General features: G+C 46.0%; 3 protein-coding genes, 1 long non-coding RNA gene and 3 other non-coding genes across 56 annotated transcripts; all 7 read left to right on the plus strand.

Annotated features, from left to right (window-relative positions):
* The first annotated feature begins 11951 nt into the window (after nt 1-11951).
* Nucleotides 11952-135870, plus strand: PUM1 (pumilio RNA binding family member 1). Of its 50 annotated transcripts, none has more exons than XM_012150074.3 (22): nt 11952-12053; nt 16096-16469; nt 47681-47749; nt 66074-66182; nt 67150-67328; nt 77241-77407; nt 79386-79656; nt 89166-89259; nt 90633-90737; nt 94401-94552; nt 99217-99355; nt 100600-100743; nt 101658-101954; nt 103032-103268; nt 114258-114525; nt 116889-117018; nt 118855-118989; nt 122137-122274; nt 124956-125081; nt 126174-126295; nt 130716-130908; nt 134006-135870. In XM_012150074.3, the coding sequence occupies exons 2-22, from the start codon at nt 16107-16109 to the stop codon at nt 134135-134137; spliced, it is 3570 nt and encodes a 1189-aa protein (XP_012005464.2). In that variant the 5' UTR covers nt 11952-12053; nt 16096-16106; the 3' UTR covers nt 134138-135870. The 50 variants fall into 50 exon arrangements, with proteins under 50 accessions (XP_012005464.2, XP_012005483.2, XP_060266550.1 ...); XM_012150093.3 differs by having other exon boundaries at nt 118855-118983; XM_060410567.1 differs by having other exon boundaries at nt 101739-101954.
* On the plus strand, nt 99472-99548 carry LOC114113386 (small nucleolar RNA SNORD103/SNORD85). Its single transcript, XR_003588423.1, has one exon. It is a non-coding gene; the product is annotated as a small nucleolar RNA SNORD103/SNORD85 (small nucleolar RNA).
* LOC114113384 (small nucleolar RNA SNORD103/SNORD85) lies at nt 119883-119967 on the plus strand. Its single transcript, XR_003588421.1, has one exon. It is a non-coding gene; the product is annotated as a small nucleolar RNA SNORD103/SNORD85 (small nucleolar RNA).
* LOC114113385 (small nucleolar RNA SNORD103/SNORD85) lies at nt 131725-131809 on the plus strand. Its single transcript, XR_003588422.1, has one exon. It is a non-coding gene; the product is annotated as a small nucleolar RNA SNORD103/SNORD85 (small nucleolar RNA).
* Nucleotides 135871-148704: 12834 nt separating the features above from the next.
* Nucleotides 148705-187270, plus strand: SDC3 (syndecan 3). Its single transcript, XM_042242717.2, has 5 exons — nt 148705-148972; nt 177175-177292; nt 179081-179694; nt 181948-182239; nt 183186-187270. The coding sequence occupies exons 1-5, from the start codon at nt 148835-148837 to the stop codon at nt 183350-183352; spliced, it is 1329 nt and encodes a 442-aa protein (XP_042098651.1). The 5' UTR covers nt 148705-148834; the 3' UTR covers nt 183353-187270.
* Nucleotides 187271-250822: 63552 nt separating this feature from the next.
* Nucleotides 250823-259128, plus strand: LOC132659349 (uncharacterized). The gene is made up of 2 exons (XR_009599669.1): nt 250823-251108; nt 252112-259128. It is a non-coding gene; the product is annotated as an uncharacterized LOC132659349 (long non-coding RNA).
* A 25693-nt stretch (nt 259129-284821) lies between these two features.
* Nucleotides 284822-285449, plus strand: LOC101108033 (large ribosomal subunit protein eL20-like). Its single transcript, XM_042245045.2, has one exon. The coding sequence runs from the start codon at nt 284859-284861 to the stop codon at nt 285189-285191; it is 333 nt and encodes a 110-aa protein (XP_042100979.1). The 5' UTR covers nt 284822-284858; the 3' UTR covers nt 285192-285449.
* Nucleotides 285450-287025: the final 1576 nt, after the last annotated feature.

Raw genomic sequence — 287025 nt, forward strand, 5'->3', positions numbered from 1 at the left:
CCTCTCCAGCATTTATTATTTTTAGATTAAAAAAAATTACTTATCTATCTTTTTATTTGGCTGAGCCAGGTCTTAGTTGTAGCACAGGAGCTCTTGGTTGTGGCATGTAGGATCTAGTTTCCTGACCAGGGATCAAACCCAGGCCCTCTTCATTGGGAGTGTGGAGTCTTAACCACTGGACTACCAGGAAAGCTCCCACTTCTTGTAGATTTTTCCATAGCTCACATTTATAGATCAATTTTTTAATGACTTCAAGTTCTGGTACCCTCAGGCAATACATGGTTCCATAATCCTTGTCGAGCTCAAAGATTGTGCTATCAAAGATCTGGTAAAGGCAAAGAACCTGCAACTCCTTCCAGCCCTTTGAGCTCACCACTGATATCCCTGATTCTGATGACAAAATTGGGTTTCACAGGCAGATAGAGGTTGCCGACTTTCCTGTCACCGTAACCATTCAAGGCTCAGTCTATACATCTGCCTATATTCCTTGTAATAGTGATTAACTTTTTTGTAGGTAAGCTTCCTCTTTGCCTTTCAAAGCATTTTTTTTGGCAAACTTTGTTTAGATGCTTGATCTTTGAACTTCTTTCTTAGATGCAGCTCTGTAAAATTCCTTCACTCTTAAAGACTTGTGATACACCGGGAATCTTTTCTCCTTTTCTGCACCCTCCATGATTCCAGATGGAAAAGAGGAAGAAAAAAATGTTTTTCTTTTCCCAAAACTAACAGAGTGAGGTTTAATGAGAATAAAAAGTGAAGTGATAGTAAAGACACTCAGTTGTATCTGACTCTTTGCGACCCCATGGACTGTAGCCCACCAGGCTCCTCAATCCACGGAATTTTCCAGGCAAGAATATTGGAGTGGATTGCCATTTCCATCTCCAGAATGAGAATAAAAAGAAAAGCACAAGTAAATAATATAAATAATAAAGGGCTTCCTAGGTGGCTTAGTGGGTAAAGAATCCACCTGTAATTGCAGGAGACACAATTTCTACCCCTGGGTCACAAAGATCCCCTGAAGGAGGGCATGGCAACCCAGTCCAATATTCTTGCCTGGAGAATCCCATGGACAGAGGAGCCTGGTGGGCTACAGTCCATAAGGTTGCAAAGAGGGGACACAAATGAAGGGATGGAGCACGCACCAAGCAAAGATAATAAAGGGGCTATAACTACAGGGAAGACATAGATTTAAAAGATAATAAGAGGACTTCCATGGTAGCCCAGTGATTAGAAGCTACCTGCCAATGCAGGGGACACAGGTTTGATCCTCGATCAAAGAAGAGCCCACATGCCTCCAGGGCAATGAGGCCTGTGCCTCAGAGCCCGAGCTCCGCAACAAGAGAAGCATCACAGAGAGAAGCCTGTGCATCGCTTCCAGAGAGTAGCCCCTGCTTGCCACACCCAGAGAAAGCCTGTGGGCAGTAACAAAGACCTAGGGGAGCCAAAAACAAATAAATAAAATATTTTTTAAGAAAGGTGGTAAGAGAAAACTATTGTAAACTTATGCCAATAAATTTCCAAATCAACATGAAATGAACAACTTTCTAGAAAATGTAACATCTAAAATTGACTCAAGGGAAACCCAAAGACAAGTAACCTTGCAGTGCTTCAAATTGTACTCTGGAGCATTTATCTCAGAGAAATGAAAATCATGTTCAAAAAGACAAAACAAAACATCTGTACATGATGGTTTATAGCAGTTTGGCTTGTAATAGTGAAAAACTGGAGACAGGCAAAATGTCCTTCAAAGGTTGAAATCAATGGTTCAACTGTATCACTGAATACTACTTAATTCAGCAATGAAAAAAGAACATTGATACATGCAACAACATGAATAGAACTCAAGGGAATTATACTGAGTGAAAAAAGCGAGCCTTGAAAGGTTACGTACTGAAGGATCCCACTAATATAACATTCTTGAGATAAAATTATAGAGATGAAGAATAGATTAGTGGTAGCCTAAGTTAGAAATGGGGGATGGGTGGGCAGGGGATTTTCCTGGTGGTTCAGTGGCTAAGACTCCACACTCACAGTGCAGGGCTGCTGGGTTCGATCCCTGATCAGGGAACTAGATTCCACATGCCTCAGCTAAGAGTTCAAATGTCCCAACTACAGATCCCACATGCCACAGCTAGGACCTGATGCAGCCAAATAAATAAATAATTTTTAAAGAAGAAATGGAGGGGAGAGGAGTGGTTAATAAAGGGGGAGAAGAAGGATCCTTGTGGAGGTGAAATAACTGTGCCTCTTGACTATTAGGGTGGGTGGTGGTTATACCAATCCACACATGTGATCAAATTTCACAAAAGTATACACCACACATGCAGATGAGTGCGTGTAAAACTGGTGAAATCTGAGTAAGTCATGTGACTTGCTCCATGGTCAATTTTCTGATTTTGATACTGTACTATAGTTATGCAAGATGTTACCATTGGGGAAAACTGGGTGAAGGGTAAAGGGGATCTTCTAGAACATTTTTGTTTTTGCAGCTTTCTGTGAATCTATCAGTATTTCATAATGAAAGGTTGTTAAACTTTGGGGCAGTAAGAAGCTTCCAACAAAGAGATCACCAGGCCATGATGGTTTTACAGGCAAATTCTGCCAGTTTTCAAGCCACAGATTATTCTTATATACAGATCATCTTAAACAGCTTCTTCCAGAGCATAAAGAGGGAAACCCACCTTCTGTCAAATCCATGAGGCCAATATAAACTGATACTAATTTCAGATAAAGTTAAAATGGAAAAGGTATTACAAATCCATTTTACTTGTGAATATAGCTGCAAAGATTCTAAACAAAATATTAGTGAATAATATCCAATAATAAATAAAAGAAACATACAATGACTAGGTTGTAGTTATCACAGGAATAAATATATGTTAGACTATCTAGAGATGTCACTGTTACAACAGATTAAGGAGAAAAACATCCATATGAACATTTCAATAAATGCAGGAAAATTATTTGACAAAATTGAACATAGATTAGAAATAGAACAGTAATCAAAACAAAAAAAATCAGTCCTGAATATTCACTGGAAGGACTGATGCTGAAGCTGAAACTCCAATACTTTGGCCACCTGATGCAAAGAACTGACTCATTGGAAAAGACCCTGATGCTGGGAAAGATTGAAGGCAGGAGGAGAAGGGGACAACAGAGGATGAGATGGTTGGATGGCATCACCGATTCGATGGATATGAGTTTGAATAGGCTCTGGGAGTTGGTGATGGACAGGGAAGCCTGGCGTGCTGCAGTCCATGGGGTTGCAAAGAGTTGGACACGACTGAGCAACTGAACTGAACTGAACCAAAAGAAAGTACCTATTAAAAAACTCACAACAAATGTTATCATAAACGTAGAAACTTGGAAAGCATTCCTTTTAAAGTTATAAACCTGGTATGCATGCCAACTATCACTCTTTCTCCTCAATGATGTGATGGAAGCTCTAGCCAGTGCAGTAAAAAATAATAAGAAATTCATGGTGGACTTCCCTGGGGTTACAGTGGATGAGAAGCTACCTGTGAATGCAGAGGACATGGGTTTGATCCTCGGTTAGAGACAATTCCACATGCTGCAGAGCAACTAAGCCCATGTGCCACAAGTACTAAGCCCATGCTCCAGAGCCTGCCAGCCGCTACTACTGAGCCCAGAAGCAGAACTACTGAAGCTGGTAAGGCTAAAGCCTGTGCGCCGCAACAAGAGGATCCCGAACACCAAAATGAAGAGTAGCCCCCACTCATCACAACTAGAGAAACCCCTCAGGCAATAAAGAAGATCCAGTGCAGCCAAAAATAAATGAATACATACATAAATAAATTCAGGGCATAACTATTGAAAAGGAAGAAATAACATTGTCATTATCTTCAGATGGCATGATTATTTTAATTAAAAAAGGCAATAACCTATAGACAAGTTATAGGAGTAATAGAAGAATATTGCAAGGTAGTTGATTTTAGGGTCTGTATACAAAATAACCAAATAGTTTGCAGATCCAACCAGTCGATCCTAAAGGAAATCAATCCTAAATATTCATCAGAAGGACTAATGCTGAAGCTGAGGCTCCAATACTTTGGCTACCTGATGTGAAGAGCCAAATTCTTAGAAAAGATCCCGATGCTGGGAAAGATTGAAGGCAGGAGAAGGGGATGACGGAGGACGAGATGATTGGATGGCATCACTGACTCAATGGACATGAGTTTGAGCAAGCGCCAGGAGATGGTGAAGGACAGAGAAGCCTGGCGTGCTGCAGTCCCTGGGTTCACAAAGAGTGGGACACGATTGAGCGACTGAACACAAAACAAATATAAAGAAGGCATTCACTATTCTATAGATCAGCAAGTTTTTTTTTTTTAATTGTTGTACTTTTTTTTTTTTTTAGTTTTTTATTTTTTAAATTTTAAAATCTTTAATTCTTACATGCGTTCCCAAACATGAACCCCCCCTCCCACCTCCCTCCCCATAACATCTCTCTGGGTCATCCCCATGCACCAGCCCCAAGCATGCTGCATCCTGCGTCAGACATAGACTGGATCAGCAAGTTTATATGATGTAATTATACAAATAAAACATTAAAATAGCAACAAAACTATGACAGAGGAGTAAATCTAATGAAAAAGGTATAAGATCTTTATATACAAAATTATAAAACTGTACTAAAAAATACCAAGTGTGTATTAGTCGCTCAGTTCTGTCCGACTCTTTGCAACCCCATGGACTGTAGCCCACCAGGCTCCTCTGCCCGTGGGATTTCTCAGACAAGAATACTGGAGGGGGTTACCATTTCCTTTTCCAAGGGATCTTCCCGATCCAGCAATCGAACCCCGGTCTCCTTCATTGCAGGCAGACTCTTTACTCTGTGAGTCACCAGGGTAGGCCCTGCCAAATACCAAAGAAGACCTTGAAAAGTTAGACACATCCCATATTTAGAGTAGGAAGGCTTAGTATCAGAAAGACACTGCTCTATAAGTTGATCTATAAATTCAATATATTTTATTTATTTCTAATTTATTTTACTGTGCTCGGTCTTAGTGGTGTCACACAGGATCTTTTAGTTGAGCCATGTGGAATCTAGTTCCCTGACCAGGGGTCAAACCCAGGCCTCCTGCAACTGGGGGCACAAGGTTTTAACCACTGGACCTCCAGAGAAATTCCTCAATAGATTTTAAGTCCAAATCAAATAGTATTAGATTGACAAGCCGATTCTGAAATATATATATAAGAACAGAAGACCAAGAGTAGTTAAGACTAAATTTTATTTTTTAATTTATTGTATGTATTTGAAATTTTCTACAGTAAAGAAGATTTTAAAAAACCATGTCTGTTTTTGGTCTTTTATTCTTACTGTTATAAAACTCCCATATAGTCATCATTCAGTTCTAACAATGATCAATTCCTGTACTATCTTGCCTTATTTATACGCTCTTTTACTTCCCCCACTCCTGATTATTTTGAATCAGATCCCAGACATTACATCATTTCATCCTAAATGGGAAATGGGAACTCACTTTAAATGTTTTGACAACATAGCTGCAAGAGGAATTTTTTCCCTCTCCAGTTAAGTTACTCATACATTCCAACAAAATAAAACAGAAAAGGAAGTTAGATTGTGTTTCCCTTAAATATATTTCAAATTTCTTTTTAATTTTGACAGTTTAGTAATACATCTAAAATTTTCAAATAAATACAAAAAAAAAGATGGAGTTAGCTCCCTTTTCTTTCTAAGCAACTGTAAGAAAATGGTTAACTCAAATACATTAGGCTAGTGGACTGAGGAATTGATTTTTTAAAAAAAGGTTTCTTGATTTTTATTTTAATCAGTGAGAGATATAAAGGAGTGCATACGTATAACATATATATGAAGGGTACAGTCTGTTAAATTTGAACATCCCCGGTGGCTCAGAGGTTAAAGCATCTGCCTGCAATGTGGGAGACCTGGGTTCAATCCCTGGGTCGGGAAGTTCCCCTGGAGAAGGAAATGGCAACCCACTCCAGTATTCTTGCCTGGAGAATCCCAAGGACAGAGGAGCCTGGTGGGCTTCAGTTCACGGGGTCACAAAGAGTCCACACGACTGAGCGACTTTACTCACTCATAGAGCTCTGTGGGCTTCCCAGGTAGCTCCAGTGGTAAAGAGCTAGCCTGCCAATGCAGGCGATGTGGGTACCATCCTTGGGTCAGTCATAAAATCCATATGGTGTATACTTTACAGTTTACTGCCAGAATTATAAATCTTCCTTTTATCTTCTTGAACACAATAAACAACGTGATGACTACAGTATGAGGTACTTTGGCATGCCTTTCAACTGTGTCGCTGTTGTGCTGTTTTTTGGTCATGTTATCTTGTCTTCCAGTATACCTAATTATTTTCGTTTGTGAAATAAATATATTTGCATAATTGTTCATAGAAATAATTCAAGTTCCAGAGGATTCACGTTGTTTTCTGCCAAGTATTTGGGCATTGGCATGCTGGAATCATTCAGACAATTTCAGGGTTTCAGGTATTTTGAAGCTGAGTTTCAATCTGTAAGACCTTCTCTACTCTACGTACATTTGCTTTTAGAGTACAGTCCTTTAGGATCCCAGTCTCAAGCGAGAGCTGTTTGCTAGGTGCTTTCTCTCTTAGCAGGTTCTGAACTCTGATCTCTGTTCTGGGAAGCACCCAAGGTAGGCTCTTAGCTGTACCTCAGAAAGACTAGTAGTCCTATTTGTAAGGCTTACATTCCTCAGTTTCTGTCCTTTCTCAGATCCTGGCTCAGTTAATTCTTCACTAACATTAACTTTTTGATGATTTCAACAGGAGATTTTCAGATTTTTCCAGTTATACTAGTTTTCCTCAGTGGGAGAGTTGGTTGGAATTGCTTAGTCACCAATGCTGGAACAGCCCAAACCTTCCCTCCTACCTTCCTATGGGAAAAGCACTCTAATAACCAAGATTTGCTAAGAAACAAAATTACAATGGAAATGCTAACAGTGTAACAAATACCCAAGCACCAAAACAATGAGCGGAAGTGCCACCCAAGGGAAAGTCTACAAATACACAAAAACTCAAATGTAACACAGTTGAAAAAGCAACACAAATCAGCACTGATAACAAAACATCTTTCCAGAAAATTGGAGGTGTTCCCAGGTTGCTTGAGAGTGCTTTACATTCAGTGTACAAATAGCACATTACTGTAACATTTATCATCCAGTAGCATTGACTATAAGAAAGAATGAAAGTTTGTGGAACTGAACAGCATTTGTTCACTCCTGGGACAAGAGTTTTTCTCAGCTGTCATCATGGGCCAGTTTTGCTGACTCACCAGTGAACTTCAGATCACAGCTTGATAACCGCTTCCATATGAAAGAAGAGGTAACATTTGAAATTCTTGAACCAGGGGTTCTTGGGCCTTTACTAAACATTTCTGTCTGAGAGCTCTTTGTCTGATTAGGTTACAATGGACTGGATTAGGTTTTACTGATTAAATTAAAATACTTCTCAAACCCACCCTAATCCTCAACCAGGTCAGTTTGATTAGATTTTTGGTTTTTGAAAATTTTGGAAATTACATTATCTGTTATGCTTGGGTTTAATTGGCTGGATTGTAAAGATTTCAAGATCTAGGAATGATTAAGACAATCTTCTGGGCTTCCCTGATGGCTCAAATGGTAAGGAATCTGCCTGCAATGCAGGAGACCCAGATTCAATCCCTGGATAGAGAAGATCCCCTGGAGAAGAAAATGGCAACCCACTCCGGTATTCTTGCCTGGGAAATCCCATGGATGGAGGATCCTGGTCGGCTACAGTCCATGGGGGCACAAAAGAGTTGAACACAACTGAGCAACTAAATAACAAGAGCCTTCTGACCAGAAAACTCTCAGCTAATAACCTTAGATAACTTGCTTGGATAAATACTAATCTGTTTCCATAACATTCCAAGTCTCGGTTTTCTCATTTTTAAATGGGAATAATGTTGTCCATGTCATAGGTATGTGGAGACTTTTAAATGAAATACTGTATGTAAAAGTTTTGCAGTGCATGGCACATAGGTAAGCATTTGATAATAAGATATGAGTCTGCTGCAGGTGATGTTCTGATAAGAGTTATTTTTGGGACCTCAGGTTATATTGGGTAAGTCAGGTCCTTTGAAAACAGTTTCTTAAAGCAGGGAGGATGGCTGGTTTTCTGTTGGGAGTATAGCTTTTGATGGAGGAGAGGCCTGAAATGGGGTGTGGTTCCACATGACTGTGGCCAAACTGATAATGGAATCTCTGAGTAATGAAAGCTAAAGCTTAAAACTGAGTCAATCATGGATCTCAGAATATAATCACAGAGATCACAGCCTGGTAAAGTTCTGGAAATTTTGTAATTTTCTCATGTCACCTAAGTTTTCTCCTCTTAAAAGGTTTTTCTAGTTTGGCTACTCAGCACATTCCACTGTCCTGGCCCCATAGGGCTAAATGCTTTATCTGCTTTATTACACTTAAAAAAAAAAAAAAAAAAGACCCACTTAGTGATGTTTTATTAACCCTATGTTCCATGGGAGAAAAACAGAGGCTCAGAGAGTTAAGTAAGTAACTTCTGGCCTGGCTAAAGAGTTGGATCTCTGAATACAACATATTAGCTTTTAGGGTTGTTGGATTTGAGAGTCATCACTCTAAATGGCTGTTGAATTCATTCATTTAACAAATGCTTAATGAACAAAGTCCCTGTACTTTAAACTAAGTTGCTCTCTGGGGATTCAGAAATGAATCTATAACCGCAATAAAACAGCTACATTTAGTGAATGCTAATTCTATGTCAGCCACTTTATATATATTAGTTTATTTAACTCTTGTAATTGTCCTGTGTGTATCAGTTCAGTTCAGTTCAGTCACTCAGTCAGGTCAGACTCTTTGCGACCCCATGGACTGCAGCACACCATGCCTCCCTATCACCAGCTCCCTGAATTTACTCAAACTCTTGTCCATCGAATCGGTGATGCCATCCAACCATCTCATCCTCTGTGATCCCCTTCTCCTGTCTTCAATCTTTCCCAGCAACAGGCTCTTTTCCAATGAGTCAGTTTTTTGCATCAGGTGGCCAAGGTATTAGAGTTTCAGCTTCAGCATCAGTCCTTCCAATGAATATTCAGGACTGATTTCCTTTAGGATGGACTGATTGGATCTCCTTGTTGTCCAAAGTATGGAAACCCTTATTTTGCAAATGAGGGCACTGACACCAGGAATACATCCAAGGTCACACAGCTGCGGAGTAGCAGAGTTCTGATCTTTAACTTCCAAGTCTTATCTTCTTTTTCAGAAATAAAATTCTCACTCTTTTAGAGCTACCAGGGAAGCCCCTTTTAAATAAAAACAACATTAAAGTAATGTAAACAATTTGAGGGCTGATTTTCTCACAACCTGCGAAAACAGGATTTAGTGATTATTTAAATTTTTGCCAATTTAATAGATGAAATATTATATTTTAAAGTTGCATTTCTTTTCATTACTTATTCTCAATTTTATAGCTTTATTGAGATATATTTCACATACCATAAACTTTATCTTTTAATATACACACAGTTCAATGGTTTTCAGTGTATTCTCAGAGTTGTACAACCACCATTACAGTTTAATTTTAAACTTCTGTCAATACCCCCAAAAGAAACCCATACCTACTAGCAGTCCCCTCTCATCCCTACCCACCCCCCACTTGTCAGTCCCAGGTTATCTTTTCTGTGTTTATTAGCCATTAGTGAGTTCAGGTCTGTTTTGAATTGCTCCCCAATGGCACCCCACTCCGGTACTCTTGCCTGGAAAATCCCATGGACGGAGGAGCCCGGTAGGCTCCAGTCCATGGGGTCGCTGGGAGTCTGAGCGACTTCACTTTCGCTTTTCACTTTTATGCACTGGAAAAGGAAATGGCAACCCACTCCTGTGTTCTTGCCTGGAGAATCCCAGGGACAGAGGAGACTAGTGGGGGTCGCACAGAGTCGGACACGACTGAAGCGACTTAGCAGCAGCAGTAGCAGCTTTCTTTATTTTCTAAATTCAAGTATAGTTGATTTACAATGTTGTGTTACTTTCAGATGTGCAGTACAGTGATTCAGTTATATATATATATATATATTCTCTTTTAATATTTTTTCCCCATAGGTTATTACAAAATATTGAGCATAGTTCTTTGTGCTATACAGTAGGTCCTTGTTGATTATGTTTTATATATAATAATATCTATCTGTTAATCCCAAACTCCTAATTTATCCCTTTCCCAGTTCCCCTTTGGTAGCTCTAAGTTTGTTTTCTGTATCTGGATTGTGCTCTTTTTTCAAAATGCTCTTTTTTAATTGATTAGAGAATTTCAGTATTTATCATGAAGATTAACCATTGTGGCTCACCTGGTAAAGAATGTGCCTGCAATGTGGGAAACCTGGGTTCGATTCCTGGGTTGGGAAGATTCCCTGGAGAAGGGAAAGGCTACCCACTCCTGTATTCTGGTCTGGAGAGTTCCATGGACTACAGTCCACGGGGTCGCAAAGAGTCAGGCAGGACTGAGCGACTTTCACAACCATTTGTCTACCACTAGTTACAATACTTTAAAGCTATTTTCTCATTTATGCATTGATGGTGGCACTCTTACTATATAGACGTTTAAATTTCAATTTCTAAAGAGATTTATTTTGATTCATTACAAACATTCTTTCTATTTAAAAGCTTTCTCCGCTTATAATCTCTTCAGATCTTTTACAGGGTTGTGGTTTGCCTATGTTTTCGATTCATCTTGGGTTTAGTTTGAATTATAATAGCTATATCTTATCAAATACCTGGAGAAGGAAATCACAACTCACTCCAGTATTCTTGCCTGGAGAATCCCATGGAAAGAGGAGCCTGGCGAGTTACAGTGTATGGGGTTACAGAGTCAGACACCATTGAACGACTAACCCTTTATTAAATACTGATTTTGAAAAATCACTTTCATCAAATGCCCAAATTTCTATTTTCCGAACTGGACAGAACAACATCAGCTAACACTGAATCAGTGCTTACAAAGTCGGCTTTGCATCTTTGGTTTATGTTAATGTTCTGCTATCTCTGTCTTGAAATTCATTAACAATTTTGAACAAGGGGTCCTGCACTTCCACCTAGCGCTTGTTGTTGCTGTTCGGTGGCTGAGTCCGACTCTTTGAGATTCCATGGATTGTAGCACACTAGTACTCTGTCCTCCACTATCTCCGAGTTTGCTCAAATTGAGGTCCATTAAGTGGATGATGCTATCTAACCATCTCATCCTCTGCCGCCCTCTTCCCCTTTTGCCTTTAATCTTTCCTGGCATTAGGGTCTTTCCCAAACTCCTGCAAATTCTATATCAGGCCTGTTTACCAGTCTCAGGCACTGTACTAATCATTTCACATTATTAAAAGGACTACTAAACCACATTATTCACTAATCCTCAGGGCAATGCTGTTAAGTAGCAATTTTCATTTTCCTCTGAATTTTTCAAATGGGGCAACGTAGGCAGGAAGATTAAATAATGCTAGAGCCAGAAAGCTGCGGCAACGGAGTTTGAACCCAGCACCTCTCGGGCCAGTCTTGGAGTAAGCGTCCATTAACCCTGGAGGCCGTTATAATCTGGAGGCGAAGTTGGGAGGGCGCCGGGGCGGATGGCGCCGCGGCTGAGGTCACTGCTCTGACCCCTCGGGCCCAGGTCCGTGAGGTGCTGGACCAAGATCCGCGCACCCTGGGCGCTCCAGCGTCTGCCCGCGGGACTCCGCCTTCTGTCCGCGGCGGCGACGCACGTTTGCCTTGCGGTAGGGAACTCGCGCGCGCAGCGGTTGTGTTGCCAGCGAGTTTCCCAAGTTCACACAGGCCCCGGGTTGGCATGGCAACCAGGCAACCTGTTCCAGAGCAGCCTGCCTTCTCCGCACATGCAGCTGCCACCGCCAGAGCCGGGGCCCGAGCCTATCCCATGATGCACCGCGCCAGCCCAGTCCCCAGTGGGCCGCCATGTTGTCGGAGTGAAAGGTAAGGGGGAGCGAGAGCGCCGGAGAGAGAAGATCGGGGGGCTGAAATCCATCTTCATCCTACCGCTCCGCCCGTGAGTATCCGCACCCCGCTAGCCCCAAACGCTGCTCCGGACCCCCAGCGAGCAGATTGTCCCTTTGTATTGGTGTTTGAGAGCAGTTGCGGGGATGAGAAGGGCTTTGGAAAAGCCGCCGGGGCCCTGGCTGAGGCTTCTCACTCGCTGTTCCTCGTTCATGTTTTGGAGTCAGCAGCAAGGCCCCTATTGTTATCAAAGGAGGGAGGGGGTGGGGAGCGGGGTCGAAGCGAGGAAAATGCCGGGGGTTTAGGCCCGGGCCCTGGGCATAGACGTGCCTCTACATTTCTGCTTGGCCCTGTGGGGGCCCCTGAAGATTGATGTTGCCATTCGGGTTGCTTTTTTGATGGGTTTGCGAAGCCCGAGTCTTGTGTGTGGCCATGAAGTGTAATTCTGTACCACCCTGGATTTCTTCGACTTCTTGAGCTTCCGTGCCTGCGCCGAAGCAGGAGGAACAATAAATCGCTTTAGAAGCAGCCATGGCCCTTGTCTGCAGGCGAAATCCACCATGGGGGAACTTTGCGAGCCTTAAATGTGGAGAAGTAGGCGATCAGGAAGTTTCAGATCGCTTTTTAGGCTCCTGAGTACTTGTGGCCTTTTGTTTCCGTGAGAGCTTGTTTTTGGTGGGTTCTTCCTCTTTGAGCCTGTCTGTATTGGTGCGTGTCTGTCTTAACTCAAAGAGGGGTTCGTGCATCTGTAGTAGATAAACAGATACACAATAACTAGATAGTTTTAGTCCTCACGGACGTTCTTGGTAAACATAAATCGTTTGTTAATACTTGTCAGTACCACTCCCACGTCTAGTGAGGAATACGCTCGCGTAACTCTCCCCCACCCCCCGCCATATACCCCCCTCCCCCACAACATTACCAGGAAAGGTTTTATCCTTCCCATAACTTGATAGGTTGTTACTCTTCGTTGTCCACTTGAGAAAACACTGTTCTTGGTTGTCTGTAACAGTTCGTTCACTTCCTACTCTGCCAGAGATTAAGAATGGGGTTTTATGAAGCTTTTTTTGGGGGGGCGGGGGTTCTATTTTTAAAGTCTGTTACTTCTGAAACCGTACGTTTGTAGTTTTAGCCTTTTGTTTATGAAGAACACATCAAGACTCACCGAAACAGAGGTGGCTCCCAATGCAGTTTTAGTAAGCAAAATAAACATTTTGACCCATTGCTGGTTTTAACTTTACAAAATACACTTTTGGGGGCTCTGGATTCTTTATCTGGAGTTTTGGGAAGTACACACTGGATTTTGAACTCTTCCTTTTGTCTTAGCCCTAAATGGATTCGTTTTGTTCAAGGCCACAGCTTTTTGAAGTTGTGTTTGAAGTTTAGTTTGGGTTGAGATGAACTGCTTTAAAATAAATTTATGACCACAGATTTTTTTTTTTTCCAGTATGGTAAAAATAAACACCTTTTAAACCACAAAGCATTTTGTAAATAAAAGGTGAGCGGGGGATAGATTAGATCATGTTCCTTTGTTTGAAATAAAACCTGTTAGTGATATTAAAAACAAGACTAAAGAAAAATAACAACTTTGGTGAAAACAGTTTGAAAACTATGGAAGAGTAACTAGAATTCAGTACTTTTAAAAGTTGCTTAAAAATACTTATTTTTATAACGTATCATTTGGGGAAAAAAGTCACATTTCAAGTGCTTCACATAACTTTTTAGTGGATTTGAGAGTTCTTTAAAATGCATCAGCAATTTAAATGTTTTTTAGTATTTAAGTGACTGATTTCTTAATTTTTATGCTGATAGGTGCCAAGATATTTCAGAACTACCCAAGACACTTGTTAATTGCTTAGGTATTTGCTCAGTTTCAAAATGTCCCTTCTGCCAGGTTTTCTCTTGTTTGAGAAACTGCCTTGCCTCATTAGGTAAAGCAGGAAGTCTCAGGGCATACAGATAGCTTTACAAAAGCCAATTGTTTTGTTTGAACATTTTTCATAGGAACTCTCCCACTGCTCCCCCATACCATTGCCTTGATAGAATGAAGTTGTGGTCGGTGTATTTCAGTGGTGAATACCTTTTTCATATGTAAGTTCTTCGTTAGATAAGTATTATGGCAAATCTTATTTCAGAGAAGATTGTATTTGCTATTTTAGGAATCTTCTTAGGGGCTGGAGCTCCATTGCTTTAACTGGTGGTGACTAAATTCCCAAGGCCTCAGCATGTGACTTCACATTTACTAAAAACTTTTATATGTATTATTTTGATTAAAAAGCATTTGTAAGTCATGAAGGATTTCTTCCATTTTCTAGATGAGGAAACAGGCTCAGGGAAGTTGTAGTTTAGTGGTAAAATTTTAGTTTTGGGACTGCTGGTTAGCTCTACAACACAGACTACTAGATTATAGTCCCTTGTGGAATAGAATGGGACCGGCTACTGTTTACTAATGAGAGGGCAGGGAGTTCTTTTGAAAATCAAAGAGAAAGGCATTAGGCTGGTTAGGACTGTGCTAGTACCGATGGTAAACTATGACTTTCTGATTTTTGTGTTTAAGCGTAAACATGACTTGATAAAAGCAGAAAGTGCAGTCTAGAAAGCTGGATTACTCCAGTTAAGGTTCTGATGGATTGGAATTATTAACTGAAACTATGCATTTCCAAATTCGGCTTTGAAAAATATTAAAAATTCCTTTGTGTCTTTTAAAACATGAATTGTGAGAAGCAAATGCTTCTTTATCAAGATGTTTATCCTATAAAGAGAAATAATTTAAAAGATTTCTTATAAATCTTGTGAGTCTGTTTATGAATTGTCACAGAAGGGCTAAAGGGAGATATGCCATTTGTAATGGACTGTTAGGTTGATAGCCTTGAAATTAGATTCTAGTGGCTGTGGACAGGTGTGTTCTAGTTGGTAACATAATTATTTTGAAGCACTTTTTTTTTTTTTGAGCACGTGTAGGCTGACAACTTGTATGCTTTGTACAAGTGTAATTGTTGCTTTTAAGAAAACTTGAAAGTGGTGTTTTATAGTAACATTTTGGAGGTTTTTGTTTGATCCTTCTAGAGAAGAATAGCAGATGCAAGTGAGAAATAGTACCTGTTTTGGTTTACTGGGGTGTGGTAGCAAGGGGTTTATAGTTGTTTTGGATGTGTACAGATTTGGATTTGAATCCCTACAGCTCAGTAGATGAATGGCCTTGGGCACATCACATAACTTTTCCTCTATACCCTAGTGTTTTTATCTGTAAAACAGGAATGACTAGGAAATGTCTGCAGTATATTTGCCATACAGTTATTATTGTTTTGAAGCATTTTTTTTTTTTTTTTTACAATGAGACTTTCTACACAAGGGGAGTGAATTTAGTTTGTCTCTGTAGGAGTCACAATATTAGTAGAAAGATGATGTGATTACAGTTATAGTTGTAAGTTATTGGTAAAAAAATAGAGTTTATCTTTCCCATGTGCATTAACTGAAAAGTTTCAGGCTAAGAACATTGTTCTGTTGCAGTCCTTACTTAGTCAGGGGGTCTTATTGTTTCTTTTTCAGAGAGCATCCTACGAATACGTCGGACATTTTAAAGGATCCTTTCAAGTTTCGACATTCTGAGTCATTGCTAATTATATATGGGGTTTGGATTTTTGTTTGGTTTATTAGTGTATGTCTGCTCCAGCTGTAAAGGGATATTTTGTAAAACTCTTATTCATTTTAAAAAGTATCCACTACAGTTGGCTTAAGGTGTAAATAAGTTGGGTAGAAGAGTTGTTAATTAAAGTCTAATTCCATACTGTTAACCTTTGGTACCAACATAAGTTTCCCTGAAGTTGCCATGTTGAGTCCTGATCTCGATTTCTTGTCAGAGTGCCTGTCACCTACTACAGTTATTTCCATACACACACGCTCAGCAACTTCAAAACAGAGGTTTCAGTTTAGAGAATTGTGTATATGTCATGAAACATTTAGCTGCTTGGTAGAAATTATTTTAGATGATAGATCGCAAAAGCCAAGGGGCTCACATTTTTGTCTTGGTGCATATATCGAGTTATGTTTTAAGAAATGCAAATTGTAAACATTTGTAACCTGTTTGTCCTTAGGTGTTGGTGGAATGAGCGTTGCATGTGTCTTGAAGAGAAAAGCAGTGCTTTGGCAGGACTCTTTCAGCCCCCACCTGAAACATCACCCTCAAGAACCAGCTAATCCCAACATGCCTGTTGTTTTGACATCTGGAACAGGGTCGCAAGCGCAGCCACAACCAGCTGCAAATCAGGCTCTTGCAGCTGGGACACACTCCAGCCCTGTCCCAGGATCCATAGGAGTTGCAGGCCGTTCCCAGGACGACGCTATGGTGGACTACTTCTTTCAGAGGCAGCATGGTGAGCAGCTTGGGGGAGGAGGAAGTGGTGGAGGCGGCTATAATAATAGCAAACATCGATGGCCTACTGGGGATAACATTCATGCAGAACATCAGGTAAAAAAAAGTTCACTATTTCAGCTTTGAAACTCTTTTTATAATCACTGTCCACTTAGGATATCTGCTTTCAGTGAATGTCTTTAAAAAAGCCTAAATTGCTAATGATTTCATTTGGTCTAAACTAAGCAGTCACTTGTTTTAAAGGATGATTGTTGTAATGTTGTCACTGAGTCGTTTATCGTTCTGGTGGTACTAAACAGCAAATGACCAATTCATTAAAAAAGAAAAAAAGACTTAAGCTTGTTCTAATGTGCACATTCCTTTTCTAAGTATACTTTTTAAACAGAGAATACTTTTTTCATCTTAACATATAATCTTTTAAGATCTATTTGAGCTGTTTATAGGCTAAATACATACTTTAGAGCCATTCCTGTTGGGTATTGGTGACTTTTGTGTTTAAAATGTTATAGTTGAAAGTAGAAGGAAGTTGATAAAACAAAATCAGCTGCTTAAGTGAAATTTGACATGGAACTGATATATCTTATGTTTTGTGTTAGAAAGGAGTGGTTGCAGCGTTTAGGTTTTTACCATTTTTGTCCTCTTGTAAATGCTTGTTTCATTTGGTTAATTTTAACATTCTTACTAATCCAAAACTATAGCTGGAATCACAGCATATTTTACTGAGAAGAGAGTTTAGCCTGAAAGGTGTTTCCTAACTTGATAGTGATGAAAGGGTTAGAATGTTTTCATCTGGTTATTCTTTGGAATAGGGTATAGGTTGAATTTGCAGAAGTTTTATTTTATTTTGCCAATATCTGAGTACTGACTAGCAGAAAGAATTGATGTCTCTCATGAGGGGTTCTCGTGCTTCTGTTCTTCAGAAATAAATCAGGCACAAGCACACTCAGTCGTGCTTCCCCTTGACCTTTCCAGACAGCTGGTGTACCACACTTCTTTACCGTAGTAGAAATGAGGAGGTGGAATCTTGTTAGCTAACAAGTTATTAGCGTGTTGATTGCAGAGCTTTGAACAGTCATCAGTATCAGTGCCACTTCATTAACATCTATTATTTGTAGGTGAGCAACACTAAGAAATGTGAGGTGCAGGGAGCTGCTTCTTGGGCGCTTAGGGCATTCTTATTATGTATCTATTATTTAGAATACTTTGTTTCCGGTTTGCTTAAAGTCTCAGCGGTGGAGATCAAATTTTATTCATCTCAATATCCTAGTTCCTAGTTCCTAGAATTTGGCATATGATAGAGTTTCAGAAGAAAGTTATTGAGTGCATGAGGCCCTAATCCTATGGCCTTAAAGCTGGGGGAAAAAGGACATTGTCACAAAAATAAGGATGTTGAGTGCCAGGCTAAGATTTAATTCAGTAGGCAGCAGGGTTTTTAGCGTGTTTGTATGGAGTAGTTTTTGTTCAGTGGTGTTTTTGGAAGGTTGAGTTGGCAGTAAGAGATTGGAGTGGGTAAGAGCTGAGACTAGATTACTACTCTGATAGCCCTGGTGTGAGCAGTGGAAAGGTGGGATAGGACTGAGAAATGCATAGAATTTGGTGATTGAATTTGAAAGTTTAGGTCCTTGCGAAAATGGAGTAATAGAGGAAAAGGAATATAGAGGGGAATCTGGTTTGGGGACAAGGTAATTAAGTTCCGTAGAACACATGTTGAATTTGAGATGTAGGTAGCTTTGTGTGTAGGGTGAAACCAAGGTAGGAGGTAGTTAATTTGGATGGTATATGTCTAGGGATCTGTCTAGGGAGCAAAAGTGGAATGCCTGTAATTTTTGCCTTGTTTGGTTAAACATCATTTAAAAATCATGACCATTGGTTTTTAGAGTATATATTATAATTTATATTATAAATCTGTAAAATCTTGTGTTGGCTTTCCTCACGATGGATGGATAAAAACTGAAAGAAGAATCAAGGTGCTTGGTTTGTACTTTGCTAGGTGGGCAAGTCAAACTGTGGGTCAGCCCTTGGCAGAGTTTCAAGATCTAAAATCTGGCTGTGGCGGGGGAGGGGGAAACCCTACTTGTGCTATGCTGTGAAGACATACTCTGGAGTCTAGTGCTGAGCCCTATTTTATCCAGGTCAGTTAGCAAATCAGTGTTCATGTTAAATGGCAAAACCTGTTCCACACCTAGGGGGGCCTAAACCAGTGACTCAACTTGGACTTGGCATTTATCATCCACAGTTCTGTTGGTCTGGATATAATGAACAGCATCAGGGAACTGCATTAGGTAGCTGCTGTGTTGCGGTGTGGACCACCTACACATTACCTCTCCTGTAGTCAGAGTTATTATAACTTGGTGGTTTTGGTCTTGACTGAGTGAGGGAAGACCATAAAGTAAAGCAGTGAATTTCAGAGCTTAGCTGTTCCGCTAGAAATACATGGCAATAGATAGTGACCACTTGGACAAGAAGCAATGATGAGTGTAATATAATTGAAGAATTGAGGCGTAGCTCTATTTCAGAGAATTGCTGCCCTCCGTGTCTGATCTGTCAGGTGGAACTGCAAAAGAAGTTGAGAATCTTATGTTTTAGGCACTGGACTAAATATTTCCTGTATTTAATCCTCAGAACAATCTTATGAAGGAGGTAAAATCCTTTATTGAGAAGCTTAGTTCCCAGGTAGACTCTGGTTTTGAAATCAGGTGTTTGATCCTAATGCCCATGCTCTTTCTTTATTTCCGCCTTGCTGGGAATATTTCTAGTCCTAGAACCTAAACCAAACCAGAGGAACGCATTCTAAGATCAAAGAACTACTTGGCCATAATTTTTAGAGATAAATTTGATAACAAGGAGATGAATACAAATAATGTTGGCTTCCCTCCCCTTCCCCCATCGGTGATGCTAAAGTATTTTTTTTTTTTTAAATTACTTACATATGTATATTCTATGTAGAAATTGTAGGAACGTCTCTGTTGAGACAGAGTGACTCAATATAAAGTGATTCTGCTGCTAGCACATTCTGCAGTTCCAGTGGGCCATTACTGTTTGTGGGCCTATTTCCCCTTCTTTTTTTTTTTAAGACTTTTTGCATAACGGAACAAAGTTTAAGATCAGATTGGCAGAATGCTTTCATCAGTGAGCTGGTGAAGTAAAGAATATCACAGGCTCTGATGCCACCAGCAGTATTGGAGGGAAGTGCCAGCTATTGGGCCAGGTATTTTATATCCATTTCTCTTATTATTACTCCCATTTATGAGCAGTCATTTTTTTATACTTAATCTTTTTTTAACCTTTGAAATTAGGGGTTTCTTGCTTTATGTAGAAATTCTTTTAGTGTCTGGGTTCTATCTTTTTTTCTTTTTTTTTTGTCCACGCCACTTGGCATGTGGGATCTTAGTTCCCTGACCAGGGATCAAACCTGTGTCCCTTGGAGTAGAACCACAGAGTCCTAACCACTGGACCACCGGGGAATTGCCCTGAGTTCCATCTTTTAATGATGCCCTTTTTAACTTGTGCCTAAATACATGTTACTTTAAAAAAATAATTTAAGTTTTTTTTTCTAACTGTGAAACTTGGTTATTAGCATGATATCCCTTTAAATAAAAGTTTAAAACCATAGCAGCTTGAGAACTTGTGTTAAGGTAATATGGAGTACTTTAAAAATCTTGCAAGCTGAGATATTTAAAATTAAATTTAGGAACTATAATATTTTGAGGTGAAGAATGGTATTCAGATTTGTTTATATGTTTATTTTAAAAAGTTGTGTGTAAACTCTATTATGTTCTTTCTGTATTTATCTTTTTTCTTAAGAATATAAACATAGTAAATATCACTTTTTTTTTGATATTTATTTCTGATTTTTAAATTTTGGCTGCATTGGATCTTTGTGGTGCGTGGGCTCAGTTGCCCTATAGTATGTGGGATCGCAGTTACCCACACTGGTATCAACCTCGCCTTCCCCGCATTGCAGGGCAGATTCTTAACCATTGGATCATCAGGGCAGTCCCTAGTATCCTTTATTTTAATACATAATATTATTGTATTTGGTATAGTTAGAAACTTCAAAGCCCTCATTTTTGGGTCTTATTGAGGTCTTTGGTGGGGAGTGAGGGAAAGAAGTACCATGAATTTTTTTTTCTTTTTTGACCTATAAAGTTTACTCATAGTAAACAAGACAGTGGGTATGGATCAAGATGTTATAAAATACTAGAGAGAATTCCCTGATGGTCCAGTGGTTAGGACTCGGCACTTTTAGTGTCAGGGGCCAAAGTTCAGTTCCTGGTTGGGGAGCTAAGATCCTGCAAGCTGCCTGGGCATTGCCAACAAAACCAAAAAATCCCATGAAAACACATCTCGCTAAGTAAATAATACTATTTAAAAATGTTGCCTATAAAAATTTGCATACTTATTTTAATAATAATTTTTATAACCAGATCTGTCTTTCCTTAATAGTATTAAAGGTTTCATCATTCACAGCCCAGCCTTAAGTCTGACTTTTTGTAATTATTTTATTCTCTCATTGTGAAATCTGTTTTCTCTGTAAACTGTTGTGAGATAAAGTGGGTGATGAAATAGGGAAAAAATTTTTAAGGTCGATCAATTGAACTGTGGCCTCTGTACTGGATTTTAAGGGGGTAGAGATAGGTAGAAAGCTCTGCTTTTTGAGAAAGGAAATTTAGAGGACAACTCAAGTTTTCTTGCTTTTGTTAGTAATCTTTTGGCACTGGGATGTGTCAGTATCCACCCACCATAGATTGGCAGCTGTGGGAGATAATTCTAGATAGCCAAACAGAATTCAGTGGCTGAATCTTGTGGGAGATAATTCTAGGTAGCCAGGCAGAATTCAGTGGATAAATTTTCTCGTTGACTCTGTACCAACTCCCCCCACTTTTTTTTCACTTGGTATTGCCATTTTCTAGTTGTATCCTGACATCCATCCCATTAATCTCCAGTGGCTGTGAGCTAATCCTTACACTATATAATTAATAAATACTATGTTAAATTGGGAGGGGCCCAAATATTCTGATACTGGGAGCCTCCTCATTATCTGCATATCCTTTTCTGTTGTCCCTGCTCTTTGACTTTGTTAGACCATGTGTCTCTTGTCTTTCTGGGTAGATGGCTTAGATGCCTCAGCGTTTGGGCCATTGGCACTTAGTTAACATACGTTAAAGTTGCTTTCATATTTTTCAGTGTTTTCTTTTTCACTTGTACTCTTGGAGCCTTTTTCATTATATTTGGAGTTCACAGAGACTTAAAACATTTTATATTTGGTCGAAAGGCTCATCAGCGGGCTTTCTTTGACTGTAACTTCAAGAATTATTTTCCAGTGTTAAGGATTAGATTCCAGTGTACAAAAAGTATACATTCAGATTCCCTTCTCTAATGCCGTGTGGTACTTGATTGTATGTGCCTCCTAGGTGGCACCTTATAGAAGTTTGTATCTTTGTTTTGTTTCAAAAGATTTTTGTTGTGGAATTAGGGGGAAAAAATAGGTGGTAATGAAACGTTGTTGTTGTTTAATTGTTTAGTGGTATCTGACTCTTGCAATCCCATGGACTGCAGCACGCCAGGCCTCTGTCCTTCACTATCTCCTGGAGCTTGCTCAAACGCATGTCCATTGAGTCAATGATGCCATCCAACCATCTCATCCTCTGTCGTCCCCTTCTCCTGCCTTCAGTCTTTCCCAACATCAGGGGCTTTTCCAGTGAGTCAGCTCTTCGCATCAGGTGGCCTAAGTATTGGAGGTTCACTTTCATCATCAGTTCTTCCAGTGAATATTCAGGGTTGATTTCCTTTAAGATTGACTGGTTTGATCTCCTTGCAGTCCAGGGGACTCTCAAGAGTCTTCTCTAGCACCAGTTTGAAAGCATCAGTTAGTTGGCATTCAGCCTTTATGGTCCAACTCTCATATCTGTACTTGACTAGGTATATGAGATGTAGCAGTGGGAAAATAGGGCTATGTTAGGAAGATAAAGGAGGTAAATGTAGAATTTAGAAATACACAACAAAGCGGTGGGTTACAGAATTTGCTGTGGGTGCTGTTGTGGTCAAAGAAAAGAGGGAAATGGGATGAATCAGGAGAGAAAGACATAGTTACTTAGGAAGAGCTGTGTTTCAGATTTCAGTTTGGTTGTGGTTGAAGTGGTTTGTAAACCATGAAGTGATATAGTGATAAAGTTTTTCATTTTACCTCTCTGTATTTGGAGAAGATACACACATCTTTTGTGCAAGTATCCATTTTCTCTTGGGCAATAGCATTTGCTTAATACTTTGTATATAGGCTGAGCCTGAGTACAGAATTATGCTTCTGGTATTTTGGAAAGAATACTTAAAAAATTCTAGCTGTTGCATAGAATCTATTCACTTTTGCGAAATGGCTTAACACTCACAGAGGAACATAGGACAATGCCAATAAAGTAAGTGCTGAGAATAGGGTAAGAGGTTTCTTTTTTTGCCACTTTATTTTTTTAATTGAAGGATATTTGCTTTACAGAATTTTGTGGTTTTCTGTCATACCTCAACAGGAGTCAGCGATAGATATACCCATGTCCCCTCCCTCCGAGGGTGAGTTGTTGTTGTTGAGGGATTTCTGATCCCTTCTTCCCTAATTTTCACATTCATGTTCTGTCTCTTCTAGATGCAGTAAAGAGCTGTAAATGGGAGTGTGGTTTCAGCTTAGGAGAATGCCTCTCTACCTTTTTGCTCCCTACTGTGAATATTGTGAGAAGTGGTGGTCAGTGATTGGCAATAGGTTGGGTGAATTTAATATTTGGGAATTTGATTGAAGAACTTAGGCTGAAGGCTAAACATGGCATTGGCGATAAAACCTGAAGTTGAAGAGGAATGTTCACTTTTTTTTCTGTAATATTTTTTGAGAATTCTTTTTCAGTTGCCATATTAATAATTTCAGAAGATTCAGCAGATTCAAATTTGTCTTTTTTTTCCTTCTTCAGTAAGTGTTCTTTTATGGTTAAAGTATCTTGGTGTTTTTGAAAATCACATTAGGAAAACTTTTAGATTTGTGGAATTTGGGGGCCCTAACAATTTTTTATAATTGCTTTATTGGTATATAATTCATCCATTTAAACTGTGCAATTTGGTCGTTTTTAGTATATTCACAGAGTTGTGCAGCCATCGCCACAATCAGTTTTAGAACATTTTCATTATCCCTTGCGGTCTGTACCAGTAGCAGTCACTCTAGCCTTAAGCACCCACCGGTCTACTTTCTGTGTCTATGCATTTGTCTCTTCTGGACATTTCATATAGTAAATGGAGTCATCCGATATGTGGCCCTTTGTGACTGGCTTAGCATAATTTAGCACTTATGTAATTTCTAAGTGATTTTTTTTCTTAAATTTTTTTGTGGCTGCTCTGTGTGGCACTGAGGATCTTAGTTCCCTGAACAATGTTCGAACCTGTGGCCCCTGCATTGGGAGTGCAGAGCCTTAACCACTGGACTGCCCGCATAATGTTTTAAAGGTTCACCTATCTTGTAGCATGGATCAGTACCTCATTGCTTTTTACTGCTGAATAATAGTCTGTTACATATGGAGAAGGAAATGGCAGTCCACTCCAGCACTCTTGCCTGGAAAATCCCATGGACAGAGGAGCCTGATAGGCTATAGTCCGTGTGGTCGCAAAGAGTCGGACACGACTAAGCGACTTCACATTCACTTTCCCTCTTACCTCCAGAGCGGATGGGTAATCACCAATAAAGAAAAATCTCTATTTAAAAAAAAAGAAAATAGTCTGTTACATAATAGATATATATACCGTATTTTGTTGATCCGTTTATCAGTAGACAGACCTTTGGGTTTCTACGTTTTGGCTATTAGGACAGTCCTGCTTCTAACATTCGTGTACAAGTTTCTGTCGATACATGCTTTCGGTTCTTTTGGGTACCTAAAAAGTTCTAAAGGCACAAAAGTCTAATATACAGACAAGTGTCTTCACTGATGCCAGTGCTTTTTAGAAATAGAGTTTGGAGGTTAGTTTATCTACAACTTTATACCGTGAATTTGGAATTTTTCCAAGTGACAAGTTTTACTGGAGTTAACGACAACTTTCTTCTTTATCTATGAAGAAAGTATTTTCAGGTTAACAGCATAAATAAACTTGTTTACAACCCTGGGAAGCAGAATGCTTAAATTAGAAAGAGCAGGTGTTTTTAGGGAGCTCTGCTCTCTAGATGTTATTAATATACAGTTAATTGATCTGCTAATGACAAATAATTTTTCTCTATTAAAGAAAGTTACCCTAAGGTCTTTTATTAAGGGAATGGTTTATTGACTTAATTCTGGTTATTGTATGTATTTAAAAGCACTATATCTGTTGTTAATTTAAAAAATGATCTTTATAATTTGCTAAGAATTTATTGATTCAGGTTGTTCGTTTTCTCCACAATTGGACACATTAGGAAGATGCTACTTATACAGGTCAGAAGCCTTATAGTAAAATACAAAACAGTGAAATTAATATATCATTCTTTCTCTAGAGAAATTTATAGTTTCATGAAGGGAGGAAGGAATTTCTCTTTCTTCAGAGAAATTCATATTTTCATGAAGGGAGGAAGCACCATATCTGTTGTTAATTTAAAAAATGGTCTTTATAATTTACTAAGAATTTATTGATTCAGATTGTTCATTTTCTCCATAATTGGACACATGAGGAAGATACTACTTATATAGGTCAGAAGCCTTTTAGTAAAGTACAAAACAGTGAAATTAATATATCATTCTTTCTTCAGAGAATGAAGGGGAGGAAGGAAGGGAGGAAGGAATTGTTGGTTTCTGTATTGAAATGAGTGTTAAGATGGGGCTCTTGGGTGTTTGGGTGACAAAAACAAACCAAGTGAGAATAATTTTATAGTAGATACGGTTCCTTCACTTACTAACTTACTATCTAGAAAATAGGCCTTAAGTTGTATATATCCATTGAGAGTGACATAGGTGGAAAAAGGATTGGGAGGAAATATGGGAAAATACTAATTTTATTTATGTGGGTGGAAATTCTAGGTAATTTGGTTTCGTCTTGTACGTTTTTAATTTTCACAAAATTTCAAACTCTGAATTTTCTTTTTTGGCCTTGCTCTGTGGATTGTAGGATCTTAGTTCCCCAACCAAGGATTGAACCTAGGCCCACAGCTGTAAAAGTGCCTAGTCCTAACCACTGGGCTGCCAGGGAACTTAGACACTGAAATTTTTATATTTTAAAAAGAGGAAAAGGACAAATTTCAAACCTTCTGTTAAGAGTTTGGTTTACCATACTGACTGAAAACCGAATTGGTGAATTGGTACGTTTCCAGTGGAATTTTGGTGTTGGAAAAGATATTAGAAACCATTTAACTTTTTATCCCCATCAGTGCAGTGGTTTCCTTTACGTTAATTATCTCTGTTTTAATTAAAAAGAAGTTAGTGAGTGTGATGTGCTGAGGTTGTTAGGATAGATTGAGTGTATCCAGTGAGATCTAGAGATATTTTTATTTTGGTATTGAGTACCTTTCTGTACCATAAGTTTTATTGACATATCTCCATACGCTGTGTGCCAGAACCATTCTAGCCTTTTTACATATGATGTGAAGCCCCCGTAACCCTGTGTCGTTTATTATTATTTCTGTTTTATGGATGAGGAAAGTCAGGGTGAGAAAAACGAGATGCGATTTTTTAAGGTCTCATAGAAGACATATATTTAAGGTGATTAGCTCATATTCTTTCCACTAGATCAATGTGTTTGGAGACCCTACTGTTGTGCATCGTGGATTGAGTAGTCAGCTTATCCATCTCTCTCACATACACACATGCACACACGCCTTTTGGACACATTTTCACACATGTTAAGCCCTACTTGTTGCTCACATATAATTTAGGGACACCAGTACAAATTTAGTTTGCATGTTTAATTATCGGAGCCCAGTGCTTGATGCATAATAGGTGCTCAGTGGGCTTCCCTGATAGCTCTTTTGGTAAAGAATCCGCCTGCAATGCAGGAGGCCCCAGTCCGATTCCTGGGTCTGGAAGATCCCCTGGAGAAGGGATAGGGTACCCACTCCAGTATTCTTGGGCTTCCCTTGTGGCTCAGCTGGTAAAGGATCTGCCTGCAGTGCGGGAGACCTGGGTTTGATCCCTGGGTTGAGAAGATCCCCTGGAGAAGGGAACGGCTACCCGCTCTGGTTTTCTGGCCTGGAGAATTCCATGGACTATGCAGTCCATGGGGTTGCAAAGAATCAGGTGGGACTGTGCGACTTTCACTTTCACTTTTCACTTTGGGTGCTCAGTGAATGGCGTGTTCAAACAGATGAGGTTCAAAACTGAACTCAAGTGATTTCATTCCCTGTATCTTGTTTCTCTGTATGGTATCTCCATTACAGGCCACTTAAGAACCTTAGATTTTTGCTTCCTGCCTCAGACAATTCCAAGGTTATATTCATATTGCCGTGTTTGATCTCGTATTTCTTGCCGGGCCATTTATAGTAGTCTTCTGACTGGTTTTCTGCACCCTTCTCCCTTTTTTCTTCCTTCTGGCTATTTTCTTTGTTGCTGCCAAATTGTTATTTCTAAAGATGCAAATCTGATTTTGTCTCTTCCTTGCCAGGACTTCCCAGGTGGCGCTAGTGGTAAAGAACCCATCTGCTAATCCAGGAGACTGGGGATTGATCCCTGGGTCGGAAAGATACCTGGAGGAGGGCATGGCAGCCGACTCCAATGTTCTTGAGAATCCTATGGACAGAGGAGCTTGGCAGGCTACAATCCATGGGGTGGCAGAGTCAGACATGATTGAAGTGACTCAGCATGCACGCATGCTTCCTTACTTAAATTTTGTTTTTGGCTTTTCCAGTTGCTTTTAGGCTAATTAACTTTCAAGCTTCTCAGGATGGCACAGTGTACACCCTTTGTGTTTTGAGCTGATTTACCTCTCTAGGCTTTATTGGCACTCCAGCTTTACCGAAGTACTGTAACTTTCTGAACATACATGCTACTTTTATAGTTTGTGCAATTGCTCAACATAGTTGTGCTATTTTTATTGATGTGGTTTTCTCTGCTTGGAATCCCCTTCCTTCCTCATCCACCTAGCCACTTGTCTCATCTTCAACTGAAGTTTTTTTTATCTCTGATAAACCTTCCTCATCTCTTTTCTTATAGGCTGTGTCCCCTTTTGGTGCTCTCATTGTTTGGTACACGTCTTATTAAAGCATTCAGCTCCAAATATTCAATTGGAGTTGAATATTTACTTTTTCCTTCACCGTTGGGTGCTAGTAATCCGTTTCAGAACAGACGCTTGGGCTTAAGTCCAGACCCACTGAATCAAAATATCCAGTGATGAGATGGAGTTTCTATATTTTTAAAAAAGCACTCCCTGGTTATCTTTATGTACAGCTTGGTTAAAAACCACTGTGATGGTTCTTCTTGAAGAATCTTTCAGCCTTATATCTCCAGCCTCTGGCAAATAGCATGTATCTCATAAATGATGAGTAAATATATTATGTCATCAGGGCTTATTGAAGAGACTTAGACTGATGAGAGTTTTGTTTTGAAGAGTGTTACGATACCATTTTGAATTGATAAGGTGCAAGGTGTAACAGAATGTAGGGTCTTGAATACTTGAGAGGCTTTTTGGTGTGAAGCTAAGGAGTCAGTAAGCATTTATTGCAGAATTGCATTAAAGAGCTCTTAAAGTAATTCCTATCAACTCTGGTTTTATGCTTTTTTGGGGGGAGTGGAGGGGAGTTTTTAAAACCAGGTAAGAGCTAGGCAAACAGGAGGCTGTAGAAACAAGTTTTACTTTGCTTAATTTGTTAAACACTGAAACTTTTTGTTCATCATCAACATCACATATTGGGAAATGGTACCATACTGTTTCAACTGAATACATTTTCAAAGTTCATTCCTGTTCTCATAAGTGAATATTATCTATTATTGTTTAAGGAGGGTAATATCTTTATAAAGGTAGAATGAAGGTTGTAATTTATCCCTGTATTGTCAATGGTTAACTGCCCTTAACACTTTCTGTGTTGTTCAGTTGCTAAGTTGTATCCAATTGTTTTGCGAGCCCATAGACTAAAACTGTAGCCCTGCCAGGGTCCTCTGTCCCTAGGATTTCCTAGGCAAGAACACTGGAGCACACTGGAATGGGTTGCCATTTTCTTCTCAAGGGGATACAGGTTGGAACCTGTATCTCCTGCATTGCCAGGTGGATTCTTTTTCACGGAACCACCAGGGAAGCTAGTGACTCATTTTTCTTGTTTGAAGCTTTTTAAGAGTTGCTGTTTGGGTTTTTAAGGTTTCTATTGGCAATTAAGTATAAAGTGCAGTATGAATATTAAATTGCGAATTATTTTTTTATGTTTTGGTTATAAATTTTGTTCTGAAGTAGAATAGCTTTATTGAGATACAGTTCACATACTATACATTTCACCCATTTAAAATGTACTAATCAGTGGTTTTCAGTATATTCGGAGTTGTACAACTGTCACTACAATCGAAGTGAATATTTTCATCACCCGCAAAAGAAAACCTGTAACTGTTACCAGTCACTTTCCACCTTCCTCACCCACATACCTAGGCAATCACTAATCTACTTTGTCTAAAATGAAAACTTTGATAGTACATGTTTGTTTTAAAAAATGTCAGTAATCTGGTTTTCAGAGTTAACTACTTTTAACAGTTTGGTTATTTCCTTCCAAACTTTTTCTGCACATATATAAACAGATACGTGAATACATTGTGGTTTTAAACCAGATGGGATCAGTTGCTCTCTCTAAATATATTACATACTTTTGTGTGTCCCGGCATGCGTACACTGATGATAGTCTTTTCCCCTTAATACGTTGTAGTCCTCCTTTCAGGTCAGTAAACACCTCTATTTCTTTTTTAAGGGTCCCAAAGAGTCAAGACACGACTGTGCTCAAGAATACTAGAGTGGGTTGCCATTTCCTATCTTTTTGGCCCAGGGATTGAACCCCTGTCTCTTGTATCTCCTGAATTGGCAGGCAGATTCTTTATCTCTGTGTGTATTGAAGAACAGTAATTTGACTGTTTTATCCCAGTTTTGATTTTAGGTTCTTAACTTTTGACGTTCTAAATAATGCTATAGTAAACAATACTGCAGTTATGTTTTTGTATTCCAGAGTCACTTCTTTAGAATATATTCAGAGATGTGGAAGTGACAGGTCAAACAGAAGAATGCATTTAATATTTTGATACAAATATTTCTACACTGTTTTCCAGGTAGACTGTAGCAATTTAAAATTCTGCAAACACCTTATGAGTATTCTTTGTCCACTTTTTTTGCTAGTAATTTCTTAAATTTATAAAACTGTTTTTGTATGTCTTTCAACTGTGTTTTGGGACTTCCCTGGTGGCTCGGACAGAAAAAAAGTCTGCCTGCAGTGCAGAAGAGCTGGGTTGGATCCCTGGGTTGGGAGGATCCCCCCACTCCAGTATTCTCTCCTGTAGAATTCCATGGACAGAGGAGCCTGGTGGGCTACAGTCCATGGGGTTGCAAAGAATAGGATACAACTGAGCGACTAACACCAACTGTGTTTATTGTCCTTTTTGATTTCATTATCTGTATGTTCTTAGATCATCCCTCACCCAATCTCCTGTGTTTCTTGGAATATTTTAGTATAGTTTTATATTTTCATCTTTAATCTAGAGTTTCTGTGTATTGTGTAGGCAGGAAATAGTGATGTAATTTTACTTTGCCTCAAGTTGTTAATTACTAATTCTAGCACTATTTATTGGTTTGAAAGACGTCCTTTATAATAAATTCTCTTCCCATATATGCATCTGTTTTGATTCATTTGTTTTATTGATATGTTTATTCTTACTGCAGGGCTAGTTTTTGTTTTTTAAAAATAATCTTTATTGAGGTATAGCTGACATAAAATGCACACATTTGAAATGTATAATTTGTTAAGTTGTGACATGTCAAAGTATTGAGCTGTGAAACCTTCACTACAATTAAGATAATGACAGTTCCATCTTCTCCAAAAGTTTTGTTGGCCCTTTGTAGTTCATCTCAGCAGCAACCAATGATCTGCTTTTTGCTTAAGTCTAGGCTTCTATTTGTTGTATTTTAGTGGCATTTGGCTTGACATTAAAGCAATTTTTGTTATTTCTAGAATCACCCTCATAGCCCATCCCCCAGAGTTTTGACTTGCAGTTCCATTCGCTTGAGTGCCCCTGTCTCTAATGTCTATAGAAGTTGCTCATCTACCTTCTTCCAGTCCTTTGTTTAAGTTACCTTCTCAGTGAAGCTTTTTGTGAGTATTGTTTAAATTGTAACTGTCTCCCTCCCCTGCTTTCATTTTCTCTGTAGCCTTAATCCCCCATTTTGTAATTTGCTATCCCTACTTTCCAAAATGTTTACAGTGAGGATTTACTGTTTTTATAGTTCAAAATTTCCTAATAGCCATCATTTTTAGTATAGGAAACAAAACATGTGTTCTGATTTTTTAAAATCCAATTTCAAACGTTACTCTAGGGCACCCACAGTCTCCAAGTATAAAACCTAATAAATTTGTTATATCTAAAGTCCTTCTCGTGACTTCCCTGTTGGCTCAGATGGTAAAGCGTCTGCCTACAATTTGGGAGACCCAGGTTTGATCCCTGGGTTGGAAAAATCCTCTGGGGAAGGAAATGGCAACCCACTCCAGTACTCTTGCCTGGAAAATCCCACGGACAGAGAAGTGTGCTAGGCTACAACCATGGGGTCGCTAAGAGTAGGACACGACTGAGCGACTTCACTTTGACTTTCAAAGTCCCTCTCAACTCTTACAGGGAAAACTTCCATGGTTCATGACCTCAAAGTAATACAAATTACAGGGTAAGAAACAACAGGTAGTAGTTCTGAAAAAGGAGCAGATGAAGGTTTACTATTTGTATAACATTAGGAAGAATTCTGTAAACAAACAACCCATACAAAATACATACCAGTGTATGTGTTAAAAAGATTATTAAGTTCTGTCTCCTCCTTTGTATTCTGTCTCTTGGTTAAGAATCACTGATATTTTCATTTTCATATCCTACTTTTTTTTTATCCAGAGGAGGTAGAAGTCTATTAAAATATTTTCTCCCACAGATACAGTTTTGGATTTATGTATTACATTTTCCCTTAGGATCATGAAGTCCAGAATGAGCTGTTTGATGTGCTTGGTAGCTGCCCTCTTTAATTCTGTTGCTGTGAGGTATCTGGATAGACTTACTACTCATTGAGAATTTCTATTCCCTTACGTGCTACAAACAATAGAATGTTGAAACACAGGAGGAGTGAGGGTTAGCGACAAGACTGCTGAATGGAGGAAGACCTTTTAGATAGGGAGCTCTTATTTCCTGTGCCAACTATTTGTATTGTAACAGTAATAATGAACTGTTCAAACTTGAGAAACTGTTTCTCTGAGAAATGTTTGATTGCTAATATAGAATGCCTTTGTTATCGCACTGGAGTTTATTCCCCTTACATCTAAACATATATCCATCAACTGTGCAGATATGTTAAAACAAGTCATTTCTTTTGGTGATGATTGTAATTTTGTTTCTCAGTATTATAAGTGAACTAAGGACTCTTTCCGTGGCCTAATTTCATTCTCTGTATCCTAATGAACAGTGATTTAAAAATCAAAAATTTCCCGTCCCATTAAAAAGAATGACTTGTAGGTATTTTTGAGTTCTAAAAATCAATAAATGCTCATTGTAAATATTTCAGAAAGTATAGTTATAAAATCATAAAACTAAAAACACCCAAGTAACAAACCAAAAACCAACCAACCCCCATCTACAATTCAGCCCTGAGAATCTTCTGTAATATGTCCATCTAGTTGTTTTATTCAGAACTTAAAAAATGTTAATTATTTCTTTTGTCTGATAACAAGGATAATTGTTTCTTTTAAAAATTTTTTACTTATTTGACTGCGTCAGGTCTTCATTTTGGTATGCAGAGTCAGTCAGTAGTGCCAGCGCCTGGGCTTGGTTGCTGCACAGTAGGATCTTAGCCCTTGATCGGGGATCACATCTGTTCCCCAAGGTGGGTTCTTAACTGCTGGATCACCAAGGAAGCCCCTGATTGTCTGTTCCTTTTGGGTGCGCTGGATCTTTGTTGAGGTGCTCAGGCTTCTCATCTCGATGGCTTCTCTTGCTGCAGGTCTTGGGCTTTAGAGCTTGAAGGCTTTAGCAGTTGTGGCTCTCTGGTTCTAGGGCATGGGCTCAGGACTTGTGGTGCATGTGGAATATCCCTGGACTAGGGATTGAACCCGTGTTCCCTGCATTGGCAGTCAGATTTTAACCACTGGACTGCCAGGGAAGTCCCATCCTTGGGTTAATTCTGCTTGGTACTCTGAACTTCCTAGACTTGGTTAACTGTTTCCCTTCCCATGTTAGGGAAGGTTTCAGCTATTATGTCTTCAAATATTTTCTTGGGTCCTTTTTCTCCTCTTTCTGGGATCCCTATAATGAGAATGTTGGTGCATTTAATGTCGTCCCAGGGTTCTCTTAGGCTCTCTTCATTTCTTTTCCTCTGTTCAGTTCCACAACAGTGATTTCCACCATTCTGTCTTCCAGGTCATTTATCCGTTCTTCTGCCTCAGTTATTTGTTATTGATTCCTCCTAGTGTATTTTTCATTTTAGTTATTGTATTGTTCATCTCTGTTTGTTGTTTTGTTCTTCTAGGAAAGGAAAGGGAAGTCGCTCAGTCATGTCTGACTCTTTGCGACCCCATGCACTGTAGCCTACCAGGCTCCTCCATCCATGGGATTTTCCAGGCAAGAGTTCTGGAGTGGGTTGCCATTTCCTTCTCCAGGGGATCTTCCCGACCCAGGGATCGAACCCAGGTCTCCCTCATTGTAGGCAGACACTTTACCCACTGAACCACCAGGGAAGCCTAGTTCTCCTAGGTCCTTGGTAAACTTCTTGCATCTTCTCCATTCTTTTTTCAAGATCCTGGATCATCTTCACTATCATTATTCTGAAATTCTTTTTCTGGTATGTTGCCTATCTCTATTTAGCTGTTTTTCTGGGGCTTTATCTTGTTCCTTCATCTAGGGCATGATCCTCTGCCTTTTCATGTTAACTTTCTATGATTGTGGTTTTCATTTCCAAGGCTGCAGAGTTGTAATTCTTTTTCTGTTGTCTCCCTGGAGCCTCTTCATAGTCAGCTGGTACTTCCATTCCCAGCAACTGTTTTCTGTCCCTGTGGTTTTGCCTTTTCCAAAATGTCATCTATGTACTGTAAATGTATGTAGCTCTTGAATCTGGTTTCTTTCACTTAAAAAAAAGAAAGTTGCTCAGTTGTGTCTGACTCTTGTGACCCCATGGACTACACAGTCCATGGAATTCTTCAGGCCAGAATACTGGAGAGAGTAGCCATTCCCTTGTCCAGGGGATCTTCCCACCCCAGGGATTGGACCCAGGTCTCCTGCATGCAGGTGGGTTCTTTACCAGCTGAGCCACCAGGGAAGCCCAAGTAAACATCCTTTCACTTAGCATACTGCATTTGAGAACCTGTGTTGTGTTTAACAATAAATGGAGCCTTTTAACTAGTAGTGTTCCATTAAATAGGCTTCCATAGTAACTCAGTGGTCAAGAATCCACTTGCTCATGCAGGAGACGTGCGTTCCCCTGGGTTGGGAAGACCCCCTGCAGAAGGAAATCTCAACCCACTCCAGTATTCTTGCCTGGGAAAGCCCAGGGACAGAGGAGCCGAGCGGGGTACGGTTCATGAGGTTGCAAGAGTTGGACATGCTTTAGTGACTGAAACAAAAACAAACAACAGTATCATTAAACAGTTATATGGCAGCTTATCCATTTTATGTGCTCGGTTGACTGGAGTGCTTGGTGTAGTAATTGCTGAGGATGGCATGTGGGTGGCATATTTTATTACCTCTTTTGTATATTGTGTTCCTGTAGCCTTTATGCATGAAGGACAGTTGTGTCAAGACATAAAATCTTTGGACTATAAGTAGTAGATCTTACTGACTTTGGCAGGTAGTGTTTTAGAGAACCAAGAGTAAATTCTGTTTTTTCCCCTTGCTCTGATACTTACAGAATTCTCCAACTTTAGGATAGTTTGGTCAGGAGGTGATTTTTGTGTGCTCGGTGGGTGAGACCTTTTGATGTGCATAGTTTTATAGCTTGAGGAAGGTTCTTTGGTTATATGTTTGATTATTTTAGATTTTTCCTTGGGAATTATTTTAAGTTGTGTCTTCATTATTTCTTCATAGCAGTCATCTTTTTTTAATTTATAATTTTGACTTAGTTATTTGCTGATTTCTGTAGTTGTAAGAAATAATACAGAGAGATCGTTTGTATGCTTTTTTCTGTTTCCCCTAGTGGTATCATTTTACAGTATAACCTTTGCAGGTAACATTGTGTACTATAGCATCACACTAGTTTATTGACATTGATAAAATCCATCCAGTCCTAGTCACATTTCTCCAGGGTTACTTGTACTTATTTGGGTGCATGTGTATGTATGAAGTTCTGTATAATTTTACGATCTGCTAGGTTCATATACCTACCACCACAAAGTACTAAGTAGCTCTTAAACAAGGAACCCTTGAGTAGCCCTTTCTAAATACACCCACCTTCCCTTTGCAGGGGTGTAGGGGCCTCCCCCCAGCCACTAATGAATTCAGTCTTCCATTTCCACAATTTTGTCATTTCAGAAACATTGTAGAAATGGAGTCATGCTGTATGCAGCCTTTGAGGGCTCACCTTCCCTGCCCTGCATCCTTTGCTGGAGTCCCACCCAAGCGGCTGGAGGGGCCGTTCCTTTTTATTGCTGCGTAGTGTGCGTGGTGTAGATGCGCTGCAGGTGTAGTGCTTTCACCTGTGGAAAGACATGAGGGTTGATTCCATTTTCTAATTATTATAAATAAAGCTGTGAACATTCATGTACAAATTTTTGTGTGAACATGAGAATGAAGTCCAGTTGCTGGGTAATATGGTAGTTCATGTTTAGTCTTTTAAGAAGCTGCCAAATTGTTTTCTAGACCAGTAATGTTGGAATAATCCAATTTTTCTGCACCCTGCTAGCATTTGGTGGTATTACGGGTTTTTATTTTAGCCATTCTGATACATATGTAACGATCTTTCATTGTGATTTTAATCTGTGTTTACCTGATGACTAATGGTGTTCAGTGTATTTTCATGTGAGCAGCTATCTTTATTTTTTAATGTGGTGTTTAATTCTTAGTTTTATATGATCTTAATTTTTAATAAAAGTACTAAGTTCTGATTGCTAGTTTCTGTATGTTCTCTTTATCCAATAACTTGTGGAAGTTCCGTTTATAAATTTGATAAGAGATCTTTGCTTAGTTTGTGGATCATTTAACTTAGCACACATTACTTGTAAACATAAAAGGAATGACTTATTTTTAAACCAGATTTGGCAAACTATAGCCTCTGCCAAATCTAGCTTGCTGCCTTGAGCTAACAATGGTTTTTACATTTTCAAGTTTGTAGTTGAAAGTAAAAGGGCTTTCCAGGTGACGCTAATGGTAAAGAACCTGCTGCCAATGCAAGAGACATAAGAGACACGGATTCGATCCCTTGGTCGAAAGGATCCTCTGGAGGAGGGTGTGGCAACCCACTCGAGTGTTCTTGCCTGGAGAATCCCATGGACAGAAGAGCCTGGCAGGTTGCATTCCATAGGGTTGCACAGAGTCAGACATGACTGAAGCAACTTAGCATGCGTCCATGCGTGAAACTGAAAAGCATAGAATATATGACAAAAACCCTGTGTAGCCCGCAGTGTTATGTGCTCAGGTGCCTATTTGTGTCCAGCTCTTTGCAACCTTTGCGATTGTAGCCTGGCAGGCTCCTCTGTCCATGGGATTTTTCAGGCAAGAAATACTGGAATGGGTTGCCATTTCCTTCTCAAGGGAATTGTCCAGACCCAGGGATCTAACCTTGTGTCTCTTGTGTGTCCTGCACTGCAGATGGATTCTTTACTGCTGAGCCATCGGGGAAGCCATGTAGCCCAGAGAGCCTGTATTATTTATTTCTTGATCTGTTATAGAAACTGTTCGCCATCTCCTATTTTTTAGTAACAGTGTTATTGTTATAAGATATTCACATATCATAAAATTTATCCTTAAATTTACAGTTTGGTGGATTTTAGTATGTTACAGTACTAAGCAACCATCATGCTTCTAACACTAACACTTAGCACTCCCCAAACAACCCCTGTACTCATTAGTAGACATTGTTTATTTCCTCCTTTCCTAAGTCCCTGGCAAGCACAAACCTATTCTTGTCTCGTTTATTGTGGATATTTCCTGTTAGTGAGATCATATAATATGTGGCCTTTTGTGTCCGGCTTCTTTCATTTAGTATATTTTTAAGATTCATGGATATTGTATATCATGTATCAGTACTTCATTCTCTTCCTTCTTTTTGCTGTGCAAGCGTGGCTTGTGGGATCTTAGTCTCCAACCAGGGATGGAACTTGTGCCCTATGCAATGGAAATGTGGAGTCCTAACCACTGAACTGACAGGAAATTCCCTGTACTCCATTTCTTTTTTATGGCTGAATAATATTCCTTTGTACGATGTATATTATTTTTTGTTTATACATTCATCAGTTGATGGATGTTTGATGATTTTTTTTCAATTTTCTTCTTTTTTTTTTTTTCATTTTTTTTTCAATTGTCTTCTATTTGAATCTGTGTCCTTTTCCTCCAGATTCACTTCTCAGTTTTGTTTGCGTCATTAATTATTTGGCTTATTACTCTCTTTCCTGCTTTGTGAATGTTAAATTTGCTATGAATTTTTGTCTATATACCTGTTATTTATTCTCTCCTTTAACAGGTAGATCATTTTTAGTCTTCTCTTTTATATCTTGAGATTTCCTTTCCTTGGTTAAGTAGTTTTTTCTCTGGAGTCCCAATACTCCTTGTTTCCTTTTGATTATCCTTGTATTAACAAAGAGGAATCCTCGAGTTTTAGCCAGAGATGGGCTGTATGGGTTGTTATATTTTCAGATTTTGAGCTGAGTGACAGGGTGATCTAGTCATCTCTTTTTCCATTTTTGGGTTTCCAGCAGGCTTTCATCTAGTGCAACTTCATTGCCTAAACAATTGGAGTACCCCCAAAACATTTTGATCCCTAATACACCAGACACTGGTTCAGAGTCAAACTTTGGAATCAGCTTGTCTGTGTAACTCTGGAAAAGTTATTTAACCTTTTTCTGCCTCAGTTTCCTCCTATATTAAAAAAAGTGAGTAATGGAGGATAATTAGGAATTATTTCATAGTTTGAGAATGAAAGCACTTTGTGACCTAGTACACAGTCAATAAATACTAGCTGTGATAACAGTTATTTTGTATGGCATAGAAGGAGAATCCTGTCTCTGTAGAAACAGCTTCTGAGTACACCATACTGAGTATTGTTAAAAATAAGTGCACAATGAGCACCTTTGCTCACTGCTTATTTTTTTCCTCTCATTTCTTTTAGTTATTTAAGATGTTTTCTAGAATAGGATAATTACTTTGAAAGATATTAATATAAAAGACTTCATGAATGTTAAGTTTATTTTCAGAAGATTCTTTCTGAGTTGTTTCATTGGTATTACAGAAAATGTGGAAACTACTGAAGAAGTTACAAATTAACATTTGAATATATTACTTTCTTATTTTCTGCATGTCTCTGTGGAAATACATACTCTTTTTTTATATGTACAGATTTGTAGCCTATTATAGAATCTTTACACATAAACATATTCTAAGAATGTCAAAACTGTTTTAAGTAGCTGCATGCTGCTGCTGCTAAGTTGCTTCAGTCGTGTCTGACTGTCGACCCCATAGACGGCAGCCCACCAGGCTCCCCCGTCCCTGGGATTCTCCAGGCAAGAACACTGGAGTGGGTTGCCATTTCATTCTCCAGTGCATGAGAGTAAAAAGTGAAAGTGAAGTCGTTCAGTCGTGACCGACTTTTAGCGACCCCACGGACTGCAGCCTAGCAGGCTCCTCCAGCCGTGGGATTTTCCAGGCAAGAGTACTGGAGTGAGGTGCCATTGTTTTCTCTGAAGTAGCTGCATAAAATTCTGTAAATGAATATCTGTGGAATTTAATAATTCCTGTTGTATTTAAACTTTTTATTTTAAACCACTTTCCCCAACACAAAGCCATGTTGAAGGTTCTTTGTTAACAAATCTTTGCCCATATTTCTGGTTGTATGCTTCAGATGAATTCCCAGAAGTAGAACTACTGGGACAAAGGGCGTGAACATTTATAAAACCTGATGCATGCTGTCAAATTTATTTCTTTTGGAAGCCAGCTGTATACCATTCAGATAGATCACTATGGGTGGTAGTTGCCAGACACGCAGAGATAAAGATATATCATTGTCTTTAGTTTTATACTTTTTTGGGTTCTTTCATCATATTAATTAGTTTCTCTCTTTAGTTAAGGTGGCCTGCTCTCATTACTGATTTCAACTTGATCATGATTGGTAAAATTAAGAAAAAGAACCAGAAATTGTGAGTTTTTTTTTTTTTTTTGAGGTTTTTGTATTTAAAGGTCACTAGTATCATAGGGTTCATTAACTGCTTCTGAAATATTTATTCTTTTCAATTTGTAAATCATTTTATGTTTAGGAAGTGCTGACATTTGCATGAGGTATATATTATGATATAGTACAGTAGCAAATCAGTTTTGATAACTGATTTGCTTTGATAAATGGATAGTTTATCTTTTTGGTTGGTTAACCATCCAGTCTGAATGCCATCAACACATTAGATGATCTAAAACTTCAATGGTATTTAATTGCCAAAGGTAGTAGCAGTTTTGAAATGATAAATAATAATAGAAAACCAGAACTTTGACCTAATTCTGGCTGCTGTGGTGACTTCATTTCTGTCCTACCCTGCTGTGTATCATGGAAGGGACTGTAAAAATAGTGTAGTGATCAGTTTCTGGAACAACAGTTGTTTAAGCCAGGTGTTCTGTGTCCTTTGTGCTTGTCTTTAATGAGAAAAGATAGAAGTGGTAGTAAAAGAGTTAGAGATCTGAATTTGAATTCCACTTTTGATCTTTCTGCTCTGTGACTTTGGACAGATTATACCTCATCTATAAACTGGAATAATTTTGCAGTTCAGTGCCTTGAAAACTCAGTAAATATACTGGTATTTAGTGTTGTTATTGACAGTGAATAAATAGCATCACGTAGTAGGGTTTGCATTCTCCCGAGCTAAAAGAGTTTTTTGTTTCTGGTTTTTCCCAGTAATCAAGAATACTGTTGATTTATTTATGTATTACTAGAGGAATGTAATAACTTTTTGTTTTTCTTAACAAAGTTGGGATAAAAGTACTTGCATTTTCAGATTGTTAGGACTATTAAAGAGATCATACAGCATAAAAGGATTTTTATAGGACAGGGCCTGTCACAACGTAAGTTTCAGTAAATATTTATTGTTTTATTGTTTATAATACAGATATAATAGACCAGAAGATGGTGTAGAACAGACTTATTAAGTGTTTTCCCTTAATGTGCTTTGTGCTTAGTTGCTCAGTCATGTCTGACTCTTTGTGACCCATGGACTGTAGCCTGCCAGGCTCCTCTGTCCATGGGGATTCTCCAAGGCGAGAATAGTGGAGTAAATTGCCATTTCCTTCTACAGGGGTCTTCCCAGCCCAGGGATTGAACCCAGGTCTCCTGAATTGCAGGCAGATTCTTTACTGTCTGAGCCACCAGCAAAGCCCTTTTCCCTTAATGATTAAATTCAAATTAGGTTAATTCTCACATTCCATTTCTTCTCATTGCTCAAGTTTCTCCTGCATTTGCTTGGCCCTTTCTCACTGGTATGTCCTTCCCGTAATGATTTTTGGCACCAGATCTTCTGCTTGTATTGTTCTGGATCTGTGTTAGTGAAACTGAGCCGTTGTCATCTAGGCTTGCCTTTGCAAAAATCCTTAGGGGAACAAAGGTAGGTGTGGAGGAGAAAAGTGCCTGTAAACGGAGATTCAGTGATTGAGGAAATAAATATTCTAGTAAGGGCAGTTTTAGTCTCAAGTTATAGATGTCTGTTCTAGGTAGCAAAATTTCAGGGTGTTAAATGAAAGAACACCAGGGATTCTCTTCGAATCCCAGAGTAGGAAGTGTATACATGGGCCTCAGGGGCACCAGGAGGCTGTTTCCATAGGGGTTCTATAGTCTCTTGTCTCTGATATATTTTTTTTCCCTGCACATTCTTTCTCTTTATGTTGACCATCTGCTTATTCACCAGGTTATACTTGACCTAAAGTGACAGCTGCAACTGCCAGATCTTTAGCGAATTTCACTTTATCCGTAGCTTTCTGGCCCAAATGCTAAGAGGAATCTGATTAGCTTATGATTTCTCTTCAGATTGATACTAGGAGTTTGGCCGTTTAGAAGAATACTTTTGATATAGTTATTTGTGGCCAGAGGTGGTAGGAATCATGAAGTTGCCCTTTCTAGGCAGGTGTCTTAAAACATGTCTGTTACAGAAAATATTTTGACAAGTGATTTGTTGGGAACTTAATTTTTCCAAGTGCAGTACATAGCTCTGTTTTAAAATATAAACTTCCAGTGTGATTTCATTAATAACCAACTCAACGATAACTATTGTGTTAGAGTTTGGTTCTTGTTTGAAAGCAGCTGAGAACTGGTCAAACTGGCTCAAGTAAAGGGTCATTCATTGTAAAGACACCCCGAGCAATTAAGGGACAGTAATCCAAGGAAAGAAGTGCTAGTAAATAAATAAGGCCAGTAAATAAATAAATGCTAGTAAATAAGAAAGACAATGCCAAAGAATGCTCAAACTACCACACAATTGTACTCATCTCACACGCTAGTAAAGTAATGCTCAAAATTCTCCAAGCCAGGCTTTAGCAATACTTGAACTATAACCTTCTAGATGTTCCAGCTGGTTTTAGAAAAGGCAGAGGAACCAGAGATCAAATTGCCAACATCCGCTGGATCATTGAAAAAGCAAGAGAGTTCCAGAAAAACATCTATTTCTGCTTTATAGACTATGCCAAAGCCTTTGACTGTGTGGATCACAATAAACTGTGGAAAATTCTGAAAAAGATGGGAATACAGACCACCTGACCTGCCTCTTGAGAAACCTCTATGCAGGTCAGGAAGCAACAGTTAGAACTGGACATGGAACAACAGACTGGTTCCAAATAGGAAAAGGAGTACGTCAAGGCTGTATATTGTCACCCTGCTTATTTAACTTACCTGCAAAGTACAGCACGAGAAACCCTGGGCTGGAGGAAGCACAAGCTGGAATCAGGATTGCCGGGAGAAATATTAATAACCTCAGATATGCAGATGACACCACCCTTATGGCAGAAAGTGAAGAGGATCTAAAAAGCCTCTTGATGAAAGTGAGAGAGCAGAGTGAAAAAGTTGGCTTAAAGCTCAACATTCAGAAAACAAAGATCATGGCATCTGGTCCCATCACTTCATGGGAAGTAGATGGGGAAACAGTGGAAACAGTGTCAGACTTCATTTTTTTGGGCTCCAGAATCACTGCAGATGGTGACTGCAGCCATGAAATTAAAAGACGCTTACTCCTTGGAAGAAAAGTTATGACCAACCTAGACAGCATATTCAAAAGCAGAGACAGTACTTTGCCAACAAAGGTCCGTCTAGTCAAGGCTGTGGTTTTTCCTGTGGTCATGTATGGATGTGAGAGTTGGACTGTGAAGAAGGCTGAGTGCCGAAGAGTTGATGCTTTTGAACTGTGCTGTTGGAAAAGACTCTTGAGAGTCCCTTGGACTGCAAGGAGATCCAACCAGTCCTTTCTAACGGAGATCAGTCCTGGGTATTCATTGGAAGGACTGATGCTAAAGCTGAATCTCCAATACTTAGGCCACCTCATGCGAATAATTGACTCATTGGAAAAGACCCTGATGCTGGGAGGGATTGGGGGCAGGAGGAGAAGGGGACGACCCAGGATGAGATGGCTGGATGGCATTACTGACTCGATGGACATGAGTTTGGGTGAACTCCGGGAGTTGGTGATGGACAGGGAGGCTTGGCATGCTGCGATTCATGGGGTCGCAGAGTCAGACATGACTGAGTGACTGAACTGAACTGAATACAGATCTGCTTAAAAATCTTATAAACTAATTTGTTACATATTTGGATCATTAATTTCTTACATTTGGATTACTTTGTACCCAAGTCTAAGTTTCAGGTTTTGTTTTCTTTGACTGTAATCTTGGCTGGCCAAAAGAAAGACAGAAATCAGAAATCTAAACAGAGAGGCAGAGAAGTAGGAGGAGAACCATGAGATCATAGTGGTATGGAAATCAAGGAATGAAGGAATTTGAGAAGGTTGTTTTTTTTTTTTTTTTTAAATGAAAACAGAAAGAACCTGAGGTTTAACTCGTGGTGATTTTTACTTTTATATTTTAGAAGTTTCTGTGCTGATTAGAATGGAGAATGGAAATTTCTCTGATGATTTGGTTGAGAATCAAGAAGAGAAAAATTAGTTTTACTTTGAAATGCTAGGTTTTAGAAAGTAAGTTAGATAAGTGTGTGTGATCTAGGTGCTTCTAATATTGATTATGACAATGCTGACCTGTAGAGAGAGAGGCTCCCCTCCCTGGAATGCCCAAAATTGAGGATAGGGAAAAAAAAAGATGGATGTGTGGAGACATTCCAGTAACTTAAAGAGAAGAAACGGTGAAGTGGATGTAGTTGAATACATGCCTAGTAAGTATTGGACATGTTGTTTCATTTAATATTTATAGCAAGTGTGTCAAGTAGTCAGTGCTACCTCAGTTTTACAGTTGGAAATAGTGAAGTGTGTATCATTCATTGATTCTGATAAGGGTATGAGATGTTGGGTATGATAAGTAGGGCTTCTCAAGAAATGCAGTTTTGAATATCATTCTTAAAGATTTATAAAGTGATGCATTTGCTTAGTTTTTCATTTTTCAAATGTGATGTTTTGGGTTATCTATTTCGATTTTATAACTTGCTATGTACTCTTGCCTGGAAAATCCCATAGATGGAGGAGCCTGGTAGGCTGCAGTCCGTGGGGTTGTGAAGAGTTGGACACAACTGAGTGACTTCACTTTTGCTTTTTACTTTCATGCATAGGAGAAGGAAATGGCAACCCATTCCAGTGTTCTTGCCTAGAGAATCCCAGGGACGGGGGAACCTGCTGGGCTGCCGTATATGGGGTCGCACAGAGTTGAACACGACTGAAGTGACTTAGCAGCAGCATGTTCGTAAAACACCAACTTAATTTTTGAAATTATGATTTTGGTTAGGACAAGATCCTTGTTAGAAACAGAAGGCTTACAAAAGAAAGTTGTGGGATCTGGGAAATGGAAAGGAAACTCAGAAGCTTGGTCGTTTATACAGATGACCCTTCTTGGGTGGGATGAGGGATAGGTCAGACCCTAAGGTCTTACTTTGTGGCTTTAGTAAAAGGGAGTAAGAGATGCCTTTATAGGGAGGGGCAGCAGTAGAAAAACTGGATGGGTGTAAGATGAATAACTGGCCAGTAGTCCAAAGACAAAAATAGGAAGTAGTTTTGGGAAACCAAAGGGAATAAATTATTTAGGAAGTCTTATAGACTTTCAGCGGAGAAGGAAATGGCAACCCACTCCAGTGTTCTTGCCTGGAGAATCCCAGGGACAGGGGAGCCTGGTGGGCTGCCGTCTGTGGGGTTGCACAGAGTCGGACACGACTGAAGCGACTTAGCAGCAGCAGCATAGACATTCAGCAAAAGTGAAGATTGACAGTGAAAGTCTCTCAGTTGTGTCCGACTCTTCATGACCCCATGGGCTGTAAAGTCCATGGAATTCTCCAGGCCAGAATACTGGAGTAGATAGCCTTTCCCTTCTCCAGGGGATCTTCCCATCCCAGGGATCAAACCCAGGTCTCTCGCATTGCAGTCGGATTCTTTACCAGCTGAGCCACAAAGTAGTAAACTTTTAATTAAAGAAACCCTAACATTAACTCATTACTCAGATTGAATACTAGAGAAAGGGGGGAAGTATAGCTGTACAAGAACTTGTAGATAGTTCTGTCCTGATGGGAGCATTTTCTCTGATTATAATTTACAGCTAGCTTTTCTCCTTCATAATAGAATAAGTTTCTTAGTTTCTTTGTTAACCTGCCCATGAAGTTTCTTACAGTAATCTGAGTTTTCATCACTTGGTTTCTCTTGATTCCTGAGCATCTTCTGATTATTCGTTCTGTTTTCTGGGAAGAGTTATGTGGCGTCTGCCTCATGCTGATGGTCATACCAAGTACAGCTCCCATTATAAGCAAGAAATACCTGACTTGTTAAAACGCCTGTGAGAGTGGCTTGGTTTATCTTGTCCACCTAACCGTGGGCACATGGTTTCTGTACTAGCAAAGCAGACTTGAGAAAGTGAGCTCCATTCTCATTGTCTAAAGGAGGTAGGAGGAGGGGTGGTTTACCTTGTAGGGGAGACAGAGACAGACGCTCCAAAAGAGGAAGAGCTTGAGGTGAACAGAGAGCTAAATAGAGGGAGACAGGAGAGGCGAGAGAGTGAGTGAGCCAGCAAATAAAATGTGGTAGGTGAAGAGTGGGTTGAAGGCAGTATGGAAAGTGATGGAAATTGCTGTGAGGGCAGGATGGGCAAATTTTGAAGGTAGGGGGAAGAGACAGTTGGAAAGGAAAGGCAAGAATACTGAGAGAACACACTTGTCAAAGCCTTTAGCAGAAACTCTGAAGGCATTTCTCTCTGGGGGTGGCATCTTCCTGTGGCTGCCCTGGCTGTAGCGTGGTGACATAGAAAGGACAGTGCACAGAAATTGGAACACCTGGATTTAGATCCTGGAAATGCCATCTAAGTGCACTTCCCTGCTTAACAATGGGTGACAGAGAAACTGTTCTTGGGAGGAGAAGGGGACGACAGAGGATGAGATGGCTGGATGGCATCACCAACTCGATGGACATGAGTTTGAGTAAGCTCCGGGAGTTGGTGATGGACAGGGAAGCCTGTCATGCTGCAGTCCATGGGGTCGCAAAGAGTCGGACATGACTGAGCGACTGAACTGACTGAACAGTTTCTCTGAGGCTCAGTTCTAATCTCTTAAATAGGAATAATTACTGTGAGATTGTTGTGATGATAACATCAATATGCACGTTGCATGTTCTCTACCTTCCTTACCATTCCCACTTTCTTTTTTCATTTTTTAGTTAATTAAAAATTTTTTTTGACTGTGCTGAGTCTTCATTGCTGCACTCAGGCTTTCTCTCGTTTTCTAGTTGCAGCGACTGGGGGCTCCTCTCTAGCTGCACTCAGGCTTTCTCTCGTTTTCTCGTTGCAGCGGCTGGGGGCTCCTCTAGCTACAGCGCAAGGGCATTTCATTGCGGTGGCTTCTCCTGTTGCAGAGCACAGGCTCTAGGTGCGTGGGCTTCAGTAGTTGTGATGCACAGGCTCGGTTGCCCCGCAGCTTTTGGGATCTTCTTGGACTAGGGATTGAACCCATGTCCCTGCGTTGGCAGGTGGATTTTTAACTACTGGACCGCCAGGGAAGCCCTTTTTTTTCATTTTTGTAGCCAGTCCTACTTTTTTCTTGGGAAACATAAATAGAATTCCAACATTCTTGGTTAAAACTATTTGTAGGTTTTTGGATTTTCGGGAAACTCCTAGCATCTAGTTAAAAGCATGTTTATAGATTCCATAGGAAGAGCTACTAATAATATAGAACTTTATACGTGTTTAAATTACATGCTTTGTAAATGTTAATTTGTCCTGAAGGTTCAAATTGATTTTATCTATTGTTTGTAGAGTTTATAGCTAAGATGCTGTCCTCATCTCCTCTCTTATTTTTACCACCTGAAGTTTAGGAGCTTATTCAGTGTGTGCTTACCTGAATAATGTAAATGGCTTGTATTGTGACCCTAGCTTCTGTTTCAAGGCCCTTTGAAACTGTTTACTACAGTAACAAGTCTTATCTCTATGTCTCTTTGTTCTTACATGGCTTAAATTGAGCCTATTTTGAATTTTATAAATTTACATTTTTGACAAGCATCCCAAAGCTGTTACATCTTAGTGACACAGTGTATCATTTGTAGCATTGAGTCTTGAAAATGTATAATTCAGAACAATGTGAATGTATTTTTATGTGCTGTCACCTTGGTAGAATTAGGATTATTGGGTGGTTTACAGGCAGCATACTAACAAGATTCTTAAATTGATCCCTCCAGCTTATTCCAGTTCATGTTCCATACTCTACTCTCTCCCTGCCTGGCTCTAGTTTGGCTCTTTGCATTCACCCAGTGCTAGACATTGTACACATACATTTGGAGGTAGTGATGATTAGATGAGGGGGTTTGGGAAAGTTCCACTTCAGGCAGTCAGCCATCTTTCTTAGATAGGCTGGAAAGCCTTCCTTTTTAATAAACGAGGGACTGTACTCTAGCCTTAGCAAAGGTGGCTTCTTGCTTATAATTGAGAGGTCCAGTAGACTGTTGGACAAGAAAGGGTTTTTGAATTATGACTGTTTTGTGTAATCTATTCCACACTTCATTCTTGCTCTTAAATATTACCTTCTAGTAGTGACTCGATGGACGTGAGTCTAAGTAAACTCCGGGAGTTGGTGATGGACAGGGAGGCCTGGCGTGCTGCGATTCATGGGGTCGCAAAGAGTCAGACATGACTGAGCGTCTGAACTGAACTGAATGACTTTGAAGATGAGTTAGTTGAAGTCTAGAAAGATTGTTATGATGTGGGTAGTACATTTAATTAGGTAAAGTTTGAAGGGATTCTTGTGATACTTGCTGTTTTTTCCTCCTGGTTTTGAGATTCTAGGCGCTCCCAGAGATCTTCCAATTTGGAGAAATGTCGAGGGCACTCAGTTATGTAGTCTGTAGTGCCTTTCCCTGATGTATGTCAAAGACACACTAGCTTGGATCAGATGAGTCCCGTAATTTGTATTTAACTGTTCACAGTTGTGGACAAGCACTGTGGTCTTTGAGCTAGTAGCAAGGTTTAGATCACATAATCATCTACATTTATTATTGCCCTTCAACATGTTGATCTTTACTTATTAAGTTAAAATGTATGAACAGTAGCTATCGTAATTCTCGTGTGATGCCGTTTCCTTTTTCTTTTTCTGGATTCTGTGTTTTTCATGTTTGAAAGCAAGAGGGATTGGGAGGGGAGAAAGCGCAGGGGTCATTGCTGAACCTGATGGTTAAAGGTAAGTGAATGTTTAATCTTAGTCACTTGATTATTGTTATTTTCCTTGTAAATATGTGAAAGTAAACATCGAAAAGCTTTTCAGTTGTACTTAATGTGTATGTAAAATTCAAGGTGCTAATGTGAAACTTTTCCCTCTATTCTAAACATTAGGTACGTTCTATGGATGAACTGAATCATGATTTTCAAGCACTTGCTCTGGAGGGAAGAGCGATGGGAGAGGTAAGTAAATTGGTGTGTCAGAAATGTGGGTCTGTTTTTAAGGGAAGGTTGAAGCTGTCTCTCATCAAATGTGTCCGAATCTAGTCTCCAGAAGTATGTGCTTGCTTTTCCTTGTTGCCATCCTCATGATAGGAGTGGGATATTGCAGAATTTTGCCAAAACAATCTCATTATAAGGAGAATGTTAACTTTAGCCTAATATGTTAAAAATAAAACCAAAATATAAGCACAAATTAATCAGTATTTGTCTTAACCAGTCAGTTGGAAATTGAGGTGTTAAAATTTTACAAAATAACTTAGTTTTATATGCATCAAATGTCCTTACCTTTGCTTCATTTTTCAGTCATTAGGTTCTTTTGCAGTGAAAGAGTTTTCAGATTGGCTGCTAGTCAGTATGTTGATAACCTGTTTTTAGAGGATGTTGCAGCATTTGAGGATGTTGTTTGCAGTTCCATTGTGAAGAAGGAATTGAGTATTTTGGTAAATAATTCCAGAAGATTGAGGCCTGAGCTAGTCACCCATTACATAGATAGAATTTAGAAAAAAGGATTTTGGTTTGTGTGTAATGTTTAAAATTTGCAGAAAATAATATTTACTATCATCCGTTATATTGATAGTGAAGATTGCCATAATTCTAAAAGAGGAATATAGATCAAGGACAGCTGATTTCTGGTGCTTCTGTATGTTGACAATAAGTGTTTTAGTGATAGGCAGTTTTTTTCTGGAGAGTTTTTCCTGGAGAGTTTTTTTCTGGAGAGTTTCTGGAGAGTTTCTTTTTCCCCTGTTTTATTTTTTGTATATCTAATATTTAAAACCTCCCATGTCTATTTTAATGCTTTAAAGGAGGGAAAATAGGTATATGCTGGATTCTCTTTTATACCATTCATTAAATACATTTGTTATTAATGATTTAGCCAGTATTCTTTGATTCAGGCACTGTGCTAGGTTCTGAGGACTCAAACTTAAGATAATTTTCTTTCCTGGTTTATAACAAATACTCATTGACTGCCGTTGTGACTGGGCATTAGTTAAAGTCTTGGTGCTTTGATCCTAAGAATCTTGCTGCCGTGGCTCTTCCGAGTCACCTTGTGGTCACAGTCCTGTCACCTTGTGGCCTGTTTTTGTTTTCCTCTAGAGTTTGCAGGTTGGATTGGCAGGTGTTCTTATGTTTTCCGGTGCTTGCCTAATATTATTCAAACAGTGCACATTAATAAACCCTGTTTGGTTATTAAGTAAAAGATTTTCTCACTGTATTTCTGGAGCAGAATTTGAACAGAAAGTTAACAGATGTATCTGATACTAAGTGTAAGTGGGGAAACTGCATTTATCTGCTTCCCCATTCCTGTGATGGTAACCTGGTTCACTCTACCAAAAATCTAATCCCAGTCTTAAAATTAGTTACACAAAATAAAAATAATACCTGTTACTGTTTGTAAGCAACACTTCAAAATCTCTAAAGACTTAACTTTAATCAAAGAACAATGAACAAAAAGTGAATTTTATTTAAATGAACAACAAAAATATTTTAAAAAATCTTTTTTTTTTCTTCTCAAAATGTCCCTTCCTCCCAAGGTCTCCAGACCACACCCTCCTTACTTTTGTTAAAAATGTCATTTTTTTGATGTTTGTATGTAATTCCTCAGACCTCTGTGTAGGCTTATGTAAGTAACTAAACAAAATATACATTCCAACAGTAATGCAGTGTCACTCTTCTTTCTTCTTTCCTCGTTATTAACAAAGTAGTAATAACTAGTATTTGTTGACCACCTATTAGGCAGATGTTAAGAGGTTTGCATGCATTATCTCATCAATAACTCAGGACAGTTCTTTTATTCAGATAAAGAAAAAGGCTGAGATGAATTAAGTTGCTCAGGGTCATAAATCTAGAAAGTGATGGAGCTGGAACTCTGGCCTGGCTTCCTCTCCAAAGCATGAGAGTGAATAAAGCCAGTACTTAGAATTGATGGCAAAAATCTCATTTTAGAAAGCTTTATAACAATAGATATTTGGGGGAGGATTTTTAAAAATGTTTAATATACTTCCCTCCCAAAATACGGATACTTAACTGAAGTTAGTGTTTGAAAGCATAACCCAGTGTCCAGGCACAAAGGGAACAAACTAAGTATGGAGTGAAGTTTTTGAATTCGAGGAACTCTTTGTTTAGCTGGTTGAGCATGGAATGAATATACATGATGACGGGAAGTGTGCACTGTTTTTGTGTGTGTGTGTGTGTGTGTGTGTGTGTGTGTGTGGTTCGTGTTCTGAGGAGGTTAGTGATCAGTATTGGCAAGACTAGTTTGTGATTACTTGAACGGAGGAGGTATAGGACTTGAGAAATATCCTATAGTTTAGTTAGGATTCATATAGGGGTAGGTTGGGAGAATGTTTTTGTAGAGATAAAAGGGAGATGGACACAAAAGAGAAAGGAAGAAAATAAGTTTTTGTAATAAATAAGTTTCTAATTGGTTTAAAGTGATTGAATTTCCTTCTCTTTAAACAATAAAGCATCTCTGGGAGGGGATGTGTGTAAATGTAGTCTTTACCCACATAAACACTAAAATTTCAAGTAAATTGCCTAAGCCAAGCACAGTAATTTTTTGCTGCAGTTATTTTATTTGTATGTGTCTGTATGCTTGTGTGAGAGTCCTCCTTAGGGCAAATAATACCTATGTTCAAGAATGTATGAATCTTTGAAATTCAGAGAATTGGCTTCTTTCAAAGTAATTGATTTCTGGTAAAGTTAGTGCTGCCTGGCTCTTGTTATTTTTTTTTCCCTCATCAAAGCCAGTGTTCGATAGACTCCTAGAGTCACTTTGCTGTATTTAGAGTGGTTCTTAGAAATCTTGCTCAGAAGTGACTATTTAAAACTTTACCTTCAAACCTTGCTGGTTGTTCTGAAATACAGCTGTTCATAGCTGAAGGACACAGTACGAATGCTTTACTTGCCTCCTGTTCTAAAAAGTACACATAAAAAGGAAGGTAAGAAAATCTGTTAGGCTTAGGGCTACAAATTATTTTCAGAAATTTCATGTACTATCCTTGTTAGCAGCCCCTTTCATTCAACTTTAAGTTCAGTTCTGAAAAGTTTAAAGGCATAGATTATTTCTGGTAGTTGAGTATTCAAGAGTGTATCTTTGTAGTACTGAGGAAGGCTCATTGCCCTGATGTTTCTGGGCTCCTGATGTTTCTGAGCTCTGTTTCTCCCATGGTTATTTGGCTTATGATCTTGCATGACTTATTTACTCTGCATATAGGAGGACAGCATTATTACTCTCTATGTCCTGAAAGGGATGGATTTGCAGAGGTTAGTGTTCTCATTGGAAAGTGCTTCAAGTCTTTGACAGAAAAGACACTTTATCCTGAATGATTGGTTTTCTCCCTTTTGAAAACCAAGGAACCCTTTTCAAGTTTCCTTAATGTTTTACATATTGTTTACTTGACAGTGTTCAGGGACATTAATAATAGTGATTATTTCTGGAATAAATAGAATGTATTTAGATATGTGGCCCTTCATCTTTGTTTTAGAAAACTGAAGCATAAAAAAACTTACCCTTGGTAATAGACAAGTTTGTAAACAAGAGGAATGAAATCTGGAAAGTGCTTTTGTATGTGGAGTAATAATGAATCCTACCACGTTTCCTGGAAGTAGAATAAGGTGAGATATACTTAAAACATAGATGTAGGTTCTCATTAGGCATTACTTAGGAATTGCCCGTAAATGTGAGAAAGCGGAATGGGTTGTAGAGTAAGGAGTTTGGCAGTGATTTGAAGAGCTCTAAACCCAAGGAAAGGTAGAGCTTTGTGGGATGGCAGCTCACTGGACAAGAAGAACCCTTATATCACCACTTTCGGCCTTGCCTCAGACACTCGTATTCTTTGGACTTTGCTCTTTTTCCATGGGTAAGACAGATATTGGACTAGATAGTTTTCCAGGACCCTTTTAAGTCTTAAGATTCTTGAAGTTTGTCCTGATTTCTATCTTTAAAAAGACAGAACATAGGAATAGTTTTGCTTTTTCTAGGATATGCCAGAGAGTATCCTAAAGATGTGTTTAGACTGTGATGTAGTGATTTGTAACTTTTCTTTGGGGTCTCTGACTCATTCACCATCTGCAGCTGCATAAGATACTTAAGTGTTTGTCCATCAGGGCTCACAGGGTGGTAATTCGGGAACTGGGACAGGTAGGAGCCTAATTTGGACACCAGGTCCACATCTTTCATCATGGCCTGATAGCTCACAGAATTGGGAGGCTTTGGGGTAGCTAAAAGTACTTTTATGATCCACAGCCCCAGAGGGGCTAACCTCATACTGTAAATTCCTTGCAGGTAGAGTCCCATAAAAGTAACTCAGTTGACTCTAAACTGGATTGAATTTTGGAAAGGAATATGTTATCTGCTAGCAAGATCCTTTTTTGCAGCAGGGAGGGAAAAATAAATATAGCCTGTGGGGCCTTAAGATAAAAATATCAACCCAGCAGTGTAACACACCTTTCCCCCACAAAACGCAGCTTTTGAGTATGCAGAGGAATGGTAAAAGGTTCCTAGTTCTGTTCACTTTGTATTAATACCATTTGATTGTTGGGCATTTTTGACATCTTGTTATTAAAATGAAATGGTTACTGTTGAGAAAACATAGCCAGGCAGGCCAAGTGACCTGGAGGAAGTAAATAACTATCTTGTATTCTGTTAATGATTGTGTAGAGGAGAAGTGACCTTTATATGAGTATTGTTTCTGAAGTTTCTGGGATCTCTTAATAGTTTTGGGATGAGGATTGGGCATTTTGAGAAAGAAGATTGATTAAGAAGGTGTCTTCTAACCTTGTGAATGTGGGTGCATGTGACATTTGAAACCTGGTGCCCAGTCTGTCCTGTGACTTTGAGACATGTGTGGAACTCCACTCATTCCAGTATCTTCCTTCTGTCCTGCACTGGGAGGAATGTGCAGACCTATCACTGTATGTGTTGAGCTGTCTTGGAATGTTTGAATACAGTAAAACATGCTCCTTTGAAGCAGGAGATAACTGATCCACATGTTGCTTAGTTTGTCTTCATTAAATTTCTCTTCTTTTACCCTCCTTTTTCTCAGTTTTTATTTTTTTCATCCACATCAGTATGTTTTATTTGAAAGCAAGCTAACTGCAGTAACACATTCAGACTTTTCAAGACACTTTGGCACTGATATCATTTCTTGTGTGAATCTTCCAACAAATTTCTGAGAGCTATTAGTACCATTTTTACATGAGGGAAGTGAGTTCTAAGGTCAAGTGACTCCAGCTAAGATCAGAAATATCAAAATGTGGATTGACTTCAAGTTATGTTTCATTAGGCTCAGAAATATTAATAGCTGCAATCTACATATACCATTTCTAGGTACTTTATTAATCACTTCATACACATTAACAGTTTTCACAGTGGTCCTACAGTACGATGATGTCTGGACAAACATGGATTACAGAGGTTAACATGATCACAGGCCAGCTGTTTAAACCTAGCTTCTATTACTGTAGATCCTGAGCTTTCCCACTGTTACTTTGCGTGTCCAGAGCCTACCCAGTACTAAAAAATCCGGCTTTGCTTAGCAGCTCTCCTATGAAAGGTTCTTGCTTCCACCAACCAGAAGCTACAGAGGAAATTCAAGTAGCAAGTCATTTGTTTATATCGTTTCTATGGCCCTAATTTATTTTATATATGTGATTTGTGTAAATATTTTCTGTTTCCTTGCACATAAGTTTGTTGAGGGCAGAGGCTTCAGCTAATATGCACTTAGCTAACAGTGGCTGCCTAATATTGTGTTGAATGAATTGTTTACCAGTAAATATTTTTTTCAAAGTATCAATTCCTCTTTATTTTCCCTTTTACTTCAGAAATTCCCCCAGGGAACCTCAGGAGACCTCAATTCAATTCAGTAAATATTGATTGTATTCTGTATTCATATTACTTTTCCATCCTCTGGGGTGTGGGGTTCTGAAGAGGGGAAGGATGAGGAACAGATAAAACTGAAAACTATTTGTTCAGTCTGTTCTGCAAATCTTTATATTTTCAAACTATTCAATAATTATTTTACCAGAGTACACAGGGTGAATAGCATATCAGCAATGCTGTTATATTCCAAGTTGAATCTTATATATAAAAGGCTTTTATTATAAAGGATCTTTTGTTTAATGTAGCTGTAAGCATAGGACACATTCTTTGGGCCATCTGCTGGGGCGTGGAAATACCCTCATTATACAACCAGACGTAATGGTGTTCAGAAAATTGGAATTGCTCTCGTTATATTTCTTGTTCAAACTTGTATTAAACTATGTTGTGTGTAATTCTTTCTTGTTTACTTTTATTTTGCTGATGAGGACCCAAAAGACGAAAATTAATTCATTGTCACTTAGTTGATTAATGGGTTCTGTAATCCTCATTTTAGCAAAATGAATAGAAGAAATAGTTTATTTTCTGTGTTACATGCACATCTATGACATTTTCCACTCTAGGAACATATAAAAGAGGGAACTTGTCCATAACTGGCATACTGAGACATTTCTCTTGTCAATTTAATAGTTAAAATTAGCCCGAGGATGACTGGTTGTGTGATTCCCATCTTAGTTGTGGGTCCCAAACTGAGTGTTTGGTCCCATCTTGAGGAAGAGGACTCTATCCTGTTTTAATTGAGCTGTTTGCTTCCTGCTTGTGGAATACGAGGGGAATAGGTCATGAAGCAAACTAGATGTTTTCATGGTTTTATTCATGCACATTACAGATTTCCTAAGTGACCTGGTAGCTTATCTTTTGCGTGCTGGACTCCCAGGTACTATTGCAAGTAATCATTGATATAATTATTTAAAGTCTAGACCTAGTATAACTTTAATATGATTATGTTGTAGATCAAACCATGTAATTTATACTTAGATAAAAACAAATGACCTTATTAATAGGTAACTTAAAGGTGGCCAAGATAATAACGTCGTTTCCTTACATGCTTTTCCTTATATTGTGCAGAAAAACCTGGTTCAATTCAGTTCAGTCGCTCAGCTGTGTCTGACTCTGTGACCCTATGCACTGCAGCACACCAGCTTCCCTGTCCAGCACTAACTCCCAGAACTTGCTCAGACTCATGTCCATCGAGTCAGTGATGCCATCCAACCATCTCATCCTCTGTCGTCCCCTTCTCCTCTTGCCCTCAGTCTTTCCCAGCATCAGGGTCTTTTCCAGTGAGTCAGTTCTTCGCATCAGGTGGCCAAAGTATTGGAGCTTCAGCTTCAGCATCAGTCCTTCCAATGAATATTCAGGGCGGATTTCCTTTAAGATTGATTTAGGTTTGATCTCCTTGCTGTCCAAGGGACCCCCAAGAGTCTTCTCTCACACCACAGTTCAAAAGCATCAATTCTTTGGCGCTCAGCTTTCTTTATGGTCCACCTCTTAACATCCATACATGACTACGGAAAAACCATAGCTTTGATTAGACAGACCTTTGTTAGCAAAGTAATGTTTTTGTTTTTTAATATGCTGTCTAGGTTTGTCATAGCTTTTCTTCCAAGGAGCAAGTGTCTTTTAATTTCATGGCTGCAGTCACCATCTGCAGTGGTTTTGGAGCCCAGGAGGATAAAGTCTCTCACTGTTTCCATTGTTTCCCCATGTATTTGCCATGAAGTGATGGGACCAGATTCCATGTTCTTCATTTTGTGAATGTTGTCTTAAGCCAGCCTTTTCACTCTCCTTTCAGTTTCATCAAGATGCTCTTTAGTTTCTCTTTGCTTTCTGCCATAAGGGTGGTGTCGTCTGCATATCTAAGGTTATTGATATTTCTTTCAGCTTTTGCTTCATCCAGCCCGGCATTTCGCATGATATACTCTGCATATAAGTTAAATAAGCAGGGTGACAATATACAGCCTTGACATACTTCTTTCCCAATGTGGAACCAGTCTTTTGTTCCATGTCTGGTTCTAACTGTAGCTTCTTGACTTGCATACAGATTTCTCAGGAGGCAGGTCAGGTGGTCTGGTATTCCCATCTCTTTCAGAATTTTCCAGTTTGTTGTGATCCACACAGTCAAAGGCTCTGTCATAGTCAATAAAGCAGAAGTAGATGTTTTTCTGGAACTCTCTTGCTTTTTCTGTGATCCAGTAGATGTTGGCAATTTGATCTGTGGTTTCTCTGCCTTTTCTAAATCCAGCTTGAACATCTGGAAGTTTTTGTTCACCTTGGGCATTTCTTCATTTTCTGAACATAATTTACTGTTTATGAAGTTAATCAGAGGAAAGAAGTTTCTTTTGGCTCTATTCCAATAACTTGAAGTGGGACGGTATAAAGAAAACTTTATTTTCAGTAGCTTCAGGAAGGGATGTGCAGTGGAGAAAGAATTAGTGTGGAACTTTCCCCAGGTTAATTTACCACAAAATATTATGGAGCTAGAGGTACTAACAGTATCTCTGATTTTTTTTTTTTTTTTTTAAAGAGCATGCTTTATGAGAGCAGCCAATGTCTTTAGTGTGTTTAGTTTCAAGGATAAAGTTGTTAACAGTGGTTGTATTTTTTGTGTGGTAAAGAACATTGGGAAAGCTTTGTGCTTCCTTGAAGAATGTATTTTTTTTTTTCTTTGACCCAGCTGTGCGGTGTTCCCTGAGTCTTAACTCCTGGACAGCCCGGGAAGCCCCCAAGTACATTTTTAAGTTAAGAGTTGTCCTCAGTTGAAGAACTGTTTGCACCTCATTCTATTTTGTGGTGGTCCTAAAATTTCAAAGCTACCAAATTCTTATTATCTTTAGTTTAGTTCACTGGCAGTGAATCCTGAGGACAGCCTTAAAACTTTACACTTTGGAGTTGTAGATTTAAACTTGTGACACCATATTCTTACATAGTTGGATCCTGTTGTCTTCTGGTCTTTGCACTCAACTGACTCTGTGGAATAGGTTCCTGATTAAGACAACTTCAGTGGTAGACTGGCTTATTTATGTATACTTAGTGACTTCATTCTTGATCATCATAATGGGCTATGAATCTTCCATTTGAAATTAAATAATTTAAAATGCCTTGAAAGCTGAGCGAGGCATTTAAGCAGCAGTTTGTATTACCTTCCCTGCTCCTATTTCCACAGATCCCTTCTTTTATCATTTTATGGCTAGATTACTGAAGTCACCTTTTTGCTTGACTTCCCAGCATCTGTTTGCTTTCCCTCACTCCACTTAATAAAGGGATGTTAAGTTAATCTTTTAAAGTGAATTTTTATGATTTTATTTTCTGTTGCTGCCTGTTGGATTAGAGCCCAGCTCTTCAGTGCTCCACTAAGCCTCACTGGCAGCTAGCTCATTGTTCTTTTGTCCCCTTCTCCTTACTGCCCCTCTAGTTGGTGGCCAGGTTTCTTTTTTATTGGTGGGCACCAGGACAGAGAAGCCTGACGTCTATGATTCATAGGGTTGCACAGAGTCAGACACAGCTTAGCTACTGAACGACAGCAACCTGCCCCACTTGCTTTCAATTCTGCCTTTGCTCTTCCGCTTTCTACTCCTCCCTCCTTTAAGGCGTTCCTTGACCATCCTGTGCCAGGTACTGTTCTTTCTTCATCTCTGTAGGTTGTGAAGTTTAACAGTCTGCATCACACTAGTTAGTGTGCTTACTTTGAAATGCTTTGTAACTGTATCACTTTGATTCCTGGTAGGTTTGTAATCTTTCCTTCAAGGCAAAGACTTTTTGTTATTTATTTTACTATTTTTGTTACTTCCAGTAGTGGCTTCTGTGGTTTGTGCATTTCAGTGTAAGTTCAAGTAATAGTTTACTTTTTGAAATCTGTAAGTACTTCAGATGCTAAACCTTTTATTTTTTTCAGTAGTCAGAAAAGCAGTACTGGTTTTCTAGATAGGAGAGAGAAGATCAAATTACCACATATTGGCCAGGCCTAAGTGATTTGTGTAACTTCATCATTAGTTGTGGAAGTGTTATTAAAGGACATTAGATACAACTATTAGCAGTGCTTATTATGATGAGTTTAATAACCCCAGAAAAATATTTTTTAAAAATCTGTTAATTTTATATACTGCAGTTATAATTATGCAAAAAAATTAAACTTTTTTTCTTTTCTTAAAAGGACTATATTAGATTGGTTAAACAAAGATGTTTAGTTATGAGACCATTAATATGGAAATTTGTTTTCACTAGTAGTCATCTTGCCATATAGGCTAAAAATTTTAAGTAGGAATTGCTAGATGTCAGATTATGATCGGAGAAGGCAGTGGCACCCCACTTCAGTACTCTTGCCTGGAAAATCCCATGGACAGAGGAGCATGGTAGGCTGCAGCCCATGGAGTCATGAAGAGTCCGACACGACTGAGCGACTTCCCTTTCATGCATTGGAGAAAGAAATGGCAACCACTCTAGTGTTCTTGGCTGGAGAATCCCAGGGATGACGGAGCCTGGTGGGCTGCCATCTATGGGGTCGCACAAAGTCCGACACGACTGAAGTGGATTAACAGCAGCAGATTATGATGCTGCCTCGTAGTGAAATGTGGGAAAAAGTTATAGCAAACATTGATTTTTTTTCAATAATTTTTTATGACTTGAATAAAATGAAACTTCAAAAATGTTTATAAACATTTAAAAATAATCTTTGCATAGAAGTATTGAGTAACTGATGGCAGAACACTTCCTTAATTAGTATATATATAAGTGAGAAGTGAGAATTTAGAGGATCATATTCCTTAAACTTGAAAGCAAAACCACCATATTCTTTGGTTTTTTTAAACCAAAGATTAAGCCTGTGATTAACCATTGAACATTTTCAACTTTCTGTATTTAAGCTAGTTTTCAAAGTGGACTGGAAGTTACTGTCTGCTTGCTTAAAAATATTTGAAGCATGTGGTCTGAGCTTTCTTAAAATTCCCACTAACTTTGGTCACATTGAAATTATGTTGTAGCGAAATGTATCTGCTAAGAGAAAGTGTCTTATTTATTTGTAGTGAATTCTGTACCACTATCTCAGTTTTCATTAAAAATCAGTTCTAAATCATAATAAAAATGTATATTATAGCAAGTCATCCATAATCCCACTACATCAACAAACATCTATTTCAGCTTTTATTTTTCTTTCCAATCTTGATCCAAAAGGGAAGGGTCCATGAAGAGAAGCAATCTTTACATGTATGATTTTGTATTTTGCTTTTAAAATTTAATGTTATTTTATAAATACTACATACAGTCATGATAGCTATTTTGGGTGAGCTTACATTACATTGTTGCATACAGCTGTACCTTATTGAACATTTAATTTGCTCCCACCTGTTTTGCTTTTATTCTTTGAATGTGAAGCTTCCCCACGCCCCTTTGAATTATTTAGTGTTGATAAACTCAGGAATGAACATGACTTTTTTTTAACCTAGCTTTAAAATTTTTTATTATTTAAAAAAATTTATTGAAGTGTAGTTGATTTACAGTGTTGTGTGTTAATTTCTGCTGAACAGCAAACTGGTTCAGTCTCACATGTACCCATACTCTTTTTCGTGTTCTTTTCCATTATGGTTTATCACAGGATATTGAATATAGTTCCCTGTGCTATACAGTAGGACCTTGTTGTTTATCCATCCTATGTGTGTAACAGTTTGCATCTGCCGATCCCAAACTCCCAACCCTTCTCTTTCCCACCTTCGCCTCAATTTTTGGCAACCACACAGCTGTTCTCTGTATCAGTAAGTCTATAGTTTGATAGGTATGTTCATTTTTACCGTATTTAGATTCCACATATAAATGATAACATATATGGTATTTATCTTTCTTTTTCTGACTTCATTTGTTATGGTTATCTCTAGGCCCATCGATGTTGCTGCAGATAGTATGATTTTACTCTTTTAATTGAATGTATATATCACAGCTTCTTTATGGACATTTAGGTTGTTTCCATGACTTGGCTGTTTCCATGATAGTGGTGCTTATGAATATAGGGGTGTATGTGTCTTTTTGGATTATGCCCCGTTTTGTTTGGATATATGCCCAGGAGTGGAATTGCTGGGTCATATGACAACTCTAGTTTTTAAAGAAAGCTCCATATTGTTTTCCATCGTGGCTGCATCAATTTACATTTCCACCAACAATGTAGGAGATGAACATGACTCCTAATGTACAATCCTTTCCAAAAGAATTGTCCTAACAGTGAATGGATATATGTACAAGGCTTTTTCTTTATGCCTTGTAAAGGATATTGATTTATTCTTTTATATGTAAGCGGTTTTGTGTTAAAACTTCAGTAATAAAGCTTTATGTGTATAATATAAAGTATTATGAACTATCTCACTACATTTCCCAACAACCGTCTGTGGTATGGAGGGCCAGGAAACCCCTTAGGGCATTAATAGTTTTGAGAATGGTTTTCTGAAAATTACGCAGTTATCACAGTCAGAGCTATTGGTTTACCAGTAGTACTTCTTTACTGCCATTAGTGCTGAGTGGCCCTTTCTCTGAGTTGATGTCAGATTCTTTTAATGTAATGAGGATATTTACCAAGAGATTAAAAATTTTGGAGGGGGCTATATCTTACCAGCTAGTTAAAATGTCAGGTATTTGATTCCTGTATTGGCCACACTCCAGTGAAACTAAGCTTGTGTGGGAAGTTTGCATTGCCACATGAGATGGTCAAACCTGGTCATGCCTTTGGGGCTATAGCATCCCTGTACTCTTTAAGAAGCTAAATTTTTGCTTTGAGAGATAGCTCTGTGTACCTTATGTTGAGTGTGTAAGTAGTTACCTATTTTATTCCTCTTGAGTACGGCATACTTAATGGAGTTTCTATCTGTTCAGGTATTAGTGGTGGTATGGTCGAACACATCCAGTCCTTAATAATTGGCTTGCCTCTTAGTTTCTGCAAAGCTGTGATCATGGTTCTTCTCGCAGTGTTTTTGTTAGGGCTCTTAATTTTATGGGATTCACACTGAAGTGGGCTGGGTGATGTGCTCACTTTTGTGAGTTGTATACACAGGAGCATCTCACTGGCTTTGCCATTAGTAGTGTGAAGTCTGTTGGTTACTATTTTGTTATTAAATAATATTAACAGCTAACTCTGACTGGTTACTCTTGAGTTTTGCGTTGTTACATGCTATAACATTCAGTGTTTGTAATAGTTCATTTTATCAGTGAGAAAACTGAGACCTAGATGAATAAATTCAACACAGTTGGAACATGAAGACAGTTTTATTTGTCTGGTTTTAAAAACGATTTCAGAGTAGTTGTGTGTGCTTTACCCATGATATTACTTCTTAAAATAAGAAGCCTGAAGGTTTTTGATGTTCTTAGCCTTTTAGAACACTTTTGTTTAAAGGGGTGTTGGTAGGGGTTAATGTGATGGTCGATTGTGCAAGTGTAGCTTTGTGTGTTGTCTTCTTTTTTTTTTTTTTAAAGTGTTTCCAAACAAAATTTATAGAGGTTTCCCAAGTAGCTGACATTGCTTATAAACCAGTGGTGCTTGGTTTCTACTTTCTTCTTGAGAAGCTTCATGGATAAGCTTACTTGATTTCTTCACTCTTCTTAAGTCTTTTCTTTTACAAACCTGTAATTCAAGCTGGTATTAAATAGTGTATGAGTTTTTCTTCTTAAGACTGAAGAACAGATACTATTGGAGGGGCAGTTAGAAATCCCACATAATGAGACCGTACAAGGAAGAGTACAAGGCCTGTTGCATTGCTGTTGTCAGATGGTAGGGCCTCCCAAACCCTGGTTCTCAATTTGTATGTCTTAAAGGGGATGCACTAATTTAGAGCTGATTGGATTATAGAACTGACCTGTACTAACTAGAACTGCAAGAGATGAGTGTATGAAAACTAAAATGCTGTTTACTAATTTATAAAGAGAGAGAGCAGTTCTCAAGTGGATCAGCATGTTTGGCTGTAGGCGGAAACAAAGTTCTCTTAAGAAGTTTGCTTGGTAAGCAGAGTCTGAGCCAGGGAACTTGGATGTTTTTAGTGGCTACTGTACCCACACTGCTGTCTAGTCTGATGCGGTAATTGCTTTTATAAGGACAGACTTGTTTGTGCATCCTATTGGCTCTCCCTAAACTTGGGTACTGGACAATACTGCCTTCTTCATCTGACTCCCTGGCTCTCCTTTTCTTTTGTTGGACCAATTCCGAATTCCCTTATCTTCCTTTAGAATTGTCAAATCTTTTAATCCTCTTACTGCTTAATCTTTCTTTAAATTGAATTCTGTAAACTTTTGCTGTGATCTGTTCTTTGTTCCTGTCAGAGAGCAGTCTTGATGGGGTAAGCAGTAACCATCTTTTTCATAAACAAGTTGCATTTGAATGTTTGGTGATTGAATTTAGGTGTGGCTTATGTGAAGTTTTAATGGACAGGAATTAATGGATATAAATCTGAGCAAACTGGGAGATAGTGGAGGACAGCCTGGCATGCTTCAATCCATGTGGTCTCAAAGGATACAACTTAGTGACTGAATGATGGCAGCAAGAAGGGAAGGTCTGCAGGTTGGTGAACCTGGATGCTTTAGCCTGTGCTATGGATGATGTTGGGGATTCCCTGGTGGCTCAGACAGCGTCTGCCTGCAATGCAGAAGACCTGGGTTTGATCCCTGGGTCGGGAAGATCCCCTGGAGAAGGAGATGGCAACCCACTCCAGTACTCTTGCCTAGAAAATTCCTTGGATGGAGGAGCCTGGTGGGCTGCAGTCCATGGGGTCGCAAAGAGTCGGTCACAACTGAGCGACCTCACTTACTTATGGATGATGTTAATCTTTAGAGGGCTTGAATCTTAATTTGAAATAATTGGATACTCATTATCACTTTGTTTTATATTCAGTAGATTACAGCTCCTTTTAGTATGATCAGGTTCAAACAGTATCTTAGATGACTCCTGGTTTTGTGATTGCTACTAATTCTCAGTAAGCTTAATGTATCTAAATCCATTTAATTTTGCAGAATTTAAGAAAACTAGTAATTTTTTCTTTTTATTACAGAAGGGCTATAAGACAAAGTGAAACAGATGAAATTTTTTCAAAATTAACAAATATTAGAAGTAGAACAAGACTTGCTTCTTGAAAACAAAATCTTAAAGATATTTTAAATGTAAGAAAACCCTTGTGTATATTCACGGCTATATTAGTTATCTATTGCTGCGTACTAAATTCCCCCAAAATTTAGTGGCTCAAAACAGGATCCCAGTCATGACTTTGCAAGATTCTCTATTTCAGGGTCCCTGACAAGCTGCAGTCAAGATTTCAGCCCCAGCTGGGGCTACAGTCATCTCAAAGTCCCAACTGGGGAAGGAACTGCTTCCAGGCTCACTCACGTGATTGATATTAGGATCAAGTTTCTTGCAGATTGTTAGACTGAGGACCTCAGTCCCTAACAAATTAATGTCCAGTGACCTCTCTTGGTTCCTTGCCATATGTGTCTCTCTATTGGGCAGCTCACAATATAGCAGCTAGTTTTGTTAAAACTAGGGTGAGAGAGGAGCAGAAACAAGATAGAAGTCAGTTCTTAAGTCTTGAAAGCAACACTCCAGTCATTTTTGCTTTGTATTGTTGCTTAGGAGCAAGTCACTAGGTTCAGCCCACAGTCAAAGGAAGAGGGGGAGTCACATGAGGGACTGATTACCTAGAGGCAGAGACTTTAGGAGAATTGACTTGTTATTGCCTTCCTCTGCTGCTTTCTTTTTCTTTATCTCTTACAGACTTTCTTTTTCATTCCCTGCCATTTTTATTAGTAATAAGTTAATTGATCTTCTTGGCTACTTTGCCAGATCGTACGGGGTTTTAGTACTTTGGGGACTGCTCCTAGCACCTCTTTAGGATTTATATTTATAGATACTGTTCATGGTGGGAGACACCATTAGTATCTGACTGTAGTCTTGAATTTTTTGATATGTACACATTGTGTGCATTGTACTATATCATTTTATATAAAGGACTTGAGCATCTGAGAATTTTGGTATCCAAGGAGGCTCCTGGAACCAGTCCTGCATGAATACCAAGGGGCAACTGTATCCCTTTGAGATTCGTTGCGTCTGTTACCACTTTGAAATACAGTCTCTGCTTTTTAGTACCTTTCTACAAGTTTCTTGTATTATTGTTTCCTTTTGAGAGAAGTTGACCTGAAAATGGCTGGCTTTATGTGGACCTGCTTTTACTGGCACTGCATGTTATAACGACCTGGCAAGCTGCAGTGAAAGAAGGCAGGGTCGTAGAAGTCATTTTTGAAGCCTTGAGTTCAGGGCTGCTGCTTTCAGTAAGCAGTTTGACAAATTATGGAAAGACTATGTTTGCACATGGAGGCTGGTGCTTAGAGAAGCTTGAGTTTTGAGTAAAGATTTCCGAATTTGTGTTGAGAGGGATGAGCAGTATAATGAATGTATCTCATCACCTTTGCTGTCTTTCCAGTATGTGAGACTAAAGTTAACCGGCTGATGGAGTGTCCCGTGTGCTGGCGTTCTTTGGTGCACAGGACGTTGATGCGGACTCTTGTTTGCTCACACTCCATATGAAATGAAGGAGGAGGATCTAACCAACAGGGAAAGAAATTCTGTTTCTATTTGTAGTCTTATGAGAGGGCATTTTTGAAATTAAGAAAGAGAAGTTTAAAACAAGAATTCTTGAGTTGTGCATGAATAGTGCACGTTAATTTTCACTGTCCCTTCTGCGGTTTACAGCTGTTTTGCCTTGGTGTAATGCCACTGAATACTTTTATTGAGAACCTCCTTTGTGGTGGACATTGTATTAGGTGCATATCTACAATATCTCTAATCATCACAGCATCCTGAAAAATATCTCCTTCATTAGTACAAAGAAAATGAGGCCCAGGGCAGTCCTGCATTTTGCCCTAGGACACATCAAAGTTGTTTAGTCTAGGGCTTCCTGCCTCCATTGCTTAGCTGTGGTCTGGGCTCTTGCTCCCACCTGTCCTCATTGTCCTTCAAGTTAACAGACCAGCTATGTCCTTGTTTCTTTGAGAGTGAACCCTAGAGGCACACTAGGAATTGACTGCTTATGAGTGCATCTGTGCAATTAAATGTCAGACCAACATAGGTCTTTTTTTCATGACCTTGTTGGACCAGGAAACAATGTTAGGGCCTGAAAAATAAGTGGGAAACTGCTTTGGTTCAGGTAGTAACCCATGTCTACCATATAGTTTCATAGAACTCAAATAAATTGATGCTGAGAAACCCAGAAGTTGGATTGGAAAGCTGAGATGCGTTTTAGTGAGAGCAGAGTTGAGCTGTTTCTCCTTATCGTTGGGTTATCGGTTATATATAGGAAAGGTAAAACCTTAATCATCAAGGAGGAGAGCAAATGTTTTGCACTCTCTGCTTTTCTATTCTCTTCCTCTGAGAAATTCAACTCTTCAGGTGTGTTCTTTTATGCTCAAAAGCAGTGATGAAGTATTATCTCAAACTTCTGAGTTTCTTGTCTGGCTAGTAGTAGCTGAAGTGAAAACATAGAATAAATAAGAGGGACGTTTCATTAGTGAGTAAAGCTGATGAAGCATAATGGGATAGTAGTGGAAATTTACTTTGCAGCTTGGGCCACTGACGCTTCGATCATGTGCAGAACTGTACTGTGTTTTGCTTGAAGGGTGGTTTGCATTTCTTTGGTTGAAGCTAATTTAAAGCTAGTGATGCCTGCATTTCTAGGAAGTATGGAGTGTTTTGTGAACTCACTTTAATGGCATTACTAAGTATTCTTAAGATTAACTGAGGTTAGGAGATTTTAATTTCCCTTCCAGTAATGGGGGAATAACTGATCTGTCTTTCCAAAATCTTGGAATAGGTTAATGTTGTGGTTAGGAAGTGGTTTTTTTGTCGATTTTTGTTTGCTTTAGTTTTTTCTTTGTGGTATTGAAAATATTTTGCTTAAACAGAATCTCTGTGTATGAAGGAGGTAAATTTTGCCTCTAGTGTTCCATAGCTGGCATCTGAGTTAATGCCCAAGCTTGAGTAACTTTGTAGGGTCAGTTAGTGTAAATGTAGGCAGAAGTAGCCTTTTCAATAGTTGTAGGTACTTTTCTTTTTCAGTAAGAATCTTCTTAGTGAGCAGTTAGCTGATAGGTCTAATGTGAGTCCCCCTCCCTCCCCCCTTAAAAATCTTGGCATAGATTAAGTGAATAATTCCAGATGTTTAAGCTGAGCCTCTATTGTGATGGGTTGATCTGTAGCCCTGCTTGCATTAGGCCTCTTTGTGACTTTTACGAAAGATAAAGTAGCGCTCTGAGGACAGTCTGCAGAGTCAGAACACTGTAATTAAAGACCTTCGGGGCACGTGAGCATCTTCAGTACCCTTGTCTAAAAGAAAGTGTTGACTGCTGTACTTTCATCCTTTATGAATTCTTTAAAAGCATCTATTATTTTTAATTTGCAGCAGCTCTTGCCAGGTAAAAAGTTTTGGGAAACAGATGAATCCAGCAAAGATGGACCAAAAGGAATATTCCTGGGTGATCAATGGCGAGACAGTGCCTGGGGAACATCAGGTAATCTAGATCTAGCATCTGTACTGTGATTTATGCCTGTCTTAGAGCTCCTTTCCTCAGCAATTGGCAAGTCATGAATTTTACATCAGTGACATAAGCATGTCAAGCAGTGTCCTGTCCTGTAGTATAATTGCCATGAAGGAGCTTATATGATGTAATTTATTAAAACATAATTAATGCAAAATCAAATCTTCAATATTTTTGCTGAAGTGCTAGCCACAGAGGAATGGTCTTAGTTGAAATGACTGTAATTTCAGCTACAACTTCTTGTTCTGTACTGCTGTCAGCATACTTGGAATTGGAAAATCCATGCCTGCCGTTTGAAGTTCATGTTTCTTTCTCCTCCCATTGCCCCTGTGTACTGTGTATGGGGTGCTCTATCTAAAAATGTGGTTGGGGCCAAATAAGTCACTGGGCATGGATGCGTTTCTGACTGATACCCCTGAAGAGAGAGACGGGGAGAACTTGAAGAGGCAGCCACACTGACAGCAGAAAGAAATGACAGATGATGGGGAAGGAGGAGTCAGAACATTCAAAAGCCAGTGTGCTGTGTTGCAGCGCAGTGTAAGAATGGAACCTCAGATGACCGTGGTCATCAGAAAAGATCAGATTATGTTGTTATTTTAAAAAGGGCAGTAAACTCACATTTCCTTTTAGTGACATTACCAATAAAATATATTAAAAAGAATTCTGCTACTTGACAGGGGTAAACATTAATTTGTCCACTTAGCTAGATAAACCAGTTATGTGAACTACTGTATTGCTGTCCTGGATATATGAAGGGTGTGTTCTGTTTCATTAGCTTATATAGAATATTATACTTAGGGAAAACACAGTAGGACATTTTGGCTCAATTTACCATGGCAGGTTTCCTGATTCCCAGTCATTGGTTTATCCATGAGACATCGCTCGTAATTTGTTTGAGCCTCTGGCTGCACTGTATCATGCTTGTGTATCTTTTTTGTAGATCATTCAGTTTCCCAGCCAATCATGGTGCAGAGAAGACCTGGTCAGAGTTTCCATGTGAACAGTGAGGTCAATTCTGTACTGTCCCCACGGTCGGAGAGTGGGGGACTAGGCGTTAGCATGGTGGAGTATGTATTGAGCTCATCCCCGGGCGATTCCTGTCTAAGAAAAGGAGGATTTGTAAGTTGGCTTGAGGAACTTGTTCCTATCTCTCTCTCTCTTTCCCCTTCCCCCTAAAGAAAAACATGCCTGTTTAGTTTCCGTAGATATTCACAGCACTAATCGCAGAGTTTTTAACAACACTTTTATTGCAATTAGATCTCAGCAAACACAGCAGGAGATATGACTAAACTTTTTAAAAATAGAGAAAGGATGTTGTTTTGGGACTCACTTATAGTAATGTGAGGTAAGAACTGAAACCTAGGTCTCAGTTCATCGGTCCTCCAGAAAACACACAAAAAGAGAAGGAATTAACACAGAGCTTAAGGCGGATGTCAGTAGGGAGTAGATCAGAGAGCAGTGATTTGCCAATACCTGAGGGTCCTTAAAATGGATCGGATAACGTGGGTTCATTCTTGTTTTTGCTAGCTAAGCTTTAATTATGAAATGATCATTGGCCCTCTTTGAATAACTTTGCTTCTCATACACAGTCTATCAGGAAATCAGAAGTTCTGTTAATTCTGTGTTGCAAATTTTTTCAGATTCATCACCATTGACTTCTCTGATGCTAAATTCTAGCCAAAGCAGCATCTCTGTAGCCTCTTCCCTTTTTAAGTCTTAAGTAGTCTTCCTCAAGCATCTTCGATAGCCTTTCTCAAGACTAGTTCTTTCTTATAGCTTTGACTTTACAGATCTAAAAGTCTTAAGATGCATTTCTGTTTGAATCTTCCTCATTTTGTGTTCTTTGACTGGTTTCATATTCCAGGTCATAGGTAGGAAGATCAGAAAAGGCACCCTCTTTCTTCCTTACTTTTCTCTTGACCCAACATGATTTGTACCTTTTCAAAGCACTGTCTCCCTGAAGTTTTTTTGGGCTAATACTTCTGTTGGCAGTCATTTTAAGAGACCTCCTTTCCCGCAAATCATATTAATAATTTTACCTTTATAACTGTCTTACATTCTATTATCTTAGTAGCATTTATTGTTAGTATTTTTATCATTAGACATCTGTTGCTAGGTATCCGAGGCTTGGTTCTATTTTCCCAGTTCCACTTGAAACTAATTTAGTGTCAACAACATGTTAGTGGACACTAAATGAATGGTTGCTGACTTGGTTGTCAGGAAAATGTTAACAGGTGGCCTCCAAGGTAAGCAGAATCCACCTGGAGTTAACTTTATTCTACTCATGTCAAAAGTAATGCTTCAGTGAACATTGACACTTGACATGTGGCTGGAGCTTTTGATTCTACCAAAAAAGGAAAAAAAGAGTGGGGCAGGGGGAGTGAAATGAGCTTATTTAAGAGGCTGGTTTGAATTTCTCCCAGCTTTACATCTAGAAGTTTGGTTTGAGGAATTAAGCCAGAACAGGCTCATTCATTTTTATAACATTTAGGAAGAGCAAGGGACCAAACTGGGGCTTTTGTCTTGATTCTTGCATACTAGCTGTTCCAAAGTTGACCCAATTAATTTCTGGGTCTTTTAACCCTGCAGAGACATAGGTTCAGTGGCTCATAGGTCAGACTGGAAAATACTGCTTGCATTTGAACCTTCCTAAGAGGCTTTTTGGGAAGAACAGATCTACCCTTTGGATGTGAGGAATGAGATCAGGCAAAATGATCATTTGCATGTTGTCTCATGGGAAGAAGGGTGTTACTTCTTCCCTTCTTTCAACTTATCCCCAGCTCACCTCTTTTTCTTACCTCTCACACTTTGCTCATCTTGAGTACACTTTGCTCAGAGGAAGTGCCGCCTTCTAACTTCTGCCTATGTTGTGGTTTAGTTGGTAAGTTGTATCTGACTCTTCAACCCCATGGACTGTAGCCTGCCAGGCTTCTCTGTCCATGGGATTTTCCAGGCAAGAATACTGGCGTGGGTAGCCGTTTCCTTCTCTAGGGAGTCTTTCCGACTCAGGGATTGAACCCACATCTCCTGCAAGTCTCTTGCATTGGCAGGTGGGTTCTTCACCACTGAGCCATCAGGGAAGTACAACTTCTGCCTATAACTTTTAGGTATTTACTTAGGAGAAAAGTCATAGCTAAGTCATCACTGTGGTGCACTGGAACCTCTGAGATTCTTGCCGTGAATTCTCTATCATGTGTGGACAGCTTCTTCTTTTTTTTTTTTTTTTTGGACAGCTTCTAAGTCTTGAGCATTAGCCACCAGACATGTGCCTGGGTTACTGTGAAGTTTGTGAAAGTGAAAGTCACTGAGTCGTCTTCAACTCTTTGCGACCCCATGGACTATAAAGTCGATGGAATTCTCCAGGCCAGAATACTGGAGTGGGTAGCTTTTCCCTTCTCAACCCAGGGATTGAACCCAGGTCTCCTGCATTGCAGGTGGATTCTTTATCAGCTGAGCCACAAGGGAAGCCCAAGAATACTGGAGTGGGTATCCACTATCCAGTGGAAGCCTGTCCCTTCTCCAGTGGATCTTCCCAACCCGGGAATCAAACCGGGGTCTCCTGCATTGCAGGTGGATTCTTTACCAGCTGAGTTATGAGGGAAGCCGTGAAGTTTGTAGGAAGCAGAAAAATAATTAGAAGTAGGAGAAAGGTAAAACACTGTGGCCGATTTATTATTTTTCCTTTTTAAACAATTATTTCATTAGTTAATCTATGATGAAGATGTGTCTTTTGTATTCCATATCCTTATTTGATTTTGTAAAGGTGGCTTCTATCCTTACTTGTCTTGAGAGATAGGTGATTTCTAGCTCTTTTGTAGTATTGTTACCAGGGGAAGCTAAGACCTCAAGATAGAGGTCAGAAAATTGAATTCTCTAAAAAGCATCTGCTTTACTGAGTTTCTGAAGTTTGCATAAAGATAAATGAAAATTCTCCAAATCTGTATTCCAGTTTCTCAGAAGGAAGGTTGTGTGTAATGAAACATTATCCTGTATTTTGACTTGAGTTGCACCTAAATGGTGATACAGGAAGACTGACCGGTGACGTCAGTCCATCACTTTGGCACATCTAATCTTATAGTGGATGGAGAACTGGGATCAGTGACCTGCTTTATCAGCTTTTTGGTTGTTTCCTGCTGCTCTTGTGCTTCTCTTGGTTTTGCTGTCTGTCTGTTGGTTAAGGTGACATTTGACCACAGCTCTGGTCATGGAAACCTGAATCACTTTCTGGTTGTCATGGTATGCATACATCTGGAAAGAGGTGAGCCTTTTTTTATTTTTAAGAAAAAAAAATCTATTTTGTCTTTTAGAGCGCTGAGTTCAGAGACCAAGGAAGACAGAATATCTGCTTTCAGTATATAGTTTTTCTAAAGAGTAGTCATTGGTGGTTTACGGATTAGAGCATTCAGATGTTTTTCTTTTTAGGTGATCATACCAGCATTTCTCCTGGTTAGCCTCAGAGAAGCTCCATTTTAAACCCCCAAGAGCTAAAAACATCATCCCTAATGGCATAATGAATGTACACCTCAAATCAAGTACCAGACTCTAATGGAACTGCTCAGTTAAAGGGGTTTAGAACTAAAGTAATCACTTTGGTTTTCCATTTTCAGTAAAGTTGTTTTATGGTTAAAGCTTGAATGAAGGTATTTAACCCTGTCTAGCTTTCCTGAGCCTTTCTTAAGTTCATTTAGAATATAAAAATGGACTCAGTCATTTTGGCTTTTGTGATAAGAGTGCTTGCATGCTGATGATAAGAATCCGACAGCAGTGTTTTGTTCTCAGCACCCACTGGAAGTTTTTGGTAGTATTCCAAGTATGAATCAGAAACTTCAGGGTAGCAGTTTTCAGAATAATGGGAAAATTCAGAATACCAGTTAAGTCAGAGTCAGGTTTTTAAATTTGATTTATTTCCTTTATTCCTGGGTTAAAGACATCCCCTTACCCGCCCGCTCAAACACCCCGAAATAAAACAAAGCATGGTTTTGGGTGGTTATAAAGTCGTATGTATTTACTATGTTTTTAGGCATTGGGTGGAAAGGTTTTTAGAAAAAATATATATATATATTGGGAAGACCTTTCTGCTTGTTTGTAGAGACTGGCTGCTTTCTGACCTGGAGGTTACGTGCACACTCATAGAAATTCACTTAGATCACAAAACTTGATAACTTGCTTTTCAAGTTTCCAGTGCATTTGTTTCAGGCAGTCAGTGTTGTTTCAGTAGATTTTGTTTAAAAACTTCGTGTAATGTAATGCAGGGACTTGAGTCTTAACTGGACCTTGATTTCTTCATTTGCAGAAAGTCTTATTCATATGGCTATGTAGTATATAATATATGAAAATACTTTGTAAGTCTTATAAAATCTTGGGCTACGTAGTCCTTGGGCCAGTAGCATTATTGGCATCTGGGAGCTTATTAGAAATGACAACTCTCAGATTCAACTCCAGACTATTGAATCAAAGTCTGCAGTTGATTTATACAACCCACAGATGATTTATATACAATTGAAGTATCATAAATACTGATAATATAGTTTTATTGGAAGATTTCAATTCAGAAACTTTTATCTCAGGATGGAGCCCCTTCAGACTTGAGCTTCCCTTGAACAAGAAATCTTTGTGCTCTGCTTTGCAATGTCAAGCTTTTAGACAAGATTTTAGACACTGACTGAATAAAAAGTTAAAGAAAAAAAAAGCCATGCAACTTTCAGGAAACCTTTTATGGTTTTCATCTCTTTTTCCTGCTGGGTTTGGTGGTAATACAACAGAGGGGAACACTTTTCTTATTTTTTTGCACACCAGGAATTGGGTGTCATATATACAGTGCATGGTATATTCCATGCTCCACTGTTTTTAAATTGCATACCTCCCAACTTCTGTTCATTTTGAAATTGGATATGTTTTAATTGCCAGTGTTTCCTTTGCAACACATAAGATGATATGTCTTATAAATTGATGGTGCCTCAGATTTGATGAAATGTAATAATAGGTGGTGGAGCTTCTCTGGTGGCTCAACGTTAATCTGCCTGCCAACACAGGAGACATGGGTTCGATCCCTGGGTTGGGAAGATCTCTTGGAGGAGGAAATGGTAACCCACTCCAGTATTCTTGCCTGGGAAATCCCATTGACAGAGGAGACTAATGGGCTGCAGTCCCTAGGGTTGTGAAGAGTCAAAGATGACTGACTGACTGACTCTCGCTCTCGCTCTCGCTCTCGCTCTCGCTCTCTCTCTCTCTCTCTCTCTCTCTCTCTCACTCTCACTCTCACACACACACACACACACACACACACACACAAGTTGGTGGCTTGATTGTGTATGGATATTTCAGAAAAGTTACTGGGACAGAGGGGTTAATGATGAAAGCCATAGTCTTTCCAGGGGGGAAACATAAGGTATCAAGCAAGTTTGAAGCTTTAGGGGTAGTAGAGGTGAGTGAGACTGGTTGAGTCTGAGAAAGGTAGTGGGCAAAATTGGATAAAATATTTTTAAGAATCTTTTAAAAGGGATTGCACAGTCATGAATTGCCTTGTTTAAATACCTGAAACAAGAGGTAGATGTTGTCCCTATGAAAATTTGTAGTGAGGAGAATGGGGTTTAGAAGGGAAGCAGTGGGAGCTGAATTCAGTGTTCTAATTTCACATCTTCTGGCCATAGTATATGTTCCACTGTCCTGTTTATTAGTTTCTCACAATAGCATCATATTTAATATATTAATTTAAAAGTAATTCATGACTAGTAATTTCAAACTTTTACTCATTTTTTTAGATATTTGAAATTTCTTTATTACTAGTGAAGCCAAAACTGCTGAACTTTAAGGAAAGTTGACATTTTGGTTTTGGGTGGCATTTTGTGAAAAATTGAGAAGTGTACACAGGGAAACCAATATTTTAGTTTTTGGACTGGTTTATCAAGAAAATACACAAATAGTCCTTTGAGAAAAAATAAAAATTACTTATCTTACTGACTGTGACTTCTGCCACATGGAGCTTTGAGGTAAAATCTCTGCAGTAACAGGAAAAATTAAGTTCTCATTTCTCTGACTTCATTCCAAATTAATATTCCCTGATATATTCATTCCCTTTTTTAGAAAGATGAAACTTTTGAGAAAGGTGATCTAGACTGAATGACTCTGATCTCCATAGTACATAGTTTTCAGCTCTTCTCTCAGTTCTTCGATATGAGGCAACAGAACATATTCTAATGTTATGGTCTGTCATCTGATCTCTCAAGAACACTCCTTGGCCCTACTCTAGGGATTTTGAGTGGGCTTCGCTTCTTGCATTTTGAGCACTGTCTGAGGGCTATGTTTGGATTACAGTTTTGAATTGAAATTCATCTAGAGAGAGCCTAAAACAGGAGGATGCTATTAATCCATCTTTGTTTTTTATTTCATTTAGTTAATAGGCTTTTTAGTATTAATTTGCACTGGGCAATATGTGACAAAAAAGAAAAATGTAACTCCTGTCTCTAGGATGCTTATTTGGACTTAATTTTAGTGGTTCTTGGGCTACCCAGGTGGCGCTGGTGATAAAGAACCCGCTTGCCAGTGCAGGAGACATAAGAGACTTGGGTTTGATCCCTGGGTGGGTACAATCCCCTGGAGGAGGGCATGGCAACCCACTCCAGTATTCTTGCCTGGAGAACCCCATGGACAGAGGAGCCTGGCGGGCTACAGTCCACAGGGTCGCAAAGAGTCGGACGTGACTGAAGCGACATACGCAGAGTGGTTCTCAACTGTGAGTGCTTATTGGAAGAAAAACTTAGGTTTGTGGGAACTTCTGCATACAAGTTAAATTAGAATCTCTCGAGAAAGCCCAGTCACTTGCAAATTTTTAAAAGATTGTGATGTTTGATACCAACCATAGAGCCACTGCGCTATGCAAAGGACAGTGTATCTGAGAGGGCCGGTTGGCTGTACACTTTTATTTGAGTTAAACCACTTAATGGGAGCCTTCATTTTTAATGTTAATATCACAATGTTACATAAGAAACACTCTCCCAGTGCATAGTTCTCACTAGTGTCATACTTGTACACAGTGTTTTTTACTTTATAATAAACTTTTACATATACATCATTTCATTGATGTTTACAACTACTCTGTTTTAAACAAAATGATCCCTGTTTTATAGATAAGACAACTCAGACTCAGGTTTAATGACCTGTCCAAAGTCCAGTAAGTGTTAACAGTTGAGATAGACTGTAGGTTCTGTGCAATCTGGGTTAGTATTTTCCTAAAAGAATACGTTACCTTAAACATGAAAAAAAACTTTACAACTCCATAAAACAGAGCAGCCCAAATATAGTCTTACTCTCTCACTAGGGTCCTCAGATTTCCAAGAGACCATTTTTATGATCCCCAACTCTGTATTCTATATTCTCTTTTAATAGCAGAGTTTTGACAGGATAGCTTCCCACTTGTGCTCTTGGTATCATTCATAAATCAGACTTCATGTCAACTGGTTTAATTTAGTGCTTTTGTTGATTTACTGAATTTGTTAAAACTTTTTATGACCCATGTACAGAAAAGTAGACATCATAAATGTTCATCTTCATGGTTTTTTGCCTAATAGAAATATCCCCTATAACCCATCCAAGTCAGGTATGGAAGTCATCCTGCCTGTTCTGTGTTTTGCTGAGGCATTAATAGCCTAGTCGGAGTAGAAAACTAGGTAACTATTTTATGTAAATAGACTGTATAACATGGACAAAAACCAGCCCATCCCAGGGACATCTTTGAAAGTCTAGCCCTTGGCAGTATAATTGAGAAAGTAGATATCAGTGACTAAGTGTTCAGGTTAGGGCAGTTGGCTTACAGGGGGAGCAGCTTCTCAGCAAGCCCTTGTGAAGGGTCACTGAGAAAGGATCATGAAAAATGTTGATTTGGTGAGTGAGCCTCTTCTGTACTCAGATTATTTGCTTGGTGAAAATTCCTACTGCTGCTTTATTGCATTTCCTTACCATTTTTTTCCTGTAGACTGAACTCCTCGTGAGAAATTGGAACTGAACTGCCTGCCGCTCCTGAGCCAGTGACTTGATTTGTAGATTTGTGGAAGATTATTTAAATGTGTTGGTGGGATAGTCCTAAAATACCTTTAAAAATTATTGATGTTAGTGGTATCTAATTCAGGTGGACTTGTTCATTACCATCTCTTGAACACTTACCTGATGATAAATAGAATGGGAAGATCCTTATTTTAGCAGTTCAGTTTTGCAGGACTTTTTTTCTTTGTTTTCTTTGTCTTATGTTTTGAACTTCTGTCCTGTAGTGTATTCAGTGCTGGGGATATGAAAATTACTACATAGCTTCTGTCAGTTTTACCTTTGCAGGAAGAGGGAGCATACCTTTATTTCTAGACATTTTGAAAGCTCTTTCTGTCTTTAGAATCCTGTGATACTTTGTCTGGCTTGGGATCTCAGTGTCATGCTTAATTAGCTCTCATTTACTCTTCGAACCAGTATCAGTGTTACACTTTGAACATGTGAAAGTTACATCTCATTTGCTGCCAAAACTATAGTTTACGATCTTGCTGCTACATGAAACTAAGTGGTATATCCTTTCTAAATTCCTTCTGGTCTATATTCCTTTATTCGTATTAGCCATGAAGTCTTTCTTTTTCTGTGTTACTTTTGAGTAGAGGGTGGTTTTAACAGCAAAATGGGCTTTGAATTGGTTGTTGAAAGGTCTAAGATTGTCAAGTGTCCCTGTGTCTAGTCTTCCGGTGTCAGGGTGGCTAAGAACTACTTTAAGAGCATCTTTTTATTTTGCATTTGCAGGCCTACCCATTCACAGCTGTGTCTGCTGCTTTATCTTCCATTTGTGGTCCCCACCCTCCCCACTGAAATTTGGTTGTGGTGACTGGAGATGCTGAGCGGTAGTTCTCATCATCTTTTGATTGGATCTTACCTTTTACCAGGAGCTTTCTTTTGGTCTAGGTCTGTTTGTTTCTTTCTTAAATCAGAAGTCAGTGATGGAGACAGGCAAGATTACTTACCTCTCTCTAGTCTTACAAAAGCAAAAATTATTTAACCCTTGGGTAAGGTTTTGCACAGCTTGCTATACCATGTCAAGTCACTATACTAAACCTTCTTTTCATTCTGAAAATCAAGACATTTGCTTTAGAAGTCCATGTCTTAACTTAGATTGTTGGTAAGAGGAGACAGACTTAATTTCTTTAAAAAACAGGACATCGGTGTGCTTTGCACCGCATCAGTCCATTTAGGTCCAGTCTTTCAGTCTTTTTAGTTTGAAGTACTTCAGAGATAAACTCTGTTGTATCAATGATTTGCCTTAATATGCTCCCATGTAATCCTTGGTATGTATGGACAGGCAGTGGATGACAACTAAACACTTAGAGTACTCTTTGTGAAAGAATTTTAGTTAGATTTAACATGTTTTGAAGGATTTTAAAAATCCTCAAGTTAAGGATGATTAGTGATTTATTGTTTCAGTAAGCAGTGAGACATTGGGTGGAATTGGGGTGGTGGTGGTTCAAATTGGCAGGGCATATATCCCAACATGAAGGGTATAGAGTAATTGAATTGGAATGATGTTAGATCACACTTAATTCAATATTCAGAAGTAAGGGAGAAGTTTACATAGGCAATAGAAGTAGGAAATTCATTTTGTAGGCTTAATACTTCCCAAGTATAATATTAGCTATAATTCCTGGGGATTATTAGGAACCATGCTTATTCTAGAGAGTTAGATTTTAGAGTAGAGAAATGGAACTAAGAAATACAAAGTTGTGGTTGGGCTTTGGGTAGAAAGGAAAAAAAATGGGGTGGTGGGACACTGGGCATGATAAGACTGTCCTAAACTCTGTAACATAAATGTATGTCTGTCTCCCCCATTTGGCAAGACTTTCTGCAGTGTTCCTGCCTCTGTGTTGTCTGTTAATTAGATTGTAATGTCTTGAAAGGTCATGGATACTATTCCTGTTCTAATTAGCATCTAGTGTAGTCCGGTGTCCATGGTGGTTGCCCGCTATTATTAGTTGATGATGATTAGTGAAGCTGAAGCTATTTTTTAAACAGGGCCCAAGGGATGCAGACAGTGATGAAAACGACAAAGGTGAAAAGAAGAACAAGGGTACGTTTGATGGAGATAAGCTAGGAGATTTGAAGGAGGAGGGTGATGTGATGGACAAGACCAATGGTTTACCAGTGCAGAATGGGATTGACGCAGACGTCAAAGATTTTAGGTTTGTATGTTTTACACTTCTGATTTTTGAGTGGGGACTATGGGTTTTTGTTTTGATTTCATTTTATTTTGATTTTAGTTTTCTTTTTCCCTCTCTACGTGTCTTTTTAAAGAACTGGGACTAGTGTAGGCCATACCACAAAAATTGTATGAACTGTTAAGGTGAAACTTTTAAAGATCTGTCCATACCTGATGTTTTGCCCAAACAATAGACTTTCCATTTTTTTGGTGCTCTATAATTTGCAGAATGATTTCATAAAGATCAGTTCACTGATTCTCAAATTTCAAAATCACCTGGATGAGCACCTTGGGATTTCTCCCAAATCATTATCTTGGGAGAAATCATGGTTACTCAACGGAAGTGTGTCATATTACTCTGGCATATTAAGGAAGAGTGAAAAACAGTTGAGATCAGTTAAATATTATTTCACTTGAGACTCATAAGCTCCCTTTGAGGTAGGCAGGTATCGTTTTCTTCATTTTGAAGAACCAGAGATACAGCTCAAGTGACTTGTTCTTAATCATATTCCTTCCATGGAGGCCTCTCATTCCATCTCTGGTCATAATTGATTTGCAGGTTTTAACCCTGTAATTTTAATATGCACGGTATTAATGATACCATGTTTGTCTTCCACATTTGGCAAGTATTCTTTGTTACATGATGGTATGTGAGTTTTAATTTTTTTCTAAATTTTGACTAAGGATTTTTATCCTCAGTCACTGATGTCCAGTAGAGAATTTAATTTTTAATAATTTTAGTCTAAAGCTAATGTGTGTCTAAACACACACAACATCCTTTATCCTAATAATCTGCAAAGCCAAGATTAAAATATTGTGTGTGTGTGTTGGGGGGGTCATTCCTTTTAGAACAATGTTTAATTTGTTTAGTCTTCCTAAACTTAATTTTTGCATCTCATGGATGTAGAGAATTAGTCTTTGTAAGAAGTGAGTCACAGCATAAACCCTTACCTCAGGTCTTTAAGATGAGTTTGGGTATCCCTCCATCCTGAATCTCAAGCAGCTTGTGGTATTTGTTTTGTGGTATTTGACTCCAGGGCAGATGGTAGTAGTAGGGTGTGTGTGTGTGTGTGTTGAGGAACTACAAGAGCTTTAATTTGTACCAGCTGTAGGATTTCTTGTAGGCTAAGAATGTAGTCACAGGCTATATTTCCCTGACTAGAATATAATATTATTCAGTATTGATCTGAATTAGAATTAGATAGTTCTGCTGTCTTTTTGCATAGGGTGATCATCTGTCCTGGATTGCCCAGGACAGTATTTGTTTATACCTCTGTCCCAAGATATTTATTAATACTGCCCTTTTTCGCTCTTAGGAGTGTCCTGGTTCAGATGATAAATTACATCCTCATATTACTTTTAATTCTTAGAGTTGACTCCTTAGCAGGAGCTTATCCTAAAAAGTGAATTTATTTTGTACTGTTTTGTAATGGTTTGATTCTGGTTTCTTTGAAAGAAAAAAGGGGAGTCAGTTTTATCGTTGGCCAGTGGTACTTAGGAAATACAAAAATTTTTCACCTATTAAAAATTTTTTTTTGAATAGAATTATTCTCAGATGTGGAACTTTCCCTAGAAACTACTTTGTCTATTGACTGTTTAAAAGAATAGGATGTTGCTTTTGGGGGGCATGTTTTACTACCTGTATTTTACTACCTGGGAGTGATTTCCACCCCAGTTCATCCAGTGTTCCTCACATCTGGGCCCCTTGGTAAAAGAGATGGTAAATTAATAGCAGTTAATGTAAATTTTAAGGGGTGGGTTGTGGGAAGGCAAGCAATAGAAGAGTCGTTTTATAGGATGTAACGTGTAAGCACCATAAAGGGTCTCTGGTCATTTTTAAAAATAGTTTTAAATACTGTTGGTAATAAGCTGTGTTAAGGACATTGTCCTTAAACTTAGGTTGGTGTAGTGTCCCTCCCCACTTAAAATAAGGTTTAATGCCCTTTACTTTCTCTGTTTAGCCGTACCCCTGGTAATTGCCAGAACTCTGCTAATGAAGTGGATCTTCTGGGTCCAAACCAGAATGGTTCTGAGGGTTTAGCCCAGCTGACCAGCACCAATGGTGCCAAGCCTGTGGAGGATTTCTCCAACATGGAGTCCCAGAGTGTCCCCTTGGACCCCATGGAACATGTGGGCATGGAGCCTCTTCAGTTTGATTATTCAGGCACGCAGGTACCTGTGGACTCAGCAGCAGCAACTGTGGGACTTTTTGACTACAATTCTCAACAACAGGTACTGTGTGTGTCTCTGTCACTCTCTATGCTCTCCCTCCAGGCAGCAACATTATTCAAGTAACTGAAAACGGGGGGATGGGAGGAGGGTGGCAATATTTTAGGCTTTTGATGGCCAGTCCTTATTTACCCAACAGTGATGTGGATTATAAAGCCTTTGCATCTTCCCCTCCAGCATGATTCCCATGCTGAGGTTTGTTGGCAAGAGATCACCCTGCTCTGTGTAATTCCTTTGACTCCTCTCTTTTATCAGGGTCTGGGGAGGGGTGTGGTGGTGTTACCTCCTGTAACACAATCCTCTTGAATGTTAATCTCACTGAAGATTAATGTGATTATAATGCCTGTTGGTTTTTGTTTTTAAAATAGTAGACTCTGTTGTCTGCCACTGTCTGGAGTCCAGTGCCAGATGTCTTATTAGTCTTGTCTTTTAGTTAAGTGAGTTACTACAGGTAACAGACATATGTCATACCTTTCAAAAGAGTTAGAATGTGATTAGGGGAAAAACACAAATCACTCAAAATAAAATCTGCAGTGAAATTATTTGGCCCTTCTTTTATTTGCAAGTCCTTGAAGTATATTTTATGTGTGCCTCTGGTTTTGAAGGCAGTGTATGACTCTCTAGAGTTTACAGATTCTTTTTAAATTTTTTTCTTTTTTTAAGGAAAATTAGCCAAATTAATGAAAAGGGGGCAGGTAACTTCCTGTTCATGTTAAGTTCCACAAGTTCTCCTTTGTGGCCTCAAGCAATTTGATGGGCCATCCGTTTCTGATACTGCTTAGTTTTAGTCTGGAGCATACATATGAATTTCTAGGATTGAAAAGTTAAAATCTCATTTTGTAGTTTAGAAATTACATATCTATGGGGAAACTTGGCTTATGGTCTTTGTAGATCAAATTGTACCACACTGTCCCTTTAGTTGTCATAAATGGCTGATTTTAAGTGAATTTTGCTTGATAGATAGCTGGATAATACCATTAGCCACGTGAAGTTTCAGAAACAAACCCCTTGGAGGGGTGGTGTGATGTGCATTCATTCTGTGTTCATATCAGTTGGATATACTAGGTGTAATCAACAAAGTCTTTTTCTAGAGAGTGTGAACTAAGTGTGCACTGTTCTCCCTGTAGTTCCCAATACATAGGCTCACCTTTCCATGGAAATTTGACTTTCTGTGCTTTTTGTCTTACTTATTTTTTTAATTTTGCATTTTTTCCCCCCACAATGAATCCTCAAAATAGTAGTGTTGAATGAAGTCAGAAATTACTTCAGATGCTGAAGAAATACTCGACTTAAAGATATTTTGTGGCATATCAGCAAACATAGGGACGCACTATTACTATGTAGACTTCAACTTGTCCAGTTTAGAATATTAATGTAGTAATTTCTCTATCAAAATTGAGGTATGTTACTTGTAGGCTGTTTCTAATCAAGTTCCTATAACCTAGTTATCTCAAAAAATTTTATCTGAATTCTTTCTTTTATTGTCTCATCAAACTGCCCCTGGCAACCCTTAGATCTGCAGCCATTTTTGGTTCTTAGCTTCCATTCCAATCTAACCCAGTCTGACTCTTGGCTTGTTATTTAAGAAGTGTTTATCTCCAACCTCTTATGAATGACAATCTGATTCTCTTGTCATTTAATTGTTATCTTGTAATTAAAGTTGGGATTCACTTTTGATTTACTGAACTTGGGTTTCAGAGTAATTCTACCAATTTTTGAGGAGACTGGATAATTATTAGAACTTGAGCAGAAATGTACTTTTGCATGCCCGCAAATAGTTCACACAATTACATCAAAGACGCCACCTGCTCAGACTTATAAAACCTGGAGTGCCTTCACCATGGATCACATTTCAGCAGTTTTTGGAAGCGAATGCCATTATTTTGCAAGTTAAGCTGTTGTTGAATTCTGCCTTCCCATGCATGTCTTGGTTGCTATAATATAGGGTCATTGTTACACAGTTACGCCATCATCATAGGATGTGATTATTGTTATTTTGTCCCATGGGCTCATAATTCTTGCTATTTTGAGTAGATGGCTGTACACATTCTTATACCGGGTGTACTGATAGCATGCCTACAAATCATTGACCCAAGACTCTTTAGGACCCTTAACTTCCCAAAGGCTGCTGCATAAAAGCCAATAGTTAATAAGATGGAAGAACCCTTTCTCTACTGGAAATTGGTGTTTGTTCCTATACTTTATCCTTCGAATCCCTTTTTACCCTTTTGCTTTTCATTAGATTTTATTCCTTTTTCCATTTCTAATAGTTAAAATGTTTCTCATTCTTCAAGGTCCAGTGCTGTGTCCCCCCCCCCCTTTTTTTTTGGTTACCTTTCTTGATCTCTAAATCAAAAAGTAGTCATTTCTGTCTCTATAGTGCCTTGTGCTTCCTCTAAGAGAAAGAATCATGGTGTCTCCTTGTCTGATAATCCTCTGCTAGATGGTAATCACCTAGAGGGTAAGATGGGGTCTTGATCTCTCTGTGTCCTCTGCTTTCGCTTTGATGGACCAAGTTTTCAGGGAACCTTTTCCACACCCCTGTTAAATTATCTCAGAACATCCCCTGTGTTTAATATACTTCACCAAGCTAAGATTGAAAGCTAGCCTTGGGAGAAGTCTGGAGGCCACTCTTTGAGGTCTTGCATGTATTCTAATGTGTGAGTCCTTTAGGTCTAGCCCACTAGATTGTTTATCGTAGATGAATAATGGGACCTTTTTAATAGCTGGGAAATTTATTTCCTGAATCAGTATTGAACCCTTTTATTGTCACAGCCCTCTTTTGCCATCTGATTAAAAGCCATAGTCCTCACATCAAAAAACATCCATGATTCTTTTGAGACTCAGTTTTGTGCATAACGTGAGGGAGATCACAGGTCTGTGGATTGCAGATTATAACCATCTGTTCTTATTTTTTGTTGTTGCCTGTAGTCAGGCATGTCTCTCATGAACGGAACAGACTCCCCCCAACCCCATGGTTCTCAGTTTGGTTATTGTGGCTCATTTGGTCATTTAGATAGTGTAAGGAAATTCTTGATGACACGTGATGAGACTATTTATGCCCGCATCCTAGGGAGAGCATGCTGTTTGCTGGGCAAGGAAGGACTTACAGAATAGATAGATCTTGAGCTGTGCTTTGCAAGACTTATTTATACCAGGAAAAGAATGAAAACTCCAGTGGAGAAAATAGTAAACTAAGAGCTTAAAATTAGACATTAACATACGTGTTCAATAGATAAATAGAAATAGTCACCCTGGATGGTAGTTGAGGTTGAAAAAAGTGACTTGTGCGGTTACATAGATAGTGTTGTGAGTCTTACCGACTTCGCTGTGCTGTCGTACAGGCATTAACAAGGCATTTTAAGAAGTGATGACTGAATTAACATGATTTTTTTTTTTGTGCAGTGTTAGCTTAGAAGCAGTTTTATACATTCTTTTGTCCATATTAGTCAGTTAACTATTGACTGTTGTATCCTTGCAGGGACTTTAGGTTTTGTCCGTAATGAACAGAGCTAATGTTCATAATAAGACTGTCTTACAGTATATAAAACAGTTATGAAACAGTTGAGCGACTAAGTGTTAAATTGATTGGTCAAGAATCCTTATCAGACCAGGGGAAGGCTCATTGAGGACCAAGTTTGTATAGACCTAACTTGAATGAGAGATGGAATGTATATTCCTGCAGTTAAGAGAACAGAGTGATGGAGATGGAAATGACGATGGTGTGGTCATAGGTTAGTAAGAGTAGAAAGTACACATAAAAGGAAAACAGAAATAGATGGATTTGGTCACAGGCATTGAGAGCCAGGACTGAGTACAGACAATATTAATGATTGTGAGGACTGAACTACACATCTAGTTTAGCACGTATTTTTCTATACATTTTGCTCTTTTATCATGGCTTTCTTAAATGGGCATCAAATTTTTTTTTTTTAAGTTGGGAGTTTTGGAGTTAATTTGCTATAATTGGTAGGGTATGTTGATAATTTTATGAGTGGATCTGGTTTGATAATTGACAAAATAAATCCTTCTTGTGTCCTATTTCATTTCATTTGGGGTAATAAGTTGGTTTCATAAGACTGTTAATATCAGCGTGTATTTAGATACGTAATATAGAGCATCCTGAAAATACAGGGAAAGTATTTTTCATTTAGTTCATTAGACTATCTTTAGGAATACTTTGGTTTCGGATAACTAAGCTACTTATCTAATCACTGTAAACCATCATCTTAACCTAAGATGTATTTATAGCAGGGATTCCCTTTATGATGCCCTGAACCCCTTGGCAGTTAGGTAAGATCTCAGACTGAATTCTTAGAATACTGTCTTAAAATGTGTAGTGTAAGTATGATTACAAAAGAAGCCAATTATGTAAAAATAGCTGTAACAGTATTTAACAGCAAATTGAGTGATGAGTGTTTGCTTCTTTTTCATATGATGCATGAGATTAGGTAGTTGTACTGGCCATGATGGTGAGCATAAACAAGATTGTGAGATATCTAGCAGTTGTAAAGTAACATGAAAATACATGATTGCTATTTGTGATCGAATCACAGAAGTGTGGCTAAATTTAATGTGGTTTGTTGCCTATAATAATAATTGAAGGACATGCTAAATTTCATGACAGTAATTTTACCTGCCTCAGGTACAAAGGTCTGGGGTTAGGAACCTTTAATTTAGGGTGGTTTGAAATGCTCATTGATACCGGACTTTCTCCTCATTGTCTTCTCTTCAGTCCTGGGAAACACAGTGCAGAGTTCATATGTAATGTGTTCATACTGTTTTGAGTTATGATGCTTGCATAGTAAATAGCCATGAAATTACCTCTGTTCATCTAAATATATTCTAGAAAATTATTGCTAGGCTTCATTTTATTACAACCTAGTAACAGAAACCACAGACAAGATTAAGTTGATAATCAGGTGGGTTAATCTGGTTAATTGTTGATGTTCTTTATTTTAGGGTTCAGTTAGTGTAAAAATAGGTTAATAATGTGGCATGCGTTACAAAATTGCGTACTGATGTACTGAAACTCTAATCTGTTAGGCATGAATTTTTAACAAAGCAATACTCTTAAAGCCTTAGTCAGATGGCAGAGGAAGTTGGCATGCATTCTTTTTAATGTGTGGTAGTGATTTAAATGTCATTCTTATGAGACTGAGTTTGCCTAGTTTTAATATAGGTATTGAAAATTCTTGGCTTTCTTCAGTTTATGAATGAGTTTATGCATCATGTGTATAGTCACTGTTGAAATGCTGACTTTAGCTAGCAGTTAGGTCATTTGAAACACAGCTTTATTGTTCTTTGACTTTGATGAAATTTTAGAATGTGATTTTTCTCTAAAGATAATAATTTGCTTGATGGAAGGCTGTATTTTGTTTTCCTAACTTATTTAGAAGTCATTTATTTTGAAATCAGATTCTTCATCTGCTAAAGAAATGTGAATTTTTTAAGTTTGGCAGCATAGTTTGTATGTACCTGTTACACTAAAAATCATTATAATTATGTGTTAACTATTGCCTCTGTTCAGATAACCCGATCAAAAATGAACTTTGATCTAGAGGCTATAGACAGTAGCAATTTTCAAAAATTTCATATACTGAGGACTAGCTCCAGAATATAATTTTTTCTTTAAAATTTATAGCCCCACTATTGATGTAATACTCTTAAGTGTTTAAAAGGCTTTTCTCCGTGAATTCTGGCAATAGCCTTGTCAGGTAGGGCAGCCATTTTTATAGATAAGAAAATTAAGACATCGAGAAGCTCAGAGACTTCCTGAAGATCTTAAAACCTATGCAGACACCTTTGTTTCAGTTCCTAGCTCCTCGCGTTTTGCTTTGGGCCTAGTTCTAGAAACATAAAACTCTGTGTGGAGCTGTCTTACCTTCAGATTTAACTGCATTCGTAGTTTTTTTTTTTAGCATGGTATATGTTTTAAAATTACTTACCAACAACAAAAACAAAAAAGGTTTTCTTTCCTCTTTGTGACCCAGAGCAGGTGGTGCTCATGAACTTAGCAGGACTTTGACTTTAACACTGCTCTGAAGTTTTCTTCTTTTTTTTGGCCTATTTTATATACTTTTTAACATTTAATTTTTGAGTAGGTAGAAGTATTCACATGGTTCAGAAAATAAAAACAATGTAAAAAGATACACAGTTGTTATTCTTCCTCCCACTCCTGCTTTCATCCTTTTTAACACTTTTGTTTGTTGTGTTTGCTATTAGCATTTTAATTTTTTTACTATACGATGTTGTGGTGTCTGCCTTATATCATCACAAATAGGTCATCGTTTTATATATATAGATATAGATATATATCTCCCCTCCCTGTTGAGTACCCCCGTCCCCCCATTCCACCCCTCTAGGTCGTCACAGAGCTCCGGGCTAGGCTTCCTGTGTTATACAACAGCTTCCCAGTAGTTACCTGTTCTACACATGACAGTGTATATATGTCAGTGCCACCTGCCTCGGAAGAGTCTCGCCTTCTGCTTGCTTTGTCCCTTCCCGGACTGCCTTGCTATTTGATTCGCTATTAGAGGTGGCCCACAGAAGGGCTGTGTCTGTGTTTGGGGGTGTTCTCATTCATCAGAAACAGTATCACATAGAGAGGACTTCTGTGTGTATTGGTTTTAATAGTTAGCAAACAACCTTATGAGTTAGACAGATCTTTATTGTCCCTCTTTAGAGAGAGGAAGAGAGTGAGGCACAAAGTGACTTTCCTTCCCAGTGTCCCGCACACAGGGCCAGTGGTGGACCTGAGATGCCAGTCTAGGTTTTCTGGCCCCAGAGTCTGTGCTTATCCGCTCTCCACTAGGCATGTTGCCTTAAACTCGTAAGAAGTCAGGCCTGGCAGTACATTTTATTTTGAGGTGAGAAAGGGACAGAGTTTAGCACTTTGCCCAATGCTAAACAATGCATTTGTATATGTTATTTAGGATCCTCTGGAGCCTATCACTTGCCAGTTACCCAGTTTTGTTTTTTAATAACCTATATTTCCAGTTACTATTGGACTGTTTACATGAGAGAATGTGCCAGAATTGCTGTAATTTATGCTATGACCAAATCTGTCTGCTGTTGATGTATAGTTTACTTATGTTTAATTGTTTACTGCAGAATGCACTCAAAATAATTCCTTCTTTGTCACAATCATGGACACATTAATCAACTCTCAAACATAGGATATAATGGGAGCAGTTATAGGGCCTATATGTTTCTAGTTAAAATTATTAATTAGTCCTGATGTTCAGTGTGGTAACACAGTAGTGAGAACCCCAAACTAATGTTACGTGGAGTGGTTACTTTTATTCATACACTGTGTGTGTGTGTGTATATGTATATATATATACATATATGTATATTTACAGATACAGTACATGCCTGTAATGTTACATGAAATGTTAAAAACATACGAAGTGAAGTTAAATCATATTGGAATGGTGTTAAAGTACTGCTTTTGGTTAGTAAGTCAAGATAACCTCAAGAGTTACATTTTGAACACAGTATCCTTATTCTCCTAGCTTCATGTCACAGAGCCTAGCTAATAGTGCTCAAAAAAATATTTGTTGAGTGAAATGAGTTATTTTATTTGCAGCAGGGCCAAGAAAGGTAGAGGGAAGAGGCTAGCATGAGCATTGTCTGAGATGTTAAATATTTCAAAATGTTTTAGGCTAGGAAAATTCCAGAGACCCATTGAATAGATAGTAGATACCTAGTGGAACTAGGAGGTGTTTTTAGTCTTGGAAAAAATTTTGAACAACTTTCTACTATTTTACTTGTTTTCTGCCTCCTGGATGCTCCTCTTGCAGGGAGGGGTTTGGGGAGAGCTGTTGGTAGGAGGAATAGAGGCACTCTCCTTCAGGTGAAACCAAACCAACTTGGCGATGATCACAAGGTTGTAGTTACCAAATAGTACTGGTTGGCTCCCTTCCTGGAGTGAACAGTTGTTTTGATATGTTTCCCAGTAGAGTCCTGTATTTCTTTTGAATGCTTGACATTTAACCAGTGCTTATGAAGTAGAGCTGTTTTTTTACCAGCATTATAATGAAGTTTTTCTTTTCTTTAACCTTTGAAAATTAAAAAAAAAAACACAAAAAACAAAACAAACTATATACAGCATTTTTGAAACCTGTACTACATGGTTACTTTTGACATTCATACTGTGAAAGCAGAGACTTATTTTACTCTGGTCTTTAGAAAGATAAATATATATATTCAGAGAGAACAGGTGAAGTTGGTCAGTATGTTCAGAATATTCACCTTTAAAAAATTTTTTTAAATCAGTCTGTTTTTATACTTGAGGCACAGAAGTAACCAGATCATAACAATCAGGTTCACCACAACTGAATCAAAGTTCAGTTGTGACAGTAATTAAACTGAGTTGTCAGAATGACATTATCACCTGCTGTCCAAAACAGGTTTCTTCATGAAGACATCCGTGGTTCAAGATCCACGGTATGTTATATATCATCCAGTGATGTTAGCCTAACCACTGAAAAGTCCTGTAGAAAGAGGAGGTAGGTTGAAGGTCTTTTGTAGGGAAGTCCCATCAGTAAATTCTCCCAGTCTGATTTCAGTAAATAAAGAAGTCTTCAGGATATACCTCCTTGGAAGGAGGCATATCAGGGCAATCCAGAATCAGGTATCCCCTTTCTTTGTACCAGTATTATTCCTATTAAACTGTATGAACGTTTTGTTTAGTGTTGTAAACTTAGTTCCTTGCACAGTGCCTATCAGGTTTTGATTCAAAAATAATTGTAAACTCAATGATTGACTTTGTAATAAGAGAGAATCTTAGGATATTCTTATTGTGAAGACCTTTGAATTCCTTTCCTTTTGTTGGAAACTAAGCTCATAATCCAAGTTTTGTTAGTAGCAGCTATACTTCTTTCTGTTGTTTTATTTCTCACATGTAAAAGGATTGGTATCCTAGGAAATTCGGGAGCCCCTGAAAGTTGCACATTGTCCAGTTTACCCGTTTTTATAAACTACTAGTTGAGGGAGGTATTCAGTATTTTCCCCAGAAGAGACAGCCAGGGGATGAAATGAAAACTTTCCATTTTCCTGTCTAAAATGTGAGTAGGTGATAATTATTTCAGAGTGTTTGTGGAGTTCTCAAAAGAACTGAAGGGAGATGACAGCACTCGGTGCCGTGAGGTAAGTCATTTGTAGTATATTTGTTTAGTTTCTGCCTTGCTCTGGATCAGGCAGTGCCCTCAGACCTGAAACAGCTGTTAGGGCATTTGTATGTATGTTTATGGCTCAGGGCACAGATAACCTGTGAAGTAAGTAGTCAGCACATGGGGACTGGGCTCGCCAAGTTGAGCCAGAGCAGTAGAGGGAGAACAGAAGTATGAAGCATCCTAGATACCAAGGGAATGGAGCAGAGCATGAGAACATTCTTGTTAAAAGCATCGTGTCTGAATGAGAGTTTATGGAAACTTTATTCAGAGAGGCTTTAAAATTCCTTCATGAGACTGGTTCTCTAACCTCATCATGCCCTTTTCTTCCCTCAGCTGTTCCAAAGACCCAATGCGCTTGCTGTCCAGCAGTTGACAGCCGCTCAGCAGCAGCAGTATGCGCTGGCAGCCGCACATCAACCCCACATTGGTAAGTCCTTGAGCCGGAAGCTCCCTCGTAGGGGTGGCCCCATCTCAGGACAGTGGCTGCTGTGGAACCCAGCTAGTGTGGACTGATTGTGAAGGTCCTGACAGACCTTAGAGTAAACGGCCTCTAACTCTCATCCAGTTGTTTTTAGCCACCCTCTTATTTTTCTAGATCTAACTCATAAGATTTCTTAGTATCCAGTTATTGCTCTGCCAGCTGTTTCAGGATTTAAAGTATTTGCTGTATTAGTGACTAGCATCAGCTCTTTTGGTAGATTTGGATGAACTTAAATAACAATTTTGTGCTTGTTGGGCATGTATAGACTATGGATGTCTCAACATCACATCTTATTAAGTGGCAAGTAGTACTTGTAAACCTATTTTCCAAGTAGCATGTGTTGAAAAATTTAAAAAGTTTTATCATAATCACTGGTTTTTAAAGTTGCTCTGTACCTGTTTTACTTGTTAATGTCTTGATATTAACATCTTTTTTATCTGATGGAACATATTTTTGTCTTATTGCTGACACTGCCCCCCCCCCCCGCCGCGGGGCCCCCCCCACAGCCTTTTTGGGGTCTCTTCAAAATAGTGCTGTACAAATAGAAATTTTATAAAGGGGGGTGGTTAAAATGACATGACTGAATAGATAGAAAATCACTCCTCATGGATTGTGAAATGCTGTGGAAGAAAAGACTTGCTTCTAGCCTAGTTATGCAGGTGGCCCTTGAACAACATGGGATTAAGCCGTGCAGGTCCACTTATATATGAATTTTTTTCAATAAATATGGTCTACAGTACTACTTGATCCTTGGTTGGATCGTTGGTGCTGAAGTGTGACTATGGAGGCTGATTTTAAAGTTATACACGAATTTTTGGCTGTGTAGGTGTCTGCACCCCTCTCCCCTGTGTTGTCAAAGGGTCATCTATATTAAGTCTAGACATAAAAACCTTTGCCTGGGTCTGATTTAATTTATACTTACAGATAGTCATCTTTATAAATAGGCATACATTTTCTTTGAGGAGAACTGGAAAATTGTTTAAAATGGAAATAAATGCGTCCCTCCATCCCATTACAAATTGTTTTAAATCACTTTATTTTAACCTATTATAATTTCACTAGTCTTTTAGAAATTGTGCTGAATTTAAAACTGCTTAGTAGTTTTAATTGTAATCTTTAGCAGAGGTTATTAAAAAAAGATGATAGATGGATGTCACCGTAATCTTTAGTACAGGTATTATCTTTTTGAAAGTCCATTTTACTCAAGCTGTTGTAGCTTTTCTTTTTCCTCCTCCCCACGGAATGGTTAACCATACTGTGTAGGAGTTTGGTAGGTTTGTTTTAGTCAAGTTTGTTTTTACTGACAGGTATGTTTTCAGCAGGTTTAGCTCCCGCTGCGTTCGTCCCCAACCCATATATCATCAGTGCTGCACCCCCAGGGACGGACCCCTACACAGCTGGATTGGCTGCAGCAGCGACACTAGGTGAGATGTTTTGCCACATGAGGGATTTTCTCACCTGCTAAAAAAAGTCCCTTTGATGGGCATTCATTTTTTTATACTCTTACAAATCCACGTTTCCAGTGGATATTTCTCTCCTGATTTCCAGGACCATCTATCTGCCAGCTAACTATCTCTGCCCACCTATAACCTCAGACTTGAACATATTTAAAAATGAGGTTAATCTGCTACCTCCTGTCTTTTTTCTTTGGCTTGGTGCAAATGCTTTTGGGCCACTTGTCTCCAACATTTTTGGCATCAGGGACCAGTTTCGTGGAAGACAGTTTTTCCATAGATGATGAGGGGTAGGGGCTGGGTGGTGGGTTGAGTGTTCAGGCTGTAATGCAAGCGATGGTGACTGGCAGATGAAGCTTGGCTCACTTGCCTTCTGCTCACCTCCTGCTGTGTGGCCTAGTGCCTAACAGACTGCAGGCTGGGAGTTGGGAACCTCTGCTCTAGGCCACTTCCTTTTAAAATGAATTAATTCATTTACAGTGTTGTGTTACTGTATAGATATTTTTGCTTCACTGAGTCACCAGTTGCTCATATATATTTCGGGAGTTTCTCCCCTTGCTTCTATCTTCCTACTATGGCAGATCCTTTAATCTTTACCTAGACTTTTACAGCTGTTCTCTCTTATATTTTACCAGCTTTCTTCCTTTTTCTCCCTCGTTCACCCACCTAGATTGTTTGAGAAAACAGTCTCAAACACAAATCTTGCTATGTCACCCTTCTACTTAAATTGTTTATTTTGATTTCTGTCTTAACCTACCTAATATAGTATACTGCAGGTAACGTCAGCATGGCTGATCATTCCAAATTACTTGGGTGGTGATGGTGGATTGTTCCTTGATATTAGTACTTGAAAGGAGCTACCATGACATTCTGAGGATTGGGACCCACTATGTGTAGCAGTCTTTCCATGACTATACGAGCATCTCCACGTGTACCACTTCTACCCGGCGGGCGCCCCCCTGCCCTCCCCGGGCCTCATACTGTACATTCTAGCAGTGTTAAGTTGATCTTGGTTTGCTGCACACACCGCACTGGTTTAGGCCTCTGTGTCTTTGGACATTATGGTTTCCTTAGTCCTCTAGAGTAAACTCTTTCCCCATACTTTGCCTGGGAAGCTTCTTAGCTGGTACTGTCACCTCTAGAAAGCTTCCTTTGTTAACCTGTCCTTACTCTTTCTCTTATCACTTTGTATTTATTTGCTTGTGTATGTAAACATGACTGTCCCTTTTGTTTATTTTTATTTTCATTTCTATTGCTTTGGAAGCCTGACCTAAGAAAACATTGGTATGATTTATGTCAGAATGTTTTGCCTATGTTCTCTTCTAGGAGTTTTATGGTGTCATATCTTAAGTCTTTAAGACATTTTGTACAGTCTGAGAATGTGCTCTAAATTCATTTATTTTCATGTGGCTGTTCAATTTTTCCTGGCACTGTTTGGCGAAGAGACTGTCCTTTTTCCATTGTATATTTTTGCCTCCTTTGTCAAAGACTAATTGACTGTAGGTGTGTGGGTTTATTTTTAGGTTCTCCCTTCTGTTCCACTGGTGTCTGTATGTCTGTTTTTGTGCCAGTACCATGCAGTTTTGATTACTGTAGCCTTAGTATTGTCTGAAATCTGGCAGGATTGTGCCTCCTGCTTGGTTCTTTTTCTCAGAATTGTTTTGGCAATTTTGGGTCTTTTCTGGTTCCATATAAATTTTAGGGTTATTTGTTCCAGGTCTGTGAAAAATGTCATGGGTAATTTGATATGAATGACATTAATTCTGTAGATTGCTTATGTAGTAGAGATCACATAATTTAAATGTTACAGAGTTGAGATTTAAGTCACATCTAGCTCAAAGCCTATGCATGTACTTCACTGTCATATAGTGTCCATGTTGTCTTGAATGATCTTTTTTGTACTTTCTTTCCTTTGCTAACTTTCCTTGACTAACTTACCATGTTATTTGAAACAAAGAACCAGTCTTAGAGATGACAAAAGTTGTCCTCACTGAGATCATAGCATGATGAGAATCTTGCTTTTGTACTTATCATCTGAGCCAAACTGAAAATGAATTAAGTGCTTTCACACAGAGCAGAAATGTTAACTAAACTGTTATAAACTAAAACTGCATATTCTTGTGGAATGTTAATCCACAGAAATTGAAACAGGCATCCTGAGGGAATCAAGCTCAATTAATGATGCACCCTGAGCCAAACATGCCCACATGTTTAAAATTTTTAACTTATTTGCTTATTATTAAAAAATAACTCATACTGTGGCATAGCCTTCCTAAACAGCACCTTCATTTTGCACCATTTTGGACTGTGGTTGACCTTGGGCATCTTTATAAACAGAGTCTTGATCTTGTCTGAGACTATAGATACAGAAAATGTCAAATTAGAAATGTCAGAGTTCAAAAGAAATGTCATAGTAATATTGGACAGTAATATAATTTGACTTATTTGTGTTTTAGAATTTAATGGAGAAGCAAAAACATGAACCAATTTATTTTGACTTAATGAAGTACGTATTTCTACAGGATTGGCTACTATGTCAGAATGGATGTATTTGAAACAGGTCTATGGAATTTCACTGAAAAGTGCAGTTATTATTTAATCAAATTGCAAATATTTGAAACTGTGCTTTAACTAGGAAAATTCTCATTAGCTATGTGTTCCCGCACATTTGAGATGCTAGCTTTGTGCCCTTGTCTTGGTTGACAAATGAGCCTTGATGTTTCTTGCCACCAGCTTCAGAGAATTCTGTGGTTTAGATTTCTGCCCCACCCAGGTTGCTGTCCGCATAGCTCTGTTAACTTCCCTCTTGCTTGTTCTGTTTGGCAGAGACTGCAGTAGCTTGTTGCCAAAGAGGTTAAAACAGAATGCTCAGTTTTGTATAGAATACTCAGGTCTGCGAGAAGTCGAGGTGTTTTTTTTTGTTGTTCATTTCCGTTTGTTTTCAGCTTTGAAAACAAAAATTTCACATTCCAATATCTAAATGTAGTTGTGTTGCATGCTTTTTGTGACATTAAAAATAGAGATGGGAAAAACAAGCCTCTTCAAATTTGAGCCGTGGAAGTTCAGTGGCGTTTCTGGGCTTTGTTGTCAGATAACTGATGGATTTTCATGCTTCTGGAGTTAACGAAGCACCAAGATCCCTGTCCCCATCAGTCACTTCAGGTGCCATCCTTAGACTGAAAGCAGGGTGCAGCTTCATCTTTTGCTGTGTTCCATCACTCTAAGCATACAGACTTTCCATTTCCCTTTTAGCAGCAAACTTTGTCTATATCTATCCTATATAGATTTTTTCTTTCTCAGTGGAAAACATACCTTTGCCTTCTTGACCAAGGCCAGTTCCTCCATCTGTTCTTCGTTTCTTCCAGCTTCTATCATTTATACTCCCTTTCAGTATCTCCAATGCTGGTCCTTACCCAGCTTCTTTCTCTAAGCCTGGAGTACATTGCTGATGTTAGGAGACTTTGGTGTGGGAATCACATATAATTTCTGTTTTTTAAAAATAGAATTCATGATTAGCTAGAATGAATCAATATATTAATATTTTACAGTAGTGTCTGCTGAATCAAGTATAGTCTTTGGAAACTCTGATTGTTAGTAACTAAATTTTTCTTACCTTTCTCTTGCTATTTTTAGGCCCGGCTGTGGTCCCTCCCCAGTATTACGGAGTTACTCCCTGGGGAGTCTACCCTGCCAGTCTTTTCCAGCAGCAAGCCGCCGCTGCTGCTGCAGCAACAAATTCTGCTAATCAGCAGACCACCCCACAGGCTCAGCAAGGGCAGCAGCAGGTAAAAGTGAACAAAACTTACCCCACCTAAGTGTGAATACTAGTTATTGTATATAATTAAAGGGTAATGTTGTTCCTGATAGAGAAACTGTACGTGGTGAATGAGTGAGTTGCGTGGTGTATGAGTTCAGACAGACTCGCCTGTGCTTTACCGAATGCCTTTTATGTACCTGTTCTTTGGTCAGCGTGACGAAGTGAGGTCATGGTATGACATCCCACGGGATACTGCTTAAGAGGATTTTCCAGTTTAGTGATGGTGAAATTTTCTTGCTTTGATGCTTTGGTTACATTCTAAGCACCATTCTCAGAACACTTCTGGCTCTCTCTTTAAGTAGTTTGCTACCAAAGGGAAGGTACTAGTTCTTCAGATTGCTTATTTATGGCATCAGTTTTATGAAAAAAAAAAAAAAAAATTTAAAGTATAGTTTTTTTTACAGTATTGTATTAGTTTCAGGTGTACATGAAAGTGATTCAGTTATACATACATATATACACATATGCATATATATTTCTCACATTCTTTTTCATTATAGGTTATTACATGATACTGAATATAGTTACCTGTGTTATCAGTAGGTCCTTGATTATCTGTTTTATGTGTAGTAACATCTACTGAATTGGACATAAATCTTAAACCTATTAATATCTTTTTAAATTTAGAGTAAGCTTTTTAACCCGAAGAAGGCAATGGCAGCCCACTCCAGTACTCTTGCCTGGAAAATTCCATGGACAGAGGAGCCTGGTAGGCTGCAGTCCATGGGGTTGCGAAGAGTCGGACATGGCTGAGTGACTTCACTTTCACTTTTCACTTTTATGCATTGGAGAAGGAAATGGCAACCCACTCCAGTGTTCTTACCTGGAGAATCTCTAGTGGGCTGCCGTCTATGAGGTCACACAGAGTCGGACACGACTGAAGTGACTTAGCAGCAAGCTTTTTAACCAAGATGAGAAAAGGAATAGTTAATTGCAAAACTAAGTGTCTTTTAAATTAGGCTATTTTCTCTTGCTTGCTAGAATAATACCTACCTATTTATTTCTGAAAGTTGTGAATTGAATTACTTGAAGGGAAAAATAAATCCCTTAAATCTTTGTGTCAGAAAAAAAACAGTATAAATGTTTGGTATCTGTCATTCTAGTCTTACTATTTAATTAATTTCTTATAAAATTGGGATTATGCTGTCCACACAACTTTGCATCTTGTTATTATACTCTTCTGTATTATTTATTGTTTTTAAATCCGTCGAAGAGTGCCTCATTCTTTATTTTGACCAGTCCATTATTATTTGTTATATTTATGTAACTGCTGCTATAACTTAGTAATATTTTGGTGTTATAAATAAGCTTAATATCCTTTGCATAAATCCTTGATTATTTCCATGGTATAATGTCCTGGAAATGGAAATTTTTTTGAGCAAATAAAACGAGCATTTAGGCTTTTGATAAGCATCATCAAATTAAAGCTTTTTTTTTTTTTCATTTTGAGGAAAAACACCATGCTCATATATGTACATATGTTAATGATCCAAATAAGAATCGTTTGGTTTTTATCATTCTCACTAATAAAGTGTGTAATTTCTTAGATTTCACAGGTTGATAGAAAAACCAGGTCTTGAAATTCTAGCTAGTTTTGTCTGGCTCAGTATTTTTTCAGTTAGATGACTTTTTGGAAGTTAATGTGTGGTTTTCTTTACAGTAGGTACACTTCTAGTACCACGTGCAGATGAATTTCTTAATAGCTACTCTTTGTGGAAACTTGGTACTTATCAGGTGATGATCTTTGTGTTTTAAATGGCTGCCAGATCCTGGATTTGGATGACTGAAGTAATAGCTATGTTTTCAGATCAGCTCGAATAGACTGACTAAGAAAAATAGTAATAAGTACATCTTACTGAAAGCTTTTTGTTTAAAGCTAAGTGCTCTCTATATAGTTTCTTTCATTCTAATTCTAATAAGTAGATTACGTGACTTCCCAGCATAAGATTGAGGGAATGGAATTTCTGTGCCCAGGGTCACAACACGTATTAAATTGTCAAGATTTGAACACAAGTGTGTAAGTTCACAGTTTGTGCTATCTTCTGACCATATTGTGATATCTAGAGTGATAGAAAACCTGAGATCTGGTCTTTGTTCTACCACTAACTGGTTGCAACTAAGGCAAGTTGCATGACGTCTCTGAATATATCCTTAGCTATAAATTGAGCGTGACAGGTGCATTATTTCTGAGTTTTCTGTCACCAACAATAACAGACTCTACTGTGAAAAAGTTGTTATTCAAATTATCTTTTGACAAGTATCCATTTTTTCATTCCAGTGTCATTTTTGCCAATTTCTGACTTCAGATGTTTTAGAAAAATATGATTTTCCTGGTGAACTTCTTTGGTTGTAGTCATTTAAATGAGAGGTCATTTTAAAACTTTCAACCTTTTTGGCCTTTGCCTTTTATCAGAAAGCGTTTGTTACCTTCTAGATATGCTAACTCTTTTCCAAATCTAATTGCTGGAGTTGACCTCTTGGCTGCTCCATCCTTTTTCTGATTCCTTTTTCATTCTTTTCAAAGATTCCTTTGACACCTGATAAAAATGTTTTTTAAAATTTCAAAATATTTGGTGAAGAAAAAATTCTGGATATTAGGTGAACTCAGGCATGGTGGTAATCTTGGTGGTGGCATGATGCTGGGTGTTGTATCATGAGAGAAAAGTTTAGAATGCCGTCTGAAGCCTCTAGATGAGGGGAGACTATATAGATGATGATTCTACCAGGTATGATGAACTATAGAAGGATGAATGATTGTTAGAATATCTCTGTTGAGCATCTGCTTGCTTATTAAATTTTAATGCTGCATTTAAAATCACGACCTTTGAAAAGAAATTAGAATTTAATACTTTTTACATCATGAAAATAGTAAACTGACTCGTAGGATAGCATTTTACAAATAAATAGTCATTTTTGTTGATTTTATTTGATATGTAAAATGTTAATTGTGAAATTTTACATATTTGTTTCCCAGGCTTGACATTTCTTTATGAAATTAAAATATGAATATTGGGAGCTGACTTAAAAACTTGGTTTATCATCAAGGGTACCGCATCGATTTCTAGAGAGTTGACTGAAAGGATACACATTGCTCTCTTCATTGTAAAACAGAGCTCAGTGGTCTGGACTACCCCCTTCTTGTGACACCTTGTGCATTTCCCTGTCCTGTGACTTTATACACAGCTTCTAACAAAACATAAGCCTAATTCATTATGCCCTATGAAAAGGATGTTTTCATTTATTTTCCTTCTATTAAAATTAAAAAAATTTTTCAGCTATTAGTATTTGCCAAATCTCTGTAAATGCTGTTTACTTTTCCTTTCTGGATTGTTGGTGAGGCATCTCAGTCTTGGCCCAAACTCTTATCTGTGCAACTTCTCTTGAGTCTTTTGTCTATATAGAATGAAGCATTCCTTCTCTTATAAAGTCCACTAGAGTTCTTTCGGTCACAGATAAATTGCCTAATGTTTTGATAGGAATTAACTATTGATTACTGATTGTTTCCTGGTTACTAGGTTTAGTGCCTTGCAGACATTAATTCTAATACTTCTACAAATTTGCATGATCAGCTGTTACTCTTACTACTTCTGTGGATAAGGAAATGAGAAACTTTTGGTGGATTTAGTGTCTGTACATCTCTTTTTGCCAATATGGATAGTGTCTTTCATTTTAAATACTCATTTAATAAATATTTGATAGTAGTGTTTCTCTGTACATGGGCTCTTGATTACATGTGTAACTTTTATAAATAGCAAAGTGATAATGAAAATGATCTGATAAGAACTTCACCTTTGAAAACCTTGCAAAATGCATAAACTGGTAGTCTTAGCTTTGTTACTCAGTTTTGCATTTTTACTTACTGTCATGTATAGATCTTTTGAAATAGATTCTTAACAATGATTATCAGCATCTTACCTTTCATTAATTAAAGAAAAAGATCCTTTATCACAGTGGCAGAACAGGTATTCTCCACTGAAATGTCAGTGTTCTTGACTGATACTTACATTGATTTAGATTGCTGTCTGTGAAATTTATGAGGAAAAATGATGCCTTCTACAGTCAAATACGTTGATTTCATTTTGTTCTCATATTCCATAAAGAAAATACAACCTTTTTTATTGCTTGTTTATTTTATTGTTTTTAGTACAGATATTATAACTTGGTGATGTGGGTAAATTACTCCTGTTTATCATATCTAAACCTCTCATCCACTCTAGCATAATTTTTTTCACCCTTTTTTGATTATTATAGGGTTACTGTCTAGCTCCCATTTGTTGGAATAAAAACTCCAAGAAGACAGGAGCTTTGTGTGTCTTGCTCATTGCTTTATTCCTAATAACCTGCCAGATGTTAGGCATTAAGTATTTGATTAATGACTGAATTATAACTTTTAAATGGTTTTAACTCTTATAAAGGTAATATGTTTCTTAAACTAAAAGTGGTAGAATGAAATTTCACTATATGAAATGCTATTAATTGATTTTTTTTTTAATCCTAACATCCATGTCACATAAAAACATTATTGGAAAAATGGTTTACAATCATCAGTTTTTAAAGTTGATTTAACTTAAGCACGCGTTGGGTCTTAGATGTTTCCAGTGAAGAAAACGTTGATTTATTTCTGTCTCCCAGGTTCTCCGTGGAGGAGCCAGCCAGCGTCCTTTGACCCCAAATCAGAACCAGCAGGGACAGCAAGCCGATCCACTAGTGGCAGCTGCAGCAGTGAACTCTGCCCTTGCATTTGGACAAGGACTGGCTGCAGGCATGCCGGGTGAGGCTGCATTGCTGTCCCTCGTCACTCGAGGGGGAAAAAGTCTGCTTATTGGGGGGAGGTTCAGAGGAGAATGGCAGTACTTTGGACTTGCTTAGGCTTGTCATCATTTGGGGGCTGGCGAGGATGACATACACTTGCCCTCACTTAGACCATAGTTCGTTGATGAGCGCACCTAGTATTCTGAGCCAGTCATAATCTTACATGTTGGAAATATGTGAACCTCCACACATAGCTTAGATTAACCTGTTTTCCTTTGGTGGTAGTCTGTTTTCTCCCTCAGTGTTAAGAATGAAAGGAGTGGCCAGGTTGTATCAGCATCACTCCAAGGCTGATAATTGTGAACAGTATTATTAGGAAGACATTCCTAGTATTCTCTGATCATGTTCCCCTTACATTTCTAGAATTTCTCCCAAACAGTAGAGGTGCTTTGTAGCTGTCTACCTGTGATTGATATGTATGCTGAATACATGTTATTCTTAGCTTACTGTCTCCTTGTCTTATTCTTTGCATGGATTGCCTGTAGTTTGATGTTTTGCCTTTTAAACAAGTCCTTCTGAGACCTCAGTATAAGTTTATGGATTCTTATTGACCCTGGCATATAGTTAGATCAGCTTGTCTATTTATGAATTCACTGAGTAACTTGAACTTAGATCATGCATGTTGTTAGTTACTAAGCATTTATGTTTTATTATGAAGTCAACTGTAATTAATCTTATGGCTCAATAGCATTTGAAGATACTGTCTCAGAGTATTGAAAGAACCTGTTAATGGAAGCTTGTCTAGAGTTTCCCGATCACTTGCAGTATATTTATATTTAGATTATGTGATATGAATTGTATAGTTAAGAAAACATAAAATAATTGTCAGTGTATGGTTGCTGGTGATAACTGTGGTTAGCACTTTGAAGAGTACAGTTGTTTCCTGTTCCACTAAATTCCCTTTCTAACACTTGGTATATAATAAATTACACTACCCCCTACTGTGCCACGTAGCATGCTACATCGTTCACACTCATTTTTTAATCTTTATAAGAACTTTGTGAGTCAGGTATTATTATTAACCTTATGAGGATACTACCCAGACTCTCAGGGTTATGCTGCTATCTTAAGTGGTCAAGCCAGGATTATAAACCTAGGTGTTTCTGTCCCTAGTGCTGAGTTTGTAACTATTTACAGTATGCTGGTGTCCAGGAAACATTTGTTAGCTTCATATATACTTATCTGTCATCTTATTATTCTTAGGTTATCCAGTCTTGGCTCCCGCTGCTTACTATGACCAAACCGGTGCCCTTGTGGTGAATGCAGGAGCAAGGAATGGTCTTGGAGCTCCTGTTCGACTTGTAGCTCCTGCCCCAGTCATCATTAGTTCCTCAGCTGCACAAGCAGGTGAGCTTATGTCTTAGTGGACTCACTCAGATTTGAAAGGGAGAATGGATGATATTCTTAAACTATGTTGAAAGGTACTTTATTTGACAATTTTCAGAGTAAAAATTCTATCCTGTAATTTTTCAAAGAGAAAGAGTCAGAAGTGGCAAATGACCTTGATAGATTCTGATTCTGTTGACAGTGTGTACCAGCTGGTTAGCAGCAAGGACCTGCTCTACTGTGAGCATAGCAAGTTGGATTACTTACACAAAATGGCACTGTTGGCAGAAGTCCAAGGCTAATTTCACAGAAACTCATATCGTTATTTTAAGACAATTTGGTATTTGTTTTGTTTTTGTTTCTTGCTATGGCGGGGGAGGGCAGCAATAGATTTTTTAAGTCTTTATGTATGTCATATATATATATTGTATTATTATATACATTATAAATTTGGGAACAACAGTGGGGATATCTAGGGGAGAGAAATACGCTTAAGTGTCGTAAGAATTGCAGGGCTTCAGTATGTGATTCTAGAGAAAATGTCCTTAATGTAAGTAATTGTAGAACTTGAAACTTTAGGAAGTAGTTGTATTTGAAATGAGTACTTTTGATACCCATATCTATCTTAAATTATAGGCTCTTTATAATCTGCCCACATAGTGATCTATCTTAAATTATAGACTTTTTATAATCTGCCCACATAGTGAACTTGGCTCCAGTGGTATTTTGAGTTTGAATTGAGAGTAGAAGTAGAAAAATATTAATAGAAGCTTCAGGTGAAGGGATCAAAGACAGATTTGTATAGTTCTTTACAAGATTTGTGTCTGCTTTGAAAAGATACGGTAGCATTAAAAGGTTTTCAAAAGGATAACAATGCAGTTTGGAAATGTGGCCAGTCTCTTTCATAGCCATATGGTTTGCTTTCTTCTACATAGCTGTTGCAGCGGCCGCAGCTTCAGCAAATGGAGCAGCCGGTGGTCTTGCTGGAACAACAAATGGACCATTTCGCCCTTTAGGAACTCAGCAGCCCCAGCCCCAGCCCCAGCAGCAGCCCAGTAACAACCTGGCATCTAGCTCTTTCTACGGCAACAACTCTCTGAGCAGCAATTCACAGAGCAGCTCCCTCTTCTCCCAGGGCTCCGCCCAGCCTGCCAACACATCCTTGGGATTTGGAAGTAGCAGTTCTCTCGGCGCCACCCTGGGATCAGCCCTTGGAGGGTTTGGAACAGCAGGTAGAAATCACACTGATGTGCTGAAACTAAATTTTAATTATTTTTTACAATCTTTATGGAATTACTGACAGTGCATGGAACCCTGGACAAATACCACAGGCAGAGCTGGACCAAGTCCCGTGGGAACCCAGCTGTTCCACACGTCTTTGAGATAATGGACTGTTCAAATCAAGTTATACATTTGGGGCCTATTTCAGGTTTACACACACATTGCTACTTATTTATATTCAAAGAGTCCATTTTTTTTTAAGGATTAGAAAATCTGGGGAGATTTCTGCAGGCATTGGGGAGAATGTGGAGGGAAGTATACAAATGTGGATATGAAAAACTGAGGGAGGAGGACTTACCAAAATCTTAGGGTGGTATACTCCACAACCTGCAAGCCTTTAAGAGTCATGAGTTTTCTCTAGTCTTGAGAAGAATTAAGGTGGATATTATGGAAAAGTGGGAGGAAGGAAAAAAGACTTAAGATATTTTAAATGTTTTAATGGGAGAAAAGAAGTGGGAAAGTAATAAGGAAAGTGCTGGAATAATTGCAGTGTTTGTAAGACAGTGTGATCAAAACAGAGGGGTTTATTTGAGAGACAGTATCTTAAATTGGAATTGGGGGCTAGTAATATCTGTTGATTGAACCCTTTGAGAAAGCAGGCTTTTTCATGTAAGTCTTGTGTAGTGGGGCAATACCCCCTTCACAAATCTTTTTTTCTACTCCATTTTTCTACCAGAACCTTTGGGTTGATGAAAGGCATTCCTTCTAGCCCATTTTCTTTCACCTTTCCCATAACTTGTGTGGCCATCAGAGGATTTTAACCCACCCCTACCCCATAATATGAGACACAAAAGGAAGGAGACTTTAACATACGTGTGATGGTTTGAAAAAAACGTTTCATGTTAACAGAGCCATGTCCTCTTTATTACTCTACCTGCCCCTAGAACTGCCACATGAACAGTTAGGCTGTCTCTGCTGACAAATTGCGGTGGTAAGGAGTCTGGATCAAAGTGTTAGGAACAGGTCACTGGGCTTGTTCTTCGAAGAACAGGCCTGTTCTTATCTGCATTGTTTTAATTCCATTTTAGTTGCAAACTCCAACACTGGCAGTGGCTCCCGCCGTGACTCCCTGACTGGCAGCAGTGACCTTTATAAGAGGACATCGAGCAGCTTGACCCCCATTGGACACAGTTTTTATAACGGCCTTAGCTTTTCCTCCTCTCCTGGACCCGTGGGCATGCCTCTCCCTAGTCAGGGACCAGGACATTCACAGACACCACCTCCTTCCCTCTCTTCACATGGATCCTCTTCAAGCTTAAACCTGGGTAAGAACCATTACTCTGCACCACCTTGAACTCTAGAAATCTCTTGCCACTGATGACATTAGAAGTACTTTGCGTAAGCAAAGGACAATCCCTTCATCCTAGAGGTGTCCTGGGTGTTCTGTGCCTTCCTAAAGTGCCTCATGTTATTTAGGCTGTACCTCGGCAGCACAGCAGTGTGGAATTTATCCCAGTTTGGGTGCATCCCATGTATATCCACTTCAGCTTTAGTATGAACATCTCTGGCTGTTCTTTGGCTGCATGTGAGAATCTTTCAGTGTAAACAGTACAGATTCCTTTAAGCTGGAGTGTGTTAACTTAGTAACACTACTGAAATAGCACCACAGTTAATATTTAGCCTTGTTTTTCAGATTCCCTTCCCTTCCCCGTGTATATGTTTAATATCTTACTTTCTCACATAAAGCATTTTGTTTTAAAAATTTCATCAGATTCTTTAAAAAATATTTCTATATACATTCTTAAACTACACAGGATGCTAATGAGTATAGATCTTCCCAATTATATGTTTAGCTTATTTTGTATATGGGGTTTAAAAAAATGTTACCATCTGGATCCTGGAAAATGACGAGGGAAAAGAGGCTGCTAAGCAGCCAGCTTTAAGAATGAAAAGAAACTTATTTTAACAATTTGGGTGGCAAAGTTTTAAATCTTTCAAGATGGAAGATGGTACACACACTCCCTTCCTCTAGTTTTGTATTAAGTTTGTAATTTGGATTGCTGAGTAATTTTGTAGATGGAGAAAGTTGAGGCATAGAAGTATGGTGACCATATAATTCATGCTGCAATCCAGGACACTTAAGGGAGCTAATGGATGACAAGCCTGAATCAGGACTGTCCTGGGAAATACCATTTTGCTAGAGGATTCTGATTTTTAAATCTTTTATTTATTATTGTTTTAAGTTAAAGCTTTTATTTTTTAGAGCAGTTTTAGGCTCATAATAAAATTGAGGGTAGAACATAGAGATTTCCCTTGTACTCTCTGACCTGCACATTTATAGCTTCTCCTATTATCACTGTCCCCCACCAGAGTGGTACCTTTGTTACAGTTGATGGATCTACATTGGCATATCATTATCATCCAAAGTCCATAGTTTACATGGATCTTTTTGTTTGTTTCTTTTTTTCTTTCTTTGTTTTTGACCAGAAAGATTATGGACTCAGAAATGAGGACTGATTAAAAACGATCAGTCCTTTTTTATTTGGAAAGACAAAGACTGAAAAATGATTATAAAAATCAAAAGTCTTAAAGGGGATAGGATAATATAGTTATTATTCTAGAACTAAGAGTGCTCTCTGAGTTTGAGAAATGAGTTCTAAGGCAAAACTATGTATGTCTGTACATAGACATATGAGAGTGTGTGTGTGTGTGTATCTTGAGGTTTTACATGATAAGAACGATAGTTATGAAACTGTCTCATGTTATATATGGACATCACTTTAGAAAAGTTTCAGGGGTGTTAGAGATTGCCAGGTCCATATTGGATAAATAAGGAATAGGGTATATTGCCCAACAGTGTCTCTCTGTGACAGGAGGCCTGGGTTTAAAGAATGAGGGTTAATGTAAACTTACAAGGAGGAGATGAAAGCCCCAGCTTAGTATGTAGATGAAAGGCATTAACATTTATTGAATAGTTATTACCAGCTACTGTTAACAGTTTTGGGTGCTGTACATACCATTCTGGAAGATATGGTATTATGCCTATGATACAGATGTGAGGAAACGGAATTAAATCTTGCTTAGGTCTTCTCATATCTGAACAGACTCCAAAGCAGCATCAGGGTATATCCTATCATGTAATGTGCCCAGAATATCTTTTAAACCAGTGCATTATCAGGGTCAGATCTCTTATCCTTTAATTCCTTGGTTTAAACATTTAAACTGTATCAGCGTATACTTAACAGTAAACAAATGAAATCTACAAAAAGTTTTTTTTGTAAACAGCCAGATAGTAGATATCTTAGGCTTGTCAGTCAGTCTCGTAGTCAGTATTCAACTCTGGTATAGAAGCACAGAAGTAGCCACAGACAAAATGTAAATAAAATGTGCAGCTATCTTTCAATAAAACTTCATTTACAAAAATAGGTGGCAGGCCAGATTTGTCCTGTGGACTGTATCCACCTCTGAACTAAATGCTATGGCTCTAGGTGTTTGAAAATGGAGCTGGAAACATTACTTGCATGCGTGGTGCCTTTCCTCTTTCCAATATATCAGCAATTTAATAAAATACATCCTTCTCCTTAATTTATGATTTCCCTGTGAAGAAGGAACGAACTGTTGCTGTGGGTTATTTCTTATTTTAATGACTCTTGCTGTCTGCCTAGTTTTATTTTTGACATACCTTCCCTTTAAAAATATTTTACTTTGTATAAGCATTTTAGATGTATGTATTTCCATTGGACTGCCTTTGTTGCATGTGCAATGTTTAATGATACATGCCACTCTTGAGGAATTTTGTGTCTTGATTGGTGGTGCTTTGCCTCACCTCAGTCTATTTCCTTGAGAAAAAGGTTCTTGTATGCTTTAGTTTTAACCACTACAAAATGATCACCACAAGAAGTCTGTTTACCATCTGTCACCAAGGAAATGTAACATTTTTTTTTACCAAATATATATTGGGCCATTCCTAATGTAGTTTTTACTATTAATACTATGCTGCTGCCACCAAGTATCAGTTCTCAGGTCACTAACAACCATAATAAGTAAGCATTCATTCATTGTGTTAAGTACTCAGATGAGTCTCTACAGGAAAATTTAAACTCAGCATGGTTTAATGACTTTTGTGATACCCCATAGCTATAAGTGTTTGAATGCACACTCCAGCTTGTATCTCTGTTATCCCAGTGTGGCTCTCCTCTCAGTGTTATCGTATATTTTCACACTTCCTCCCAGTAGACAGACATGTGTTAGGATACTCTGAAAAAACATCACTGCCTGTAATAATTATATTCCTCCTTATTTATTCAACATTCATGTGTTGAGTACCTACTATAGATTCTTCATTGTTTTTTTCCACACCTGTTTTAAAGATCAGATTTCTATTTTTAAAAACAATTTATTTAAAAAAAATATCTGTTAATTTATTTGGCTGTTCTGGATTTTAGTTGTGGCACTCAGGATCTCCTATCTTTGATGTGGCATGGGGATTCTTTAATTGCTGCACGTAGGATCTAGTTCCCTGACGTCCCCTGCAATTGGAATCGTGGAGTCTTAGCCACTGTACCACCAAGGTAGTCCCAGAAAAACAGCTTTATTGAGTTGTATATTGCATATTTTGAAATCCACTCCTGTCAAGCGTACAATTCAATTATTTTTAGTAACTTTCTATATTGTGCAATCTTTAGCATAAATCAAGTTGGTAATATTTTCATCCCTTTTGTAAGATTTTTCTTAGTCATTTATGTTAATCCCCATTCACACCCTTGAATATGTGCGTGCGCTAAGTCACTTCGGTCATGTCTGACTCTTCGTGACCCTATTTTAGCCCACCAGCCTCCTCTGTTCATGAGATTCTCTAGGCAAGAATACTGGAGTGGGTTGCCGTGCCTCTTCCAGGTGATTTTCCCGACCTAAGGCTCCAACTCTCGTCTCCCATGACTCCTGCATTGCAGGTGGATTGTATACTGCTGAGCCAGCAGGGAAGCCCATTCACACCCTTAGCTCCAGTCAGACACTGATGTGCTTTCTGTTTGTGTTCTTTTTTTGCATGTGGGGGTGGATATGTGTGTGCTTCAGGCCTTAGGGATTCTTAGTTACCCTACCCGGAATGGAACCCAGTGCCCTCTGCAGTGAAAGTGCAGAGCCCTAACCACTGGACTGCCAGGGAATTTCCTACTTCCTGTTTTTAAATTTGTCTTTTCTGAACATTTGATATAAATGGAACCATACAGTATGTGACCTTTTGCTTGGCTTCTTTTTTTTTTTTTCTTCTTCAGAGGTTTTTGAGATTTTATTCATGATATAGTATGTGTCAGTAGTTTATCCCCCTCTTTTTTTTTTGGCTAAATTATCCTGTTTTCTGGATAATGCTGCATTTTTGTCTAACTTTTCACAATTGAAGGGTGTTTGTTGTTTACAGTTTTTGGCTACTAGATGTTTTCCTATAGAAACATGTTTTCACTTCTCTAGAAGTAGAATTGCTGAATGTAAAAGTTTTATGTTAAACTTGGGAGAAATTCAAACTTTTCCAGTTTCATCATTTACATTCCCACCAGCAGTGTATGAGGATTCCAATTTCTCTACATCCTTGCCAACATTTGTTCTTATTTTTCTTACGTAACATCGCCATTCTAGTGGGCATGAAATAGTTATGTCATTGTGGTTTTAATTTGCATTTCCCTAATGACAGTAATGCATAGCATCTTACCATTCGTGGATCTTTGGTGAAATGTCCACTCATTTTTTGGGCCCAGTTGTGGGTGTGCATTGTTTGTCTTATTCCGTGGAATTGTAAGGGTTCTTTGTATATTCTGGATGTGTGCTAATAAGTTGCTTCAGTCGTGCCCAGCTCTTTGTGACACTGTGGACCCACCAGGTCTTCTGTCCATGGGATTTTCCAGGCAAGAATACTGGAGTGGGTTGCCTTGCCCTGCTTCAGGGGATCTCTCCAACCCAGGGACTGAACACACATCTCTTAGGTCTCCTGCATTGGCAGGCAGACTCTTCACCACTGTACCATCTGAGAAGCCCTGTATTCTGGAATCAAGTCCTTGATCAGACTTTATGTATATGTGTTTTGCATATACATAGTTTCTGATCCTTTGCTTGTCTTTTTCTTTTTAAATGGTTGTTTTTGAAGTGTAGTAACTTTAAATTTTTTAAAAATAGTTTTAATTTTGATGAGGTCCAGTTTATCATGCTTTATGGTATAGAAATCTTTGCCTAACTCAGGGTCTTAAAGAGGTTCTCGTATGTTTTGTTCTATAATTTTTGGTTTTTTAGCTCTTAAAGTCTTTGGTCCGTTTTGAGTTAATTTTGTGTATTGCACAAGGTAGGTGATTGTTCATCTTTTTGCGTGCACTGTTTTTCCCAAGTTTTGAAATTTTTAGTGTGCAGGTCTTTACATGCTTTTTGTTAAACTAGATCTAGTATATTTTATTTTTTTAATGCTATTGTGAATAGAATTCTAGTTTTATTTTGGATTTTCCATTGCTTGCAAGCATTTAGTTTTATTATCATGGTAGAATTCCTAATCCTTTAAGAAAAACAAAGATCAAACAAAATAATTTTCCCTGGCCCTGCCTGAATTGCAGTTGATGTTTCCAATTTATTATTCAGTAACCTGTAGTAATGGTGTTGAAGAAGACTCTTGAGAGTCCCTTGGACTGCAAGGAGATCCAACCAGTCCATCCTAAAGGAGATCAGTCCTGGTTGTTCTTTGGAGGGAATAATGCTGAAGCTGAAACTCCAATACTTTGGCCACCTCATGAGAAGTGTTGACTCATTGGAAAAGACCCTGATGCTGGGAGAGATTAGGGGCAGGAGGAGAAGGGGATGACAGAGGATGAGATGGCTGGATGGCATCACCGACTTGAGGGACATGAGTTTGGGTGAATTCTGGGAGTTGGTGATGGTCAGGGAGGCCTTGCGTGCTGCGATTCATGGGGTCACAAAGAGTTGGACACGACTGAGCGACTGAACTTAACGGAACTGAACCTGTAGTAATCTCAGATTGTTTACTAGTCATGTGTGCCTCCTGTTCTAAATGGAAATGTAGCATTTTGTGATTGATTACCTAGTTCTCTGAAGTGACTTGTCATCTGTAAAACTAACCGAGTGAAAGTTAACATAGTTTGGATTCAGCATTGTGCACTAAAGACAAGTATTCTTAGGCTTACTTTCGTGAAGGGTTGCTTGGTTATGGTATTAAGGAGTGGTTTGAGGAAAACTACTTTATAAACAGTTTTGTGAGCAGCACTGCCTCTGCCTGTGTTAAATTCAGAACCAGATGTTGAGCGCCTTGGGAAGTTTTCTGTAAAAGGCAAAGAAAGCAGAGTTTTGCCCTATAGTCATCTATTAAATCTCTTGAGTACAGAAAACAAAACCAGATGAATGAAAACATTCCATGTAGCAAGAGGATGGGATCCTAGATGGCTGGAATACTAGAAAACCCTTTGGATAAAGTAACTGAAGCACTTCTTAATTTAGCATGGTACTTTTAATCTGTATGTGTGTATTTTTAAAGTTAGTTTCTTGTAGACAGCATATGTTGAATTGCATTTTTTGACCCACTCTGACAGTCTCTTTATTTGGTACATTTAGACCATTGACAAAGTGATTATTGATATAGTTGGATTAATGTTTACTATATTTGTTGTTTTCTATTTTTTGTTTCTATGTTTGTCTTTCATTCTTTTTCTGCCATTTGTGGGTTTTAAAAAGAAGTTATTTATTTGGCTGCATGGAATCTTTAGTTGTGGCATGTGGGATCTAGTTCCCTGACTAGGGGTCGAACCCAAGCACCCTGCATTGGGAGTGTGGAATCTTAGCCACTGGACCACCAGGAAGTCCCTGCCTCTTGTGGTTTTAATTGAGCATTTTTTATGATTCCATTTTATTTCCTTTCTTAGCCTGTCAGTTAGACTACTACTTTTTTTTTTCCCCCAACTTTTTCAGTGGTTTGACTAGGATCATTATACATTTACAGTTAACTAAGGTCCACTTTCAAATATGGCCATAAAAGGGCTTTGTAATCACAGAATAATCTTAACCTTTATCTGCTATCCCTTGTGTAATTACTGTCATTCATTTCAGCTGTATAAAAAGCATATGTGTGTATATGTATGTATATGATGTAGACATGAGCATGCATAATTGAATACATTGTTGCTATTATTGGAGCAAACTATTGTCTGTCAGATCAGTTAAGAATAAGAGAAATTTTTCTTTTACTTATTCTTTTTTTGAGGTTCTTCCTTTCTTTATATGGATCAGTTTGTGGCCTGTGTTATTTATACTTCTTTCTGAAGAATGCTTTTGACATTTTTTGCAAGGCACATCTGTTGGCAACAAATTCCATCAATTTTTGTGTGCTAAGAAAGTATTTCTCCTTCACTTGTGAAGGATAATTTTGCAGGATACAGAATTCTAGGTTGGTGGGTTTCTTTCATTCAAAACTTATGCTCTTCTCTCTTCTTGCTTGCATGCTTTTTGAGGAGAAGTCAGATGTAATTCTTTCCTTTGCTTCTCTGTAAGTAAGACTTTTTTCTTCTTGTGGCTTCTTTCAGTATTTTTTCTTTGATTTTATGTCATTTGAAGATGATAGTTGGGAGGTATAATTTTTTGCTTTCTTTTCCTGCTTGGTGTTCCCTGTGCTTCCTGGATCTGCAGTTTGGTGTCTGACATTGATTTAGATAATCCTTAGTCATTATTGATTCAGATATTCCCTCTGTTCCTTTCTGTCTTTCTTTTCCTTCTGATATCCTCACTATGTGTATGTTCCAGTTTTTATAGTTTCCCCACAATCCTTGGATACTCTGTCCATTTTGACGATTCTATTGATAGATCCTCTAGCTTAGAGATTCTTTCTTCATCTGTAGTCAGTTTGGTAATAAACCCATCAAAGGTGTTCTTCATTTCGGTTACAGTACTTTTTATCTCTGGCATTTCTTTTTGGTTCTTTCTTAGGATTTCCATCTCTGCTTACATTGCCCATCTCTTCCTGCATGCTGTATATTTTAGGGCCCTTAGCATATTAATCATAATTGTTTTAAATTCCCATTCTGAAAATTTCGGTATCCCTGTCATATATGTTTTTGATGTGTGCCCTTACTCTTCAGATTTTTTTTTTTTTTTTGCCTTTTGCTATGCCTTGATAGCCATGCCTGATATATCAAGCGAAAGGAAATGCCATAAGTAGGTTTTTAGTAATGTGATGGTGAAGTGTGAGGGAAGGGAGAGTGTTCTGTAGACTTACAGTTAGGTCTCACTGTGTTAGTGAGCCTGTATCTCTGGACCATCAACTTCACAAATGTTTCTTAGTATTTTTCCTTCTCCCTTTGTTGAGACAGGATAGTTTGGGTAGGCTAGAGTTGCGTATTTCAACACTTGGTAGTTTGGTGGTTACAGTTCAGGATTTCCTAGTCTGGTACTGGTTTGGGCAGTGTGTCTGTTTGAGTCCGTGGTCAGGGTAGCCGTGATGACCTGTATGTCTGTCTTTCTGATCTTGGCAGCAGTGGTTTTCTCTATTTTCATCTCTTTTATGGATCCAAGAATAATTTTTGATTTTTCAGACTGTTTAGTTTTTTGCTTGTTGTTAGGGTGAAGTGGTGACTTCCGCATTCCTTACATGTGAAGCAGGAAACCTACATATACACAAAACATTTAAGCTGTTGATCTCTGTGGAAGTGTCATAGGACACAGCTCTATGAAATCCACCACCATCAAAATATTACTGAAAACTTTGTGGAATCGTTAGGAGGCTCCCTTAGAGGGCCTGAATGAAATGTTCTTTTTAAAACCGGTGTTAAACACTCTCAGAGGCCACCTCCAAGGGATGAAAGTTTGGGCATAAGTGCATGTAGGTGTGTAAACCATAGTGAACTAGAAAAATACCTTTATGTATCTATAAAGAAACTGCAGTCAACAAGTAATGATGGTCTACTCTTTGCCGGATACCTTTTCAAAAACAACAGGAAACCACATTTTTTAAGCAGAAATTTTAACCATTGGCTTAATGTTTAAAGAAAATTATTTGGCCTGAGCAGAATATTCCTATTAACTGTTGGTTTGCCATTTATAATATAGCACCTACAGAAACTTTTTTTTTCAGATTTGTATACTTCCCTTCTCAATAATAACAGCTGTGTGTGTGCTTGTGTATCCTGTCTGGCATCCAAGGATACCAGAGCCAAAAATCATAACTTCAGGGCAGATGTGTAAATCTGCCCATTATTCACTCCAACCCTTTATGTTATGGATTAGTCAGTATGCTCTTAGCCACAGTAGCAGAAAATCCAGCTGATAATGGCTTAAACAATAAGTGCATTTGCTGGCTTGTGTAACTGAAGTAGAGAAATAGGGCAGTGCTCAGAGTTGGTTCCCGCAATTCAGCCTTGAAACCAAGGATCTGGCTTCCTTCCATGTTAATTTGGATGTTTCTCATGCCTTTTAGGAGTTTGGTTGTTTTTTTTGTTGATTTGTTACTTTTCACTGAGTGCCTTTGTTAGTGACCAGGTTTGTAAAATACCTTTGAGTTGTTTCAAAACCTTGTGTATTCATGCCATGCCTCCTTCTTCACCACCTTACTTGGTATTATCACACTCTTCAGTACTGCTGACCTGTCTTATTACTTCCTTTTTGCCTGTTTGTCTCCTTTCTCAGACTAGGGGAAAAAAGAATTATTTTTGAAATAGAATAAAAAGCAGCCATATGTCTACTGTTCTTTTTTCTTACAAGCCTCCTGTCTTCCTTTGCTGAAAGAAATGTTTTCCTTTTGGATTAAGAAATATTGTGAAATTTTGACAAGAATAACAGTGTCCTTTAGAAAATGAAAACTGTATAACTATCTGAAAAGGAGTATTGTGTGGTTGGTTGCGAAGCTGTAACTCTGGAGTTAAGAATTCTGTGATAAATTCTGGCCATGGTGAATTTGAGTTTTGTATCTTTGGAGAGGCATTTCATATCTTTGGGTCTTAATTTGCTGTTACTTGTACGGGATTTTTAAAACTCCCTTTTCCGTAATGCCTGTAAGAATTTGATAGAAAGTGGATATGAAGTATTGCTAGCATAGAGGCTGACATAGGACAAATGCTCAGTAAGTAGTTTTTATTTAATTACTTAAAAATGTGAGCCATTTCCTTTTGGTTCCACAGTTTTCATTGAGACCCACACCTTTGAAACTGGACCATAGAATTCTGTGGAGAAATCCAAGCTGAGTGTTCTTTTGTAGCTACCACTGAACTCCAGACCAGACTGTCATAAAAACTCTGTAGTTAACAGGCAGTTCATGTTGGGTGACTTCTCTCATGGTTCCTGGATTGTTATTCATCTGCTCTCTTTGTGGTTTAAATGGTATTTCTTACCTACTTTGCAATGTAGGAATGGGGGAAGAACAAAAAAAAAAAGGCTTCACATCCTTTTTATAGTACAATCTAAAGTTAAAAAAAAAACACCAGTATCGTAAAAAAAAAAACAAAGAAAATAGATACTCATAATTTTTAAAATTCTGTTTTACCTTTTGATAGGTTTTTCAGTTTTTCCGCTATTTTTTCTGTCTGGGGATTCACAGTGATTATTTCTTTGTCAGCAGTCAAGATGGCAGTATTAGTGGCCTGAAAGTTGTTGCTACTGTAATTACTTCAGGCTCTGTTCCAGTAGGAGTTAGATGCTGTCCATTCCTGATGAAGAACTTGAAAGCCTTCCATTTCAAGTATATATCCTTTTTTTCTTTTTTCCCCCTATCCCTTATGTCTAATTGTTGGCCTGCATTGCCTTAGTGATTTTCATACTTTTATTTACTGGCAAAATCATGCCTTCAAAACTTTTTTTTTGGGGACCCACTATATAAAACAGACTAACCTGGGTACCCCATTTTTCTTTTTTTAAGAAAGGGTTTCAGATGGGAGTGGGGATTATTCACTGATGGCAGGAATCTCCACAGAGATGAGAATGGAAAACCGCTCTCGTCTCTGTGCAGTTGGTCTTTTCTGATCCTGGTTCACACAGCAGGAATGTTCCTCCTCATTTCACTTGTTATGAAGGGACTCACTAACCCTTGCTCCGTTATTGCTAGCAGTCTCCTATCAGTGTTTAATAGCACTCTCCATTCCATTTTTGTGCGAAAGTTTTCTTCCGACTTGGTGAGCTGGCCTTATAATAATCATGGCACTAATAGAATTGAGTCTTAACACAAAAGCAACAGATTGAAAAGAAATCAGAGGTGATACAAGATTTCATGTATGGGATGCTTTTTCTTCTCTTGAACAAAGTTCCTTAAGAATGAGTCTTGAGTTCTCCTGTTCTGTAACCAACAGGAGGACTCACAAACGGCAGTGGAAGATACATCTCTGCTGCTCCAGGCGCTGAAGCCAAGTACCGCAGCGCAAGCAGTGCCTCCAGCCTCTTCAGCCCCAGCAGCACCCTTTTTTCCTCCTCCCGTTTGCGGTATGGAATGTCTGATGTCATGCCCTCTGGCAGGAGCAGGCTTTTGGAAGATTTTCGAAATAACCGATATCCCAATTTACAATTGCGGGAGATTGCTGGGCACATAATGGAGTTTTCCCAAGACCAGCATGGTTCCAGGTGAGGACTTGGCTTTGGCACTTAAGGTAACCGAAATCCTAATGCCTTAAATTCCATGCCTCAGATAAGGTGTACACTAAGGAAATTACTATAAAATTAATGAAACAAAATTTACCTTTTGGTATACTTCCTATTATTTATTTTAGAGGCTGTAAGAGCCATGAGATACAAAGTGGTTGACAATAGCCATTTAGTAATCTGTGGAAAGTTCTTAAAGAGATGGGAATACTAGACCACCTTACCTGCCTCCTTTGAAGCCTGTATGTAGGTCAAGAAGCAACAGTTAGAACTGGACATGGAACAACAGGACTGGTTCAGAATTGGGAAAGGAGCACGTCAAGGCTGTATATTGTCACCCTGCTTATTTAACTTAGATGCAGAGTACATCACACAAAATGCCAGGCTGGATGAAGTACAAGCTGGAATCAGGATTGCTGGGAGAAATGTCAGCAACCTCAGATATGCGGATGACACCACCCTTATGGCAGAAAGTAAAGAGGAACTAAAGAGCCTTTTGATGAAAGTGAAAGAAGAGAATGAAAAAGCTGGTTTAGAACTCAGCATTCAAAAAATGAAGATCATGGCATCCAGTCCCATCACTTCATGGCAAATAGATGAGGCAACAATGGTAACAGTGACAGGCTTTATTTTTGGAGGCTCCAAAATCATTGCAGATAGTAGCTGCAGCCATGAAATTAAAAGATACTTGCTCTTTGGAAGAAAAACTATGACAAACCTAGACAGCATATTAAAAAGCAGAGACATTCCTTTCCTAACAAAGGACCCTATAGTCACAGCTATGATTTTTCCAGTAGTCATGTCCAGTAGTCATGTCTGTGAGAGTTGGACCATAAAGAGAGTTGAGTGCCAAAGAATTGATGGTTTTGAACTATGGTGTTGGAGAAGACCCGTGAGAGTCCTTCCCTTGGACTACAAGGAGATCAAACCTGTCAATCCTAAAGGAAATCAATCCCGAATTACTCATTAAAAAGACTGATACTGAAACTGGAGTTCCAATACATTGGCCACCTGATACAAAAACAGTTTTTAGAAAAGACGCTGATGCTGGGAAAGATTAAAGGCAGGAGAGGAAGGGGACGACAGAGAAGGTGCTTGGATGGCATCACTGACTTGATGGACATGAGTTAGAGCAAGCTTTGGAAATGATGAAGGACAGGGAAGGCTGGGCTGCTGCAGTCCATGGGGTCTCAAAGAGTTGGACACAACTGCGCGACTGAGCCACAATAATCTGGATCACATGCTGAAACAAACCTTTTTACCTTTCTGAAAGATTAGCCTGCTGTTCCTTTGTTCATGAGAACCTCACAGAATGTCTACAGTTCAAGAAAAACAGAAATACTAACACACAGACTTGTGTATAATACTTGGTACTTTAATCACTGTTAAGGATCTTTTTCTCCAAGAGACACTGTTCAAATGCAAATTTAGATCCTTAGGCTCAAGAATAAGATGTTGCCACCACTTTCCTTTGTTCCCTTCTGTAGAAGCAAGGGTCTGCACAGAGGTTAGAAAATGCTATTATTTAGCTTTGGTTACTGCTCCCTGTTCCAGTGGACTTCACAGAAACGGACCTGCGTCCTCAGGAAAAGGCAGTTCTGATGACATCATCCAGCCTTCTCTCTCCCTGTTTCTTTCTCTCTGATGATTCCACTAAAACAACTCCCAAAGAATTTGCCTCCTCTTTAAATTCTGCCAGCTTGCTAGTGGGCAAAGGATTTCTCATATTTAAATCCTAAAGTCCAGATTAAGAGAAAAACATGGTTTTTTAAATAAAGTCTCCTGGGCTAAAAAAGGCGAACTGAGTAGCTGCTACTTTAGAAAGATACTGCGCATGGATGAGTACTGTTCCACACCATTAATGAATATGTACTACACATGTACTTCGTACGAATGTGTGTCGAAGACTAAAATAGGGACCGTGGGCTTTTAAGTTGATTGATGTGGGACTGGTTTCTAAGAGAAAACATCTGGCCAAGTTCTCCTGATGTTGTGCTTCTTGCCTTCACCTTCTTCTCTTTTTTTCTGCCCCACTTTTCATCTCTCCGTCCATCCCACACGGAAATACATGTCCTGTTGTAATGACATATACTGAAACTTAAATATACTTTAAAAGCTTGGTTAAAATAGGGGATACTTCACAGTACAACTTTTTTCCTTTTCAGTAATTCTTCAAGTAAGTGAGCTCAAGTGATTTAAGTAACAGTGGTGTGTGTGCGTATATGCATATGCACACAAATACATATTGCTTCAGAACTGAAAAATTACATAAACTGAGCTAGTCTTTAGATATTTTCCAAGTCTTCCTAAAATGCTGTGATTGCTCTTTTTACTTTGTACTTCAGATTCATTCAGCTGAAACTTGAGCGTGCCACACCAGCCGAACGCCAACTTGTCTTCAATGAAATCCTGCAGGCCGCTTACCAGCTGATGGTGGATGTATTTGGAAATTACGTCATTCAGAAGTTCTTTGAAGTAAGCCTTTGTTCTTTCTGTCTTTTGCCTTTAGAGAATCTCCACAGCATTTTGATTTTCATTAGCTACTTTTAGAATTGCAATTTCATTCCAGTCCTTAAAATGAAGTGTGAGTCTTTTTGAAGCACGATTAAATGTTTCTCCAGTTCGTTAGCAGAAGTGCATTGTTTAAATAGCCAAGCAGATAATGCTAGTGTACTTGAGAAACGTGTTTGTAGAACCACTTTCTTCATTAGCATCCAGCACAATATTTCTGATCGCCAAAATAGTATCACTGAAAGTGTCATGTTTGGAGGAAAAAATCTGTGTCAGATAATTTTAGGAGGATCGCAATAAAGTTCTGAAAAAGAAATTTAAAAAATGGTTTCCTAGAGAATTATCTTTGAACACCAACTCTAGTGTTTTTCATCATAAACCATAGTCATGAGGATTGATACATGGGTGATCCGTCAGCCTTGATTCCTTATTCCTGTTAATGCGGATAATTTCTACTCTTGTTATCATTGTCTTTGGAAAGGATCAGTGAGATTGTTGGATTAATGTCTGTTTCCTCTTCTAAGCTAAAATGTCAGAAAGGCACAGATTTTTGTTTTAAACTGACCATTGTAGCTGTGATATACTACACAGCTGTGGTATCAATAACCCTATTATAAATCCAGAAAGGAGTGAAACATTGAGATGAAACATTTGGTACAGGGGTAAAACGTGGCAACTCTGCACATTACCTGTCCCTCAACAGGAGAAATTTGTAATCTTCTTACGTCTTATTTTTTTGTTTTTTTGTGAAGATTTTTAAAAAGTGGCTCACTCACAGTCTTTATCTTCCCAGCTTTTCTCATCATGATCTAAGTTCTTTGACTCTGAATTCTCTAGCTGTGGATTAAGGAATCAACCTAAAAATGACTCTTACAATTTTGACTTTCAGATACCTTTTCACTGCCATTTTTGTCATGTATATGTAAAAATATAGAGCTCTCCAACTCCAGAGGTTAATACAGCTAGGCTGGCCAAATGAGCAGTTGATTATAGCAGTACGATTTGGGACAAGCTGGAGAACTTCTCTGACTTAGAGAATGTCCCTGGACTTGAGTTCCCTTGTATGCAAAATGAGTGGGTTGGGCATCCTTAATCATAAAGTCTCTATCAGTCTCGTATGCTATTCAAATGAAAATAAAAAACCAAGGATGGAGAAACATTCTTCTAGGAAGACCTAACACTGTGCAGTCGTACCCCTTGATTTTACCGACTTTCCCCCTGACCCTGTTGACTTGTATAAATAGAGTAGTATAGAACAGCATATTCAGAAGAGAGTGTGCACGTGTGCTTTGGCTTAAACTTCACAAAGATGAGAGAACTTCAGTTCTTTCATTTCAGCTTACAGACTCGGACACCTAAAGTGATGTAGGTTTGCTGCAAGAAATCCTCAGATATCCCTCAGACATTGTCTAAAGCTTTAATAACAAGCTGTGTCTTCCACCTGTACTGTTGTTTTTAGAATAAATGTAAATGCTCTTATAATTAATGGCATATGGGTATATTTAATAGTATTGATGAGTTAAGGGCATCTTTGAGGAATTGGGTATTTGTTTAGCAGAAACTACTACAGTTGGATATCTGAGAAGTGTTTTTAACATTAAAAAGAGTTCCTCTTAATCAGATTCTGATAAGTACTGCCTTGAAGAAACAAAGGGTTTATAAACAAAAGGTTTAGTTAATCACAGATGACAGGGCTAAAAGAGGTATGCCAGTGGTTGATACAGAATAATGAATGCTTTGCTTTCTCCGGTTTCTTTCTTTCTACCTAAGTAATGGTGTTCACCCACACATTATGTCTAGTTTGGCAGCCTTGAACAGAAGCTGGCTTTGGCTGAGCGGATTCGAGGCCACGTCCTGTCATTGGCATTGCAGATGTATGGCTGCCGTGTTATCCAGAAAGCTCTTGAGTTTATTCCCTCAGACCAGCAGGTAATTGTAAGTTTCCCCTTTGACTTTTCTCTTGGTGTTCGGTGTTTCTTCACGGTGCATGTGGTGAACCTTGTACATTTGTCAGTCTTTAGTGTTCTCTCAGTTTTCCTTTGGTGCTTGTGGCTGCCTTCTGTGCATGGCAAGCATGAATTGTGCAGTTAATTTTGTAAATTTATAGTGGATCAAGTGTCTTGTGTTAAAACCAGTGGTTTCAAACACGTTTCCTTTTGGCCAGAATTAAGTCTCTAGTACGTGTGATTTTAGAGGTGGGTTTTTCATTTGGCAAGAGGTGAAGAAAGTAAAGTTGTCAATTTCTTGTACCCGAACTGACCCCAACAAACAAAACTTTTTCCAATTTACCTTGTTCTTTACCTTTTCTTCACTTGCACCCTCTTACTCATTCATTCCACCGTTTATTGAATGAGCTCTTGCCTAAGGCAGCACCTGGTCTGGCACACTGACCTGGTGCCCACTGTGTGCCAGTCGCCAGCACACAGATAGCTGAGACTGAGCACTGCCCACAGAGCACACGTGGGGAAGGGTGACGTGAGTGCCTGTGCTCACGCCTTTGAGGGCAGACTTCGAAGGAGGAGAAGTCCAGGCTACAGAGGAGGTAGGAAAAAATGGGACAGAAATCTGAGGTGTTGTGTGCTGTGAATGGGAGCTGACACAGAAAGCACATGAGGAGGCTCACGGCCTCAGAGCTGTCATGGAGGAGGTCCAGCCGGCCCCACACAGACCACGGGGCTGGGGAAGCCCAGCCAGCCCCCAGGCAGGTGTGTAGGCCGCACTGTGTCTGTGGGAGGCAGTACCTCGAGCCTCGGGTTCTGCCCGTTGGAGCCCTCAGCCTTTGGGCTCTGAATTCACCCAGCCCTTCTCGAAGGAGGGGGTGACCGTGGTCTGGCAGTGATGAGCCACTTGCCCTCTCTGAGAACAGAGTTCGGTAATGAGAATCTTTACTCTGGACTCAAGTTCTGAGCCAGACGAGGCACCCACCACCTCCAGTTCGAAACAGGACACCTTTCTATTTGAAGTGTTGGCGATGGCAGTGGAAGGCTGGGGAGTCCAGAGTGCTTACGCTGTGGGACTGAGACGGGCCTGTCAAGATGCTGGCCAGGGCGGAGGGAATGTAGGTGACACGCAGCGTGCTGGGAGTTCATTCCATCCAGTGCCCAGCACAGGAGGCACAGTGGTAGGAAGAGGATGCTGTGTGTGAGCGATCAGAAGCAGGGGCGAGGCTGCTAGTTTGTGTTCTCCTAATGTTCAGATCGTTATCAGCTTTAATTTTCCCTGGGATGTTCCAGGATGAAAACGCGATGAGTGAATCTTTACTTGTTAATTTTCATGGAACTTTTCCCCCTCTCTTGACCATAATGCCTGCTTACTGAAATCAAGCAGGAAATTTTGATTTCCCAGGTATTTTCCACATCTGTGCCCTCTCCCACGAACATGATACATTGTTGACTTTTTAAAATTTTTACTATATTTTTGTGTTTGTTTTCTGATCCAATGGCTACATTATAGTAGTTTATGTCTCCCTTCTCTTCCCTGTGCCCCGACCCCTATTGTTCTTTTGACCCCCATTGTTCTTTCTACCCTGTATATTCCTGAGTATCTTTTCCTGATCTGGTTTCTCTGTGATTCCTGTTCTGGGTCTAAACTACCTTTCCCAGTACAAATAACTTAGTGTTTTCCAGTTGTAAGTGTATTTTAGGTGAAATAAATTGATCTCCAGTGGAGTTTTTACCTCTTTGGGCTCAAGAACATATTCAGGGAAGCCACTTCCCCTTCATTTTGATTATTAGAACTGTTCCTGTGTTTTATCTTTATATAGGCATCATCCTGTATTTATCATTCTCATAATTATGTTTCATAAGTTACTCTTTTCTGACGTTTGATTAGTTGCTTCAGCAAACTGTCCTGAATCTGTTGCTTGTTTAGTCCCTGGCAGTGTAGTGTTAAATTTCTTTAATTAGAAAATCTTTTAGTGCTTTACATGCTTAACATCTCAAGGGTTTAAGACAGTTGTATTCATAAATGTCACCATCTTAAACTGGTTTGCTGTCTTCTCCCATACCATAAATATAGAGTCAGCACTGTGTAGCTAATATATAGAGATTGTATACAGCAAAGAAATTGGGCAGAAAGTACCAGGGCCCAGCTGTTGTGCATGTATTTAGCTTAAGGAGACCTGAGTCAGCAAGTTTCTGGAGGACGTCCAGTAAAAATCCCAATGGCTCTTTTTCGGTACCCATGTCACCCACACACACATACACACCACATAATGTCTGGTCTTGTCCTGTATTTTCCCTGACTTTGGACACTTTTCATTAACTGAGAGTACTATTCCAGCTGATTAGGCAGTCAGTCTGACCTGGTGGAAAGATCATGTTGGAGTCACAGACTCAGGCTAGAGTTCTGATTCAGTCACTGTCTGTAGTTTTAACCCTTCTCAGACTCAGTATGTTCATATATTCATATATATGGGTGGAGGAGAGGGTGCAGGGTAATATTTAATTGACTAGTCATTTGCTGACATGATCTGTGTTATCTGTGTATCGTCACATGCAGGAGTCAGATTACTTGGGTTTGAACTGGGGCAAGTCCAGGTCTATGCTGTTTAACAAATCAGCTAATTTTTCTGTGCCTTGATTTCCTCATCTGTAATAGTGGCCACTCAGAGGATTGTCAGGCAAATTCATGAGTCAGATCATGTTAAACACTTAGAGGTCTGCCTAGCTAGAGTCAACGCTAGATTAACTACTGTCATTTTTAGTGATGGGTACTTTACGGGGTTGTCATGGTGACAAATGGTGAATTGTATGTGATAGTCTCTAATACAGTATAGCTGATTTGATACTGGCTCCTTTCTATTTGAAGTTGACTGCATTTTTTTGGAACTCCAAGAGGTCTTTTGCCAGTTAGAGAACTTTTCTTAAGCCTGGTGATTGTTACAGAAAATTTGCTATCACGTGGAAAAACTCCAGTCCTCATTTGTTAGCAAGGTTGTCTGAGTGCCACAGCTGAGTTGTCCCACTTTCATTGTCATGGATTCCCTGCTCTGTGCTTTTGTGTTTGGCAAGGAGAATGTTGATTGTCCAGGTTTTTGCTCTCTGTGATTCTGGTGGTGCTTTCTTTCCTTGTCTCAACTAGAATGAAATGGTTCGGGAACTGGATGGCCACGTCCTCAAGTGTGTTAAAGACCAGAATGGCAATCACGTGGTGCAGAAGTGCATTGAATGTGTGCAGCCCCAGTCTCTGCAGTTTATCATCGATGCGTTTAAGGGGCAGGTAAGTGACTTAGTAAAGAAACAAGGGAAGCAAGTTGATGGGTATTTCCATTGTGAGCAGAGAACACGATGGGAGTGTTCTCAGGGCCTTTTAGTGTATTTTAGACTGCAGTAAATAGCAGTCCTCTTCAGTGTTACTAGGTACTAGCTCTGTGCACCTCTAGCTCTTCCCTTAATTGTCCATGGATCTTCTCTCCATCATTAAAGCAGATGTCCGATCAGTCAGGATGAGATAGTATCATCAGAGTTGTTAAGTCTTATATTTGAAGAGTAAGTTTTTTCATTTGGTTAAGTCTTATATTTGAAGAGTAAATTTTTTCATTTGGTTAAGTAAAAAGTTTTTATCATGTTTTAAAATTTAGGTGATGAACAAAACCAGTCTTACAGATTATGTGTGACTATATATATCTTTAACAAGGTATGGGACTTCCCTGGTGGTCCGGTGGTGAAGACTCTGCATTTCTAATGCAGGGGTTGACTTATGTCCTACATGTCCACCTCCCCTCCATTCCCCTGCCCCCAATGTTAAGAAAACACAAAGGTGCTTCTTAATTTTGGGGCATTGGATGGGGCAATGATCAGGTTGGTTTGAACCCTGTTAAGTGGCACCCAACCAGACCTAGCTTCTGATTTCTCCTGTTTTTTTGTGTATCATGAGAATCAGTGTGCTTTTAGCACCAGCTTCCAAGCAGAGTTGATAATTTGCATACCACAGCTTTTGTTGTTGTTTTTGAAAAGGAGGAGAGATTGGAACTATCAGGTAAATTTTCAGGTATAGTCATGTGAACTGCTAAAGCCTGCCTCAAAATGGGGTTTTAGAGTTGTTTAGGCTTTGCGGTTTGCTCAATTACAACAATGGTTAAGTAGAGTACAGACACTGAAAGTAAAAGTCGTTCAGTTGTGTCAGACTCTTTGTGACCCCATGGACTATACAGTCCATGGAATTCTTCAGGCCAGAATACTGGAGCGCCTTTCCTTTCCCAACCCAATGATCAGACCCAGGTCTCCCACATTGCAGGCGGATTCTTTACCAGCTGAGCCACAAGGGAAGCCCAAACAGTAACTGAGAATTATTTGGGATTTTCTGAGTTAATTTATAAAAGAGTACCTCTGTTTAAGACCTTATTTTGTGTGTGCTTGAAACATACAAAAAAGTAAACGGATTAAGCCACCAAATGAGGGGGAATATTTTCAAGATGGAAAATGCCAATGAATTGATAACCAGCATATATAAAGAACTCTTAAAATCAAAGAGAATAATACAAGTTAATTCAGAAATGGGCTGAAAGCCTGAGTAGACAGAAGAAAATATGAAAAAGTAATCCCATTAGTAATCATGAAAATGTAAAATAAGACCACAAATAGTAGATCATTTTCTTGGTTTTTTTGGGCATGCCACGTGACATGTGGAATCTTAGTTCCTCAACCAGGGATCATACTCTTTTGAAGTTCAGCATTCCCGGCATAGGTATTTACCTAATGAAATATTTGGTCATGTACACCACGAGATATGTTTAGACGTGTTTAAAGCAGCATTAGTCTCCTAATAGGAAAAGATTAAATAAGCTAGATGTCTATCAGGAGAGGATCAGGACCCCCGACCCCCCCCCCCCCCCTGCAAAAAATGTTTCTCAACTTTATGCTCTACAAATAAACAGAATAAATGATTGAAGCTCATAGTATTCTATGTAAATACTTGAGTCACTATGTTGAATGAAATAAGTTGTTCTAGACTGTTTACCATTTTTATAAAGCTAAAATTGAGCAGAACAGATCAGTGTCTCAAGTGCACAGTTGTACACATGAAGCTGCATATAAAATACCTAGTACTGTGACTGACACTTTAACATCTGAGACCCCCATGGACTGTAGCCCCCTAGCCTCCTCTGTCCATGGGATTCTCCAGGCAAGAATACTGGAGTAGGTAACCATTTCCCTCTCTAGGGGATCTTCCCAACCCAGGGATCGAACCTGGGTCTCCTGCATGGCAGACACATTCTTTACCGTCTGAGCCACTAGGGAGCGTATTAAGTGTTCTCATCATTACTATCATTATTCTTGACAATAAATTTGAGGTGCAGATGCTCCAGGTCATTCAGCTAGGAAGGGCAGAGTTGAGACTGGGTCCTCTGGATCTGAAGCCTGTGTGTTCCCATTGTTCCAGACTCAATGAAAGAGGAATCGTTTCTTGCTGGAAAACACCCCAGCTCAATTCAGAACGTTATCCTGTGGTTATGTGAAAGCATTCAGGCTTTGGTCCAAACCCTTTCTCTGTTTTTAAAGCCATCATTTGACACTGTGGACTCTTTAACTGTGTTTTCTATGACCTTAATTAATTCTCTGTTCCTTTATAAATAACTTTTTGGGAAGGTCCTTCTTAGTTTTGAAATTGTATAAATCTATGAATTCTTGGATTGGGTTTAAGAAATTATAGAGTTTATCCTCATTTGTCCATACACACTTTATTATTTGTAGAGAGAACTTAAATGCCATACTTAATAATTTGGACTTGAAGTCAGAGTAGGAAATAAAATCCTGGCCGTGTCATTTACTGTCTGTAAGACTTCAGGCACATTATGTAAACTTGGGAAAATTAATGGGAAAATGTATATAAATAATACTGAAGTATTGAAAGTGGCACCTGTTATTTTTGGTTTTCTTGTTTGTGTTGGTTTGCCCTAGGTGTTTGCTTTGTCCACGCATCCTTATGGCTGCCGAGTGATTCAGAGGATCCTGGAGCACTGTCTCCCCGACCAGACACTCCCTATTTTAGAGGAGCTTCACCAGCACACAGAGCAACTTGTACAGGTAGTGGAGTTGCCGGTAGACTAATTGCAAGTACCTGTGGGCTTACGTGTTTTCTCAGCACAGGTTGCTTTTCCAGAAGGGGTTAATGTGTTTAAAATGCCCATTGAAGTTCTGGGCAAGTTTTCATTTATACCAGCCTGGTTCATCTTTTATGAATATGGGTGATGAGTAGAACCCTGCCCTTGAAGTTGAGATCTACCTCTGAGTCATCAAAAGAGATCTGCCAGGAACTGTCAAAGGCCAGAGCCCTGTCATGGATTAAGCTCACTGCGGCCACTTAGGCAGGCCATGTAGTCTGCCAGTTTCATCTTTTCAAATGAACTAAATGGATTAGTTGATTTCTGTAGTTTTTTAAATTTGTCTTGCTTGTACTAAAATTTTCTCCCATATCATACTGTTTGAACACTTCCTTCATGTAGTGTGTTGTCTTAAAGCAGTTTTTGGAGTGGTGCTTGTTTTGCTGAGAGATGTGAGATTATAAATGTATTAATATTCATTGTAGAAAAAATTGAAAGTGCAGAAAGGAGCAGCAGAACACAAGAAATGTTCCATAATCCTACTGTTCAGAAGCAGACATATTTGGCATAGGCACTTTTTTAAAAAAAGTATTCTTTGTATGCACTTAATTTTTTACATCTTACAAATAAATATTTGTGCCTTTGGAGTTCCTTGCTCGAACACTTATTCTTTAAAGGCCTCTTTCCCTTGGGATGAGTGTCTCCATTGTCTGCTTGTGGTGTTATTTAACTCAGTGTTGCCAGTGTTTCCAGCTTTTCTTTGTTAAAGACGGGTGCAGAGACCCACGTGTACATTTGTTAGAAAAATAGCTCTTTATTTGAAATCCCTGACTAGGACCTTTCAGCATAAATATATATAGAAACATTCCATTGTCTAGTAATGATGCGTTCCTGTTTTGTAATGATAGGGAAAAATTGTCACTACCTACCCATTTAAAAAATTCCGTATGTGTTCTTTAGTATTCAGGTAAGCCATCATGGTGTTAAAGGGAGATAGGTGTTGATTAATGTCAGAATTTAGGTAGCATAGAGCTTGTTTAAATAAGTTTAAAATTTTCTGTTGTTTTTGAAACAGGATCAGTATGGAAATTACGTAATCCAGCATGTATTGGAGCATGGTCGTCCTGAGGATAAAAGTAAAATTGTAGCAGAAATTCGAGGCAATGTACTTGTGTTGAGTCAGCACAAATTTGCAAGGTATGTGCTTTGAATTACACAGACTGTTTTCCAGAAGAAATGATTAAATAGTATTTTAGGTCTAGAGAAATTGTCGTACTTTTTTCTTCTTCTTCTGCTTTTTAATGTTTATTTTCCTTAAAGTAATATATAGGTATTGAGTTCTACTGCAAAATATGAAACATAAGACGTCTCTTAGTTGGCTCCTTACTCCCCTAGAGTGAGCCACGTTGAAATCTGGGGAATTTGTTTCTAAAGCACATACATTTTTGTACTCTGGTAAACTGGGTATTTCATGAATTTACTTTTTTGGAATTGTGAAATGTTCTTTACTTAATTTCCTCATTGATACTGGAGTTAAAAGGAAGGTAACCATATCTTTGTATAAGGCCTTCATATTCTTCAAAATCTCTTACCAAGTCTTCATATCATACCAGCCCAATAATAAAATGTATTAGTTATTCCCAGGTTGTGAAAAGATGTTTTAAGTAACTTATAAGTAGCAGAGATTAAAGAAGAAATTGATGGCCCTCCAGTGGGTTAATGATCTGATCTGAGTGGAGTCTGTGTATCTTATCTTACGCATAACACAGTTCTCTGTATTTTTTGGAATGTCTTTCTTCTCTTGTTTTTAAAGTAAATTGCAGGGCAGGTGTGACTCATACAGCCTTGATGTTTTTAAATTGTTCCCTTTTAATTTATGAAATCTTATTACAGCATGGAAAATAGAGACAGAAAATAAAAGCACCCCAGATCCAGTGTCTCAGCACCCTAACCACATTAGGATCATCTCCTAGACCTTGTGTTAGTTTTTATGGACTTTTGCTAGGGTCAGGAGAATAGAAGACAGAACCTCTTCAGTCTCTTTTTGGGGTTACAGTCCTATTTACTGTCTTGTTCAGTGTATTTAATGTCTCACCCTTGTATAGTTAAGTATTAGGGTTGTGGTCTGATAATGAGTGAGTAGCTATTTTGGGCCCGATTCTCTCATGTATAACAACTAATAAATTGTTGACAAAATGCCAGAAACTACCTGCAGACATTAGATGGTGACCAGGAGCAGAGCGATAACCAGAAGTGAGTAGAGGAGGTTGTTGATACTTGAGAGAAGGTTCACTGCATTGGGAAAATTTCCTTCTCCTCCTCCCACACCTCCTTTTTTGGGAGAATGGGGAGATACATAATTGACACGTAACATTGTGCAAGTTTTAAGTGTGCCACCTGCTGGTTTGATACATTTATATGTTGTAATATTCCTACAGTAACTTTAGCTGTTACCATGTCACATAATTATCATTTTTGTGTTGAGAACCATTAAAGATCTAGTCTGTTAGTAACTTTGAAATTTATAAGAGGTGTTGTTGACTATAATTAGGGAAGTTTTAATCTGTAGGCTAAGTTGGGATAGAAAATCGCTGGTGTTCTGAGAAGGCAGTGGCAGAGTGACAGGGGAGAAATTCTGGAAAGGAAGAGAACCAGGGAGGAGGGGGAAGCCTAAATTTAAACTTTCTAAGCATCTGGTTCACTCCCGAACCACACTGCATAGGATGAACTCGAGGCAACCCTACCAAGGCTGAAAGAATTTAGTGGAGGTTTCATCTGCTGCTTACTGCATGGGAGAGGGTTGCAGTTTGCTTTCAGCAAAGATATTGCATGCCCAAAAAAGGGGTTAGGAGAATAATACTCTTAGGAATTGACAGAAATCAGGGTATACAGTGCATCATTTGTCATGTCTAGATAACAGAAAAATGTGACCTATACTCAAGAAGAAAAAATGAAAATGGAAAAATCCCCAGTGAATATAGTTCCATACCACCCAGATGTTAGAGTTAGCAGAGAAGGATTATAAAGCATTTTATAAAGTATATAATTTTATAATTATATAAAAACTATTATTTTAAAAATTAATAAAAGTTTGTATTAAAATTATGAAAAAGTATAATTATATAAAGTATGATTTTTATAATTTTATAAATTATATATTTTATGAATTTTATATAAGTAATTAGTATTTTAAAATATTATATTTTAAGGTTTTAAAGTATTATAAAGCATTTAAATTACACTCAAAAATGTAAAGGAAAATGTGTATATAGTGAAATGAAAAGATGAATGTTAATAGAGAATTAGAAAAGGCAATGACACCCCACTCCAGGACTCTTAAAGATAACAAAAGAGCCAGTAAATTTGAAAATTGAATAGAAACAAACCAATTAAGCAGTTAGTGACCTTATGACATTTTTGATGGTAACCCAGAATACAAAGTAAATTTTCCATCACCTTTGAATGCATAGGCACGTGCATACACACATAACTGAAGATTGCCCATAATTAATTGATACTGACTACTCTGTTTCATTTAAAAAAAAAACAAACAAAGCTAGTCTCAAATCACTAAGTTGATTTTATCACCCACCATCAATTTAAGAACCACAGTTTCAGAAATACTAGAATAAACTTTAAGACTGGAACAATATGGATTGTGTGTTAAGGTGGCAGGGAGGCTTTGGCCAGGTGGGATCCTGATCAATGAGTGATCCTATAATACCTTCTTGAAAGACAGGTTCCTGTCAAGGAGTCAGTCTTCTACTGAGGAGAATGAGTGTCCTGTTGCCAGCCTAGCTTAGTAGAAAATTCTGTTCTAAATCTGACCACTCTGGTCTTGGGTGGATGAAAGGGCAGCTCAGCCTGGCAGTTCTAAAAAGTGATGATTTTTTGCTTGAACATTTGGATATCGTGACTGGCTTAGTAATGTCCTAACTCCCTTTTCTGCTAAGGGAGAAGCCAGTGTCTATTAGGAGATTCACTGTCACACGCCACACCTTCAGTTCATGCTAGGATTGCAGAGTGCTGTGGGAGGAACGTGAGGGGAAAAGTTTTCGCATACTGCTGCTGTGTCAGAAGGGAGAGGCTGTTTGTGGTCTTACATGTGATTATCAGACTTGATTTACTCTCTCAAGAAAGATTGAAGAAATGTCTGGTAGACAATGTCTGAAGAAAGGATGGTAGTAGTTCTTAAACATTTTAGCTTGAGAACTTTGTTTTCTAGATAAAAGCATGTACGCAATAAAGGCTCAGTATGCTGAACCAGATAACATGGTGAGGGTCCTTTCAGAGTGGTGTGGAGCCAGCACCCTCTCTTTTGATTTAAAAATCGAAGTAGGGACTTGGGGTAGGGACCTGGAGTAGGGACTTGGTGGTGGTTATTTGTGATGACTCTTCAATTATATAGGGCTGGCCTTTGAAAGAAGGCACTATCTCTTGCCTTCTGGTGTTCCTAGAATAGGTATAGACATCGGTTTTTCAGCCGCTGAAGGCAAAACTAACACAAATGGGTGAAATTTCAGGGAAGCACATTTATGTTAGTATATAAAGAATGTTTAAGAGAACCAGTCACTCACATGGTCGGTTGCCCCAGAATCACTTCCAAATCGTTGGAAATTCTCATGCAGAGGCTAAATGGGCATCGTTCAGGATGGTCAGAAAAGAGCTTTCTGCATTAGCTAGATTTGAAAGTTCCTTTTCTACTTGAGTGTTCTGTGATCCAGAGCAGCTCTTCCCCCAGTCATGAAATTGTTGCAGAGTGTTCAGCCGCCCACTTACCAGATGTTCTCTTTGCCAAGTATTGGCTCCAGTAATACAAATACAAAGGATAAGTATTGTTCTTGTTCTTAGACATCACACAGCTTCCTCATACCCACAGAGGCACAGAAGCAGAGTGCTGCTGACGTCCAGAAGCAAACATTCATGAGTAATCAATCACTCCTGGGTGAGGAGCGCCCTTTAGCATGGCTGGATGTGATTTAATCAGCTTCTGCAGTCAGTCCCTCTGGGTTTTAGAGGAACTCTGATTTAAGTAACTGCATTTCTTTTTTTTTTCCTTTCCGAGGTTGAGACATCTGTGAAGTGTTAAGAAATGTGGACACACCTGGGGGTCCTTCTTATTCTTAAGAGACAGTGTGAAGTAGTTGACTGATGACTGGTTTCTCCTTGTGTCTGCCTTCACTCAGCAAGTCTATAGGGCCTCTCTTAACTGCCTAGCTCTGTGCGTGGCACTAGGGATCTAGATGTGAGAGAAACTTGTTCTTGGCCCCATTAAGCTCACAGAGGTGAGGAGAGAATTGATAGATGTTGATGCCTGTTGAAATTATGTTCATTACCTATTTTCAGTTCATAACCAGTTGTATGAACCTTTACTTACTTGGGTTTACCCTCCCCTGTTAGATGGTTGGGTCTGGTACCCTCCATGACCTGTGCTTGGCCATTGTTGACGTTGGAGATCACAGATGGCAAAGATAGGGTCTCATAGAGCCAAACAGATGAGGAATTAATCTTCCAAGAAGCCTCATTTGCTGCTGACCTTGAGGTCAGAGCCCAGGCCAAATAAGCACAGCCTAACGAGGTCCCTCTAAGGTTTGGCCCTGGATTTGTCTCCTTACAGCAATGTTGTGGAGAAGTGTGTCACTCACGCCTCCCGTACAGAGCGCGCTGTGCTTATCGACGAGGTGTGCACCATGAACGATGGTCCCCACAGTGCCTTATACACCATGATGAAGGACCAGTATGCCAACTACGTGGTCCAGAAGATGATCGATGTGGCAGAGCCAGCTCAGAGGAAGATCGTCATGCACAAGGTAGGCGTTTGTGCAGGTCTCAGTCAGAGAGGAGGAGTTGGCCCTCGCTTCTAAAGGAGGGTGGGCATCTTGCTGCTTCTTGCACAGTTTGTCACTGGATTGTGACTTCTTTACCCTTTTATCTGGAGTGGCCACTGTCCCTGTGTTTGCTGCCCCTCCGTCAGTAACTCACTGGTGTGAATGTTAAACTCGGTCTCTGTTGGGGAGTCCCCTCCCGGTTCCTCAGGCCATGCTTCTACCTCTTGGCTCCCAGGAGACCAGCTTCTCAGTCTAGCAGATCAACCTCCTTGCCTTATTTCCTTTCCTCCCTCTTATCGTTCATTCCACCACTGTTTACTGAACAAGCTCCCGCCTAAGGCAGCACCTGGTCTGGCACACTGACCTGGTGCCCACTGTGTGCCAGTCGCCAGCACACAGATAGCTGAGACTGAGCACTGCCCACAGAGCACACGTGGGGAAGGGTGACGTGAGTGCCTGTGCTCACGCCTTTGAGGGCAGACTTCGGAGGAGAAGTCCAGGCTACAGAGGAGGTAGGAAAAAATGGGACAGAAATCTGAGGTGTTGTGTGCTGTGAATGGGAGCTGACACAGAAAGCGCGTGAGGAGGCTCACGGACTCAGAGCTGTCATGGAGGAGGTCCAGCCGGCCCCACACAGACCATGGGGCTGGGGAAGCCCAGCCAGCCCCCAGGCAGGTGTGTAGGCTGCACTGTGTCTGTGGGAGGCAGTACCTTGAGCCTCGGGTTCTGCCCGTTGGAGCCCTCAGCCTTTGGGCTCTGAATTCACCCAGCCCTTCTCGAAGGAGGGGGTGACCGTGGTCTGGCAGTGATGAGCCACTTGCCCTCTCTGAGAACAGAGTTCGGTAATGAGAATCTTTACTCTGGACTCAAGTTCTGAGCCAGACGAGGCACCCACCACCTCCAGTTCGAAACAGGACACCATGCTGGTGTTGGCGATGGCAGTGGAAGGCTGGGGAGTCCAGAGTGCTTACGCTGTGGGACTGAGACGGGCCTGTCAAGATGCTGGCCAGGGCGGAGGGAATGTAGGTGACACAGAGTACATTGGGAATTCATTCATTTGCCAGGTACTTACAAGCACATGTGCTCTCCTTTCACCAGGGCACTGTGTTGTAGACAGTTAAACTGACGCTGGGGAAATACTGGGGAGGGCCCTGAGAATGTGGAAGGATGCCTCTTCTGATATGGGGGTACAGAGAAGGCTCCCTGCGAGAGCAATATTTGAAAAAAGCCCTGAACCTTTGCAGGTGGAGGGAACCGAGTGTGTGCAGGCTTGGAAGTGGGAGGCAAGGCGGCGTATTTAAATGGAGAAGCACAGCAGGTTCAGTGGGACAGGACTGTGGTGCCAGAGTCACGTTTACATTTCAAATAGTGGTCCTGGCTGATGAGTACCTTGGAGGAAAGGAGGCAGTTGAGGGCTGGACAGGGGATTGTTGAAATAGTTAAGCCAGGAGGGGAGTGGCGATTTTGAGATTCAAGAAGAGTGGACAGAATGGGGCTTCACAGCTGGTTTGATTGAGGGAGTTGAGAGGGGAGGGGGAGTCCTAAGAATCTGAAAAGCCTGACTTGAACTCTTTCACAGCTAGGCATACCCATTTTAGGGAGAGGCAGCATTGAGGGGAACAGGCTGCTTTCCATTTCCCTTTAGATCAAGTGCAGGAGGGAGCTCAGCGGTGTTGTAGTTGCACATTGTTGGTGTTTGTCTAGAAGAAGGCAGATGCGGAGGTCAGGTGGCTGGCCTCATCAGTGGGCCAGGCCTGGGGACAGACAGGTGAAGGAATTGAATTTCACTTAGTTTCCAAAGCAGAGCTGCCAAAAGCAAGGGGTTTGGAGCCTCAAGTACTAAGGACCAAAGCATCAGCTATGTGTGTGGTCGTGATTGCAGCCCAAATGGAAGTGTGGTGTCCTTTCTGCAAGTGAGTTTATTTAGGAGGGTTGGGCAGATGGTCTGGGTGCCAAAGCTCAGAGTTGGAGCCAAGGACTGTGCACGGTTCCCAGGCTGGCTCCTAGGTGAGAGTGTAAAGCTAATACGGGTCTGTGTCCTGTGTGGGTTACAGAGGTGGTTTCTGGAGCCACCTGACCCTTCCTTGCTTTGAGGGCACAACTAAACAGACAAAGCAGTCTGCATGGAACATTCAGGCTTGAGAGTGTCCCTCTTCCCTGGCATGTTGTCCTGTGTTGAGTGAGTACCTGGGGAGCTGTGATGGGGAAGCAGGGCAATATTGTGGGTCTTCACTGTCTTTGTGGCATGTTGGTGGTTCCACAAATGATTCTGAACGCAGTGTGTTGTAGCTGAGGTCTGTAGAAGGCTCTGTGAGGTCACCAACAAGGAAAGGTGGTTCCAGAGAGGAAGCACCTCCCGAGTTGTGTGGGATGCACGGGACTTGCGGGTATGGGTCTGCCCCAGGGTGGGGGTGGGCAGCGGGGAACAGAAGAGATGCTCGTAGGGCTAAGGTGAAGGGTGAGGCTGGAGCAGAGCTGTGAGAGGAGCAGCCAGACAGTGGGGGCTGTCGGACTTTAGGTGAGTGACTTAGCCACCGTGCCTCCATGTCTTCGTCAGTGAAACGAGGATGATCACACCTCTCTTACGAGGCTTCAAAGTGGACGGTTCTTGGCTTGTGTTAATCGTTTTTATTATCATTAGTAGCTTTCTGTGATTCACTGTGAGCTGGAGAGCAGGGTCAGGTGATGAGGGCAAGGGTTCGTGGTCCCCAGAAAGCAGCCCCTGTTGCTCAGGAGAGCCGTGGGGCTGAGAGGCTCCCTCAGGGGCTGCCGTCCGGCGGTGGATGGTGTGGTTGTGTCACGGGATGCCAGTCTCCACACGCTGTCCTGGAAGTGGTCTGTGGTTGTCCGACCTCCAGAGCCCTCACTTCCTGCATCAGCGCTCAGGACAGGAGCTGCTCTCCTCATCTGCTGCGTCAGTGTAGCTCGTGAATTCAGGTGCTCAGGCTGAGCTGCTGAAAGATGTTGCTTGTGGGGTTTGTGTACCTGTTGGTACCTCGTGGTGTCCAGGGGCAAGTTACCCTGGAGCCCCCTGAGCCTGTCCCCGGCCAGAGTAACACAGACTGTGCTTTCTCTGTAGATCCGGCCCCACATCGCGACTCTTCGCAAGTACACTTATGGCAAGCACATCCTGGCCAAGCTGGAGAAATACTACATGAAGAATGGCGTTGACTTGGGGCCCATCTGTGGCCCTCCTAATGGTATCATCTGAGGCAGTGTCACCCCGTGCCCTCATTCCCACTGAACTCACGGCCCACTGGTGAATCCAACCAGCAACCAGAAATGCTCCAGTGTAGAATCCAAAAATGGGTAAATGGTTGCTCCAGGATTACCCTCTCCTCCCCAAAAAAGGAATCAAATCCACAAGTGGAAAAGCCTTTGTAAATTTGTTTAATTTTATTACACATAACATGTACTAATTATTTTTTTTAATTGACTAATTGCCCTGTTGTTTTACTGGTGTATAGGATACTTGTACATAGGTAACCAGTGTACATGGGAGGCCACATATTTTGTTCAATGTTGTATCTATATTCCACGTGTGGAAACTTTCAGGGTGGTTGGTTTAACAAAAAAGTTAAAAAAAAAAAAAAAGAAAAAGTTTTTAACTCATTTGCCTCACTGGCAAGTTTTGCAAATAGCTCTTCCCCACGTCCTCATTTTAGTAAAAAAGAAAAACAAACAAAAAAAAACCCTGAGAAGTCTGAATTTTAGTTAAATGACCCCAAACTGGCATTTAACAATGTTTATAAAAATATATATATATAAATATATATATATAATGAAAATCATTTCAGAGTTGCAAAAGCCTCAGTTTATGACATTAAGTTTATGAAACTTCTGAAAATTGCCTTTTTTGGAGACTATTATGCTGAAGAAAATAGTGTAGTCCGTTTTGTGAGGAGGAGATGTGAGCACCCAGAATGTCTTTCAAGGCCGGGCAGGTATGATTGTTTACTGCCTACTGGATTTTTTTCTGTTAACATTGAAAGGCAAAAATCTGATTATTTAGCATGAGAAAAAAAAAAATCCAACTCTGCTTTTGGTCTTGCTTCTATAAATATATAGTGTATACTTGGTGTAGACTTTGCATATATACAAATTTGTAGTATTTTCTTGTTTTGATGTCTAATCTGTATCTATAATGTACCCTAGTAGTCGAACATACTTTTGATTGTACAATTGTACATTTGTATACCTGTAATGTAAATGTGGAGAAGTTTGAATCAACATAAACACGTTTTTTGGTAAGAAAAGAAAATTAGCCAGCCCTGTGCATTCAGTGTATATTCACACCTTTTATGGTCGTAGCATATAGTGTTGTATATTGTAAATTGTAATTTCAACCAGAAGTAAATTTTTTTTTTCTTTTGAAGGAATAAATGTTCTTTATACAGCCTAGTTAACTTTTAAAAAGGAAAAAAAATAGCTTGGTTTTATTTGTCACCTAGTCAGATAGTAGCGAGATCCTTCCTAAATGTTATTCAAGATGATTCAGTTCACACTAGTGGTTTTTTTTTTTTTTATCCTAAAAAAGTAATGTTTTGCTTATTTTGTGACAGTCAAAAGGACGTGCAAAGTTCAACCCCGCCCTAACTTTCCTTACAATCAGAGCCCCTCTCACCTTGTAAAGTGTGAATTGCCCTTCCTTTTTGTACAGAAGATGAACTGTATTTTGCATTTTGTCTACTTGTAAGTGAATGTAACATACTGTCAATTTTCCTTGTTTGAATATAGAATTGTAACACTACACGGTGTACATTTTCAGAGCCTTGTGTATATTTCCAATGAACTTTTTTGCAAGCACACTTGTAACCATATGTGTATAATTAACAAACCTGTGTATGCTTATGCCTGGGCAACTATTTTTTGTAACTCTTGTGTAGATTGTCTCTAAACAATGTGTGATCTTTATTTTGAAAAATACAGAACTTTGGAATCTGAGTTTGTGCTTTATTACTATTATTATTTTTTCCAGTATAGTGCCCCAGAGCAGACAGCCCTTTCCTTGTTTGTGTCTCTTTCTTTCTGTTTTGTTTTTGTTTTGTGAGAGGGTTTATCAGAGACATCCCACATGCATCACGATGTCCAACTTCTTTTGAAAAATCAGAAAAATTCACCTTCTTGGGTGCCCATGACAGGGAGCATCCTCAAAAGCCCTGACCCCCGCTATCTGCCTGGTTCTCTTCATTTGCACTCTCTGAGCTCTGCACCTGTTGCGAGCCCAAAGGGCCTGTATTAGAATCCAATAGATTATAAATGTCTCCTGGCTAAGCTAAATGTCTCCTCATTTTCTGAGGCAGGGTGGTAGGGAAGGCCTCCTGGCCCTGAGGTCCCCTCTCCTTTCTCCTGGCTGGGCTGCTCCTGTCCCTAGCTCACTCTTCTTAGTATCACATTGGGGACCTCTTCCAGCAGTGAGTTCAGGAGGCTCTAGCTCACTGAAATACCCGCCATCTGTGCCAGAAATGCCCCCCTCCCCTTCTTCACCATCTTTGCTCCACGAGCAGCTTTGGCAGGAAACCACCACTGAAACTTGGTTGGCAACGACAGGATGGGCTCAGCCAGGGGCACTGGAAGTGGAGCCTCAGGGACTTCCCAGGGTCCCCGCCCAAGGGTGAGGGAGGGTCACTAGCAGCCCCTGTGGTCTGAGAAGAAACGGAGGGAAAAGGAGCTGAGACAGTGGAGGGTTCAAGTCCAGAACCTGATTTTGCCGTAGCAGCTGTGATGGAGTTTTTCCCGAACCCTCTTCCGAGGCCATAGAGATAGCATGCTGGAGGTGTGTGTGACTCTGAGTAGCGTGGCTCTGCAATCAGACCAGGGTTCAAATGTGGCTCCCTAACCCTAACCTGAACTTTTTAAGCATTTGTATATTTATTTGGCTGTGTCGGGTCTTAGTTGCGGCACGCAGAAGCTTTCGTTGGGGGACGTAGACTTACCTAATTGCAGCACAAGGGGTCAGTAGTTGAGGTGTGCGGACTTGGTTGCCCTGTGGCCTGTGGGATCTTAGTTCCTCCGCCAGGGATCGAACCCCCGTCCCCTGCATCACAAAGCAGATTCTTAACCCCTGGATCACCAGGGTAGTCCCTTTACCTGATCTTTAACCGAATTCCTTGCTGGAAATGGATGGAAGGCCATCAATTGCGTGTATGTGAAGTGGTTCTTACATTGTGGAACATTAACAGCTTTTAGACAATTATGGTTTTACTGGACCTTTGCAGAGCCCGTGAACAAAGCAGGCAAAACAAGAGGCTTGGATTTCTTTCTCTCCCATGAGTCTACAGTCTGTGACCTTGAGGTGGTAATTTTGTCTCTCTGGTCCTCAGTTTCCTTTTCTCTAAGATTGAAGTAATACCTCATGAAGCTGAAGTAAGATGGAATTGTTAATAAACATGTCAAGGGACTTTCCTGTTGGTCCAGTGGTTAAGACTGTGATCCCAATGCAGGGTACCTAGGTTCAATCCTTTGTTGGGGGATTGGACCCCTCGTGTTGCAGCTAGGACTCGGGCAGAAAATAAAAATAAACATGTCAAGTGCCTGCAACTGAAGAGCTACTCATGTAGGTGTTCTCTTCTACCTGGACTAGTTATACTTAGATTTTGTACTTTTTTTCCCCTCTCCTTTTACTCAGCATTTAGAGAGAAATGTTCTGTGTTTTTTAGTGGTAAGAAAGCAAGGTGCTAGGTTGGAAATGTGATACCTCCACCATCTTAACTTCAACCCTGTGTCTTTGAGGCCTTTTTGGTCAGAAAAATACAGGTTTTCATCCCAATTGCCCTTTATTACTGGGTCATCTCTCTGAGTCCAAATTTTCTTCTCTGTGAAATTGGGGAAAACAGTACTTCATGTCCAAGATTGGCTGTGAGGATGAACTGAATTACGTAGCCTAGCAGAGTGCCTGGCACATTGGTGCAATAAATGATATTGTTTTTTACCTTTTAATAGCACTCCTCCAAATGTTTGTGCACAGGTTTTGGTGAATCAAACAATCCTTGTCCATTATGTAAAGAAGTTTAAAAGTGTTAGTCGCTCAATCGTGTCCGACTCTTTTTGACTCCATGGAGTCAAAATTCCTGCTTATGGAATTCTCCAGGCAAGAATACTGGAGTGGTTAGCCATTCCCTTCTCCAGGGGATCTTCCCTGACCCAGAGATCGAAACTGGGTCTCCCACATCACAGGCAGATTCTTTACCATGTGAGCCACCGGGGACGTAAAGTCATTCGTCATGAACTAACTCTGGGCCAGGCACCCAAGAGAGCGTTTTTACATGTTCTCATTTCTCACAACAGTCCTTCGAGGAATGTGGTGGTTTTCATCTTGTAGATATGGAAATGAGTGCTGGGTTCTGATGCAAGTCTTTGGATCAAACCAATGCTTGGCCTGAAGCTTTCTCCCTTGGCATTTCCTGGGAGGGATTGGGGCTGGGGTGGACCCCTCCCTCTGCAGGCTTGCATTTCAGGGTGCAGGCTGAACCTCCTTATTTGACTGACTGCCAGTACCAGCTGCTAACAAGTCCATCCAAGGATATGAGGTCCTGGGCTGCCAACCATATGGAGACCGACATTCTTGGTCTCTTAGACCTCCACCATGAGTCCCTCCAACATGTCCGTCCATCGCACTTTGATGACAACAGAATCCTTCCATCACACCGGGCTTGACAGGTTACAGAGCACATTCATATCTGGATGCCTTTGATCCTCTTGAAAGCCTTAGGCAAGATAAAGTGAAAGTGAAGTCTTTGCAAACCCATGGACTGTAGCCTACCAGGCTCCTTCATCCATGGGATGTTCCAGGCAAGAGTACAGGAGTAGGTTGCCACCTTCCTTCTCCAGGAGACTACTCTTCCTGGTGGCCCAGAGAGTAAAGCGTCTGCCTGCAATGTAGGAGACCTGGGTTTGATCCCTGGGTTGGGAAGATCCCCTGGAGAAGGAAATGGCATTTTATCTGAAGATTCCTGAAACCAAGCTCAGTGCTCTGTCCATGCCGTCTTGCTCTTGCCACCTTCCATCAGCTCCAGGGATAGCTGGTCTCTCTTTTCTAGTTGAGTTTTTGGAGAAGCGTGAGGCACTAGACAGAGCAGCCTGGCTGGCTACAGTAGTCCACGGGGTGGCAGTCAGATAGGACTGAAGGGACTTAGCGTTGCAGGCAGGAGGCGCTAGAGAGTGAAGCATTTTTACAGGGAGGAAACCTGTGGCTTCATGTAGTTACTAGTAGTAGCCACACGAGGGTGCTGCTGCCTAAAGAAAGCCTTTTAGAAGCCTAAGGGCTCAAGGGTCCAGGGTGAGTGCTGGGATGGCTATTCCCTGGCTTGGGGGGCTCAGGAGTGAAGAGTCCCATCCAGGGACCTGAAGTCTGGCATGTGCCCTAAGACTAAGCTTTCCACTTCCCTCCCTCCCCAGCTTCTGCTGGGCAGATGGCTAGTCCCTCACTCTGGCTTGGGATGGCAGTGTATCTGGCTCACAGCTTTGCCTTGGACTCACGTGTAACCGCTTGGCAAGTCTGTTTCCCCAACTGTCACCTGGCACGGTAGCCCGGCCCTGCCACTCTTACAGGGTTGGTATGAGGCCAGAGAGCTGGTCCTGTGAGCAGGGTGGCCCCAGTTCAGTTCAGTTCAGTTCAGCTTAGTCGTGTCCGACTTTTTGTGAGCCCATACACTGCAGGAGCCAGGCCTCCCTGTCCATCACCACCTCCCGCCCAAATTCATGTCCATCGAGTCGGTGATGCCATCCAACCATCTCATCCTCTGTCGTCCCCTTCTCCTCCTCCCTTCAATCTTTCCCAGCATCAGGGTCTCTTCAAACGAGTCAGCTCTTTGCATGAGGTGGCCAAAGTATTGGAGTTCCAGCTTCAACATCAGTCCTTCCAATGAACACCCAGGACTGATCTCCTTTAGAATGGACTGGTTGGATCTCCTTGCAATCCAAGGGACTCTCAAGAGTCTCACCACAGTTCAAAAGCATCAATTCTTCGGTGCTCAGCTTTCTTTATAGTCCAACTTTAACATCCATACATGACTCCTGGAAAAACCATAGTCTTGACTAGACAGACCTTTGTTGGCAGAGTAATGTCTCTGCTTTTTAATATGCTGTCTAGGTTGTCTAACTTTCCTTCCAAGGAGGAAGCGTCGTTTAATTTCATGGCTGAAATCACCATCTACAGTGATTTTGGAGCCCCCCAAAATAAAGGGTGGCCCCAAGCCTCTGTCAGTGTGACCCAGGGCCCTAGTGCCTCTCTAGGGGCTACACCTCTGGCTTATGCATCAAAGCTTTCATACAATGAAAACTTCTGAGCCTTTTATGACCCACGGGTGCCTAGCTTCAAATCCCAGCTCTACCAGCCCTCTGGGACTGCTGTGAGTCATTTATCCTCTTATACAGGAAAATAATAGTCCTTCCACCTCCTAGGGCACTCTGGAAACACTCGACACAGAGCTGGGCACATGCAAGCCACACATGAGAGCTGTTACTATTATTATTATTGCCCTATTTTTCCCTGCTATGTTGGGGACCTTGGAATTTTCACAAGGGTGACTAATTTATCCTCTAAACTGGGACAATTTTAAGCATGAAAGTGGTTGCACTGAATTATTACCTCATGGGGAGACAGCCTCCCAGGTGGCCCCAACTTCCTGATGTTCTTATCCTCATGTGTTCTGCATGGAAGAGGGCTGCCTGCAAACAATAGGACATTGTGCAAAGGGTAGGGTGTGACTTCCCCCACACAAGACACTAGCTCCAGCTTGCTCTCTCTGGGACACTTTGTAGGCGACACTCTGCGGCAAGGTCGGTAATAGGGACTTGAGAGCCCCTGCTGTTGACCAGGGTTAACACACCAGTCACACTTGTCAGCTTGCAAGCAGAGCCTCCAGCCCTCTTCTAGCTTTCGATGACATCCTGACTGCAGCCTCATGGGAGACCCCCCAAACCAGAACCACCTATTCAGCTGCCGCTGAACTCCTGACCCACAGAAACTGGGTGAGACAGTCAGTGCGTGTCGCTGTTTTAAGTGACTGTGTTGAGGGTCATCCGTTACACAGCTGTAGATAACTAATGCACAGCACAAACACTGGTGTAGGCCAGGATGGTTCTGGGCACATCAGAAGGCCCATTTCTCTCATTTCTCCTGTGAGGCACATGCTACCCTGCTCTGTCTTGGCCTTGGAGAGCTTGGCCACGCCACCCCTACCAGCTGCCCCCTTGCGAGGACTCCAGGAAACTTCCTGATGCTCCTTGGAGCCCCGGGTAGAGACGTGTCTTGGGGTGCGGCTGTGCCAGGGACTCCCCGGAGACCACAGCTGTCCTGTGCCAGGGCTAGGTCAGCCTCTGTCTCTCAGGCTCAGGAGGGTTCCCTGGCCCACACCCCTTGGGCCTGGAGTGGACCAAGCCAGGAATGACTGGAAAATAATGGCCAGTATTGGCCAATGCCCTGAGCAGGGTGCTGCCCTGTGTTTGTTACCTGTTCACCTGCCTCCAACTCTGGGAGGAGGGAGCAGTTACTCCAACTTCCACGGGAAGACGGTGGTCTCAGGTCACTGGCCAGGAAGTAGCAGAGCTAGGATTGGACCCAGAGTTCCTCTCCTCAGAGCCCAGGGGCCCAAGACCCTCCCCGCTTCTGCCCTCGGACATGCCCCATCCCAGGGCCCCACGCTGGGAGCTGGGAATTAAGTTTGGTGTTCCCAGATCTGACCCATTTATAGATGAAAGGACTGAGATCCAGGGTGAGACGAGTGACCTGCTCGGGGCACACAGAGGGTGAGGAACGGAGCAAGGAGCCATGAGTCCCACATGAATGCGGTTACAGTCACCTCTCAGCATCCCTGGGGGGTGGGTTCCAGGACCCCTGTGGATACCCGAATCCACTGAGGCTCAAGTCCCTTATGTGAAACAGCATAAATATTTGCATAGGTCCATGCTTCCATGGAGGAGGAAATGGCAACCCACTCCAGTGTCCTTGCCTGGAGGATCCCAGGGACGGAGGAGCCTGGTGGGCTGCAGTCCACGGGGTCTCAAAGAATCAGGCACGACTGAGCGACTGACACTTAAAATACCTAATGCAATGTAAACGCCAGGTAAATAGTTGCAGCAAATTCAGGTTTGGTTTTTTGGGAACTTTCTGGAATTTGTTTTTCCTGAATATTTTCCATCCGAGGTAGGCTGAATCCACGTATGCGGAGGACTGACTGTCCTTGCTCCTTGCCCACCTCCAGCCCTGGGACGGCAGCTCCCTCAGCACCTAGATCTGTGCCTACTTGGCCCTCTGCAGGGGCTCAGGAACCTGAGGGCGAGCTTTGCTGGTCTCTGAGGTCTCAAAGAGGAAAGCCCCACAACATGCATGACGTGTCCTGGTGACGGTCGTGTTCTCTCCGCTTCCATCGGCGTGGGGTCAGGAGGGTCTCCGGCCCCCTCGGTCCACCTCACTCTCCCCTCACACCCACCCCTTTTCCAATTCCAGGTCACTCTCCTCCACCAGGTTTTTTGGTTGTTGCCCAGCTGGGCTGCTCTAGCCCCAGGATGAGGTGAGAAAGAAAATATATTTTTAGAGAGGCTTTTTTTTTTCCAGGAAAATGACTCCAAATGTTCCCAGGAACGGGGGCGTGTGAGTGAAAAGGCTTCTGGTACGGCAGGGCCCGTGTCTCCTCCTCCGGTCTCCTTTTCTTCTTCCTCCTGCTGACCCCTCCCCTCTTTCCCTCCCCTCCCCACTCAAAGGGAAGAGGGCAGGTGTGTGCTCCCCCCGCCCCAACAGCCACTTCCGAGCCCTGTGACCCTGGACTGGCTAGAAGGGGCCACCATGGGTAGAGTCTTGGACATGAATGAGGTCTTTGTTATGGGGTTGGTCCTACCTCGAGTTTTTGCAAACCACAGAGCAATCGGTCGAGGAGAGGAGCGTGGGTAAAGCAAAGCCCAAGGCTGATGATGAAGCCTCCTGGGTTCGGCCACAGGCTGACTGTGTATCAGTCACTTCCGCTTTTTCAGGCCTCAGTTTTCTTACCTGTGAAATGGGCAGATGAAGGAGGGGAAGTGAGGAGAGCAACTCAAGATCCTACATATTGTCATTCTAGGTTGCAGCAAGAAAACTCCAGACTCTTCTTGGCCTCGTCCACACATAATGACATTGGAAGCCTCCAGCTCGAGCTCAAGGCTTTAGGAGCCCTACTCTGAGGGGGGCGGAGCCTCGAGTGCGACCACTTCAGAGCACCCACTCTCAGAGGTGGGCCCACCATGGTTCAGTGGAGGTGCCACCACCATGAAGCCTTCCTATATTCCCCCCAGGATACCGAGCCCTCAGAGCGGGGTTAACCCTTCCCTGCCCAGGCTCCTCTGCTGACTGCTGGACTCAGTTGAGGGTACCTGGCTGGGCTGTGGGCTTCTGTTCAGACGAATGTAAAACACGTGAAGCTTAAGCTTTGGGGACCCTCACCGGCACAACCCCCTTCCAAAGCCAGTCCCTAATCTTGTATTCATGATCCCCTCAAACTGTATAAACTTGGGTCCCACAGAGTTGGGTCCACCCCCGTTTTCATCCCCACCCAGCTTGAGGTCCGAGCCTCTCTCCTGGAACAGTTGTTTTAGGCAATTTCTCCTCCCCTTCCACCTCCCCCTGGGCCCCGGTTGGTCTGGCACCTGGGCCAGATGGACCCAGAAACAAGGTTTCCGCATCCACCTGCCCCACTTGGGGTCTCTGTGACCTCTGCTCTCCCCTCTCGGGTGACCAGCCTAGGCCTGCTCTCTGGCTCCCAGGTCACTCATCTGAAACAGAATTGGACTTCCTCTCTACCCCTCTTCTCTCCTCCGCCTCCATACCTGCCCGAGGGGCCTCCCAAGAACCCTGTGGGTCCTTGGTTTGCAACCCCCGAGCTCACAGACCTAGGAGAGGCCTGGGTTCGAATCCTAGCCCCATGCCTGGCAGCTGTGTGCCCAGGGGCATCACCCACTCTTCATCTTGAGGAGAAGTGCCTTCAAGTCCCTGGCACACGGTGGGCTCAGGAAAGGCCCGTGGATGGCCTTCTGAGACCCTCACACAGGCAGGCCCCTTGGCGGGCAGGGGGCTCCCCCCAGATGGGGGCCAAGCCCTCCCGCTCCCACCCAGGCCCTGCAGACTCTCTCCCAGCAGCCACTCAGCTTATCCCGTGACTTTTCTACTTGCTGGATCAGCAGACAGACAGCCCGAGCCTTCCCAAGTTCTCTCTGTGGGCTCCACCCGGAGCCTTCTTGCCAGAACCTTCTTTCACTTCCTGATTTTGGGGTCAATGACATGTCAGGACGTCTGTCATTTGGGCTTTTCTCAGAAGCAAATCCGGGCTCTGGCTCCATCGTGAGTCTTGGGCAAGATGGGAAGTTATGATGGGAGAAGGTAGGTGCGGAGCGGCAGGGGGAGTCAGGGGAAGCCGAGGCAAGGCAAAGACTGCTTTTCCCACACCTGTGACTGCCTTGAGTTGGAGGGCTGGTGAGAATCATAAAGTCCCCTGTGTGGCCACAGGGAAGAGCACAGCGGACCCCTGTCAGCCCCCTAACTTCCTGGCTGTGCAACCCCGGGCCAGTCACCTAAGACTCTCAGGGCCCCAGTTTCCCCAGCTGGAAACTGGTGACCAAGGAAGGCGCAAACCCATGCATCCTGCTCCTCGCGTGCCAGGCGTCACTGCTAGACTCCTCTGGGCAACGACGCTAGGAGGCAAGTGTGTTTGTGGTACACGAATCCTGGGCTGCAAGAGGAGTAGGGAGGGCGCCGCTGGCAGGTGCCCTGGATGGTGTTTGGCGAAGGGCAAGCCCTCAGGAGGTCCTGGCTCTCATCATCTCAAGGCAATATGAGTTCCAAAAAGCTGGTCTGTTTAGCCAAACCTCTGGGAGCAGGTGGAGTCAGGCAACGATTGCCGAGCAGCTCCTGTGTTCCAGGCCTGGAAATGCCGCACAGGCCTGGAGCTCAGAGATTCCGGCGGAGGCCTCCACTTCCCTTTTGCTGCCTTGCTGGAGCCAGGCGGCCTGGCTAGGGCAAAGAAAGGCCTGCATGGGGTGGGTGGTGAGGCCTGGCGTTCTGCGCGCCTGTAGCTGGGTCGTCTGGTCTCCAGGCTCCTCTGAGTGCATCCACAACTTGGTTGTGTCCATGTGACGGTGCGAATCACCTCACCGCCTCTTAACCTCCCTCATCAAATGCCTCCCTTGACAGACCTCTGGACCTGCCTTTGCAGTGTTACTGTTGAGAGCAGGGTCAAGAGCTTAGCTCTCCCTCACCAGCTGGGTGACCCTGGACACATCTCCTAACTTCTCTGGGCTGTGGGTCGTCCCTTGTAAAGTGGGGATAAAGCTGCTCTGCAGGCGATGTGCATTTTTAAGCCGCGCCTGGTGTCTAATCAGCTCTGCTCCATTGTCCTTTGGGGGTACTGGGGCCTCCCACTTAGGGTGGGTGGGTGTGGGAGTGGGGCGGGGAGTGACAGAGAGTAGAGACTGAAAGGGCTGGGAGGGCAAGCTTGGGTCTTGTCCAGGGTGCTGGCTTGGGCGTGGGTGGGCTCGGTGGGGGTTAAGCCCCACCTGAGGGAGTCAGGAAGGCTCCCCCGAGGGGCTAAGCGGGCCACAGGAGTTCTGCTGTCCGAGTGGGGCGGAGCAGATGCCTGTGTGGATGGTGATCGCAGGTAAGGGAGACCCTGAGAAGCTGGGGTGCGGCTCCAGTGCACAGGTAGCCATGGGGAGGGGGGTGCTGACCGCATGGAACGTCAGGCGCTGGAACGCTGTGTGTGCAGCTGTGAACACCAAGGAGAGCGAGGCTGGGGAGGTGGGAGGGGTTAGGGGCTGAATGAGACCTTCGGGGCTCAGACACGGCTCAGCTTGGGCTGGGACTAGTATCTCTTGAGGTGCGGCAGGGGGCGCTCTGGGCCTGCCCAGGCCAAAGAGCCTGCCCCCTCCCTGGGGCGTCAGGGAAGAGGGCCACAGCTTCCAGAAGTCTCAGAACTGGCAGGGACCTCTAAAGGTGGGCCATGCCCATTCTGTGCATGGGGACTGTCTTAATGGCCTCCCTGATGGCTAGTTTTCTGAGCCTCGTCTACTTGCTTAGAGTGCTCACTACTTCTCAGAGTAGCCAGTGCCATCTGTGGCCAGTTCCAGCTGTTCCAAAGTCCCTCCTTATACAGAGCGGATATCTGGCGTCTCAAACGCCCTACCCTGACCCTGTTGGCTCCAAGTCTGCCCTTTGGGGGCTTCTCAGACCCAGTCTGTTCCCTGGGCCTGTGGCAGCTCCTCTGGGAAGTAACTATCCTTGTATCTGGGTCCCTTACTTAATAAGCATCATTTCAGCCACCCTGTTGGCTCAGATGGTAAAGAATCCATCTGCAATGCAGGAGACCAGGGTTTGATCATGGGGTCAGGAAGGTCCCCTGGAGAAGGGAATGGCTATCCACTCCAGTATTCTTGCCTGGAGAATTCCATGGACAGAGGAGCCTGGTGGGCTACAGTCCATAGGATCGCAAAGAGTTGGACATGATTGAGCCACCTTTATTGAACCCCCAGTTCAACGGCCAGAAGAGCTCCTTTAATCTTTACAGCCTGGCACGCGGCCCTGGGCCTGGCACCCACGGCACCCACTTTATCTTTGGATGATGAATGAGTGAGTGACCACGTGGTCGTGTTTTCCACATTACAGTTGGGAAACTGAGGCTTAGAGGGGTAAACTCACTCATCCAGAGTCACCCAGCTCACAGCTGACAGAATGGAGGTCTGAACCCAAGTGTTTGCCCAGTTGAGTCGGAGCTCTTTAACTCCAGGCAGTGCTGCCTCAACTGGAGCCAGCTCCCCCTCTACTGGGCCCCGTCAGCCCCTCTCCAGCCATCTTCCCAAGGGGCCTATGGTCAGAGTTCCTAGAGGTTTGGCAATGGGATTCCCAGAGGCTGGGAGCTCAGAAGTCCTAGGGATTTTTGAATCTCAGAGTGTTAAAGTTGCCCTGACTTCCTCTTCAGATCTCTGTCCAAGGGCATCTGGATGAGGCTCTCGTGAGCTCCCTTGCAGGGAACGCCTAATGAAGCTCCACTTGATGCTGAACTGACCTTTGTCCTTTGACCCTCCTCTCAAGCCCCTAGAAGGACCAGTCCAGATTCATCCCACACCCCAAACCATGGCTGGTGCCAGGGTCTGTTCCTCAGGTCCACACCCGGCACTCTCCCCTACTGGCTCCATCAGTCCTGGTTTCAGTTTCCTGTTCCTTGGGGGGAACTGTTCCAGTTTCAGCTCAATGATTTCCCCTTTGTTGACGGCAGGCCCTGCACTGGGTCTGGGGAAAGGGAGGCTGGGAGCAGAGACTTTCAGCCGGCCAGGGCCAGCAAATAATCTTCTCTCTCCAGGCCTCGGTTTCCCATCTAGGAAGTGGAGATATTGACAGCACCTACTTTATGGGGTCACTCATGTTAAGTACTTGGCATGGACCAGGGGCTTCAGTTCAGTTCAGTCGCTCAGTCGTGTCTGACTCTTTGCAACCCCATGAATTGCAGCACGCCAGGCCTCCCTGTCCATCACCAACTCCCGGAGTTCACTCAGACTCATGTCCATCGAGTCGGTGATGCCATCCAGCCATCTCATCCATCATCTCATACATCTTCTCCTCCTGCCCCCAATCCCTCCCAGCATCAGAGTCTTTTCCAATGAGCCAACTCTTCGCATGAGGTGGCCAAAGTACTGGAGTTTCAGCTTTAGCATCATTCCTTCCAAAGAAATCCCAGGGCTGATCTCCTTCAGAATGGGCTGGCTGGATCTCCTTGCAGCCCAAGGGCTCCAGTCTCGTATTGGTCACCTACCCACCTGGGGAGTTCCTATTGCAGTATCCTATCATTTTGCATATCTATACCCTTCTTCCTCCAAAACAGGTGGATGGGAGTGAGCGGAAAACACATTCACTGATCCAACGAATCGGCACTGAACCGCTGTTCTGCACCAGAGCAGCGCTGGGGACAGAGCAGTGAGCAAGACGACCAAGCCGCTGCCCTCCTGGGACTCTGGTGTGGTGGTGGGAGACGCCAGAGGGTAAGCGAAGTGCCTCATATGTCAGGCGGAGATAAAAGCCACAGAGGAACCCACGATGAGCACCCAAGGGAAAATGACCACAGCTCGGGACACTGCTCCCCCCACCCCCCATCTGGGACATACTTTTCACACCACCTGCGCTGGGAGCAGAAGGGTCTGCAGCCTACAGTGAAGAATCCGAGTCTGGGAGAGTGGGCAGCGCCTGCCTGGGGTCACATAGCTGCGCGGGAAGAAGCACCTGGCCAGGCCTGTCCACCCAGTGACCTGCTGGTGCAGAGGGGAGACTGAGGCCTGCTCTGCGGTCCCGCTGCCCATCCGTGTCCTGGAGACATCAAAGCCCAATGAACTCGGATGACCTGTGGCCCCCTCTTGTGGATCGGCTAGAGGGGCTGATGGGTCCTGGGAGAGTCAGTGAACCCTTAGCGGGAGGGTACCCACGGCCAAGCAGATGAGACCCATCTGCACGGACTCTGACGAGCCAGGTCGTACCCCGCACCTCCACGCGGGGTCCTTCCCCCTCCAAGCCCCGCGACGGCCGGGGGCGGCGCGCGCTGCGGGTCCCGGTCCCCAGAGCGAGGTTCAGTGAGGCCGGCGACCCGTCCCCGCTCGCGCGATTTCCTCGGCACCCGGATCCCGCGGCGGGCGGGTGCGTGCGGAGCGCGGGGCGCGCAGGGACCCCGGCGGCGGGGGGGGCGCTCAGCGCCGGCCCCGCCCCTCCGCGCCCCGCCCCCCGCGCTGGGGGCGGCCCGGCGGCAGCGCACGCTTCCTGCGGGCGCGGCGGCCGTGGGCGCGGAGCTGCCGGGCGGAGCCGGGCCGCCGAGCCGGAGCCCCGACCGAGAGCGCGCCGGGCCAGCCGCCGGGCCGCGCCGCCGCCGCCGCCTCGGGAACAAAGGCGCCCGCCGCCGCCGCCGCCATGAAGCCGGGGCCGCCGCACCGCGCCGGGGCCGCCCACGGGGCTGGCGCCGGAGCCGGGGCCGCGGCCGGGCCCGGGGCCCGCGGGCTGCTCCTGCCTCCGCTGCTGCTGCTGCTGCTGGCGGGGCGCGCCGCGGGGGTGAGTGCCTCCTGTTCCCGCGCCCCGCGCCGGCCTGCGGGGAGCCCGCGCCTGACCACCCGTGCCTCCCCGGGGCTAGTTTTCCCGCCGGCGGGGGGACCCTTCCCCGAGGGCGGCCTGGGGTCCCGGCGGGGGTCCGGGCGCGGGGCCGCGCTGGGCGTGTCTCGGGTCTGAGCGGACGTGGCTTGGTGCTTCGTGGGTGTGCCCAGACCGCGGCCACTTTTAGGGAATGGGGTCGCCTCCTCCTGCGGGGGGGAAGGGTGTGCTTTCGGTTCTTCCCTCCGAGGGTCGTTGCAGGAGGGCCGGGGGCGGTGTGTGTGGGGGGCGGGCGGCCCTGGGAGGGGGAGGGGAGGAGGGTGACTTGTGTGAAGGTGACCTGAGGGGGTGGGTGAGGATGACCGCGTGTGTGGCCAGCTCCGTGGAGGGTGCTGGGACCCGTGGGGTGTGCACGCGTGAAGGATGAGGCGTGAGGACCAGCCCGTCCCTGTGGATGGGGGCCCCGTGCCCTACCTGCGTGTGGTCGTGTCAGGGTGACCCATTGTGTCTGTGTGCACCCGCGGCCGGGCTGGAGACCGCTGGCCATGCTGAGTGTGCTTGCAGGGGGTGACTGTGTTGGGGGGAGGCCTCTGTGGTGTGTGTGTGTGTGTGTGTGCAAGCGTGTGCAGGCAGGTGTATGGTTGACCCGGTGCATGGAGCACGCACCTCTCCAGGGTCGCGCCTGTGCTGGTAGCCGTTAGTATACATGTATGACCTGACCCCTCAGTGTCTCTGACCGCAGCAGGCTCAGTTCTGGCTCCATCAGGGGCAGCAGGAAGAAAGGCCACCTCCTCCTCCTTGCGGGACCCAGGTCCCAAGTGAGTTACCCATTGGCACGTGTCTGGAGCCTGGCCTGGCCATGAACTGGGGAGGCTTCTAGTTCCCTTGGTTGGTTCTAGGAGTTATGCCTGGCACCCCCCATTCCCCAGGGTGAGAGGAACCCAGGCCTCTCAGGCAAACCCCCAGGTGCCTACTCTGCCCCTGCAAGTCTCTTTGGGCCTCAGTTGGCCAGTCTGTGAAATGGGAGGAGGATGGGCAGGGGCTTTTTGGACAGACATGCTAGTCCTCAGTCCTCCCCATCTGTCTGAGGGCTTTGAGCTGGGTGGGCTGGGGTGGGGAAGTGTTGAATGCCAGGCTGAGTACTGGGGCTTGTGGGCTGGGTGCCTCATCCCCAAAAGTCTCCCCCAGATGGAGTGAGGAAAAGAGGTCCCTGGGAAGGACAGAGATCCAACCCATCCTGGTAACTGGGTCCCTTTCTCAGCTACACTTCTGGAAGACCATCTTAGGAATCAGAGACTTGAAAATCACACAGCCTTGGGTTCCAATCCTGCTCTCACCCCTGATTCTAGTGTGACCTTGGACAACTCGTCTCACCTGTCTGAGCTTCCATTTTTCCCCTCTGCAGAATGGGGCTAATAACACCCTCCTGAGAGATTAAATGAGATGCCGTGTGTGCTGGCCCACAGGAGGAGCTCGGTGAATGCTTGATGTCTAGATGAATGAAAAGGGGTGCCGACGCCATGCTTTAGACTCGGCAGCCCAGCGGGAACCCTGAGCTGAGTGAGCCCTGGGCAGCTCACGCCCCTCGTAGAACTTTTCCTCATCCGTAAAACCAGGCTCATGGTCTGTGCGCCACGAGGCGGTGGAAGGAATGAAGTGAGCACACCGTGAAGTGAAAGGTCTCTGTGAGGCAGGTCTGAGGGCCAGGTGGAGTGGGTGTGGCTTCGACCCAGCGCTGGGTGGCAGATAAAGCCAACCCCCAGGGTCACGGGTCTGGAGGCTCAGATGGAGGCACTGGATGTGGAGGAGAGGAGGGGCGGGGCTCCAGATGAGGTGGCGGAGGGGGGCCCCGTCTTCTCCAGGCTTCACACCTTTCCAGGAGGAGGGACATCGACTCATCTGACCTGGGAGCCAAAGGGTTAATGGGTGGTGCCCAGGGGCGAAGGGCTTGGCACCAGAAGAAGAGGATGATGCCTGCATCAGGAGGGACTGAAGTTAGATCAGAAGAGCCCCAATCAGGATGGCTTCAGGAGTGGCCTCCGTGGTGGGGACCCCAAGGGCATCACTGGGATGGGCAGTGGCTGACTCAGGGCAGGGGAAGGACTCAGGAAGGCTGATACCAAGGTGCTCACCAGCTTGAAAGGGCGCTTGTGTGTGTGTGTGTATGTACGGGGCAGCTTCTAGGATGGCCTCAGTAGGGGTAACAGGTCTCATTCATGCTGCACGTGGTGAGTTGGGGAGTGTCTCTGAGAAGCCAGCTGTCTATGACTCTGAGGAACGTCTGCCTTCAGGGTCACTTCGGTTGTTGTATTATACTTAAGTCTACCCAGAAAGACCTAGAATGTGGACATCCTGGAAATTTTAGCTTTAAGTTGCGTTCTTTGGATGATCAGGGCTGAAAGGGACTTAGATAATCACTTAGTCTTGTGTGAATTCCCAGTGGCGGGAGTTCATGGCTTTGTGATCTTGAGAAAGCGATTTAACCTCTCTGCGCTTTCATTTCCACCTGTGAAAACTGGAAGGATAGGAGAACAAATGGGGTTAATATGTAAAGCTCTTAGCATGGTGCCTGGCACATAGTAAACCCTCGGCAAATGGTCTTTTCTTGTTCTTTGACAAGCTTGTCATTCTGTGATTGGGGGCTGGTAGGTGTGGGAAGTGGAAGGGTGGGGACATGGGAAGAGGAGACCACTCAGGGAATTCTTTTATTTGTTTATTTTTGGCTGCACTGGGTTTTCATTGCTTCATGCAGGCTCTCTCTAGTTACAGCGAGCAGGGGCTACCCTCTCGTTGTGCGTGGACTTATTATTGCCATGGCTTCTCTTGTTGTGGAACATAGGCCTTGGGGTGCATGGGCTTAGTTGCCTAGCGGCATGTGGGATCTTCCTGGATCAGGGATGGAACCTGTACCCCCTGCCTTGGCAGGTGGGTTCTTAACCTTGGACCACCAGGGAAGTGCCCGCGGAATTCTTTTGAAGCCCCCAGCCCTGGTGGTTCCTGCTCACTCCCCACCCCCATGATATCAAGCATCCAGGAGCTCCCTACTCCGCTCCCCCCAGCTGCTCTGGTTGGCTGTGAACACTGAGTTGCAGGGCGAGATTGTCCTCACTGTAAAACTTAAATGATGGGGGACCCCTGGGTGGTTCCAGGTCAGGCCCTGACAACAGGGATACCTAGGGATCCATAGTTGTTAGCACCCAAGATGGCAGGGACTTGGGGACAGAGACTTTGAGTAAGGGCTTTCTCCTTTTCCACATTCTTGTCTGTCAAATAGGGACCGTGACAGTGCCAGCCTCACAGGGGTGTTGTGACGAGAAGATGAGCTCCTGGGCTAGACCCAGCACAGCCTGCCAGTGCACTCTCAAGACATGGGTCCTTTCTAGGAGGGAGTCGAGGGAGGGCTTCCTGAAGGAGGAGGTTTTAAGCTAAGCTATGTGCCATATGACACTGAGCAAGCTGTAGCCTGCCCTGACCCTCAGCTTTCTCACCTGTCAACTGGGGACCAATATTGATGCACAGAATTGCTACTGGGGGGCGTGGGGGGCTCATATCATTCTCATGGCCGAGTTGGGATTGGAACTTGGTGTCTTCTGCTCCCTGGGGAGCAGCACAATGTCCTCCAGCTGTGAATTCAGTGTATTTCTTGTTCCCTCATAATAGGGTTTGGCATGGGGTGTTTTTGAAAACAAATGGCTGTCCCATCCCATGGACTGGGGCGTAGGGTCCCGGGAGGGCCAGGGCAGTGCTGGGGCAGGGGCAGCTTTGGACTTGAGACCTGGAAAATGCCGGGGCAGTGGTGGGTGGGTGAGAGGGTCATTATGGAGGGGAGAAGGTAGAAACAGAGCTCCCCTCACCCCCCAAGCCACAGGTCCTGCTGAGTGTAGGCCTCCCTCCTGCCCTTCCCTGTGGAGCTGGGACCACCCCCCAGAGCTGCTGAAAGGGAGGGGAAAGGGATGAGTCCTTCCAGAGGGGGCTGCAGTAGGATTTCTTCAGGCTGGAGCAGACGGAGGAAGCTGGGGATGGGAGGTGGTGAGCTGAACAGGGGCCGAGGCCCTGATTTGGGTGGCAGCATCCACACCTCGGAGGGCTTAATAATACAAAGAGTAGCTAATGCTAATGAGCCCTGCCCATTGAGCACTTGGTATGTATTGACTCATTTAATCCTCATGATAATCTTTGGAGGTAGGAGTTGTTAGAACCCCCATTTTACAGATGGGGAAAACTGAGGCACAGAGAGGTTAAGCAGCTTGCTCAATGTCACACAGTTGGAAAGTGGCAGAGCAGGATTGAGCCAGGGCCTGGCAGGCTAATAGAACCGGGCTGCAGTCCTAATTTCAGTCTCTCTTGCCATGTGATCCTGGGCAAGGTTCTTCCCTTTTAGCCGTCCCTACTCCCCAATTACGCCGACATTACCTGCTTCATGAATGCCTGCTCCTTGCCAGGCTCTGGGCCAGGCATGCCCCCTGTCTTTTTTCTTTTAATTCTCGCTGTAGCCTTGGCGGTGGGTGATGCTACATGTGTGGTAGGTGGGGGAGGGCCTGGCTCTGGAGCTCTTGCTCCCCCACCACGTCTCAAGGCTCAGTGATTCGTAAGTGAGCTCTTCTGAGGGTCTTGTGGGATGAATCAAGGGAGAGCTTCATAAACTGCAGGCAGTCAACAAGATGCGGGGGTTGGGGGGAGAGGCTTGTGTCTGAGTCATGTGACATGGCCCAGGAGAGGGGAGTGTTTAGAACCTCAGGGTGAGAAGGGTCTAAAAAGTGAACATGCCCCCTGGACACCCACTGGATGCCCCCAGTGTTGGGGCTGATTCTCTGCACAGATGATCGGGCCTGCCTTTGATCCTCTCTGACTCTTAGAAAGTTGTGTGGAGTCCCGATCTACATCCCTATCACCCCATCCCTGAATCCTGGCCCTCTTACACCTACAGGTCCCTCTGGCCGGAGTGACGGAGGCTCAGAGAGAGGGAGTGACTTGGAGGCCACACAGCAGTCTGGAGAAGGGTCAGACACTTTCTGGATAGACCATGAGCACCTTGGGGAGGCTCTCTGGCTAGCTTGCTCGTTGCTGCACCCCCACGGCCAGCACTGTGCCTGGCCCAGAATGGACTGACTTGAATGAATGAAGAGTGAATGAGTGAAGGAAGCCAAAACTATGAACTTTGGAGCCCGAACTGGGGCTCTGTGTTGTCTCCTGTGGAGGCGAGTTGGGGTGAAACATTGAAGACAGTGAGGCTGGCAGAGTCCTGCTGGGTCCGAGCGTGTGCCTATGGGCCAGGAGGCGCCAGGGGGCCACAGGGCGGGCGGGGGCCTGTGGTCTGAACACTGAGGCGCGGCCACCACATCTGGGTGGGACAGAGGCCCTGTGGTTCTGGGCTCTAGCCCAGCTGCTGGGAGCCCTGTGATTTTGTGTCGGGGATAGGGTGGGGAGGCGGGGTGGCTGGAGCCAGGAGCTGTCACTGGGTCCAGGCCCTTGCTCACCCTGCAACTGCCCCCTGAAGCAGAGAACAGGGTCTGGGCTGGACCACCTGGCGAGTCTTGCTGTCCCCCTAACATTCCACCGCATCCTGGGAACATCAGGCCAGCGCCCGCCCAGTAAACATTTGTTGACTGACACCCCCTCCTCTTGCCTTGGCTCCCAGCCTCGCAAGATTCCAGGAGGCTGGGTCAGTCTCTCTTCCGGCCCCCCTCCTTCCCTCCAGAGCAGTCCCTGGCCAGAGGGGCGTCCGCTCCCCTCCCCCCACTGACCAGGCCTAGTCTCAGCGCCAAACAGGAAGCCGTGATTACAGGGGGAGTCTGAGCAGCAATGGCTGAGGGCCCGGCTGGGGGATGGGATGAGGGTGGCCCCTGTCAAGTGATCTGGCCCCTTCCCTACCTGGCTGCAGAGACTGGAGGGCGGGGAATGCCTGTGGCAGCCTTTTATACCCAGTGGAGAATGCTCTCCATGCCCCAGCTGCCTGAGGTCTGCCTTCTTCCTATCCCTGGGTCCCCACCTGGGCCTTGAATGATGTCTCTTTTTTGGTGGGGGGGCGGTCTCCAAACCTGAGGGTGCAGCTTGAAGTAGTGAAAGAAACAGGGGCCCCAGAGCCCACTGGACCAGGGCTGAGATCCTGCTTCTGCCGATTTCTGGCTGTGTGATCTTGGCAAGTTCACTTAACCTCTCTGAGCCTCAGTTGCCGCCTCTTTAAAAGGAGCTAAGAGTACCTGTGCCTCAGAGTTCTTTGAGAAAATACAGATCAATCAAGTGCCTGGTAAGACGTGGGCTCCTCCTGCAAAGAGCAGTCTCTTCCACTCACCTGCTTTGGTCTCGCTCTTTTCCTGTGCCTTTCTTGGTCTCACTGAGGAACTGCTTTTGAGGGGGATGGAGATCATGGATGACCCAAAGTAGAGCCCCGGGGGTGGGATCTGCCCTAGGAAGAACTTGGGCCAGAACTCCCCATTGCAACAGGCAGGGCTGAGGCCGGATTAGAGGAAGCACTTTCCGCTGCCTCGTGGTACTGAGTTCACCGGGACTTTGGTTCTTTGGAGCTGTTTTTGGCAGCCTGTGGTCCAGTCTGGAGGTAGTAGATCAGACTTGACGACTCTTCAGGCCCTTCCAGTCCTGGAACCCCAGAGAGACCTTGCTATTGGAGGTATTCCCCAGAACAAGCTGACACCGGGCTGTCTCCCTTTCCTACCAGCTGGGGAGCCCCTCAGCTGCGCTGCATTCATCACACACATCCTGGCCCAGAGTTGCTGACTGTTGATGTTTACATAGGACCTCAGGGATGGAAGAGCCCTAAAGAGACGATCCGCCCGGCAGCCTTCCAGGCTCACAGATGGGAGTCCTCAGGCTTGGAGATGGCCTGGGGCCTTGCCCAAGGATTGGGGCTGATCCTCCAGCCTGTGGTCTCCTTGAGCCTTCTGATGCTGGTGGCATTCTACCCTTTAGAAGAAGGCCTGGAGATGTCAAGCCACTGGCCAGGGCTTACATGCCTGGGTGCTGGTGAAGCTGGGTGTTTGGTTGCTTTGCAACCTACTCTGGATTCTGTCTGTCCTGTTGCCAACCTGGTCATCACACTTCTTCAGGAGCAAGGTTTTCTGAGATGAGTGATGAGGGTTGGGGGTTTGGGGTGCTGGGGAGAAATCTGAGGGGTGGGAGTTGGGGGTGGGGGATAATACTGATTAGGGCCTATACCCCACTTCTGGGATGGGCCATGGGCTTGCTTCCCTCTGGGGTCAGCCTCAACTCAAGCCCTCCCAGAACTCTGCACCCCCTTGTGCTGCCAGCCAGGCCCTACCCCCCCACTCCCCACCCCCATCCCCCACCCTCCAAGCTCTGCTCACGAGCCCAGACTTTAATAAGGGTAATTTAGAATCAATCACCAGCAGGATCTCAGAAATCTAATTGCAGCAAGCTGATTGCCAATTCGACTGCGGGCACCAGGGGGCTGTGGGTGGCTCATTAGGCCTGTCTTCCCTCCCTGGGCTGGGGTTTGGGGGGCCGTGTGGGGACTGAGCAGGCAAGGCTCCAGGAGAGGTGGGGGTGGCAGTTATATTGGGAGCAGGGGAAAGCTGTTCTTACTTCTTGGGGTGTCTGGCAGAACCCAGGTACTGCCGCCCTCTCCAGGGTCCATGGCTAGAGCAGGCGCCCATGTCTGCCCCACCGTTTGCTCACCCACCATACATCTACTGCGACTCCTCATGGCCAGGCTGCCATTGAGGGTGGGGTGGAGGTGTCCGCTGCTGAGTTTTACCTGGATCCTGCCCTCAAGTTGCTCCGCTGCTGGGGAGCCAGGTACTGTGGTGATAGCGATAGTGGCCAGTCCTTACAGAGCGCATGCGATGGACCAGGCACAGTTCCACGTACCTAACATGCTTTATCTCAGTTCTTACCACGACACTATGCAGTAGGTATTGTTACCCCATTTTACAGATGGTGACACAGAGGCCCAAGAGCTTAGGCAATGTATTTCAGGAGTGTGCTTCCCGAGATGCCCTGTTGTTTGGTAGGGTAGGCCCAGGAGGCTTGGGGCCTGTCTCTTGATGGACTACTCTGTTCATTATGCAAACGTGAATTGAACACTTGCTGTGTGCCTGGCCCTGTGCTGGGGGCTGTGGGTGTGCAGGGGTATCTTGTGTGTGTCCTGCCTCTTGTCAGTGAGCCTTGTTTGGTGGGTTTGTGTCCGTGTGAGGGCAGGCATTGAAGAGAAGCAGGGAGGAGGCCCTGCTTCCCTCCCCGACGGGTTCGAATCCCAGCTCTGCCATAGAAGCTGTGTGAATCTGGGCATGCGACTCCTTGAGTTCGCCTTTTCTCCTCCTCTGTCACCTGGGCCAGTAATTTCTCATTCACTAGGTTGGGATGAGGAGCAGTGCTGGGGGAGGGGCAGCTAGTTAAAAGGAAGCTGCTGCTGAATAGTTACTTGTATTTTACTTGTTTTGATGGTTATACTTTCCCTAAGATTGTGTCTCAGAGTGAACCGGCTTCAGGCATGTCCTGTGACTATGGGGCAACGTCCTGCCTCCCACCGCCATCCCCAGCATCTACTTTCACATCTGTAAAGTGGGGAAATTGGGCTGGGTGACCCAGTGGCTCTTCCAGTCTTCACATTTGAGGAACTCTCAGAAAGACCAGAAGCCAGAGAGGGCAGGAGCTGACCTGGGGTAGCCCAGCTGGGAAGGGAGGGCAGGCCGGCTGGGCTGGGCAGAGGACAGGAGGCCTGCTTCCTTCAGGTGGGCTGTCTGTTGTTCCTCTTGGGCCAGGGTAGGAGGTGCCCTTTCCTTGCCCATCACACTGAGCACTTCTGTCCCAGCCTCTGGGACATGATCCAGGCCAGTTGGGGGCTGGGCTGCGAGTCTGGTTTCCTGGGCAGAGAGTTTCCTGGGCAGGGAGTCCAGTGCCTGAGGTCTTGTCCGTACTCTGCTGCTGACCTGCCAGTCACTTTTAGCTGCTATTTACTTATGTCCCTTCTGTGTCTGGCTTGTGCTGAGGACTAGGAACTCTGAGGGGGCTCAGCCCGATCCCTGACCTCAGGAAGGTTCCAGTGAGGTGAGGGGCTGAGGAAGTGAGTCAGGGGAAAGAGAAGTTGGTTTTTGGCTCTAGGGAATCAGGGAGGGCTCCCTGGAGGAGGTGTCCTTTGTTTCAGGCCTTGAAGGATGGCAGCAGATTGATAGGCAGAGGGATCAAGATGCACAAAGGCTCAAAGGTGGGAAAGGTCATGATATAATAGGGAAGTGAAATGTGGTTAAAGGCAGCAACTCCCAGCTGGGGGAAGGGAGCCATATGTGAAAGTGGGAACATAGTTCCCTTGGAGAGGGGAGGCGCCATTGCTGGAGGGCATGCTGTTTCTAAGGAGAGTGTGTTGCTTCTTGCATGTAACAGACATTCACTGGGCACCTCCTGGGTGCCTGGCCCTGTGCCACAGGATGTTTTGGGGCTGAACAGTTGAACAGCATAGTGCCTTGGCATGGGAGACCCCAGTGGCTCACAAGGTGGGCTTTAGTCCAAAGCAAGGCATTGGGTTCCATCCTCAAGGTAGAGGACATTGGTCTGTAAAATGGGTACAGCCCCATCCTGCCCTGGAGGGCTGGCATGTGATGCCAACAGGAGCATGGATGTGATAGTATTAATACTGAATGATGCCTGTTGAGGGCCTGCCATGTGTGATATACTCTGCCTAATGTCTTACGTATAAAAGCTCACTTAATCCTTACAAGCTTATGAAGGAGACACCGTTATTACCTTGATTCTACAAAAGAGGGAGTTGAGGCACACAGAGGTTAAAAAACATGCCCAAGATCACAGAGCCAGGAAGTGGCACACTTACTAGGATTTGAACCCGGTCAGTCTACCTGGGGTTGCAAGAGTCAGACGTGACTTAGCAACTAAGCCACACCACCAGTCTAGTGTCAGGGTCTATCTGGTGCATAAGCGCTGCTCCAGGCTACCTTGTATGCTATGAACTGTGAAGGGTGGTGCCTGAAAGGATGGATTTAAGGCCACTCATGTCCTTCTGGGTGAGCCTGTGGGGATGCTGTGGGGGAGCCCTGGCCCAGGCTTTGGGCTCTTGGCTTCCTTACGGGGCTTCTGTGTTGCACGTGTTCTGTTCAGCTTGGGCCGTGCGCTGAGGCCAGCCCAGACTCGGGAAAGATCAGAGGACTGAAGACGATTTGCGCTGGAAGGGCCTTGGAAACACTGTTGTCCAACTTTTTCATGGTCCTGAAGGGGAAACTGAGGCCAAGAGAATGACCTCATTGCCGTGGGTCTTTTGAGAGGGTCTTTTTTGAGAGCTAGTAGTTCATCCTTTCTGGAGAAGGGCGTGGCAAACCACTCCCGGATTGTTGCCTGGAGAATCCCCACGGACAGAGGAGCCTGGTGGGCTACAGTCCATGGGGTCGCAGAGCTGGACACACTGAGCAACTAAGCACAGCACAGTTCAACCTTTTTGTTTAACCTACAAGGAAGTTGAGGCTCAGAGAGGTACAATGATTTGCATGAAGTAACACAGCAAGGCTGTGGCTGAGCTGGGACTAAGAACTATGTCCTCTGACTCCCAGGCAGGACCGTGTCTCTTCTCTTTACCTCTCTCTTTGTGCGAAGACTGCAGGCCCAGCTCCCACTGACCTCTCCCAGGAAGCCTTTCCTAACCTCTTCAAGAAACTGAAAGTGAAGTCGCTCAGTTGTGTCCGACTCTTTGTGACCCCATGGCCTGTAGCCTACCAGGCTTCTCCATCCATGGGATTTTCTAGGCAAGGGTACTGGAGTGGGTTGCCATTTCCTTCTCCAGGGGATCTTCCCGACCCAGGAATCGAACCTGGGTCTCCCGCACTGCAGGAAGAGGCTTTACCCTCTGAGCCACCAGGGAAGCCGCTATGCCAAACTGATTCCGTTCAGTGCTCTCAGGGTGCTTCTCTAGCCTCATCCTTTTGCCCCACACCCCACTACCACCCAAGACTCCTGGCTGTTTCCTGAGTACAGAGTACAAGGTTATCTCTCTTGCCTTCCAGTCTACCCACACGCTCTTCACCCTCCATGGACTGTTATTCTCCAGCAAACTCCTACTCATCTTCCAAAACCCAGCACAGATGTCCCCTTCTCTGGGGATCATTTACCAACCTCTCCTCCCAGCTCCCAAGCACAGTGAGCCCTTCTTCAGCCCCTTCCCTCCTGCCTCCCAGGCACCGCTCTTCTACAAGCGATAGGATTCACTGCTGAGCTCTGTGACATCAGCTTTACAGTGTCTGGCTCCCCACAGGGTTCCAGCCTTAACCTCTCTGGAGCTCTCACCTGGATACATGGTTGCAGCAGCAGCCCCTGCATTACATCATCTCGCTGGTCGGCCTCACACTTATTAGTTTGTTTCCTTTCCCTCAATTCAGACGCTGCTGCGTTATTTCCTCCTCTTCTGGAGCCTCCTCAGTCTGTTTTACTTCTGGCTGTCCCCTGCTGTGACACCACCTCCTGTCTCCCCAGCGCCCTGCTCCTGTGGCCTCCAAGCCTGGAGAAGAGGCGAGTGGGGTCTGGCAGTGGGGAGCAATGGGCACCTGCTCCCGCATTACCCAAGGCTCAGGCTTGGTTACGGGAGCTCCTCCCCCTCTGTCCTCTGTCTCCCGGCCCCCACCATCTCCTGCCCACCGCCTCCTCTGTCTCTCCGTCGGTCTGCTGTACGCACCTCCTCTTCCCTCCATCCTTTTCTGTCTCCCTCCTCCTGCCCTGGTTCCCCCAAGGGCTCTGCCTCATTCCCTCCCTGGAGCCTCCCATCTCTCTGACTGCGACCTAGGGCTGGTAGGACCTGAAGAGGGGCAGGAGTCTTTGGGGGCTGAGGGGTGTTTAGGGTCAGGGCTAGAGGGGCGACTCGACTCCTCACTCTCTGGGCCCAGGAACCCCACACCTCCACGCGTTCCCTTCATCCTCCCCTCCAGAAGCGTAGTTTCCCGGACAAAGGGCCACAGGAAGTGAGCCCCTGGTCGCACTGTTTGGATGAAGATGTGGTGCCTAGAGACGGAGCTTGGATGTTCAGGATCCCAGCAGTGAGAGGCAGAACGTCTCCTCCAGGGAGCTGAGCCCCGGCTTGGCTGAGTTCTGTTGTCCCGTGAGGCGGGGAGCTGGAACACTCGCTGGGGACAATCTCAGATCCAGTCTGTGTCTGGGGGGCTGCCTGCAAGGCTGTGGTTGTGCCCAGGGCGATCCTCTATCTGTGTGGAGCTAAGGCCGCCTTTCTGTTTCGGTTTGGGGGAAGGGCTGGGTTTGTGGGTGCGCGTGGTGCTGGTGTCTGTGCTGGTGCACGCGGGGCCCAGGGGTCCCCGTGGGTAGGAAGGCCGTTTGTGGCTGCTCCTTTGCCATCAGCTGTTTTGGTGGCTCTGATGTGAGGCTGGGGGAGTCAGGAGCCCCCTTTCTCGGCTGTAAGGAGGCGTGCTTCCAACACCTGGGTGGCCATGGTATCAGCAGCTCCCAGGAGGACAGCAGACAGTGTCTCCCAGGAGCCACTCTGCCACCTCAGGGTGGGGGGATTGATGCACGGCTAGAAGCACGTGCCCGTGCAGACCCATCTGTGTGTGTGTGAAAGAGCACACACCTGTCCTGCGCACACGTGTGGAGACACAGACCCCTGTATGTGGACACACAGGCACTCAGAGACAGGGATGCACATTCCCCCGAGTGCACATGAGCCCCTCACAGAGAGACAGCCCTTGTGCTCACACGAGCACACCTAGGCCCACATCTCAGGCATCTCAGCCCACCTAAGACAACCTGAAGGTGTGTGTGCACAAATGCAGCTGCACGCCTGCCTGCAAATGCCCCTGCAAGTGCCGCCTGCATGCCTCGCGCGCACACACACACACACGTATATACATGGGTTGCTGGGCTTCTGAACTACCAGGAGTATGTCCGTCCTTAATCCCAGCTCTTAATCCCAGAGTCCAGGGAGCCCAGGCCAAGGGGGCAGCTGGTCAGCCGGCCTCCTTAGAGGTGATTAAGGCATGGGCGGGGGCAGGTGCAGGGGACGCAGAGCTGTGTCTTCTGCCTGACCTCCAGGGATGCCACAGACCTCAGAGCTTGGGTTCCATCTGAGACTTGGTTACATGGAATTTACCAACCCTGGGGTGCAGACCTGCTGGGGAGGCCAGCCAGGGGTGTGGCTGGTGTGTCTCCAGGGAGAGTGACAGCTGCGTCAGGCCAGGGGAGGCAGTCACTTTATTTAACCACCTGCCTGCTGGGGCCTCAGTGGGAAGCCTTCTGGGCATTCTGACCTTGGGAACCCTGTTTCTGGCTGAAGTGCTTCTGGACCAAGCAGGAAAATGAGGCCCAACCGGGAGATGCTGAATTTGGGGTCCTGAGTGGAAAGGAAGGTGGTCACTGAGACAAGGGTGGGATGGGGAGGAAGTGGGGGCTGAGCTGGGCCTCGAAGGTGTCTGTGCCTGGGGCATTCGAAGATACATGAGGACACGATGGGCTGTCACAGTAGTGGGGGTTGCTGCTGGTGGCATTTACTGGGTGGGGGTCAGGGCTGCTACAGGGCCAGGAGAACTGTCCCACCCTGGCGTCCGCAGTGCTCCTGTTGAGAACCGCAGTCAGGTCAGGCACCCTGGGAGGGGTCAGCGTGGGCCGCAGCTCAGAGGTGAGACTATCCCCAGTGCGCTGTGGGAGGGAAGGCCATGCATATTGCCCAGGGCGCCATAGCGGGGCACCGAGGTTGTGCAGGCGGAGTCCTCCTAGCCTGGCCTCCTCGCTTGGATGTGTCTGTGTGAGTCTATAAGGGGTGGCTGTGATGATGGTGGAAAAAGGGTGGTTCTGGTTTCAGACTCTGATGGCCGCTCATCAGCTGGGTGACCCTGGGCAGCTGTGGGGTGGTTTTGAGAATGTGGGTTTCCTTGGCTCAGAGTCCAGCCAGCATGTTGTTGCACCCAGAGCTGGTGGCCAGTAGCGGTCATCGTGGGGGCGGTGATCATGAGAGGCTTCTGTCACTGCAGAGGTGACGGCCACCTGGGGTTTGGGGAGCAAGCTGGTCCTGGGAACAGCTCTCTGTCGTGTGTCCATCTTGAGCCTGGCTTTTCCAGTCCAGTCCTTTCTCCCACAGGCTCTGTCTGTTCTAGCTCCAGGGCTGGACCTTTTGGACACATTCATCTGGGCGTCCCTGGGCTCTTGCTCTGGTGTGGGGCTGCTTATGGTGGAGCCCCTGCTGTGCGGAGGGGAACCAAGTTGGTATGATTGGGGCTCTGAGCCTGCCTGCAGAGGGTCAGGTTGATGGGTCAGCTGAAGGAGTTTTTGGTTTGGGAGTCATGTTTAAGTGAGAGGAGGAGGACGTGTCTCCCCCTTGGACTGTGGGGCTCATGAGGGCTGGGCACTCAGGGTCCCTAAAACCCTGTGGGTGTTTGGACTTCATCTGAACTCAGGATGGGGGCAGAGCCTATGGCGGGGCCTGGGGATGGGCTGGCTGGACACCAGGATGCCCTGGACTGGTAGGAAACTGGTGAGGATGCTGGGGCGATGACAGGGGAACGCTGAGGTTTTCTCTGGTTCCCTCCGCCCACAGCTGAGACAGAGGGCTGGGAGGGGGGGTCCCCATGGGGCTCCTGGCTTCCCCCACCCTCCGGGTTTGTTGTGGCCCCCTGCCCTGGAGCCTGAGGGGCCCCCTCTCCCCTCTCAGTGACCAGACAAGGAACAGGGATGGCGAGGTGGTGAACCGGAGCCTGGGAACTCAGGTGGCGCAGGCTTCAAACTTGGATTCAGCTTGGTTGGGGTTTGGGGGATGCCGAACACCTGTCAGAGGCCCAGCCCTCGGGACAGACGGGCCTCTGCGCAGTGAATAGGGAGTGGAAACCAGCCTGGGGCTCGGAGGCTGCCAGCTGGGCTGGGGGGAGGCGGGTGCCTGGGAGCTGCAGGCAGGGTGGGGCGGGGCGTGGGGGTGGGCCCCGCGACCTATCTGTCCTCCCACGGTCCTAGACAGACAGACAGGGGCGGGGCAGACGGACTTATCTTCAGACTCACCTGCATGTCACCGCTGGGACCCTCCGTCCTCCTAACCCCTTCCCTGGCAGGGACGTATCCTCAGGTCTCTTCCTGAGGGCAGCCAGGGGCCAGCCACATGCCCACAGGGTCCAAGTGGAGACATCCTGGCACCGCCAAAGGCTGGAGCTGGGGACACTGGGATCTAGCAACGCAGGTGGCAGCCAGCTTGAGTCTGGAGCCATCTGCCTTCTTGGGGTCACTCTTGGCTGAGCCTGCCCCTTCCAATGGCCCCACCTGACTTTGTCAAGCCTTTGACAAGCACGGGGGAGGCAGCTGCTATGCTGGGGCTCTCCCACTTGTGATCAGTGTTTGCCCTTTGGAGGCTGAGGCTAGGGAGGCTAACCTGGGGCTTAGTTAGGGTTTACTAAACAAGGTAAGGAGAAGGAGATGGCACCCCACTCCAGTACTCTTGCCTGGAAAATCCCATGGGCGGAGGAGCGTGGTAGGCTGCAGCCCATGGGGTCTCGAAGAGTCGGACACGACTGAGTGACTTCACTTTTACTTTTCACTTTCCTGCATTGGAGAAGGAGATGGCAACCCACTCCAGTGTTCTTGCCTGGAGAATCCCAGGGACGGGGGAGCCTGGTGGGCTGCCGTCTATGGGGTCGCACAGAGTCGGACACGACTGAAGCGACTTAGCAGCAGCAGCGGCAGCAAACAAGGTAAGGAGGTGAGCCAGGATAAGGCTTACCTCCTCTGCCATCTGAGCATTTGAGTTGAGGCTCTGCTGTGTGACCCTGGGCAAGTATCTCACCCTCTCTGAATGGCCATCATACATTCATTCTTCTCTTTTAAACAGCTTTATTATGATTTGACTCATGTTCTGTACAATCCACCCATTTAAAACATATAATTAAAGGAGTTTTAGTATATATACAGTTTGCAACCACCCCCAATATTATTCATTTTTATTACCCCCTAAAAGAATCCCTATACCTATTAACAGTCACTCCCTATTTCCCCCCGATCACCGAATCCTGAGCAGCTGCTAATCTGCTTTCTGTCTCTGTGGATTTGCCTATCTTGGACGTTTAATATTAGTGGAATCATATACCATGTGGTCTTTTGTGACTGGCTTCTTTCTCTCAGCATAATATTTTCAAGGTTCATCCATGTGATAGCATGTATCAAGACCTCACTTCTTTCTTAATTGAATAATATGCCATTATATGGACACATCACTTTTTTTCTTCTGTCAGTTGGCAGATATTTGGGTTATTTCTACATTTTAGCTGTTACAAATAATGCTGATATTTTAAAAATGTGTGGACATATGTTTTCACTTCCCTTGGATGTATTAACATATGCCCTTGGGGTCGAATTATTGGGCCATATGGTGGTAACTCTATGTTTAACCTTTTGAGGAACTGCCAGACAGTGTTCGAGAGTGACTGAACCATTTTCCGTTGCCACCCGTGGTACATGAGGGTTCAAACTTCTCCACATCCTCACCACTACTTGTTATTTTCTGACTTTCTGATCACATTATTCTTGCATCCACTCATGCCTCAGGTATTTATAGAACACCGGTATTTGACAAGTCAGGGTACTCACTGCAAAATTGAGAAGAAAATTTATCCCTTGAGTTGTTTAGAAGATTTAACAGCACCATAGCTGTAAAAACCTCCATGCATTTAGTGACAGACCATGATTATCAAGGGGAGAAGCTGAGGGTGGTCAGGAATCACGGGGCCTCTGAGAGCAGATGAAAAGAGAAAGAAATCTTTGTGTTCTGACCGCAGACTCAGTGTCAGAACCTTTGCTTCAGTTCTCATGACCTCTGGGCTCTCCTGTTGGCCCATCTGCAGATGGGAAAACTGAGGCTCTGGCCATGCACCCTGCCTCACGGTCAGCCAGCCGAGAGGTAGCTAGGCTTTAGCCTGGGAATCTGTTTGGATCACTTCATTTATTCTTTCCAACCCTTTGAGATTGGTACTATCACTTTGCTTATTTTGTAGAAGAGAACGAGGCTCAGAGAGGTAGACTTTCTTGCCTAGGGCCAGTGCTGGGATTTGGATCCAGGCAGTCTAGCTTCAAAGCCCCTGCTTACTGTGAGGTAAGGTCCCACCTGTCTCCTAGGACCCAGGAGATGAGGGTGAGGGCTGGGGCGAATCTCACAGCATGTCATCTTGGGCTGACAGCGGGCCCTGGCGGCAAATGTGCCCTAGGCAGGCCTCCTCCTGTTTTTTCCTGACTCCTTGCTCTGTGCCTCAGTGTCTCGTCTAGGCAATGGTGTTGGGGGCCCCTGAGGTCCCCATGACTCATATAGAGCCTAGCTTTTTCTGTCCCATGGAACCGCTCAGAAGCCAGGGGAATCGTCCTGGGCTGGGGGTGGGGAGTTGCATCTCCACTGTGAGTGAGTTTGCGCTGGTTCTAAATACCCTGGCAAGTGGAAGGGTGAGGGAGACCACAGCTAGACTCCTTGGGAGGCTGCACACTCACTCCCGCATGGGCACATTTCATGTGTGTGGGTGGTGTGTGCCTAGCGTGTGCCTGGGGTGGCTCTGAGGGGGATGGCAGAGCTGTGTGTCCCTGCACAGCTGGAGGCACTGGCAGGGTCTGTCTGGTTTTCTGGAGTCCCAGAGGATCCCCAGGGCTGGCCAAGTCCCTGCGACCTCCACCTCTGGCTTCAGGTGGCCCCCAAGACTGGGCAGAAGCATCCTGTGCCCTGTGGGCTTGCGTTTCCTGAGGTCTCATTCTGTGGGGTGAGGACCAGACTCACCACACTGGGGTCTCTCTCTGCTTTCCCAGTCCCTCCCCCACTACCAGCTCCCCATCCCACCTGCCTTGCTCCCCTCAACTCCATCCTGACTTGGCCAGCTGAGTTCTCTGTCACTTCCAGCAGGTCGACTGGCTTGAGCCTATGGAGTGAGGAGGCCCATTCCACCTGGTCCTGTCCGTAAGGGGCCTGCCGCTTAGTGGGCGCTCAGTAAATGCTCCAGCCTTCCCAGCCCACGCCTGGATGTGAAGGGACCAGAAGTGCAGGCTCCACTGGGAACCTACGCTCCTGCATGTTTTGCATGTAATTTGCATACTCATTTTATGACAAACAGCTGGGATCAGTTCTGTCTCTCTTCCCTCCTCCTAGATGAGTTGGAGCCCTGGTTGGCTTTTGGACGGATCGGAGAGAACTTTGTCCACCCATCTGGTTTTATGGATGAGGAGACAGAGGCCAGAGGAGAGGGCCCTGCCTATAGTAGTTAGAAAAGTGGGAGAAGCGGGTCTGTCGGGGTGATCCCATTCACAGTATTCAGTGAGTGACTATTGATGGAGGCTGACTGTGTCCCAGTCACTGTCCCCAGGAGCTCTTCAAGGGGGAGCTAGACATTAGACAAGGAGGTCAATAAACAAGCTAATTTCAGTCTGCGGTGGGCTATGAGGAGTAAGGCTGGTGTTGAGAGCGATGATGTATGGGGAGGTTATGTGGGTGGAGCTGGGGGTCAGGGAGGGCCACGCTGAGGAGGGGAACTTTGAGCAGAGACACTGGCTCATGCCCCAGCACTTACTAGTTGCCTGGTAACTGCTCGGTGTGTCACAGCTGGAGTCTTGGTACATTGGGTATCATCATCCCATTTTGTGGGAGGGCAGACTGAGGCCCAGTGAGGTGACGGAACCTGACCAGGGCTCTCTGGAGGTCAGGATGGGTTTTTGTCTGTCAGTCCAGGAGATGTTTCCCAGGGCTGAGTCTGTTGGCAGGGTTGGTTGCAGAGCCTGGAGACTCAAACCCAGGGGCACCTGCTGGTGGTGGGTGGGGCTGCTTACCTGAGCTGGGTCACCTGTCATGGGAACAGGACTTACCTTTCCATTTCTTCTCATTCCGAGTCTGTCTGTCCTTGTGCAGGGGGCTGGGCTGGATGTGGGGGGTGGTGTATAGACTCTGCACCGCCCCTGCTCCCCCCGACCTTGAGGAACCTCCTCATGAGGGGTGGGAGCAGGTGTGCAGGCCCAGCTAATCCAGGGCTCATATTTGGCCCCAGTTGCTGTGTGACTCCGGGCTAGTTGCTTCACTTCTCTGAACTGTGGTTTGCCCATCTGTGAAATGGGGCTCATAATCCCTAACTGGTAAGATGTTCGTGAAGAGAAATGAGGCCAGGTGCATATATTAAGCACATGCGCCCTCTGTGGGAGCTATAAGCAACAGTTGTTGCTCAGGGTCAGGGGGAAAAAAAAATCCCATTGTGTCCCTACTGGTGGCTTAACAGCCTCAGTCTCCTCATCTGTAGATGGAGGCAGTAGAATGTGCTTCCCAGGGTGGCCTAGTGGGTTCCATGAAGTCTGGTAGGAGGGGCCCACTGGAGTGACGGGAGACGGTTGTGGCCCCTGGCCCCCGGAAATGACAACGCAGTGGAGGTGGATCCCCAAGAAAGGACTTCCCCCTTCAGAACAGGCGGGTGGTTGGCAGGAGGTGGCCTCGCAGGGGAGGCAGTATTTGAGCTGCCAGAGCTTGCTGAGCATGTCCCTGTCCTGTGGCTCGCAGGAATCTGTCTATAATAGTACCTGGTACCCAGGAGGTGCTTCATGAAAAGTACTGCTTGTCCTGACTGGCTGGTCAAGTAGTTGCTGGCTGGGCAGAGCTGTGGAAGAGTGTTCCAGGAAGCAGGAATAGCCCGTGCAAGGCCTGGAGGGAATCCACAAAGGATTCAGTGTGGGAGGAGCATGTGGGCTGGGCAGCTGGGGGCCTCAGTGGGTGGTCCTGCTCTCAGACACAAGCTTGGGGACAGGAATAATTGAGCAGGGTGAGTCAGGGTGGCTGAGAGGGTGACGCTAGAGGGCAGGTGGCTTGATGGATGGAGCAGTGACAGGGGCGTCCCAGCCCTGGGCTGAGGAGGAGGCTGCTCTTCCCAGGATTGCGCTGTCACCCTCTGTCCAGGTGTAGGCGACAACAGTGAGGGCCTGGGGCTGGCAGGGTGGGAACTAGGCTGTTGCAAGAAGCTGGCAGGTGGCCTGTGGTGGAGATGTCTGATCGCTGTAAGCCAACCATGGCTGCCAGCCGGTCAATGCCGGGGGAGGGAGCTGGGCCCTGCCAAGCCAGCCAGTCTGCAGTGAGATGCAGCTCTGTAGGCATTGGGCCACCAGCCTGCCAGCTCCCTCGGAGGCTTTTGTGTTCATTTCCTTTCTGCTGGTTCCTCTGTTTGCGCTTAACTCATGACCAGCCCCAACAGGGGTCTCGGCAGAATGACTGGGGTCGGGGGGCAAGGAGTTTCAGAGAACCAGGGAACGGCAGACAGGGGAACTCAGAGCATGCCATTTCTAATAACAAAAGTACTCTGAGTTTATTGTAGAAAATCTGGAAAATACAAACAGATCCTGAGTGAGAAATGAAAAACCACTTGTAATCCCACCACCCAGAGAGAGCCCCCTGGGAACTTTTAGTAGAATTCAGTGTTTAGAAATACACTTTGGTATTGAGTTCATACCAAATGAACTTTTGGTAATTAATGTTCATTACCAGGATCAAGTTCTATGTATTTTTTCTTTAACCTATTTTTTAAACTTAACGATGATCATAGTACTAACAGCCAACATTTATTGAGTAATTCATTAATGTGTGGGCACCCTAAGTCTGTTACAGTGAACCCCACGAGGTGGTTATTATCTTTGTGTAGGAAAACCAGGCTGACAGAGTTAAGTACCTGTCCAAGGTCACCGAGGTACTGAGAGACAGAACTGTTTGTAGGATCCTATCAACAGTCATGCCGCATTGCCTCCTGACAACCAGAGTGTACATTTCCCCGTGTCCTTGCATATTCTTTGAAATGAGTTAAAAAAAACCCTTTTGTTATGCATTTATGCCTTTTAACAACCTGATTAGACAGTGTGGATTTGTGAAAACGCAGTTATTGATAGCTGCATAATATTCCATGCCATGGTTGTGCCCTCAGTTCTTTCACTAGTCCCGTGATGTTGGGAAAGTAGCTTATTTCCCCACTTTCTCTCTTATAAATAACACTGCCCTGGCTCTCTTTGACCCAAGGGCTGAATTCTTGGGCACCCAGAGTGTCCGAATCAGAAAGGCGGCTTAGAGCTCCAAGCCCTGGTTCATTTCCAAACGAGACTTGGAAATGCAGGGACGGGGTAGGGGGTTAGGGGGTCGGGGGTAGCTTGTCTGGGTCTGGGAGGCTGTGGGCACCTGAGCCAGGATGGTGCCCGCTTTCTGGTCCAGTGTAGATGAGGAATATTGCCATCGTGGGGAGGGGGTTCTGGGGAGGATGGTTGGGAGCGCAGGGGTGGGTAGTGGAGAAGGGGATGGAGCTGATGGAGTGCGGCTCTGGGGGGCTGGGGAGACTCTGCTGTCAGAATGTCTCTTTGCAGAGCAGTTGGCTGAGAGGGGCCCTCTAGGCTACCCTTGCGGGAGATTTGGGGGCGAGTGTTTGGAATAAGGGAGGTGGGGAGATGTGTGGGGGACCGGGTGTGTGTCTGGGCTGTGCTGGTTGTTTGTAGAGGGGCCTTCTCAGCCCTTGTGCTCCCTTCTCCTCCCCCAGGCCCCTCTGCTCCCCGGAACTTGGGGTCCATAGACCCTTCCCACCGACGTAGCCCCTGTGCCCCGCACCCCTCTGGCAGCCAGTAAATGTGGCGGCTGCTGGGTCTCCAGCCAGAGCAGCTGTGGACGGTGGCGGGGTGGAGGCCGAGGCGTCCCCCTTCCCGGGTCTGGACTCCCCATTGTGTTGCCCCCTTGGCTGTCCTGCCGCCCAGAGCCTGGCCCCAGCCCACATTCCTGTGGTGACGCTCCGGGTCTCCGGGCTGGAGCTGGTGAGCGTGAGGGGCATTGAGTTCTCACAGGACTGAGGGCCTTTTGGGGACGGGGGTGGTGGTGGGGTGCTGGTGGGGATGGAGCCTCTGGGGATCTAGAGGGCTCTGCGGAGACCACCCTGCTTCCAGGAGCGGGTGTGAAGTCCCACCGTGTGTCACTGGACTGATGGCTTCACCTCTGAATGCTGCGTTGTCGTAGGCTAATTCCCCACCACCCTCTCATCCCCTTTCTGAGCCTCCGTGCCGCCTCTGTAAGAAGGGAGAGTGAACTTAGTGATCACTCAGGCCTGAAGGTGGGGTCGGGGTTGTGGGATGTACCGCAGTAATAGTAACAAATGGTTCAGTGCCAGCTGTGTGCTGAGCAACAAGAGTGCTTTTGGTGCATTATGTTACTTGATTCTCAAAACAGCTCCATGAAAAATATATTATTATTTAACCAAACAGAGGCTCAGAGAGGTTGAGTAACTTGCCCAGGGTCACCCAGCAAGTAAGCAGAGCTGGGCTTGAACCCAAGTCCAGCTTGGGTTCAAGAACCCAAAGTTGGGCCCCCAACCATTGCTCACATGCCCTCTAGTCACAGGAGAGGGCAGCCCAAGTCTGGCTAATGTGGGGAAGGAAGCGCGGGCAGAATTAATTACACTTGATTTTATTCTTAGTTTCTGCAGCATGATTAGCACTGCGCAGGGTGCTGGGCTCCTGGCCCCCTGCCAGCTGACCTAATTTGTGTGTCTGTTTCTATAACTCGCCCTTCCTCCCCGCTCCCCCAGCATCTCCTTTTCTCTCTCTCTCTGCGCTCCCCTGCTGTGTGGCTTTGGCAAGCCCACTTAGGCTCTCTGGGCATGAATAGTGGCATCTGCAGCCTGGGTGTAACTGTCTTGATTCTACTCCCTTCAGGAGTTCAGTGAGGCTTACATGAGATAAAATCTTCAGAATTCATAATGGAAGTATTAACATCCACCTAGCAATAATCCCAGCTACATTTCTTTATTCAGCTCCCAGTGTTGGGTCCTGTCTTTAAGCCTATTACATGCATGATCTTCTTTGATCCTCACAGCACCCCTGCGAGTCACATACTGCAGTTGTCATCCCCATTTTACAGATGAAAAAACTGAGGTGCCAAGAGATTCAATGGCTTGCCTGATGTTCGCTGGGTAGTGAGGGGAGGAGCTGATTCATTCTGGTTTAACCTCTGTGTTATCCTGTTTCTCTGGGCAGGCTCGTGATGAGGTGGGGGGGCAGGTGGGGGGTTGCTGGGCATGAGAGATTCTAGACTTCTGGTCTCCAAGGAAGGCTTGGAAGGAGGCTGGGGACCGGAGGAAGGAGATGCCTTGCTTTTCTGCCTGAACCCCACTAGAGAGGGATGGTGGTGGAAGTTACCCACCCCAGTCGCTCTAAAACCCTATGGAGAGGATCAGGTAGGGGTGGAGAGAGCCAGTGGCTGGCAGCTCACGTCACTGCTGGTCCCACTGGGGCAGGGAGCCTGAGTTACTTCTGTGGGTCAAGGCTGTAGGTCAGCATAAAGTAAGATGGTGACAAGGGGGAAGTGAAGAAAAATGGCAGGGAGTATGTCCATTGGGAAAGGTGCCACGTCTCACCTGGTGTGTGTGTGCTTGTATGTACCCTGGAGGGAAAGTGTGCGTGCTGTGTGCATGGTGCACGTGTGTGGAGGGGAGTGGAGGCAGGTGTCGGGCCTGTAGCTGGTTGTCTGAGTGGGTGCACATATGTGTGGTGCCGTGGGTGCCTTTTCATGGACGCATGGGTGGAGCTTGTAGGCAGTGGGTATTTGGGAGCATTTGGATGTTTGCCATGTGCCAGCGTGTGTATGGTGTGGGTGGGTGGTAGTTCTGAGCTGAGGTGGTTCAGGGGCTGTGGGTCACAGGTTTAGGAACTCTAGATGAGCAGCAGATTGGGGGCGACCTGGAAGGTTTGGAGGAAGGACCCAGAGGCTGAGGACCCACGGTCATGTCTCAGTTCTAGACCCCAGGCTCAGTGCCTGCCTCTGCGAAGTGGGTATAATGAAGTCGTGGGAGGCTCAGTACCTACATCTGTGAAGTGGGTATAATGAAGTCGTGGGAGGCGGTGCTCGTTGAAGCCAGTGACACAGGTTAGAGTGCTTCCAGCACCTGACCTGGGATGGGGCCTCCACAAGGGTAGGCACTGGTCTCTAGAGCCCCCTGAGGACCCTCAGTAGCTCCCCCAGCTAGCTTGGAGTTTCCTCCGCTGCTGGGAGAGCCTCTGGGTGGGTGTCTTGGCCTGGACAGGTGGTGGCAGGAAGCAGAAGATGCAGGGGCTTCCGCAGTGAGCTGTTTGTGTGTGGGGAGTACAAGCGTGAAGAAAGGTTGTTTACAAGTTGTGAGGTTTGGTCAGAGTCCAAGGGGTCACTGCCATGGGGAATATGAATAGCAATGCTTGGTTGTGGGGAGGGTCTGTGTGTGCCACCCGTGTGGTTGTGGATCTTGTCGAGCTTGTGTGGAGTGTGTATTAGGTGAGGAGAGGGGGGCAACTATGTGTCTGTGTGTGCAGCTGGGGGGCAGCAAATGGGTGAGCCTGTGGTGGAATGTGCTAGGCTGTTGTCTGTGAGTTGTGGGTACACAGGTTGGGGTCGGTAAGTGTGGATCACGACGGTGTGTGCGCGTCTGTGCTGGGTGTGTGTGTGTGTGTATGCATGCATACAGGCACCCTTGTTTGGGATATGTTTATCAGGCATGGGGGGGTGTGTGGTTTACCTGGAAGGGACACAGTGAAGGTTGGGGGAGGCTGGCATTTGACTTGGGTGCTCTTTTAAGGGAATTGGTCCAGATTATTATGCTAATTATGCATGGAATTATGCAAATAGGTCATTTGGGGGTCAAAGGCTGTTTGTCATCACCCTCTCTGGTACTTGTGACTTCAGGCTTTCCCTGCTGTCTCCTGGGTTCTGTTCCCCAACCCCCCTCCTCTCTGCAGCCCTGGTAGCTTCAGCACCCCTGTAGCGTTCCTGGGAGGGCCCTGTGAGCACTAGTCCCCCAGGGAGGGGTACAGCTGGCACTTAGGCGTGGGGGGTGTGTGGGCAAGATGGAATCCTGCACCCCACCCCACAGGTCTCAGGTGTCCCAGGGTTAAGTTTCTTGGGGTGAACTCAGGGGTGCCTGGTTGTTGGCCATCACCCCCTCTACTCCATCCGGGGCCTGCTCATTTTTTGGAAAGAATGTTTTCTTGGATGCAGGTTTGGAAAATCACTGAGGTGGCCCCTTCCCCAGCTTTGTGTCTGATGAGCGTGAGGCTAAATTAAGATGTGAGAGAATTCTCTCCCTCCGCCTCCCACTCTTGCCTTCTCTCTCTTTCTCTTGCACACCCAGCCCTCCCTCCACTCCCTCCTCCCTGTCACCCCCGCCCCTGCCCCTCTGACCCCTGGCTTCCCTCTGTCCTTGCATCTCTGTCCCCATCCGGTGCCTCGCCCTCCCCCTCCCTGTCATCCTCTCTGTTCTTCTAGGATCTCTCCCTCTCCTGCTCCCCCCACCTCCCGCCCTCCTCCCCCACCCCCCCACATCTCTGTGGGGAGCTGGAGCTCCTGGTCCTTAGCATGGAGGAAATGGTCGTCATGGTAACGGTTGTCATGCCGATGGCTACTGAGCTAGGGATGAATAGTATCTAGGTGAGAGCTACCTGAGTGGAGGCTGACGGGTTCACAGGAGGCTCCATACTTGTTTCTGAGCCTCAGAGCTGCACCGCGCGTGCCCCCTTTTAGTGTCTACACCCCCTCCATGTATGTGCCTGTTTGCACCCAAAGGCATGCCAACACACAGTGCCTTTCTCTGGCTGCCTCCCTCTGGCTGCCTCCCTCTGGCTCCCTCCCTCTGGCTGCCTTTAGGTGAGTGTGTCAGGGTGTGTCTGGGTATGTCATTTCAAAGCTCTGTGTGGTGTTGCAGGGGTGGGGGGTTTGAATTTGTGCAAGCCTCTCTGGGAGCAGGTTGTTAGGGGCTGCTGTGTGGTGCTGGTCACTGTGGAATCATGAAGACTCCCTATTTTGGCCCCCCACCTTTACCCCAGTTTGGGGGTCCCCTGAGACCACAGACTTCTTGGGCCCTTTCCTCCCAGCTAAATGGCTTTCAACTTCCCTGAGTTGCTTGGAAGGACGTAGAGACAGTGAAGATGCTCTGGGGGAGAGACAGTCTGGGCCCCACCCCTGCTCGGGCCCCATCATGCTGCGCATCTCTGGCTTCAGGCTGCTGGCCTAAGAATGGAGCAGAAAACCTCCAAGGGACCCCAGCTAAGCTGGGGTCAGAGAGGCTGGTGGGGGGGGGGACCACCTAGCACCTTCCCTTTGGGTCCTGGGGATTTATACCTCTGGTAAGTGGGAGCAGAGATGGCAACTGGGGAAGGTTGGATGGTAGCTGCTCTGAGCTCCTGAAATGTCTAAAACGGGGGAAGACCCGGCAATTAGTCACGGAGCAATTACTCTAATTGTTCCACTCCATGACTCACTGGTAGCAAGTAAATACTGATTAATTCATTACTTTGAGACTGTGTGTGTGTGTGTGTGTGTGTGTGTGTGTGTGTGTGTGTTGGGGGGAGGGTGATGGGTATGCTGGGGGGAATCTCCTGGCTCCCCGCCCTGGCCTCCTGCCCTGCCTGGCCTGGGTAGGGCTTTAGAGCAGGTGGTCGAGGCTCGGGGCCCAGAAGCCAGGATCGGGATCCTCTCTCTAGCTCCATAGGAACTCCAGGAGGGGGCTGTCAGGGGCAGAGGTGTGAGAGGCTGAGCACAGGTCGTAATGCTGAGCTAGCCCCTCTCCTGCTAACATACCTTCCATGGCTCCCCATGTCAGTCAAACAGTAGGGGTATTCAGACTCCGTGTCAGACCTTCTAAACTGCTGAGTACTGTTTTTACAACATTCTGACGTGCAGTCAGAATAAAACCTGACCAGTTTCCAAGGGAAAAGTTGCCAGCTGAACCCTGAGAGCCTGTGATGGGGCTTCCCCAAACTGAACTCTGGCCTGTCCTGCACCCACCCACCCCCTATCCCCACTACCCAGGAATTGCATCCTCCAACACTAAGCCCATTCCTTCCCAGATACTTGCTGATACCCACTGTGTGTCTGACATGGTTCTGCTCCATCAAGGTATAGTTTACTAGGGGTGGGCACAGTCACAGAAGAAGTATATACCCATGCCTGCCCAGCTCACAAGTGGTGAGAGAGGTGAATTCAGAAGCACCGGATGGATGCTCTGAAAGCTCAAAGTAGGAGGGCTTCTCAGAAGAAGGGATGGGGAGTTAGAGTTAGCTGGTGGGAAGTTGGAGGATGAGAGGATGGGAGGGAAGAGTGTTCCAGGTGGAGGGAACAGCATGAGTTAAGTAGGCAGGGGACACCAGGCAGGCGTGTTCCAGGAGCAGACCGGGACCGGGTGCCTGGACTGCAGTGACTTGCAGGGGTTCTGAGGGACCCTGGATGAGTCCCCCAGACCCAGCTCTGGTGGCACCACCTCTACTTCCTTACCTTGGAGCCTTTGCCTGTTCTGGTCCCCCTGCTTGAGATGCCTTGCTCTATTTCTTCTTTTTTTTCTGTCTAGTTCAATTGTTTAAGACCCAGGTGCTAATAACCCTCTAGAGCTGAGCACCAGCTCATCTTTCTCTGAAAGCTCTCTGGATGCAGGACTGTGGATCCAGGTTTGCGCTCCTGTCTTTGATGTCCTTAGTGCTGGCTCTCAGGCCGGGGTTGCAATGGGGCGGGGTGGGGGGATGGTCTGGGTCCAGGAGCCACAGCACCCCACCTTCCCAGGTTCTGATTCTGGGAAGAGTCTTGGACCTGGAGGGCTGGACTCCCCTCACCCCGCCAGACCCTCAGGAGACCCTTGTTGGCAGACAGACGTGGCATCCATGCCCTGAGCTGACTCTGGGCAATGAAATACTTTGGAGGGAGGTTTAGACGGGGGGAGTTGAATTTGTTTTGGGGAAGACCAGAGCCAGGAACTCCACTCCCTTCTCTCCCTCCCCCATTACCCAAGTTTCTTCCCTCCCAGAGCCCCAACCCTCCTCAATACCTCTGTCTGTCTGATGGGACGAATGGACCTGCCTTTGGGATTTTGAGGTGCGAGGCACTGCATCCCTAGCAGAGTCTGGATCTCGTCACATCACATGCTCTCTGGTGGCCTGGGGCAGTGGGGCTTCAGTCTTCTAGGCTGTGGACGGGGGCAGATGGGGCTGCCCTGTGCTGAGCACCTACTGCTTTGAGGCGCGCTCAGCACATATTGGCACACTGCGTGCCCACAGCACCCTGACAAGGCAGGAAGTGGTGATCCGGCCTACCGCGGCTCTCTATTTGCCTCTGGAGGCCTCATCTGATGCTGTCCCTCCACTGTCACTTGGCCTTGGAGAGTGCCGGTTGCTCCTCTGGGCGTTTCCAGGCCGCTGGCCTCAGGTGCTGAGCCCTGTGCCCAACCTGCCCTCCTCAGGCCCAGCGCTGGCGCAGTGAGAACTTCGAGAGGCCCGTGGACCTCGAGGGCTCTGGGGATGACGACTCCTTCCCCGATGACGAGCTGGACGACCTCTACTCCGGGTCGGGCTCTGGCTGTAAGTATCCCCTTCCCTTTTCCTACATATCATGTCAGCAGTACCAGTCTCTCTCCAGTGCCCCATCCGAGGCTTTGATGGCAAGGAAGAGGAGCCTTCATAGGGTAGGCTCTCTTAAACGTGGGCTGGGGGAGGGAGAGGTCATTGAGGGGCAGCTCCTGGACCTTAAGCACGTAAAGGGCAGGCCGTCCTCCCCCAGGGTGGAACCGGGGCTTTAAGGAGCCCAGCACTCCCAGTTTCTCTGTCTCTGCGTCTCTGTTTGCACTGTTTGGGTCTCCCTGCAGACCTCCAGCCTCTGTCAAGGAACACAGATGCTTCTTAGTAACCCAGGTTTCATACTGTCGTGACCACGTGGAGGAACTTGGTGGTCAACTTTTCAGGTGCAGTGAGCAGAGACCATTTGATTGGCTCAACTTGGGTCAGGTGGCCAAGGGCAGGCTCAGGACAGTGACGGAAAAACAGGAGGGGCCTCCAGTGGTGCCTGAGACAAACCAGTTCCATGGTCCTGCCCAGAAAGGCCCCATGAGATAAGCAAGGCACGCTAAGGTGGATCCCAGTTTCTCTACCTAATGGCTGTGCTGTCTTTAGCCATTTTCCCTCCCCCGAGTCTGTATTCTTATCTGTAAATAGTGATAAATTTGCCTTCTTCTCGGAGCCTCTGGGGGCTCTTCCCAGGTGGCAAGTGGTTAAGAACCTACCTACCAATGCAGGAGACATTAAGAAGGGCTGGTTTGACCCCTGGATGGGGAAGGTTCCCCGGAAGAGGGCACGGCAACCCGCTTCAGTATTCTTGCCTGGAGAATCCCATGGTCAGAGGAGCCTCGCAGGCTACAGTCCACGGGGTCACAGAGTCAGACAGGACTGAAGCGACTTGGCACCCGCTCACACACGCCGAGCCTCTGGAAGGCTTCCGTTTAAGAGTCAGGGCCTGGCACAGAGATGAAGCTCTGCAACTGGTAGTAAAAAGGGGTGTGTTGAGATTGGGGCCCTGGAGGGGGCAGGCTGAGTCTAATGGAATGGTGGGGGTCTGTGTGCTTTGGAGCTGGCCACCTATAGCCCCTTGCCTCTAGTCTCCTCACGTTAGCCCATTCCTGTAAGCATCTCGTGAGTTATAAATCTCGTGAGAATCTTCATAAAATCTATCCTGATGGTGGATCTCTACTTCCACACCTCTCAGGCTCCTCCCCACTCCTCCTCTGCCTGGTTCAGTCCCCCCTGGGAGCTGGTATGGCTTATCTCTCTCTCTCCTTATTTTCTCCCAAGGCCCTCCCTTCACCTGTCTGGGTTTGGAGTCCAGATTGCTCAAGCAGCCTCTATAGGAGGGGCTTGTTCTCCTTGCTGTCTGCTTGTGCCTCTGGGGGTACCCATGTAGCTTGTATGCATGTCTGACTCTTCCCAGAATGCCACAGCCATCCTCCCCTCCCCAGCCTGCAACCTCCAGCAAGATCTGAAGCCAGTAGGGCCTGAGTTGCCACTGCCTAGATTCAGTCTGCTAGAAAAGCTCCAGACTAGGTGGGCTGGAATAGTTAGGGAAGACTTCCTGGAAGAGGTGGTCCCTTAGAATTTTTGGCTAGGCAGAGAGGAGTTGGGAAGCATCACTAGCCCCATCAGTCAGCTGGTAAGCTTTGACCAGACTGTGCCTAACCTCCTCTTGTCTTGGGAAAATTATGCAAAGGGTGAGGGTTGGGAGCCTCCCATCTTGATGGCTGTTGCTTATCCAGGATCCTCATGCCTTCAAATCACCCAGCTTCCTAGCTCTCGCCTTCTCCCCCTCCCCCACCCCCTCAGACTTTGAGCAGGAGTCGGGCATTGAGACAGCCATGCGGTTCAGCCCAGATGTCGCCCTGGCAATGTCCACCACCCCTGCGGTGCTGCCCACCATGGACATCCAGCCTGTGGGCACCCCGTTTGAAGAGCTCCCCTCTGAGCGCCCCACCCCGGAGCCAGCCACCAGCCCTCCACTAGTGACAGAGGTGCCAGAAGAGCCCAGCCAGAGAGCCACCACCGTCTCCACCCCGACAGCTGCCACCACTGCCACCACCGCAGGGCCCCCGACGGCGGCCACAGCGCCCGCCACCGCGGCCACCGCCGCGCCCAGCATCCCTGCGGCGCCCCCGTCCGCGGCCACCACCTCTGTCCTAAGGACCACCGGCGTACGGAGGCTTCTGCCTCTGCCACTGACCACAGCGGCCACAGCCCGGGCCACCACCCCAGCGGCGCCCTCACCTCCCACCACGGTGGCTGTCTTGGACACAGAGGCCCCAACGCCCAGGCTGGTCAGCACAGCTACCTCCAGGCCAAGGGCCCTTCCCAGGCCGGCTACCACCCAGAAGCCTGATATCCCTGAGAAGAGCACCCTGCCCCTGGGGACCACCGCCCCAGGACCCACGGAGGTGGCTCAGGTGAGCCGGTGTGGAGAGGACAGGGAGTCACAGGGCAGAGGAGGGTGGGTCAGGGCGCGGGGGTGGGGGTGGGGGTGGGGGGAGGAGGATGGAGCTGGACAGGGGTGGAGATCTAGGAGGTGCTGGAGGTGAGCCAGACGAGCGGGAGGGTGCGAGAGGTATGAGGCCAGGGCTGCGGGTAAGTCACAGGGTGAGGACAGAGCTCGAGATGGATGGGGATGGAAGAGGGACCGGGCCTGGGTCTTTAGATGTTAGATGAAGACATGAATGAGGAACTGGGAGAATGGGAGTGTTAAAAGGGGCAGGGGCCAAGGGCCTATGTGTTCTGGTTAAAGCACAGACTCCGGAGCCCTGCAGCCAGGATTGGAATGCTTCTACCACCATGCGACTTCAGGAAGTCACTGATCCTTTTTATACCTTTGTTTCCTTATCTGTGAAAAGGAGAAAAGAATAGAATGCAAATTGCAGGGTTGTGAGAGTTAACTTCCCCAACAGGGCCAAGGCTCTTAGAGCAGTGCCTGGCGATACTAAACACGCAAAAAGTTTCACTTTGTTGTCACCACCACCGTCATCATCGTTGTTGTTGTTGTCCATCTGAGGGGGATTAAGAGCTGGGTGGTGGGAGAGGAATACTGCAGGCCATGTTCATGGAGGTTGCCTGGGTGGAGGTACAGTGCTAGGCACTTAGCTGTGCCACCATCTCTTCGCCCTCTCATGCCTACCCCATGGGGCCAGGGAGGGGCATTGCCACCATCCTCCCTTAAGGTGGGGCCACCTTCCAAGCCTTCACAGGCAGCAGTGGCAGAGTCAGGATTTGAACCTGGCAGTCAGCTCTAGGGTGTGTATGTGTGTGTGTGGGGGGTGTTATGGATGGTGTGTATGTGTGTGTGTTTGGGGTGTTATGGATGGGGGCGATGTTTCAGGGAAGAGGGTGAGGATACCAGGAATGCCAGGATGGGGACGGGATCAAGGAAGTGGGAGAAGTAGCCTGATCCTTGCTGCCGCTGCTGGGCAAGGAGTGGATGTAGTGACATTGACTGGGGTACTAAAGCCCTTTGCATCCGCCTCATCGAGGAGGACCCCCCAGGCTGTGGAGCTGCCTTTGGGTCAGCATCAGCCCGTCTGATCCCCAGCCAGCCCCAGCGGAACACAATCCCTGCTCCAGGCTCCTCTGAGCAGCTAGGGGAACCTGGTGTTTCACAGATGCTTGGCCAGGCAGGCTGGGGACGCAGTGCTGGGGCACGGAGAGCAGGTCGTTGGTGCAGCCTCTGGGCATGTGCATGGCCTTTCCTGGGCCTGGACACTGGACCCACTGTCTCCATGCGCACCTGTGAAGCAGCTCCATCCTTGCTGCGATCCCAGCTCTAGTTGGGATCCTGCCTCCAGGTTCTGGGAGCCATCGAGATTTGTGGTGCTCTTGGACTGACCTTGGGGCTTCTCTTGTGGCTCAGCTGGTAAAGAATCTTCCTGCAATGTGGGAGACCTGTGTTCGATCTCTGGTTTCCCTTGTAGCTCAGTTGGTAAAGAATCTGCCTGCAGTGCAGGAGACCTGGGTTCAATCCCTGGGTCAGGAAGGAAATGGCAACCCACTCCAGTATCCTTGCCTGGAAAAGCTCATGGACAGAGGAGCCTGGTGGGCTGCAGTCCATGGGGTCGCAAAGAGTTGGACGTGACTGAGCAACTTACACTTACTTACTGGACTGACCTTCAGGCTAAGGGACTCAGCCTTGCCCCAGGCACATGGATTGAGGATCAGGCCCAAGTGTTTAAAGTCTGCACCCAGCTGTCCCCAGACAACAGTCCCTGACCGTAATCTGCTAAGGATTATTACAAAGGCAGCTGGAGAAGGAAGGGATAGAGATGGGATGGGGACCAGGATGTGGCCAGGATGAGAACAGAGGTAGTGTAGTGTAGTGGTTAGGGACACATATTCTGGAGTTGGACAGATCTGGATTTTAGTTCTGCTTCTACCACTTACTAGCTGTGTGTCCTTGGGCAAGTCATTTAACCTTTCTGAGCCTGTTTCCTACTCTGCAATGTAGGGGCGCTAATACCTTCTTAATGGGAATATTGTGAGGGGAAAAGGCCCATGATGTGCTTAGCACAGTGCCTGGCCCATGGTGAGTGCGTAGTGAGTGTCAGCCCTCCCAGGGAAGTGGAGTGGTGGCACTGGGCTAGTGTGCATGTGTGTATGGCTGTCCTGTGGCGGGGGTTCTGGGCCTGGCTCCTGGGCTCATGCTGCCCTCCCTACAGACCCCAACTCCAGAGTCCTTCCTGACCACCATCCGGGATGAGCCAGAGATGCCAGTGAGCGGGGGACCCAGTGGGGACTTTGAGCTGTCAGAGGAAGAGACCACACAGCCAGACACAGCCAATGAGGTGGTGGCTGTGGGTGGGGCCGCGGCCAAGCCATCACCTCCGCCTGGGACGCTGCCCAAGGGTGCCCGCCCAGGCCCTGGCCTCCTGGACAATGCCATCGACTCAGGCAGCTCGGCGGCTCAGCTGCCCCAGAAGAGCATCCTGGAGCGGAAGGAGGTGCTCGTAGGTGAGACTTGGGGCCTGGGAGGAGCCCAGAGTGGGCAGCTGGTGGGGCCTCAGTTTTCCCCCTAGGAACCCAGGAGGGAGGGTAGGGTGTGGGTTTACTAGGAGCCTGGTTTCCTAGGAAGGGAATGCTGGGGGTTTGGGGACCCCAGGACCCACTCTCTAGTTCTTCTTCTGACCCTTCTGATCCCAGAGTCTGGCCCTGACTTTGTCCTACCTCCCGCACTTTCCTCAGCACCCTCTGACCTCTTCTCAGACTCTGCCCTTGACCTCCCTGGGCCATGCTGGTTTACCTCTCCTGGACCTTATCCCCTGGATCCTAATCTAGGGCCCCATCCTAGGTTTGATCTGCTCCCACCCTTGATACCAGCCCCGAGGACCTGCCCTTGGCCTTCTCTCCTGAAGAGTCTCTGGATTTGTGGTCCAAACCCTGTTCCCCACTTATGAGCAGTGTGGCCTTGGGCAGGTCCTTCACCTTTCCAGGCACGCTTTTTCCTCATCTACAAAATGGGTGTTATCATTTTGCTCTTAACCAGTCTCAGCGCATGTGTGTTTATGTTAACTGTTCCACAGTTGGGATGTGTCCTAGTTTAGATGGCAGAGTTTTTTCTTTCTTAAGGGTATATAAAATACCGGAGCATCTTCTTATTGATGGCATCTTACATTTGATGAGGACCTTAGCACAGCACCTCCCTAGTAGCACTGTATGAAGATTCCACGTGTTTATATGATTAGAACAGTGCCAGGCTGAAGTGAGGAGTATCAATGGCAGCCAGTGCTGGTGTTTTAGCATTGACTCCAGACTTCACTCCAACTCTCGTCTCAAGTTTGAGATTCCCAGCCCTTTCCCAACTCTTGCTTCTACCTGCAAGGACCCTCTGCCCTTTCCTCAGGCTCTAAGCATGTCTTGCCCTTCCTGTGGCCTTGACCTTTGCCCTCTTTCTCCGCAGCTGTGATCGTGGGCGGGGTTGTAGGCGCCCTCTTTGCTGCCTTCCTGGTCACCCTGCTCATCTACCGCATGAAGAAGAAAGATGAGGGCAGCTACACGCTGGAGGAGCCCAAGCAGGCGAGCGTCACATACCAGAAGCCTGACAAGCAGGAGGAGTTCTACGCCTAGCGGAGCCAGAGTGCCTCCCTGTAGCCTCAGCGCCACCCCTATATCCAGTCCCTGGCCTGGCACCCCCAGCCCCGGCCTGGGACTGGGCCTAGGAGACATCCTGGACCCACTTCATCTCTGCCACCCTCCCAAGGTCTGCCCAGACTGCCAGCTTCATGCAGCTCTTCCCCAAGGGACAGGGGCCACTGCCGTCTGCTCCAGACTGTGCCCTTATGAGCTCATCACTTGTTCCACATACTCCTCCCCCCACCACCAGCTTGGGGCTTTAGGACCTCACATCAGATGGACAGGAGGAAGGGAACTCCTGATTGGCTGGTGGACAAAGGGGTGGGACTTCAGCCCCAACCTGGCCCCACAGGGCTGGCTGAGGTTTCCTTTTGGAGGCAGAGAGGCACTCCGGCTGGTTTCCAGGACAAGCATTTGGCAAGCCCAGCCCTTGAAATCATTGGGACACTGCACCCTGTTGCTTCTGTCCCAGGCTCACTCTCTGCCTGGGTGAGACGGTACCCCTCACCCACCAGCCTGTTTTGTCCTGGCCTCTCTGGGGTTGTGGGGTCATTTTCCCTCACCTCTGCTCAGTGCACATGCACCCACAGGCTTCACTTCCTTCCAGGTCTGCCCCAGCTTCCTGAGAGTGCTCTGGCAGCCACTGGTGAGGAGGGGTTTGCACCTCCTTCTTCCTAGTGGACTCTGCACAGACACTGTCTCTCACATAGTCACATGTATTGTCACACACACAGAGAAAAGCACGCAATGACAAAATCACACGTGATCTTGACCACCTGACCAACCCAGATATGTCACAGACACACACATGCTTCCAAAGATGTTTATTCTCATATATTTCTTATGTGCTCCCCGCCCCCCACCCCCACCCCAAATGCTGATGACAATGCAAGTCACTAATCATCATAACCTCATGGTAACAGTGTGGCCTGCCTCTCTCTCTGCCATCCCGCCACCCCTACTCCTGCCCACTCACATACACTCTGACACCACACATGTTGCCTCCAGCTTTCAGGCTCACTGGGGAGGGTGCAATTAGGCCGAAACAATCAGCCCATATTGGGTCCCCAAGTTGCCCCATCACGCTCAGCCTTCATGACCCCTTACCAACCACATTGCCACCGAACCCCAGTGAATCAGACGCAATCCCATGTGGGTGCACAATCTCACCCGTACCCACACAGCCCTGCTGTCACGCTTGGACACTTGCCTTTCCTGGAATTAAGTGTAGTGTGGGGGACAAGGCCACAAGCCCCCTCAGGGCATTGCACACCCGCTGAGCCTGGCTTCACCCTACCTGCTCCCTCCCCTCTGAAGCCTGCAAAGGGCTTGGTTGGGGGGTAAGTTACCCACTTGCTGAGGAAGGCAGGCTGGTTCCTGGAATTCAGTCTTGGGCTGGAGAGGGGGCATGGGTCTCCCAGGACCAAAAGCTCTTGGTGAGAAGGGGGCATGTGGTGAGGCTCCTGGTCTCCTTCCATCCTCTTCTTGCTCTGAGCTAGGGGGTCGACTCTGCCTCCCAGGACACAAGTCTCCAAAGTGCCTGTGAGGGTGGGCCTGGCGCCTGGGCCCTCTGCACCCTCTCCCTTTGGCCTCACCAGGCCCACCTCAGCCCCACCCCTGGGCCTTCTTGGGGACCTTCCGGTGGACCTGTGCCCATGCATTTGGCCAGACAACCTGATGTTTCTGCTGGCTGCAGCAGAAACAGTCCATCCAGACACTGTCCTTGGCTGAGGGCTGAGGACAGGCGGGGTTGGGGGTATCCCAGGCTCCAGCTCGCCTCCCTCTTCTTTGTTACCCTTCAAATGGGGCCACTTCTGTAGATATTTTAAACGTGGGGTCACAAATCTCCCATGGGGGCTGTGCTTTGAGCGGGGTCTTGGAGCCAAGGGATGTGGTCTGAGTCGTGGGTGGCTGGGGCTCACCCCTCCACCCCTTGCCCACAACCCTGGTTAAAGTCAGAAAGCCGAGTTTTATTTCTGTTCCCTTTTGAAGACTTGCTGGCAGGAGGCTTCTGAAGGGTGAGGGCCGGGGGTGCCTGAGGCAGTGAGGGTGAGGTTCCAGGAAGCTCCTGCAGCCTGTCTTTTCCACCGTCTTCCCAGGCTGAGGCTCCATCTCTCAGACCTATAGGTCACCTTGGCAAGGCCTGGAGGCTTGTGAGGAACCCCCCTGGTCCGAGTCTTTGCGGGGCAGGAGCAGAGGGAGGCAACCTAGGCTCACGACCTGGTGGAGGTGACCTGGCCTCAGTCGTTCCTGGAGCGGAAGGGCGGGGGGATGAGGGAGACCAAAGCCGGCCCCAGCCTCCCCTCCCTCTACCCTGCCCCTTGGCAGGCTGCTGTCTTGGGGCAGCAGCTCTGGTGAGAAGGCCCCTGGGCAGGCCAAGGCTGGGAAGCCAGGGAGCATGGAGGAGAGAGGACCTGGACCACCCAGGGATGGTGGGACCGGGATTGGAGGCCCAGCAGTGGGCGTGGCCTCTGCACAGCCCCTGGTGGGGGCAGGGTCCAGCGCAGGACGGCTGAGCAGGGCCTGGGTTGACTGGAGTGGGCTCGGAGGGGCTGCATGGGTCCAGCCCGACCCCAGCAGGCCCGACTCCTCACCTTCTGTGGGCCAGCCTCTAACCTGGGGCCTAGGGCTTTGCCACCCGACACCCGATGCCTCTTTCTGCATCCTTAGCGTTGGAGAGAAGAGACTGAGGGCTTCATTCATTGAGCCCTGGCCCTGAGACAAATGTCCAGGCTTTATCTTCATGAAGTTTAAAAACAGTCCAAGTCCAGCATGGCAATCCAAGAGCAGGCCATGAAAAGGATGAGCTGGTTGTGAGTGCAGGCCTCACCCTGCCTGGACACAGGGTGTGATGCGTGCAGGGCCTGCCCGAATATGTCCTCAGGCACCCTGGTGCTCCTGGGGAGGTGTCCTGCAGGGGCCTAGTGTTTCCAGGAAACACGGCCGATTCCAAAGGAAGAGGGGCTTGTGTGCTTGACAGCCTCCCTGGGGCCTCAGCTGCCAGAGAGGACAAGGCGGGCCGGGGTCAACCCCACCCCCAACTGTGACTTCTAGAGCCCAGGCTCTATCTCCCTAGGGGGTGAGAGGGGTACCTCCCCGGAAGGGTTGGTCCCCTCGATACGAAGCAGACACATGATCACTGGGGCCCAGGCCGGGCAGGTCGGTGGGCAGTGGCTTGGGGTGCTCAGGCCAGACCCACCTGGGGTTGGCAAAGCCATCTGTCCAGGCCTTCAGGCTGGGGCCCTGGGCACAGGGAGCAGACACACCTCTGCGTCACAGGGCAGAAGGGGCCACCACCTCCTTGACGCTCCTGAATTCCTTCTCCTGCCAGCCACTGCCCTGGACTTGCCTCCCCAGGCCTCCTGCCTGTAAATAGAAGTCCACAAACTGTGTACAGATTTACAGAGATGCTGAGGCTGGGCCCCAGAGTCGCCATCAAAGGGCTCGTGGCCCCAGCATCCCCCGGGTGCCCAGCAGGCAGCTCAGCGCGGTGGCCCCAGCGTGGTGAATGCATGTAAATATTTTTCGTAGGCAGTGTGGCTCCAGAGAGCCCCCTGAAGACTGTGTCCACCCCCCATCCCCCGCCTCCCACCATGTCCTTTCTCCTGTACAGATCCTCCAAGAACCCAGCCTGGGGTGGGGGGAATTTGTCCTTCCCTCCCCCAGGCCTTCTTTGCCCCTTCTCTTCCCCCTAACCTGTTTATTAACCATACCTGTCCCGAGTTCATGGCCAAAACTCAGTAGGAAAAAGCGGTGGAAAAAGACTGGAAAAAGAAACCAACGCACCTGCCCCACTGTGGGTGCTCTCCCCTGTCCCAGCCTTGTGAAGGAACTGTTTGTTTCCTTTTTTTTTTTTTAACACTTCCCGTGCTGTGCCCATTTATAAGAGGAAATAAAATTAAGCTGAAATGATGCATTGTGGTCAGAGTGTGAGACAAGCATGGAGGTCATTTGGGGAGGGGCAGTCTGTGGCCCCACTTGGGTCTCAGCCACATCCCCCTTTAAAGGAAATTGAGAAGCAAGCAGAGAAAATTGACCAACAACTCCTCGTGGGAACCATTATGGTAACAGCTGCTCTAGCTTTAGAGTGTTCAGGAAACCACGGAGCTGACTGTGGCCAGGCTGAATGGGGGCTGCGGTTGGGCAGGGGCCAGGACGTGCTGGCGTTGGGGGCTCTGTGGTCCACCCCCAGGGGAAGGACTGGTTTCAGGCCACAAGGAGAGAAACCTGGAACTGCAGGGTATTGGAATCAGTCGGCTGAGGTGAGATGTCTTTAGGTTCTGAAGGGCCTGGTTTCAAACCCAGGTGACGTTTCCTAATTCTGACTTAGCCTGAGCCTTAGCTTGGCCTGGGCCTCAGTGTTCTCACCTGAGAAATGGGATAAGCATTAATGACACCCCCCTAGATGGAAGGTAGTGGGATTGTGAGAGGAGGAACATTAAGCAGAGGGACTGGAACTATCAGTCTCAGCTCACAGGGTCTTGGATAATGGCGTTGGAATAGAACAGAACCCTGGGCCAGGAGGCGTTCTGGGGCCTGGGAGCCCAGATGGCCTGGGGTTGCAGGGTCATGGAGCTGGGAGGGTGTTAGAGCCAGCCCTGGGCTCCTCAGGGTAGAAATCCTTTCTTCAGCACCTCCTGGGGGATTTCCCTGGCGCTGCCTGCATACCTCTTGTAACGGGCTTGGTGCATGCTGGAGACCAGCAGGTCACTCTGCCTGTTGGGAAGTCCTTTATTTTTAGCCCAAATCTGCATCTCCTGTGTTTTCTTTCTCTGGAGGCACACGGGGCTCTGCCCCCTCACCATGAGATAGCCCCAGGCATGAGTGTCAGGGTCAAAACCTTTCCTCCTCCAAAGGAGCCCTCTGCATGTCCTCCAGAGGTTTACTCCTCTTGCAGTGGGATGTTCACAGGGGCCCTGATGGTTCTGGGGTGGGTTAGAGGCTGAGGCGCCTGGATTTGGTTCAAGATCCTACCCAGCCCACCTTCCTCCTTCACTCAAGTTCCTTGAGTGCCTCCCTGTGCCATCGTGGGGAGCGCTTACACATACTGGGGAGAGAGCCAATAGCCAGGGTCTCAGGACTATGTAATGATGCTGGTCAGGGGGTGTCTTCCCTGCTCAGCCACCGTCTCCAACCACCCCCTGCCAAACATCCCTCTTACTGCCAGACAGTTCAGGATCAAAGCTCCAAGGCCCAGTCTTCACTTTGGAACCTCTGACCACATGGCCCCTGACAGTCTCGGGCGGCGCAGTTGTCAATTGGGGTGAAGGAGCCAGCAATGTCACTTGAGGGTCTTACAGAGGACTGGGCCCCAGTTAGAAGCCCGCTATGATGTGAGGGGTTGGTTTGCCACCATTCAAGTCCCAGCTCCTGATGTGGTTCCCTCCTCCAGGAAGCTTTGGGAAGTGGGTTCCATCCTCCCTGAGTTCCTATAGTCTAGAATTATCTCCCTTCCGGCAGGTGCGCCCCTCACCTTCTCATTTGAATTCGAGTGACATGCATCATGTTGTATTCTCAAAGAGTCTGATCCTGGGGTCAAGAAGACCCAGCTGTGTGCACTTGGGCACAGTGCTCTATCTCTCTGAGCCTGTTTCCTTACGAGTAAATGTGAACAATAAGGTCGATATTTGGAGACCCCTGTGAGGATTAAATGAGATAACATTGAAAGCAACTAGCATGGAGTTCGGCTGCCATATGTGGCTGCCAGCTGCGGGACTTCAGTCCCTCTTTGTACGGTCGGTCTTTAACAGGCAAACCTTTATTCAAATGCTAACTCTGCCACTGACTAGCTCCAGGACCTTGGGTGGCTTATTCCAACTCACAGTGCTCAGCCTCCTCACCTGTAAAATGGGGACAGTAATAGTACCTGCCTCAAAGGCATGGTGCTCAGAATCATGCCCGACACACAGTAGGTGCTGTGTAACTGGGGGCCGTTATTCGCACTGTTGTTGCTGTCGTTATTATTGTCATTATCTGCAGCGTCCAGCCTGCTGCCTGTTGAATGAATAAATGACATGGAATCTGGGTGGAAATCAAGAGATCGGTGTCAGCTTTGGAGTGAACGATGATTTAGGCTGAGGCTTGTTCGAGCTGAGGCTGACACCTGGAGATCATCCACAAAGAATGTACAGATGGGCTGGGAGTTGCTGAGACTTGGAGCATTTCTCTCAGGGCCCCCTGGTCCAGGGATGAGCAACAAACAGAGGGGGAAGGAGGAAGAATAGCTGATTGTTTCCTGAAACCCAAGAGGTCACAGCTGCTTGCCAAGCTGCCCCAAGAACAGAGCGTGCTCAGCTTCCGAGGGCCGCCCACCCTGTCTCTGCTGGCTTAAGGGTGCGCTTGGGGCAGACCGAGGGTCCAGATTCATCATGGGGGCCTTATTCGCACGCAGGGAGGAAGGAGGCTGGGCCAGAGCAGACAGCAGAAGGGATGGCGTGAGGCACCAACTGGCAGGCACCCTGAGACCGGCTCTTCTCATATTAACTCATTTTAGCCTCATGCAGTTCTGGCCTCCTGGCTGTTTTTTTTTTTTTTTTTTTTTTCCGCAAATGAAGAAACTGCAAGTTTACAGAAACCTGAGGCCATAAAGCTATTAAAGGGTGCAGTGGGATTCGAGTCTGAGTCTCCACATGGAGTCAGTGTTCTTACAGTTCCACCCGCCCTTTCCTCCCTCTACTGTGTGAGCGTGGGCAGGCTACTAAGCTTCTCTGAATCTCAACTATATCATCAGAAAAACAGAAGCACAGGGTATTGAAAGGCTCAAAAGAGACATTAATACATGACAACGGTGGGTGCCTTGCAAGAGTCACAGCCCATTTGCAGACATAATCTCAGTTCTTGGAGAGAATGATCCCCTTGCTTAACAGATAAAGACGTTGGCCCTGTGAGCAGAATCCACACTGTGGGACACTTATGTAGGACAAATGACCCAGCTTCTTCAACAAATAAATTGTAAGGAAGGGGAAAGAAAGAGATGGAGAGGGACTTTATAGATAAGCCTAAAGGCATGTTAACCAAATCGTGTGGGAACTTGATTTGGATCCTGTTTCAACAAATTCTATTTAAAAAGAAAAAATTATGGGGCAAGTGGAAATTTGTATATTGAATGAATATTTGTCATAAGGGAATCATTGTCAGTGTTCTTAGAAGTGATAATGGCCCTGTAGTTATGTTTTTTAAAAAGAGTCTTTATCTTTAAACAGACTAAATTTTGGCAGATGAAATGATTAGATGTCTGGAATTGGCTGAAAAAATATGGGGGAGGAGTGGGTGAGAGAACAGAGGATGTAAGACAGGACTTGAGTTGATAACTGTACAAGTTGAGTAGCAGGCTGCATAGGGGGCTCACTATATTATTCCGTCAACTCTAAATGTTAAATTCTTCATAATAAAATACTAAAGAGAGGAATTGATTCCCAGGGGGCATGAAGACTTGCCAGGGGTCACACTCCCCCGTGGAAATGCAGAGCTGGCTCTTCTGACTCCATGTTCAGCCCCCTGGCCCTCACCCATCCCTGCTCTGGACTCCTGCAATGTCACATTTTCCCTGGCCTGGTGTCCTCCACTTCCAGATGGTCAGCTCCTTTAGGGGCCCCGCCCCCTCCTCTTTTATGGAAACCGACTCTCTTGAATGACTGTGATGAAGGAATTTGCATGAAACTGTGATGAGAGACGTGGCTTCAGCTATGGCTTCCTCCAGTGGTGCTTGCCTTCTGCCAGAGGGAGTAACGGAAGTGGCCCTTCCTGATGGGTGGGGTGTTACAGTTCATGAAATACTCTCCAGGGAATCCTTGGCCTTGCTTACGGTCCACACCAGTCTCAGGAGGTGGGATGGTTGGGAATGACTCCTCCCACTTTGAAGGACTTTGGACTTGGTCACATCTCCCCATTTTCAAGGCGCAGGCCAAGTCTAGACCTTTACTATACCTTGCTGGAAATACTGAAAGAGACTCGAGAGAAGTTGGTTCTCCATCAGCCTCAGTGAGTTCCTTCTGGCTTGTCCTGGAGTCTTGGCTTCCTCTTCTGCATAATAGACACAGTGAAGGCCCCCGCAGAGTTTGTGGGCATCCAAAGAGGAGGCAGATCTAAGTGTTCAAAACAATGACTGACACACAGTAGGTGGACAACAGTAAGAGTGATGGTCTTCACAGTAACAACAATCACAGAACACGTAGATTGTACTTACCATGTGCTGGGCATGACCTAAGCACTTTAAAAAGTGTGTGGCATTTAGAAAAGTGGCAAGTGGCACCTAGTAACTCTACACATGGACATCACCAGATGGTCAACACCAAAATCAGATTGATTATATTCTATGCAGCAAAAGATGGAGAAGCTCTATATAGTCATCAAAAACAAGACCGGGAGCTGACTGTGGCTCAGATCATGACCTCCTTATTACGAAATTCAGACTTAAATTGAAGAAAGTAGGGAAAACCGCTAGACCATTCAGGTATGACCTAAATCAAATCCCTTATGATTATACAGTGGAAGTGAGAAACAGATTTAAGGGCCTAGATCTGATAGATAGAGTGCCTGATGAACTATGGAATGAAGTTCATGACATTGTGCAGGAGACAGGGATCAAGACCATCCCCATGGAAAAGAAATGCAAAAAAGCAAAATGGCTGCCTGGAGAGGCCTTACAAATAGCTGTGAAGAGAAGACAGGTGAAAAGCAAAGGAGAAAAGGAAAGATATAAGCATCTAAATGCAGAGTTCCAAAGAATAGCAAGAAGAGATAAGAAAGCCTTCTTCAGCGATCAATGCAAAGAAATAGAGGAAAAAAACAGAATGGGAAAGACTAGAGATCTCTTCAAGAAAATTAGAGATACCAAGGGAACATTTCATGCAAAGATGGGCTCGATAAAGGACAGAAATGGTATAGACCTAACAGAAGCAGAAGATATTAAGAGGTGGCAAGAATACATGAAAGAACTGTACAAAAAAGATCTTCACGACCCAGATAGTCATGATGATGTGATCACTAATCTAGAACCAGACATCTTGGAATGTGAAGTCAAGTAGGCCTTAGAAAGCATCACTAGGAACAAAGCTAGTGGAGTTGATGGAATTCCAGTTGAGCTGTTTCAAATCCTGAAAGATGATGCTGTGAAAGTGCTGCACTCAATATGCCCGCAAATTTGGAAAACTCAGCAGTGGCCACAGGACTGGAAAAGGTCAGTTTTCATTCCAATTCCAAAGAAAGGCAATGCCAAAGAATGCTCAAACTACCGCACAATTGCACTCATCTCACATGCTAGTAAAGTAATGCTCAAAATTCTCCAAGCCAGGCTTCAGCAATATGTGAACCGTGAACTCCCTGATGTTCAAGCTGGTTTTAGAAAAGGCAGAGGAACCAGAGATCAAATTGCCAACATCCTCTGGATCATGGAAAAAGCAAGAGAGTTCCAGAAAAAACATCTATTTCTGCTTTATTGACTATGCCAAAGCCTTTGACTGTGTAGATCACAATAAACTGTGGAAAATTCTGAAAGAGATGGGAATACCAGACCACCTGACCTGCCTCTTGAGAAATCTGTATGCAGGTCAGGAAGCAACAGTTAGAACTGGACATGGAACAACAGACTGGTTCCAAATAGGAAAAGGAGTACGTCAAGGCTGTATATTGTCACCCTGCTTATTTAACTTCTGTGCAGAGTACATCATGAGAAACGCTGGACTGGAAGAAGCACAAGCTGGAATCAAGACTGCTGGGAGAAATATCAATAACCTCAGATATGCAGATGACACCACCCTTATGGCAAGCCTCTTGATGAAAGTGAAAGAGGAGAGCGAAAAAGTTGGCTTAAAGCTCAACATTCAGAAAACGAAGATCATGGCATCCGGTCCCATCACTTCATGGGAAATAGATGGGGAAACAGTGGAAACAGTGTCAGACTTTATTTTTTGAGCTCGAGAATCACTGCAGATGGTGACTGCAGCCATGAAATTGGAAGACGCTTACTCCTTGGAAGAAAAGTTATGACCAATCTAGATAGTATATTCAAAAGCAGAGACATTACTTTGCCAACTAAGGTCCGTCTGGTCAAGGCTATGGTTTTCCAGTGGTCATGTATGGATGTGAGAGTTGGACTGTGAAGAAGGCTGAGAGCTGAAGAATGGATGCTTTTGAACTGTGGTGTTGGAGAAGACTCTTGAGAGTCCCTTGGCCTGCAAGGAGATCCAACCAGTCCATTCTGAAGGAGATCAACCCTGGGATTCCTTTGGACGGAATGATGCTAAAGCTGAAACTCCAGTACTTTGGCCACCTCATGCGAAGAGTTGACTCCTTGGAAAAGACTCTGATGCTAGGAGGGATTGAGGGCAGGAGGAGAAGGGGACGACCGAGGATGAGATGGCTGGATGGCATCACGGACTCGATGGACGTGAGTCTGAGTGAACTCCGGGAGATGGTGACGGACAGGGAGGCCTGGCGTGCTGCGATTCATGGGGCTGCAAAGAGTCGGACACGACTGAGCGACTGAACTGAACTGAAGTATATGCAGGTGTTTATTAAATACGAAAAGGCAAAAAGATATGACACTGAAAGATGAACCCCACAGGTCAGTAGGTGTGCAATATGCTACTGGAGAAAAGTGGAGAAATAACTCCAGAAAGAATGAAGAGATGGAGCCAAAGCAAAAGCAATGCCCAGTTGTAGATATGACTAATGTTGGAGATAAAGTCCAATATGCCGTAAAGAACAATATTGCATAGGAACCTGGAATGTTAGGTCCATGAATCAAGGTAAATTGGAAGTGGTCAAACAGGAGATGGCAAGAGTGAACATCGACATTTTAGGTATCAGTGAACTAAAATGGACTGGAATGTGTGAATTTAATTCAGATGACCATTATATCTACTGCTGCGGGCAAGAGTCCCTTAGAAGAAATGGAGTAGCCCTCATAGGCAGCAAGAGTCCAAAATGCAGTACTTGGGTGCAATCTCAAAAACAACAGAATGATCTCTGTTCATTTCCAAGGCAAAACATTTAATATCACAGTAATCCAAGTCTATGCCCCAGTCACTAATGCTGAAGAAGGTGAAGTTGAATGGTTCTATGAAGAACTGTAAGACCTAGAACTAACACCCCCCAAAGATGTTTTTTTCATTATAGGGGACTGGAATGCAAAAGTAGGAAGTCAAGAGATACCTGGAGTTACAGGCAAGTTTGGCCTTGGAGTACAAAAATGAAGCAGGGCAAAGTCTAACCAAGTTTTGCCAAGAGAATGCACTGGTCAAAGCAAACACCCTATTCCAACAACACAAGAGACGACTCTATGCATAGACATCACCAGCTAGTCAATACTGAAATTAGATTGATTATATTCTGATGTGAGGAACTGAGTAATTGGAAAAGACCCTGATGCTGGGAAAGATTGAACGCGGGAGGAGAAGGGGATGACAGAGGATGAGATGGTTGGATGGCATCACCAACTTGATGGACGTGAGTTTGAGCAAGCTCTGGGAGGTGGTGATGGACAGGGAAACCTGGCGTGCTGCAGTCCATGGCGTCACAGAGTTGGACACGACTGAGTGACTGAGCTGATTGGAACTTTGTGTTATTAGCATATTTAATGCAATGGACTGAATTGTTTCCCCACCCCTCTGTACAATTCATATGCTGAAGCCCTAACCCCCGAAAGTGACTGTATTTGGGCCTCTAAGTAGTTAAGATTAAATGAGGTCATAAGAGTAAGGCCCTGGTCCAAAAGGATTGGTGTCCTTACCTGATAAGAAGAGACCCCAGAAAACGTGTGTGCCCCCGCTCACCTCTGCAAACACACAGGGAAGGCTCGCATGAGGCACTGTGACAAGGCAGCCATCTGCAAGCCAGAAAGAGAGTCCTCGCTAGAACCCAGCCAGGGTGTCAGCTGGACCTTCCAGAACTGTGAGAAAATAAATGGCTTCCTCCTGGCTTGTTCTGGAGTCTTGGCTTCCTCTTCTGCATAATAAACACAGTGAAGGCTCCTGCAGAGTTTGTGGGGATCCAGAGGAGGCAGGTCTAAGTGTTCAATACAATGACTGACACACAGTAGGTGCACAACAGTAAGGGTGATGGTCTTCACAGTAATAACAATCACAGAACAGGTAGATTGTACTTAGCATGTGCTGGGCATGACCTAAGCACTTTTAAGTGTGTGGCATTTAGAAAAGTGGCAAATGGCCCCTAGTAAGTATATGCAGGTGTTTATTAAATATGAAAAGGCAAAAGGATATGACACTGAAAGATGAGCCCCCCAGGTCAGTAGGTGTGCGATATGCTCTTGTTTATGCTAGGAAACTCAGTCTTCTGTATTTGGTTATGACAGCCCACGTAATAGCTTTAACCTTTGTAATAACCGAGAGGCAGTAGGTACTCTGAATACTCTCATGTCTACAGAGGAGGAAACTGACACATGGGCATTCTGAGAAGGCTGAGGAAGTAAATAAGAAAATAGTACAATGAACCTTGACCCATCCCCACCACCTACCCTTTCGGTAAACTCCTATGGGTCCTTCAAAGCCCTACTCCAACATTACCCACTCTGGGAACTCCTAGGCATGGTTAGTTGCTGCTGCTGCTGCTAAGTAGCTTCAGTCATGTCCAACTCTGTGCGACCCCATAGACAGCAGCCCACCAGACTCCCCCATCCCTGGGATTCTCCAGGAAAGAACACTGGAGTGGGTTGCCATTTCTTCCTCCAATGCATGAAAGTGAAAAGTGAAAGTGAAGTCGCTCAGTTGTGTCTGACTCTTAGCGACCCCATGGACTGCAGCCCACCAGGCTCCTCTGTTCATGGGATTTTCCAGGCAAGAGTACTGGAGTGGGGTGCCATTGCCTTCTCTAGGCATGGTTAGTCCTTGGGGCTAAAAAGGGGAGGGAGAGAGACCAGGAAGAAATATTTAGACCTGGGAAAGTGGAGCATCCAGAGAAAGGAGGGCCTGATGGAGGTCGTCGGATGAGCAAGAGAATCGGAGAGAAGGTTTGCAGGAGAGTCCCTGGGTTGGCTGTCAGGAAGGTGTGAAGGGGAAAGTTCTTAGTCCTTCTTCCTGTCATGGATGGCTCTGTCCTGTGGCTTGCCCCCCAAGGCCCAGCTCAGCCTCCAGCTTTCTTGAGGGTAGCTGTGCGGCATGTAAGCTAAGAAACAGACTGACGCCACACCGTCCTGGCTTGAATCCTGGCTCCTCTACTGCTTTGTTCTGTGCGGTTGCTGTTCAGTTGCTCAGTTGTGTCAGACTGTTTATGACGCTATGGACTGCAGCACGCTAGGCTTCCCTGTTCTTCATCACGTAATGACTTCTCTATCCTTCGGCTATATAATCTCAAGCAGGTTAACCCCTCATGCCTCAGTTTCCTTGTGGGGATAAAGTGGGGGTATCACAGTACCCGTCTCTTAGAGTAGTCCTGAGGTTTAGTTAATACACGGCACATAGAAAATGCTTTATAAATATTAGCTCATAACCTCGTCTTGGATAACTCCATGGCATTCTCCAATAAACTTGAGTATAAAGCATGCAATTCAACCCAACAGCAGTGATAATAATAATGAATCATTATTTGGCCCTTACTTTTGGTCAGGCTCTATGCCTGGTCCTTTATAATAATCCCATGAGGGCGATACTATTAACATGCCCATTTTCCAGATTAGAAAATTGAGGTCTCTTTAAAATGTCTAAAGCTACATAGCTAACACATGGTAGAATGGGGATTTGAACCTAGGCAATCTTAACTCAAGCTCATGTGATTCATTCTAGTTTGTTAATCATTCACCCAATATTGACAGATGGCTGCTCTGTGCCAGCCACAGTGCTAGTTATCGGATACGGATTTAAAGACACACAGTCCTGGCCCTCAGGGAACTCACAGGGCGGGGTGGAGAAGACAGACTTGGAATCAGATACCTTAGAATGTTGACGATGTGAAAGGAATAGTGCTTGACCTCATTTCTGTGTTAGATTCATTAGAGGCTGTGTACATGTGTGTGCATGCCCAGTAAGTGGCTGACTCCTGCGATCCCGTGGACTATAGCCCTCCAGGCTCCTCTGTCCATGGGACTGTCCAGGCAAGCATACTGGAGTGGGTTGCCATTTCCTCCTCCAGAGTGTCTTCCCGCCTCAGGGATCGATCCCATGTTTCCCACGTCTCCAGTACTGGCAGGTGGTTTTGTTACCGCTAAGCCACCTGGGAGGCCCTTTCATTAGAGGCTATGTTTATTTAATCACAGACTAACAATTATTGGGCATTGGAGCTCTGTGATAAATAATGCTCTCTCTTCTCAAAGACAAGGCAGACAGATTCCTAGAGTGAAAAAAATGACACAAAAAGCACAGCTTTGACATTATTTTTAGACTTCCAAGTAAATCTGAAGTTGTTGCATAGGAGTATTACTGGCATCGTGGTTAATTTCATACAGTTCCTAGAAAGTCATAACACTCCGGTAACCGCCAATGCCTTCTAACTGGCCTGGACAAATTTAGCTAAATTCTGTCTGATGTGAGGGATGCACGGTAAGTTGGAATTCAGTGATGCAGGTGATGCAAGTACAGAGTAGGGAGCAATTAACTTTGGGGCTTCTAGGAGGAGGAGATATTTGCTTTGAGTTTTGAAGGCTGTGCAGGAGTTCTCTGTGAAAAGAAGAGGGGAAAACTCCTTGGATGTGGGGAAAAGAGTGAGAAAAGCACCCTGGATGTTTGGGGATGGATGGAAATCAAGTGAGGCTGAAGTATTGGGTTTACAGAAGGTGGCCAAGGCAGATGAATAGCTGGGTCTGGGACGCAGAGGGCCTTGAATGTCATGCTAAATGGCTTGGAATTAACCCTATAAACATTGGTGTGTGTGTGCGCACGCATGGAGTATTTTAGAGAGTGATATGATCAGATTTATGATTTGTAACCATGGCTCTGGGAATCTGCAGGGAGAGAGTTGGTGCCAGGACAATCAATTCCCCAACCAGACTGTACGTTTCTTGGGTGAAGCGTTAAGTCAGTATCTTTCCCTCTGGGATTTTTCCATAACACCTAGCAGGTGTGGGGCATGCAGCTGCTGCTCAACAAATGCCTGCTGTATGAAATCCATGTATGCCCCAGGACACCTGTGCATGCTGGTGGATTTTAGTAGTACCCACAGCCTGCTCGTGGTGCTGTCCATGGTGCTAATATGAGCTCTAAGGCTGCAAACCCCAGTGGGCTCCCTGGTGGCAGCTTGGGGTATGTGTGTGTGTGTATAGAATGAAGCGGGGAAGGAGACCTTCGATATCCGTCTCTTGGGATCAAGGCAGGGTCCCAGTTGCCCCAGCCTCAGAAGGGCTTCCCGGGTGCCCACAAAATCTGCCCATGTCACCTGATTAAGCCTTGGTGTGCCGGAACCTGGGGCAGGAAATGAAGTCAGACAGAAAGGGTGGGACCAGAGTTAGCAATGGTCTTCATGCCATGCCTGAGAGTAGTCAAGATCTGTAGAAAGTGAGTGACAAGGTCACCTGTGTCCCTGAAAAATCGTTCTGGTGGTAGCAGGGAGGATGGACTGGAGAGGAAAGGAGGCTCTGGAATCTCTGAGTCCCCCATTAGCACCCAATGCCATGCTACACGACTTTGGAGAGGGAGTAACCAGGCAGGTCTTCCTGGAGGAGGTGGGGCTTGAGTTGACCCTTGAAGGATTCTTAAAGAGGAAGAGGGGCAGGCCAGGCTGGGGAATGGCACCAGCAAAGGCAGAGAGGTCAGACTGGCTAAGAGGAAGAAGAAACGACTGCCTTTCTGGTCCCTCGGCTCCCCACCTCCTTGCTGGGGCCCTTCTGAGCACAGAAGGGACTGCTCTGAGTTGGAGAACCACATTTCTGGGTGCCTCTGAGCTGAGGGAGGGGGCGAGCTGCATGAAGCCTCTAAAGGTCGTTCCATTGTGTGAGAGGCCTGGCCAGGGCAGTGGAGGCGGGTCCATGGAGCCCTTTGTCTGCAAGCCACCTCCCACTCCCAGCCCCCAAGCACTCAGGCAGCCTCCACGGTCCTTGCTGGCCTTGGATCTGAGTTTTGTCATAGAGGCAGGTTGCTCTGCCTTGGCTGGCCCTAATGTCATAGCGGAGGGAGGGGGCAGGGGCAGGGGGTGGACTTCAGTGCTGACCGATGAGTGATAAATTGCCTCTTGCCCTTGAGGTTCATCGAATCACTAATTCATAAAGTCCTTTAACATTACAATTCACAGACTAACGGACGGAACCTTCTAGTACCTGAGAATCCTAGACTAATGGAATCTTTTTAGAATCTTTTTAGGAGCAGTCTTTCATAACAGACCCTATGGGAACCATAGAATCCTGGAGGATAACAGAATCTTAAAAATCATAGACTCTTCCTTTTAGGGTTGCAGTGGGGATAAAATGAGATATTACGTTGCCAATACATAGAATAGACCAGTCCTGGAGCATTGTAAATGCTCCCTAAGTGTCAGCTGACCCAGGGATGGGGTGAGCTGCTATGTCTCCATTTTGAGGAAACTCAGGTCTGGAGAGGCGATGTAACATCCCCAGGGGCACACAGCTAGGAAGTTATTGGTGACACAGAGTGACCGTGGCCTGGAGGGAATCCCTCGTGGGCTCGGGCCCTCTGATGCTGAGCTCCCTTGTGTCAGAGCCAGCTGATTCTGTGCCTGAATTAGGGTCTCTGAGCAAGAGGCTCCTTGGTGGGGCTGAGGATGGGAGGCAGAGAAGAGGTGGCCAGGAATCCAGGCTTTGAGCTAGCCCTCACTCTCTGCAGCAAGGCCTCTGTGATTTGGGGCAAGTCCCTTAATCTCTGGGTTTCCTTCTGTGCTTTCAACACTGGGGGAACAGTATGGCAGGCTCTGAAGTCAGACAGCCCATGGCCCTCAGGTCCTAGCTGTATGTTCCTGGGCAGATGACATCACTTCTCCGAGCCCATTCCCTCATGAGTGCAGTGAGGAGAAGGAGGATTTGAATTGCCAGAAGGACTGAAAGAGTGAAGACTCTGTAAGACAGCATCAGGCCCCAGCTTTGCCGCTCATGGGTCAGTGGTTCCGCCAAGGCTGAAGGTTACTTCAGGCACCTCAGTTTCCTCAGCTGCAAAATGGACATGACAGGAATGCTCATTAGATTAAGTGGGTTAATACAAGTGGAGCTCTTAGACCAGGGCCCTTCAAGCAGGGAGTGTTTAATGAGTACCCACTATCATTGCTACAGTAAGAGCCTCAACCATTGTGAGCAATTATTGGTGGTCAGCGAGGAGCTTGGAAAGTGTTGCAAAATTGTGTGTGTGTGGGTGATGATGCTTATTAAAAGCAGAGCCTGCAGCCCCAGAGTTGAGCTGTATGCCTGGAATAGCTGCTTCTCCTGGCGGCCTCCCCGGGGACGGGATTGTAATGAGTGTTTACGGAGCCCCCGCCAGGCAGAGATGAGAGGCGCTGAGGAGCCAGCTCTAAGCCAAGCAGCGGCTGGGAGCCCAGTGTTATTATATTAACAAGCATCAGGGTGATGATTACCATTAATGAGATTATTCACCAGGCGGCCTCCCCTCTCCCCAGGCCTCCTGCCTCCGGCTGGCAAGGCAGACAGGCATTCTCTGCCCCGTCCTCCGCCCCGTCCCTCTCTGTCTTGGAGGAAGAGGAAAGGGTTCCCTCGTGCTGCGTGTGATGCCAAGCCCACAGGTGACATTCTCACCTCACTGCTTCTCTCCAAGCCTCTGGGGGGCAGGTATTGGCGCTCATTGCTTTAGGATGAGAAAACTGAGGCTCCGTGAGGGTGAACGGGGGTCCTCTCAAGCCTGAGCCCAGAGCGCATGTATTTTCATTACTGCTTTATATGACTCTCAAACATTTTCAGAGGAGCGATTTGCCTGGATTGGCACTGTCTGTGGGTTAACACTTTAATCTTCACAGTGACCTCATGAAGAAGGTACTATTGTGATTGTCCTCCGTGGTGGGGAATCGAGGCACACAGCAGCTGATTAACTCGCCACTCGTGCCCCAGTGTCCTCTGCCCGCAGTGGGTCCCTCTCCTCCCAGCAGTGGAGGAGAAGGTGGGCTCCCGAACGCTTTGTTGCTCCCTGTGTAGCAGGCTGAGCACAGGGCTCTGTGACTGGGGGCTGGTGGGCAGTTTTCTCCTTGTCTCCACTAGCCCTCCAGGCAGGCTTAGTCCTGGGCACAGAGCCTTGGTGCCACCAGCCATGCACCTGAAGCTGCCACCTGCTCACTTACATGACAACCTGTACACTGACCCTCCTTTGGACCAAATATCACCCCCCCTGAAATATACTTGTTGAGGTCAGTTTCACTAATCACTCTTACTGACAGGCTGCTGTGCGTCCAGCCCTGTGCCAGACCCTGGGGACACAGTGAAAGAGATGGAGTCACCTTATGGAATTTTCAGTCTTGGGGATAAATCAGTGTGGGCACATTTAAAAATTACAGTTGGACTGAGCACTCCAAATGGTGGGACAGGGGCAAGTGGAAGGGGTGTGGGGTGTGGAATGGGCCGGCTTATGGAGGGACTGCTTTACCCTTGAGTGGAGATGAGTCAGGGAAGACCTCTCTCCAAAAGTGACATTCTAGGTGAGACATACAGGCTGAGCCTGAGCTGGGCTGTCACAGAGGGGTGTGGGGAGCATTCCTGTGGAGGCTTCCTCCTGAGGAAGCCTCGCCTGCCTAACCATCCCACGTCAACACACAGGTGCCCCCGGGCTCATTCATTCATTCAATCATTAATCATTTATCAATGGGAAATTTCTAGTTGAGATGGTTCACCTTCTCCTCCGTTCCTTTATCCTCTATTCCCTGATGCCCATCCCCTTTCAGGCTTGGTGTTGAGCAGGGGGACACAGAATTAAATCAGTTGTCGCCCCTGCCCTGGAGTTGCTCACAGTCTAGGGTGGGAGACGGGCCCTTAAACACAACACCATGTGATCAATGGATACTGAGACCCTTAATCCAGGCTGGGGCAGTGGTGGTCAGGGAAGATTTTCCAAAATCGGAGGCAGGAAAGGGGAGGTGGGCAAAGGTTCACAGCATGCTCAAAAGTACAAAGCCCCAGAATAAAGCTGCTGGGAAAGGCCCTGAATGTCAGCCTGTAGCAGAGACTGGCTGTCCTTTAATATCCATACTCCTTTCTTTCCACAGTAATGAGACATGGCTGCTTGGAATAAAGACTACATTTCCCAGCCTCCTTTGCATCCAGGGGAGCCATGTGACTCACGTGGCCAATTAGGATTAAGCAGTAGTACAGTAGGTAGTTTTAGGTTTGTTCTCTTGAAGGAGAGTGGTCTGCCCTCTCCTCTACCTTTTCTCCTTCTCATTGGCCAGAAGGTGGACTTGTCTCGCCTTGGACCATGTGAACCAAGGCAGAGCCCAGGAGAAACAGAGCAACAAGACAGAAGCAACCAGCCATTGGACTGTTTATGAATGATTACTTTATGAGGGACAAATAAACTTTCTTATTCAAGCCAGTGCTATTTGGCATCTCTGCCTTAGAAGCTAAACCTATACCCTAGCTAATAGCCAGGCTAAAGGCTATTATGCCCTAGGGCACAGAGATTGGTCAGAGTTCTGCGTGGTTGTGGCGGGGATAGGAGGAATGGGTTTGACACTGTCAGATTTGCATTTTTGGAAGATCTGTCTGACTGCAGAACATAAGATGGTTTGGAAGGAAGAGAAACAGGAGGCCAGAAGACCAGAGAAGGTGTTGATGCCTTAGAATGGGGCAGAGATACCCAGGTCTGACCCTGAGCAGGCCTGATCGTCGCTCAGTAGTGTCTGACTCTTTGCAACCCCATGGACTGCAGCATGCCAGGTCTCCCTGTCCATCACCAACTCTTGGACCTTGCTCAAACTCATGTCCATTGAGTTGGTGATGCCATCCAACCATCTCATCTTCTCGTTCCCTTCTCCTCCTGCCTTCAATCTTTCCCAGCATCAGGGTCTTTTCTAAGGAGTCAGTTCTTTGCATCATATGGCCAAAGTACTGGAGGTTCAGCTTCAGCATCAGTCCTTCCAATAAATCTTCAGGACTGATTTCCTTTAGGATTGAAAAGATTACAGATTTATTTACATACATTTTAAACAGGATAAGAAATCATTTCCCCACCCTAGTTAATATTTACAGATTATATCAATTGGAAATAAAACAAAACAAAACAAAACATAGCAACCCTAAGTAACTTAATCATGTCCCCTTTATCTCCCCGGCAACCCCCCTTCACCATATTTATTACAACATGCTTGCTGCTCTCTCTTCACCCTGCCCTCTCAGATGAGCCAAGACTGCGGGGAAAGCAGCTCAACTAGGAAAAGTCACAGTCTGCTCCAAACTTTTCCATGTACTGGGTCAAAAAGGAAGCAGTCACTGAGTTGATCCTCAAATATGTGGACTGAATTACTTTGAATGAGGTGATTAAAAGAATGAATAGATAGTGGTTAAAGGGAACAATTAAGAATGACCATTTATGGGGGGAGGGGGAGGCAGTATTGCTGCATTAGTGTAGGTCAGAAGCAGGGTTCTCTAAAATCTCTGCAGCCATTTATTTACAGACATTCTAAACAGTTATATTTAAAATTAAACAGTTAATACACTAAAAATATAAAGTCAACTGTTTACGATACTAAAAACTGTTTATGACACAAGATATTTTAAAAATCAAATCTGGGAATTCAATTCCCTTTTGACTCCAGCGATCAATTTCTTGAGACCACGGAAGTCTGAGAAACCGGTCAGTCTTGCAGTCCAAGGGACTCTGTAGAAGCCTGCCCTATATGTCCCTGCAAACCTAGGCCTGGAAATCAGTCTTGCAGAATCTGGCCTTCAGCCGCCATTGAGGCCCCACTTTCCTCTGGGGCTTGGTAAGTTTGAGATGCACACATGCATAAAAACACTCACAGACTCACAGAGGTACAGACACACGCGTAGAGGCGCAGTTAAACTCCCGCAGAGACACAGACATATAGAAACAGACACGGTAGTCTCACATGCACACACACACATATGTCTGTCTGGAGGCCTCTAAGGCTCTGCCCACGGCTGGCTCCACTAGAGCTAGCCATGGAGTTAGCTCTTACACAGGGCTGCCCTCCAGAAGAAAGGCTGGAAGCCCTCACCTGGCAGGCTGAGTGAATGGCTTCCTCCCTGGATGGGAATGTTTTCTTGTGCCCAAGCAGTGGCTGAGAGCCAGCTGGTCCTGTGGCTCCTGTGGCCATCCGCATGGCTGCACTTTGACATCAGGGCAGCAGACTGGCCCTGCAGGCCAGCAGTTTGGGAAAACACAGAGGTAATAGGGCCTTGGGAGAGGAATTCTCACCCAGCTGTCTGTCTTCTCAGGCGACACGGCTGGAGCACCACTGACTCCACTTACAGCCTCTCAGAACCACTCTGACAGGCATTTGTGGGATTATATGTATGGGTGCAGGGCCATGGGTCAGGTGCTGTGGGGCACACCCACAGGGGTGGGGGGAGAAGGGGAAGTGGTCCACCGTTTATTTTTGGATCCTGACACATTCCAGTAGGGTTATTCGTGGTTGGATCCCCAGTCCTTAGCACAGTGTTTAGCATACACTAGATGCTCAATAAATGTATGTAGGATAAAAGTAACAAAGGAGATGACTACTAGTTTCATTTCGCAGACATGGAAATTGAGGTTCAGAAAGGCAATTTGCTCAAGGTCATGAATCAACCAAGAGGCAGAGGTGGAAATTGAACCCAGGAACTGTGGGAGTCCCAAGTCCCAGTTTAGGCATCAAGCCTCATTGCTCATTCAAGTTTACTCAGACTGAACTGAGTAAACCGTGAGTTCTCTGGCAGTTCGTACTGCCCCCAGTAAGCCAAGGGGCTGGAGGTCCTCCAAGTCTATCTTCACTACTTAGTCTCAGTTGCCTTGTCTGTACAATGGGTTGAATAATTGGATATCAGGTATGAGGGCACGAGATTGGCTTATAAGAATTGTAACTTTCCTCTTTATCACTGATGTGGATTTATATTTTGAGCCCCCATTTCACTGTAGCAGAAACAGAATCTCAGTCATCTGCGGGCCCCTCGCTGGGCGCTGTGTCTGCAATGGGGAGAGCACAGACGAGTTTTCAGTGGCAGGTGAAGGGGTGAGGGCATACCCTCTGGCTTGTCACTACCCCACACTGGCCCCCATTGAGATGCTCTCCTGCCTACTTGGCCTTTGAGAGCAGCCCTCAGATGTCATAGCTACACTGTCCCCTGTTCCCAACTCCTAGTCCTCCAGCTTGGCTCACTTTCAGCATCCCCTGGGTGTGTGCTCCTGGTCCAGCTTCAACACTTACTTAACAAATCTCTCCACCTCAATTTTTCTCATCTATGAAGTGGGTGGAACAGTGCCACCTGCTTCCTAGGGCTGCTTGTCAGAATAAACAAATTAGTCGACATAGAAGGCTTGAAACAGCACCTGGAGCATCATAACTGCTCAGTTAAGTCTTGTTTTGTTTTTTAGCTGTTACTGTTAACCGTCCTGCTCCAAGGGCTCAGCTCAGGACAGGAGTGGGGTGCAGTGGCCTCGGTTTCAGGTCACCTGTAGGCCTGCCCTCTCTTCCTGACTGGTGAGGACAGATAGGACCACCCAGGCGGGGCCCATCCTGGTGATAAGGCAGCACGTGGGGGACTGTGCCCAGGCAGGGGTGGAGGGCCCACCTGCAGGAAACATCAGCCCACGTGCCCCTCATCTGCAGACCACTGGTAAAAACTTTCTCTCTGGAGCCGCCTCCTGGCCCTCTCTGCCACCCCACCCTGCCCCCACTGCTGGAGGGAGTTTCCATAGTATTGATCTGAGTCCAGCCCTGCCCTGCCACCGCACCCTCCAGGGTGCCCCATCACCGCTAGGTCCCATCCAGAAACCTTAGTTTGACTTTCAAGGTCCAACATGACCTTACTCCCACTGCGCTTTGTTTAGCCTTCACCCCCGTATCTCCACATGCTCCCTTCTTTCAGACTCCACACTTTTGCTGCTGCTGTTTTCCCACCTGGACGGTCCTCTCCTGTGGCTACAACACTTAAAATGTAGCCTATCCTTCAAGATCCAGCTACACGGCTGGCCCTGGGCCTAGTGCGATGGTGTAGCCAGAACCAGGCTGGCTCAGCAGTGGGAGGGCAGGGACAGAGACTCAGGCAGAGCCCCTCCTCCCAGAAAGATGCTCAGGAAAGGTTTCCATGAGGACAAGAGGAGGACCAGGCAGGCAGATGGGCTGTTGGCAGGTGGCCGGTGTGTCTTGGCACAAGGACTGCTATTTGGGAGGCAGGAAGGCTGGTAGGTAAGTGAGCTGGACTTGCTGGGTTTGAGGCTAGCTTCCTTTTGGTGACCTCAGGCCAGTTACTTGACCTCCCTGAGCCCGTTTCTGCCTTTTTCAATGGGGATTGAAGTAGTTGCTGCTTCATAGGATGATTGTGAGGACAGAATGATATGATACTCAGTTTGTGTGTAGACAGTGGGTAGCATACAGTAAATGTATAACAGAAGATGGCCTTTATTAGTGCAGACTCTGGGCATTTGACAGGTACAAGTCAGGACTTCAGACCCACAGGTGCTGGGCTCCAGGCAGACAGTTTCAAAGCTGCAGCTTTTGGCTTGGATGGGAGAACCAAAGTAAGAATACTAATAGCATATACTATTTGAGGACTTTCTATGGGTTTGACTCGGAGTGGGCATTTTGTAGGAATTACTCATAAAATCTGCACCACAATCCAGCAACACAAGTATGTTCTCATGGACCCTGTTGGAGAGCGAATCATGTCTCCACGGAAAACATGTTCAGGCCCTAACCCCTGCTACCTTATCTGAATAGAGGGTCTTTGCAGATGTAATCGCATTACAGTGAGGTCAGACTAGATTAGAGGGGGCCGTAATCTGATGACTGGTGAACTTGCAAGAGACGGAAATTCAGATGCACACGCAGAGCGAAGCTGGCCATGTGACAGTGGAGGCAGCCATGGGAGCTTCGCTGCCACAGGTCAAGGAAGGCCAAGGAGGGCTGCGGCAACCAGGAGCTGGGAGAGGGGCATGGAAGAGAGTCTCCCCCAGGGTCCTCAAGAAGGAACCAGTCCTGCCGACACCTTGGCATCAGAGTTCTGGCCTCCAGAACTGGGAGACGATAAATATCCGTTGCTTGAAGCCACCGAGTCTGTGGTAATTTGTTTACAGCAGACGTAGGAAATGGACACAGCCCCATTTCACAGATGAGGAGATTGAAACTCAGAGAGGTTAAGTCATCAGCCCAAGGCACATAGCTGGCAAGTGTCAAGGTCAAGGTCTGAACCTGGGGATACCTTTCTCCAAAACTGCTGCTCCTGATCGGGGCATTGAAGAATCAAAGGTTCCGGGAAAAGAGCCTTTGGAAATCCCCTGACCTCACCCCACCACCTGCAAACCAATCAGAACCCTTGGCCAGCCCGGGAAATTCGAGTCAAGCCCGGGAAAGGAGAACCAATCAGAACTCAACACCTAACCCTTCACCAGAAGGTGACCAATCAGACCCGGAGACTCCCGTTTTTTGAATTTTTCACGCGATAATACCCTATATAAGCAATGTAACCCAGCGCTCAGGGCTTCTCCCTATAGCTGCTGCGTCGGTATCGGTGGGAGCCCCAGCTCGAGCTTGGTAATAAAAACTCTCTTGATTTTGCATCGGATATCGGCTCCCTGGTGGTCACTGGGAGATTTCGCGACTTGGGCATAACAGGCATGTTGGCCTGATCACTTTGTTTTGTGGTTCTTTGTGCCCAGGGCTCACAGCATGGGTCCTGTGTACCCAGGGCTGGGTCAAAGGGCTGCTCAGTGTGGGCAGACTAAAGGCAGACAAGGGGGTCCAGCCGGAGACCCCGAGCCTTGTGCACAGGGAGTGCCCTGTGAGTCACATTGTAGGTCCTTGGGCCTACAGGCTTCAGGCTCTTTGTGTCTGGGGGGCAGACATGGGTCTGAAGGAGCATCTAGCCGGTGCTGAGGGCCCTAGATGAGGCCAGCCCATGGTCTCAGAAGACTCAGGTTCTCATCTCAGCCTTCCTTCTCTCCAGCCTCATGTCCTTGGGTAAGTGACCTCACCTCTCCATGCCACAGTTTCCTCATCTGGAAGAGGGGCCCGAGGCTCTTGGGGGTAGGCGGCAGGGCAGGAGACAAAGAACCATTGTGGCTGGCCCCTCCCTCACCCTCAGGGCTCCCCCCACCAGGAGGTGATGTAGGGACGGTTGCCCCAGTGATGGGAGGGGCTGGCCCTGGATTCCCTCTGGGAAACAGGAAGTTTAGGCTGCCCAGGTCACCGCCCCAGCCACAGGAAACCAGCTGATCTCCTCTCCCATCCCAGCCCAGGAAGGGACTTGCTGTACCATCAACAGCCCAATGCAGCTTCTGAGAGTGACTCTCAGAGCTGCTGGAGCCCAAGATAGTATCCAGTTGCCCCATTTTATAGGATGGGCTGCTGAGGCCCAGAGAGGGGAAGGGACTCGCCCCAGGACACACAGCTCCCAGGGGAGACAGGAGTGGAACTCAGGACCTGTGACTCTCAGGAGCTCAGCAGCTGCTGCGCTGATAATGGATCTTGGTCTCCGACTTTCATTCAGACTCAGCTGCATATGTTACATATGAGAGCTTATCCAGTCCTCACACCCCTGCAGTGTAGGCACAATGAGGCACCCCAGGCCATACTGCTAGTAGGTAGTAGCGTCAAGATTTACACTCAGGCAACAGGCACTGGGCTTCTGTTATGAAAGTCTTCCCCGATGGCTCAGTGGTAAAGAATCTGCTTGCAATGCAGGAGAAAGGAGATGTAGGTTTGATCCCTGGGTCAGGAAGATCCCCTGGAGGAGGAAATGGCAATCCACTCCAGAATTCTTGCCTGGGAAATCCCATGGACAGAGGAGGCTGGCGGGCTATAGTCTACAGGGTGGCAAAGAGATGAACACAACTAAGCGTATAGCACAAAAAATAGGAGCCGGATAGAGTCCTATAGAATCGGACCCAATCCTCTTGTCATTGAAATGGGGAAATTGAGGCCTCAAGTGGTGAAGAGATATGCTCCAAACCACACATGTAAATGTCAGGCAAGCACTGGGCCCAGGCCTCTTGTGGTTTACAGTTAATTGCTTACCACCTTCCTCTTTATCTTTATTCACAGGAGCCAGGCATTCTTCATGGTGGCAGTGTGCACAGGTGGAAAAAGCCCAAACAGTTTTTCCTATTCTTCCTAGCATATTGGGTTGCCATGTGACAAGTTCTATCCCATAAAATCTAAGTGGATTTACTGGTTGAGGCTTCCAGAAGAGTCTTTAAATGGAGATCACCCAACTGGTATGGGCTTCCCAGGTGGCTCAGATGGTAAAGCATCTGCCTGCAGTGCGGGAGAACTGTGTTTGATCCCTGAGTCAGGAAGATTCCCTGGAGAAGGAAATGGTAACCCACTCCAGTACTCTTGCCTGGAAAATCCCATGAACGGAGGAGCCTGGTAGGCTACAGTCCATGGGGTTGCAAAGAATCAGACATAACTGAGCAACTTCACTTTAGCTCTTTGCCGGTCCCTTTCTTCCCATTTAGAACACAGACAAGATGTTGGAGTCAGTCAGTCAGTTCAGTCGCTCAGTCGTGTCCGACTCTTTGCGACCCCATGAACTGCAGCACGCCAGGCCTCCCTGTCCAACACCAACCCCCGGAGTTTACCCAAACTCGTGTCCATTGAGTCGGTGATGCCATTCAACCATCTCATCCTCTGTCGTCCCCATCTCCTCCTGCCCTCAATCCCTCCCAGCATCAGGGTCTTTTCCAATGAGTCAGCTCTTCGCATGAGTGGCCAAAGTATTGGAGTTTCAGCTTTAGCATCAGTCCTTCCAAAGAACACCCAGGGTTGATCTCCTTCAGAATGGACTGGTTGGATCTCCTTGCAGTCCAAGGGACTCCCAAGAGTCCTCTCCAACACCACAGTTCAAAAGCATCAATTCTTCGGTGCTCAGCTTTCTTCACAGTCCAACTCTCACATCCATACATGACCACTGGAAAAACCATAGCCTTGACTAGATGGATCTTTGTTGGCAAAGTAATGTCTCTGCTTTTGAATATGCTTTCTAGGTTGGTCATAACTTTCCTTCCAAGGAGTAAGTGATGTTGGAGTAGAAGTAGTCATTTTGTCATCCTGAGGCTATGTGTCTGAGAATAATGTCATACGCTGAGGAAAGCTGAGAAGAGAGAGGTTAGGAGCCCAGTGGCATGAGGGTGCGTCTCTCAGCCTGGGATTGCCTTCTTCAGGACTTCCTGTTACTTGAGAACAAGAACACCCTCTTGGATTTAAACCCCAGTTCAGTTTTGTAGTTTAATTACTTGCTGTTAAGTGTAGTTCTGACTTCCTGTGTTTAGATTCTGAATCTTAAGTTCTAATCAAGTTGTCAGAAGGACGCTGAAGAAATATCCAGTTCAGGGATTTTCAAATTTTGTGCTTTAAGGGGCCTAGAAAACCACTGATTGGATATCTACCTTTCTGTCTATCTATCTAATCTATCTATGTCATCTGTCTATTGATCCTCTACCTATCCATCCACCTATCTCAATTTCCAGGCACTATGCAAGGGTTCCGTCTCTTTGCTTAAAAGAGGGCAACTCTGTTTTTCCACTAGTAAAAATGTCTGAAGGCCATCATCTCATCAGATTCTAATGTTTAAACATGGGGAATCTGAAACTCAGTGAGACAATGCTTGACTGAAGCCGAGAACAGCAGTGGGGAAGAGCAGGATGGGGATGAAGAAGCCTCACTGGACCTCACCAGGAGGAAGGGGCTGGCAGGGAAGGATGATTTCGTGCCAGACAGCAAGCATCCCTGTGAATGCAGGTGCTGCAGGGAAAGCAAAGTTGAGCCTCAGATGTACCTGGAGGGAGGGATGAATCGTGACAGAGCGGGAAAAGGGGGCAGTGATGTAACTGGGCAGGGGTGCGGAATGGGAGGAGAAGTCCCAGTCACTATGTTCTAGAGCCTGGGCTGGGGGCTGGGGGGGTATCATGAGTGTGTCCAAGAGTGGCTGAACAGTGTTCAGACAACAGTGTCCAATAGGGGAAGAGAGCCAGCACCCCCGTCCCCAGAGGAGACATGCTGGGAAGAGCTTCGGTACACGGCTTCCAGTTCCTGCCCTCCCATGGCTTTGCTGTGTGGCCTGAAGCCAGTCTTGGCCCTCTCTGGGTCTCTAGAGTGGGGGGGGGGAATCTCTCTCCTTTGCCGTGTGGCCTGAGGCCAGTCTTGGCCCTCCCTGGGGCTCTCGAGTGGGCGGGGGAATCTCTCTCCATGGACTTGCTTTGCTCCGACACCTGGGGAGTCTGGTGTAATGGGAACGATACCGTGTTGTGAATGCACCCGTGTGTCTCTTCCCTGCTTTTATGTGACGGCCTTCCTTTTCAGCCAGAGGCTTCCAGGGTCTTAGAGAGGAACAGGATTGCGGATGGAGAGCACAAAAGGGAAGAATTGATGTTCAGCTTTTGACTGAATAGGATCCTGCAGCCCTTAGCCAGATAATGGTCTTGAAAGCCAGGCTTTGTTGAGAGAGAGGAAAGGCTTTCTAAGTCCCCAAAGTCCTCTTTGCATATCAAGAGCCCAGTCTGGCTGCTTCTGAGATCACAAGAGGAGTGTGGGGAGGATGGAGGAGATAAAGAGACGGGAATTCCTGCCAGACAAGGAGAGGAAGTCAGGATCTGCCATCATAGGAGGGGCAAGACAGAACCTGGTGAGGAGCGTCAGGGCGGGGGACAGGGCCTGGGTCCCAAAGAAAGACCCAGGGACCCACCCTTCTGGGCATCAGCCTACAGAGAGGATGGAACCAGAGATACTAGAAACCCAGGGTCCGAGAACATCAGTGCTGACAGTCCTTTATGCCACTTATCCAGTGTGGGGAAGGGGGTAGGATTGTGGAGCTGGGGACATGATGTTGGTGGGAGGGAGTGTCTGGTTTGACAAGGCTGAGCTAGCATTGCCGGGTCCCTGTGACCTGAGTAGGGTCAAGAATTTCAGTATGCCCCCAGGATCAAGAGACCAGCAGACAGTCTTCCCTGGTGGCTCAGTGGTAAAGAATCCGCCTGCCAATGCAGGAGACAGGGGTTCGATCCCTGGTGCAGGAGGCTCCCACATGCCGCGGAGCAACTAAGCCTGTGCGTCACAACTGCTGACCTTATTTTCTAGAGCCTGGGAACAGCAACAGGAGGAGCCGCTGCAATGGGACCGCATACTGTGACCAGAGCATAGCTGCTGCTCACCTCAGCCAGAGAGAAGCCCTCGCTGCAATGGAGACCCAGCACAGCGCCCCCCAGAAGGGACCAGCAGCCAAGGACACCCTGTGACTGGGGCAGTTTGGGGGGGCTCTCAGCCAGGCAGTGGAGGCTGGTTCAGGTCCAGGTCTGCTGGATGAGTGCTGTCACCAGCGGTGACCGCCAGTGTGGACCACAGCCAGTGCCAAGGGGAGCAGGAAGAGGGGCCTCAGATGGGTGCCAGTGTGGACCAGGTGGGCAACACCTGGATGGGAGACCCCACCCTGTTGCCTCCAAGAAGTTCTATCAACTTTCCCCACTTGTCTTTACCCGGCTGCCATTATTTGGAAGGTGAGATGGGAAAGGGAAATTCCGAAACGCTGAGCGTTCACCTTAAGGCAACTGAGAACGCAAGAGACACTGTGTTACACTGGAGAGAGAGAGACAGAGTCATATTTAATTGGTGATGAACTTGCCAATTAAGAGCCCCTCTGAGGACTTCCGTGGTGGGCCCACGGCTAAGCCTCCATGCTCCCAATTCAGGGAGCCTGGGGTTTGATCCCTGGTCAGGGAACTAGATTCCACATGCTGCAGCTAAAACCGGGTGCAACCAAAACAAAGCCAAAAACAACAGAGCCGTTGCTGCCTTCTTCCCCAGCTCCCATCATCACTGGGATGGGTGTTGGAGTGCGAGGTGAGGTCATCTGCGAGAAGTCCAAAAAAGCTCCACTTCCTTTTCCTTTGTGCACCTGAATGACCATGGGCAGTTTTGAGCTGCCAATACTAAGAGTAGGGCCTGTCCGTCTGTATGTCTGTCCTTCCTTATCTTTGGGCTTCCCTGGTGGCTCAGACGGTGAAAGAACCTGCCTGCCATGTGGGAGACCTTGGGTTTGATCCCTGGGTTGGGAAGATCCCCTGGAGAAGGGAAAGGCTACCCACTCCAGTATTCTGGCCTGGAGAATTTCATGGACAAAGGAGCCTGACAGGCCATAGTCCATGGGATCACAAAGAGTCAGACACAACTGAGCGACTTTCACTTTTCCTTCTTTTGGTCTGGTATTTTGTTGCCAGTTCTGAGGGGAGGTTGCACGGAGGTGATGTCTGGTCAGTCCTTTAGGAAGCGTGGTCACATGTGTTGCTTCATTTGATAGTGTTAAGGATGATCCCGCTTCCATCTGGGGCAACTGGAGCTCAGAGAGGATAAGCAATTTGTCCAAGGTCACACAGCAAATTGGTAATGGAACTAGGATTTGAACTTGGATCTTTAGTGTCCTAAAGATCTTTAGCTTCTCACTTGCACAGGCTCCATGGGGAGCACCATGACCATGTGATTGATGGCAGTGGCTACAAGGCTGTGATCTTCCTGGGAGCCCTCCTGGCATGTGACAGGAGATGTCCATGACGATTAGTCAGGGGCCACGGGGGGCTGCCTGCCGGCTTCCAGGCTATCACTCTTCTGCGGTGCAGAAAGAGGCCCAGATGAAAAGCCTCAGACACGCCTGGCAAAAACATGTGCAAGACAGAATCACGCATCTTGCTCCAATTACGATGCTGGAAGAGAAGAGAGTGTAATTGTCCCACAATTACCTTTATTTATCAAACTCAGAATGATGTGTGGTTATGAAGTGTCTCAGGAGAACTGCGAGGAGTTGGGGATGGTCCAGGGTCTGACTGGCACCCCAGAGACCACCAGAGGGAAGACCAACCTGCATAGGTGTCTGGGGAGGTCCTCCCTGGTCCCAGTGATGAGCAGGGTGAGGTCTGGTTCCTGCCCTGCTGCTGGCTTGCAAGGGGTTTTGAGTCTCTCACTTCCTTCCCCTGATCCCAGCCTCTTCCTATGGAACAGAGTGGAGGCAACTCTCTGCCTTGCTCATTTCATGGGGAAGAAAGGGAAGCTGAGATGCAACACCTTCCTCTCTGTGTTTGATGCTGTGGCCAGCCGTCCATCCATGCTGTGAGAGCCTTTCTGGGTATCACAGATGGGATATCACTTTATCCTCCAAACAGGACTTGACCAAGATGTCACCTCCTCCTGGAGCAGGTCGGGCCAGCTGACCCTATATCTTTTGACTCCCAGACTTTGGTGGGATCTTTACTGTCCTGGGGGTTGAACTGTTGTTCATCTCTTTGCCTGGACTGTGAGCTCTGCAAAGGCCAGGATAACTTTAGACTCATGCTGGCATTTCCATCACCTGGGACAGGCCTTTAGAAGAGTCTCCATAAATGTTTGTTGAGTCAATGAAGGACAGATAAGGAAACTAAAGCTCATTGGGGGTTCAGTAACTTGCCCGAGGACACAGAGTTAATAATTCCCAGAATCAGGAATCAATCTGTTTGAGTGCTTCATACTAATGAGAGGAGAGAGTTCAAATGCTCTGAAAAGTGTACAGGACCAAGGGTGAGCTGAGGCACTGGCAGCATCACTGCCTACCCACATGCCCACAGAAAAGAGGAGTATTAGGATGCCTGAGAATAAGCATTCAGAAATGGAAGAATGGACAGGCTGATGGCATGCCAGGCACCGTTTTAGACACTGGCACGATACAGACATCCATGAGACGTCATCTCTAAACTTAAGGAACGTCCCGGCTAGGGGGGTAAACAGACGGGAAAAGACAGTACGACACGTTCAGTAAATGCAGAATTTCAGGGTCCTGCGTGTGGTTTGACCTGAGGTGAACCAGGAAAGGTTTCCTGGAGTACTTGACACGAACCAGAGAGAATGCCCTGTGCAGGGTGAGGGAACACTTACTGGCCCTGCTGCGATGATTTGTCGGTCCACGAGGGGTACCGGAAGTGACTGGATGGAAGGTTTCGACCTTGCGCTGGCCCCGCCCCAGTCTGCTCAGCCAGACTCTGCGGCTCTGAACCTGCAAGTTACTGAGGCTCTGGGGCGGCGGCACGCCCGGCCGCATCCGTGGCATGGAAAAGGAGGAAGCAATCTGGGCTTGCTCCGTTTCCTCTGGTCCTTCCGGAATCCCTGTGCTGGCTCCAAGGAGCAGTTCCTCGAGACAGTTCACACAGCAGGATGGATGGAGAGGCAGAGATCGCTCTTCCTGCCTGGGGCTCCTTTGCATTCATCTGTTGACCGCTGCCTGGCACCATCCATGAGCACCCAGCTGCAGCTGAGTTGGCTGGAAGAACCAGGAGGGCTCAGCAGTTTTTGAGAACTTGCTGGGGGCTATGCATGGTGGTGCTGGGTGCTTTCATACATGATCTAGGTTTCACATCTCAGCCCTGTGGTAGAGCTGTTATTCCCCATGTCAGAGATGAGAAGGCTGGTGCCAGTGAGGGGAGGATTAGGAGGCTGACCTGTGGACATACAGCTCATAAGCTGTGGGGACAGCATTTAGACCTGGGACTGTTCAAGTTCACTGTGCCAGGCTGCTTTCCAAACTCACATGAGGTTCTTAACAGACCAAACATTTCTCTGGCAAGGGTAAGACCCTGCACAAAAGGGTCAGGGGGGGACAAGTCCGTCCAGACAAGTAATTGATCCTGAAGGTGAGTGTTGGCCCTGACAGGTGGCCCCAGGCACACCAAGTAGGGAGCAGTCCTGAGGGTCTGGAGGAAAATGTGAAAAAGCTCAGTTCTTTTCAGCCGGTTCTGACCTGGAGTGCCTTGGAATGAGTGCTCTTCAAGGGGGGACAGTAGTACTACTGATGGTCTTCTATATTTTAACATACATGACCATCCATCCATCAATCTATCCATCTGCTCATTTATCCCCATTCCCATGAACATTTTCCATCAGGCTTCTGATTCAGCAACCAATCCATCCATCCATCCATCCATCCATCCACCTGTTCATCCACTCTCAGTTCATCCATCCACCACCCCCCTCTAGACCACCACACACTCATGGGTTAATTCATGCTTCGGTGAGAAGCTCTGAGGACCCAGGCTGTGTCTCTGTTTTTGCTCTGTGGTACTCAGAATGTCAGGCTTTTGCCCTCCTCCGTCTTATCATCTCATGGCTATGGGATCTCCTCATGGACGCAGCACCTCTCAGCATTTCATCCTCACTCATCAGTGTTCAAAGGCCAGAGAGAGAACTGTGTTCCTTTAATGAGGAAAACTTTCCTGGAGGATCCTCAATAGACTTTCCCTTGTGTCTCCTGGGTCAGAATTGCATCACATGGATATTCCTAAACAACCCTCTGGCGAGGGAAAACATATCATCATGATGGCCTTGAACTAAACAAGATGCGCTGCCTAGGGCCCCAGTCTCCTCCCCAGCTGCCAGAGACTTGAATAAAATTGGGATTCATTTAGCAAAGAAGAAGACAAGGGGAGAGGGAGGTGGCTGTTGAGTAGGCAAATGTGTCAGCCGCTCCATCCATCTTGCCATTCACTCATTATCCACACGGCGATTCATCCATCCCTACATCCCTCATTTATCCATCCATGCGTCCATTCATCTATCAAACGTTTATTGATGCCCACTGTGAGCTGGGCCCTGTGCAACCCGTCTGGTGGGAACTCACAGGAAAAAGATCTCGTTAGGGAGAAATATGGAGTTTCCCATAATACCTCCGATAAGTGCTTTATTTAGTCACAGTAAGAATAATATCTGAAGATCGTGCTGTGCATTGCAGTTTGCAAAGATCTCCCAGGACCACTCCTTCATTCCACACACGTTTATGGAGCATCTGCGGCATGCCAGGCACAGCCTTTTAGTTTTACAAAATGCTTTTTCCTACATTTGTCAGACGAGCCCTCCAAAGTCAGAGACCAAATGGTCTCTGGGGGCAGGGATGGACAGTCCCTCAGGCCTTGCTCAGGGCCGGGGTGGGGAGTTCGCTGGGGTCAGGGTTGGTGAAGAGCTCCTTCTGAAGAAAAGAAGTGTTTTCTGGAGACCAGGCAGGGCCTTTCAAGAACCACAGATGGAGCATTTTTTGGAGCTCATGACAGGCATTGTGCAGAGCTAGGGGGGGCTGTCACAGTCCCTAGGCAGGGTGTCTTCTGGACCAGGCAGGATGGAACTACGCTGTGCTCAGCACAGAGTGGGCATCTGGACCCCAGCACAGGTCTTTGCTCTGCTGAATTGGACAATGTCTCTGGCCAGCCCTCCAGGGGTTGTACGATCAGCAGATGTGAATTTATCTTTGATACAGATGCCCCCCACCTTTTAATCAGGCCCACTCCTCCCCCTGGTATGGACCTAACAGAAACAGAAGATATTAAGAAGAGGTGGCAAGAATATACACAAGTATACCAAAAAGATCTTAATGACCCACGTAACCACGATGGTGTGATCACTCACCCAGAGCCAGACATCCTGGAGTCTGAAGTCAAGTGGGCCTTAGGAAGCATCACTACGAACAAAGCTAGTGGAGGTGATGGAATTCCAGCTGAGCTTTTTCAAATTCTGAAAGATGATGCAGTGAAAGTGCTGCATGCAATATGCCAGCAAATTTAGAAAACTCAGCAGTGGCCACAGGACTGGAAAAGGTCAGTTTTCATTCCAATTTCAAAAAAGACAACGCCAAAGAATGCTCAAACTACCACAAAATTGCACTTATTTCACATGTTAGCAAAGGAATGCTCAAAATTCTCCAAGCTAGGCTTCAATAGTATGTGAACTGAAAAATTCCAGATTTTCAAGTTGGATTTAGAAAAGGCAGAGGAACCAGAGATCAAATTGCCAACATCCCTTGGATCATAGAAAAAGCCAGAGGATTCCAGAAAATTATCTTCTGCTTCATTGACTATGCCAAAGCCTTTGACTGTGTGGATCACAATAAACTGCGGAAGATTCTGAAAGAGATGGGCATATCAGACCACCTTACTTGCCTCCTGAGAAATCTGTATGCAGGTCAAGAAGCAACAGTTAGAATGGGAACAATGGACTGGTTCCAAATTGGGAAAGGAGTACGTCAAGGCTGTATACTGTCACCCTGCTTACTTAACTTCTATGCAGAGTGCATCATGAGAAACGCTGGGCTGGAGGAAGCACAAGCTGGAATCAAGATTTCAGAAGAAATATCAATAACCTCAGATATGCACCACCCTTATGGCAGGAAGTGAGGAGAAATGAAAGAGCCTCTTGATGAAGGTGAAAGAAGAGAGTGAAAAAGCTGGCTTAAAACTCAACATTCAAAAAACAAAGATCATGGCATCCAGTCCCATCACTTCACAGCAAATAGATGGGGAAACAATGGAAACAGTGACAGACTTTATTTTCTTGGTTTCTAAATTCACTGCACATGGTGACTGCAGCCTTGAAATTATAAAATGCTTGCTCCTTGGAAGAAAAGCTATGTCAAATCTAGACAGCATATTAAAAAGCAGAGACATTACTTTGTTGACAAAGGTCTGTCTAGTCAAAGCTATGGTTTTTCCAGTGGTCATGTATGGATGTGAGAGTTAAACCATAAAGAAGGCTGAGCACTGAAGAATTGATGCTTTTGAACTGTGGTGTTGGGGAAGACTCTTGAGAGTCCCTTGGATGGCAAGGAGATCAAACCAGTCAATCCTAAATATTCAATGAAAGGACTGATGCTGAAACTGAAACTCCAATACTTTCGCCACCTGATTCGAAAACTGACTCATTAGAAAAGACCCTGATGCTGGGAAATATTTAAGGCAGGAGAAGAAGGGGACAACAGAGGACTAGATGGTTGGATGGCATCATCGACTTGATGGACATAAGCAAGCTCAGGGAGATGGTGAAGAACAGGGAAGCCTGGCGTGTTGCAGTCCATGGGGTCTCGAAGAGTCGGACACGACTGAGCGACTGAACAACAATCCTTCCCCTGACACTTCAACTCCGATGTACACAGGCCCTGTTACTGGTCCATGCAACATCGTAGGACCTCCAAATTCACACTGGTAGCCTCCCCTCAACTCACCATGCCATGTCCCACACCTCTCTGCTCACACAGACGGAGCTGTGGGCCTGTAATAACAACCATTTCCATCCATGCGACAACTTGAAATGGACCTCACCTTCCAGACGATCGAAGTCCAGACCTCACAGACAGGAGGAGACATCTTCAATATGCACATATTAATCGCAGGCAGGACATATCAGAACATTAGGAATGTCAGCTTTTCAGAACTTTCTTGCCTATCATGTCCCCTTAAATCTTTGAGTTGAAATTATTGGTTTAGGGAGGGGTGGCAGAAAGGGGCCCCTTCCAGAGCTTCAGAGCAGGTTCTTGTCTAACACTTGGAAACAAATTGTCCGAGGAGACACACGTACTGACAGAGCAAGAGGCTGCTGGGAAGGAGGGGTGCCTGGTGGACAGCAGCAGGGTAAGGGGGCCCAGGGGAGCTGCTCTGCCACATGGCTCGCAGTCTCAGGCTTCATGATAAAGGGATTAGTTTCCAGGTGGTCTCTGGCCAATCGTCTTGCTCGGTCCATATCTAGTGACTCAGGGTTCTTCCCGGTGGTGGGGGCGTCGCTCAGCCAAGCTGGATTCTAGTTCTGAGGGCTTCTGGGAGGTTAGGGCAAGACATATCCTGTCCTCTTTCCTCCTTTTGGCCTCTCCTCAATTCTTCCGGTTAGTTTTCATCGGCACCGAGTTCTTTACTGGGATCTCCTGTTGTAAGACAACTCAAGCAAGTGGTTATGCCTGGCTGAGGCGGGTGGTTTTGGTTAACGATCACTGGTTCCCTGATGGAGGAACACCATAAATCAAGAGACAAGGGACTAGCCACACGCATGGCTTAGCGTCCTCTTCATCCAGGGCCTGGCATTCTCTCCGACCCCTGAGCTGTGATGACTCCAGACCGAGTCTTCTCCGCTCAGAGGCTCCAAGTCTTCCACACCCAGTGACTCAGAGTCCTCTACACCCTACAGTTATGGCCCTCCGCCCTCCGGGGCTAGAAACGAAGGATAAGGCAGCTGGCTCTTACTGGTGATTGTATGAAGTGACTGCAGTGTCCCCTCCGAAATCCACTTTCAGCAATGTCAAACTGCTAATTCGAAATCAGCCATGATGGGAGTATTCCAATTGCCACGAAAATCAGCAGACACTGCCAATCAGTAGCTCCCCTCTCCCACCAAGAGCCCATTGCTAAGGTTACCAGCATCCTGCTCAGACCTCCAGACTTAGACTGGGAAGCTCTCCAGATCTTGTGATGAACATTTTTCTAGATTTTTGAATACTGTGTTTTTTAGAGCCCTAGGCAGAGTAGTTTTCAGTCATGAAGGGAGTATTCCGTACAGCTTAGGATGGTGTGCTTTCCAGAGCCAGCAATGGAGTCATTCCTAAGGTCAGGACCAACGTTTTTCAGAGCCTGTACTGAGGTACATTTCTGTGCCCAAGAAGCAATGCTTCCCAGATCCAAGGATGGAGGGTTTTCCAGAGCCATGGACAGAAGTTTTCTCAGGCCAAGGAATCGAATTTTCCAGAGTTTTCTTGAGTCCAGAACAGTTGCCTCCAGTTCGTAGTTGTAGACTTCTCCAGCAGTAGGCAAGGAAAATGCTCAATATGGACGACCGTCTCTCAGTTCAGGGTGGAGAATGGCGGCTCCTTAGAGGCAGAGGAGGCTGGCATTCAGGCTGCGTAATACTTCAGCATCCCCACATTCACACGGAGACGCCATCACACCTACTGTCCGTGGTTATAGCTCCCTGATAGAGGATGGCAAAGCCTCATAAATCAACTTGGAAATGGTTCATACTTCCTGGAAGAATCAGTTCTCCACCCTCAAGGTCAGCATGAAAGCTCACTGAGTCGTTTTACTACAGTGGAGAAAAGTCTAAAACCAAGCTCCCTGCATTGACCCTCGGATATAAAGGACCCTGGAGCCTCTTTTGTCGACTGGAGTGTCGAGCCCTTCTCCATTCATCATTAAATTGGTCCCTTCTTGGTAATCTGCCCATGTGCCCGTAGTTACGAGTAGATCTGGATAGGGGCTTCCCGGGTGGCTCAGTGGATAAAGAATTCGCCTGCAGTGCAGAAGATGTAGGAGACGCAGGTTCGATCCCAGGGCCAGGAAGATCCCCTGGAGGAGGGCATGGCAACCCACTCCAGTATTCTTGCCTGGAGCATCCCATGGACAGAGGAGCCTGGCGGGCTATAGTCTGTAGGGTCTCAAAGAGTCGGACGGGACTGAAGTGACCGAGCATGCACGCTCAGATCTGGATATCGGAACAAAGAGGGGCTTTGGTATTGCCAGAACCAGGTTAGGACCCTTGGGCAAGTTGCTTACTGAGTCTGTATTGAGTTTTCTCATTTGACAAATGGCAACCATACAGCCCAGCCTGTGTGTGAAGCTCCTCAGCATGGCACCTACGAGACAGAAATATAATCAATGTACGAAGCACACAGGCAGTGAGGAGGAGCAAGCACTGGCCTGTCTGGAGGCTGACTCTCCTTAATGCGGTGCCCTGGGAAAGCTCACTTCCTCCTCTGACCCTCAAGGTCCAACACTGTAAAACTCAAGGGTTAAAAGAGATGATGACAACTCCTGCTCACAGCAGCTCAGACACATATTAGCATTCTAGGAACTGAACCTTGACCTTCAGAAAGCTGCCCCAAGGCCTGTCCTTTGTGCGGGGAGAGCTGAGTCATTTCTCAGTGTCTGTAATGACATCCATCAACATCTCGTTGGAGCATAGGTGAGGTCCTCCTGGTATAAATATGGTGACTCGGCCAAGGACCCAGGGATGGAAAATGCCTCCTGGCACACCAGCCCCCCTCCCTAGAGATTCCCCAGGCATGTGTGTGTGCAAAGATGAAACACAAATGGGAAACTAAGGCGTTCCAGTGACGAGAGAGACGTGAAGGCTGCCTCCTCTCTTCGAGAAGGACTCTCTGCCTGGAAGGGAAGTACAGCATTTCTCATCACGCAGTGGACTCTGACCCTGTAAGAAAGTGACACTTTGAAGACTAGTCAGTTTCACAGCTCATCCAAACTCCCAATAAATTAACCCAAATATTTCAGAAGCACTGTTAAACACCTAGATAATAAGCTTTCAAGGATGTCTTCCTCAAATAAAGCATTAAAAAATTGAAATCAATAAGAAATTGTTATTTCCTACTTTTTATCGTTAAAATATTACCCAATTATTTAACCGTGTGTGAACAAATGGGGAGTAGGTTTGTGTACCTTGATATACACAGTGTAGGCTGTGATTTTCCTTCGGTGCCACAGTGAACGTGTGCTGTGCTTAGTTGCTCAGTCCTGTCTGACTCTCTGCGACCCCACGGACTGTAGCCTGCCAGGATCCTCTGTCCATGGGGATTCTCCAGGCAAGAATACTGGAGTAGGCTGCCGTTTCCTTCTGTAAATAACCAGTACAGGGATAGGTTAAGATGCTTGAGTCCGTCTGAATGGGACTTGGGCTGGGAGTGCCCCCAGGTGTCTGGCAGAAACAAGGAAAATGTATGGAAAAGAATCAGGCAAAGTGCTGACCCCTATGAGAGAAGAGCGGAGACTCATCTGCAGCACACACTACATTTACCCACCTGGACTTGTGTACAGTGCAAATGCTCTGGCAGTGAGGAACACATGTGTATCAATTACCACAAAATTTTTTTTTTTTTTTGGTAAGCCATTTAGATGTTAGGATTCAGCTAGTATGAGATAATTACAATCACTTATATTCCTATCACAATTCAATTTATTAAAGTTATAGATCCTAAAACCTAGCCCTTTCTTTAACTTTCTCTTTCAACTTACAGATCTTGATATTTTACTTATGAACTTAGCAATTTTTGTATAAAAGCAAGATCACATGTACTTGCTCATTGATTCATATTCAATTAACTCATACATTTGATAGACTAAATTCCCATAGACTTTTAACACCACTTACACATTTAATTAAGCAAATTCCTTTAGATATTTCAAACTACAATTGCGAATTCAATTTATCTGATTCAAACACTTCAAACACCTGACAAGGGAGACTTTCAAATATGACGAACAAATTATTCCTAAGCACTTAAACAATTTCTGTAAATCTAATCAGACATAAAAGTAGTTGCTCAGAATTCATTTCATACACCATAAAAACCCAAGTAGAACATCCATAAAACAAAACAGTGATTATAAAATTCACTACAACTGTAAACACAGCTTTATAAAAGTACTGAGACTATGATTCATTTCTTTATTGCCTTACTATGTTAAAAGAAACGTGGGAGTTAACTTAATTTCTCACCCCAGTTAAGATTAACTGCATTATTTTTTTGCATTAAAGCTAAGGTTACTTGCTAGGAGACCCAGGTCCATGACATGGGTGGGGTGACTTTATTTGGTTAAATCTTGAAGTTTGGGCCATGGGACACCAGTAAGAAATGCTCAAGACCAGTAGAGGTCCAAGCATAGTGGACATTTCAGGTATCAGTCAGATGGGTAGGACTCCTTCTTGAGTGAAAGTTCTGTTGGCCATGTCTTCAGGACTTTCTGAACTCTTGTCTTTGGACTGGAACTTAACCAAAAATATAGGTTTCAATTTCTTGCATCTTAGGTCCTTTCCTGGAAGTGATAGTCTCTCAAATCAACAAGGGGGATTCCATGCCACTGCATTTTACTCTATTCCCATAAAGCTACCCATTGTGTAATTTCTTACATGAATACCAACTGTGCTCAAGTCTTGCCCATTTTTCTAGAAGGTGGTCCATCTTTTCCTTCATTTGTTGAACTTCTTTATGAGTCTGGATGTGAGTTCTTTGTTAGATATGTCTATTATAATTATCTTCTTCCATTCAGTCAAAATGGAGAGTTGGGTCTCTTCTGAAATCCTATAATCAATTGCACACTCAAGATCACCTCTTGAATGTCCAATGGATAAGTTAACCTTTATACGGCAAAAATGGATTTTCCATCTTCTCACTTCATCCCCTCTCCTGAAACTTTCCAGATCTGACGTTGGCACCATTATTCATCTAGGTGCCTAGCCCCATTCTTTTGAGGAGGAAGTATGCAAAAAAACCCTCCTCAAAAAACAAACTTAACAAATAAACACCCAAGAAATTATCATCTTGGCCAAGAAATAACACTGCCAGCACTCAAAAGTTTCTTGTAAACACTAAAAAAAAAAAAAAAAAAAAGTAATTATATGATAATTTAGTTTTTCCTATATTTGAACTTTATATTGATGGAGTCACCCTGAGTACATTTTTTCATGTCTTCTTTCTTCCTTTCAAACTTATGTTTCCAATACTCTTCCTGTCATTGTGTGTAACTGTGGTTTATACATTTTTATTGTCACATATTATTCCACTAAAATGTACATGCCACATTTTACTCTTGATGGGATCTTTGGGTTGTTTTCAATTTTTAGCTGGTATGAACGTGCTTCTGTGCTTCTAAAAATACTCTTATACATTTTTATGATACATAAATGCATGAATTTGGTTAAGGTATGTACCTAGAACTATTACTGCTGGTCACAGGGTGTATCTATTTTTGGCTTTCCCAGAAAAGCCAAAGTCTTTTCCAAAGTGGTTGTAACATTTTTTTTTTTCTCTTGAGCCTGTATGGGGAAGCTCTATTTTTCTAGGGATTTGTCCATCTCACCTAGAACTTCAAACGTCCTGGGCAGGAAGATTTTCACCACGTCCTCTTCTTTTTGATGTCTGTCACATCCACACTGAATGGCCAGCCCTCTTTTATTTTTGACGTTGTTTATTTGTGTCTGCTCTGTATTACTCTTGGTCAATGTCCTCAGGGCAAAAGTGGCTTCTGTGACCACTTTCCTTTCTGAGTTTTTATATTTCCTCCGACTTGCCCTGCTCATTTCTTATGATCTCGCAAGTTCATCATTGCTTCGGAGAGGCTTTTAAATTTTTATCAAGCATCTTTATTTGTTTTCAGCGGGAGAGCTGTTCTTGAAAACCAGGCTCTCTGCTTCCGAAAGGCCATGGTCATTCAAGATTCCTCTCTTTTCCTTAAGTCCACATGCAGAGTATCCACCAATAAGTCCTGTCAACTGTGCTTCTAAAACAGGCCCCAGCTCTGCCCACTGCTCCTAGCTGTCATCCCGATAATATACCATTTCATAAGTGCTGTCTTGACTCAGTTTTGAGATCCTGGATAAAAACTCTCAATTCTTCTTTATGAGCACTTTGCTAAGCCTTCATCCCAGTCACTTCTGTTACCAGGTTCCGATGCTCCTGGGTTATGAAAACACTTCCAACTAACAGGAACTCTGAAGCCTGGCATTGAGGGATGACCCCCTTTTCCCTTGGGCCATAAGAACAGTTCAAAATACTCAATTAATGGAATTCCAGGACCCACTAATCCCACCCTGCTTGCCTTCTACCTTCCAGCTTGCTGGTACCTTTTCCCCAGGTACAAATCTCTGTGTGGTCCTGCTTGGCAACCTTCTCTCATTCAGCTGTGTAAATGTGCTCAAGTCTTTGATCAGCCTCTCAGGTAGTCCCCTGCTAGATCCTCAGGCTGGGATGTAACTTCATGAGTCATATGATTATTTCAAGGAGTGCTTCTGCAAAACAGGATGGGTATATAAGACACAAACATGTAAAAGGTTCTAGGGCCTCTTTTATTCTGATCACATAGAGGGGTTCACCTCTTCTTCTTTCAGTGATTATATTACTCTTTCTGATGGCCACAAGTCCCAAACAAACCCTATCGAATGGTCCTAGAGACAGCATACTGTAGTGCCAAGACTGTGGGCTTTGGAATCTGACAGACCTGGGTTCGATTCAGTAAAGTTGTGTAGTCTTGGGTGAGTCACTTGATCTCTCTGAAACTTTCAAATGAGACTAATCATATCCACCTTGCAGGACTGTCATTAACGTCTAAAGCAGTAATGTATGTGAAGACCCCAAATGTGCCCTGGGCTGGAGAAAGTTCTAACCACCTTTCAACTGCAAGTCAGAAAAGAGTTGGAAAAATGCACTGGATTAGAAGCTGGGGCACCTACAAAATCTCCTGATTCTGCCACACAACTCAACTGTACAACTCCAGGCAACCGCTTCTCTTCTCTAGCCCTCAATTTCTGCATATCTAAAACCAAAGGTTGGGAATTCCTTGGCCTTCCAGTGGTTAGGACTCCACGTTCTCCCTGCCAGGGATTGAACCTCTTGCTACTGTGTGGAGGATGGGCTGGAGGGGGCTATTGCAAGGACCAATGGGATGGCTAGGACTCCTGAGTAGAGATGGGGAGAACCATATTCAGGAGATTCAATCCCTGGTTGTGGAACTAAGATCCTGTAAGCAGAGTGGCCTGCCAAAACCAAAACCAAACCAAAACAACAGCAACAACACAATCCCACAAATGTTGAACAAGAGGATTTTAACTAAAGACACTATCAGCCCTGACATCCTGGAAGAGTCATTGATTATAAGACATGGATTGATTCTCTTGACACTTAAGAAGCTGCTAGCCTGTCTTACTTGGAAGAGATCATCTGTAAGCATGTTTTTAAGGATGTAGGTGAGACCTGATGGTATTAATGTGGCATCATGACAAAAATCCATGATTCTTGTCTCACTATCATACTTTGTCTTGTGTTTTCCCCAAGAGAGTGTATAGCAAGTACATGAGACACACGAGGAGTCAAAACATCTCTTCATGATGAGCTAAGCAAACGCCCATATCCCAGTGCAGAGCTGAGGCATGTCAGAGTCCTAGCCTTTCCATCCTCCTGTAACGCTCCGTAATAATAATGTCATCACTACCTGATTGATTGGCTAGTTACTATGTGCCAGGCACAAACCTTATTTAATTCTCAATAACAACCCTATGATTGTACTATAATGACCCTGCTAACCAGAAAATAGGCCCCATCAGTCTTTGACAATCTGGACCTAAGAGAGAGGAGACTTTTCTCTTGTGGTGGGGGCTGAGAGGAGGGAGAGACATGATAGGGGAGGGCACTTGTAGTTGGTGGCTACAGCTTGACTCTAAGTTAAGAAAGAAGTACATGGAAGGTGGGGAGGATGGATGGGGGCTGGGGGCTGTGGTCAGGGGCAGGTCATGGGTTGGGGGATGATGGGGGTTTGGATCAGGGTTATGAACTTGTGCTTGGGATGAGGCTCTGTGCCCAGTGCTGGGAGTACAGAGGTGAACAACAGTCTGGAAATGTGTGTATGGTGGGGCAGACATGGAAACACACAGACATCTTCTCAGTGCAGCATGACTCAAAAAGCTGCATACACAGAATATCAGTGTTGTATGGAAGGGGGAGTGATGGTCTTGCTGGAAGGCAGGAGAGCCCTCCCAACTTCCTAGGTGCAGTGGTGACATCCATTCAGTCACCGGACCTGTGGTGCCACCTCCTTTACACTCCCTCCTGAATTTGGTTCTCCCAGTCTCCACTCAGGAGTGCTAGTCATCTCCCAGGTCCTTGCAATATCCCCCTGCAGCCCATCCTCCACACAGCAGCAAGTGTGACGATCTTCCTACGGTGCAACTTAACCTAATCTCTCCTCTCCAGTGGGCTTCCCTGTTGGCTCAGAGGTTAAAGCGTCTGCCTGGAATGCCGGAAACCTGGGTTTGATCCCTGGGTTGGGAAGATCCCCTGGAGAAGGAAATGGCAACCCACTCCAGTACTCTTGCCTGGAGAATCCCATGGAGGGAGGAGTCTGGTAGGCTACAGTCCATGGGGTCGCAAAGAGTCAGACACAACTGAGTGACTTAACTTTCACTTTCTCCTCTCCAAACCCTGTTGGGAATATGGTCCAAGATTCCTTGCAAGCCCTCTGTTTACCTCAACTCCTCTTCCTTTTCAATCATCCCCCTCTCCTAACCATCTAATTTCTTGCTGTAGGACCCCAAGTGTTCCTTGCTTTCTCTTGCCTCCCAGTCTTTGTACAGGCTGTTTCCTCTGCTTGGAATTCCCTTCCCCGCCCTTCCTCCTTCAGGTGCCACCCTGGCGTCTCTTTCTCCTTGGAAGCCTTCCTAGCCTGCCAGGTCGAGGGCTCATCATCCTTTTAGACCTCAGCACACTATCTTGTGATTTTCAGCTGAACCACTGGCTTGCTCAGACTGGGGGCTCCGCAAGGGACGGATGGAGGTGTGCTCATCTCTGTATCTGCAGAACCCAGGCGGCACCTGGCCAGCGATGGTGCTCACCGCTATTTGCAGGATGCATGCCTCAATTTCCCGACTGGAGGCCAGGCGACAACGGGGTGTGTGTGTAAATGAGAGCCTCTGGAGGAGTTTAGGTCCTTCGGGTTTAGAGGGGAGGAGTGGGGGAGAGATGAGGGAGTCCTACGCCCCGCCACAGGCTCGAAAGAGCTGAGAAACTGGGCTCTCCCTCCCGGAGCCTCAGCCTAGAAATCCTGCCCAGCGCCAGTCTGCGCTGTCATAGCAACAGCCAGCCCCGGTGGCTGGGCCAACCAATGGCAGCTGGTTCTGGTGACGTAATGCCCAGGTCTTGCAGCTCATTGGCTCCGCTCTCGTCCTCGTCAGGGCCGGGCTGCGGGTGGGAGATGAGATGGGGAGGAAAGAGCGCGCGGGGAGCCCTGGGACCTCTCTGCTTCAGTCGTCCGATTAGGCCTTCTCCTCCTTGCCTGGCTCTGCCTTTGCTCACTCTTCCTCTCCCTTTCCTGAGCCTGAATTTCTGCTCTTTCTCTGCGCGTCGTTCCTGTCTCAGGTTGTCTGGGTCCTTCTGTCTGTCTCCCTTAGGGCTGGGTGGCTCCTTCTTCACCCTCTGTCTCTGCCCTGGGGTCCCTGACTCTGAGCGCATTTCCCTGTCTCCTGGCATCTCTGCTTCCCCAGCCGTCTCTCCCTCCGGTCTTGCTGGCTGGTGCCTTCTCCAAACAAGGGCTCAGTGAGAGCTCCTTGACTTGCAGCCAGAAGGTGACTCACTGCTTCAAACCGCAAGGCCTGCCTCGCGGGTCTCAGAGGCACATTCTTCCCGAGACTGTTGGAAAGCTCTGTGCCCTGGCCCAGGTGTTGAGACGCTGGTGAGGCCACAGGCCAGCCTTTCTTTGATGTACTTCACTGATTTTTGTTCTTTGCTGACTAGTCACCCAGTCAAGGGGAAGGCTGAACGCTCTGTGCTATGGAGCAAGGAGGGGCCCAGAAGGTAGACTCAGAGAAGGAACAGGCATAAACTTCAGTAATTACAGCAGAGGGATTTAGGTTAAACAGCTGGAGGCTAAACAACTAGGTTAGACAACTGGAGGAGCTTCCAGAAAACAAGTGTGTAGGCACTGGAATGAATGAATGAAAAAGATAGTTGGATTTTTCTATGGTAATCCTCTCCAGTACTATTGCCTGGAAAATCCCATGGACAGAGGACCCTGGTAGGCTACAGTCCATGGGGTCGCAAAGAGTCGGACACGACTGAGCGACTTCACTTACTTACTTCCCATTTTACATGTTAGTCCATCTAATCCACACAACCTATGGGTGCCTCTTGGTGCCAGGCTCTGTGCCAGCATTGGCTTGGTCCCCTGGGTTCCAGGGGTCTGGGAGGCAGATATATATATACACCTTGGGTTTTGCTGGGATTCCAGAGGAGGGGAAAATTCATTCTGACAGGTGTGAGGGCTCAGGCAAGGCAGCTTCCTGGAGGAGGTGTCTTTTGAGCTGATTTGTTTGGGAGAATGGATGCTAGTTTGTTTGGATTGCCTTGGGTGGGGCAGAAGAGCAGATCAGCCTGGATGGTTCTGTGGCGGGTAGAGGGTCCAGGAATGTGAATACCTGGATGGGGAGTTTGCACTTGACCCCCAGGGCTGATGGAGAGCCATGCAAGGGATCTGGGTCAGGGAGAGGCGTGGTCAGAGTTAGGTTCCCTACAGTTTCACTGGCAGCTGGGATCTCGTCTGTCCCTGAATCCCAGCACAGATGACAGCGCCAGCCCACAGTAGGCGCTCCAGCTTTTGTTGAAGGAAAGCACAAACTGGAGGGGGAGAGGTTGTTCTGATAGATGAGGGGCGAAAGGAAGAGACCGGCGTTTGTGTGGCAGTGAAGGGAATGGGAAAATTGGGTCAGTTCAAGAGACGGAGAAGACGGGCAGTATGGACGGGCCTTGCTGGCTCCTTAGAGGCTGTGAGGGTGATGGAGAGGGAGGTGCCCAGGGTAACACCCATGCTTCTATCTTGAGTGGCTGAGGATGGGAGAAGAGGGTCACAGGTGGGGAACAAGTTCAAGGGAAAGGTGGTTAACGTAGAGTTGGAGCCATGGAGCCTGAGGTGCTTGTGAGATGTCCAGGTGGGGTGGTCTGTGGAGAGGTCTGGGCGAGGGTGACCAGCATAATGGTGGCTACTGAGGCCACTTGAGGACTGGGACACGTAAGAGCAGGTTTGTCAGGTAAGGGTGACCTTTAGAACTTGGAGAGATCTGGCTAGGGGTCAAGAGGCCTAAATTCTGGTCTGGACTCTGACACTGGCTTGCTGCATGACCTTAGGCAAGTCACTCTTCCTCTCTGAGCGATTGCCCCTCAGTCTGTCTGCAGAGCCTCTCAGAGATGAAGAGAGGCTTGGACTACTTCTCTTTTTGAGGCTTCTGGATATGGTTTTAAAAAGATGAAGATGTGCCCAAAATAGGGCAACAAAGATGGTGGTTAATTACCATAGTTATTTACAAATTAACATTATGAACAGACAAAGATCCTGAGATTGCGTGTATGACCTCACCTGGAGATAAAAGATCAGGGTCTTGTTGGAAAGTTAGACCCCTGGTAGGCCCTTCCATGTTGCCTGGAGCAATTGTCTTCTTTAGTAGGAAAGATACCTAGCTAGAGGTAGGAAGGTGGTGGTAGTGGTGATTTAGTCGCTAAGTCGTGTCCGACTCTTGCGACGTGTTTGACTCTTGCGACCCCATGGACTGTAGCCCGCCAGGCTCCTTTGTCCATGGGATTTTCCAGGCAGGAATACTGGAGTGGGTTGCCATTTCCTTCTCCAGGGGATCTTCCTGACCCAGGAATCGAACCCGGGTCTCCTGTATTGCAGGCTTTACCGATGGAGCTATACTGAGTTAAAATCCAGGTGTGAGCAGCAGCTTCTTCTTGCCCTAAGCCTGGATGTTCACACCTCTTCCCTGGTTCTGCCAAACAGGGGAGCTGCCAAACGGAGTCTCTTCTCCTGAAGCCCTCAGAGGCCCTGTTTACCCCTGGCCTGTGGGTTTCCGAGGGAGGAAAGCCCACTATTTCAGAGCCTTATCACCACGTTCCTCTCCCTGCTCCTTGCTCAGCTCAAGGCCAGAGCAGTGGATGGAGTTGCTGGCTCTGCCTTGAAATCGCCCTCGGACACACTGCTTCTTCTCAGGGCCTCAGAGCCTCAGCATACCTGTGTCCCCAGGCTGTAGCCTGGCTACTGGCACAGGAAGGCACTTAATAAATGTTGGTTTAATTGGATTAAATTGCAAAGTAATTTATTTGATTGGAGTATGGGTTGGGGAAAGGGTGGTAGTGAGAGCTGCCATTGCACTATGAGAAAGCCTGCAAATGTACTTTGGGAAAGGTAAGCCAACGCCAGATATTTACAAGTCTGCCTCACATCACATTTGGTCCAGTGTCCCTGAAAGTCTTCCAGGGCATAAAGAAGATGCAAAATTGGTTTCCTCCCCAACTAGGAAAGGAAAGTCGCTAAGTCGTGTCCGACTCTTTGCGACCCCATGGACTGTAGCCTACCAGGCTTCTCAGTCCATGGGATTTTCCAGGCAAGAGTACTGGAGTGGGTTGCCATTTCCTTCTCCAGGGGATCTTCCCGACCCAGGGATCGAACCTGGGTCTCCCGCATTGTAGGCAGACCCTTTATCCACTGAACCACCAGGGAAGCCTTCACAAAAATTAATTCTCTGTGGCCCAGTGTTAGGAGTGAGGAGCCTGAGAATTTCAAATCCCTCTCCATCACTTTCTGGCTGTTTGACCCTCAACAAGTGACCCAACTTACTTTGTATCAGTTAGACAGAAATGTAAATTCCAAATAATGCTATTACCCCACTCATGGGGTTGCTATGGGGATTAAATGAATTATTAGATGTGAAGTATTTAGGATAGTGCCTGGTATGTGTGGGGCTTCCCTGGTGGCTCAGTGGTAAAGAACCTGCCTGCCGATGCAGGACATGTGAGTTCAACCCCTGAACTGGGAAGATCTTCTGGAGAAGGAAATGGCAGCCCATGCCAGTATTCTTGCCTGGGAAATCCTATGGACAGAGGAGCCTATAGGCTGCAGTCCATGAGGGTCACAAAAAATTGGATAAAACTTAACGACTAAACAACAACAACATGGCATGTGAGAGTGCCCAGAAACGTTAGTTTTTTTAAATTACTGTTAGCAATGATGTAGCTCCCTTCTGCATCCCTAAGGCTGATCCCTTTTAGCAGTTGGGTGGGAATGGCAGGTGGCTCACTCAGCATCTCTTTGGCTCCTTCCTCTGCTCCTGGGCAGTGGTTCTCAATTTTGACTGCATTTTAGAGTCATTTGGGTAGTAGAAGGGGCTTCAAAACTCCCAATGCTATACCTGTGAGCAATTACATCAGAATCTTGGGTGGGGCATCCAAGGCCTAAGGGCCCTCCCAGGTCAGTGGCAATGAGCAGCCCAAGTCAGAGCCAGAGCAGTGGTCCTCAAAATCTGGACCCTGAACCAGCAGCACCAACATCACTTGGGAGCTTGTTAGCAGGTAGATTCTCAGGTCCCACCCCAGCTCTACTGGAGAGGTAAAACCTCATGATGGAGAGGCAGCATATTATTTTGAAAGCCACTGCTGTAAGCAGCAGTCTGTTATTCCCAGTCTGGCAGGAATAGGGACCAATTCCCACCCACTGGTAACCACTCTACCCTTTGTTATGGCCTCCCATATGCTTTGTTAGGGAAGGCCTCCCAGGGGCTCCGCAGGTGGCTCAGTTGTAAAAAATTCACTTGCCAATTCAGGAGATGCAGGAGACACAGGTTCAGTCCCTGGGCCAGGTAGATCCCCTAGAGTAGGAAATGGCAATCCTCTCCAGGATTCCTGCCTGGAAAATTGCATGGATAGAGGAGCATGGCAGGCTACAGTTGATGGGGTCACAAAGCATCAGACATGACTGAGCGACTGAGCACAGCTCAGCACCCAGTGGCTTTATATAGGTTCTCATGTTTAGACTTCATAGCCACCCGATACCAATAACCTCTCCTTCACCTTCTCGATGAGGAACTTGAGGCCCCAGGAAATTGCATCCAGGGCCTCACAGTGAGTTAAGGGACGGCATGAGGACCCCCCAAGGCAGGGTTTTCCCAAGTGTTAACCTAGCTAGGAAAGGGCCTGTTCCAGACCCAGTCGTAGGGCACAGTGAAGGCAAAGATCTTTGAGATCACTGGTCCTCAAAATTATCCCAAGAAATAGCTGAGCACTGCACATTCAAAGGCTGGAATGCGAGGGTGATGTTCTCCTGGGAGCTGGAACCCGTAGAGTGCCTGGCATGGTCCTAGCATATAGTCAGTGCTTGCAAATATCAGCTGCCACCGCTATGGGTCACATGCTTATTGGCAAGTATGGATAATAGGGTACCATTTTACGCTTACTGTTTGTTGTTATTGTTTTATTTACATTTTTTATTCAGTAAAATACACATGCTTTGCTATTTTTAATACTAAAAGTGTTCCATGTCCTAAGTTTTCATACACAACTTCCAAATATAGACAGTGGTGCTGGCTTGGCTGAAATGCTAACCCTAAATGGTAACCCAGCTACCAGCGGGGGCGTATGGAATGGAAGGGCCACTGAGGGGTGGAGTGAGGCTGACCTGGGTTCAAATCTCAGCTCTGTCACTTGTCTCTGAGGCTGCCGGCAATCCCTTCCTCTCTCTTTGCCTCAGTTTTCCCCTCTTTCAAATGGGAAGCCCATGACAGAATGTACATTTCTCTGCAGACCTGAGGGTTATTCTTTCTGTCAGAGGGAGCTCATGGCTGGTGGGGAACAGGAATAATCAGGGCCTTCCCTCCTGGGCCGGGTTCTCCACCATGGGACACCTGGGCCAGACTCATTTCCTGCCGTTTTATAAGCAAACTGCTTGTGATGGGGAGGAGGGATGCAGAGGGGCGTCAGAGTGATGCCCTGTCTTTCTCTGCCCCTCCCTGACCCCTGTGGTTGATAACAGGTTGCCTGGGGAAAGATGCTGAGCGCAGCCCTGCTCCCTCTGGGCCTACAGAGGGTCTATGTTCTGCTTGGTTCTCTGATACCACGTGGCCATGGTGGGCTGGCTTTGTGCTGCCAGTGACCCTGGGTTACATCTGGGTTGGGTGTTTGAAAGCCCACTTGGCTGTAGGTTCTAAAGATCCCTCCTCCAGGCGGCTCTGTCAAGTCACCTCACTGCTCTGGCTTCTCGTCTCACCTGAGCAAAAGCCAGGTTCCTCTTGATTTCCCACGTGGTCGGAATGCCCCTCTAGTCTCATCCAAACCTACTCCAACTTCCCCTTCCTCTCAGTTTACTCCAGTCACACTGGCCGTGCTGACCCTGGGCTGCCCAGCCGTGCTCCTGCCTCCAGGCTCTTGCACCCGCCATTCCTGCAAGCTGAAATGTCCTTGCCCCAGATGCACGTGAGTAGTGCCGGCTTTCCTCACTTCTGGTCTTAACACAAGCATCACCTTGGCTTTTCAGAATCAGAATGCCTCCCGCACCCCTCAGCCCTTCATCATTCCCTTTCCCTGCTTTATTTTTCCCTTTAGCCCTGCCTCTGAACACACTATTTATTTACCTTGTGTATTGGGTCTCCCCCACTAAAATGACTGCTCCGTGCAACCAAGGATGTTTGTTTGCGCTTTTCAGAGCAGCTAAGAGCCTCGTGCAGGGCTCACACATGTCAGGGGCTAAGTAAACATGTTGAATGAATGGATGGAGCTGGCATTCCACTCTCCATCTGACTGTGACTTGCATGGATCTCACAGTCCTCTGGGAGGGGGATTGGGCTCTCACTTTGGAGCCCCCTCCCACCCCAGGGATCAGTGCAGTGTGGCTGAGGAGACACGATGTAGCAAATGCTCAAGAGTTCGGGCTCTGCACCCAAATCGAATTTAAATTCTGCCGGGGATGCCCTCCTAGCTATGTTTCTTATCTGCTCTGTGCCTCAATGTTCCCATCTATACAATGGGAACTCTGTAACTCCTCCCTTATAGAGTTCGCGTGAGGATCGAAGGTTAATACAGGTGAAGTGCTCAGGGACAGAGGAAGGGCTCCCTCAGTGTCAGCAAATGTTTAGCGGCTTTGTGGCTTGAGGGATGTAATCACCTCCTTGCCTGCTTCTCAAGATGGATGTGGAGGGACTCCAGAGAGGCAGAGGGTGTGGCCTAGCCTGGTGGACTCAGAGGCCCAGGATGGAACAGAAGGGCTGAGGACTGGAGATTCAAGCCTCACCCAAGAAGCTCAAAGGGAAATGGCAGCAGGATGGGGGACAGTGAGACTGTCCCTCGCTGGCCCCACGGCAGCAAGGGTGGAGGCAGGAGTGCTGTCTGCATGATCCCAGGGATCTGGTTGCTTTCAGAGCTAGAGAACAGTGTCCAGGTAGACCCACCACTGGGCTACCGATCTGAGTTACTTCCACAGCCTGAGTCACAGATTCACAAGACTGGGCGGGATCACCGCTTCACTCCTCACCTGCTCTGTAAAAGCAAAGAGCCTTGGGGTCTGGGCTCCATAGGGGGAAGTCTGGGGAGAAATAGGGTCATGGAGTGGCCTCTGGGATACAGACCAATGTGACCAGGGATGCCCTTGTCCTTCCTTTGCCAAGTTTGTGTGGAGAGTGTATGAGGATTTGTGAGAACATAGGTACACGTGTGTGTCTGAGTGTATATTAGAACATCTGCTACCAGCCATTCAAACACACACACACACACACACACACACACACACACACACACGAAGCCCAAAGGCTGACTCTGCTGTCAGCATGCCCTAGGGGATCTGTCTTCCATCACAAGGCTCACTCACAGGCGTTGGACTGGAAATGTCAGCACTGTGCTGAGTGCCAGGGACACTTGGTGCCTCAAAGACCCTGCCCTACAAGAGATGGACAAGGCCAGGCTCCAGTCCTGGCAGAAGAGGGGGTCAATACAGGGGTGGGAGTCCGGGCGTGAGGCTGGGGGAAAAGCCAGGTCTGGTGGGAGCTGGAAGTCCCCCTGCAAGAGGAGGGAGAGGCAGAGTGAGAACTGCCATGCTGACTGTGCCCAGGCTTTGGGGTCACCTCCTCTCGCAGGAGACACCGAGACTCAGAGTGGTTTGGAAGCTCGCCCGAGATCACCTACCTGGAAAGTGGCAAGTGAGAAAGTTGAGGCTTGGAGGGGTACCTGGTTTACCACGAGTCACCCCACCTGTTAATGGCGGAACTGGGATTCGAACTCAGGTCTCTGTGACTTCCGAGCCCGTGCTCTGAACCACCACTCACCCTCCCCAAGCTCTCGAGGGAGCCAGGCATACTAGGAACGTATGAGAAAGAAGGACTTTGAGTGGCCAGAGGTGGGAAGGGCCGATTCTGCCTGAAAGGGTCAGCAGGTAAAAAGTCAGGCACGGATGACAGCAGGGAGCACTCGGGGAAGACAGAGGTGGGGGGAGGGCTTATTATTCCAGGGGACGGAATAGTAAGCAAAGGCACGGAGGCGTGAAATAGGGTGCCACGCTCCTGTGGTTTATGGCTGACCCGTTGAGCAGGAAGACAACCTCCACTTCTCCCCGCCCCCACCTCCACCCTGGCTCAGAAAGCCTGATTGTCCCCACTTCCCTCCGCACCTCCTCCTTAGGCTCCTGGGATATGGACAAGAAAGGAGCTTGTCTTTCCTGGCTCTGCTGGAGTCCTGCCGCTGAGGTTTGGTTACCATGGCGACGGGCTCCATGGAAACTCGTAGCTGGCCTTTTCCAGGATGGGCCTGGACCCCAGCCCACCTGCTGATGCGTTGTCTCCCCTGGCCTCAGCACCTCAGCATCCTGAGGGGCTGCCTGGTGAGGGCAGTCATTCTGTCCCCTGAGTCCCTGCCCCTCCACCTTGGCAGGGTTAGGAGAGTCCCTAGGGTCAGAGAGGACGCAATTCCAGCAGGCAGGGTCTGCTGATGGCTCCAGGCTCCCACACCAATCTCAGGACATGGAGATCCACATTCCCTTATCTTTAGGTAAATTGGGGATGAGTCTTTATGTGATCACACCCTTGGTGTCCCTCCCGTTCTGACCCCGCTCTTCCTCTCCCAGGGCTGTCTTTCCTTTATTCCGTTTCTCCCCGGGTCCTGCTGGTCTCTGAGTTCCAGGTCTATTCAACCACCGTCTACACCATGGCCCCACATACGCCCTGAGAATCGACACACTGCTGGCTCACTTGCCGCTGACGGACCTGGGAGGGGACCTGCCGCCACACTCGTCAGCTATGTGACCTTGAACCAGTTGTTCCCTCTTTCTGAGCCTTGGATTCCATGTCTCTGCACACGTGCTTCATAGGGCTGCTTATTCATCCAACACATGTGTTGAAAACTACTTGTATCTCTTGAGCACTTATTTATTTACTGTGCTTTTAATGCATTTATTGTGTGAAGAACTGCACTTAACCTCATCTCATTTACTCCCTGTGACAACTCTATGAGGCAGGACTCTTCTTTCCAATTTATGCCTGAAGACATTGAGCAAAAGAGGGTGCAGGATCCTGTCCAAGGTCATGCAGGTGTCACTTGGCAGAGTGCACTCTTAATCACTTTATTATTTGGTCAGTTAATTTTTATTGAGCACGTGCTATGTGATGACCCAGTGTCTGCCCTGCGGAGCATCTACTGGAGAGATGGAAAACAAGGGAAACAAGTATAATACGCATTGTGTTAAGTAGTGTGTTGAGATAGAGGAAAAAGAGAATATTCTTTTTTAACAATCTCATTGTTTGGTCTCACTGCATGGCGTGTGGGATCTTGAGTTCCCAGACCAGGGATCAAACTCGTACCCCCGCACTGGAAGTGCAGAGTCTTAACCAATGGGCCGCCAGGGGAGTTCTAAATGAATATTCTTCAGAGACAGTGATGTTGTCAGGGGTGATTTCTCTGCACAGGTAACATGTGAGGAGAAGAGTTCTGAATGGTGGGAAGAGTTAGCCAGGAGAGGGACTGGAGACCCCAGTAAGGGGCACAGCATGGACAAAGGCCTGGAGGTGAGAATGGGTTTGCTGTGTCCTCAAGACTGGATGGGGTCAGAGGGGCTTGGAGGTGGTGAGCAAGGGGGAGGGAGGCCCAGGATGAACTGGAGAAACAGGCAGGGGGCCAGATCGTGCAGAGCCTCTCAGGCTGGGATGTGAAATGTGTTTTATTCTAAGGGCAGTGGAATCCACGGGTTCTAAGAGGAGAGTTGACCTGATTTCTGTCAGGAGCAGCTCCCTCTGGCTGCCACGTGGGGAGCAGTAGGAGAGGGGTAGGAAAGGAGGCCAGGAGAAAGGACATCACAGTCGTCCAGGAGGAAGATGGTGGTACCCAGGCTGCGAGGCTGGCGATGGGGAGGGAGGGAGGCTTCTGAGTGGGATGGAGTTTGCAAGCAGAGTGGACAGAACCTGCTGATGGGCTGGAAGCAGGGCATGAGGAACAGGAAGGAATGAGGGATGACTCCTAATTTCTGTTTTGAGCGACTGAGTGATTGGGTGATGTTGCTACCTGAGACAGCACAGACCCAGGATGTGCCGGACAGCTGGCTTTGTGCGGAGAAAGCCCAGAGCTTGTTTTAGGATGTTTGTGTTTGAGAAGCCTGGGGGGTCACGTGAGTGGAGATACCGGGTCTGGAGTTCAAGGGAAGAGGGATTTGGGAGCTGAGAGTGTAGATGTGGTATTTCAAGCCACAGGGCTCGATGAGATCGAAGGAAGAGAAAGTGTAGCTGGAGATGGGGGGAGAGGACCAGAGGAGATGAGAGAAAGGAGGGGAGAAGAGAGGGGGAGGAGGGGGGAGGGCAGAAAGGGGAGGCCCATGTGGCCAGGACCCGGCAGGTCTGTGCATTCCTTCAACAGACCTTTCCTGGTGTGTGTCCTGTGTCGGGCCCCAGAGAGTGGATGGTGGGTCCAGCACCTGCCCTGAGTCCAGGGGAGCTCAGCCTTGGACGGCAGGGAAACTGGCCATCAGAGCACGTGTCTGAGGCTAGCGGGAGAAGAGGGTCCTATGAGAGGCCCAGGGAGAGGCGGCCAAACTGGACTGGTGTGTGGGGAGGGGGAGGGTTCCTGGAGAGGCAGCCTGGAGGCTGGGACCTGATGCTGGAGTTTGCCTGGTGCCCAGGGGGGAGAGGAAGGGGGACGGTGGACTGGAGGAAGTGCAAAGTGGAGGAAATGGACTCGGAGATGCAGGCCCAGAGGTGGAGGGAAAAGCACCGGCCAGTCCCTGCAGCCTCCTCCCAGGCCCTGTCCCTGTGGTTTCCTGGCAACACTCTGGGCTGGGTGAGGGTTGGGTTTAGCTGCCTCACACACGTGTGGACTCGGGAAATGGCTGGGACAGTGTGGAGCCTTAAAAATCCTGACTTGGAGACACTCAGGAGCTGTGGGACTTGGGCAAGGAAGGACTGCCCTGAGCCTCAGGGTCTCACCTGGCAAAGGGCGATAATAACATGTGAAAGTGCTGGGCCAGCTCGCAGGTTCTGCCCAAGGTGGGGAATTATTATTGCTGCCCAGATCACAGAGCTCCGTGCGAGAGGAGACCCTGGTTTTGCTGAGAAAGAGGGAGACAGAGACAGAACGAGACACAGGAAAGAGTGAGACAGCGAGACCCCGGAGACAGCGAGACAGAGGGACAGAGAGCGAGCGAGCAAGAGATAGGCAGGTAGGTAGACTTGGGAGTGGGAGAGGGAGAGAGACAGAGGCAGCGATGCAGGAGAGACAGAGAGACAGAGAGAGGCGGCGGATTCCAAGACAGCAGCAGGCGTTGTGTTTGGATGGTAAGACGATGAGTGACTCTGATTTTCACACTTCTGGTCATATTATTTTCTGATTTTCCTCCATAATTACTTAAATAATTATCTCTTTAAAGACATGGTTGCCAGATGTAAACTGAATTTTTAACACTTTCTGCAATTTGGAAATACCTAGGAGAAGCATTATAATTTGCAGACAAATTGACCCAGAAATTTCACTTCTTAAAATGTATTCAAAGGAGAAACTCATGGAGGCGTCAGTGATTTAATTACAAGGATGATTTTTGAAGTGTTGTTTATAACAGCAAAACAAAACAAAACAAAACCCCCCAAACGAAAAGCAACCCTCTACCTTATATGCTGAGAAAGACTGAGGGCAGGAGGAGAAGGGGATGACAGAGGATGAGATGGTTGGATGGCATCACTGACTCAATAAACATGGGTTTGGGTGGACCCCGGGAGTTGGTGATGGACAGCGAGGCCTGGTGTGCTGTGGTTCATGGGGTCACAAACAGTTGGAAACGACTGAGTGACTGAACTGAACTGAACTGAACCTTATATGCACAAAAACAGGTGACTCAATAAATAAATGATGTTCCATTCATGGAATGGATTTCTATGTAGCCTTTAGAATGATGTAAATTATGACTCATTGGTACAGATATTTAGGAGATACTAATATGCGTTATAAAGGAAGGTCCAAAAAGGTACAATTCTAATTTGTTAGAAAAAGATACACCTTCTGCGTGTGTGCATGGAGACATAGCTGAAATTTTTATCACCAAGGTGATAACTGTGGGGGTGTGACAATGAAAGCAATTAAAGTTATTTCAAGTCTTGTGTATGCGTTGAGAATTCTTCCATAAGGAGATCACCCTCCTGCCTTTTGCTCTGTCCTTAGAGGAAAGGAGGACAGGTGCTCAGAGTCTAGAGTGTGATAATCCTGCAAGATTTTGATGGTCATAATTAAATCGCACCTCACCCATGTCAGTTCACACAGATTTATCCCAGCTATGTTTTGGTTCACCTTTCCTCAGAGGCTACAGCCAGACACCACCCATTAAAAAATTAATCATTTCCCTCATTTTGATAGGCTGTGACAATTTCATTCCCTTGCTAGTTGCAAATGGAAGTCTATCATCCCTTTTTAGATATTAACTCTGGGGTTCTGTTCATTGCCATCATGAGAGCCTGTAATAGGTGTATCAGGAAAGCCTTTTCTAGGTGGAGATAACTAAGAAGTGGGATGTAACACTTGAGATTCAGTTTCTTTGGCTTTTCTATTCAAAATGCACATGTTATCGCTACAACATCTCATAGGAATGACAGACTGTATTTCTTTAGACTCATTTCAAAAAGAATTTGAAGTGGTGCATGTAATAGGGTAAAAACAATTGAGATCAGGGTGAAGGAAAGCTAACGATATGAAAATAACACGTAAAGAAGAAAGTTAGTAAACAAAACACATGCCTCAAGGGATTAAATATTTGCTAGACTGGGACAGGTTTGCTCTGATCTTTCCAGTGGCTTATTTTTAGCATTTAATAGGATCAAATATAGAGCAAAATGTAAAGAAATATAAACCTTAGGCACAAACTGTCACCTCTTTCCTAAGCTCAACTATGATCAACTTCTAGGCAAAGAAACTTAACTTTTCTTTTAAACCTCAGGGAAACAGTTCCCTTCTGTCACTTCCACTGTTTCCACTGGAAAGCTGACATCCTGCCCACTTGCCACAGAAGGGCCCTGGGTTTCTCTCCTGCATTCTGTGGACAAAGCAATCCACAGAAGAGAGGGGATCTGTCCTCAGCTCACTTGCACGTCTTCTTTGTAGAAAGGAATCAGCCTTTGTTAAAATTTCCTTTTCTAGTACCTCCCAATGCTTCGATGCTCATATTCTCAGTCCAAAAACAGGGAAGATTCAGCTGCACCTCTGGTCCTTTTCCAGACACAGTTTGCACTCACTGTGATGATTTTATTCCAAGTGAGATGTTACCTTAGCAACCAACTTTCCAACTCACTCAATTAACCCGCTTCCTCCCTTTAATCAATACTCATTAGCACCAAATCACTCCGCTTTGCCTTGCAGTTAAAACCACTCATTCAGGTCAACCTGTTTCCTAAAGGTAACAGTCTTTTCTCCCTCTGACCATGGAAACTGATTTGAACCCCACAGAACCCCTCTCCCTAGGTCCTCTGATGCTGTCTTCCTAATTCAGGCTCGGCCAAGAAGTACTGGCTGGTGGATCTCCTTGGAGTTTGGCAACAGAGCCGCCACGGTGGCTTCTGGCATTCCAGTGGGTCACTGGACCATTGCCCACAGGGAAACTGGCAAGAAGGAAGATGGTACCTGCCATGTGGAATCAGGGAGATAGCTCCTGCACACACAGGAGGCTCTTTGGCGACTCCAAAGGAGAAATGCTATTATGTGAAGGTTATAGTAGACAGATTCAATGGACATGAACTTGGGCAAACTCCGGGAGATGGTGAGGGACAGGGAGGCCTGGTGTGCTGCAGTTCATGGGGTCACAAAGAGTTGGACAGGACCTAGCGATTGCACAACAATAATAGACTGATACGGTTTGAGAACACAGGGGGAGAAAAGTGTTATTAAAACCCATACAGTCTAGATCATCTTTGGTTCTGGTTTTGATGCTGAGTGTGGTCGTGGGGAGTTAAGACTCTAGAGAACTTCCCTCACTGTACTGAGCGTGATGGAGGAGGGGAAGGGCACAGTGGATACCGATGTCTCCGCCTGCTTTCCTGACCTGCTGCTCTGCAGGGAACCTGGGCTGGGTGGTCCTTCTAGGGGCAGGGATGCTATTGGGTCTCCAGAGGCTGGTCCGAGAGGAGAGTGGACTGGTTCTGTCTGACACAGGGAGGGAGGTGGAATTCTGAGGTGCAGTCCTAAGGAAGGGGAGCCCTGGCACCCAGGAAGTGGGGTCAGAGGAAGGAAAGAGCCTGAGCAACATGGTGTAGGAACCTCAGGGAAGTCAGCTTGTACACCGTGCCTCGTGTAAGTGGTGCTGGGGCAGATGGGGGCTGGGGAATGCAAGGTAAGAGGCGGCTCATTTCTGGGCAAAGGGATGCCGACAGGAAGAGCGCTGCTGGATGGCAAGATGGTCCACAAAGGGAAACACTGGATTAACTCATTAAAAGCATCGCACCAGGCCGGAGACACAGGCACTGGGGGAAGAAGCATCAGCTCTGTTCTCAAGGGGCTCACATTCCAGAGACAGAGGCAGAAAACAGGCCAGCAAATGAACGAATAAGCATTTCAGGTGTGCTGAGGGCTGTGAAGAGGATAAATCAGAGAGACACTGGAAGGGGGTGTCTTAAGATGGAGAAGGTCAGGGGGACCTCTCTGAGGAGCTGACGTAGGAGCTGAGAGCTCAGCTGGTGAGGAGCCAGGAAAGAGTTGTCCGGAAAGAGGAATGAGCAAGCGCCAAAGCCTGTTCCCAGGCTCCAGAAATCCTGCTCACCCTGGCCAGGCACTCCGTTCACCATTCAGCCAGAAGTGCACATCCTCCGCTCTGGGCGCCTTCACACCTGACTCCTGTCCCTCCCCACGCCCGTGACTTCTGACACACATCCTGTTACATTTCCAGCCCGGAAAAACACTCAGCATCATTGGAAGTAATAATAATAATGCCAACACATCTATGTGACACCGTACTTCATCTTGGACGTTTGGGAGATTGAAAACCAAAGTGGTGAGAATCCAGTGACAACCTGCCTCTTATGTGCTGCAGGTGGGAATGCAGAACGGGAACCCTTTGGAAAACATTTTGAAAATGGTCATCAAAAGTCACAGTAATGTTCCTACGTTTGGAACCAATCATCTTACTTGAGGGAATAATGTCAACCGTGGCAAGGGTTTGTTACCAAAGATGTGCAGTTGAATGTTTTAAGGACGCCAATCTGAAATCTGCTTCAGTGTGAAACAAAGAGAAAAGGGTTCATTGTGGTGGGTGGATCCAGGGAAGGCAAGGCAGCAGCGAGGGCTGACAGTGAAACGGTGGCGCTCTCTGTGGGTGTTGACTCTTGGCTCAGCTCTTGGCTCCTTCACTCACTGTTCCATTTACTCGGGCCATTTCTTTAACCTCAGGGAGCTTCAGTTTCCTCACTGGTAGAACAGGGATATCATTCAGCTCTTTCCTTTTCATGAGCAGAAAGGAATCACTTCCATGAAGGGCAGCATACACAACAGTGGGTGGTCAGCACGCCAGCGTACCCTCCCACTCCTCTAGTGATGGCTGACCAAGTACTTATACTTCCGTGATCTCACTCAATCCAGACAACCTGATGACTATTATTCCCATTTTGCAGATGAAGAAACTGAGGCTCAGAGAGGTGAACAAATTTTGTGAAAATCACTCAGCAGTTAAGAGGGAAAGTCAGGACTTGTCTTTGGGAATTCTGACCTTTGCAGCATGCTGCCCTCTTGTGAACTCCTACTCATCTTTCAAGACCCAATCCAAATATCCCTTCTTCTAGGGAGCCTCTCTTGATAGCTCTCTGCTGGAGCTCCCAAGGCCTCTTGTACAGGTCTCAGCACAGAGAGGCATGTGGTCTGGGTGCAAAAATGTGGCTTTGGTACCAACTTTAGCTCTAAATTAAAAACCCAGCTCTACCCCATCCCCACTCTCTCCTGAGAAGATTTTGTGGTAACACCCTGGTTGTATCTACTTTGCTAATTTAGCAGGTGAAAAACCAGGATAGCTCATGCATTTTCTTTGATATCCAGCAAGAACAGTGAGGTTTCTAGTGAGGCCGGTGCTCAGTAAATGACAGCTGCTCTCCTTATTCTGGAAACTTCCAGGAAATGGGTGTTCACCATTTAGTAGCGCATGCCCTTGGACCTCAGTTTCCTCGACAGTCAAGTGGAGCTGAGAGTGGCTCTTCCTCTGAATGCTGTGAGGGAAGGTCGCAGGAGAGGATATATGCAAAGCATTCTCAGCAGGGAGGACTGGAAGCCTGGCACAAGCGTGAGTCTTTATTTTCATTAATCTCCCGATTGAAGGGCATTCTCCGCGCGGTGGTAACTGTGTTAGCTGAGCAGCTCGGCCGGGCTTCCTCTTGGCCTGGCGCGGAGCCCGGCTGCGCGCGCGGAGGTGGGTGAGGGAGGGGATGGATGGGGACCAGTCTCTGGGGAGGATACTGGAGCTGGGAGGAGCATCCAGGCCCAGGAAGGACCGGCCTCTGAGCCCCACCTCGCGCTCCAGCGCAGCGGGCCGGCGGCCAAGTCGCTAATGAAGCGGGCCGCCGTGTGGCTTCCCAGGCCCCTGGGACCAGCCAGGCACAGCTTAACCTTGACCGGGTCAGGGTGCCCTCTGCCCCTCCCATTTCCGAATCCCCCGACCCACAGGCAAGCAGAGGGCGAGGTTCCAGGGGAGGTCCTCACGTTTGGATTCCGTGTCTGCGCCCTCCAGCCCTGACTCCTGGCTCTGGATGATGGACCTCTATATAACCTCGTCTTTACCCGATCTCTCACCCAGCCTGCGGCTGGACCTGGGGTCAGGATGCCTGCCTTCTAATTCCTGTTCCAGCCTCTTAGTGGCATTGTGACCTCTGGGGGTGGCTCAAGCCATCTGTGCCTCAGTTTTCCATCTGTAAACTGGGGATAATCATAAGACCCACATTAGGGTGGTTGAGATTACATGAGCTAATAATACAAGTACAGGGCTTAGGACAGGCATAACGTACGCGCCCAGTAAATGCCGCCTCTTGTCACTTGCCCTGGTCCCTTGACACATTTAGGTTACTGAGGGGTGAGAACTGTTTGGGAAGTGATTTGGGATAAGGTTCTAGGTCTGGTCCTGAAAGCAGAGGTTGGAACCTCTGTTCTGTCATTTACTACATCTGAGAGTTCGGCAAGTCAGTCCAGCATTTGGAAACTCAGTTTCTTCATCTGTGAAATGGGAGGAAGGTTCATCTGAGCCAACTATGACACAGATCAGTAATAACACACCAGCTCCCAGCTGGCGCTGCCTCCTCTGTGAGCCGCACCTGTTCTCCCCCCTCCCTCAGCTCCCTGCTCGCGCCCTGCTTGGGGTCCCACCGCCAGGAGAGCGGGCGGCCAGGGTTGGAAGGGAGTCTCTAGTCCTCCGTGGCTTCTCCCTGCAGAGGAGGTAAAGCCTGTCTCTGTGTTTTATCTGCTCCAGAGCAGGAGGGGTTTAGGAAGTGGAAGAGAGCCCGGGGCTGACTTCTGGAGTGAGGTGGGGTGTGGCAGACTCGAGTTCTCATCTCTGTTCTACCCCTTCTTGCCTGGGTGGCCTTGGACAGTCCTTCAGCCTTGAGCTTTGGTTTCCTCACCTTGTGAGGTGGGTGTCACAGTGCTCCCTGCTTCATGAGGCACTTGTGAGCATCAAGTGAGGTGCCCCATGCCAGGCACCTGGCACAGAGCCCGTCTCAGAGGAGGTAGCTTACGTTGGGGCTCGCTGGTGCTTGTATACTCGTTCACTCACCCACCGTTAGCTGAAGCCCACGGTGTGTTGGGTTTTGGCATTTGGACACAGTCCCCCGTCTCATGTATGGACCATAAAGAAGGCTGAGCACTGAAGAATTGATGCTTTTGAACTGTGGTGTTGGAGAAGACTCTTGAGAGTCCTTTGGACTGCAAGGAGATCAAGCCAGTCAATCCTAAAGGAAATTAGTCTTGGATACTCATTGGAAGGACTGATGCTGAGGCTGAAGCTCCAATACTTTGGCTACCTGATGCGAAGAACTGGCTCGTTGGAAAAGACCCTGATGCTGGGAAAGATTGAAGGCAGGAGGAGGAGGGGATGACAGAGGATGAAATGGTTGGATGGCATCATTGACTCAATGGACATGAGTTTGAGCAAGCTCCAGGAAATAGTGAAGGACAGGGAAGCCTGGCGTGCTGCAGTCCATAGGGTGGCAAAGAGTCAGACACGACTGAGCAACTGAACAACAACAACCTCACTCTCGGGGGTCCCCAGTATTGTAAGGGAGCAGACTGTAAACCATAAATGACAGAGGTTAGCCGGTGCTCTAAGGGGGAGCCCAGAGGAGAGAGCCACCCCTGATGGCCTGGCATGAAGGGGCAGGAGAGATGGCCCAAACCAGAGAACAGCACCTCTCAGCAGAGGCCCACTGTGGAAACAAGAGGAGTCTTTCTGGTGGCTCAGACGGTAAAGAATCTGCCTGTAATGAGAGAGACTGGGGTTCGATACCTGGGTGGGGAAGATCCCCTGGTGAAGGGAATGGCAACCCACTCTAGTATTCATGTCCAGAGAATTCCACAGACAGAGGAGCCTGGCGGCCTACAGTGCATGGGGTCACAAGAGCTGGACACGACTGAGTGACTCACACTTTCATCAGAGAGACAAGGGGATGAGGTGAGAGTATCCTGGCAGAAGTACCAGCACAGACAGAGGGTAGGGGTTCAGCGTGGGAGGAGCAGGGGCAGCCTGGGGAGGAAACAGGGGACACCCAAGAAGCTTGGATTTTACCTTGGGAGCCTTTGAAAGCTGCGGCTTGAGATCGTTGGGGGCATTAGACGACCTCTCCTCACCAACAGTAGCTCCCAGCCCTCACCCAGAGATCGCCGTGTGGCCAGCACTTGATGGGTTTTATTTAGAATTCCTCAGAACACCCCCTCTGTCTTGAGTAGACCCTATGTGCCTCCCATCTGAGGCACAGAGAGGCTAAGGGAGTGGCCCAAGGTCACACAGCCATGAAAGGCTGAGTTTGGAAGCAGCAGACTGCCAGCTCTAGCCTCCTCGCCCCTAACCGTGTCCCCACCCACCTCCCTGTATGATCGGCCCTGAGCACCAGCCCTCCCAAGGCCATTCTGAGAGTCCCCGGGATCAGTGTCAGCCCCTTCTTTGCTCAGTACCTGGGCTGATTGACAGCTGCTTTAATGGAGCTGCCTGGCTGCCCAGGGTGTGGGGGAGGAGAGCAATTTCTCAGAAATCCAATTATTGGAGTGAGTGATGCAATGTTGGCCCTGGCTGACAGGGGAGGTGGTTTCCCCCTGTCCCCTCACCTTGCTTCAGCCTCTCCTTCCTGGCAGAGGTCTTAGGGGCTTAGAGTCTGAGTAGGTTCTCCAACCCCTAACACCTCTTCCTCTCCTTGGTTTTCTCTCTCCTCAGTCTCTCTCCTGCTCTGCCCTGCACCATCCCTCTTGGCCCTGCCTCTATTTGGAGCCTCTTCCTCACAGATGAATTGGGTTTTCTCTCTGCGTATCCCTGTTGCCCCAGGAGAGAGTCCAAACCCCTCCCCAGTCAGACCAATGACATGGTTCACCATCACCTCCCAGATCCCTGTCCTCAAACTTCCAGACACAGCGAGCTCTTTATTGAACATCTCCTTATGCCAAGAGCCTCTGAGCTTCCGCAACTGCTGTTCCCCTGCCGGGAATGCTTCCCTCATTCTTGTGATGAAATCCTCCTTATGCTTCAGATAGCACCTCCTCTGGGCAGCCTTCCCTGATTTCCCCAGGCAGGGCTAGTTGCTCCTTCTCCTGTGTCCCCTCAGCATCCGGTCCCCAGCGCCCATCCACTTGGGCAATCTACTTGTTCCCTTTAAGCCCAGTATTAGCAGTGATCCCATTGTGTGACAATTATTTGATTAGCTGTCCCTTCCCCCAATCAGACTTTGAAAACTCCTCCATAATATCCAAAGAGCTGTCGCCACTGAGCTCTTCCTATGTCCCGGGGACGGTGCCGAGGCTTCACCTGCAGGATTTCTAGCTCTCCTGACCCCCCAGGAGGCAGGTCGTGTGCCATGTTCATCTCCACGTTATAGATGATCAGTGGAAGCGCAGGCAAGTGAAAGGACTCACCCAAGGTCACCGAGCCCAGAGCCCAGCACAGAACAGCTGCGCCCGGAGGTCTGCTGAATGGGGTGTGAGTAAATGGGAGGTCTCCCACGGCTGGGTCTTTGGATCCACCCTTGAAGCTTCAGGGGAAGGGAACTAGAATGGAATGAGCCCCTGAATGTGCCAGGAGTCCCCTCTGTTGCCCTGAGATCCTGATCCTATTATCTCATTTTACAGATGAGAAAATGGAGGCTTACAGCTATTAAAGGACCCTCTCCAGCCCTGAGAGTCTCAGTGGCAGAGCCAGGATCTGGGTGATTCAGAGCCGAGTTTAGGACAAGGGTTTGGGGACCCTGGTGCTTCTGGACAGGAGATGGGGTATTTATTTTAGTTTCCTTAAAGCTCCTCCTCCTTGGATGAGAACTCCAGAAAGCCAAACTGAAGCCAGGGCTTGGGACTACGGCCTTGACTCTGATTGTCTGGGGGCCTGAGGAGGGTCATACTTCCTCAGGATGAGTCCAGCTGAGTCTTGGCCAGGGGAGGCCTTTGGAATGTCTGCTGGAGGATGGGAGAATGTGAATGTAAGTAATGATTAAAGAGCTCAGGTCGGAAACAGACAGCTCTGGGTTTGAATTCTGCCTCTGCCACCTGTTAGCTGTGCGACATCAGACAATCATTTGACCTTTCAGAATCTCAGTTTCCTCATCTGTAAAATGGGGATAATATGTTTTGGTGAGGATCACAGATATCATATCCAGAGTGCTTGGTGCTTAGTAAACAGTTTGCACATGTCAGCTTTTATTAGTAGGGTCAGAATTAGGCTCTCTAGAATTTGAGAGTCAGGGTAGAATTAGTGAAAATTGGGACCAACAGCTGCCAGTCCATTTGAGGTCTGTCTATGTTTGTCTGCTTCTTGGAATCACCCAGAGGACCCTGCTGGGGAGTCAGGAGGGCCATGACCTCAGAGCTGGCATTTGGGTAATAGCAGGATGAATACTGAAGCAGATCTGAGTTCAAATCCTGCTTCTTCTACATACCTGCAGGGTGACTTTGGGCAATCTTCGTTCCCTTTTAGCTTCAGTTGCCCCTTCTGTAAGATGGGGGCATTATTACCTGCCCCAAAGGAGTTTGGTAACAATTTAATAATATTGTTATACTGGACACAAGTATCCATCCAGTTGTCAGTTCCTTAGACCTCAATAAATGTTTTATTTCTTAAAATGACTTCCTCCCCAGTAAATCATTTTCCCTGTCATATTATTTGTTTTTGGAGAACTATGTGGGCTGCTTGTAGCTGGTTTTCTTCCGTCCATCCCTCCATCCATCAAATGCATCCATCCCTTTTTAACGCCAGACCTGCAATGTGCACTGAGGATCTGGAAAAAGCAGTTCAGAGAGACGTGATTGCCCAGAGGAGCAGGGACAGGCTTCCCTAGCTGAGAGGTGAGATGCCTCGCTCAGATTTGCAGGCACGATCAGGACTGGCCCGCGTGGGTTGCACTGCTTATGTGCAAAGGCACAGAGGCCTGGTCCTGAGACTGAAGCTCTTGGAAAACCAGAGTAGGAGAGGGTACAAATGAAGAAAACTCACTTGTTTCCAGGGTCCTTCTAGGGCTGGGCGCCTTGATCTCCCGTAAACGGGGTGTGCGCGCCCTCTGCTGGCCTTCCCGCTGACTGCACCTTAGGCTTTGGAGACTCCCAGCCACTGGGTCTGGAAACCAAATGCCCATAAAAGGTGGACTGTCTCAACCGGGAAGGACCCCCGGGATCATCCACCCATGCCTCACCGGTAGAGACAGGAGGCCCCGTGCGGGGCAAGGAGCTTGCGCAGAGCAGGAATTCGAGGCCCTAAGTCCGAGATGGGGCTCTGTCCATGCCTGGAGTGGGGGTGGGGGGCGGTGCTCCTCGCAGGGGAACTCCAGGTAGGGGGTGGGGAGGGGGTGATCGTGGAGCGCAGAGGAGGTTTTCATATTCTCAGCCCTCACCCCATCTGGCTGGCTCCGTCGTGGGATTTCCTGTTTTGTCTTGGAGCAGCGTCATTGCAACCTGATAGCCACGAAACGGGGACTCAAGGTCTGTGCGTGTGTGTGTGTGTGTGTGTGTGCGCGTGTGTGAACGGCTGGCGGTGGTGTCCATCAGCAGGTGCCCAGGGCTGGTGACGTCACCGGACAAGTGCTCGGGTCTCCGTTTGAACCGGTTTGCCCAGCCCCAAGTCCTCAGGACCCGCCACCAGCTGGAGGGGGAGCAGTGGACTGAAGGGACGTGAACGCAGGAAAGATGCTTGCCTTCGGAGCCAGGGTCAGAGGCAGGGGTGGTTGCGGAGCTAGGATGGACTTTGTATTGGGTCGGACGTGGGGAGGGTAGGAGAGATGAGAGTGCGGGCTGCTGCCCAGGCTTCCAGCCCTCAATGAGAGGAGGAGGCTGGGGGCACCTGCCCGCAGCCACCGGGTGCCTGAAAGCTCATTACATACGGAGAGCACAGGTTCCTCCTGACCACCTCTTGCCCCCTCCCCGTCCTTTCTCTTGGCTGGGCTGCTGAGTATGTGTGAGCCTGCAGAGGCACGTGAGCGTGTGTGCTGTGTGTGTCCCTGCCCGTGGGCTGGAAGCTTGGTGCCACTGGGGATGGGAACCTTAAAAGCCTTATTGCTCCAGGAAGAGGCCTGCTCGGCTGGGAGGTGTGGCCCTTTAGGTCCTGTTCTGATCTCATCAAGGCCAGGGCTCTGAGCTTGCTCCCAGTAGGTGGTACCTGGAGACCTAGCCTGCCTTCAGAGTTCAGATGGGAATTCCAGCCCTGCACCCATCTCCCCTGTGGGGTGGCCCCGGTCAAGTCTCTGCCTCTCTCAGAGCCTTAGTGTCATCACTGACAAGCAGGACAATGATCTCTAGCTCGCAGGTGTCTGGGGAGGATGGAATGGGGTTTTGCAGGCAGAAGTCTTAGCACGGTGCCTGGCACCTGGCATGCCCTGGATGAAGGGTGGAGGGTATTATTATTTTTAAACCAGGGGCCCTATCCCTCAGTACTCAGGCTACCACCTACCTCTCTGACTTCGTCTCTTTCTTCTTCCTCTTGTTCCAGCCACACTGGCCTTCCACCCACGCTTGGAGAATACCAGCCCTGGTCCAGTCCAGAGCCTTCTGCCCAGTTGTTGCCTGGTTGGTTCCTGCTCAGACTTCAGGTCCCAGTTTAATGTCACCTTCCTGGGGCTGCCTGCCCTGACGGCTCTGCCCAAGACGCCCACTCGGCCTGTCCAGGCACTCTCTAATTCTCTGCTGTTTTCTTCCTAGCATCTACCACTGCCAGAGCCGGCGGGATTTGTTGATGGCTTATAGCCCTACCCCTGTTTGTCTGTTGTGTTCTCCACCTTGTCCCTCGTGTCTGCAACAGGGCCTGACACATAGTAGGCCCTCAGTTGTCATATGTGGACTCTGCAGAGGCCTCTGATGCATGAGGAAGGCTGGGGTTTGGGAGCCAGACAGTCCTGGCTTGAACTTGGAATCCCAAATCCTGGCTCCATCACTCCTGGGCTGTCTGAGTCTCATGCCCCTCCTTTGGGCCTCAGTTTTCTCATCTGTCAGATGGGGCTAAGCAGAGTGATGTGACAACAGCTGGTTAGAGGAAGCAGTAAGATGGTGAGCATGCATTATGCGGGCCAGGATTCATTGATAACAGCGACGAAGACTGCTACTTGTCAATCAATCACTGCACTAAGAGCCTTACTTAAAAAAATTAATTTCTTCCTGACAGTCACCCTGAGGATGGGACAGTTATCCCATTTTATAGATGAAGAAATTAAGGCTCAGGGCAGTAGTCCCATGCCCAGTGAAGCTCATATCTCTCCAGTAAGGGCTGTAGATGTAGGAGCTTTGGGGGCATGGCCAGTTTCTCTCGTTAGCATCTCCGCAGTGTTCAGGGAGGACTGGGGATCTGGCCACCTGAGTCCTAATTTCAGCTCTGCCACTGACTTGCCGTGTGACCCTGGCTGGGTTTCTGCCCCCTTTAGAGCCCCATTTCCCCTTGTGCCTCATGAAGGCACTGCACCAGGTCAGCGGGTGCAGCCTCCAGGGCCCACAGGGCAGAGCAGGGGAGGCGGCTGGACCCAGGAAAGGCTAGGGGAGCTGGGCAGTGGCCACTCGGCTCTGGAGGGCACCTGACAGGCGGGAAAGTGGGCCTAGGATTGCCAGTTTTTATACTCTTCAAGAGAAGCAGAAAATTCAGATTTTGATGTGAAATCTGATTATTAAATGTTGGCAAATTTTTAAAAAGAAAGGAAAAAAGAACAGAGGCCATTTGTGGGTTGCATTTGGGCTCATGAGCTGTCACTTTGTAATCCATGGGATACCCACTATCTAGAGGCCACTGCTTGCTCCTGGACCCTTGATAAAAATGACTCACACCACTGAGTGCTTACTACATCCAGGGGCATATGTGATGTTGTTAACTCTCCCCCCCTACTCCCTGTATCCCTACCATGTAACGTTATCCCACTCATCACACCATCTCCATTTGATAGGTGGGAAGTTGAGGTCCAGAGAGGTTAAGTAACTTGTCTGGGTCACACAGCTAATACATGGCAGAGCTGGGGGACAAATCAGAGCTCTCCTGCTCCAAAGCTCCCTGGTGTAACCACTGTACCATCCTGCCACAATGACCTCCCCTCACCCCTGGCTGTCTGTCCAGTCTCCTTCCCACCAGATCCCCCATCCTGGCCTCCTGGGGACTCACACACTCACTGGTTGACCCCAAGGCAGGTTTGGTACAGTCTCAACCTGGAAGGAGAGTAAATTGGGCAGGAAGCCTTTTCCTTCTCCCCAGGACCCTGGGTTCTCTTCTCTCCAGATCCCCTGGCGCCATAGGTTGTGCTAGGGGCCTGCTGGCTTGATGAGAACCCTACTGGAGTAACACTAAGGTCGCGGGCTCCTCCAACAGCCCAGCCACAGGAGACGTCTCCTCCTGCGGGGCGGTCCTGGCAGGGAGCCGGCTGGTTCCTGGTGTCAGTGGAGCTGCTGTTGAGTCTTCGTGTCTCTCCAGCAAATCCTGCAGCGAGTCCCCTGGAGCGCGGACTGTGTGTGCATGTGCTCAGGTGGGGTCTCTGTGTGCGAGGGTGAGTATGAGCTCACTTCTGTGTCTGAGCGCTGTGGGCTGCAGTGTCTACTGTGGGGTGCCTGTCGTCTGGGTGGATGGATTTTCCTGCAACCCAAGGACTCAGACCTTTAGGAGCTGCGTGGGTGAAGGCAGGAAGCAGTGATTAAAGCAACCACCGTGGATTATTCACAGGTGCTTCAGGTAAATGATTTTTTTTTCTTTAAATGCCACCTAACCCGATAAAGCTGGTGTGGTTGTCCCCATTTTGTGGATGAAGATACTGAGGCTCAGAATCAGGCAGTGAAATGGCCAGGCTGGTGGAGCTGGTGAACAGCGGAGTGGAATGCGGATCCAGGCCTACTGTCTCCAAAGCCATCACTCCACCCACTTCCCACAGGCCGCTTTGTTTGGATCAATGGGGACCCCAAGCTGGGGCCGGCGCCTTGCTCCAGTGGGCTCTACCTGGGACACCCACTTTGGACTTTCACTTCCCCAGCCCACCTGGAGCTGAGTGCCCTCTGCATCCAGGCATTCCTGGCACATTGGAAGCTAACATGTCCTGAGCTGCCATCTTGTCCAGCGCCCTTGGTGTACAGCTGGGTGCAGGACTTTTGGTTGCTGGGACCTGCCTAGGGTCACACACTGATCCTATCACTGTTTGGGGTTCAGACTCTGAGGACTGTTGGCTGTTGGTGGAAGGAGCAGGCCTGGCCACTCTCAGGGATGTGTTGGGTTTGGGGGACCGTTCTCTGGGCTCATGGTCTCCATCCTCTGTGCTGTCTTGCTTTTCTCAGTGGCCAAGCCCGGCGTCCAGAGAGGGGACTCTTGACCTGACCTCAATCGCACCATCCTTGCCAGGCCTTGGTTCCCTTCAGCTCTAACTGTAACTAGAGGGCTTTGAGGGGACTTTGATCACAGCTGCTTATCTTAGAATTCCTGCTGCTACCCAAAACGCTTTGGAGCCATAGAAGGGATGTGAGGTCAAGTCCTGTCTCTGGCACTTATTTGCTGGGTCATCTTGGGTGAATTGCTTTGCCTCTCTGAGCCTCAGTTTCTTTATGTGTAAAGTAGGGATAATAATGGGACCTACTTCATAAGAGTATTGTGAGGATTAATCGTAGTAATAGTTGTGATGACTGCCGCCAGACTTTAAGTGTTTACTATGAGCTGGGTGGGCTTCCCAGGTGGTGCTAGTGGCAAAGAACCTGCCTGCTAATGCAGGAGATGTAAGAGATGTGGGTTCAATCCCTGGGTTGGGAGGATCTCCTGAAGGAGGTCGTGGCAACACACTCTAGTATTTTTACCTAGAGAATCCCATGGGCAGAGGAGCCTGGCAGGTTACAGTTCATGGGGTCGCAAAGAGTCGGACACGACTGAAGCGACTTAGCATGCACACACCATGAACTGGAAGCTGTTATCCCATTTAATCCTCCCGGCAGCATTGTGAGGCAGTTACTGCTGTTATTTCCATTTTAGAGAGGGGGAAACTGAGGCACAGAGGGGTTAAATGGTTTGCTCATGTTCTTCCACTAGTTAAGTGGTAGTGCCTGGATTCCAGCCCAGGTCTTTCTGACTCCAAAGCCCAGAAAGCTTAACCCAGGAGGGTTATTCAAGATATCTAACAATTGGCCTGGCCTGGGCCCCGAGCCATCAGAATAGACGCCTGCCATAAATAAACAAGCCGTCTGTCCTCCCAGCACCGTCTTATCCATTACACACTCAACTGTGTTAAATGGGATTAATCCAGGAAATGAGATTACAGATGTCAAGCAGCTTGGAGAACCATGCAGCAGCCCATGTGCTTCTATTTCTCCTTCCACTGTGGGGAAGAGAAGGGCCAGGGAATCAGGAGAGCTGTGCTTAGCTCCACGCTCTGCCATGGACTTGCCGAATGACCTTTGGTGGGTATGGGAAGCCAGTTTCCAGAGTCATGGATCAACAAGGTCTAAACCCGCCAAGGAGATGATGCCTGGCCGGTATCGCTCAAGCCCATCCATGAGGTATTTGCAAAGAGTCCTCAAAGCAGACCCCAGGAGGCCTCCAGCTCAGCTGCAGTTTGGTAAATCACTCACTCAAGGGATTATGCATTTGGGTTTTTAAGAAACAACTTGAAATACATTGTGCGTGTTTCATGTATATGACTTATTGAAAACCTGCACCCCGGAGAGCTTGAATAGGTGCGTATACTGGCGAGGGCACCACCGTGATCAGTACTGTTGACATCCCCATCAAACCTCGAAGGTTTTCTCCTTTGCCTTAGCCACCCCCCGCCCCCCACTTCACTCCCACTCTCAGGCCAGGCTCCAATCTGTCTTCTGTCGCTATAGATCGCTTGACCTTTTCTAGAAGTTTACCTCCAGGAAATCACAGTCTGTAGACTTTTGTGTCCTGTTTCCTTCAGTCAGCATCATCTTTTTGCCATCCATCCTTAGGGCCCTGCGTTCCTTTTATTTCTGAGTGCTATTCTGTCCTGTGGATACAGCAGTTTGTTTTCCCATTTGCTTTGGATGGACAATGGGTTGTTTCTATCGATAGTTTTGGACTATTACAAATAAGGCTTCTAGGAAGATTTATATACAAGTCTTGTTGTGGCTATGTGTTTCTTTTCTCCTAGGTAAATCCCTAGCAATGGAAGGTCTGGGGTGCTTGGAAGGGTGGACTGTTTTCCCAAATGGTTGTACTGCTTTACATTCACGCCAGCAGTGGACGAGAGTTCCTGTGGCTCCACATCCTCACCAACACTTGGCGTGGTTGGCCTTTTTAACTGGAACCATTCTGAGGGGTGTTTGCGGGGGGAGTGGTCCAGTGTGGTCCCTGCTGTGGTCCTGGAGAATGAACGGTTTCTGATGGCTTGTGATGGGCAGGGAAGAACAGACCTCAGCACTGAAGAGGGTGGCTGACCACTGGGCCATCAGGGGGAGTGGGTGCTGACTGGTTTCCTCAGGCACCAATTTTTTGGCTTTCTGGGTGTTAGCCAGGCTCAAAGGTGGCCCCCACTGACTTGTCCTCCTGGGGTTCACACTCGTATAGTCCCTCTCCCACAGCCTCATGCCAGGGTTGGTCTGTGTGACCAGTAAGATGTGGAAGAACTGATGGGGTCACTTCTGAGGTTAGGTTGGAAAAGACCCTACAGCTTCAATCCTGGTCATTCTCTCTTTCTCTCTTATATCATTTGCTCTTGGGAAGGCCACCTGTGCCACTGTGAACAGCCTGACGGAGAGCGTAGTGTGAGGAGGGACTGTAGCCTCCAGCCAATAGCCAGCCAGAAACTGAAGCCTTCCGTCAACAACCATGTGGGTGAGCTTGCAAGTGGGTCCTCCAGTCCCATCAACCCTGCAGAAGATGCAGCGTCAAACCTCACGTGAGACCCTGAGTCAGAGCCACCATCTAAGCTGTCCTGCAACTCTTGCCGCTCAGAAAGAGCGTGAGATCAGTGCTGCTTTAAATCACTAAATGTTTAAAGGGGATCTTTTGTTATGCAGCAATAGATAGCTGACACGTCCTGGATTATGTCCTCTGATTTGAGATAGCAACTGTTTCCCCTGCCTTACCCCATCTAAACAATCAAGATTGAAGCCCGGTGTCATGTGGTAGACCACCTGGTCTAGCACAGCTGGTTGGACCAGGCTGAGACCTTCTTTTACCAACAAAGGTCTGTATAGTGAAAGTTATGGTTTTTCCAGTAGTCGTGTATGGATGTGAGAGTTGGACCATAAAGAAAGCTGAGCCCCGAAGAATTGACGGTTTTGAACTGTGGTGTTGGAGAAGACTCGTGAGAGTCTTGGACAGCAAGGAGATCCAACCAGTCCATCCTAAAGGAAATTGGTCCTGAATATTCATTGGAAGGACTGATACTGAAGCTGAACCTCCAATATTTTGGCCATCTGACGTGAAGAACTGACTCATTGGAAAAGACCCTGATGCTGGGAAAGATTGAAGGTGGGAGGAGAAGGGGATGACAGAGGATAAGATGGCAGAGGTTGGATGGCATCACCAACTTGCTGGACATGAGTTTGAGCAAGCTCTGGGAGATGGTGATGGACAGGGAAGCCTGGCATGCTGTAGTCCATGGGATCGCAAAGAGTCAGACACACCTGAGTGACTGAACTGAACTGGGACCTTCCAGGTATTCTTTTTTCTCATCTCTTTTTTTCCTTTTCACCTCCTTCCCTCCTTTTCTGTTTTCCTTTCGACAGGAGGAGAAGATTGAATCAAATAACACGATGGAATACAGTACTAGGTAAACTCTGGGGGGAGCAGAACCATCAAGATGATTTGCAGAAAGAGGACATTGAAGTGAGAGAGAAACAGGGATGAGGGACCCACCTGGGGAGATATGTGCAGCCTGAGGGCCTGGCAGCGTTGGTGTGTCCAGTTGTGCTGATGGCGATTAAATTCTGGGAAACTCCTCTGATGGTTAAAACAACCCTCCTTTTGACTTGAGTTTCTTTAAACTTCTGCTTTTCCTAATCAAGTCATTTGAAGTCAGTAATCATCATAGGCAACATTTTCTTTGAACAGACATAAAATGTTCCACTGAGTGGACGTGCCTTAAGTTTGCACAACCGTTCTCCTCTGCTTGGACATTTAGGTTATTTCCCATTTCTCTCTGTCGTAAACAATGCCGTGATGAACGTCTCCAGCCCTCGAAGCTTTGTTTCACATCTCCAGTGATATCTTCAAGAGAGCTTCCCAGAAGTGATGAGTGAGCCAAAATATCTTATTAGATGACTTTCCAGAAAACTGACACTGATGCTTTCGCCAGCTGTAGAAGAAATCACTCATCTCACCCGCGCTCATGAGCCCTAGGCTTCTCTCATTGGCGGTTGCCTGGTCCCGCCACTTACTGGGTCGAGGTGGATCTGGCTCAGTGCACCGTGCTGGGGGCAGAGCCCAGATGTAGCAGCCACATCGTGCCAGCGCCTCTAGCGTCTAAACAAGTCCGGAGAGATCTGCATCGTGTTCTTTTATTTAAAATGAAGTGGATTCTAAACACCACTTAAAAGTACATTAATAATGGTGTTGGTGTATCATTCATCTTGAACAAGTGACAGATATTTCCCCCAGCAAAATGCCAAAGTGGGAAAGTGGGTTAGGGAGTTAGATTGATGAGTTTCTGTCAAGGGGCTCATTACCTCTTGCCCAGATGATCTCCCGACTGGCCCCCCTGCCTCCAGCTCCCGCACCTCCCACCCTGGCCCCATCTGCTCCCTCCCACGCTGATGTCTAGTTAATCTTGCTCACGGGATTCGTGGCAGTGTGATGGCTGCAGGTCTGGAGCCAGGTGGCCGGGGTTCTGACCTTGGTTTGGTCACTGAGTTCCTAGGGGTGGTGGCCCCCTGCTTCTGTTCATCCCCTTCTCAGGTCAATACTCTGATTTTTCTTTAGGGTCCTGGTCCTTCCTCAGTCCTGGGGTGTCATGTGGGGCTGACACTGCTCTGCCCACCTGATATCCACTCCAACAAGAAGCATATTATACCTAGGCTTGGTCATCGAGAGTTCTGCAGACACTTGGCTCAGTAATTGGTCCAAGGGATGGGCAGCATGTGTCCCAAGCTGGACCAGCCATTGTTTGAGGCCTGGATCCGACTGTACCTGAAGTTCACGCTTCAGCATCCTAGTTACGTGAGTCAGGTCCCCTCTTCCTTCTCTGCTTCTTCTTTTTCCTTTTCTTTTAAAAGAAGTCCATCTGAATTGGGTGCTTGTTCCTTGTAAATGGGCTTCCCTTGTGGCTCAGCTGGTAAAGAATCTGCCTGCAGTGTGGGAGACCTGGGTTCAATCCCTGGGTGGGGAAGATCCCCTGGAGAAGGGAACGGCTACCCACTCCAATATTCTGGCCTGGAGGATTCCATGGACTATATAGTCCACTGGGTCACAAAGAGTCGGACACAACCAAGTGACTTTCACTTTCACTTCACTTTCCTTGTAAACGAAAGCGTTGTGGCTGATGTGCAGTATGACCTTGAATAAATCCTTTTTGATAGCTTCAGTTGCCCCACCTTGACAATGTAAGAGTTGGATTCTCAGGAAGAGATTCCACCAGCCGGGGAGTTTCAAGTCTCGCATCTGGGTTGGGGGGACCCACTTACCAGGAGGGTCACAGATGGACAGCCTGACTCATGGAGACGGTCACTGTGCAGCCTCGGGAGAAACCTTAGTTGGGTGTGTTTTCCCGAGACCTCCCGAGGGCTGCCCGGGGGTGAAGGCCAGCGTGGAGGGGGCAGGCTCCCTGGGGGGCGACCCCTGGGGTTCCCTAGTGTGGAGCATCGTGAGATGTGCTTCTTTGCTCTGCGTCTCTCAATGGCTCCCAAGTACCTTCAGGGTTAAGTCCCCTCCCCTTAGGTGGGCGGGAGGCCAGGCTCCGCATAGGGCTTAATACGTACTGAATGAATGAATAAACGAGCAAAACTCCCCGTGACCAGGTTCTCGCCCAACTCCCCAGCCCCAGACTCAGACCCTCCGTCCTCCGCCTGCCCGCTCCACTCCCCGCCTCCTTGATGACGCTGTTCTCTTGTGCCTCAGTCTCCCCCACGTCGTTCCTCTGCCGGCATCTCTTCTGGACCCCGCTTCCCACCCCCGACAGACTTTCACTTCCTTCCATACACGGCTCATTCGCTGACCCAATGAGTGTTTCTGAAGCCCCTACTATGTGCTGGGCACTCTTCTGGGTGGCTGGCATTGACCCAAACGCTGAAGCGCCTGTGAACATGGAGCCTACTTATTGCGGGGCTCAGCAGACACTGGAGAAGGGAACGGCTACCCACTCCAGTATTCTTGCCTGGAGAATTGCTTGCACAGGGCAGCCTGGAGGGCTACAGTCCATGGGGTCGCAAAGAGTCGGACACGACTTAGTGACGAAACCACCACAGCAGACGCAGAGGAGGCCAGTGGGTGATACGGGCTATGAAGCAGGGGCTGGAGACAGGGGTGCGGATGGCGGCTTGGTTGTTTTGTTATGAACAGAGGGGAGCCGGGGAGATTTCATGGATCTGGTGACATTTGAGCTGAGACCCGTAAGGAGGGATCGACTGGTCTGTGAGAAGGGTGGCCCAGGAGGAGGGAAGAGCAAATGCAGAGGCCCTGAGTGCAAAGTGAGCTTGGAATGTTCAAGCAGACCCCTGTGCAGGCGGAGGGGAGAGTGGGCAGGGGCAGAGGTCCGAGGGGAACAGTGGAGGGCTGGGAGGGCAGCTGCGCAGGGCCACCTAGGCCCTCACTGACTTTAATCCTGACTCAGAGAGGGGAGCCATGGCAGGGTTTGAAGGGGCCGGGGCAGAGTGGGGAGACGGGTTGGGAGGGTCTGGCGAAAATCCAGGGTGATGGCCTTGGGAGCGGCAGAAGTGATCTGCACGTGTTTTGAGGGCGGGAGGGGCAAGATCCTTCCTGTCCCGTGAGAGGGGTGAGCGTGAGAGAAGGGGTGCTTATTCAGGGGCTGGGAAGCGTGCTCAGCAGGCTGGGGGCAGGGTGGCTCTGCGTGGGGGTTAGGCACGCTGACTATGAATCACCCCCAGGGATCCTGGAAATGAGTGTGGACGGTGGGAACTCAAGGTCTGGGGACAGGGTGAGGCTGGAGGTGTGGGTTGGGTGTCATCAGCAAAAGGAGGTGCTTAGAAGCAGAGGCTGTGTGGGACTTCCCTGGTGGTCCAGGGGCTAAGAGTCCATGCTGCCGATGCAGGGGCCTGGGTTCCAACCTGGTCAGGGAACGAGAGCCCTCATGCCTCAACTAAGCAGTCACACGCTGCATTTAAGACCTGGTGAAGCCAAATAGATACATATTTATTTTTTTAAAAAGCAAAAACAAAAAGCAGAGACTGTGCGATGGAGTAAAGGCGAAGGAGACCACCGCCCACGTTTGCAGGAGCCCATGAGGCAGGAGGAAGCCTGACAGAGGTGCCCGAGAAATAAGAACAGACAGCGCGCTGTCCAGGCTGTGTCCAGGCTGCTGGCGGGTCACTTAATCAGGAGGCTGAGACTTGGCCACCGGGCCCGAGGTCGTTGGTGACCTTGGCAAGCGTGGTGGGGACCCACTGGCTCCAGAGGGAAAGGACGGAGGGCTGGAGAAGGTTGGCAGCCAGCGGTCAGGGGTCCAGGAATGTATCTTTGAGCAAAGCCTTAGTGGAAACTGAGGACGAGGGATGGGGAGCTGGTGGAGGGAAGTGCCACGGGCAGAGGGAGAGAGGGAGAGGCTGGGGCCAGGTCGGATTGTGGGCCGGGTGGGGGAGTTTGGGGGGGGGGGGGGGGGCCGCTGGGTTTGGAGAAGAGGAGGAGGTTAGTGGTGGGGGAGGCAGCAGTGGGCAGAGCTTCGTGCGGCTGGGAAGCAGCTGGCATTGAGTCCAGAGGAGAAGCTACAAGAGGACTTTGAATGCTTTATTTATTTATTTTAAAGAGCAGGGCCCTCTGGCTCCCAAATGGGGAACTTTGGGAGGCTTTGATTCCCAGCAGCCCCCGCTGAGCCCCTTCCTGCCGCCCCCTTATCGAGGGCCCTTCCCGGCCCCGTGCCGGCGGGTCTTGGCCTCTGTGCCCTTTGCCTGTGATGTGGGGCAGGCGGCTGGCGTGGGCCCCCCTCGGCCACCCGGGCCGCGGAAGTTGGGGGACAGCGGGCGGGTCCTGAGCAGAGCCGGGCCTCTCTGGCCGTGTGTGAGGGCCCTTTGTGCCAGGTCGGCTCTGCAGTTTGATCAGGCCCCTAGTGGGGCCAGATCTGGCCTCTGATCCCCGCCGCACAAAGGGCCTCATTGAGAGGCAGGAAGTGAGGAGCTGGGCTTTATCTGCCCAGGGATTCATGGGACCAGTGAGGGGCCAAACAGCGAGGAGCCTGGGGCTCCGGCAGACCTTTCCCTGACACGTTATCTAGAGTGTGATGAGTTGGAAGGTGCTTTCTCCCTCTCCCTGAGCCAGCCTCAACTCCGATGCCAGCCTCACCCCCTCCAAGGAACCTGTCTGGGGAGGGGGTCTCACCACCCAAGTGAGTGAGTGACACAGGACTCAAAACAGGATGGCTTTCCCTCCATGCCAGACACAACCCTTTCCCTCCAAGCACCTTCCGGATATCAGTGCAGTTCATCCTCACTGTGACTCTACGAAGGCCAAAATGGTATTAGCCCCATTTTACAGATGAGCAAATGGAGGCACAACAGGATTAAGGAATGGGCCTAAGTTCACCTGTAAGGGGTGGGGCTGGGGTTCGGTCCTAGGCAGTGTCTGACCTCCTGGGCTCATGCAAGATCACGACTCTCAACCCCTGAATTTTACAGAAGGCCTGGGGGTGGGGGTGGGGTTGTTCAGGATTCAGAGCCAGTTAGGGAAGGCCGGGATCAGAGCCCAGGGCTGTGGTGGGAGTGCTGAGGCCTGGGTTTGAGTTCCAGCTATTTGATGTTACTTGTGGGACCTCAGGCAAGTCCCTTACCTTTTCTGAAGTTTTTTCCTCATCTGGGGGACAATAACCTCCTTTCTCAGGATTTCTGTGCTGACAGGGTGAGGGCTGTGCGTGCTCAGCAGTGTCTGATGAGAGGCACGGCCTCCCAGTGGTGTGAGTTCCTTTCCTTCCCCTTCCCTGCTCCCAGGCGCCAGTGCTGACCTCAGCTTAGAGGGTGACATGCTCCATGGCACTCACACCTCACTAGTGGCCTTTAAAGCCATGGCTTTTCAACAGGATGCAGGTTACCAGGGAGCTGTACAAAGACCCATACCCTGAACCAAGCGCCTTCAAGCCTTTAGATCCAAAGAAGTGAATCCCTAATAGTGGAATGCCTGACTCTGATGAGTGATACAGGACAGACTTGGAAGGCTGTGTGTGTGTGTGTGCGCGTGTGTGTGTGTGCGTGTGTGTGTGTGTGTGTGTGTAGGGGCAGTTCCTTCTCACATCCCTAGTGTGTTCAGCCAGCCCTGACTCTCTGACAAGCAGCCCACCTGTCTAGTGGGTCAGCTAACTGAGTCCACTAAGCATTGCCCTTAATTAGACGGGAGGGCAGTCAGCAGTCTGGGGGTTCAGGGAGCTGCTGACCTGTCAGGACCTGATACTTGATTTCCTCCAGTCAAATCTCATTTCCAAATGTCCTTTCTTGAGAGAGGAACAGCTAGAGTAGGGTCTCTGTTTCTCTTTACCGCTTCTTTCCTAATAACAGCTGAACTTTGTGTATGTATGCTCTGTCCTGGGCTGAGGGCATTCAAGTGTCCTTCCAACAACGCTATGCAGTAGGTACACCTGTGCCCATTTAACAGATGAGTAGATGGAGGCTCTTAGACCACAAGCCCACTTTTTTCAAGAATATACAGCTGCTAATCTATAGGCTAATTTAAGACCGCTCTTAACCTCTACTCATTGCTGCTCTGTATCAGATGGGAATGAAAACTGAGATAGGCTGCAGTGAACAGAAAGCTTAGTAGTGCTGAAAGAACTCGGAGTTTACATTCTCACGTAGCGAGAAATCTAGGGCCAATGTGGGAGCTCAGTGACAGTGTCAGAGAACGGGCTCTCTGTGCTCCATTGTCCCTAACTTGTGTTTTATCGTTGTTTTTTTTTTTTTTTCCCCCCAGAGTTCCAAAGTGGCTGCCAGACCTTCAGCTCTCACATTTGCATTTCAGCCAGGAAGGCAGTGGAAAGGTCAAAGTTCTCTAATTTGGGAGGCTTTGTTTTTCTGGAAAGTGAAGTCTATTCGAATAGACTGCCACCTAGATCTCCTTGACCAGCACGTGTCCCTGGCTACTGTTGGCTGGAAGGTAGTTTGAAAAACGAGACTTTAGCTTTCCAGCTGATAGAGTTGCGGAAGGCAGTGAGGGGGTGTCTGGGAAAGGTGCTATGGGGCCAACTCGGGCTCTTTCCTGCCCCCCTATTTTGATCTCTCCTTGCAGGTCTCTTCACGTGTTCAATGTCCCCGCATAAAGGCTTGACTACAGCCTGGGGAGTTGAGAGAATTTTTAGGTGCTTCTGTTATCCAAGGTCTGGGCAGTGATGGGGGGTTCTTGAATAGCAGGATAGTTTGTTTTCTGAGCTTCATTTCTCCGTCTGTAAAATGTGACGTCCTTGTCCAGGCTGCGGGTCCCCCCGCTGGAAAATGGGAACGAACTCATTGTGTCTAAGCTGTAGAGTTGTTCTGAGGATTACATAAACTTGCGCACCAAGGTGCCCCCACTACAGCTGTTTCTGATGGTTTCCTTGGGACAGGTTCCTAGAAGGACGAGGCCTTGTTCCACAGGGAGGAGGTATAGTTTTCAGTAGCAATTGGAGGAGGGAAGTGGGGTCAGGATGTGGAGGAGGGGAGAAAGGCCTTGCAGAGACCCAGGGGGCTCCCTGACACCTCCCCAGGCCTGCTGCCTCCAGAGAGGGCCTGGGGGACCCATCAGATGACCATCTGATGACCGTCCTCTGCAGACTAGTAACAGACTGACCCCAGCGCCCTCCTGACCACAGATCCCATCAATGGCTCTCTGTGGGGCTTCGAGCCGGCTACCTCAGCAGCCTGGTCTGCCTGGCCAGGCACAACCCTATCCCCAAAGAAGCCCCTTGGAGGGGTAGAGGGGGCTCGCTGGGCCCCACCGTAGGTTCCTGAGCTGCTCAGGAGGGAGGCAGGCAAGCGTTGCCTCTCTGTGCCTCAGTGTCCTGGGAGGACAGGGGATGGCGGGTATGCTCTAGCCCTCTCTCCCCACCGTTCCACTTTGTCTTGGCCCCTGGCCTCTGTCTGGGCCCAGCTCTCCGGGAGCCTGGAGAGAAGGAACAGGCGTGTGCTGGAGGCTGAGCGCCGTGGGGTTCCCGTCCTGTTCTGCCCTGCCCTGCAACCACGGCAGGTGCCTTCCACGCTCTGGACTCCTCACCTCTGTAAAGAGGTCCCCTTTCTAAACCCTTTCCAACCTGGACATCTCCGTGGCTGTGAGTTCATGGTGCAGGGTGTCCCCTGCCCAGGGGCAGCTTTCAACAGACCTTGGAGCCTCCTGCCCAGGAAAGGCCCCCAGGACAGTCCTCTCTCCCTCCATCCAGAGTGGGAGGCACGCTGGGTTTGTGGGTGCAGTGCGCCCCCTGGTGGCCACTCTGGAACACTGCTCATCCAGGCCCCGTTCCCCAAGGCCTCCCTCCTGGGTTACGGCCCCACTGTAGGAGAAACACGGTTTGCTCCTTCCGCAGAAGGGGTGGGGATGGGTGGAGATGGGGTTGCTATAGTTCCTGGGAAGCTTTGGGAAGCTTTTGAACCCCCAAATGTAACCCCATTACCAGCCTCCCTATCTTAGAGAAACCAAGCTCCCGTTTAGGATTTTTTTCTCTTGTTTTGGGGGAGTTGAGAGAGATCCTTTTTCTCTGTGAAGTGAAGCGAGTGGATCGTCCCCATGTTACAGATGGGGAGACTGAGTCTCAAGGGCCTCAGGGATAAGTTCCTGGCCCCAGCCTCCCTCTGCCCCGCCCTGAGACTCCCTGAGGATCCTGGCCTCCCAGGCTGGACTCGCACGGTCCCCTCTGCTAGGACACCATCCCCTTCTTTGGAGGAATGCTCATCCTTCAGATCTCGTACCAAGTGCTCTTTTATTTATACTTATTTATTGATTTTTTGGGGTAAGAGATGCATAACGTACAATTTGCCATTTTTACCATTTTTGTGTGTAGGGGTTCAGTGGCATTAAATACATTGACGCTGACGTCACCTCCATCTGCCTCCAGAACATTCCCATCTCCCCAAACTCAAGCTCAGTACCTATGAAAACAGGAACTCCCCATTCTCTGCCCTTCCCAGCCGTTGGCAACCGCCGTTTTGCTTTCGGTCTCTGTGAATTTGGCTATTTGAGGTAACTCATATAAGCAGAATCATATAATATTTGTCTCATTTCACTTAGCATAATCTCTTCACGGTGAATCCATGTTGTAGCATATGCCAAATGTAAAAGCTGAATAGTATTCCATTGTATGCAGATTTATGCTCTGTTCGTCATTCATTCCTTGACGGACAGTTGGGTTATTTCTTTATTTTCGTTGTTGCTTAGTCTCTGAGTCGTGTCAAGCTGTTTTGCAACCCCACGGACTATAGCCCACCAGGCTGCTTTGTCCAGGGGATTTTCCAGGCAAGAGTACTGGAGTGGGTTGCCATTCTCCTCCAAGGGAGCTTCCCTGCCCAGGGAGTGAACCCACGTCTCCTACGCATCTTTTGATTTGCAGGCAGTTTCTTTATGACTGAGCCACCTGGAAAGCCCAGGTAATTCTGATATACACTCAAGCGTGCAAACCACTGGTCTGGGCATCGTGCCAAGCATTTTCCAGCATTGTTTCATTTATTACACTGTTATTATTCCCACTTGGCCTATGAAAAAACCAAAGCTCAGAGAGGTAAGCTCCTTTCCCTAAATTCACAAGGAATGCAAGCTCCAAGCTCCTTAACTGTGTGCCTTTCCTGGGACTGACCAGGAGCCTGGGCTGAAGTTCTCTGTCTGGCCAGCAGGGGGCGTCCTTTACCCAGGACCCAGAGCCTAGGCATGGAGGGAGTGGGGAGGGCTGAGCGCCTGAAAGCTGGGCAGGGCTCTCCGGGCTCAGTCCTCACCACTTACCCAACCCTCATCTCTCCCACTTGGACTCTCAGCCTCTGACTGCAAAGAATGCTGGGGCAGGGACTCAGGGCAATTTGGTTGGAGTTTGAGAGGTCCCATTGCTGTGTGACAACTTGGGTATGTTTCTGAACTGTCCTGAGCTTCAGTTCCCTGTCTTTAAAATGGGGTTACCATCCTCCTTGGTGATCCACTGAGAGCATGCAGGGCTCAGATCTAAGGTGTTTTGGCTTCCTGGAGAAGTGAGATGAATGATGTGGTTTGAGGGGAATAGAAAAGTGAACATTTACTGGGTGCTGAGTACACGCTGGGCACTCTCAATGTGACATGAGTTTATGCTAATATAGTGAAATAAGGACTATTCTACCCATTTTACAAATGAGGAAACTGGGCTCAGAGAAGAAAAATGAGTTGCCCAAAGTCTCCACAGCAAGACAATGGCAGAGCTGGCTTTCCAGCTCAGGTTCTCTCTTCTTCCGGGCACCTGTCCAAACAGAGGGCTAATGTCCAGTCCAAGAAGGGATGCAGAGACAAAGAGGCTAAATTGTCTCTGTCCCTCCCTTTCCCCCTCCCTCCTTCTCTTGTTAGACTCTGGAGGGCCACCTGCCTTTGGCTCCACCACCATTTACCTCTCCCCTCCGCAAGCAGGTCATTCCTCCTCTGGGCTAAATGTTTACATCTCCCGCAAATTCCTATGTCGAAACCTAATCCCAAGGTGATAGTATTAGGAGGTGGGGCCTTTGGGAGGTAATTAGGCCATGAGGGTGGAGCCCTCCAAAGTGAGATTAGTGCCCTTATTAAAGGGGCCCCCACAAGTTCCCTTGCCCCTTACACGTGTGAGCTCAAGTGAAGATGGCTGTCTGTGAACCAAGAAGCGGGCCCTCACCAGGCACTGAATCTGCTGCTGTCTTAATCTTGGACTTGCCAGCCTGCAGAACTGTGAGAAATAATTTTCCATTGTTTGTAAGCCACCTAGGCTGTGGTCTTTTGCTATGGCAGCTTAAAGAGATTAAGACACTCTTCATCCTGAGCCTCAGTCTGCTTGTTTGTACAACAGAGGTGATAACCTCGGGTTATTCAGGGTTTTCACTGGCTCACAGCAGGGGAGGTGCGGGGTAGAAATAATGGGGTGGGCTTTGCTGTCAGCCAGCCACTCTGTCAGCCTCTGTATCTCTGGGTTTCTGGGTCTGTTTTCCATCTCTTTAGGCTCTGCTTGTCTCTAGGTGGTGGCCTCACTTTCTCCTACTGCCCGCTATACTACACTTTCTCCTACTTGACATGGTGAGTAAGGACAGGTGGGCAGACCCGTTGGGCTATGTCTTTTCAGCTCAGCCGCACCAGAGAAGGAGAGAGCTTCTCTACCAACACCCAAATAGAAAACACCAGGGCAAAGGTCTGATTGGCTGAGCTTGCCTATTCCTGGGACAATCACTGTGGTCAGTTAGAGATGAGATGTTCCAATTAGCCACCTCCAAGTAACATGTCTGCCCTTGAAGTTGGGAAAGATTAAAAGCAAAAGGAGAAGAGGGCAGCAGAGGATGAGATGGTTGGATAGCATTACTGACTCAATGGACACCAACTTGGGCAAACTCTGGTAGACAGTGAGAGACAGGGAGGCTTGTCGTGCTGCAGTACACAGGGTCACAAAAGGTCAGACACGGCTTATGGCTGAATAACAACAGCAGGTCACATGTCCACCCTTGTGGTTGGGGAGAGAGGTCCTGTTATTAGCAGTCTCGCTAAGGCAATCAGCAATAGCTAACACATCATACTTACCGTGTTCCAGTGCTTCTCTAAGCTCAGTTCAGTTCAGTTGCTCAGTCGTGTCCTACTGTTTGTGACCCCATGAATCGCAGCACGCCAGGCCTCCCTGTCCATCACCATCTCCCGGAGTTCACTCAGACTCACGTCCATCGAGTCAGTGATGCCATCCAGCCATCTCATCCTTGGTCGTCCCCTTCTCCTCCTGCCCCCAATCCCTCCCAGCATCAGAGTCTTTTCCAATGAGTCAACTCTTCACATGAGGTGTCCAAAGTACTGGAGCTTCAGCTTTAGCGTCATTCCTTCCAAAGAAATCCCAGGGCTGATCTCCTTCAGAATGGACTGGTTGGATCTCCTTGCAGTCCAAGGGACTCTCAAGAGTCTTCTCCAACACCACAGTTCAAAAGCATCAATTCTTAGGCGCTCAGCCTTCTTCACAGTCCAACTCTCACATCCATACATGACCACAGGAAAAAACCATAGCCTTGACTAGACGGACCTTAGTCAGCAAAGTAACGTCTCTGCTTTTGAATATGCTTTCTAGGTTGGTCATAACTTTTCTTCCAAGGAGTAAGCGTCTTTTAATTTCATGGCTGCACTCACCATCTGCAGTGATTTTGGAGCCCCCAAAAATAAAGTCTGACACTGTTTCCACTGTTTCCCATCTATTTCTCATGAAGTGATGGGACCGGATGCCATGATCTTTGTTTTCTGAATGTTGAGCTTTAAGCCAACTTTTTCACTCTCCACTTTCACCTTCATCAAGAGGCTTTTAGTTCCTCTTCACTTTCTGCCATAAGGGTGGTGTCATCTGCATATCTGAGGTTATTGATATTTCTCCCTGCAATCTTGATTCCAGCTTGTGTTTCTTCCAGTCCAGCGTTTCTCATGATGTACTCTGCATATAAGTTAAATAAGCAGGGTGACAATACACAGCCCTGACGTACTCCTTTTCCTATTTGGAACCAGTCTGTTGTTCCATGTCCAGTTCTAACTGTTGCTTCCTGACCTGCATACAGATTTCTCAAGAGGTAGGTTAGGTGGTCTGGTATTCCCATCTCTTTAAGAATTTTCCACAGTTTATTGTGATCCACACAGTCAAAGGCTTTGGCATAGTCAATAAAACAGAAATAGATGTTTTTCTGGAACTCTCTTGCTTTTTCAATGATGTTGGCAAAATGTTGGCAGTTTGATCTCTGGTTCCTCTGCCTCTTCTAAAACCAGCTTGAACATCAGGAAGTTCACTGTTCACGTATTGCTGAAGCCTGGCTTGGAGAATTTTGAGCATTACTTTACTAGCATGTGAGATGAGTGCAATTGTGCGGTAGTTTGAGCATTCTCTGGCTTTGCCTTTCTTTGGGATTGGAATGAAAACTGACCTTTTCCAGTCCTGTGGCCACTGCTGAGTTTTCCAAATTTGCTGGCATATTGAGTGCAGCACTTTCACAGCATCATCTTTCAGGATTTGAAACAGCTCAACTGGAATTCCATCAACTCCACTAGCTTTGTTCCTAGTGATGCTTTCTAAGGCCCACTTGACTTCTAAGATGTCTGGCTCTAGATGAGTGATCACATCATCATGATTATCTGGGTTGTGAAGATCTTTTTTGTACAGTTCTTCCATGTATTCTTGCCACCTCTTCTTAATATCTTCTGCTTCTGTTAGGTCCACACCATTTCTGTCCTTTATCGAGCCCATCTTTGCATGAAATGTTCCCTTGGTATCTCTAATTTTCTTGAAGAGATCTCTAGTCTTTCCCATTCTGTTGTTTTCCTCTATTTCTTTGCATTGATTGCTGAAGAAGGCTTTCTTATCTCTTCTTGCTATTCTTTGGAACTCTGCATTTAGATGCTTATATCTTTCCTTTTCTCCTTTGCTTTTCACTTCTCTTCTCTTCACAGCTATTTGTAAGGCCTCCCCAGACAGCCATTTTGCTTTTTTGCATTTCTTTTCCATGGGGATGGTCTTGATCCCTGTCTCCTGTACAATGTCACGAACCTCAGTCCATAGTTCATCAGGCACTCTATCTGTCAGATCTAGGCCCTTAAATTTATTTCTCACTTCCACTGTATAATCATAAGGGATTTGATTTAGGTCATACCTGAATGGTCTAGTGGTTTTCCCTACTTTCTTCAATTTAAGTCTGAATTTGGCAGTAAGGAGTTCATGATCTGAGTCACAGTCAGCTCCTGGTCTTGTTTTTGTTGACTGTATAGAGCTTCTCCATCTTTGGCTGCAAAGAATATAATCAATCTGACTTCGGTGTTGACCATCTGGTGATGTCCATGTGTAGAGTCTTCTCTTGTGTTGTTGGAAGAGGGTGTTTGCTATGACCAGTGCATTTTCTTGGCAAAACTCTATTAGTCTTTGCCCTGCTTCATTCCGCATTCCAAGGCCAAATTTGCCTGTTACTCTAGGTGTTTCTTGACTTCCTACTTTTGCATTCCAGTCCCCTATAATGAAAAGGACATCTTTTTTGGGTGTTAGTTTTAAAAGGTCTTATAGGTCTTCATAAAACCGTTCAGCTTCAGTTTCTTTAGTGTTACTGGTTGGGGCATAGACTTGGATAACTGTGATATTGAATGGTTTGCCTTGGAAATGAACAGAGATCATTCTGTTAAGATTGCATCCAAGTACTGCATTTCGCACTCTTCTGTTGACGATGATGGCTACTCCATTTCTTCTGAGGGATTCCTGCCTGCAGAGTAGATCTAATGGTCATCTGAGTTAAATTCACCCATTCCAGTCCACTTTAGTTCGCTGATTGCTAGAATGTCAACATTCACCCTTGTCATCTCTTGTTTGACCACTTCCAATTTGCCTTGATTCATGGACCTGACATTCCAGGTTCCTATGCAATATTGCTCTTTACAGCATCAGATCTTGCATCTATCACCAGTCACATCCACTACTGGGTGTTGTTTTTGCTTTGGCTCCATACCTTCGTTCTTTCTGGAGTTATTTCTCCACTGATCTCCAGTAACATGTTGGGCACCTAATGACCTGGGGAGTTCCTCTTTCAGTATCCTATCATTTTCCCTTTTCATACTGTTCATGGGGTTCTCAAGGCAAGAATACTGAAGTGGCTTGCCATTCCTTTCTCCAGTGGACCATATTCTGTCAGACCTCTCCACCATGACCCGCCCGTCTTGGGTTGCCCCACCGGCATGGCTTGGTTTCATTGAGTTAGACAAGGCTGTGGTCCTAGTGTGATTAGATTGACTAGTTTTCTGTGAGTATGGTTTCAGTGTGTCTGCCCTCTGATGCCCTCTTGCAACACCTACCATCTTACTTGGGTTTCTCTTACCTTGGGCGTGGGATATCTTTTCACGGCTGCTCCAGCAAAGCACAGCCGCCGCTCCTTACCTTGGACGAGGGCTATCTCCTTACTGCAGCCGTTCCTGACCTTCAACGTGGGACAGCTCCTCTAGGCAAGAAGTACCTTAAATGCACTAATTCATTTTACTCCGGTAACAATGATCCCATTTTGCAGGCCAAGAAACTGAGGCAGAGAGGTGCACAGCTGGTGAGTGGTGAGGCTGGGATCTGAAATTTGATTCCAGAGTTCTTGCTCATAATTCACCTAATAGGGAACTCTAACAGTTGCCGTTACCGGAAGCAGGGGGAAGGGCAGGTGGGTAGACAAAAGCTGTCCATGGCTCTTCTATCACCCTTGGATGACACAGCAAGTACCCAGCCTGGGCCTGGCACACAGTGGGGATTGGGGGATGGAAGTTGCCTTCTCTTTGCTTGGGAAGTCAGGGCCCACCAGCTTCTTCCTCAGGGAACAGGATTGGTGTGCCCAGTGGGAAGGGCGCTGTGAACGTAACCGGGCCTGAGAGGCTCAGGAGGACCATTGCTTCCCTGATAGGAGAACTGGGGGAGGCCATTCAGGCCCTCCCCCTGCATCCCCCACTGCCTTGCACAGAGGTCTTTCTCCCAGCGCACAGGGATCCTGGGCGAGGGTCTGGGGTTGGGGTTGGGTCTGGAGTCAGGGCGTGTGGCTCCTGGGGCATCGCGTCCCCTCCTGGGCATCACACTCTTTCCCTCTGTGTTATCCTTGGAGCCTGCGGGTCATGGGCTCACTGGGGGCTGGGGTGGGCTGCTGCTGGGTACACAAACACCAGACGGCCATCCGGTGGCCGGTGAACAAGGGGAGCCCTCAGCAGGACTCGATAAGGGTTCCAAAAACAAGACTGGGCCCCCCGGAATGTGTTCCTCCCTCCTGCTGGCAGCTGCTAATTTATGCTAATCAGATGTATGAAAACCCCAAGTCCCCAGCGGGTCCAGGGGGACAAGGGAGGATCCAACTGGCTGAGCTGGCCATGAAGGGGACCTGTGTTCCCCTGGCTGCCCGGTCCCTTACCGAGGCCCCCCGTGCACCCCTGATGCTCTTGAACTCTTGCCCTGCTGTGCTAGAGGGGCCCAGCTTCCTCCTGGGAGGGGAGGCGGGGACCCTGGGAAAGGCCAGGGGCATGAGGGCTTTGGGATGTTGAGGGCTGCGTGGCTGGGGACGAGCAGGTCCCCGACAGACATTTTCTCCTATCCTGGTGCCCCCCAGGGGTCATTGAGGATGCAGAGGCCCAGAGGGGTTTAGTAACTTGCCTGGAAATGGGAGCAGCTGGTGACAACTCTGGTGTCAGGCAACCTGGGGCCGAGCTCCTGGATTGTCTCCTGACCACTGCACGACCTTGAGCAAGCTGCTTAACCTCTGTGCCTCAGTCCCTTCATCTGCAAAATGGGGATGACGCCAGTGCTTCCTTCATGGGTGTGAGGGGATTAACTGAGAGGCTGGGTAGGGACTCAGCAGCCTCCAATGTGAACGTTAGCAAAGCCTGGAGGGAACTGGGGGCTTCATGTCTGACTCTGAAACCTAGGCTCTTCCAGAGGTCCCAGGCTCCTTCCCCGCTGAGGAATCCGAGGACAGGGACTTTTCCAAGTCCCAGACTCTTTCCATTTGAAGCTCCTGCCTTGTGTGATATGACCAAGGATGGGGGGTGGGGTCTTTGGAGCTTGCTCTTGGCTCCTCCAGCCCCTGGGTGGGCAGCCTCGGGTCACCGGAAGGGCATGTGACTTGGGTTCAGGGACGTGGGCTCAAGCTCGGGTGGATCGCTTTCCCTCTGGGTGTCCGAGTGTGGCCTCCAGCCATGGATGAGCCCTGTGTACAGGGCATCGTGGTCCCACCTTTTCACCTTTGCCTGCTCTGCTTCTGCTCCCAGAAGTGCCTCTCTCATCCCCTCCTCTCTCCTGGGCACAGATTGCATTTGCAAGGCCCCCTTGAGGCCCCTTTCCTTTGTCAAGGCCCCCGGCTGAGATTCCACACCTTTGACCTTCCGCAGCTGTCTCTGCGGATTCCGCTCTGTGAGATTCCGCTCACTTAATCTTCCGCCTCCTTGCTGCTCCCTCAGTTGCTCCCTTCAGTGCTAATCTGCACTCAGCAACAATACCAATACTCGATGGACATGAGTTTGGGTAAACTCTGGGAGTTGGTGATGGACAGGGAGGCCTGGCGTGCTGCAATCCACGGGGTCGCAAAGAATCAGACCCAGCTGAGTGACTGAACTGAACTAATACTTTGGCCATGTGTTGCAAAGAGCCAACTCATTAGAAAAGACCCCGATCCTTGGAAAGATTGAAGGCAAGAGGAGAAGGGGGAGACAGAGATTGAGATGGTTGGATGGCATCATCAACTTGATGGACATAAGCTTGAGCAAACTCTGGGAGTTGTTGATGGACAGGGAAGCCTGGCATGCTGCAGTCCATGGGGTCGCAAAGAGTCAGACGTGATTGAGCGGCTGACAACAATTGTGCCCAATACCTGCAAGAATCTGACAAAGCATGCTTCTGCTCCTATGGTTTTATTTATTAATGTATGTGGTATTACTTTTTAAAGTTTTTTGTTTTTTGATGTGGACCATCTTTAAAGTCTTTATTGAATTTGTTACAATACTGTTTCTGTTTTATGTTTTGTTTTTTTGGCCTGGAGGCAAGTGAGATCTTAGCTCTCCAACCAGAGGAGCACGCTCTGCGTTGAAAGGCAGAGTCTTAACCACTGAACCACCAGGGAAGTCCCAGCTCTTATGGTTTTAGTTCTCTTTCTCTGGCCTCAGTTTCCGCACATGTGTGATGCTGGAAGGGGTAGCACCCTGAACATCCGACGGCGCTGGCCATACTGCGACTCCTGGCAATGGGAGGGAGCCCAGAGACAGGGGGATGGCTTCCTTGGCCTTCTGGAGCCATCAGGACCTTGGCGATGAGGTGATTCTGGTGGCCCATCTAGAGGCCTGGACCTTGCAGCCGTGAAAAATTATCTTAAATTTTCCATGGAGGGATTGGCTCCCAGCCCCGGCCACGTGAGTTTTATTTTGAACACCCTGGCTAGTGCACTCTACTCTGGTCCAAAACAGCCTGGAAGTTCCCGCCCCTCTTGTTTATGGCTCTGCTGGCCTTTGTGGACAGTCAGTGGCCAGCATCAGCGTATACCTGGGCTCCCTCAGCCCAGGCTGGGTGGAGTGGGCACAGGGGCCTCAAATGTCCTGACCTCTTAATGGCGATGTGGTTTCTGGGCCAGGAATGGGCATCCTGAAATGAAGAAAAATAAAGCAAACACAAACAATCCCAATGTCACCCTTCTGTGAGCCCCGCAGAGTGTGACGGGGCATGCGATACAGCCTGAGACCAGGAAGAAAACCATTTTCCTGTCACCTGATCACAAACGCACAGGCAGCCCACAGAATGGGGCAAACAACTGCAGCTTTTCCACTGAGTGCTTTCAGCCCTTACAGAGCTGGCTATGGTCGACTGTCCAGGTGCCCAGGGGTCCACCTCTCTGTTTCCCATCAACTTTGCCCCCACATCCAGGGGCTTGTACCCTGCTGCTGGTCCTGCCCAGAGACTGGTGTTCCTGGCTCGCCTAGAAGGCCCACAGTAGGCCTTGCTGTCCTCCACCGAGAAGCCTGGGTCTTTGCAAACTGAGCATAGCCTCCTCAAGATAAGGCTTTCTCAGGGGTGGGGTTTGGGGGTCCTCACATTGGACAGCTCTGGTGACTCATGGGGCTAAATAATGCCACAGCCCCTGATCCCAACCCCAGCAGTGAGACAGACAGGGGGCCAGCTCAGAAAGGGCCTGACCTCATCTTCCTGTTGAGGCAACAGCAGCGGAAGCAGCCATCCCTGACTGAGTGTCTGCTGGGTACCAGGCACAGTGCCAAGTTCTCTGAACAAGTTCATTTGTTGCCCACGGCAACCTTGTGCAGGAGATGCTATTCGGGGACATGCTAGCCGAGTCCCTCTGAAAAGCAAAACAAACTATAATTCCTATTGACTAGTAGGATCTGCCAATTTCCAGGGTGTAAATACTTCCATCGTATCTGTAAATACTTATCATCGTGCTGATAGGGTTGCTGAATGCAGAGTTACAAACGTGCACGCGCAGTTAGCCTCACCAGCCGTGGGAGCCTGCCCCCAGCATGCCCCTGATCTGTTCCTGTTTACCACACCTTAGGTAGCAATCAAAATTTGCAAATAAGCTACAGTTTTTCCAGTGGTCATGTACAGATGTGAGAGTTGGACCGTAAAGAAGGCTGAGCCCTGAATAATAGACGGTGCCAGAGAAGACTCTTAAATGCCCCTTGGACTGCAAGGAGATCAAACTGGTCAATCCTAAAGGAAATCAACCCTGAATATTCACTGGAAGGACTGATGCTGAATGTGAACCTCCAATACTTTGGCCACATGATGTGAAGAGCTGACTCACTGGAAAAGACCCTGATGCTGGGAAAGACTGACGGCAGGAGAAGGGGGCAACAGAGCATGAGATGGTTAGATGGCATCATCGACTCAGTGGACGTGAGTTTGAGCAAACTCTGGGAGATGGTGAAGGACAGGGGAGCCTGGCGGTCCATGGGGTTGCAAAGAGGTGGACCCGACCGAGTGACGGAACAACGAGGTGTGGGGAGAGCAGCTTTCTTTCTAAATTCTGAACTGACCTGAACTTCTGTGTGATGCCTTCACCCCATTAAGTTATGGAAACATCATCACCTAGTCATTCCCTGTGCCCCTGGCCCCTGGCCCCTGCCCCAGGGTTGTGGAAGGTCTGGGGGCTCAGGTGGGAGGGGCGCATTAGAAGCCAGTGCTGGCATCTGCGGGCTTGTCCCTGTGCTTCTGTCCTTGAGGGCACGGCTGAGTCCTCCCTGATCTCTCAGCACAGCGTCCCTTTGGAGCCACCAGCTCCCTGGGGCCACGTCGGTGCCACTGTCATGCCGCCGTGGGTGCAGGGGAGAAGGTTCCCTGCACCCGTCCCTCTGGGGGAGAGCTCTCTGCTCACGTGCCTGGGGGTGCTCTGGCTGCCTCATCCGCCCCTGGGAAAGGCTTGTCCCTGGCTCCTGCGCCAGGTAGGAACTCTGCTCCCACCACATCCTAGGACATCAGACCCTCTGAGCATCCGGACGCCCACTCCAGTGGGAGCTGAGGGACTCACAGCCTCCCAGGTTCCCTCGCAGCGCCTTGTCTCCATCCCCCGCAGCCCAGAAATCTACCTGGTCCCAAAGGTGGGTGCCTCTGGTTCACCACCTGGGCGTCCCCATTCTCTACGCGGTGGTGGAGTCTGGGCTTTGGAAACTCAAAAAGTCAGTGAATTTGACTCTCGCATCATCTGCACGTTTCTGTGTTATCCTGAGGATGGCAGGATGCCAGGCCCCAGATGGGGACTGAGGAGCAGGGGGGTGCGATGGAGATGGGACATGGGAAATTCTGGGGAAGGAGGCAATGGTGAAAATTTTGACACGTTATCTTGCCATGTGATGATAAGGAAACAATTGCAGAGAGCTTCAGTGACCTGTTCCAGATTATCCAGAGGGCCAGGGACCGAACTGGCTAAAGCTGAGTCCCTGACTCGCAGCCCCATAGAACGCCACTAACTTGCTGTCCGCTTGGACCAGAGATGGGGATGGAGACCTAGAGAGGGGAAGACCTAAGCGAACAAGGATGAACAAGGCAAGGCGAGGACGAAACTTTAGAGTTCTGGTCTCTGTCTGGTGTCAGCCCCAGGGGAGCAGGTGCTGCCCAGAATGCTGGGAGGCCTCAAAAAGCCTGAAGGAGGGAGACAGAAACACAGGAAGATGGGAGCTGCCAGTGCCTGCTGCCCTGTTCGCTTTGTGGCCTCAGGCAGGGCTGTGCCCTCTCTGGATGTCCGTTTCTCATTTCATTTGCTGGAAGTGCTTCGAAGGAGGTGAGAGGAGCCAGCCTCCTGCAAGGCAGCCCCTTGCTCCTCCTGGCCTCCGCTGGGAATCTTAGCTCAGGACTCAGGGGGCCTTAGATTCATGAAGTCCCCCTCCCTGCTCTAATTTTCTAACGATCTTGAACATCACTGAGAAGGTACAAGTCAAGCCCTAAAAACCATTCCCCCTAGACCATTTGCAAATAAGTGGCTGTTATGGTGACCCAGCCCCCTGAATACTTTAGTGCCTGTTTCCTGCCAATAGGGACCTTTCCCGCACAAACACACTTCCACCTGGAAATCAGGACGCGAATGTTGATGCGTCTCATCGGCCACCCTCAAGCTCCATCTGAAGTCACCTGTGGTCCCAGGAGTGCCCTGGCATTGAGCTGTCCTGTCTCTCCAGTAGACTTTGGCCTGGAACAGCTGTTTCTCATCTCTTCTTAGCTTTCACAGTCTTGATGCTGCTGAAGATGGCAGGCCAGTCGCTTGGCAGAGTGAGCCTCGTTTGGGGTTTGTTTGCTCCTGGCTGGATTCAAGTTGGTGCGTCTTTAGCTGAGCTATCACAGAAGCGATGTTGGGGTTCCTGCTGTATCCTGCCAGGTGGCACGTGCTTGGGTTTTGCTCCATTGCTGATGAAGGCCCCCTGGACCCTCGGCTGGGATCGACCTGCAGGCTTCTCCATAGTCAGGTTACACGTTCCCCTTTGTCTCAGAAAAGCATGTTTAGCGGGGTACTTGCAAGCAATGCTAATTACTAACTTCTCATCACACTTTTAATCGTTTGTGCATTTATTCAGGGTGATAAATGATAACTCCTGTTTTATTCAATGGGTAATAATGTGACTATCCTTTTCTTATTCTGATGCTCAGAGTGGGCTGGAGGGGGCCCTTCTTGCTGGCTCTTGTGATTTCAACAATGGCTTCATTGCTCTTTGAGTTCTCCCTTACTTCCTGGTGCAGAAAGATGTTTTGGGCTTATCTCTTTCTGTCCCTGGCCTGACCCTGGAATCAGCCATTTCTCCGAGGAAAGGATTCTTTTAAGTTTCCCGTGTGATTCCCAAGTGAAATAAAACAAATATTTATTGTATCATATGCGTGTGTATGGATGAGTGTTAGATATTTGTTAAGAGACTGTATTTATAAAACACAACACTAAAAAAAGACCTCAGACATTTTGCTGTTTGGGTAGTTCTTATTAAAAAAAAAAAAAAGACACTGGAAGCATTAAAAGCTGGGCAGGGGTGAGGGGGTCATGGGATAGTGCTCTGGGCCCCTTGTGGTTTCTGCTTCCTCCCTCCTCCCCCAGCCTATGAGACACATGTCTGGGTCCCTCCTGTCTTGGCCAGCATGGCGGGAGGACAGAGGGGCACAGGTGAGGCTAGGGGTCCCGCCAGAGCAAACACAGCCCCTGCACAGGCCAAAGGAAACAGCCCTGGGTCAATATTAGCCCGTGCGGAACAGGCCCGAGGAATGCACGGTTTGTTCCCGAGGCTCGGAGCGGGGAGGGTGGGGGGCACTCAGGAGCTCACGGACAGTGTAGATGTCCCAGGTTGTCCTAGGTCCATCCTCCTTCTGTGGGACGGGGACACTGAGGCCCGGGGGTGGCAGGGACTTGCCTTGGGTCACAGTGTGGGTGGCCGGACCGGCCATCCAGGGAGCCGTCAGCTGTGTTCTCCATTCTTGTCCTTCGGGTGGTTCTGTGCCACCCTTCCCAGCCCCCTCCACAGCCCATGGCTTCTGGGAGGCAGTGGAAGGCAGGTCGGCAAGCACTGGACTCGGAGTCACGGATCCTGACCCTACTTCCGCTGCTGCCTGGCTCCACGGTGGGACTCTGGGATGTTGCTGCCTCCCTCTGGGCCTCTGTTTCCTTTGTTTCAAAGACATCCCTTCTCCCTGCAAACTATCACCTCTGCACCTCCCAGGTTCTGTGCCGCTAATTCAGGTCCTCAAACTCAGAAGTCACCAGGGGCCAGCCAGGTGGAGAGCATGACCATGTGATGTGAGCAAGTTGGAAGGCAGTTGGGGAGAGCTTGGAAATGTGGGTCCTGCACAACGGCGCTCACGGTAAAACAAGATGAACAGTCCCGGCAGGGAAAAGTGCCAGGAGACGCTGCAAAAGCTGAGCGGTGAGCCAGGCCCCACGAAGCAGGAAGTGGGCTTCCCCGGGCCTGGGTTGACGTGGTCCGTCTCCTAGCCTTTGGGTTGGGCTAGTCAAGATTTCGTCTAAACTCCAGCTGCCAGGACGGGCACATTGCCCGCCCACCGTGGGCCTTATCCGTGGGCCCTTGGCCTCCTATCGCCCAACTCCAGCTGCTTCCCAACGCACGCTCCCACCACTAGGAGAGTCACTGACCACTGTCCACTCCCAGAGCCAGCACCCCTGCCCCCCAGCTCTCAAACTGAGACCCCAGCTTCTGCTCATCACAGGCTAGCATCTGAGGCCCAGCTCTACTGTGGACTGGCTCTAGGATCCTGGGCAAGTTGCTCAACATCTCAAAGCCTCAGTTTTCTCATCTGTGAAATGGGCAGAGCAAGGTAATCCAGTCTCACTGGCTCACTGGGTTGTTTTGAGGACTGAAGTAGGTAAGGTAAGAGAGTTTGGTACAAAGCAGTGGCTTCTGTCATCTCCAGCTCCTAGACTAGGCCTGGATGAAGACCCACCTTCTCCTGGAAGCCTTCCCTGATTGCCACAGCCCAGGCAACTCCAAACTCCAGACTCAAAGAATAAATAGCTCAACAGTGAGAGAGACAGGGAGAAGGAAGTGGCCTTTGTGAGCACTCAGGTCAACTTCCTTGTTCTGAAACTCAAGGAAGGGAAGGGACTTGGCTATGGTCACACAGCGACAGAAATTGATCCGGAAATCCCCACCATTCCTCCTCCTGTGATCTCTACCTTTTCTGTTTAATGTCCTTCCCAGTGATATGACCACTGAATATCTATAAGGGAAGACTCTTTTATTTGGTGAATGGGTAAGTCAAGGCAAAGAAAATCAATCAGAAGAGGGAGTGATGTAGAAATAAGAGCATAAAAGTACTAGAAAAAAGTGGAGGACTATTTTTATAATCAGACACTTAAATAGCTATAACCCAAAATATCAAAAATTTAAGTATCCTTTAACAATAGTGAAAAAAGTCCACCAGCAAATCAAAAGATACACTTTGTGAAAATACTTAAACTTATATTACTGAGAAAAGAGTAAGTTCCTTAATCTATAAGGAACACCTCCACATCAATAAATAGATTGACAACCAACAGAAAAATTGGGCAAAGGATTCGGACAGTTTATTAAAAAAGGAAATACTTGGCTCCTAAACATGCAAAACCTTAAGTAAAAGATTACTTATGAAACACAAGTAAACCTTAACCTTACTTATAAAATGAATTGAACTGTATTTGCAAGCCATTTTTCATCTATTATGTTGGTAAAGATCAAAAAGTTTGATAACTAACTGTGTTGGTGAGAATGTGGGTAACAGACACACTGCTGGTGGGAGTATATATTGGTACAAATTGTGTGAAAAATGATTTGTCAATATGGATCAAAACTGATATGTTTGTACCCTTTAACCTAATAATTCCGCCTTTTGGAATTTATCTTACACATGTCCTCAAATATATGAAAATGATGCATATAGAATGATATCTTTGCTGCAGAGTTTGTAATCAAAAAAGACTGGAAGCAATCTAATACCCATTGGTTAAAGTTTATTTAGTTCTAAGAGAGTCACTCAAAGGAGTACCATGCAGCCATAACAAAGAAGGGGAGCCCTCGTTATGTACTTAAATGCAACAGGCTCCAAACCTCTCCTTCAGGGAACACATGATGCAGAACACAAGTTAAGCTACTGGTTTTTATTGGAATGTATGTGGCTGTGTTGTACATGTGTAGAAATCTCTGGAAGGAAACACTAGAAAGCAGGTCACCCTGCTCCCCAGGGGAGGGTAATGGGGCAGCTGTTGGACAGGGGTCCCACCAAAAAAATATATCCCACGTCCAAGGGCAAAGGAGAAGCCCCAACAAGACGGTAGGAGGGGCGAAACTGAGTTTAGAATCAAACCTCATACCCACCAGAGATGCTCAGAGGGCTCAAACGAAACCTTGTGTGCACCAGGACCCAGGGATCCCACAAAAGACTGAGCCAGACCTGCCTTTGAGTGTGTGAGTGTCTCTTTCAGAGTCACGGGCAGCAGTGGCCTGCTGCGGGGACAGGGGCTCTGGGTGCAGCAGCCCCGGGAGGCGTGGCACGTGGCACAAGTCCTCTTGGAGGAGGCTGCCGTGAGCCCCGCCATACAGCCGCCAAGCAGACGAACCGCAAACTGGAGAACCACTGTACCAAGGAGTTCTTGCACTGTTGCAAAAGTTCTAGGCCCACAACAGATTTCCCAACCTGGGAAAGGGACTGAGAAGCCCCAGGGAATTTGACTTTTGAGGCCAGTGAGATTTGATTACAGAACTCCGACAGGAACCGGGGAAACAGACTCTTGGAGGGCACAAACAAAGCCATGAGCACACCAGGACCCAGGAGGAAGGAACAGCGACCCCACAAGAGACTGAACCAGGCTTGTGTGTGTCCAGGAGTCTGTGGCGGAGGCATACGTCAACAGTGGCCTGCCATGGGGTCAGGAGCATGGAATACGACAGTCTTGGGAGCTGCGGCATGGTGGCATAAGTCCTTTTGAAGGAGGTCGCCATTACCTCCGTTACCCCTATCATAGCTGGCCTCAGGCCTAACTATAGGAAGGGAACACAGCCCTACCTATCCACAGAAAGTTGGATTAAAGATCTACTGAGCATTTACCACCCGTCAGAGCAAGACCCAGATTCCTCCATAGCTAGTCCTTTCCATTAGGAAGCGTCCACAAGCCTCTTATCCTTCTCCATCAGAAGACAGACAGAATGAAAACCATAATGACAGAAAAACTAACCAAACTGATCACAAGGACCATAGCCTTGTCTAACTCAATAAAGCTGTGAGCCATGCCATGTAGGGCCACCCAAGACAGACGGGTCATGGTGGAGAGTTCTGACGAAAGACGGTCCACTGGAGAAGGGAATGGAAAACCATTTCAGTATTTTTGACTTGAGAACCCCATGAACAGAATGAAAAGGCAAAAAGATACGACACTGAAAGAAGAACTCCCCAGGTCGGAAGGTGCCCAGTATGCTACTGGAGAACAGTGGAGAAATAACTCCAGAAAGAATGAAGAGCCTGAGCCAAAGCAAAAACAATGCACGGTGGTGGATGTGACTGGTGATGGAAGTAAAGTCTGATGCTGTAAAGAACAATATTGCATAGGAACCTGGAGTGTTAGGTCCATGAATCAAGTTAAGTTGAAGTGGTCAAACAGGAGATGGCGAGAGTGAACATCGACATTTCAGGAATCAGTGAACTAAAATGGACTGGAACGGGCGAATTTAGTTCAGATGACCACTATATCTACTACTGTGGGCAAGAATCCCTTAGAAGACATGGAGTAGCCCTCCTAGTCAACAAAAGAGTCCAAAATGCAGTACTCGGGTGCAATCTCAAAAATGACAGAATGATCTCTGTTCATTTTCCAAGGCAAACCATTCAATATCACAGTAATCCCAGTCTATGCCCCAACCACTAATGCTGAAGAAGCTAAAGTTGAATGGTTCTATGAAGAACTACAAGACTTTCTAGAGCTAACAACAACAACAAAAAAGATGCTCTTTTCATCATAGGGGACTGGAATGCAAAAATAGGAAGTCAAGAGATACCTGGAGTAACAGGTAAATTTGGTCTTGGAGTATAAAATGAAGCATGGCAAAGTCTAACAGAGTTTTGCCAAGAGAAGGCACTGGTCATAGCAAACACCCTCCTTCCAACAACACAAGAGATGTCTCTACACATGGACATCACCAGATGGTCAATACCAAAATCAAATTGATTATATTCTTTGTGGCCGAAAACAGAGAAGCTCTATATAGTCAGCAAAAACAAGACCAGGAGCTGACTATGGCTCAGATTATGAACTCCTTATTGCAAAATTCAGACTTAAATTGAAGAAAACCACTAGACCATTCAGGTATGACCTAAATGAAATCCCTTATGATTATACAGAGGAAATGACAGATAGATTCAAAGGATTAGATCTGATAGATAGAGTGCCTGAAGAATTATGGACAGAGGTTCGTGACATTGTATAGGAGGCAGTGATCAAAACTATCCCCCAAAAGCCTTCCTTTTCGAGGGTGGCGGCGGTCGTGGGTAGAGCGCCATGAAGGCCTCAGGGACGCTTCGAGAGTATAAGGTGGTGGGGCGCTGCCTGCCGACCCCCAAATGCCACACGCCGCCCCTCTATCGCATGAGATTTTTTGAGCCTAATCATGTTGTTGCCAAGTCCCGCTTCTGGTACTTTGTGTCTCAGCTGAAGAAGATGAAGAAATCCTCGGGGGAAATCGTCTACTGTGGACAAGTGTTCGAGAAATCTCCCCTGCGAGTGAAGAACTTCGGCATCTGGCTGCGCTATGACTCCCGCAGCGGCACCCACAACATGTACCGCGAGTACCGGGATCTGACCACCGCCGGCGCCGTCACCCAGTGCTACTGAGACGTGGGCGCCCGGCACCGAGCCCGGGCCCACTCAGTCCAGATCATGAAGGTGGAGGAGATCGCAGCCAGCAAGTGCCGCCGACCAGTGGTCAAGCAGTTCCACGACTCCAAGATCAAGTTCCCAGCACCCCACTGGGTCCTCCGTTGCCAGCACAAGCCACGCTTCACCACCAAGAGGCCCAACACCTTCTTGTAGGTGCAGGCCCTCTGTCCCCAGGTCTGCCCAAATAAAACTTAATGGGAAAACCAAGTGCCCCCCCCCCAAAAAAAAACTATCCCCCAAAAGAAGAATTTGCAAAGAGGCAAATGGTTGTCTGAGGAGGCCTTACAAATAGTTGAGAAAAGAAAGGCGAAATGCAAAGGAGGAAAGGAAAGATATACCCATCTGAATGCAGAGTCCCAAGGAATAGCAAGGAGAGATAAAAAAAGCCTTCCTAAGTGACCAGTGCAAAGAAATATAGGAAAACAATAGAATGGGAAAGACTAGAGGTCTCTTCAAGAAAATTAGAGATACCAAGGAACCATTTCATGCAAAGATGGGCTCAATAAAGGACAGAAATGCTATGGACCTAACAGAAGCAGAAGATATTATGAAGAGGTGGCAAGAATACACAGAAGAACTACACAAAAAAGGTCTTAATGTCCCGATAATCACAATGGTATGATCACTCATCTAGAGCCAGACATCCTGGAGTAAGAAGTCAAGTGGGCCTTAGGAAGCATCACTACGAACAAAGCTAGTGGAGGTGATGGAATTCCAGTTGAGCTATTTCAAATCCTAAAAGTTGATGTTGTGAGAGTGCTGCACTCAATATGCCAGCAAATCTGGAAAACTCAACAGTGGCCACAGGACTGGAAAAGTTCAGTTTTCATTCTAATCCCAAAGAAGAACAATGCCAAAAAATGTTCAAACTACCACACAATTCCACTAATTTCATATGCTAGCAAAGTAATGCTTAAAATTCTTCAGGCTAAGCTTCAACAGTACGTGAACCGAGAACTCCCAGATGTTCAAGTTGGATTGAGAAAAGGCACAGGAACCAGAGATCAAATTGCCAACATCCGTTGGATCATAGAAAAAGCAAGCGAATTCCAGAAACACATCTACTTCTGCTTCATGGTTGATGTGACTTGAATATGCTAAAGCCTTTGACTGTGTGAATCACAACAAACTGGAAAATTCTTCAAGAGATGGGAGTACCAGACCACCTTACCTGGCTCCTGAGAAATCTGTATGCAGGTCAAGAAGTTACAGTTAGAACCGGACATTGAACAATGGACTAGTTCCAAACTGGGAAAGAAATACGTCAAGGCTGTATACTGTCCCCTTGTTTCTTTAACTCAAATGCACAGCACATCATGCAAAATGCGGGGCTGGATAAATCACAGGCTGGGATCAAGACTGCCAGGAGAAATATAAATAACCTCAGATATGCAGACTACACTATCATTATGGCAGAAAGCAAAGAGGAACTAAAGAGTTTCTTGATGAAAGTGAAAGAGGAGAGTGAAAAAGTTGGCTTAAAACTCAACATTCAAAAAACTAAGATCATGGCATCTGGTCCCATCATTTCACGTTAAATAGATGAGGAAACAATGGAAACAGTGAGAGACTGTTTTCTTGGGCTCCAAAATCACTGCAGATGGTGACTGTAGCCATGAAATTAAAAGACGCTTATTCCTCGAAAGAAAAGCTATGACCAACCTAGATAGCATATTAAAAAAGCAGAGACATTACTCTGCTTATAGTCAGGAACTTTACAAAGCTCTGTATAGTCAAAGCTATGTTTTTCCAGTAGCCATGTATGGATGTGAGAGTTGGACCGTAAAGA

This window comes from Ovis aries, chromosome 2 (genome assembly GCF_016772045.2).
Source record: "Ovis aries strain OAR_USU_Benz2616 breed Rambouillet chromosome 2, ARS-UI_Ramb_v3.0, whole genome shotgun sequence".
NCBI classification, from domain to species: domain Eukaryota; kingdom Metazoa; phylum Chordata; class Mammalia; order Artiodactyla; family Bovidae; genus Ovis; species Ovis aries.

What these genes read in the sequence shown, in the direction of transcription:
- PUM1 (XM_012150074.3), top strand. Translation starts at nt 16,107, where the DNA reads ATGAGCGTTGCATGTGTCTTGAAGAGAAAAGCAGTGCTTTGGCAGGAC. An exon ending in GGCTGCAGCAGCGACACTAG is followed by an intron (nt 90,738 to 94,400) that starts GTGAGATGTTTT and finishes TGCTATTTTTAG; the next exon opens with GCCCGGCTGTGGTCCCTCCC. An exon ending in CCTCAGACCAGCAGGTAATT is followed by an intron (nt 118,990 to 122,136) that starts GTAAGTTTCCCC and finishes TGTCTCAACTAG; the next exon opens with AATGAAATGGTTCGGGAACT.
- SDC3 (XM_042242717.2), top strand. Translation starts at nt 148,835, where the DNA reads ATGAAGCCGGGGCCGCCGCACCGCGCCGGGGCCGCCCACGGGGCTGGC. An exon ending in GACCCACGGAGGTGGCTCAG is followed by an intron (nt 179,695 to 181,947) that starts GTGAGCCGGTGT and finishes CCCTCCCTACAG; the next exon opens with ACCCCAACTCCAGAGTCCTT. An exon ending in GCGGAAGGAGGTGCTCGTAG is followed by an intron (nt 182,240 to 183,185) that starts GTGAGACTTGGG and finishes CTTTCTCCGCAG; the next exon opens with CTGTGATCGTGGGCGGGGTT.
- LOC101108033 (XM_042245045.2), top strand. Translation starts at nt 284,859, where the DNA reads ATGAAGGCCTCAGGGACGCTTCGAGAGTATAAGGTGGTGGGGCGCTGC.